The 288,358-nt window shown below is 44.8% G+C and overlaps 1 protein-coding gene across 2 annotated transcripts; it reads left to right on the top strand.

Annotated features, from left to right (window-relative positions):
• Positions 1-146,246: 146,246 nt before the first annotated feature.
• Positions 146,247-287,021, top strand: WDR44 (WD repeat domain 44). 2 transcript variants are annotated; one of them, XM_077285363.1, is made up of 21 exons: positions 146,292-146,548; positions 186,362-186,395; positions 214,132-214,206; positions 221,693-222,317; positions 230,878-231,008; positions 233,548-233,649; positions 235,329-235,465; positions 239,837-239,920; positions 243,930-244,036; positions 245,138-245,289; positions 245,373-245,511; positions 246,889-246,950; positions 247,554-247,670; positions 249,081-249,203; positions 270,367-270,558; positions 271,439-271,540; positions 271,649-271,764; positions 273,716-273,843; positions 274,499-274,633; positions 283,397-283,515; positions 285,841-287,021. In XM_077285363.1, exons 1-20 carry the CDS (start codon positions 146,475-146,477, stop codon positions 283,489-283,491), a joined length of 2,730 nt encoding a protein of 909 aa, XP_077141478.1. In that variant the 5' UTR covers positions 146,292-146,474; the 3' UTR covers positions 283,492-283,515; positions 285,841-287,021. The 2 variants fall into 2 exon arrangements, with proteins under 2 accessions (XP_077141479.1, XP_077141478.1); XM_077285364.1 differs by lacking the exon at positions 285,841-287,021 and having other exon boundaries at positions 146,247-146,548; positions 283,397-284,074.
• Positions 287,022-288,358: the final 1,337 nt, after the last annotated feature.

The following is a 288,358-nucleotide window of genomic DNA, read 5'->3' as shown; positions in this document are numbered from 1 at the left end:
GTACAGCACTCAGGCTGATGCCATATACAAAAAAATATAAATAAATATATATATCATCTGCGTTAAGCATAGTAAAGTGCAGGTATTCAGCTGGGGGGTATAAGTAACTCCATGTGGAGAAGTATCAAGAGCCCTGTACACTGGCTCATGTCACGCCGAAAAAATGATGCATAAATCCCCACCCTGTATTCTTACCCACACAAATGGCACCAGGACCGGACCGCACTGGACGCCCCAACGCGCGTTTCGCGTCGGCTTCTTCGGGGGGCGGTGACCTTCCTCAGTTACTGAAAGTGCAAATAATATACAAAATAAAAATAACAAACGAATAAACAAAGTATGTACAATGCTGGTCATCCAGTGTATAGCAAACATGGCGATATAGTTACTGCAACAGTATAAAAACAGTACAGAACCAACCAATATTGGCACAATGCTACTTTAGATGGTGAGTGGTTTATACTATTGTAAGTGAGGGGGTAATCACATACCGTTGTAAGTAGAGGATTTGAGAAGAATGTGCCCGTGTAGGCAGATGATAAATGATTTCTGTAATAGAGGGCATATAGTATAAGTGATGGACCAGGGAGAAGGTGGTTGTGGTGGTTTAAAAAGAGCAAATCATACCCATGAGGATGCAGACCTTAGGTCTGTGTAAGGTTGTGTGGGCAAAGCCCTAATTAGTAAAAAAACGTAAGGAGTAGTGTTGAGCGATACCGTCCGATGGTATCGGAAAGTATCGGCCGATACCGGCAAAGTATCGGATCCAATCCGATACCGATACCCGATACCAATACAAGTCAATGGGACTCAAGTATCGGACGGTATCCCTGATGGTTCCCAGGGTCTGAAGGAGAGGAAACTCTCCTTCAGGCCCTGGGATCCATATTAATGTGTAAAAGAAAGAATTAAAATAAAAAATATTGCTATACTCACCTCACCGAGGGAACCGGCAGCGTTGTTTGCTTAAAATTCGCGCGTTCCTTACGTGAAGTCCCGGCTTGTGATTGGTCGCGTGCCGCCCATGTGGCCGCGACGCAACCAATCACAGCAAGCCGTGACGTAATTTCAGGTCCTTCAGGATTTTAAAATTACGTTCTGGCTTGTGATTGGTCGCGTCGCGGTCACATGGGCGACGCGACCAATCACAAGCCGTGATGTCACGGGAGGCTGGACACGCGCGCATTTTAAAATGAGAGAGCCTGGCCATGTAAGCTGACACGTTGTAACCCTCCTTACGTTTTTTTTACTAATTAGGGCTTTGCCCACACAGCCTTACACAGACCTAAGGTCTGCATCCTCATGGGTATGATTTGCTCTTTTTAAACCACCACAACCACCTTCTCCCTGGTCCATCACTTATACTATATGCCCTCTATTACAGAAATCATTTATCATCTGCCTACACGGGCACATTCTTCTCAAATCCTCTACTTACAACGGTATGTGATTACCCCCTCACTTACAATAGTATAAACCACTCACCATCTAAAGTAGCATTGTGCCAATATTGGTTGGTTCTGTACTGTTTTTATACCGTTGCAGTAACTATATCGCCATGTTTGCTATACACTGGATGACCAGCATTGTACATACTTTGTTTATTTGTTTGTTCTTTTTATTTTGTATATTATTTTGCACTTTCAGTAGCTGAGGAAGGTCCGGTTTGGGACCGAAACGTTTTGTTGCTGACAATAAAATATATCTCCAGATATAAAAAGTTGAGTGCCAGGTTTTTTTACGTAAAATATCAACCAATACCTCACTATTTTTGTATATTTTTGCACTATATTTTTTGGGGTGCAGCCAAGCCCAAACACGTTCGGTCTCGCATGAGGGGTGTTCGCACTGGGATGCATTGAGAGTGTACTGGCCAGCCCGCCTAATCTAAAAGTAGGGGCGTGACTAATAGGCTGTGAACCAGAAACTATGCAGTATGTGGTGCAGTGACCCATGTTACAGCCAGGGGGCGCTGTGTGTGCGCTTCAAGATGCGCTTGGAGGCATAAATGTGATGAGACAAAGTCCGGCAGGAGTGTAAATGGCCGGTGTGTGTGATGCAGAGAGAGATACTCTGCACTGTCAGTCTGAAGTTAAGTTGGTGTGCTGGGACCTGTAGTCCCACAAGTGATTGTGTAATGCTAATGGGAGACTGGCAGGGCTAGTTATGAGAGATGGGAGGGTCAAACTATCCACACACACCCACACTCCCACCCATGGGAGTGGTTACAGGTAGATAATGTGACCAGGGTGTGGGTCTCATGTTCCTTGTATGGATCCGTTTGGTCCATGTGCAAGGTCCTGGATGGTGGGTGTTGGAGTCTCCTGGCATTGGAGAAGTCCTGGAAGCACCTGAGACCATGGACCTAGTGGACTGATGGTCAGAGTGTTGGATTGTCCTGAAGTGGGCTGGAGTCCTGGAAGCACTGCTGAGGCTATGGACTAAGTGCTCGAGGTGTTGGATTGTCCTGCTATGGACTGGAGTCCTGCAAGCACCTGGTAAGAGTGTGAGTCCTGGAATGGTCAGGGTGTTGGATTGTCCTGGGATGGACTGGAGTCCTGCAAGCACCAGGTAAGATCATGGACTGTGTGTAGGAAGTGCCTGTGATTGGACTTCCTGGAAGCGCATGGAAAGGCTGCATGTACAGAGCCTGAGACGGTTTCTATGTTGGGGAAGCTACACTTCCTACTGTGGGTCTGGACTATCCGAGGTGCTCTGGTCACAAGGACGGTGATCCCAGTGAGGCAGTTTCTCTGTGAACCAGCACTGGCAGGAGTCAGTGTGTGGAGCCGGAGCTCCTGAGAGGTAATCCCTGGTATGGGAAAAAACCCGTAATATACGGCAGAGACAAATCTGCCATTGGAACCAGACTGTCGGGGTTTAATATATTTCATTGATGCATGTAATGAACTGTAATGGAGAGAAAAGACGTGACTACCGAATGTTTTGTAAAGCCACACGTATTAAAAGTAACAGACTGTGTGTAACCTGGCTTACGGTGCGGTTTATGATGCTTTAATAAACCGGAACAGACTTAATTTGTGTGAGATATCGTGCCTCTACGCGTTATTCCCGTGCAAAGCGAGTGTCCCCCTAAGACCCGAAGTAAGGGAAACGCTACAATTGGTGCTCGAATGCGGGCAAACAGTCAGAAGTACGTGTGAAGTGCTGGCTGAGCCAGAGGAGTCGACGGTCTGACAACCGTGTGTTATACTGATCGGGATCAGTGAGAAAATGTGTTTGTGCTGTAACTCGGCGGGGTTACGAAGGTGACAAGCATCTTGCTGTAACTCGGCGGGGTTACGAAGGTGACAAGCATCTTGCTGTGGATCGGCGGGTCCACGAAGTCTGCGGTGGAGCCGCACAGAGCATTGTGAAGTGCAGCAAAGAGAAAAAAAAGAGACATTGCTGGTCCAGAGCGTGCAGACTCTTAAAGGGCCAGTGCAAGGCCAGAGTCACATTGGTGTACTGTGCGAACTGGGGCCTGAAAGTACTGTGGGGACTCCACGGGGTGTACCCCAGGGAAGGGGTGGTGTCCCAATAAAGGGGATGGTGACCCAAACAGGGATGGTTGCTAAAAAAGGGCGGAGTCCCAAAGGGGGCGGAATCCCAAAAGAGCATATTGGCCCCAAAGGGGGTGGAGTCCCAAAAGGGGGTAATGACCCTAAAGGGGGCGGATTCCCAAAAGGGGGCGGTAACCCAAATAGGGGTGGTGTCAAAAAAGCGGCGGCGAATGCACCATTGGACTGTAGTTGGGAACAACGTAGTTCATGCTATACAAATCCATGCTATACGGTGAATCGCTCAGCCAATGTTTTATCACAACAGTGCTCCTTTTCGTTGGATGGAGAATGTGTGATGGCGCTGGTAGACTCAGGGAGTGGAGTGACTTGGATGAGGACCCCTCATGAGTGCACTGTCGCCTGGGATAGGGACAAGAGTGAATGACACAGGTGGGGACATTAAAGGACGTATGACACCCTGCCTCTACATTGACTGTGACGTGTCATTGCCAGTAGGAACTGCTAGGGCTGAGTATAATGGTGTGCTGATAGAAGCACTGACACGTCACAGTCAATGTAGAGGCAGGCTGTCAAACATCCTTTAATGTCCCCACCTGTGTCATTCACTCTTGTCCCTATCCCAGGCGACAGTGCACTCATGAGAAGTCCTCATCCAAGAATGATAGTGCCCCACAAGGTGACGTCAGGATGACGGTGGTAGCCATGCCAGACTATATGACCAGACAGAAGTGTGGATCTGACCAACTCTGGGACATGGCAGAGATGCGCAAAAGTGACCATTGAAGATGGGTCAGACTTGGACCAGACAGTCGGCTCGACTGTAAGTAGGACTTATGACTGTACCAACCGGGGAAGCTGGCCATGGAGAGGAAGGTCGGGTAAAGCGACAGACTGGAAAAATATGTTGACCAAAAAGGGTCTGGTGACACAGACGGATGGTGACTCAAAGGTTGAAGCCCAAGGCTGACAAACTGACCGCTGGGGCCGGGGGAGACCTGTCAAAGATGACGTAGGTATCCGGTATCGGGACCCCGGGTTTGTCATGTGTCCACCCCAATAGGGTTGAACAAAGGGGGGAGGTATGTGGTGCAGTGACCCATGTTACAGCCAGGGGGCGCTGTGTGTGTGCTTCAAGATGCACTTGGAGGCATAAATGTGATGAGACAAAGTCCTTCAGGAGTGTAAATGGCCGGTGTGTGTTACAGAGGGAGACACTCTGCACTGTCAGTCAGTCTGAAGTTAAGTTGGTGTGCTGGGACCTGTAGTCCCACAAGTGATTGTGTAATGCTAATTGGAGACTCCTCCTTCCATCAGCAAGGGCATTGAAGATGAAACGTGGATGGGTCTTTCAGCATGATAATGATCCCAAGCACACGACCAGGGCAACGAAGGAGTGGCTTTGTAAGAAGCATATGAAGGTCCTGGAGTGTCCTAGCCAGTCTCCAGATCTCAACCCCATAGAAAACCTTTGGAGGGAGTTGAAAGTCCATGTTGCCCAGCGACAGGCACAAAACATCACTGCTCAAGAGGAGATCTGCATGGAGGAACGGGCCAACATACCACCAACTGTGTGTGTCAACCTTATGAAGACTTACAGAAAACGTTTGACCACTGTCATTGCCAAAAAAGGATATATAACAAAATATTGAGATGAACTTTTGTTAATGACCAAATACTAATTTTCCACCATAATTTGAAAAATAAATCTTGCTAAATCACACAAGGTGATTTTCTGGATTTGTTTTCTCATTTTTTTCTCATAGTTGTGGTCTACCTATGATGTCAATTACAGGCCTCTCTCATCTTTTTAAGTGGTAGAACTTGCACAATTGGTGGCTGACTAAATACTTTTTTCCCACTGTACTTCAAACAAAATTGATTGTGTACTTCTGGAACACGGATATCAGTATTGCATTCTGTATATTTTACTACATATTTGGACTATTATTGTTAATCGTTCTTTATTTTGTGATTATTTTATGATGACCTCTAAACTTATATGTAATTCTGGTTTGGGCTGCTTGGCGACATTAGCTTCACGCTTGATTTGTAAGTAATGTTGTGTATTTAAAAGGGCAAATATAGGGTGGGAGACTGTTGTGAATTCTGTCTGGGCTCCCTCTGGTGGCCTTTAGCGATACTGCGGGTCTGTAGCAGGGCTCAGTTGCCTCATTTCCTGCTATGACTGGTCCCTATTTAATTCCACCTGGACCTTCACTTGTCGCCTGCTGTCGGTGTATTCAGTCCTGATTTTGTGCTCTCCTGGATATTCCTTGTGACCTGTCTCCTGCCGGAGAAGCTAAGTTTGTTTGTTACTCTTGCTCATTATTTCCTTGAAAACGTTTCTCAGTATATAATGAGTTCAGTCCAACTTGCTATTATGTGATTTTTCGCTTGCTGGTTAATTCTTGGACGCAGAATGCGCCCCTCACATCGTGAGTCGGTGTGAGGGTTCTTGTATTCTCTGCGTGGTTTATTTTTGATAGTTTTTGTACTGACCGCACAGACTCCTATCTATTTTCTGTCTATCTAGTGTTAGCGGGCCTCATTTGCTAAACCTGTTTCATTTCTACGTTTGTATTTTCCCCTTAACTCACCGTTATTATTTGTGGGGGGCTGTCTAAATACTTTGGGGTTATTTCTCTGAGGCAAGTGAGGTCTTTGCTTTCTCTCTAGGGGTAGTCAGTTTCTCAGGCTGTGAAAGAGGCGTCTAGGTTTTTAGGAACGCTCCACGGCTACCTTTAGTGTGTGTGGATAGGATCAGGATTGCGGTCAGTATAGTTTCCACATCCCCAGAACTTGTCCTATATTCTGGTCATATGTGTCAGGTCAGTTTTGAGATCCTACCACCGGATCATAACAGTACAGCAGGCCACAAAGTGTTAATGCAGCAGAAGAGGGAGAAGAGAAATCTTGAGGTCATTTTTTTTTTTTCCTCTGCACTGTGTTTAGCTTCTCTCCTCCCCTTAATCTTTGGGTGGTTCTGAACTCAGCTGCAGATATGGACATTCAGAGTCTGTCTTCTAGTGTGGATCATCTCACTGCAAGGGTACAGGGCATTCAGGATTATGTAGTCCGCAGTCCTATGTCAGAGCCTAAAATACCAATTCCTGAGCTGTTCTCCGGAGATAGATCTAGGTTTTTGAACTTTAAGAATAATTGTAAGTTATTCCTTTCTCTAAGACCTCGCTCCTCTGGTGACTCTGTTCAGCAAGTTAAAATTGTTATTTCTTTGTTGCGTGGTGACCCCCAAGATTGGGCATTCTCTCTGGCGCCAGGAGATCCTTCATTACTAAATGTGGATGCATTTTTTCTGGCGCTTGGAGTGCTTTATGAGGAACCAAATTTGGTAGACCAAGCTGAGAAGGTTTTGCTGGCTCTCTCTCAGGGTCAGGATGAAGCAGAGATTTACTGTCAGAAGTTTAGGAAGTGGTCTGTGCTCACTCAAAGGAATGAGTGCGCCCTGGCGGGGATTTTCAGAAAGGGTCTTTCTGAAGCCCTTAAAGATGTTATGGTGGGGTTCCCCACGCCTGCGGGTCTGAATGAGTCAATGTCTTTGGCCATTCAGATTGATCGGCGTTTGCGGGAGCGCAAACCTGTGCACCAACTGGCGGTATTTTCTGAGCAAAAGCCTGAGCCTATGCAATGCGACAGGATTCTGACCAGAGTTGAACAGCAAAACCACAGACGTCAGAATGGGTTGTGCTTTTACTGTGGTGATTCTGCTCATGTTATCTCAGAGTGTTCTAAGCGCACAAAAAGATTCGCCAAGTCTGTCACCATTGGTACTGTACAACCTAAATTCATTTTGTCTGTTACTCTGATTTGCTCTCTGTCATCCTACTCAGTTATGGCTTTTGTGGATTCAGGTGCTGCCCTGAATTTGATGGATTTGTCATTTGCCAGGCGCTGTGGTTTTATCTTGGAGCCTTTACAATTCCCTATTCCACTAAAGGGAATTGATGCTACACAATTGGCCAAGAATAAACCTCAGTACTGGACTCAAGTGACCATGTGCATGGCTCCTGCACATCAGGAGGAGATTCGCTTTCTTGTGCTACATAATTTGCATGATGTTGTCGTGTTGGGCTGCCATGGTTGCAGGCTCATAATCCAGTCCTGGATTGGAAAGCAATGTCTGTGTCAAGTTGGGGTTGCCAGGGAATTCATGGCGATGCTCCTTTGGTGTCAATTGCTTCTTCTACTCCTTCTGAAGTCCCTGAATTTTTGTCGGACTACCAGGATGTATTTGATGAGCCCAGATCCAATGCCCTACCTCCTCATAGGGATTGTGATTGTGCTATAAATCTGATTCCTGGTAGTAAGTTCCCTAAGGGACGACTTTTTAATTTATCTGTACCAGAACATACCGCTATGCGGAGTTATATAAAGGAGTCCTTGGAGAAGGGGCATATTCGCCCGTCCTCGTCCCCTTTGGGTGCGGGGTTCTTTTTTGTGGCCAAGAAGGATGGTTCTCTGAGACCCTGTATTGATTATCGCCTTCTAAATAACATCACGGTCAAATTTCAGTACCCCTTGCCACTGTTGTCTGATCTGTTTGCCCGGATTAGGGGGGCCAGTTGGTTCACCAAGATAAATCTTCGAGGAGCGTATAATCTTGTGCGCATAAAGCAGGGCGATGAATGGAAAACAGCATTTAATACGCCCGAAGGCCATTTTCAGTACTTGGTGATGCCTTTTGGGCTCTCTAATGCCCCTTCTGTGTTTCAGTCCTTCATGCACGACATTTTCCGAGAGTATCTGGATAGATTTATGATTGTGTACCTGGATGATATTTTGGTCTTTTCTGATGATTGGGAATCTCATGTGAAGCAGGTCAGGATGGTATTTCAGGTCCTGCGTGCCAATGCCTTGTTTGTGAAGGGCTCTAAATGTCTCTTCGGAGTCCAGAAGGTTTCCTTTTTGGGCTTTATTTTTTCTCCTTCTACTATTGAGATGGATCCAGTCAAGGTCCAGGCTATTCATGACTGGACTCAACCTACATCTGTGAAGAGTCTTCAGAAGTTCTTGGGTTTTGCTAATTTTTACCGTCGCTTCATCACTAATTTTTCTAGTGTGGTTAAACCTTTGACGGATTTGACCAAGAAGGGTTCTGATGTGACTAATTGGTCTCCTGCGGCCGTGGAGGCCTTTCAGGAGCTGAAACGTCGCTTTTCTTCGGCTCCTGTCTTGCGCCAGCCCGATGTCTCTCTTCCTTTCCAGGTCGAGGTTGATGCTTCTGAGATTGGAGCAGGGGCTGTCTTGTCGCAGAAAAGCTCTGATGGCTCTCTGATGAGACCATGTGCTTTCTTTTCAAGAAAGTTTTCGCCTGCCGAGCGGAATTATGATGTTGGTAATCGAGAGTTGTTGGCAATGAAGTGGGCATTTGAGGAGTGGCGACATTGGCTTGAGGAAGCCAAGCATCGTGTGGTGGTCTTGACGGATCACAAGAATTTGACTTATCTCGAGTCTGCCAAACGGTTGAATCCGAGACAGGCTCGATGGTCGCTATTTTTCTCTCGTTTCAATTTCGTGGTTTCATATCTTCCGGGTTCGAAAAACGTGAAGGCTGATGCCCTTTCTAGGAGTTTTGTACCTGACTCCCCGGAAGTTTCTGAACCGACTGGTGTCCTCAAAGAGGGGGTGATTTTGTCTGCCATCTCTCCTGATCTGCGACGAGTGTTGCAGGAGTTTCAGGCCAATAGACCTGACCGTTGTCCACCGGAGAGACTGTTTGTCCCGGACAGATGGACCAGTAGAGTTATTTCCGAGGTTCATTCTTCGGTGTTGGCGGGTCATCCTGGGATTTTTGGTACCAGGGATTTGGTGGCGAGATCCTTTTGGTGGCCTTCCTTGTCGCGGGATGTGCGTTCCTTTGTGCAGTCCTGTGGGATTTGTGCTCGGGCCAAGCCTTGCTGTTCTCGTGCCAGTGGATTGCTTTTGCCTTTGCCTGTCCCGAAGAGGCCTTGGACGCATATTTCCATGGATGTTATTTCAGATCTTCCTGTCTCTCAGAGAATGTCTGTCATCTGGGTGGTTTGTGATCGTTTTTCTAAAATGGTCCATTTGGTACCCTTGCCTAAGCTGCCTTCCTCCTCCGATTTGGTACCACTGTTTTTTCAGAATGTGGTTCGTTTACATGGTATTCCGGAGAACATTGTGTCTGACAGAGGATCCCAGTTTGTGTCCAGATTTTGGCGGTCCTTTTGTGCCAAGATGGGCATTGAATTGTCTTTTTCGTCGGCCTTCCATCCTCAGACGAATGGCCAAACCGAACAAACTAATCAGACCTTGGAAACTTATTTGAGATGTTTTGTTTCGGCTGATCAGGATGATTGGGTGACTTTTTTGCCATTGGCTGAGTTCGCCCTCAATAATCGGGCTAGTTCTGCTACTTTGGTTTCACCTTTCTTTTGCAATTCTGGTTTTCATCCTCGTTTCTCCTCGGGTCAGGTTAAGCCCTCTGACTGTCCTGGGGTGGATTCTGTGGTGGATAGGTTGCAGCAGATTTGGAACCATGTGGTGGACAATTTGACGGTGTCACAAGAGAAGGCTCAGCGCTTTACTAACCGCCGTCGCTGTGTGGGTCCCCGACTTCGTGTGGGGGATTTGGTATGGTTGTCTTCTCGTTATGTTCCGATGAAGGTTTCCTCTCCTAAGTTCAAGCCTCGTTTCATCGGTCCTTATAAGATTTTGGAAATTCTCAACCCTGTGTCATTTCGTTTGGACCTCCCAGCTTCGTTTGCCATTCACAATGTGTTCCATAGGTCATTGTTGCAGAGATATGTGGTGCCTGTGGTTCCTTCTGTTGATCCTCCTGCTCCTGTCTTGGTCGAGGGAGAATTGGAGTATGTGGTGGAGAAGATCTTGGATTCTCGTGTTTCGAGACGGAAGCTTCAGTACTTGGTTAAGTGGAAGGGCTATGGTCAGGAGGATAATTCCTGGGTTGTCGCCTCTGATGTCCATGCGGCCGATTTGGTTCGTGCCTTTCATTCAGCTCGTCCTGATCGGCCGGGGGGGCTCTGGTGAGGGTTCGGTGACCCCCTCCTCAAGGGGGGGGTATTGTTTTGAATTCCGTCTGGGCTCCCTCTGGTGGCCTTTAGCGATACTGCGGGTCTGTAGCAGGGCTCAGTTGCCTCATTGTCATGATCTCCATGGCCAGAGAACTAGCATAAGCCTCAATAGGAACAAGCTCTTGGAAGATGTAACTGTACTGACCATGAACTAAACCTACCGCATCATCTAGAAGTAGCCAGGTAGCATGTCCTACTTTTTATCCCTATATGCCCAGCGCCGGCCGGAGAACTAAATAATGCTAGCAGAGGGAAATATAAGACCTGACTCACCTCTAGAGAAATGCCCAAAAAGTAGACAGAAGCCCCCCACATATATTGGCGGTGATATGAGATGAAACAACAAACGCAGCAGGAAAATAGTTTTAGCAAATTTGAGGTCCGCTTTCTAGATAGCAGAAGACAGAAAGCATACTTTCATGGTCAGTAGAAAACCCTAACAAAACACATCCAGAAATTACTTTAGGACTCTGGCATTAACTCATAATACCAGAGTGGCAATTCCTGATCAACAAGAGCTTTCCAGACACAGTAACGAAACTGCAGCTGTGAACTGGAACCAAAATACAAAAACAAAACATGGACGAATGTCCAACTTATCTAGTAGATGTCTGGGAGCAGGAACAAGCACAGAGAGGCTTCTGATAACATTGTTGACCGGCAAGCATCTAACAGAGAAGCCAGGTTATATAGCGACACCCAGATCTAATCAGAACAGGTGAACAGGGAAGATGATGTCACAAGTTCAATTCCACCAGTAGCCACCGGGGGAGCCCAGAATCCAAATTCACAACAGTACCCCCCCCTCAAGGAGGGGGCACCGAACCCTCACCAGAACCACCAGGGCGATCAGGATGGGCCCTATGAAAGGCACGAACCAGATCAGAGGCATGAACATCAGATGCAGTGACCCAAGAATTATCCTCCTGGCCGTATCCCTTCCACTTGACCAGATACTGGAGTCTCCGTCTGGAAACACGGGAGTCTAGGATTTTTTCCACAACGTACTCCAACTCACCCTCAACCAACACCGGAGCAGGAGGCTCAACGGAAGGTACAACCGGTGCCTCATACCTGCGCAATAACGACCGATGAAAAACGTTATGAATAGAAAAGGATGCAGGGAGGTCCAAACGGAAGGAAACAGGGTTAAGAATCTCCAATATTTTATACGGACCGATGAACCGAGGCTTAAACTTAGGAGATGAGACCCTCATAGGGACAAAACGAGAAGACAACCACACCAAATCTCCAACACAAAGCCGAGGACCAACACGACGGTGACGGTTGGCAAAAAGCTGAGTCTTCTCCTGGGACAACTTTAAATTGTCCATCACCTGCCCCCAGATATGATGCAATCTCTCCACCACCGCATCCACTCCAGGACAATCCGAGGATTCCATCTGACCGGAGGAAAATCGAGGGTGGAACCCCGAATTACAGAAAAACGGGGACACCAAAGTGGCAGAGCTGGCCCGATTATTGAGGGCGAACTCCGCCAATGGCAAAAAAGCAACCCAATCATCCTGGTCAGCAGACACAAAACACCTCAGATATGTCTCCAGGGTCTGATTAGTCCGCTCGGTCTGGCCATTAGTCTGAGGGTGAAAAGCAGACGAAAAAGACAAATCTATGCCCATCCTAGCACAGAATGCCCGCCAAAATCTAGACACAAATTGGGTTCCTCTGTCAGAAACGATATTCTCAGGAATACCATGCAAACGAACAACATTTTGAAAAAACAGGGGCACCAAAGGTACGTCCCCATGAGTCCCCTTACATCCCCAGCTCAACACAGACATAGCTCTCCAGTCAAGGACTGGGTTGTGAGACTGCAGCCATGGCAATCCTAGCACCAAATCATCATGTAGATTATACAGCACCAGAAAACGAATAGTCTCCTGGTGATCCGGATTAATACACATAGTCACTTGTGTCCAGTATTGTGGTTTATTATTAGCCAATGGGGTGGAGTCAATCCCCTTCAGAGGAATAAGAGTCTCCAAAGGCTCTAAATCATACCCACAACGATTGGCAAAGGACCAATCCATAAGACTCAAAGCGGCGCCAGAGTCGATATAGGCGTCCGTAGTAATAGATGACAAAGAGCAAATCAGGGTCACAGACAAAATAAATTTAGACTGTAAAGTGCCAATGGGAACGGATTTATCAAGCTTTTTAGTACGCTTAGAGCATGCTGATATAACATGAGTAGAATCCCCACAATAGAAACACAACCCATTTTTCCGTCTAAAATTCTGCCGCTCGCTTCTGGACAGAATTCTATCACACTGCATGTTTTCTGGCGTCTTCTCAGTGGACACCGCCAGATGGTGCACTGGTTTGCGCTCCCGCAGACGCCTATCGATCTGAATGGCCATTGTCATGGACTCATTCAGACTTGCAGGCACAGGGAACCCCACCATAACATCCTTAATGGCATCAGAAAGACCCTCTCTGAAAGTAGCCGCCAAGGCACACTCATTCCACTGAGTAAGCACAGACCATTTACGGAATCTTTGGCAGTAAATTTCAGCTTCATCTTGCCCCTGCGATAGGGACATCAAAGTTTTTTCTGCCTGAAGTTCCAAATGAGGTTCCTCATAAAGCAAGCCCAAGGCCAGAAAAAACGCATCCACATTGCGCAACGCAGGATCCCCTGGTGCCAATGCAAAAGCCCAATCTTGAGGGTCGCCGCGGAGCAAGGAAATCACAATCCCAACCTGCTGTGCAGGGTCTCCAGCAGAACGAGATTTCAGGGACAAAAATAACTTACAATTATTTCTAAAATTCTGAAAGCTAGATCTATTCCCTGAGAAGAATTCCGGCAAAGGAATTCTCGGCTCTGATACCGGAGCATGAACAACAAAATCTTGCAAACTTTGTACTTTCGTGGCGAGATTATTCAAACCTGCAGTTACACTCTGTAGATCCATTATAGACAGGTGAACATAGAGCCATTCAAAGATTAGAAGGAGAGAGAAAAAAAAGAAAGACTGCAGCATAGACAGACTGGCAAGTGATCCAATTAAGAGCACAGAGAAAAAAAAAAAAAAAAAAAAAAAAAAACTCTCAGCAGACTTCTTATTTCTCTCCTTTCTCAGCCAAGGATTTTAACCCTTTAGCGGGCCGGTCAAACTGTCATGATCTCCATGGCCAGAGAACTAGCATAAGCCTCAATAGGAACAAGCTCTTGGAAGATGTAACTGTACTGACCATGAACTAAACCTACCGCATCATCTAGAAGTAGCCAGGTAGCATGTCCTACTTTTTATCCCTATATGCCCAGCGCCGGCCGGAGAACTAAATAATGCTAGCAGAGGGAAATATAAGACCTGACTCACCTCTAGAGAAATGCCCAAAAAGTAGACAGAAGCCCCCCACATATATTGGCGGTGATATGAGATGAAACAACAAACGCAGCAGGAAAATAGTTTTAGCAAATTTGAGGTCCGCTTTCTAGATAGCAGAAGACAGAAAGCATACTTTCATGGTCAGTAGAAAACCCTAACAAAACACATCCAGAAATTACTTTAGGACTCTGGCATTAACTCATAATACCAGAGTGGCAATTCCTGATCAACAAGAGCTTTCCAGACACAGTAACGAAACTGCAGCTGTGAACTGGAACCAAAATACAAAAACAAAACATGGACGAATGTCCAACTTATCTAGTAGATGTCTGGGAGCAGGAACAAGCACAGAGAGGCTTCTGATAACATTGTTGACCGGCAAGCATCTAACAGAGAAGCCAGGTTATATAGCGACACCCAGATCTAATCAGAACAGGTGAACAGGGAAGATGATGTCACAAGTTCAATTCCACCAGTAGCCACCGGGGGAGCCCAGAATCCAAATTCACAACACCTCATTTCCTGCTATGACTGGTCCCTGTTTAATTCCACCTGGACCTTCACTTGTTGCCTGCTGTCGGTGTATTCAGTCCTGATTTTGTGCTCTCCTGGATATTCCTTGTGACCTGTCTCCTGCCGGAGAAGCTAAGTTTGTTTGTTACTCTTGCTCATTATTTCCTTGAAAACGTTTCTCAGTATATAATGAGTTCAGTCCAACTTGCTATTATGTAATTTTTCGCTTGCTGGTTATTTCTGGGACGCAGAGTGCGCCCCTCACATCGTGAGTCGGTGTGAGGGTTCTTGTATTCTCTGCGTGGTTTATTTTTGATAGTTTTTGTACTGACCGCACAGACTCCTATCTATTTTCTGTCTATCTAGTGTTAGCGGGCCTCATTTGCTAAACCTGTTTCATTTCTACGTTTGTATTTTCCCCTTAACTCACCGTTATTATTTGTGGGGGGCTGTCTAAATACTTTGGGGTTATTTCTCTGAGGCAAGTGAGGTCTTTGCTTTCTCTCTAGGGGTAGTCAGTTTCTCAGGCTGTGAAAGAGGCGTCTAGGTTTTTAGGAACGCTCCACGGCTACCTTTAGTGTGTGTGGATAGGATCAGGATTGCGGTCAGTATAGTTTCCACATCCCCAGAACTTGTCCTATATTCTGGTCATATGTGTCAGGTCAGTTTTGAGATCCTACCACCGGATCATAACAGGAGACACTGGATCTCCCGTTAATGAAGCATTACATTTGAAAGATTGCAAAATGCGCCTTGGGGACTTCTGAGATATGGGTCTAACCATTGGCACATTAAACTACCAACAGCATGGGTATAAACTTATGACATACGTGGTTTCATTTCTTTAATAGCTGATACACTACTAGCACTTTAAATCGGATACTGTTGATCTACTGTGTCAGGAATCTGAACATTTTTTACTTTTGTGCATTACTGCCCTTTTCCAAAATGGCGTCTTTGGTCTCATGTGCACTGTGTCTTCCTGCTATAAAACTCCACCCCAGCCTTCAGTCTGTGCTAGAGTTTTCTGCCTTGCATCCAGCTCCTGACCTCTGATTACTCCCTGGCTATATACCTGCTCCTGTGAACCTGTATGATGATCCTGCTACTCTGCTCTGAGTTACTGCTGCATACGCCAGTTTCCAGTAATCCTCCTTCATCTGATGCTTGTATTTACTTCCATCTGCATTTGCTGGACATGTAAGTGTTTGCTGCTCTGCAAAAACCTGAGACTATTAACCAGGCCTCCCTGGTTGAGCTAAGACATTATATGAACTGCCTTATAAGCTTATCTATCTGTGTTTGGACGAAGACAAGGATTTATTCGTGTCAAGTATCCTCAAGAATAACTGTGCTTCATAGACTTTCTGCTTGATTGCATTTTCCTCTGAAGTTTCCTATAGACTGCTAAGCTGCGTTTAATATTTACACCAGGTGTTGTGGACTTGAGTTTCTCTCTGCACCTGTTTGAATCACTGTGTGATAATATAGACTTTACCACTTATAAAACTGTGTCCTGTAGTTGTCTTGTTCCACGCAAAGAGTCTCCTGAGTTATCCCCTATAATTATTACAGGATACTCTAGCCATAAAAAAAGGAGACTGCTGGAACAATGACTGCAGAAAGCAGACTAGAGCAGGTGTTTTCCATAATTAGATCACTGCAGAAAGATGTGGAAGGTCTGCAAAAGAAGTTTGGAAGCTTTGAACACAATCAACAATTGTTTGGACAAACTTTGCAGGACTTAAGCAACCGCATGGCAGCCCAGGAAAACAAACTTGCTGGCATAGAGTCCCAGTATGGATGGGCTTTTCAGGACATAAGCACGCAAATAGCTGCACAAGTGACTTTACCCTCTGGGCAACCGCCACCAGCTAGCCCACCTAAGTTGCCCCCATTCAGATTTAATGGTGATCGCGACAAATTTCGTTGCTTTGTGAATCAATGTATGCTATATTTTGATGAGCATGCTGACCGTTTTCCTACTGATAGATCCAAAGTATTGTGTGTAATAATGCTACTGACCTCACGAGCGCTCGCCTGGGCGAATCCGATGATTGAGTCTCGTGACCCACGGTTAAATAACTTGGATGATTTCTTGGCTGCTATGGCATTAATGTTTGATGACCCTAATCGCCGTGCAACTGCTGAATCTGCTTTGTTGTCTTTACACCAGGCTAAATGTTCTGTTATTGAGTATGCCACTGAATTCAGGAGATTAGCGGTAGATACCAATTGGGACAGTTATGCACAATTGCCTATTTTTAAAAGGGGTCTGTCTAGTATTATAAAAGATGAACGAACTAGCTCGCTCTGAGTCACCACAAGAGCTAGAGAAATTTATACAGCATTGTGTGCGCATAGACATTCGCCTTACTGAGCGTAGGCAGGAGAAATTTGCTGTTGATTCCATTCAGAAGCGCGAGATCAATGAGCGCCGGGAGCATCGCCTTCATGAAAGTCTATGTTTCTACTGCGGCCAGTCTGACCACTTCTTGATCAATTGTCCTAAGTGTCCTAGACGACCTAACAAGGTGCTAGCAGCAGTAGGGGAGTATGACAACTGTGATGATGAATCTGACATCTCTGAATGTAGCCTGCCTTTAAACGCTGTATTCCATTCACTTTCTATGACTTCACCCCCCAAGGAGCTGAAGGAAAAGAACTCTCACTATTCTCTCCCTATTAAGATCCTGTGTTCAGGACAGTGGATTTCCAGTGCAGCTATGATTGACTCTGGTGCAGGTGGCAATTTCATGGATATCGCATTTGCCAAGGAACATAGTATTGAAATTCAGCAAAGAGCCTCTCCAATTACCATGGAAACAGTGGATGGGTCACCTTTAATCTCTGGGCCTGTGGATCAGGAGACCATACCCCTTGAAATTGTGTTGGAGCCTAATCATCAGGAGCAACTTTCTTTCTTGCTAATTTCTTCTCCTCATTTTCTTGTGATTTTAGGCATTCCTTGGTTGCGTTCTCAGAACCCAATTATCAACTGGGAGACCAAGGAGATTACCTTTCCAACAAGGAGCAACTCAGCGTTAACAGAAGCTGTGTAATAATTATAGGGAATAATACAGGAGACTCTTTGCGTGGAACAAGACAACAGGACACAGTTTTATAAGTGGTAAAGTTTATATTATCACACGGTGATTCAAGCAGGTGCAGAGAGAAACTCAAGTCCACAACACTTGGTGCAAATAATAAACGCAGCTTAGCAGTCAATAGGAAACTTCAGAGGTAGATGCAAACAAACAGAAAGTCTATGAAGCACGGTTATTCTTGAGGAAACTTGACACGAATAGATGCTTGACTTAGTCCAGACACAGATAGATATGCTATTAGGCAGTTCAAATCATATCTTAGCTCAACCAGGGAGGCCTGGTTAATAGTCTCAGGTTTTGCAGAGCAGAAACAGCTTACATGTCCAGCAAATGCAGATGGAAGTAACACGAGCAGCAGATGAAGGAGGATTACTGAACACTGGTGTATGCAGCAGGAACCCAGAGCAGAGTGGCAGGATCTCCAACACAGGTTCACAGGAGCAGGTGCAGGTGCAGGTGCAAGGCCAGGGAGTAATCAGGAGCTGGATGCAAAGCAGAATAATCTAGCACAGACTGAAGGCTGGGGTGGAGTTTTATAGCAGGAAGACAAGTGCACATGAGACCAAAGACACCATGTTGGAAAAGGGCAGTAATGCACAAAGGGTAAAAAATGTTCAGAGTCCTGACATTACTCCCTCCTTAGAAGCGGCCTCAGGACGATCCTGGACCTGGTTTCTCAGGGAATCTCTGATGAAAACGAGAAATCTTCTGTTGGGCATTGATGTTTTCCACAGGTTCCCAAGAGTCTTCCTCAGGGGGATATCCCTGCCATCTTATCAGATATTGGAGCCGATTCCTGCGAATCCTGGAATCAATAATTTCCTCCACCATGAATTGTTCTTGCCCATCAATCACCACAGGCTGCGGAGGTGGCACAACACGTCCCTGGAAGCTATTAGGAGATGCAGGCTTTAGTAAAGATACATGAAAAACTGGGTGTACCTTCATTGCCCTAGGTAGCTTCAGCCGGCAGGCCACAGAGCTCACAATGCCGTTGATTTTGAAAGGGCCAATGAATTTCTGTCCAAGTTTTTGTGAAGGAACATTCAACTTCAGATTCTTAGTTGATAACCACACAGAATCTCCTACCTTGAACATGGGTGCAGGTTTACGGAATCTATCAGCCGATCTCTTATAACGTTCTTGAGCCGTGGTCAGGGATTCCTTCAGAACCTCCAGATTTTGTCTCATCGCAGTCAGCCTTTCCTCCACTGCTGGAACCGGAGAATTAATTGGAGACCTAGGTAAAATACACGGATGATAACCCAGATTGGCAAAGAAAGGTGTAAATTTAGTGGAGGCGCTCTGAGAATTATTATATGAAAATTCGGCTAACGGCAACAACTCCAACCAATCATCCTGGAGATGGCTGACATAGCATCTTAGATATTGTTCCAGCGTCTGGTTGGTACGCTCAGTCTGACCATTTGTCTGGGGATGGTAAGCAGAAGAGAGACAGACATTAATATTGAGTGCAGAGCAAAACCCCTTCCAGAATCTTAAAGTGAACTGTACTCCACGGTCAGAGATGATCTCATCCGGCACCCCATGTAACCGAAAGACATTCTGTATAACCAAGTTCACTGTATCTTTAGCAGAGGGGAAGCCGGTGCACGGAACAAAATGAGCAGCTTTAGTCAGGCGATCAACTACCACCATGATTGTGTTCATGCCCCCCGATGTAGGCAGCTCAACAATAAAGTCCATTGATATAGACCCCCAAGGGCGGGATGGAACAGGTAATGGTTGTAGAAGACCCGTAGGTGCCACATGAGGAGTCTTGTAATGGGCACATACCTCGCAAGAGAGAACATAGTCCTTGGTATCCTTCAGGCAAGTTGGCCACCAGAAGAATCGGCTCAGGAACTCTTGTGTCTTCTGTAGCCCCCTGTGACCAGCCAACTTGGAGTCATATACCAACTTGAGGATCTGCAGACGGAAGACTTCGGGGACGTAGATACGTCGATCTCTGAACCACATGCCACCCTTAAAGACAAGATTAATATCCACAGGTGGGTTGGCCAGAAATACATCACCTTCATAGGCCTCCCTGCACTCCTTCCACAAGTCCTGATCATGGATAACTCCGATGAAATTGGCATCAGATAGAATGGTCTTGGACGGGGCTCCAGGTATGGAATCCGCAGCATGGATTCGGGATAAAGCATCAGCCTTCCCATTACGAGAACCTGGACGGTACGAGATAACAAAGTTAAATTGATTTAAGAATAAGTTCCAACGAGCCTGACGAGGAGAAAGACATCTAGCGGATCTAAGGAACTCTAGATTGCGATGGTCAGTTAGCACTATGATCTGTTGTGCAGCTCCTTGCAGATGATGCCTCCATTCTTTGAAAGCCGCAATAATAGCCAGCAATTCCTTGTCTCCCACGTCGTAATTCTTCTCTGCTGAGGTTAGTCTACGGGAAAAGAAAGCACAAGAATGGGGCAGACCCTTCTCTCCAGTTCTTTGGGAGAGAATAGCCCCCAAAGCATTATCAGAAGCGTCCACCTCCACAATGAAAGGATGTGTTGGATCTGGGTGTATCAACAGTGGTGCTGATGTGAAACAGATCTTCAGCCGATCAAAAGCTTCTTGAGCCTGTGATGACCATTTAAAGGGCTTTTCCTTCTTTGTCAAGGAAGTAATGGGACGGACAATATCAGAAAAATTTTGAACGAAGCGTCTGTAGAAATTTGCAAAACCAATAAAACGTTAGACCTCCTTAACGTTCTTGGGTACCGGCCAGTCAAGGATAGCCTGAATCTTACCAGATTCCATGTTCAGCCCCTGGAGAGAGATGATATAACCCAAGAACTGTATCTCGGAACGATGGAACTCGCATTTCTCCGGCTTGATATACAGTTGGTTCTCTTTCAGACGTCTTAAAACAGTTTTGACATGTTCTTCATGTTCCTGTAGAGAGTCAGAAAAGATTAGTATATCGTCCAAATAGATCACCACAAACTGGTCCAACAAATCTCTGAAGATGTCATTAACAAGGTATTGAAATGCTGCAGGGGCGTTACAAAGCCCGAAGGGCATCACAAGATATTCAAAGTGTCCATACCGGCATCTGAATGCTGTCTTCCACTCATCCCGTGGACGAATACGCACCAAATTATAAGCCCCACGAAGATCCAGCTTAGAGAACACCTTAGCATAGCGGACTCTTTCCAGTAATTCGGGAATCAGAGGCAAAGGGTAAAGGTTTCGTACGGTTAACTTATTGAGTTCCTGATAGTCAACACAGGGACTCAGGGTCCCATCCTTCTTCTTTACAAAAAAAATGGGTGCCCCTGCTGGTGAGGAAGAAGGACGTATGAAGCCTTTGGCCAGACTTTCATCAATATACTCCTTTAAGGCTTGAAGCACAGATGCCGCCAAAGGGTATACGTGACCAAAAGGAATATCTGCCCCAGGAAGCAACTCAATGGAACAGTCATAATGCCTGTGTGGAGGAAGTTGATCAGCATTCTTCTTGTCACAGAGGTCAGAGAACTCTTTATATGCTGAAGGTAAAGAAGATAAATGTACATGTGGTTCTGTAGCCGTGGACTCAGGGACAGCTTCTGTTAACGCTAAATGCCTAAAATGCACAGTGACACCATCTGCAGCAAGTTGATGCTGCAGATCTCTGGAGGTGGTCTGAGGATTGTCCTTGACTGATCTCACCATTCTTCTTCTCTGCCTTTCTGATGTTTTTCTTGGCCTGCCACTTCTGACCTTAACAAGAACTGTACCTGTGTTCTTCCATTTCCTTACTATGTTCCTCACAGTGGAAATTGACAGGTTAAACCTCTGAGACAGCTTTTGTATCCTTCCCCTGAACAACTATGTTGAATAATCTTTGTTTTCAGATCATTTGACAGTTGTTTTGAGGAGCCCATGATGCCACTCTTCGGAGGAGATTCAAACAGGAGAACAACTTGCAAGTGGCCACTTTAAGTAGCTTTTCTCATGATTGCATACACCTAGCTATGAAGTTCAAAGCTCAATAAGGTTACAAAACCAAAAAAAGTGCTTTAGTAAGTCAGTAAAAAGTAGGTAGGAGTATTTAAAACAAGAAAATGATAAGGGTGCCCATACTTATGCACCTGTCAAATTTTGTTTGAATGCAGATTGCACATTTTCTGTTAGTACAATAAACCTCATTTCAAGGCAGAAACATTACTGTGTCCAACAGTTATTAGATATATGAAACTGAAATAGCTGTTGCAAAAAAAAAAATTTTTTATAAAACATTAAGCTTAAGATTAATAGGGGTGCCCAAACTTTTTCATATGACTGTATGCTATTAGGCAGTTCAAATCATATCTTAGCTCAACCAGGGAGGCCTGGTTAATAGTCTCAGGTTTTGCAGAGCAGAAACAGCTTACATGTCCAGCAAATGCAGATGGAAGTAACACGAGCAGCAGATGAAGGAGGATTACTGAACACTGGTGTATGCAGCAGGAACCCAGAGCAGAGTTGCAGGATCTCCAACACAGGTTCACAGGATATACAAAAAGGAGAACCAAGAGTATACTAAATTTACCATTTATTACATCAGAGAAATTCAGGTTCACAGGAGCAGGTGCAAGGCCAGGGAGTAATCAGGAGCTGGATGCAAAGCAGAATAATCTAGCACAGACTGAAGGCTGGGGTGGAGTTTTATAGCAGGAAGACAAGTGCACATGAGACCAAAGATGCCATGTTGGAAAAGGGCAGTAATGCACAAAAGGTAAAAAATGTTCAGAGTCCTGACAAGCTGTCCCGGAGTCCATGGCTACGGAACCACATGTACAGGTATTTTCTTTACCTCCAGCATATAAAGAGTTCTCTGACATCTGTGACAAGAAGAATGCAGATCAGCTTCCTCTACACAGGCATTATGACTGTCCCATTGAGCTGCTTCCTGGGGCAGCTATTCCTTTTGGTAACTTATACTCTTTGGCGGCACCTGAGCTTCAAGCCTTAAAGGAGTATATTGATGAAAATCTGGCCAAAGGCTTCATACGTCCTTCTTCCTCACCAGCAGGGGCACCTATATTTTTTGTAAAAAAGAAGGATGGGACCCTGAGACCCTGTGTTGACTATCGGGAACTCAATAAGGTAACCGTATGAAACCGTTACCCTTTGCCTCTGATTCCCGAATTACTGGAAAGAGTCCGCCATGCTAAGGTGTTCTCTAAACTGGATCTTTGTGGGGCTTATAATTTGGTGCGTATTCATCCAGGGGATGAGTGGAAGACAGCATTCAGATGCCAGTATGGACACTTTGAATCTCTTGTGATGCCCTTCGGGCTTTGTAACGCCCCTGCAATGTTTCAACTCCTTGCTAATGACATTTTCAGAGATTTGTTGGACCAGTTTGTGGTGATCTATTTGGACGATATACTAATCTTTTCTGACTCTTTACAGGAACATGAAGAACATGTCAAAACTGTTTTAAGACGTCTGAAAGAGAACCATCTGTATATTAAGCCGGAGAAATGCGAGTTCCATCATTCTGAGATACAGTTCTTAGGTTATATCGTCTCTCCCCAGGGGCTGAACATGGAATCTGGTAAGATTCAGGCTATCCTTGACTGGCCGGTACCCAAGAACGTTAAGGAGGTCTAACGTTTTATTGGTTTTGCAAATTTCTACAGACGCTTCATTCGAAATTTTTCTGATATTGTCCGTCCCATTACTTCCTTGACAAAGAAGGAAAAGCCCTTTAAGTGGTCATCACAGGCTCAAGAAGCTTTTGATCGGCTTAAGATCTGTTTCACATCAGCACCGCTGTTGATACACCCAGATCCAACACTTTCATTCATTGTGGAGGTGGACGCTTCTGATAATGCTTTGGGGGCTATTCTCTCCCAAAGAACTGGAGAGAAGGGTCTGCTACATCCTTGTGCTTTCTTTTCCCACAGACTAACCTCAGCAGAAAAGAATTATGACGTGGGAGACAAGGAATTGCTGGCTATTATTGCGGCTTTCAAAGAATGGAGGCATCATCTGCAAGGAGCTGCACAACAGATCATAGTGCTAACTGACCATCGCAATTTAGAGTTCCTTAGATCCGCTATATGTCTTTCTCCTCGTCAGGCTCATTGGAACTTATTTTTAAATCAATTTAACTTTGTTATCTCGTACCGTCCAGGTTCTCGTAATGGGAAGGCTGATGCTTTATCCCGAATCCATGCTGCGGATTCCGTACCTGGAGCCCCGTCCAAGACCATTCTATCTGATGCCAATTTCATCGGAGTTATCCACGATCAGGACTTGTGGAAGGAGTGCAGGGAGGCCTATGACGGTGATGTATTTCTGGCCAACCCACCTGTGGATATTAATCTTGTCTTTAAGGGTGGCGTGTGGTTCAGAGATCGACGTATCTACGTCCCTGAGGTCGTCCGTCTGCAGATACTCAAGTTGGCACATGACTCCAAGTTAGCTGGTCACAGGGGGCATGCGCATGCGCCGTATAGACACAGCATAGCGGTAAGCGGTACCATGTGACGATCACATGGTGTGTTGTCATGGATATTTAAAGGTCCTGTAAGCCACTCAGCCTAACACTTCCCCCTTGAGAAAGCGAGGCTCACAGCGGCGAAACGGGCATCGGGGTGCGTGCTGAGACCCACCCTGCACTAGGTGAGACATGTTCACTTTATGTGTCTATCACAGGGCTCCTATATTTACTATCATTATGGCCTAAACTATACAGGGCTTCTATATTTACTATTATTATGGCCTAAACTATACTATTACCTACTGTGATACTGATTAATGCCATAGAGCAGGTGATTTCCATATATGGACATTTCCCCTCCTGATGGGCGAGTAGGTGAGCAATATGTCTGCACCATATGTACAATTGTATTATGCTTATATGGGATATGAATAGTCCATGCAGGGTGCCTCATTAGTCTTCTGGTGTCTTTATTGCACTCTTGTGTTTTGTGCACTTTCATTACTGTGTCATGTGCTGGTATTTTTAAGTATTTTTAAATTGTCAGTATTGCTATAAATAAAGGTTTATTAATTTTATAAGAAAAAAGCTTCCTTTGGTTCTCTTCAATATGATATGGCAGATTTAAGGAGGTAGATAAGATTGTCTTGTGACGAATGGCAGTCACAAATATGAATCTGGAAATTGTGTTATTTATACTGTTTTCTGTGTCCTTCACAGTTAGTTCCAGTAGTACAATTATGGACTATAGAGCCCGCGACGGGGCATGGCTCTCACAATTGAACGATGTATTTAAAGACACCAGTGCTACAGGTGGAGAAGGGAAGGATAAGGGGTTAAATGAGATGACATATAAATTTAAAGACCTCACAAGGAAAAGAACCAAAATATGGTGGAACCACGAGTTCTTAGATAAATATCTGAAAAAGGGATTGATCCCAAGGGGATTGAGAGTCCAAGTGTTCCCCTCATTCCCAGTTGAGAACCCAGAGGTACGGGAGAAATGGGAAGATTATGCTAATAAATGCTCAGCCGGCTTTATGTCAATATTGAAGGAGATGAATGCGGAGTCCTTGCAAATCATAGAAAAAGAAATGGATGAACTACAAAATAACATTAAAAAAGAAATGCCGGCTGAGGCTCTAAAAAAGTTCAATGCTGAAATACAGGAGGAGACACAAACATGGGCGGAGGATATCCAGCAGACTAAATCAAAAAAATTCCAACGTGATGTTAATGATAAGCAGCAAAATAAGATGTATAAATGGAGGAATCCCAATGAAAGATCCCGACCCTATTATAGGAACGAGTCACAATCACGGTCAAGATCAGCATCAGTTAGATCACTAAGAGGTGATACACAACAAATCAAGAAAATGAACCGACCAGAGGTGGAAAATGAGGGAGCCACTACAAGTGAAGGTTATAGGAAAATTAATACCAGGCAAAACACTAAAAAGAGAACTGAGGGAAAGCAGTCGGAGTATGGGTCTCAGGGAGGACTACAGGTAATTAACCTGTCTGATCATGTGTTGACACCCACTCAGTTACAAATATTAAGTAGGGGCCTTTCTTTTTCCCCAACTAACAACTATAATTATTTCACAGCACTAAAAGACCTCCACTTGTCCTCACGCAAGTTAATTTTAAAAAAACTGCACAGTAAAGGAGGTAATGATTTGGAGGGATGGAGTGCTGCAGAGAGAGACACCATACGGATATTGGAAGAACTTCTTGAGGAACAGACCCAGGATGTTGAAGGTTCCCTAAAAACATTTTCCCCAGATCAGCGAGCTTTCCCCCCTTGTCACTCTGTCCGGCGGTGGAAGTTTTCACCAAGTTGGTGACAAATGAATTGAAAACTTTGTCCAGCTACCGCCGGTATGACAATCTGACCCAAATACAAAGGGAGAGTATTCGCCAATTACAATCTATGGACGATGTTGTATTTAAAGCAGCTGACAAGGGGGGGAACATTGTGGTCTGGCCAACTGTCAAATATGAAAGCGAGGTGTTCCGACAGTTGCGTGATAATGAGGTGTATGTTAAAATAGGATACAATCCGGTGGTGTCCTTCTCTGCACGACTCCAAAAAATCCTGATGAAGGCTTTCGATGTGGGGATAATTAATAAGAAAATCTTAGATGGATTAACAGTGCAGTTTCCCAAAATACCCACGTTTTACCTGCTTCCCAAGATACACAAGGACGCCGTCAACCCACCGGGACGTCCGATCGTGTCAGGGATAGGTAGTCTGTGTGACCCCATATGCAAGTTCATTGATTATTATCTGAAGGCAATTGTGGAAACATTGCCCTCTTACGTTAAGGACACGACGGACGTTCTCACTAGGGTTGATGGTGTCTTTGTGGATAGGGATACCATCCTGGTAACGGCAGACGTGGAAACGTTATATACTTGCATTTAATCATGAGGATGGTGTTCGGGCGGTCCGCTTCTTCCTCGAGGCCTCCAACCTGGACGGCCCTCTTTGTGAACTCATCCTGGAACTGCTGCACTTCGTCCTCATGCATAATTTTTTTACCTTTAAAGATCAATTTTACCAACAGAGGCGTGGTGCGGCCTGTGCCCCCGCGTACGCCAACCTCTTCCTGGGTTACTGGGAGAGGTTGGTGTTTGGTGATGCGGGGGCGGGAGCCACCGACCATGTGCTATGTTGGCTACGCTATATCGATGACATTTTGATTTTTTGGCGGGGGACGGTGCGGCAGTTAGATGAGTTCATGGTTGGACTGAATGATAATAATCTTAATATTAGATTAACATATAGGCATGATATAGCTAAAATTGATTTTTTAGACATCAGTCTGGAGGTGGACTCATCCTCCACCATCCAGACTGATGTCTTTCGTAAAGAAACATCAGTAAACTCTCTTATACATGCCAGGACAGCGCATAGTCAGTCCACCGTGAGGGCCGTCCCGGATGGACAGTTCTTGAGGATGCGGCGGATCTGCTCGACTGACCAAAAATTTGAAATTCAGGCCTCTGATTTGAAAAAAAGATTTGAAGCCAGAGATAGCCAGAGATGTATTAAATATGGCTATAATAAAGCTAAGTCAGTGTCCCGCAACTCACTGTTATATCAGAAGAAAAATAAAAATAAGAAAGATGATCACATACGCTTTATTTCGGTCTTCAATCATGAGTGGGACAACATGCGGAGTGTCTTGACAAAGTATTGGCCTGTTCTGAGTGCTGAGCCCTCCCTGAGACCCTTCCTGACTGACAGACCTCTGATGACCCCTCGGCGATCTAAAAACTTGGGTGACTTGTTAGTCAAAAGTCATTATGTAGCACCCAGCAAAAACTTTTTTGGCAACACACAACCTAGAAAAGGTTTTTTTAGATGTGGTCATTGTCTGGCATGTACTAATGCCCATCAAACGTCAACATTTGACTCGGTTGATCAAAAACGTTTTCAGATAAGAGAGTATATCTCTTGCAGCACTAAAAATGTAATATACTATGCCACATGTAGTTGCCCCCTCATATATGTAGGACTAACGTCCAGGGGACTGAGGGTACGCATTAGAGAACATGTGCGGGACATTAGTGCTGCTGAATCAGTAGAGGACATCACAACCCTTAAAACAATCCCGAGACATTTTCGTACAGCACATAACTGTAACCCTAGGGATTTTAGGGTTAGGGGCATAGATGTAGTACATGTTGGCATCAGAGGTGAAAATATAAAAAAATTGTTAGCACAACGTGAACTTAAATAGATAGTGACCCTTGGAACCATAAAACCTGCGGGCTTAAATGAATCCCTGAATTTTGCCCCATATTTGTGAGTCATCTTTAAATATATATACCTACTTATACCCCCCTGTTTCCATCTTGTATTTTAACTTGTGTTTTGTGTTTGGTTTTAATACTCCCCTTTTGTCTTAAGTGATATAGGCCTCTTCTATATACCAGGAATATAGCCTGAATTTGGGATCCTCATTATCAGAAATAGACAAAATGCTGATAAAGAGTTGAATTGGACCATAGACTGGATGCCTTTGACACATATTTGGAACTCAGCAGTTTTTTGGATTCCTTTGTTGAAGAAATAACCTCTATCACATATTTATTTGTTTATTTGTGTATTTTTGGACTTTTATATTTATCTAACACAGCGTACAGATACCCCTGCTGTAGTGCGCGTGCGCGGTTCTTCTCTCTGCGGTCGCCCGTTCTCGTCCGGCGGCGTCCTGCGGTCGGTGCAATCGGGACCAGCTGGTGCCTGCTTGTGCTCAGTGCTGGATATGTCCGGGCGGGGGCGGGAGGACCTGGACAGCGGCGTGCGCATGCGCCATATAGACACAGCATAGGGGTAAGCGGTACCATGTGACGATCACATGGTGTGTTGTCATGGATACTTAAAGATCCTGTAAGCCACTCAGCCTAACACTTCCCCCTTGAGAAAGCGAGGCTCACAGCGGCGAAACGTGCGTCGGGGTGCGTGCTGAGACCCACCCTGCACTAGATGAGACATGTTCACTTTATGTGTCTATCACAGGGCTCCTATATTTACTATCATTATGGCCTAAACTATACAGGGCTTCTATATTTACTATTATTATGGCCTAAACTATACTATTACCTACTGTGATACTGATTAATGCCATAGAGCATGTGATTTCCATATAGGGACATTTCCCCTCCTGATGGGCGTGTAGGTGAGCAATATGTCTGCACCATATGTACAATTGTATTATGCTTATATGGGATATGAATAGTCCATGCAGGGTGCCTCATTAGTCTTCTGGTGTCTTTATTTCACTTTTGTGTTTTGTGCACTTTCATTACTGTGTCATGTGCTGGTATTTTTAAATTGTCAGTATTGTTATAAATAAAGGTTTATTAATTTTATAAGAAAAAATCTTCCTTTGGTTCTCTTCAATATGATATGGCAGATTTAAGGAGGTAGATAAGATTGTCTTGTGACGAATGGCAGTCACAAATATGAATCTGGAAATTGTGTTATTTATACTTGTGGAAGGAGTGCAGGGAGGCCTATGACGGTGATGTATTTCTGGCCAACCCACCTGTGGATATTAATCTTGTCTTTAAGGGTGGCATGTGGTTCAGAGATCGACGTATCTACATCCCTGAGGTCGTCCGTCTGCAGATCCTCAAGTTGGTACATGACTCCAAGTTGGCTGGTCACAGGGGGTACAGAAGACACAAGAGTTCCTGAGCCGATTCTTCTGGTGGCCAACTTGCCTGAAGGATACCAAGGACTATGTTCTCTCATGCGAGGTATGTGCCCGTTACAAGACTCCTCATGTGGCACCTACGGGTCTTCTACAACCATTACCTGTTCCGTCCCGCCCTTGGGGGTCTATATCAATGGACTTTATTGTGGAGCTGCCTACATCGGGGGGCATGAATACAATCATGGTGGTAGTTGATCGCCTGACTAAATCTGCTCATTTTGTTCCATGCACCGGCCTCCCCTCAGCTAAAGATACAGTGAACTTGGTTATACAGAATGTCTTTCGGTTGCATGGGCTTCCGGATGAGATCATCTCTGACCGTGGAGTACAGTTCACTTTAAGATTCTGGAAGGGGTTTTGCTCTGCACTCAATATTAATGTCTGTCTCTCTTCCACTTACCATCCCCAGACAAATGGTCAGACTGAGTGCACCAACCAGACGCTGGAACAATATCTAAGATGCTATGTCAGCCATCTCCAGGATGATTGGTTGGAGTTGCTGCCGTTAGCCGAATTTTCATATAATAATTCTCAGAGTGCCTCCACTAAATTTACACCTTTCTTTGCCAATCTGGGTTATCATCCGTGTATTTTACCTAAGTCTCCAATTAATTCTCCGGTTCCGGCAGTGGAGGAAAGGCTGACTGTGATGAGACAAAATCTGGAGGTTCTGAAGGAATCCCTGACCACAGCTCAAGAACGTTATAAGAGATCGGCTGATAGATTCCGTAAACCTGCACCCATGTTCAAGGTAGGAGATTCCGTGTGGTTAGCAACTAAGAATCTGAAGTTAAACGTTCCTTCACAAAAACTTGGATAGAAATTCATTGGCCCTTTCAAGATCAACGGTATTGTGAGCTCTGTGGCCTGCCGGCTGAAGCTGCCTAGGACTATGAAGGTACAGCCAGTTTTTCATGTATCTTTACTAAAGCCTGTATCTCCTAATACCTTCCAGGGACATGTTGTGCCACCTCCGCAGCCTGTGGTGATTGATGGGCAAGAACAATTTGTGGTGGAGGAAATTATTGATTCCAGGATTCGCAGGAATCGGCTCCAATATCTGATAAGATGGCAGGGATATCCCCCTGAGGAAGACTCTTGGGAACCTGTGGAAAACATCAATGCCCAACAGAAGATTTCTCGTTTTCATCAGAGATTCCCTGAGAAACCAGGTCCAGGATCATCCTGAGGCCGCTTCTGAGGAGGGAGTAATGTCAGGACTCTGAACATTTTTTACCTTTTGTGCATTACTGCCCTTTTCCAAGATGGCATCTTTGGTCTCATGTGCACTGTGTCTTCCTGCTATAAAACTCCACCCCAGCCTTCAGTCTGTGCTAGAGTATTCTGCCTTGCATCCAGCTCCTGATTACTCCCTGGCCTTGCACCTGCACCTGCACCTGCACCTGACCTCTGATTACTCCCTGGCTATATACCTGGTCCTGTAAACCTGTGTGGTGATCCTGCTACTCTGCTCTGAGTTCCTGCTGCATACACCAGTTTCCAGTAATCCTCCTTCATCTGCTGCTCGTATTTACTTTCATCTGCATTTGCTGGACATGTAAGCGTTTGCTGCTCTGCAAAAACCTGAGACTATTAACCAGGCCTCCCTGGTTGAGCTAAGATATTATTTGAACTGCCTTATAAGCTTATCTATCTGTGTTTGGACTAAGACAAGGATTTTTTCGTGTCAAGTATCCTCAAGAATAACTGTGCTTCATAGACTTTCTGCGTGATTGCATTTTCCTCTGAAGTTTCCTATAGACTGCTAAGCTGCGTTTAATATTTACACCAAGTGTTATGGACTTGAGTTTCTCTCTGCACCTGTTTGAATCACCGTGTGATAATATAGACTTTACCACTTATAAAACTGTGTCCTGTAGTTGTCTTGTTCCACGCAAAGAGTCTCCTGAGTTATCCCCTATAATTATTACATACTGTTGAGAAACCGGTACATAATTGTCTAAGCATAAGAATGTTATATATAACTTTTGCAATTGCATGTATAAATAGGATTGTTCAGTGCCATAGGATATGATCCATGTTTTGCACACTATCCCTCCTCTGTTTTAATTAGTTCCTACAATTTTCACCTGGATATTTTGTAGCACTTAGTAAATACATTTTCCTAGTAAGCATTTAACTCCCTGTGTCCTCCCTCTTTGCTCATATGTTGAGGTTAATATAGATCTTTTAATCAAATAAATAAATAGAAAAAAATGACATGGGTCACCCCTCCCCACCTCATTTTTTTTAAAACCAGCAAAGGTAAAGCAGACAGCTGTGGGCTTATATTATCAGGCTGGGAAGGTTTATGTTTATAGGACCTTTCCAGCCTAAAAACAGCAGCCCGTGGCCGCCCCAGAAATGGAGGATCACATGAGATGCTCCAATTTTGGCACTTTGTCTTCGCTTTTCCCAATGCCCTGGTGTGTTGGCAATCCGGATAATGGTAGTCGTGTAAGGCATCGGAAATGAAACGCATACTATACAGTGCGTGAGGAAGGAAGTCGGGTGTGCACCTTTACTGGACAACCGAGAACACTGGGACTTGAAGTTACAGTGACTCTTTGGCACCTGCACAGAACAAAACTGAAGTCAGTGACGGGTGGAACTGTGGAGAGAAGCAATGACAGTTAGAATGTGCAGGTGCGGGATTTCCAGTTGCGCGCCTGATACTGATATAACATAGACCAAACAAGGCAAGTCTTTGTTGTCAAACCACCACAACCCCTTTGTATACCAGACCAATGCCCTTACCCCATAACTTCCCTCTCCAAAATCACTGAAGGGGAGCTTGCTCATCTCTCCAAATCACACCTCACCACTTGTGCGCTTGACCCCATCCCACCTCCTCCCCAACCTCACCACCACACTAATCCCATCCCTAACCCATCTCTTCAACCTATCGCTAACTTCTGGTACCTTCCCTCTGCTTTCAAACATGCCACAATCACACCTATCCTCAAAAAGCCATCCCTTAACCCAAGCGCTATGTCCAGCTATCGCCCCATATCTTTGCTCCCATTTGTTTCCAAACTCCTTGAGCAGCACATCCATGCTGAACTTTCTTTTCATTTTGCATCGAACTCTCTCTTCGACAACCTACAATCTGGCTTCCGTCCCCAACATTCCACTGAGATGCCCTGACCAAAATTACTAACGACTTACTTACAGCCAAAGCTAACAGACAATTCTCTACTTGATCTATGTATCACAATAAATGAAATCACACTTCTCCTGTCCCCTAAATCCTCTGCCTCGGAGTTTCCCTTGACTCTACCCTGTCCTTCAAACCGCACATCCAAGCTCTCGCCACCTCCTGTCGCCTCCAGCTCAAAACTATTTCCAGAATCCATCCTTTCCTCATCCCTCACTCTACCAAAATGCTTGTGCATGCCCTAATCATCTCCCGCCTCGACTACTGCAACATCCTCCTCTGTGGCCTACCTTCTAACACTCTCGCACCACTCCAGTCTGTCCTTAACTCTGTTGCCCAACTAATCTATATCCTCACTACAATCCTGTTTCCACTCTTTGCAAATCCCTTCACTGGCTCCCAATTTCCCAGCGTATTCAGTCTAAACTACTAACACTGACCTACAAAGCCATCCATAACCTTTCTCCTCCATATATTTCCAAACTAATCTCTCAATATCTTCCCTCACATAATCTCTGGTCCTCCCAAGACATCCTTCTCTCCTCCATGCTTATTTGCTCCTCACCCAATCGCCTCCAAGGCTTCACCCGAATATCTCCCATTATCTGGAATTCTGTACCCCAACATGTCCAGTTATCCACCACATTTGGATCCTTCAAAAGAAATCTGAAAACCCACCTCTTTAAGGGTATGTGTCCATGTGCCGTTTTACATCCGGAAAAGCAGTGGATTGAACGCTGCGTGGAGCCGCAGCGTTCAATCCGCAGCGTCCAGATGTTACAGCATAGTGGAGGGGATTTAATGAAATCCCGTCTCCACTATGCGTGGTAACATGCACCCAGCGGCCCTGCGATTACGGACATGTGGCGCGTCTTTTTAGATTGCAGCATGTCCGTGTACCTTGCGGCGACGCTGCGCCGCCGCAAGGTAAATCACAGGGCCCTATGTGTGGGGTGCAATTTTGCCGGATGTGTGCAATGAACACATCCGGCATCATCGCATCTCCAGAAGGGGGCGGAGCTTTGGGCAGAGCAAGTTTGCCGCTCCGTCCAAACCGCCGGTCATCCTGAAAGTGGACACATACCCTAAGAAAGCTTACAACCTGTAATGACCACACAGCCACCTCAACACCATTGGAGCTACTGCAACCCCCGACCTACTGTCTCCTTCCCCATAATCCTGTAGAATGTAGCCCGCAAGGGCAGGGTTCTCTTCCCTCTGTACCAGTCTGTCTTTGTTAGTTTGTTTGCTGTAAGTGATATTTGTATTTTGATGTTACTCTTCCTCATGTACAGCACCATGGAATTAATGGTGCTATATAAATAAATAATAATAATACTGTATAACAGACACACAGTGAAGAGAGGGGAGGAGAAATGTAGTAAAAAAAAGAGAGGAAAAATCCTGGAAAAAATAATCAACAACATGATAAATGATGATTTTTACAGAACAAGACATCGTCAGTGAGTCATACAGGTATGACTAGTGTCAGCTGACTGTAACCTGTATGCCCATATTAGTAGCTCAAACCTGTCAAATGTGGTGACAGATTCCGATTAATAGCAGCAACAATAAATAAAAACCATATGAGTTATGATTGCAGAACAAATATTTTTTAGTTTATTTGTGAAATATGACCATGTGAGAAAGTAAACAGTTGTAGCCTTAAAGCGGACCTGTCATTATAAATCAGCAGTAAATTCATCAAATTTTGTAATATAACTTTTGTGGTGAAAATGTTAGCTTCTTCCCATGGAGCAGTTCCTCTTTCTCTGTAAATAGATTCTCTCTAAAGGTTGAGAAACGTTTATAGTTGATTTAAAGAAATCTAAACTCAGAAAGCTGAGATATTAGACATATACTTTTTATCCATGTTCACCAATGAACTGCCTGTGCCAGGTATGGTTTATCAAGGCAGAAATCAAAGTTCACTGCCCAATATAATTGAATTAATATAAGGAGAATTACGGTTGCATCTGAGCAAATTAAATATTGACAAGGCACCAAAGTCAGATGGCATTCATCCACGGATATTGAGGGAGTTGAGCTCAGTAATTGACAGATCGCTGTATCTAATCTTCTAAGACTCTCTTGTAACAGGGATTGGAGGATGGCTGAAGTGATACCGAAATTTAAAGAGAACCTGTCAGCAGGATTTAGCCCTATAAACTAAAAGCGTGGCCATAATGGCACTATGATACTGATTAATCTGATACCTGATGTAAAGGGATCAGCTCAGTGGCTGATGAATACTCACCTTGCGAAGTTTTCATAGAATAACGTCTTGTGTGCTTCGGGGCGGGACGTGGGGGCATGGTCTTTTTTTGGTTCTCTGCTTCCGGCCCCACCATCCTCCTCTGCTTCTAGTACAGGTCACTGATTATTCGTTAACCTGCCTCTTTTTTTTAATTTTTCGCCACCAATATTGTGTGGGCAGCGCATGTGTAGTGTGATTCTGCATCCTCTGTGCAGGCCTTCAATAAAATGCATGCGCTGATCGAAATTTCAGCTCGGTGAAAAATGTACTGAGCCGAAATCTCGATCTGCTCATACACTGCCTCCAGTGCTATTTTGTTGAAGTCCTGCACACAGGACGTCGACTCACACTGCACGCGCGCCTCCCATATAGTGATGGTGAAGCAGGATTTTAAAAAGGAGGCAGGTCACTGAATAATCAGCAACCTATACAAGAAGCAGAGTAGGATTGTGGGGGAGAGGCAGAGAATCAGAAGATAACTCTGCCTCCACGTTCCGCACAGAAGCACAGAAGACATTATTTTATGAAAACTTCATAAAGTAAGTATTCAACAGCCACTGAGTGGATCACTTCACATTGGGTAACAGATTAATCAGCATCACAGCGCCATTACGGCCATGCCTTTAGTTTAATAGGGCTAAATCCTGCTGACAGTTTCTCTTTAAGAAAGGTAAGAAAGTGGATGCAGATAACTATCATCTGATAAGTGTGACATCAGTAGTGTGAAAAGTTTTTGAGGACATCGTATAGGAGACGACCTGCAGAGATATACTGTATTGCAGAGAATAATATAATAACTGAAACCAGGATTCATGAAAGATAGGTCATGTCTAACCATCATGCTGGGATTTTATGAGGAGATAAGTGCAAATCTGGATGCTGGTCATATGATTGATGTGATTTATCTGGACTTTGCAAAGGTATTTGATACTGTACCACACAACAGCCTTATGATGAAGCTCCAGAAGCAAATACTGGGGGAAACTATATGCAGATGGGTAAGGAACTGGTTAATAGACCATAAATAAATAGTCGTTATAAATGGTTCATCCTCTAAATGGGCTAAAGTCAGCAGTGGGGACCGCAGGGATCTTTCACAGGGCTAATTGCTTTTATTAATGGCTATGTGGCGAAGATTACAAGTAAAGTGTCAGTCTTTGCTGACAACACAAAACTATGTAGGATAATAAAATCTGAGTAACACTGTATAATATTATAAAACAATCTGGATTAGATGTCTACATGGACAGTCACTTGGCAGATGAGGTTTAATGTTGATAAATGTAAAGTAAAAAACAGAAAAGGGTGCACCGTCAATCTACAGGTGCTTCTCACAAATTTAGAATATCATCAAAAAGATAATTTATTTCAGTTCTTCAATACAAAAAGTGAAACTCATATATTATATAGATTCATTACAAACTGATCTATTTCAAGTATTTATTTCTGCTAATGTTGCTGATTATGGCTTACAGTCAATGAAAACCCAAAAATCATTACCTCAGTAAATTAGAATAATTAACAAAAAACACCAGCAAAGGCTTCATAAGTGTTTAAAAATGTCCCTTAGTCTGTTTCAGTAGCTCCACAATCAAGGGGAAGACTGCTGACTAGACAGATGTCCAGAAGGCAGTCATTGACACACTCCACAAGGAGAGTAAGCCACAAAAGGTCACTGCTAAAGAAGCTGGCTGTTCACAGAGTGCTGTATCCAAGCATATTAATGGTAAGTTGAGTGGAAGGAAAAAGTGTGGTAGAAAAAGGTGCACAAGCAACCGGGATAACCGTAGCCTTGAATGGATTGTTAAGAAAAGGCCATTCAAAAATTTGGGGGAGATTCACAAGGAGTGTACTGCTGCTGGGGTCATTGCTTCAAGGGCCACCACACACAGACGTATCCAGGACATGGGCTACAAGTGTCGCATTCCTTGTGTCAAGCCACTAATGACCAATAGACAATGCCAGAAGCGTCTTACCTGGGCCAAGGGGGAAAAGAACTGGACTGTTGCTCAGTGGTCCAAGGAGTTGCTTTCAGATGAAAGTAAATTTTGCTTTTCATTTGGAAATCAAGGTCCTAGAGTCTGGAGGAAGAGTGGAGAGGCCACAATCCAAGCTGCTTGAGGTCTGATGTGAAGTTTCCACAATCAGTGATGGTTTGGGGAGCCATGTCATCTGCTGGTGTAGGTCCACTGTGTTTTATCAAGACCAAAGTCAGCGCAACCTTCTACCAGGAAATTTTAGAGCACTTCATGGTTCCTTCTGTCGACAAGCTTTTTAGAGATGGAAATTTCATTCTAAAGCAGGACTTGACACCTGTCCACACCTTAAAAAAAGTACCAATATCTGGTTTTAAAACAACAATATCACTGTGATTCATTGGACAGCAAACTCGCCTGACCTTAACCCTATAGAGAATCTATGGGATATTGTCAAGAGGAAGATGAGACACCAGACCCGACAATGCAGATGAGCTGAAGGCTGCTATCAAAGCAACTTGGGCTTCCAAAACACCTCAGCAGTGCCACAGGCTGATCGCCTCCATGCCACGCCGCATTCATGTAGTAATTTATGCAAAAGAAGCCCCGACCAAGTATTCAGAACATTTACTGAACATACATTTCATTAGGCCAACATTTCATTTTTTTAAATCATTTTTCAAGCTGGTGTTATAAAGTATTCTAATTTACTGAGATAATGACTTTTAGGTTTTCATTGACTGCTAGCCATAATCATCAACATAAACAGAAATAAACATTTGAAATAGATCACTCTGTTTGTAGTGACTCTATATAATATACGAGTTTCACTTTTTATATTGAAGAACTGAAATAAATTAACTTTATGATGATATTTACATTTTATGAGAAGCACCTGTATATGACAGGGTGCTACATCATCTATGAAGCAAAACCATGACAATGCACAATGCAATACAAGAGTGATGAGTACATTCGTATGACCACGTTCAGTATTTGGTCAGTAATTGATATCAGTATCTATAAGCAAAAAACAGGAGTAGAACATTCAGAGTAAAAGTATAATAGACACACATGCACCAAGTCTGCATTTTTTACCCACTCTTGGTTTCGGCTTACAAATACTGATATAAAATACTAACTAAATACTGAATATGTGAACGTGGTCTAAAAGTAAAAAATGAATTAGGCCTCTTTCACACGTCACTGTGTCTCCACATGTACCAGAGATACTTACACATGTAGACCCATTTAAGTGAATGGCTGTGAGCACATGTCATTGTATTCCATGGACCGTGTGCCTTTGGGCAAAACACGCTGACATGTCCATTTAACCCCTTCATGACCTAGCCTATTTTGACCTTAATGACCTGGCCGTTTTTTGCAATTCTGACCAGTGTCCCTTTATGAGGTAATAACTCAGGAATGCTTCAATGGATCCTAGCGATTCTGAGATTGTTTTTTCGTGACATAATGGGCTTCATGGTAGGGGTAAATATAGGTCGATAATTTTTGTGTTTATTTGTGAAAAAAATGGAAATTTAGCAAAAATTTTGCAATTTTCAAATTTTGAATTTTTATTCTGTTAAACCAGAGAGTTATGTGACACAAAATAGTTAATAAAAAACATTTCCTACATGTCTACTTTACATCAACACAATTTTGGAAGCAAAATTTTTTTTTGCTAGGAAGTTATAAGGGTTAAAATTTGACCAGCGATTTCTCATTTTTACAACAAAATTTAAAAAACCATTTTTTTTAGGGACCACCTCACATTTGAAGTCAGTTTCAGGGGTCTATACGGCTGAAAATTCCCAAAAGTGACACCATTCTAAAAACTGCACCCCTCAAGGTGCTCAAAACCACATTCAAGAAGTTTATTAACCCTTCAGGTGTTTCACAGCAGCAGAAGCAACATGGAAGGAAAAAATGAACATTTAACTTTATAGTCACAAAAATGATCTTTTAGTAACAATTTTTTTTATTTTCCCAAGGGTAAAAGGAGAAACTGGACCCCAAAAGTTGTTGTACAATTTGTCCTGAGTATGCCGATGCCCCATATGTGGGGGGGGAACCACTGTTTGGGCGCACGACAGGGCTCGGAAGGGAAGGAGCGCCGTTTGACTTTTTGAATGAAAAATTAGCTCCAATCGTTAGTGGACTGTTATGGTTTCCAATGGCAAGGAAACATCAGAAGCATAGAATAAACGGACAAGCTCTCGGGTGATGGAAACTAGAGCTGACCGCGATGCTAAACCTACACACCACACTAGAAGTAGCCAGGGGGCATTCCTGCGTTGACTCTAGATGCCGCGCGCCAGCCGGAGAACTAACTACCCCTGGTAGAAGAAAACACAGTCCTGGCTTGCCTCCAGAGAATGTCCCCACAGGAGATAGCAGCCCCCCACATATAATAACGGTGAGAGCAGATGAAAAGACACACGTAGTATGAAAGCAGATTTAGCACAGAGAGGCCCGCTAACTAAATAGCAGAAAGATACAACAGAGGACTTCGCGGTCAGCTGCAAAACCCTTCAAAACACCATCCTGAAATTACCTTAACTCATGTGACAACTCATGCCACTGGAGTGGTAATTTCAGCCCAACAAGAGCTTCCAGCTGCAGAGATTCACATAAGTGCAAACTGGACAAAACATACAAAAATAGACTTAAGGACTAAAGTGTCCAACTTAGCTGAGCAGAAAACTGGGAGCAGGAACATGCAACAGAATCACTCTGGATACATTGATGGCCAGCATTACAATGACTGAGGAGCAAGGTTAAATAGGATACTCCCACATCCTGATAGGAACAGGTGAACTGAGAAGACAAAGCTTGCAGGACACCAGTACCACAAGAGACCACCGGGGGAGCCCACGAACCGAATCACAACAGTGGACACCATGTCGGGTTTGGAGAGCCCCTGTGTGCCTAAACATTGGAGCTCCCCCACAAGTAACCCCATTTTGGAAACTAGACCTCCCAAGAAACTAATCTAGATGTGCGGTGAGCACTTTGAACCCCAAGTGCTTCACAGAAGTTTATAACGCAGAGCCGTGAAAATGAAAAATCATTTTTCTTTCCTCAAAAATTATTTTTTAGACCGCAACTTTTTATTTTCACAAGGGTAACAGGAGAAATTGGTCTCCAAAAGTTGTTGTCCAGTTTGTCCTGAATATGCTGATACTCCATATGTGGGGGGGAACCACTGTTTGGGCACACGTCAGGTCTCGGAAGGGAAGTAGTGACGTTTTGGAATGCAGACTTTGATGGAATGGTCTGCGGGCGTCACGTTGCATTTGCAGAGCCCCTGATGTGCCTAAACAGTAGTTAAACCCCCACAAGTGACCCCATTTTGGAAACTAGACCCCCAAGGAACTTATCTAGATGTGTGGTAAGCACTTTGAACCCCCAAGCGCTTCACAGAATTTTATAACGCTGAGCCGTGAAGATAAAAAATCATTTTTTTCCCACAAAAATAATTTTTTAGCCCCCATTTTTTTATTTTCTCAAGGGTAACAGGAGAAATTAGACCCCCAAAGTTGTTGCACAATTTATCCTGAGTACGCTTATGCCCCATATGTTTGGGTAAACCACTGTTTGGGTGCACATCGGAGCTCGGAAGGGAGGGAGCACCATTTGACTTTTTGAACTCAAGATTGGCTGGAATCAATGGTGGCGCCATGTCGCGTTTGCAGACCCCCTGATGTGCCTAAACAGTGGAAACCCCTCAATTCTAACTCCAACTCTAACCCCAACACACCCCTAACCCTAATCCCAACTCTAACCATAACCCTAATCGCAACCCTAACCCCAACACACCCCTAACCACAACCCTAACGCCAACAAACCCTTAACCCTAATCCCAATCGTAACCCTAACGACAACCCTAACCCCAACACACCTCTAACCCTAATCTTAACCCTAATTCCAACTCTAACCCTAATACCCACCCTAACTCTAATTCCAACCCTAACTCTAAGGCTATGTGCCCATGTTGCGGATTTGTGTGCGGATTTTTCCGCACCATTTTTGAAAAATCCACAGGTAAAACGCAGTTCATTTTACCTGCAGATTTAGCACGGATTTACAGTGTTTTTTGAGCGGATTCACCTGCGTATTCGTATTGAGGTATAAAACGCTGCGGAATCCACACAAAGAATTGACATGCTGCAGAAAATACAACACCGCGTTCCCGCGTGGTATTTTCCGCACCATGAGCACAGCGGATTTGGTTTTCCACAGATTTACATGGTACTGTAAACATGATGGAAAACTGCTACGAATCCGCAGCGGCCAATCCACTGTGGATCCAGGGCCAAATCTGCACCATGTGCACATAGCCTTATTCTAACCCTAACCCTAATTCTAAACCTAATTTTAACCCTAACCCTAATTGCAACCCTAATTTTAACCCGAACCCTAATTGCAACCCTAATGCTAACCCTATTTCTAACCCTAACCCTAGTGGAAAAATAAAAATAAATATATTTTATTTATTTCATTATTTTCCCTACCTAGGATGATAAAGGAGGGGTTATTTACTATTTTTTTATTTTGATCAATGTGATAGGTTCTATCACAGTGATCAAAATGTACCTGGAATGAATTTGCTGGCCGGCAGATTCGGTGGGTGCACTGCGCATGCGCCTGCCATTTTGGAAGATGGCTGCGCCCATGGAGAAAACGTACGGACACCGGGAGGGACACTGGGACTTGGTAGGTACGGGGGGTGAGATCAGACCACGGGGGAGCGGAGGGGAGGATGGAGGGGAGAGAAGAGCAGCGGAGGACAGGACGGAGGAGAGGAAAGACTGACGGCGGTGGCAGATCGCCATCGTCAGTCTGTGGAGGGGCCAGATTGGGGTCTCCAGTCATGGCTGATGATATTCCAGCATCGGCCATCGCTGGATTGTAATATTTCACCTATTTTCATTGGTGAAATATTACGATTGCTCTGATTGACTGCATCACTTTAATTAGCCAATCAGAGCGATCGTAGCCACAGGGGGGAGCAAAGCCACCCCCCCTTGGGCTCAAGTATAACTCCTCCTGTACCTGCAGTGCGGGTGAAATTTCAATTAACCCTTTCACCCGACCTGCAGGAGCGCGATCTGACCATGATGACGCATATGATGCATCACAGGTCAGATTGGCACAGGTTTTCATGACCCATACTCTGCATCACAGGTCAGGAAGGGGTTAACAGCAGCACAGGCCACAAAATGTCCCACACACGTGCACACTGATGACACACGGATGACATTTGTGTGTCATTAGTGTGACACGTACCGGTGCCTAAGAAGCAGCGGTACAGTCAACGCTGTTCCCTGGCACCCGGTGCTGAAGATGGCTCACATCATTCTCCCCTGCTCTGCCATCGACCAGCGCTAGTAGGGGATCTATATTCAACAGAGAGAGCAGGTGGCGGCTGATGGGACTATTACTCCCATCAGCCTACAACTGCTGCCGCTAATAGCAGTGAGAACAGGCAGCAAATGATGGGAGTATTCATTAGCCACCTGCACTATAAATAAATAAATTAAAAAACCAACGTGGGTTCCCCTGTATTTTTGATAACCAGCCAGGCAAAACTCACAGGTTGGAGCTGCATACCTCAGATGTTGGCTTCAGCAAGGCTGTTTTTTAATTATTTAAATAAATAATTTAAAATAAAATGGCATGGGCTCCCCCCCATTTTTCCAACCAGCCTTGCTAAAGCAGCTGGCTGGGGGCTGGTATTCTCAGGCTGGTAAATGGCCATGGATATTGGCCCCACCCAGCCTAAAACTAGCAGCCCACAGACGCCCAAAAAGGCACATCTATTAGATGCACCAATTTTGGTGGTTTGCCCACCTCTTCCCACTTGCCATGTTGCAGACGCAAATGGGGTAAAATTTGTGGGGTTGATGTCACCTTTGTATTGTCTGGGGACATCAAGTCCACAGATTAGTAATGGAGAGGCGTCTATAAGACACCTCTCCATTAGTTATCCTATACTTGTATTATGAATAAAGACACAGCAAGTATAAAGTCTTTTATTTTAAATCAAAACAAAACACACATTTACATTTTTATTTAAAAAAAACAGTTATACTCACCTAATGCCCATTACATTGAAGCCAACATCTCCTGTAATGAAACAAAAATTAAGAACAAAAATATCCCTCACCCGTTCGACATTTTGTTACACACCGTAATCCATGTCTGGGGATAAACAGACTAAGAATCACAAATGAATGAGCGCAGCATCAGTGAGCAGCAGTGACCTCATCAGGGTTACCGACAGTTACTGAGGCTGCATTCCCAGGTGGACTGAACTGCGGTGACCTCAGCACCGTGAGGAAAAGTCACTGAGTTCAGCTCAGTGAGTTCATCGCAAAGATCTGCAGTGAACTCACTGAGCTGAACTTTCATGGTTCAACATTATAAACTTCTGTGAAGTACCTGAGGGTTCAAGTTGCTCACCACACATCTATATACATTCCTTGAGGGGTTTAGTTTCCAAAAATGGCATCAATTGTGGGGGAAAATGCAAAATTTGGGGCTAAAAATCATTCTTATGGGGAAAATGGGATTTTTTTTATTTTCACGAATCAACTGTCACTCTGTACTACTGAGGGTTAATGCAGAGTAATGCAAGCGCCACTATATAGCAACAGAGTGGAGAGTGGGCTGAACATCCTGCTGAGAAGTAAACCCACAGCAGTACAGCAAAGCCATCACTAGGTGGCAGCAGAATAGTCAGAGAGCCGAGTCAGTACCAGAGGAAAACGCAGTACAAAAGGGAAAAAAATGAGGCGCAGAGTCAGGGGAGAGCAAGGGTCAGTTCCAGTCAGAAGCAGGAATGCCAGAGGAGAGAGACAAAATTAGGTCAGAGTCAAGCCAAATTCAGGTACCAGAACAAACATAGGAGCTGAGACAGGTAGATGGGAGATAAAAAACACAAGTCGGGTTAACTAAATGCAGCAGTACAGATCAGGAACTCACCAAAGCCAGCTAGCACACCAAAAGCAAGCAATATAAATGGCACTGAACACAGGTAAGAGCACAGATATATAGCAGACCGGACACAGGAACAAGGCTGTGAAAGTTAACCCCTGACATGATCAGACCGGGAAAGACAAAATAAAACCCGGCCTGGATCATGACATCAACGCTATAAACTTCTGTAAAGCATCTTGGGTTGCTCACCATATATCTAGATAAGTTCCCTAAAAGGTCTAGTTTCCAAAATGATGTCACTTGTGAGGGATTTTCACTGTTTAGGCACATCAGGGGCTCTCCAAACGTGGCATGGTGTCAGCTAATTGTTCCAGCATATTTTGCATTCAAAAAGTCAAATGGCACTCATTCCCTTCCGAGCTTTGCCGTGCGCCCAAACAGTAGTTTTCCCCCACATATGGGGTATCAGCATGCTCAGGAAAAATTGCACAACACATTTTGGTGTCCATTTTCACCTGTTACCCTTGTGAAAATAAAAAATTGGAGTCTAAATTAAATATTTTTGTGAAAAAAGTTAAATGTTCATTTGTTTCCATATTCCAAAATTCCTGTGAAGCATCTGAAGAGTTAATAAACTTCTTGAATGTGGTTTTGAGGACCTTGAAGGGTGCAGTGATTAGAATGGGGTCATTTTTGGGCATTTTCTGTTACATAGACCCCTCAAGTTACTTCAAATGAAATATGGTCCCTAAAAAGAATAGTTTTGTAAATTTTCTTGGAAAAATGAGAAATCCCCGGTCAACTTTTAACTCTTATAACTTTCTTAATAAAAAAAAATTGTTTAAAAAATTGTGCTAATGTAAAGTTGACATTTGGGAAATGTTATGTATTAACCCCTTCCCGACCCATGACACCACGTAGGCGTCATGAAAACCGGTGCCAATCCGACCCATGACGCCTATGTGGCGTCATGGAATGATCGCGTCCCTGCAGATCGGGTGAAGGGGTTAACTCCGACTTCACCCGATCTGCAGAGACAGGGGGAGTGGTGCGCCCGCCGAATCTGCCGGTCGGCAGATTCGTTAAAAGTACATTTTGATCGCTGTGATAGGTTCTATCACAGCGATCAAAATAAAAAAATAATAAATTAACCCCCCCCTTTATCACCCCCATAGGTAGGGACAATAATAAAATAAAGAAAATATTTTTTTTTTTCTTTTTCCACTAGGGTTAGGGTTAGAACTAGGGTTAGGGTTAGAACTAGGGTTAGGGGTAGGGTTAGGGTTACGGGTAGGGTTAGGGTTAGGGGTAGGGTTAGGGTTATGGCATGTGCACACAGTGCAGATTTGGCTGCGGATCCGCAGCGGATCCGCAGCGGATTGGCCGCGGATCTGCAGCGGATTGGCCGCGGATCCGCAGCGGATAGGCCGCGGATCTGCAGCGGATTGGCCGCTGCGAATTCGTAGCAGTTTTCCATCAGGTTTACAGTACCATGTACACCTATGGAAAACCAAATCCGCTGTGCCCATGGTGCGGAAAATTCCGTGCAGAAACGCTGCGTTGTATTTTCCGCAGCATGTCAATTCTTTGTGCGGATTCCGCAGCGTTTTACACCTGTTCCTCAATAGGAATCCGCAGGTGAAAGCCGCACAAAAAAACACTGGAAATCCGCTGTAAATCCGCAGGTAAAACGCAGTGCCTTTTACCTGCAGATTTTTCAAAAATCGTGTGGAAAAATCTCACACGAATCCGCAACGTGGGCACATAGCCTTAGGGTTAGGGTTGGAATAAGAGTTAGGGTTGGAATTAGGGCTAGGGTTGGAAATAGGGTTAAGATTAGGCTTGTGGTTAGGGTTACGGATAGGGTTAGGGGTGTGTTGGCATTACAGTTGTGGTTAGGGTTGGGATTAGGGTTAGGGTTGGGATTAGGGTTAGGATTAGGGTTAGGGTTGGAATTAGGGTTACGGGTGTGTTGGGGTTAGGGTTGTGGTTAGGGGTGTGTTGGGGTTAGGGTTGTGATTAGGGTTATGGCTACAGTTGGGATTAGGATTAGGGGTGTGTTGGGGTTAGTGTTGAAGTTAGAATTGAGGGGTTTCCACTGTTTAGGCACATCAGGGGTCTCCAAACGCAACATGGCGCCACCATTGATTCCAGCCAATCTTGCGTTCAAAAAGTCAAATGGTGCTCCCTTCCAAGCCCCGACGTGCGCCCAAACAGTGGTTTACCCCCACATATGGGGTACCAGCGTACTCAGGACAAACTAGGTAACAACTGTTGGGGTCCAATTTCTCCTGTTACCCTTGCAAAAATAAAAAATTACTTGCTAAAACATAACACAGGTCAACAAAAAAAAATTTTTTTTCTGGTGTCCAAAATATTTTAATGAATTTGGGGTATTTTTGGGGTGCTGATTCTGAATATGTCATCAGTTTTGCCAGATTGGCTCAAGTTTTTGAGATTTTTGGTATCTTATTTATAGCACTTGTTGGTAAATGCGACGCATCATCTCATTAATTTCTTTGGATTAGTACTTGAACTGAGCAGTTCTCAATATAGTTTTGTGTTAATTAGTGTTCTAAAAGTTTGTTCATAGCTTGATTTTTGCACTAACTTTATGTTGTTGTCTGTTTTCCAGTGAAAAGCATGAACTCATCAAGAAGAAGTTGTCTTAACGATCCAGACTCATTCTGTTACATTTGTGGTGAATACACACTGCCAAAACATAGAAGAAACATAACAGACTTCATAAAAAAAGTGTATTTTGCCTATTTTGGGGTTATGCTTGGGGACCAAGACAAGTTTTGGGCACCACACATAGTGTGCAAAGCATGTATCGAATTATTACGAAAATGGAGCAAAGGACAAAGAAAAAGCTTCAAATTTGGTGTTCCAATGGTGTGGAGAGAGCCAAAAAATCATCATGATGACTGTTATTTCTGTGCAGTGCAAGTGCAAGGATTCAATAAGCATAAGAAACGAAAATGGGAGTAACATGGAATCTGCAAGAAGGCCTGTCCCTCATTGTGAAGATGTGCCTGTACCTGTGTTTACCATAAATAACAGTCATCATGATGATTTTTTGGCTCTCTCCACACCATTGGAACACCAAATTTGAAGCTTTTTCTTTGTCCTTTGCTCCATTTTCGTAATAATTCGATACATGCTTTGCACACTATGTGTGGTGCCCAAAACTTGTCTTGGTCCCCAAGCATAACCCCAAAATAGGCAAAATACACTTTTTTTACGAAGTCTGTTATGTTTCTTCTATGTTTTGGCAGTGTGTATTCACCACAAATGTAACAGAATGAGTCTGGATCGTTAAGACAACTTCTTCTTGATGAGTTCATGCTTTTCACTGGAAAACAGACAACATAAAGTTAGTGCAAAAATCAAGCTATGAACAAACTTTTAGAACACTAATTAACACAAAACTATATTGAGAACTGCTCAGTTCAAGTACTAATCCAAAGAAATTAATGAGATGATGCGTCGCATTTACCAACAAGTGCTATAAATAAGATACCAAAAATCTCAAAAACTTGAGCCAATCTGGCAAAACTGATGACATATTCAGAATCAGCACCCCAAAAATACCCTAAATTCGATGAAATATCTTTGGCACCAAAAATGCTGTTGACCAGTGTAATTTTTGAGGAAAGAACAATTATTTTTTATTTTCACGGCTCTGCGTTATAAACTTCTGTGAAGCACTTGGGGGTTGAAAGTGCTCACCACACATCTAGATAAGTTCCTTGGGGGGTCTAGTTTCCAAAATGGAGTCACTTGTGGGGAGTTCCTACTGTTTAGGCACACACACATCTAGATAAGTTCCTTGGGGGGTCTAGTTTCCAAAATGGGGTCACTTGTGGGGTGTTTCTACTGTTTAGGACCATCAGGGGCTCTGCAAATGCAATGTGACGCCCGCAGACCATTCCATCAAAGTCTGCATTTCAAATGTCACTACTTCCCTTCCGAGCCCTGACGTGTGCCCAAACAGTGGTTTACCCCCACATATGGGGTATCAGCGTACTCACAACAAACTGGGCAACAAATATTGGGGTCCAATTTCTCCTGTTACCCTTGTGAAAATAAAAAATTGCTTGCTAAAACATCTTTTTTGAGGAAAGAAAAATTATTTTTTATTTTCACGGCTCTGCGTTGTAAACTTCTGTGAAGCACTTGGGGGTTGAACGTGCTCACCACACATCTAGATAAGTTCCTTGGGGGGTCTAGTTTCCAAAATGGGGTCACTTATGGGGGGTTTCTACTGTTTAGGCATATCAGGGGCTCTGCAAACGTAACATGATGCCCGCAGACCATTCCATCAAAGTCTGCATTCCAAAACGTCACTACTTCCCTTCCGAGCCCCGGCATGTGCCCAAACAGTGGTTTACCCCCACATATGGGGTATCAGCGTACTCAGGAGAAACTGGACAACAACTTTTGGGGTCAAATTTCTCCTGTTACCCTTGCAAAAATAAAAAATTCTGGGCTAAAAAAATATTTTTGAGGAAAGGAAACACATTTATTATTTTCACGGCTCTGCGTTATAAACTTCTGTGAAGCACTTGGGGATTCAAAGTGCTCACCACACATCTAGATAAGTTCCCTTGGGGGTCTAGTTTCCAAAATGGAGTCACTTGTGGGGAGTTCCTACTGTTTAGGCACATCAGGGGCTCTGCAAACGCAACCTGACACCCGCAGAGCATTCCATCAAAGTCTGCATTTCAAAACATCACTACTTCCCTTCCTAACCCCGACGTGTGCCAAAACAGTGGTTTACCCCCACATATGGGGTATCAGCGTACTCAGGAGAAACTGGACAACAACTTTTGGGGTCCAATTTCTCCTGTTACCCTTGGGAAAATAGAAAATTGTGGGCTAAAAAATCATTTTTGAGAAAAGAAAAATTATTTTTTATTTTCATGGCTCTGCGTTATAAACTTCTGTGAAGCACTTGGGGGTTCAAAGTGCTCACCACACATCTAGATAAGTTCCTTGGGAGGTCTAGTTTCCAAAATGGGGTCACTTGTGCGGGAGCTCCAATGTTTAGGCACACAGGGGCTCTCCAAACGCGACATGGTGTCCGCTAATGATTGGAGCTAATTTTCCATTCAAAAAGCCAAATGGCGTGCCTTCCCTTCCGAGCCCTGCCGTGCGCCCAAACAGTGGTTTACCCCCACATATGGGGTATCATCGTACTCAGGACAAACTGGACAACAACATTTGGGGGCCAATTTCTCCCATTACCCTTGGGAAAATAAAAAATTCTGGGCTAAAAATCATTTTTGAGGAAAAAAAAATTATTTTTTATTTTCACGGCTCTGCGTTATAAACTTCTGTGAAGCATCTGGGGGTTATAAGTGCTCACTATGCTTCTAGATAAGTTCCTTGGAGGGTCTAGTTTCCAAAATGGGCTCACTTGTAGGGGAGCTCCAATGTTTAGGCACACAGGGGCTCTCCAAACGCGACATGGTGTCCGCTAACGATTGGAGATAACTTTCCATTCAAAAAGTCAAATGGCACGCCTCCCATTCTGAGCCTTGCCGTGCACCCAAACAGTGGTTTACCCCCACATATGAGGTATCGGCGTACTCAGGAGAAATTGCCCAACAAATTTTAGGATCCATTTTATCCTGTTGCCCATGTGAAAATGAAAAAATTGAGGCTAAAAGAAATTTTGTGTGAAAAAAAAGTACTTTTTCATTTTTACGGATCAATTTGTGAAGCACCTGATAGTTTAAAGTGCTCACTATGCTTCTAGATAAGTTCCTTGGGGGGTCTAGTTTCCAAAATGGGGTCACTTGTGGGGGAGCTCCAATGTTTAGGCACACAGGGGCTCTCCAAACGTGACATGGTGTCCGCTAGCGATGGAGATAATTTTTCATTCAAAAAGTCAAATGGCGCTCTGTCCCTTCCGAGCCTTACCATGTGCCCAAACAGTGGTTTACCCCCACATGTAAGGTATCGGTGTACTCAGGAGAAATTGTGCAACAAATTTTAGGATCCATTTTATCCTGTTGCCCTTGTGAAAATGAAAAAATTGAGGCTAAAAGAAATTTTGTGTGAAAAAAAGTACTTTTTCATTTTTACGGATCAATTTGTGAAGCACCTGAGGGTTTAAAGTGCTCACTATGCTTCTAGATAAGTTCCTTGGGGGGTCTAGTTTCCAAAATGGGGTCACTTGTGGGGGAGCTCCAATGTTTAGGCACACGGGGGCTCTCCAAACGCGACATGGTGTCCGCTAAAGATTGGAGCCAATTTTTCATTGAAAAAGTCAAATGGCGCTCCTTCCCTTCCGAGCCCTGCCGTGCGCCCAAACAGTGGTTTACCCCCACATATGAGGTATCAGCGTACTCAGGACAAATTGGACAACAAAGTTCATTGTCCAGTTTCTCCTTTTACCCTTGGGAAAATAAAAAAAAATTCACTAAAAGATCATTTTTGTGACTAAAAAGTTAAATGTTCATTTTTTCCTTCCATGTTGCTTCTGCTGCTGTGAAACACCTGAAGGGTTAATAAACTTCTTGAATGTGGTTTTGAGCACCTTGAGGGGTGCAGTTTTTAGAATGGTGTCACTTTTGGGTATTTTCAGCCATATAGAACCCTCAAACTGACTTCAAATGTGAGGTGGTCCCTAAAAAAAATGGTTTTGGAAATTTTGTTGTAAAAATGAGAAATCACTGGTCAAATTTTAACCCTTATAACTTCCTAGCAAAAAAAAAATTTGTTTCCAAAATTGTGCTGATGTAAAGTAGACATGTGGGAAATGTTATTTATTAACTATTTTGTGTCACATAACTCTCTGGTTTAACAGAATAAAAATTCAAAATGTGAAAATTGCGAAATTTTCAAAATTTTCGTCAAATTTCCGTTTTTTTCACAAATAAACTAAAAAATTATCGACCTAAATTTACCACTAACATGAAGCCCAATATGTCACGAAAAAACAATCTCAGAATCGCTAGGATCCGTTGAAGCGTTCCTGAGTTATTACCTCATAAAGGGACACTGGTCAGAATTGCAAAAAACGGCAAGGTCATTAAGGCCAAAATAGGCTGGGTCATGAAGGGGTTAATTATTTATGTGATATATCTCTCTGATTTAAGGGCATAAGAATTAAAAGTTTGAAAATTGCCAACTTTTCGCCAAATTTCAGTTTTTTTCTCAAGTAAACGCAAGTCAAATCAAATTTTTTTAACACTATAATGAAGAACAATATGTAACGAAAACACATTGTCAGAATCAGTGGGATCCATTGAAGTGTTCCAGAGCACAAAGTGACACTGGTCAGAATTGTAAAAATTGGCCTGATCATTAGCGTACAAACCATCTTGGGGGGTAAATGGGTTAAAGGAGCATTTCCATCTCCAGCATCCTATCCCAATATGTAGTAGAGGTAAAAATAATAATGATGTTAGCAAATACCTCCACTTAGAATTGTCGTATTATTCTTCACTATGTAGCTTATCCCACATGCAGGACATTGCAGTGTTCTATATACTATCCTACATTTATAATTGGAGATATTTGCTATTATTATTACACTTACTACATATTGGGATCGGATATTGGGGATGATAATTCCCCTTTAATTTACAATGACAGCGCTGCAGACAGTGGCTATACGGCTATCGACATGACGTCAGCGCAGCAGAAAATAACAGACAGCAGCAGCGGAGACTCAGCGCTGGACCGGAGTCTAGGTCCGGGTCAGGTACAATGACATATTGCCCTCAGGTTTGACTGCATTTTCAATGTGACGAGTTTCCTTTAACTTCTTCTTTCTAAACTGCTTTATAGCTAGACATCACCAGAATTGCTAAAATACTGTTTGTTCCATATCAGCTTTTCAAGGACAGTCAGTGCATTTCCCAGGAAGTCCCCAAGTCAAGATCAATTTATCAGATCACATCTAGCTCAGCAAATTGCTGTATTTCCTTTTGCTGCCAAAAATGCATATGTGTCAGCGCTGTACAGTTCACTGTGAAAGTTAACTGTTTGAGCTGGAGAATGTTATGCTGGAATTATTCCCAAGGCTCGCTTCCATAAATGTCTGCACTACAGTTTATTACAATGCCTTCTGTAGAAAGCTCATCAAAAACACAATTTGTTTCCAGATGGATAAATAATGTGCAGAAGACATTAACATTATAATGGTTGCCACTACTTTAAATCAAAGTCTAAATGGGCCCTGGGTGGAGGCAAAAAATGAGGCACCTACTGGACTGTAGTTGACGGAACTGTGCTGCGCAGCTTCGCAACTAAACACATCCGGCTGCTGCCAATTCCATGAACATCTGATCGGTGGGGGTGCCTGGTGCTGCACACCAACTAATCTGGTATTGATTACCTGTCCTAAGGGCATTTGCAGATGAGCCCACTTGGACCAATGTTAGTTTATGGGTTTGTGCACGTCAGAGTTTTTCCTCCAAGTAAAAAAATTGATGCATGCCCGAGTATGAAATTTGGAATGCACTCAGCCATGCAATTCAATGAGTCTGTTGAAAACAGCAGACTACACTCTGATGACATCTAAGTGCAGTCCAATTTCCGCGGACTGACAGAATGGAGAAAATGGAGACATTTTTTTCTCCATGTTTTCCTCATCCGAGAGAATCATACCAAACTATGATCACACTAATAAAACTCTGATCAGAGTTTGAGCAGAGTGTGATTTTCATCGTTAGGGTTCATACTCATCTGCGCTAAAAAATCATATTGCACTTTGATCAATGTTAATCTATGAGTGCCTGCTCATCTGCAATTTTTTTTACCTGAAATCGGACTGAGAAAAAAATTGCAGCATGTTGCGATTGTCCGCGTATCTCGGACGAGACTCGCCAATGCAAGGCAATGGGTGTGATTAAAAAAATCGCACAGCCTCGGACCATGCAAGTGCCATTCGATTTTTACACACCAATGTCTTTTGAAAAGCAACTCATCTGCCACATACAGTAAAATCACAGAGTGACCCGACAGAATAGAATAGATAAAATAGATCTATACACATAGAATAGATAGATACAGGTGTTTCTCACAAAATTAGATAATCCTGAAAAAGTTAATTTATTTCAGTTCTTCAATACACAAACTGAAACTCATATGTTGTATAGAGTGATTACAAACAGAGTGATCTATTTCAATTGTTTATTTCTGTTAATGTTGATGATTATGGCTTACACCCAATGAAAACCCAAAAGCCATTATCTCAATAAATTAGAATAATTAACAAAAACACCTGAAAAGGCTTTCTAAGTGTTTAAAAAGGTCCCTTGGTCTGTTTCAGTAGGCTCCACAATCATGGGGAAGACTGCTGAGTTGACAGATGTCCAAAAGGCAGTCATTGACACACTCCACAAGGAGGGTAAGCCACAAAAGGTTATTGCTAAAAAAGCTGGCTGTTCACAGAGTGCTGTATCCAAGCATATTAATGGAAAGTTGAGTGGAAGGAAAAAGTGTGGTAGAAAAAGGCACAAGCAACCGGGATAACCGCAGCCTTGAAAGGATTGTTAAGAAAAGGCCATTCAAAAATTTAGGGGAGATTCACAGGGAGTGGACTGCTGCTGGAGTCATTGCTTCAAGAGCCACCACACACAGACATATCCAGGACATGGGCTACAAGTGTTGCATGCATTCCTTGTGTCACTCATGACCAATAGACAATGCCAGAAGCCTCTTACCTGGGCCAAGGAGAAAAAGAACTAGACTGTTCCTCAGTGGTCCAAGGTGTTGTTTTCAGATGAAAGTAAATTTTGCATTTTATTTGGAAATCAAGGTCCCAGAGTCTGGAGGAATAGTGGAGAGGCCACAATCCAAGCTGCTGGAGGTCTAGTGTGAAGTTCCCACAATCAGTGATGGTTTGGGGAACCATGTCATCTGCTGGTGTAGGACCACTGTGTTTTATCAACGCCAAAGTCAGCGCAACCGTCTACCAGGAAATTTTAGAGCTCTTTATGGAATTTTGGAATGTGGAAAAAAAATAAACTTTTTTTCACAAAAATTTTAATTTATACCCCATTTTATTATTTTCACAAGGGTAACAGGTAAAAATGGACTCCAAAATTTGTTGTGCAATTTCACTGTGTTTTATCAAAGTCAGCGCAGCCGTCTACCAGGAAATTTTAGAGCACTTCATGCTTCCCTCTGCCGACAAGCATTGGCACGTGTCCACACCGCCAAAAGTACAAATAGCTAGTTTAAAAACAGAAATCTCACTGTGCTTGATTGGCCAGCAAACTCACCTGATCTTAACCCCATAGAGAATCTATAACCTCATAGTGATATTGTGAAAAAAATACACACTCAGAATATAGTCCTTTAGCTGAAAAAATGACACAGACTCCTTTAATGAATCTAAATTAAACCATACTTACAGCATCGGCCAGTCCACTGAAGTCAATGTCCCCTGTAACAGAATAAAAATAATAAACAACAAGATTTGTCACCTGTCCACCAAGAAGATAACAATCTAATTGTCCCTTGATGTGTCTGGCTCATCTACATCTAGATGATAGGTTACAAATTGCATGATGCAACTATACAGCCTGTCATCCAGCAGAAACTCTGAGTTGTGCATGATTGCTCAGCTCAGTGTCTCTCGGTGAACTCCTTTCACCTCACTGATGTCACTGCAAGCATGAGAAAGTTCACACGCTCGCGGTGCCGTCAGAAAGGTCCTGCGACCAGCCAATGAACTCAGTTCAACTCATTGACATGAGCACAAGTGCCGTGAGAAAAGTTGTAACTGACATCTTTATGTCTATTTATTGCATATGTATATATCTATTCTATTTCATTCTAACTTGTCACGCTGTAATTTTACTGTACACGGCAGATGAATTGCCAGTTTTTCATCGATCTAACTAATCGATATACATGTATATATATTGTGACAGGGTCACTAGCATGGTATATGAGGGGAGATATGTGTCACTGCGCATAATGGTGACAGTGATGTGAAACAAGAGTATTTTCCTCCAGCAAACTACGTGTTGTGAGGGTTTAATTAAAGTTGCATACATGGGCTCCTTTTAGGTGGACATCTATAGAGCGAGTGGGAAGATGTCCACCATATCTCCACCTGCAGAGTCGGCACAGCAGTGTGCTAATAGATCCTGTGTGATGTCACGGTCATGTGATCAGTCACATAGTCTGGGTTTAAATGGCTGGCCTTGAGAGGCAGTCTGTGTGTTGTTTTGGAGAGGAAAGACTCCAAACGGTGGCTCCAGGTGGAGCTGAAGACACATGGTGGTCTGAGAGGGCGAATCCCTCAGACAGTTGGACTTTGTTGTACGTTATCTTTTTGCTTTGCTGTTATGCCAGAAAAGCTCTGTTTACATTGTTAAATCCTGCTATGGTTTATGCTGTTCCACAGTAAACCAGCAGGTGTTTTATCACAAGAAGCGTTCCTGTGTCTACCTTGAGAAACAGCTGAGTGAGTCAACACCTCACAATATATATATTTATATATTGCTCTATGTAAAAGCTCATGTTAAAATCGCATGGCATTCAGATGTTAGGTGTAAAGCATTGTGATTGTACTCGTATGAAAATCGCATGGCACTTGTGAGTCACTAGTCCTACTTTTCCGGACTTTTTTCACGGTGATGAATATGAGCCCTTAAACTGATTCTCTCGGATGATCCTCTGCACCTAGTCTAAATGTTAAAATACCAAACAACCCTTTAAAAGTCACATATTTATAAGGGACTAACTAACCATGTTTTGTTTATCTGCTCCACAAGTCCCTCTCAGATAATGTCCTACAGAGCGAAGGAATGGGCAATGTGAAATTAACCGCCCAATCCCTTTGTTCTCCCTGAGATAAGCTGTCATGAGAGTTATATGGCAACCACTTTCTCCACTTTTTCCCAATGAAAACCCATGAATACGGCCTTGAACTGAACATTCAGCATATGCGGGAGTCAGGAGACATAGCTATAAGCATGTGACTATCTTTAGGTTACTCTTAGGTTTCATCATTGGGTCTATAGCCAAATTTGCAACCCCAAAATACCAGTTCTGGATCACCCAAAAACTGACCTATAGAAAATTATGGGGAAAAAATGGGACTTTACATCTACCCATGGGGGAAAAAAACAAGGAAACACATGTACTAATTTTTAGGGAACAAGGGTACTAACTTTTATGAAAAATTGGCAATTTTGGACATGTTTGGGGCGAAATCAGAGCAGGAATTTGCAAGATTTGATACTTACTAGAATTCTCTGACTATGACTAATTCCCATCTAGCTGGCTCCATATTTCTACTGTATAGGTATTGTATCCTTGCTGCTAAAGGGCAGCACATTAAGCAATCCTTTATGATTTTTCAATGATGCTGGCCTGTTATAAATGATATTCAAAAATCTCGTTCATTTCCATCAATAAGCAGCAAAGGCGACAAAAAACAAGGCAGCTCCGGAGGTTTATTGGTAATAAGCCTTCAATGTCCAATTCTATTTAGCTTTCTGCACACCCTCGTACCTGTCAGAAATCCATCCCATCATTTATTTATCCTGATCGCCCAGAGAAAATATGCATTGATGACAGAAGAAACTATGTATCATTCATGTCCCATAGAAATACCGTCGTGAAAAAAGAGAAATGGCCTTGAAATATGTATCATTCATGTCCCCTAGAAATACCGTCATGAAAAAAGAGAAATGGCCTTGAAATATTTCTATTAATTGAATGGCTTTATGGAAGTCAAAGGACTATGAATCCTCAGCCAAATATATTAACTCTTCCTACGATTAGTAAAAAAAGCACAAAAATAAAGTGTCTAGTATCTGATATAGTAATTAATACCAAGTAATCTAGACATAGATGTGATTAGCGATTAATATAGGGCCGATTACTGTGTACTATAGACCTTCAGAGCTCAACATTGTATATGATATAGTAGGTTATTAACAGTGTTCATATGGTTAACCATTGCTACTTGGGAGAAAATCCATTTAGTAATTCACTTGATAACTTCTTAGAAACTTGAGCAGATCTTAAGTTACTATCTTCTTCTAACCTTACAATGAATAGAAGCTGTCACAAAGTATTCCCAATATTCCTGGTAAGAATAATACCCGGCAGTAAAAATGCATTATGGCCATTTTCTTGAAAAAAAAAAGAGCCATAAAGACGTAGACAAACAATGGGGGTATTGTATTAAAGAATGCCAATTGGAAAGGAGGAGGCAACGCAGAATAGAAAGGAGAAGACTTCTGTATTCTTATGCAAGGAATATTTTCAAATGACTGTGCATGATGAAATTGTCAGACAATGTTGATGGATGCCCTTAAAGAGTTATCTTCCCATTCTTTACAAGGAAACTGACAGCGGATACCTGACGCCCGGTCCACGGCATCATGTATCAGGCACTGGCTGCATGATTTCACTAATATGTCTGACTCTAAGATAGTGTTGCATTTCTGAGAAAAACACACTTTAAGACCTGGCTGGCACAGGAGACCAGTTGGATAGTTGTTCCCCGGTGGCTTCTCCCCACCTGCTGCCAATGACTGATAGGTCACTCCCTATACACGCACAGGGCAGCCGCTAGGCCTGCCTGTCCCCAACTAGTCTCCCAAGCGGCTTGGTCCCTGCGGCTTTTACACTTTGTTTTCCTCTGAAATGTCGCAACATTTCAGACTGAATGGCCTGGCTGAGTTCATACAGCCAAAGTCTGATACATGCTGTATGTGAATCAGGCAGTATGTATCAGCTGTCACGTTCCATTTAAAGGTTAATATTGGAAAGTGCTGGTAAAATCAAACAACTTTGCAATTCACCTATTATTAAAGATCTCTTTCATTCTGAAGATTGCAAATTGTCTCTTCAGAGAGGAAGAGAACTAGAACTCTAGTGCCACCTATTGGAAGTAGCGATCCTAACAGTCAATGTTGACCCTTTAACGAGCCTTGTCACATGACTTAGGATAATAGCCAAGCCAGATCTCAATTTGCAGACACTGCTGCCCCTCGTCAGTGCAAAGTGGAGATCTGGTTTGGCTGAGTGAGAGGCGTCAGACCGTTATCCAAGAAGGATCGTTTCTCCTTGCCAAAGTTCTGATAAAATCACTGTTTTATTTGCTGCAGATCTAGCAGTTCTCTGAATGCTAAACCCTGTATAATCCCACCCACACCACTGACTGGTACACTGTGCGTAGGCAGAAAGCTGATAATCAGTAGCAGAGTGGGGTTATACAGAAATCATGAATATGGAGGACTACATGGTAGCAGGTTTACTAGTTCTCTAGGGATAATCTCCTGCTGTTAATACTATGATTTTATCAAAACTAAGCATCACAGGAATCAGGGTTTCTGTCTCTACATTATGCTGCTCTTAGATTAGGTAGCAAAAGCCTGATGATAGTGTTCCTTCATGGCTTTTTTTTACTGTTATTTAAAAGGGAATAATTCAGTATAAAACGTCTTAATATATAATTTGTGATATTTCATATGAGAAGGATCCATGTTTACATAGATCGTATAGCTTTTACCTTGTATATTTGTGTTTTTCATTACTATGTAATTAATTTGAAGTGATAAAAAAGGTTTTTCAATCCAAAAAAGTAAATTAAAAGAAAAAAAAAAGTATGGGTATAAAAAATACTGACGCATTTCGAGGCTGGCTGACTGTCAGCCAAACTCGAACCGGGTCAGATATTTTCTATGCCGATCATACTATTTGAATGACCAGTTTGGATGATAACACGATATCAGGCAGCGCTGCTGTAATAAAGAATCCTTGGGACCAAGAGGAGATAAATAGTTTTTATTTTTATTTCCACAACGCGTTTCCACGCTGGACTAGCGTCTTTTTCAAGTGAAAAAAAACTATTGGTTGTGTGGAGAGGATTGCCCAGGAACCAGATTGAACAACATACATATATTTGATGGGTGAGCTCTATCCACAAACTTTCTCCCATTCTGCAATGTTATTAATTCTCAATTCTTACATTCCTTTCAGAGTTTTATTATCTGGCCCATTTGTGTATAATTTTTTTTTTCAATTGTAATTTTTATTGAAATATATTTTTCAATTTTTACAGGAAAAGAAAAAAAACAGCCATTTTAAATTTTTCACTATCTATCACGACTCGGGTGTCAGGTGACCCGGGACCCAGGGCTCCTCCCTTGTCCCTACCACTAGGGGGTTCCCTAGCTTGCCCTATTCCCTGGGATACTTCTGAAGGTGAAGATGCCAGGGCCACCACAATTGCCTTATCTCCTGAATCAGCTCTCTGTCTGCTCGTTTTCCCCACTGTTGTGAAATTGGATTTTGGGCTCCCCCGGTGGCCACTGGTGGAATTGAACTGGTGTGCATCATCCTCTCTGTTCACCTGTTTCCATCAGGATGTGGGAGTCGCTATTTAGCCTTGCTCCTCTGTCACTTCCATGCCGGTCAACATTGTAATCAGAAGCCTTTCTGTGCATGTTCCTGCTGCTAGACAACTCCCAGCTAAGTTGGACTTAGTCCTTGTTTGTTTTTGCATTTTGTTCCAGTTCACAGCTGTAGTTTCGTTTCTGTGTCTGGAAAGCTCTTGTGATCTGAAATTGCCACTCTGATGTTATGAGTTGATACTAGAGTCTTAAAGTAATTTCAGGATGGTATTTTGATAGGGTTTTCAGCTGACCATGAAAGTGCCCTTTCTGTCTTCCTGCTATCTAGTAAGCGGACCTCAATTTTGCTAAACCTATTTTCATACTACGTTTGTCATTTCATCTAAAATCACCGCCAATATTTGTGGGGGCCTCTGTCTGCCTTTCGGGGAAATTTCTCTAGAGGTGAGCCAGGACTATATTTTCCTCTGCCAGGATTAGTTAGTCCTCCGGCCGGCGCTGGGCGTCTAGGGATAAAACGCAGGCTACGCTACCCGGCTACTGTTAGTTGTGCGGCAGGTTTAGTTCATGGTCAGTTTAGTTTCCATCCTTCCAAGAGCTAGTTCGTATGTTTGCTGGGCTATGTTCTCTTGCCATTGAGAACCATAAAAGTTTGACCGGCCGAGAAGGGTTAAATTAATTGACAGAGAAAGGAGAGAAAAGAGAAGTCTGCTGAAGATTTTTTTTTTTTTTTTTTCTCAGTTCTGAGTGTGCTTGTAATTGAATCTCTTGCAAGTCTGCCTATATTGCAGCCTTTCTCTCTCTCTCTCCTTCTAATCCTGGAATGGCTCTGTGTTCACCTGTTTAAAATGGATATTCAGAGTTTAGCTGCAGGTTTGAATAATCTCACCACGAAAGTTCAAAACTTACAAGATTTTGTTGTTCATGTTCCTATATCTGAACCTAAAATTCCTTTGCCTGAATTTTTCTCGGGGAATAGATCTTGCTTTCAAAATTTCAAAAATAATTGCAAGTTGTTTTTGTCCCTGAAATCTCGCTCTGCTGGAGATCCTGCTCAGCAGGTCAGGATTGTGATTTCTTTGCTCCGGGGCGACCCTCAGGATTGGGCTTTTGCATTGGCTCCAGGGGATCCTGCGTTGCTCAATGTGGATGCGTTTTTTCTGGCCTTGGGGTTGCTTTATGAGGAACCTCAGTTAGAACTTCAGGCGGAAAAGGCCTTGATGTCCCTATCTCAGGGGCAAGACGAAGCTGAAATATACTGCCAGAAATTCCGTAAATGGGCTGTGCTTACTCAGTGGAATGAGTGCGCCCTGGCGGCGAATTTCAGAGAGGGTCTCTCTGATGCCATTAAGGATGTTATGGTGGGGTTCCCTGTGCCTGCGGGTCTGAATGAGTCCATGACAATGGCTATCCAGATCGATAGGCGTCTGCGGGAGCGCAAACCTGTGCACCATTTGGCGGTGTCTACTGAGAAGACGCCAGAGAATATGCAATGTGATAGAATTCTGTCCAGAAGTGAACGGCAGAATTTTAGACGAAAAAATGGGTTGTGCTTCTATTGCGGTGATTCAACTCATGTTATATCAGCATGCTCTAAGCGTACTAAGAAGCTTGATAAGTCTGTTTCAATTGGCACTTTACAGTCTAAGTTTATTCTATCTGTGACCCTGATTTGTTCTTTATCATCTATTACCGCGGATGCCTATGTCGACTCTGGCGCCGCTTTGAGTCTTATGGATTGGTCCTTTGCCAAATGCTGTGGGTATGATTTGGAGCCTCTTGAAACTCCTATACCCCTGAAGGGGATTGACTCCACCCCATTGGCTAGCAATAAACCACAATACTGGACACAAGTAACTATGCGGATTAATCCGGATCACCAGGAGATTATTCGCTTTCTTGTGCTGTATAACCTACATGATGTGTTGGTGCTTGGATTGCCATGGCTGCAATCTCATAACCCAGTCCTTGACTGGAAAGCTATGTCTGTGTTAAGCTGGGGATGTAAGGGGACGCATGGGGACGTACCTGTGGTTTCCATTTTATCATCTATTCCCTCTGAGATTCCTGAATTCTTGACTGAATATCGTGACGTTTTTGAAGAACCTAAGCTTGGTTCATTACCTCCGCACCGGGAGTGCGATTGTGCCATAGATTTGATTCCGGGTAGTAAATACCCTAAGGGTCGTTTATTTAATCTGTCTGTGCCTGAACATGCTGCTATGCGAGAATATATAAAGGAGTCCTTGGAAAAGGGACATATTCGTCCTTCGTCATCTCCCTTAGGAGCCGGTTTTTTCTTTGTGGCTAAGAAAGATGGCTCTTTGAGGCCGTGCATTGATTATCGGCTTTTGAATAAAATCACGGTTAAATATCAATATCCGTTGCCACTGCTGACTGATTTGTTTGCTCGCATAAAGGGGGCCAAGTGGTTCTCTAAGATAGATCTTCGTGGGGCGTATAATTTGGTGCGAATTAAGCAGGGGGATGAGTGGAAAACCGCATTTAATACGCCCGAGGGCCACTTTGAGTATTTGGTGATGCCTTTTGGTCTTTCAAATGCCCCTTCAGTCTTTCAGTCCTTTATGCATGACATTTTCCGTGATTATTTGGATAAATTTATGATTGTGTATCTGGATGATATTTTGATTTTTTCGGATGACTGGGACTCTCATGTCCAGCAGGTCAGGAGGGTTTTTCAGGTTTTGCGGTCTAATTCCTTGTGTGTGAAGGGTTCTAAGTGCGTTTTTGGGGTTCAAAAGATTTCCTTTTTGGGATATATTTTTTCCCCCTCTTCCATCGAGATGGATCCTGTCAAGGTTCAGGCTATTTGTGATTGGACGCAACCCTCTTCTCTTAAGAGTCTTCAGAAATTTTTGGGCTTTGCTAACTTTTATCGTCGATTTATTGCTGGTTTTTCTGATGTTGTTAAACCATTGACTGATTTGACTAAGAAGGGTGCTGATGTTGCTGATTGGTCCCCTGCTGCTGTGGAGGCCTTTCGGGAGCTTAAGCGCCGCTTTTCTTCCGCCCCTGTGTTGCGTCAGCCTGATGTTGCTCTTCCTTTTCAGGTTGAGGTCGACGCTTCTGAAATCGGAGCTGGGGCGGTTTTGTCGCAGAGAAGTTCCGATTGCTCCGTGATGAGACCTTGTGCTTTTTTCTCGCGTAAATTTTCGCCCGCCGAGCGGAATTATGATGTTGGGAATCGGGAGCTTTTGGCCATGAAGTGGGCTTTTGAGGAGTGGCGTCATTGGCTTGAGGGGGCTAGACATCAGGTGGTGGTATTGACTGACCACAAAAATCTAATTTATCTTGAGTCCGCCAGACGCCTGAATCCTAGACAGGCGCGCTGGTCGTTGTTTTTCTCTCGGTTTAATTTTGTGGTGTCCTACCTGCCGGGTTCTAAGAATGTTAAGGCGGATGCCCTTTCTAGGAGTTTTGAGCCTGACTCCCCTGGTAATTCTGAACCTACAGGTATCCTTAAGGATGGAGTGATATTGTCTGCCGTTTCTCCAGACCTGCGGCGGGCCTTGCAGGAGTTTCAGGCGGATAGACCTGATCGTTGCCCACCTGGTAGACTGTTTGTTCCTGATGATTGGACCAGTAAAGTCATTTCTGAGGTTCATTCTTCTGCGTTGGCAGGTCATCCTGGAATCTTTGGTACCAGGGATTTGGTGGCAAGGTCCTTCTGGTGGCCTTCCCTGTCTCGAGATGTGCGAGGCTTCGTGCAGTCTTGTGACGTTTGTGCTCGGGCCAAGACTTGTTGTTCTCGGGCTAGTGGATTGTTGTTGCCCTTGCCTATCCCGAAGAGGCCCTGGACGCACATCTCGATGGATTTTATTTCGGATCTTCCTGTTTCTCAGAAGATGTCTGTCATCTGGGTGGTGTGTGATCGTTTCTCTAAGATGGTCCATTTGGTTCCCCTGCCTAAGTTGCCTTCTTCTTCCGAGTTGGTTCCTCTGTTTTTTCAAAATGTGGTCCGTTTGCATGGTATTCCGGAGAATATCGTTTCTGACAGAGGTACCCAGTTCGTGTCTAGATTTTGGCGAGCATTCTGTGCTAGGATGGGCATAGATTTGTCTTTCTCGTCTGCTTTCCATCCTCAGACTAATGGCCAGACCGAGCGGACGAATCAGACCTTGGAGACATATTTGAGGTGTTTTGTGTCTGCAGATCAGGATGATTGGGTTGCTTTTTTGCCTTTAGCGGAGTTTGCCCTCAATAATCGGGCCAGTTCTGCCACCTTGGTGTCTCCCTTTTTCTGTAATTCGGGGTTTCATCCTCGATTTTCTTCTGGTCAGGTGGAATCTTCGGATTGTCCTGGAGTGGATGCTGTGGTGGAGAGGTTGCATCAGATTTGGGGGCAGGTAGTGGACAATTTGAAGTTGTCCCAGGAGAAGACTCAGCTTTTTGCCAACCGCCGGCGTCGGGTTGGTCCTCGGCTTTGTGTTGGGGACTTGGTGTGGTTGTCTTCTCGTTTTGTCCCTATGAGGGTTTCTTCTCCCAAGTTTAAGCCTCGGTTCATCGGCCCGTACAAGATATTGGAGATTCTTAACCCTGTGTCCTTCCGTTTGGACCTCCCTGCATCTTTTTCTATTCATAATGTTTTTCATCGGTCATTATTGCGCAGGTATGAGGTACCGGTTGTGCCTTCCGTTGAGCCTCCTGCTCCGGTGTTGGTTGAGGGCGAGTTGGAGTACGTTGTGGAAAAAATCTTGGACTCCCGTGTTTCCAGACGGAAACTCCAGTATCTGGTCAAATGGAAGGGATACGGTCAGGAGGATAATTCTTGGGTGACTGCCTCTGATGTTCATGCCTCCGATTTGGTCCGTGCCTTTCATAGGGCTCATCCTGATCGCCCTGGTGGTTCTGGTGAGGGTTCGGTGCCCCCTCCTTGAGGGGGGGGTACTGTTGTGAAATTGGATTTTGGGCTCCCCCGGTGGCCACTGGTGGAATTGAACTGGTGTGCATCATCCTCTCTGTTCACCTGTTTCCATCAGGATGTGGGAGTCGCTATTTAGCCTTGCTCCTCTGTCACTTCCATGCCGGTCAACATTGTAATCAGAAGCCTTTCTGTGCATGTTCCTGCTGCTAGACAACTCCCAGCTAAGTTGGACTTAGTCCTTGTTTGTTTTTGCATTTTGTTCCAGTTCACAGCTGTAGTTTCGTTTCTGTGTCTGGAAAGCTCTTGTGATCTGAAATTGCCACTCTGATGTTATGAGTTGATACTAGAGTCTTAAAGTAATTTCAGGATGGTATTTTGATAGGGTTTTCAGCTGACCATGAAAGTGCCCTTTCTGTCTTCCTGCTATCTAGTAAGCGGACCTCAATTTTGCTAAACCTATTTTCATACTACGTTTGTCATTTCATCTAAAATCACCGCCAATATTTGTGGGGGCCTCTGTCTGCCTTTCGGGGAAATTTCTCTAGAGGTGAGCCAGGACTATATTTTCCTCTGCCAGGATTAGTTAGTCCTCCGGCCGGCGCTGGGCGTCTAGGGATAAAACGCAGGCTACGCTACCCGGCTACTGTTAGTTGTGCGGCAGGTTTAGTTCATGGTCAGTTTAGTTTCCATCCTTCCAAGAGCTAGTTCGTATGTTTGCTGGGCTATGTTCTCTTGCCATTGAGAACCATAACACCCCACCCAGGGAAGAGGGGCGCTACTGTGCACCACAGTACACCAACCCAACAAACAAGTCAACACAAACAAGGGTAAACTAAAAATAACATGCATACAAATATTCACTCACATATATCAGAGGAATGCACTGGGGAGTAGAGGATGGGGGAATAACCAAAGTAAGAGGAGGAAAGGGAATTATCCCTCTTACAAACCATGCAACAGTCACAGATAGCTCCTCCAAAACTCTTCCTCATATAAACACTTCTCCTCCCAGCCATGCAACAAAAGCTAACTCTGACACTGCGGTCGTCTGGCTCTTCTCTGTTGTGGTGACCCCGTTACACTGTTGTTTATAGGTTGTCAACCAATATTGTTCTATAATAATACTTTGACTTTCAGTTAAACATCTTCAAGTACATAAAGGGTAAATGCTCAGGAACAAAGAAATACATACATACTCAGACAAAAGGAAAAGGGGAGATATGATATAGAATGTTGTGACCTATTAATATCCATCTCACAGAGGGCATATATTACAATCACTAAATATGCAGTTTCTAGTCTTTCTGTGGTTAATAGTGGCTTTAGTATACATCTATAGTCGATAAATCAGAGAAATATCACCTTTAAAATCTAAATTTGCAGAAAGGACTCTGCATACAAAGTGCATAGCGTATGTTAATTACAACGGTTGATCGCCTGCAATGAGTTTTGGGGGAGGCGCTAGGGTTTAGTAGTAAAGCTTGTGCATAGCACCACCTAATGGACAATTCTAAACATAACAATTTTATAAAACAAAATGTATTATTTACCACTTTCCTATATATATATATATATATATATATATATATATATATATATATATATATATACACTCACCGGCCACTTTATTAGGTACACCATGCTAGTAACGGGTTGGACCCCCTTTTGCCTTCAGAACTGCCTCAATTCTTCGTGGCATAGATTCAACAAGGTGCTGGAAGCATTCCTCAGAGATTTTGGTCCATATTGACATGATGGCATCACACAGTTGCCGCAGATTTGTCGGCTGCACATCCCAAAGATGCTCCATACAAGGCAGGATGGATCCATGCTTTCATGTTGTTTACGCCAAATTCTGACCCTACCATCCGAATGTCGCAGCAGAAATCGAGACTCATCAGACCAAGCAACGTTTTTCCAATCTTCTACTGTCCAATTTCGATGAGCTTGTACAAATTGTAGCCTCAGTTTCCTGTTCTTAGCTGAAAGGAGTGGTACCCGGTGTGGTCTTCTGCTGCTGTAGCCCATCTGCCTCAAAGTTCGACGCACTGTGCGTTCAGAGATGCTCTTAGGCCTACCTTGGTTGTAACGGGTGGCGATTTGAGTCACTGTTGCCTTTCTATCAGCTCGAACCAGTCTGCCCATTCTCCTCTGACCTCTGGCATCAACAAGGCATTTCCGCCCACAGAACTGCCGCTCACTGGATTTTTTTTCTTTTTCGGACCATTCTCTGTAAACCCTAGAGATGGTTGTGCGTGAAAATCCCAGTAGATCAGCAGTTTCTGAAATACTCAGACCAGCCCTTCTGGCACCAACAACCATGCCACGTTCAAAGGCACTCAAATCACCTTTCTTCCCCATACTGATGCTCGGTTTGAACTGCAGGAGATTGTCTTGACCATGTCTACATGCCTAAATGCACTGAGTTGCCGCCATGTGATTGGCTGATTAGAAATTAAGTGTTAACAAGAAGTTGGACAGGTGTACCTAATAAAGTGGCCAGTGAGTGTATATATATATATATATATATATATATACTGTGCCTTTGGCTGTGGACGTGCTGCACAACTGTGGGAAATTCTATTTCCCTGCAAATAGCAACCAAATAATCAATAAAATGATCCCTCTCTTTCTCTGGGAGACAATTTTCAATGACAGCAAGCAGAGGGGTCAATTGTGAAAAACTGAATAAAGCATATTAGAAAAAAAATGTTTGTCATAAATATTCTTTATATCAGTATTTTAGATACAAGGCCTATTATGTTTTGTGAAGAATAGCCTTTACTACATCTTTCAGCGAGTTCATAAAATAGATTTTCTGCCTCGAACCGTAGTAATAATTTTCAGGGAACGTGGTAATATTTTTATGTTCAGGCACCAATTTAAAAATGAAAAGGTTTTATAGCTCACAGACATTGATGGTTTCTATCTTTTTTTTTCATGTTGGAATAGAATAAGTTTTGTATTCCTCCAATGTAATAATAATCCAAAATGTTCATTGTAATTACGAATCATGATAAAAAAAATATTAAGAGTAAATACACTTTGTCAATTAAATGGGATGTCCTGTCTCTTTAAAATCTTCACTGGAAATCGGCCTATTATTGTGTATCCTATGCAGGAAAAATGAATGTTTGGCCACGTTCACACGTTCAGTATTTGGTCAGTATTTTACATCAGTATTTATAAGCTAAAATGGGAGTTTCCTTCCCAGCAATATAGGCTGGATATGAAATCTGTCAAAAAGTTACTGAAGCTAGCATCAAAAAGGTCAAAAGTAGCAAAACAAATTGGGGACTAAAAGTGAGAAGGAAAATAGATGAAAATTATGACAAAAAAAAACAAATATTTATGGTAGGAAGGAAAGAACACTTGTCTATGAGTCATGTGAGGCGTGAAATTGTTGAGCAGTTTCTTCTGTCCAGTGCTTTATTATGAATATCAGGTTTCAATAATTTAAGAAGTGACTTTCTTCCTCACTAAGTGGATGTTAGAATTTTTTTATTTTTATAGAGCCATTATATTTTGCAATGTTTTAGAATTCAAGGTATAGCACAAAATGAGGAAACAAAAAAATGAAAGGAAACAGATCCCTAGTCAAAAAAGATTACATCTACATTCATATCTGCTGCAAAAATCTGCAGCGGAATCTCATATGTCTGCCTCTGGTTGGTCAGTGTATCTGCTCACAGATTTAATCAGCTATAATTTAATTGAGCACAAACATGTAAATCGACAGCAGATTTATTATTCTGCGCTTGTTTTGTATGAAATATACTCTTTATTTTCAATTTTTGTGGAATTTCTATAGAATTAGGTGCAAAATCTGAACCTAAATCTTAACAGAATCTTGGGAGTGTGAACATGACCTAAATAAGCAATAACTTATTATTTTAAACAATTTTTTTTTTTTTTTTCGATGACCAGTGGGGTTTTTGTAGCCAGAATTTAAAAGAATAAAAAAATCAACTCTCGCCTTAATGAAGAAAGGGCAACCACTTGTTACAGAAAAATCTTTTTTCCATAATCTGACCAATGAAGGTATTCAGACGTTCTGCTTGCTTCTGCGCTCTTGCACCATCTAGTGTTCATTCCTGTCTGAGCATACAGAATGGGAATATTCTTGATTTATGATTTTGTCAATCATTTTGTTAGAAAGCAGAATTAACTAATGCAAAATAAAATATCCCTGAGTGTATGTGTAGCCGGCGCCTTTAAGGCTACTTTCACACTAGCGTCGTGCACTGCACGTCACAATGCGACGTTGCGGCGCACCGACGCATACTGTGGAAGCGCCGCACAACGGGGGCAGCGGATGCTGTTTTCAACGCATCCGCTGCCCCATTGTGAGGTGTGGGGAGGAGGGGGCGGAGGAGAAATGCTGGACACGACGCACCAAAAAACGTTACATGCAACGTTTTTTGGTGGCGACGGTCCGACGCAACACGACTCAACCGTCGCACGACGGTTGCGACGTGTGGCAATGCGTCGCACTGCATCGCTAATGCAAGTCGATGGAGAAAAAACGCATCCTGCAAGCACTTTTGCAGGATGCGTTTTTTCTACAAAACGACGCATAGCGACGTGCACAACGCTAGTGTGAAAGTAGCCTAAGAAACTGGTGAAACTGCCAAAGTTTTCCTAAGGCCTCTTTAACACTTCCGTCTTGCAGCTCCCGTCGAGATACGTCATTTTTTTGTAAATGCAGGATCCTGCAAATTTTTTTGCAGGATCTTGTTTTTTCCCATAGACTTCTATTAGGCTACTTTCACATTAGCATCGTGCACTGCACGTCGCTATGCATCGTTTTGTAGAAAAAACGCATCCTGCAAAAGTGCTTGCAGGATGCGTTTTTTTCTCCATAGACTTGCATTAGCGACGCAGTGCGACGCATTGCCACACGTCGCAACCGTCGTTCGACGGTTGCGTCGTGTTGCGTCGGTCCGTCGCCACCAAAAAACATTGCATGTAACTGCAGCACCCCAGAGTCCTGGTTGTTGCAGTACTGTGGCTCCGCCACTATGGGGAGCTGTGGTACGTCTGATTGCACTAAAGGAGTTTCTCTGACCAGGTACACTCACACCACACTTCACACTCCGGCCACCAGGGGGGGTGGTCCTATCTAGTAGGCCACCCCTCACAACTCTGGTAAAACTGGGGGTTGGACAGGAAGACAGGGAGAAGTAGCTGGGAAGAGCTAGTGAGAGGACCTGTCAGGGATGGGATCCTGGCAGACTCCTCAGAGCAGAACTAACTAGTAAACAACGGGAATACAGAAAAGGAGAAATACCAGAAGGGGTCCTGCTGCTAGACCGAGGCAACATCCTTCTGAGGCGCAAATAGTCGGTGGCCGGAACGCCGAGCAAGTAAGAGACTTTAAGTACATTGCAAACCACGGCAGGACAGCTAATTACAGGTTGGCTGTCTCACTTAACACCTAAGCAGACAACGGAGGCAGCTGTGGGAGAGGGGCGACTCTAGGGTCCCGGAAGAACTCCAGGCCTACCCCGTCATACGGGTGCGTCCTACCATATCATCTGGAGGACGGAGAAAGAACAGTAGAGACAGAAAGAAACAGTTGTGAGGACTATCCCGGGAGCTCAGCAGGGAAGAACTACAACACACAGCGCTAGAAGGTAGATACTGATTCCCACCTGTGAGGAGGAACTCCTGATGTGTCGTTGGACCGGCCGGTCTCTGAAAACCCAGTTAACAGCGCTCTGGACTGAGGTCTCCAACATCTTCAGTAAAGAGGTAAAGAGACTGCAACCTGGTGTCCTCATTATTTACCGCGACCTGCACCGTTACAACACCACTTATTGCACCGGACGTCCCCCACTGACAGACAGGGCCACGGACCGGGTCTAGCCACCGTGACAACCCCGAGACTGAGAACCAGAGGCCCGGCTCCGGGTACCCCTCGGCCCTGCGGCGGTGTGGGGGCGCTCCAAACTTGGCGTCACGAACAGGATCTACTTAAGCCTGAAGAATCAGGTCATGTGTGCCTTGGAACTGTGATTTATCGTGCTTGGACTGTACTTTATTGAGAGAACTGTGTGCTACTGCTTGCCGCGGAGAGTTACCGCCAAAATTCGCCATTGCCGCGCGCGGAGGGAGGCGCCTTAGCTACGTGGGCGGGATCAGCCAAAAGAAGCGCGGAACGGAAAGCGCGGTAAGGCGCCAATCCCGGAAGAGGAACTCCGACCTCCAGCAGGTTAGTGGGAGGAAGGGACGGCCATGTCCGAGTCGGGAGGAGAGGAGGTGGCGGTCGCAGCCGCGGACGCAGGGGCAGCTCCGGTCCCCGCAGCGGGCGAAGCCGCGGCCCTAATGCCACCACTGGCTGCCGCAGAACCCGCTGCCCCCATCAGCCAGCCGGACACTGCCGCTAATGCAAAAGCCATAATGCCCTTCTCCATGCCCTACCTGCCCGGAGCGGCCTGGCTCCCACGATACTCTGGAGAGGCGCATACGTTCACTGACTTTAAAGAAGGGCTCTGCAGCCTGCTCGAGTTCTATCCCTTAACCGAGCCCCAGAAGGTCCATATGATAACCGGCCAACTCTTTGGGGCGGCTCTTAGAGAATTGAAATCCTGGCCCGCTGAGGATAAAGGAACTGCAAAACAGATTTTTGCCAAGCTTAAAGCCACCTTTGATACTCGCACTGCTACAGAAATTAAACTGACTTTTTATGGATGCAAACAAAGGTCACAGGATAGCTTGCGGGACTATGCCCTTAATCTCCAGGAAGCGATGCGGGCCATTAAGCAGAGTGACCCCGGCAGCATACAGGATGAGGATAAAATTCTGAAGGAGCGGTTCATTGAGGGGCTCCTGTGCAGTCACCAGCGGGGCCAATTGCACTTCCTGGCCATGCAAAATCCAGACTTGACTTTTGCGCAGTTTAAAGATAAAGCTATCCAGGCATTGCAAGAGCGACAGCCCAGCCGCGCAGTACCACCCAGGCGCCCCGCTCTTACATACCACCAGGAGGTGGCATCGGATACCCCAGTTGCCGCGGAGGCCGACGCCCAGAGCTTCGAGGACGACTCCCCTGCAGGACTTCGGCTCCAGATGCAAGAGCTAACCAAGAGCGTTGCTGCCCTGGCCCGGACGGTGCAGTCCCTACAGGAGGCCCCCAAAGAGAAGATCCAGTTGGCTTCCAGCCCGGAGGATGTCCCTTGGATGCGACAGAGGAGGACTCCGCCGACCAGGAGCCGGCCCGACGACCGCTTCCACCAGGATGGACGACCCATCTGCCGCCGCTGTCACCAGGTGGGCCATCTTGCAAGGTACTGTCCTTTAAACGAGCAACCCCTGGGGCAAAGGGCCAACCCCCAGGAGTAGGACGGTCAGGCCCGCAGCATTGGAGAACCAAGTATATTGGAGGACGACCAGTTCTCCCTGTAGTGATTGATGGAATCCCCTTGAATGCTTTGCTGGACACCGGTTCTCAGGTGACGACTATACCTTACGTGCTCTACAAACGGTATTGGGAGGACGCTGATATTACTCGTGGCCCTGACGATGATTTCACCATAATCGCCAGTAATGGTCAGCCGTTGCCACAAGTGGGGTATAAGGAGGTCACCATCAAAGTGGGGCGGGTGGAATTGAAAGCCCAAGGGATTGTGATTGTAGATATTGATCGTCGAGAATGTAATCCCATGATGACTCTTGGTACTAATGTTATAGAAAATTGTCTTGCAGAAGTGATTGTTTTGTTGCAACAGGTGGCAGAAAACGCTGGCCACAGTGAGCAACGTGCCCTGCAGAAGGAAATCAGAGCTCTGATGCAGAGACAGCAGGTAGAGCTGACTGGTGGTGAGATTGGTCGTGTCACTGTAAGTGATTCAAACCCCATCGCGATACCTCCCAAGAGTGAAATGTTAATATGGTGTCGAGCAGCCATAGGCCTCAGGGGTAGGGACTACCAGGCCTTGGTAGAACCTGTATATTCAGACAATAGGCCTACTGTTCTGACAGCCCGGGGGGTGGTCGACGTCCGACAGGGGAGAGTGCCCGTACGTGTCCTCAATTGTGGGGAGGAAGAGGTCCACCTAACCAAGTATACCACGCTCGCCAAACTGTTCACTGTCAATAATAGTGTAATACAGACACCTGGACCCTTGGTCCCGTCAAACGTGGCGGAGAACAAAGGTTCTGCAGAGCACTCGAAAGACTGGTGTCGGGAATTGCATGTGGGCACTGACTCTACCCCATCTCATCAAATACAGGGGGCTTACAGGGTAGTACACGAGTACGAGCAGGTATTCAGCAAACACCCCTCAGATTTTGGGCAGGTGAAAGGGATCCAACATCACATCCCCACGGGAGATCACCGACCCATAAAAGAGAGATATCGCCCTGTACCCCCAGCTCATTACCAGTGTGCCAAGGACATGTTGCGGGAAATGAAGGAGGCTGGGGTGGTGAGAGACAGCTGTAGCCCCTGGGCAGCTCCGTTAGTCCTCGTTAAAAAGAAAGATGGTACAATGAGGATGTGTGTTGATTACAGGCAGTTGAATCGCATTACACATAAGGACGCATACCCACTGCCCAGGATAGAGGAATCTCTGGCTGCTTTAAAATCTGCTAACTACTTCTCTACCTTAGATCTCACCAGTGGGTACTGGCAGGTTCCTGTGGCGGAGGCGGACAAAGAGAAGACGGCCTTCACGACGCCAATGGGCCTCTGTGAGTTCAACTACATGCCCTTCGGATTGTGCAATGCTCCCGGAACGTTCCAGAGGATGATGGAGAGCTGCCTGGGACACCTGAACTTTGAAACCGTGCTGCTATATCTGGATGACGTCATAGTCTTCTCTAAAACCTACGAAGACCATCTGAAGCACCTGGCCGAGGTGTTCGAAGCCTTGTCCAACTTCGGCCTAAAAGTGAAACCGTCCAAGTGTCATCTGCTGAAACCTAAAGTGCAGTACCTGGGCCATGTGGTGAGCGCTGAAGGAGTGGCCCCAGACTCCGACAAGGTCACAGTGATCAAGGACTGGCCAAAGCCCAGTGACCTCCACGAAGTCCGGCAGTTCCTCGGGTTGGTAGGTTACTATCGGAGATTCATTAAGGATTTCACCAAGAAGGCCGCACCCTTGCAAAATCTGCTGGTGGGCCAACCAAAGAAGACCAAGGGGAGGAAAACCCCCTTTGATTGGAACGAAGAGCTGGAGGAATCCTTCACCTGTTTGAAGTCGGCACTGACGGGAGAAGAGATACTGGCTTACCCCGAATACGATCAACCGTTTGTGCTGTACACAGATGCCAGTAATGTGGGATTAGGAGCCGTGCTGTCCCAGGTTCAGAATGGCAAAGAAAGGGTGATCGCTTACGCCAGCAGGAAACTCCGTCCCACGGAAATGAACCCTGACAACTACAGTTCCTTCAAACTGGAATTCCTTGCCCTTGTCTGGGCAGTGACAGAGAGGTTTAAGCACTACCTGGCCTCTGCGAAATTCACCGTCTTCACGGACAACAATCCGCTAACGCATCTGGATACTGCCAAACTCGGGGCTTTGGAACAGCGGTGGATGGCCCGGCTGTCCAACTATGATTTCACCATCAAATATCGGGCAGGACACCAGAATGCCAATGCCGATGCTCTGTCCCGAATGCCCAATCTACCAGAAGTGGGAGAAGACCCGGAGGCACTTGAAGAGGTGGAGCTGCCTGCCTTCCATCGCCCCAAAGCCACTCAGAACTCTCACCATGTGAAGAACAGGCACAAGAACCAACCGGATGCCACGCTGAATCCCCTGCCCCACCACGGATGGGCAGAAACCCAGGATAGTGACCCCGCGGTCCGTCAGGTGAAGGAACTCTTGACGCAGGCTGGGTTGCACCCTGGCCCAGATGATCCACAAGAAACTCAACAGCTGTGGAAGGGGAGAAGCAAACTGTTTATCCATGATGGCAAGTTGTGCAGGAGGAGCATCGACCCACGTACTCATGAATTGGTGTGGCAGATAGTGGTGCCAAGGCGAGATGCGCCCATGGTTCTGGGAGCCTACCATGATGGAGCCGGACACTTCGGATGGAGGAAGCTGGAGAAGCTGCTCCGAGGGAGGTTCTATTGGATTGGCATGAAGAGAACCATTGAGAAGTGGTGTCGAGAGTGTGGTCCGTGTAGTCTGCGAAGGAAGGACCGTGACAGTCAACGGGCTCCCCTGCGGCCTATCATCACCAAACGGCCGCTCGAACTGGTCGCGCTGGATCATGTGAAGCTGACGCCTAGCCGGTCGGGCTATATCTACGCCCTTACCATCGTGGACCACTACTCCAGGTTTTTGGTGGTTGTGCCTGTCAAGGATCTAACAGCTAGGACTGCCGCCAGGGCCTTCCAGCAGCACTTTTGTAGACCCCATGGCTACCCAGAGAGAGTACTGACCGATCAGGGGCCTGCATTCGAAGCGGAAGTGTTCCAAGAATTCTGCCAGTTGTACGGGTGTAAGAAGATCAGAACTACACCGTACCACCCCCAAACCAACGGGATGTGCGAGAAGATGAACCAGGTAGTAATCGATTTATTGAAGACCTTGCCTGTGGAGGAACGGAACCTGTGGCCGACAAAGTTGCCTGACTTGGTGGATATGTACAACCACATCCCAGTAAGTTCCACCAACTGTACTCCAGCGTACCTGATGCGAGGAAGGTCTAGTCGGTTACCCGTTGATCTGGACATGGGGGTCCTAGTACCCGAAGATACCTCGCCGGAGGCAGATTGGGATACAGAAAGGCAGCGAAGATACCGCGAAGTACAGGAGTGTGTGGAGAGAAGTCTCGCCCAGGCTAGGCAGAAACAAGAAAGGGACTACAATCAACACGCTCCTGCGATTCCCCTGTCACCTGGTGAGCAAGTGCTTAAACGAAAGAGGAGGTTACACAAGCTTGATGACCAATGGGAAGCGGAACCGTATACCATCTTGCCATCCGACTTCGACAACACTAAGGTCTGTCTCATCAGCAAGGACAGAGGGGAGACCTCGACAGCGGTATCCAGGGATCACCTTAAGGTCTGCCCCGATAAGTTGAAAGAGAGGGGCACGGCCCCAGAAATCTCCCCGCCGGTAGAAAAGGAGAAGATGTTCCATACTGTCCTTGGTGACTTTCCCCAGTCCTGGACTCAGATAAATCAGGCCATCGCGGTACCTGTTCTAACGTTTCCACAGCCGGACCCACCAGAAACAACGGTGGTACCAGATCATCCGGCCCCGCAACCTCAACAAGCCTTGCCTGAAGAAGCCATGCCAACCGTTGAACCGGCAAATCCTCCCTCTGCTATCAGTGAGCCTGCCGTACCCACTGTTGATAGCAGCAGCTCTGAGAGCCCCAACCTGCCAGTGCTACCCAGACTCACTAGAAGTGTAGTTAGAAGACAGCGCACTACACCAGCGGTAGCAAGCATAGCGGGCCCTGTTAGGCCAATAGCAACCCCTGCGCTGCGAAGGTCCACACGCAGCACTCAAAATCAAACTCCCCTCCGCTACAAACTTTGGAGGTGTTAATAAGGGCTGCTATTTAATTGAAAATGTTGTATATATATCTTTTTGTTACAGGTTTTTAAATGGACAATAGAGTAATGGACGGTGAATTGCTCAAAAACTTTCAAAAAGGGGGGCCCCTTTGTTTACCCGGGGTCCCCGCTGTTTCAATCACTGAACTGAGAGTCATAAACTGTGCATGACCTAACTTTTGCAACGTTCAAGAATCCTCACCTCCCGTAAAGGGAAGCCTTGTTATGTTCAATTGTTATGCTATTTCAAAAGTTTGTGTGTTTCCTGTTAACATGTATTATTGTTCTTGTTTTCCCAGTCCCGGAGTACTGGATTTAACCGGGGGGGAGTGCAGCACCCCAGAGTCCTGGTTGTTGCAGTACTGTGGCTCCGCCACTATGGGGAGCTGTGGTACGTCTGATTGCACTAAAGGAGTTTCTCTGACCAGGTACACTCACACCACACTTCACACTCCGGCCACCAGGGGGGGTGGTCCTATCTAGTAGGCCACCCCTCACAACTCTGGTAAAACTGGGGGTTGGACAGGAAGACAGGGAGAAGTAGCTGGGAAGAGCTAGTGAGAGGACCTGTCAGGGATGGGATCCTGGCAGACTCCTCAGAGCAGAACTAACTAGTAAACAACGGGAATACAGAAAAGGAGAAATACCAGAAGGGGTCCTGCTGCTAGACCGAGGCAACATCCTTCTGAGGCGCAAATAGTCGGTGGCCGGAACGCCGAGCAAGTAAGAGACTTTAAGTACATTGCAAACCACGGCAGGACAGCTAATTACAGGTTGGCTGTCTCACTTAACACCTAAGCAGACAACGGAGGCAGCTGTGGGAGAGGGGCGACTCTAGGGTCCCGGAAGAACTCCAGGCCTACCCCGTCATACGGGTGCGTCCTACCATATCATCTGGAGGACGGAGAAAGAACAGTAGAGACAGAAAGAAACAGTTGTGAGGACTATCCCGGGAGCTCAGCAGGGAAGAACTACAACACACAGCGCTAGAAGGTAGATACTGATTCCCACCTGTGAGGAGGAACTCCTGATGTGTCGTTGGACCGGCCGGTCTCTGAAAACCCAGTTAACAGCGCTCTGGACTGAGGTCTCCAACATCTTCAGTAAAGAGGTAAAGAGACTGCAACCTGGTGTCCTCATTATTTACCGCGACCTGCACCGTTACAACACCACTTATTGCACCGGACGTCCCCCACTGACAGACAGGGCCACGGACCGGGTCTAGCCACCGTGACAACCCCGAGACTGAGAACCAGAGGCCCGGCTCCGGGTACCCCTCGGCCCTGCGGCGGTGTGGGGGCGCTCCATAACGTTTTTTGGTGCGTCGAGACTGTCTTTTCCGACCTCGCATGCGCGGCCGGAACTCCACCCCCGCCTCCACGCACCTCACAATGGGGCAGTGGATGCGTTGAAAAACAGCATCTGCTGCCCTCGTTGTGTGGCGCTTTCACTGCTTGCGTCGGTACGTCACAACGACGCAATTCGTCGTGCGTCGTACGACGCTAGTGTGAAAGTAGCCTTAGCGATGTATTGTGACGGATGGCCACACATTTTGTCCGTCGTGCACTGGATCCAGTGGAATTTTGCTGTACGTCATCTGGAAAAAACGTTCAATGAAACGTGAAACGTTTTTTGTCTGCAGTGGAAAAACATGCCACGGCGCCTCCTGCGTCATACATCATGTCATAGAATGGGAGCCTATGGACGCAGGATCCTGCTCTCACTGTGAAACGCAGGAATCCAGTAACGGATCCTGTTTTTCCATCTGAGCATGCCTGGAAGTATTTTCCAACCCGGAAAAAAAAAATCTCTCTCTCTTTCTCTCTCTCTCTCTCTTTTCCCCGGAAATTTTGCCATTGAAATTCAGCCAACAACACGTTTAACGCATCCGTCAAAACACTGGATGCGTTATACACGTTTTTCATTATTTTCACGACGTCTGGCGATACGTCACAACGCGTCGCAATGCATTACGACGCCCACCAACAGACGGAAGTGTGAAAGAGGCCTAAGAAAGAGCTTGTGGTCTTTTTCCTGAAGCGTTTGGCTGTCGTTTTTGCAACAGCTCCTCTGACAGCATCTTACTGTGAGGTAGTGACAGGTATTATATGTGAGGATCGCTATGTGTCCCCCAGGATGCGCATGGAAGCGTATTAAGGCACCTGAAGTGCATTGCAGTCACAGATACAGTATAGCTGTGATTGCAGTGCAAAATAAAAGTAAGTTTGGTCTTGGGCAAGCTATTTGCCCAAGGTAGATTTAAGAAAACCCGACATGGGCTTTTATTTTTCATGCGAACTACAGGATGGTAGTGGGGCAGTTTGCTCCCTCCGGGTCTTACAAGTGGCCCATGGCCACAGATTCCATTTAAAAACCCTGCAGCAAAGGGTTGGTTGTGTCAGTCTTGGTTTGCAAACTGAAGAGCAGGTGGCTCTGCAATTCTCAGCCTGTGTGAAGTAACATGGAGACAAGCTAAGCCAAAAGGCCTGGCACCCCTCATCATGACACAGTGGTGCAGTAGTCCACGGCAACAAATCTTGTATACTGTCTTGGTTACGGGCTGTGATCTGGAGGATACCTTTTGTTTTCCGTTTGTGAGTACGTTGGACAGTAAAGACTCTTTGTTATGAACTTTCCTGAGGTCACTGCCTGTCTGTCACACTGCACCAACCTCGCTGCACTACAATACTGACAAGCCTATAGAGCAGGTGACTGCCAAACAAAGCGGCCTGAAGAATGAACATGTTACATCTTTTAACCACTTCAAGGTTTCCAAACTCTGAAGTTAAAAATAAGTAACAAAGAACTGGACATGAGCACAGCAATGTCATTTTAACATTGCAGAGCACGATTTTCATTATCTGCAGCACAAGGTGGAATCTGACTGAAATATATGTTGTGTGCACATCCTCTAAGGGCTCATTTAGACATCAGTTTTTATCTTAGAAGTGTTTCCATGTTTTTACGGATATCACTCTCTGATAGTCTACGCGGTATGTCACATGTCTGAAAAAGCACGCAGACTTATCTGATATTGATCCAACAGTTGGATCAAACTCCCTAATGCAAGTCTATGGATCTTTAAAAAATTGGACAGCAATTGGATGCCATCTGTGTGCTGTCCGTTTTTCATGAACTGTTTGATATGAGAAGCTTGAGAAACCTCCATGAGTTTTTTTTCATCCGAGAAAAACTGATCAAACTCTGATGAAACTCTGATCAAAAACAGTGATGAAACTCAAACCAATTTTCCCATACGAGACATCTGAATGAGGCTTAATATAGATTTTATTGCTGTTATTCTAGGTGCAATGTTATTCTATGGGGTAGCTCAGATCTGCGATTTTTTTTCCCATGCCATTCGGCATGAGAGAACAATCGAGTGCATCTGATGATCGGATCGCACTTGACTGTAATAATTATAGGGGATAACTCAAGAGACTCTTTGCGTGGAACAAGACAACTACAGGACACAGTTTTATAAGTGGTAAAGTCTATATTATCATACGGTGATTCCAACAGGTGCAGAGAGAAACTCAAGTCCACAACACTTGGTGTAAATATTAAACGTAGCTTAGCAGTCTATAGGGAACTTCAGAGGAAAATGCAAACACGCAGAAAGTCTATGAAGCACAGTTATTCTTGAGGATACTTGACACAAATAAGTTCTTGTCTTAGTCCAAACACAGATAGATATGCTTATAAGGCAGTTCAAATAATATCTTAGCACAACCAGGAAGGCCTGGGTAATAGTCTCAGGTTTTTGCAGAGCAGCAACAGCTTACATGTCCAGCAAATGCAGATGGAAGTAAACACGAGCTGCAGATGAAGGAGGATTACTGGAAACTGGTGTATGCAGCAGGAACTCAGAGCAGAGTAGCAGGATCACCACACAGGTTCACAGGAGCAGGTATATAGCCAGGGAGTCACCAGAGGTCAGGAGCTGGATGCAAGGCAGAATACTCTAGCACAGACTGAAGGCTGGGGTGGAGTTTTATAGCAGGAAGACAAATGAGACCAAAGACGCCATCTTGGAAAAGGGCAGTAATGCACAAAAAGTAATAAAAATGTTCAGAGTCCTGACATTACTCCCTCCTTAGAAGCGGCCTCAGGACGATCCTGGACCTGGTTTCTCAGGGAATCTCTAATGAAAACGAGAAATCTTCTGTTGGGCATTGATGTTTTCCACAGGTTCCCAGGAGTTTTCCTCAGGGGGATATCCCTGCCATCTTATCAGATATTGGAGCCGATTCCTGCGAATCCTGGAATCAACAATTTCCTCCACCACAAATTGTTCTTGCCCATCAATCACCACAGGCTGCGGTGGTGGCACAACACTTCCCTGGAAGGTATTAGGAGATACAGGCTTTAGTAAAGATACATGAAAAACTAGATGTACCTTCATAGTCCTAGGCAGCTTCAGCCGGCAGGCCACAGAGCTCACAATACCGTTGATCTTGAAAGGGCCAATGAATTTCTGTCCAAGTTTTTGTGAAGGAACGTTTAACTTCAGATTCTTAGTTGCTAACCACACGGAATCTCCTACCTTGAACATGGGTGCAGGTTTACAGAATCTATCAGCCGATCTCTTATAACGTTCTTGAGCTGTGGTCAGGGATTCCATCAGAACCTCCAGATTTTGCCTCATCGCAGTCAGCCTTTCCTCCACTGCCGGAACTGGAGAATTAATTGGAGACCTAGGTAAGATACACGGATGATAACCCAGATTGGCAAAGAAAGGTGTAAATTTAGTGGAGGCACTCTGAGAATTGTTATATGAAAATTCGGCTAACGGCAGCAACTCCAACCAATCATCCTGGAGATGGATGACATAGCATCTTAGATATTGTTCCAGCGTCTGGTTGGTACGCTCAGTCTGACCATTTGTCTGGGGATGGTAAGCGGAAGAGAGACAGACATTAATATTGAGTGCAGAGCAAAACCCCTTCCAGAATCTTGAAGTGAACTGTACTCCACGGTCAGAGATGATCTCATCCGGGACCCCATGCAACCGAAAGACATTCTGTATAACAAAGTTCACTGTATCTTTAGCTGAAGGGAGGCCGGTGCACGGAACAAAATGAGCAGCTTTAGTCAGGCGATCAACTACCACCATGATTGCATTCATGCCCCCCGATGTAGGCAGCTCCACAATAAAGTCCATTGATATAGACCCCCAAGGGCGGGACGGAACAGGTAATGGTTGTAGAAGACCCGTAGGTGCTACATGAGGAGTCTTGTAACAAGCACATACCTCGCAAGAGAGAACATAGTCCTTTGTATCCTTCAGGTAAGTTGGCCACCAGAAGAATCGGCTCAGGAACTCTTGTGTCTTCTGTACCCCCCTGTGACCAGCCAACTTGGAGTCATGTACCAACTTGAGGATCTGCAGACGGATGACCTCAGGGACGTAGATACGTCGATCTCTGAACCACATGCCACCCTTAAAGACAAGATTAATATCCACAGGTGGGTTGGCCAGAAATACATCACCATCATAGGCCTCCCTGCACTCCTTCCACAAGTCCTGATCATGGATAACTCCGATGAAATTGGCATCAGATAGAATGGTCTTGGATGGGGCTCCAGGTACGGAATCCGCAGCATGGATTCGGGATAAAGCATCAGCCTTCCCATTACGAGAACCTGGACGGTACGAGATAACAAAGTTAAATTGATTTAAAAAATAGTTCCAACGAGCCTAACGAGGAGAAAGACATCTAGCGGATCTAAGGAACTCTAAATTGCGATGGTCAGTTAGCACTATGATCTGTTGTGCAGCTCCTTGCAGATGATGCCTCCATTCTTTGAAAGCCGCAATAATAGCCAGCAATTCCTTGTCTCCCACATCGTAATTCTTCTCTGCTGAGGTTAGTCTATGGGAAAAGAAAGCACAAGGATGTAGCAGACCCTTCTCTCCAGTTCTTTGGGAGAGAATAGCCCCCAAAACATTATCAGAAGCGTCCACCTCCACAATGAAAGAAAGTGTTGGATCTGGGGTATCAACAGTGGTGCTGATGTGAAACAGATCTTAAGCCGATCAAAAGCTTATTGAGCCTGTGATGACCACTTAAAGGGATTTTCCTTCTTTGTCAAGGAAGTAATGGGACGGACAATATCAGAAAAATTTCGAATGAAGCGTCTGTAGAAATCTGCAAAACCAATAAAACGTTGGACCTCCTTAACGTTCTTGGGTACCGGCCAGTCAAGGATAGCCTGAATCTTACCAGATTCCATGTTCAGCCCCTGGGGAGAGATGATATAACCTAAGAACTGTATCTCAGAACGATGGAACTCGCATTTCTCTGGCTTATTATACAGATGGTTCTCTTTCAGACGTCTTAAAACAGTTTTGACATGTTCTTCATGTTCCTGTAAAGAGTCAGAAAAGATTAGTATATCGTCCAAATAGATCACCACAAACTGGTCCAACAAATCTCTGAAAATGTCATTAGCAAGGTGTTGAAACGTTGCAGGGGCATTACAAAGCCCGAAGGGCATCACAAAATATTCAAAGTGTCCATACCGGCATCTGAATGCTGTCTTCCACTCATCCCCTGGATGAATACGCACCAAATTATAAGCCCCCGAAGATCCAGTTTAGAGAACATCTTAGTATGGAGGACTCTTTCCAGTAATTCAGGAATCAGAGGCAAAGGGTAACGGTTTCGTACAGTTACCTTATTGAGTTCCCGATAGTCAACACAGGGTCTCAGGGTCCCATCCTTCTTTTTTACAAAACATATAGGTGCCCCTGCTGGTGAGGAAGAAGGACGTATGAAGCCTTTGGCCAGATTTTCATCAATATACTACTTTAAGGCTTGAAGCTCAGGTGCCGCCAAAGGGTATACGTTACCAAAAGGTATAGCTGCCCCAGGAAGCAACTCAATGGGACAATCATAATGCCTGTGTGGAGGAAGCTGATCTGCATTCTTCTTGTCACAGATGTCAGAGAACTCTTTATATGCTGGAGGTAAAGAAAATACCTGTACATGTGGTTCCGTAGCCGTGGACTCAGGGACAGCTTCTGTTAACGCTGAGTTGCTCCTTGTTGGAAAGATAATCTCCTTGGTCTCCCAGTTGATAATTGGGTTCTGAGAACGCAACCAAGGAATGCCTAAAATCACAGGAAAATGAGATGAAATTAGCAAGAAAGAAAGTTGCTCCTGATGATTGGGTTCCAACAAAATTTCAAGGGGTACAGTCTCCTGATCCACAGGCCCAGAGATTAAAGGTGACCCATCCACTGTTTCCATGGTAATTGGAGAGGCTCTTTGCTGAATTTCAATACCATGTTCCTTGGCAAATGCGATATCCATGAAATTGCCACCTGCACCAGAGTCAATCATAGCTGCACTGGAAATCCACTGTCCTGAACACAGGAACTTAATAGGGAGAGAACAGTGAGAGTTCTTTTCCTTAAGCTCCTTGGGGGGTGAAGTCATAGAAAGTGAATGGAATACAGCGTTTAAAGGCAGGCTACATTCAGAGATGACAGATTCATCATCACAGTTGTCATACTCCCCTACTGCTGCTAGCACCTTGTTAGGCCGTCTAGGACACTTAGGACAATTGATCAAGAAGTGGTCAGACTGGCCGCAGTAGAAACATAGACTTTCACGAAGGCGATGCTCCCGGCGCCCATTGATCTCGCGCCTCTGAACGGAATCAATTTGCATCGGCACCGCCTCCTCCTCCCGAGATGTTTTACCTGCAGGCTTTTTGGAAGGAAGGGAAAAGTTAGAAATACGGTTATATGCAGCAAACTTCTCCTGCCTACGCTCAGTAAGTGTCATGTCGGACGCTGTTCAGACCAGGTCGTTCGACAGACAGCGGTAATTCCGCTTTTGACCACTATGTGCTCATTAGCGTCGGCTAGATTTTATCTAGCTGTTCCAGGGTTAATTTACCTGATCCTCGGATTGGAAGCTGGGCCATGCCCATTGCCTTTAAATAGTTCTCCTGATCATTGGGCGTCGCCGATTATAGCTTCTGTCTTGTGCGTTGTTATCTCGGTCTGGAGTGGAGAGCTGGTTGTTGGAGATTCGTTGCTGGTGGTGTATTTTCCTTTGTCTTATTTACTCCTTCCTATATTTGTATTTATTTTGCCCTGCACATTTATAGTGTATTCCTGAGTGACTGCAGCGTGGTGTATATTTTCCTTTATCCTTGTCTGTGCTAACTGTGGGTATTGGTGTATTACCTCTTCACTGGGTGGTGGGCAGAGGTTTCAGCCTAAGGTTGAAACAGGAGACAGGGTGAGGTTCGAGGCCTGGACATGCACACCATCAGTGTAAACTCCAGGTAGAGGGTCAGTCAGGATTTCCCTAGTCTGAGGGAAATTGCAGGGGCCCGGGTTATTAGCTCTCGCCCACCTAGTCTCCCCGTGACATTATAATCGGCCCAACAACAACAACAACAAAAAAAAGGGGTTTCTTTTTTTGTGTGTTTTGTCATGGATCCTATGACTTCCATAACCCGCCAGTTGGAGGCGCTGTCCCTACAGGTCACTGAGTTGAGGGGGGCAGTACAGCAACAGGGACTAGCAGTATCTGATGTGCAAGCTGGAGCGACAGGAAGAGTTGCTGAGCCTAAATTTCCTTTGCCTGAAAAATTTGCTGGGGAACGCAGTAAATTTGTTTCTTTTCGTGAAGCTTGCAAACTATATTTCCATATGCGCCCGATCTCCTCGGGTAATGAGGCTCAGCGTGTGGGCCTGGTGTTGTCATTGTTAAGCGGGGATCCCCAAGCATGGGCGTTTTCTTTGCCATCTGTTTCTGCTGTGGAAACTCTCTGTGGAGAGTTTTTTTTCCTCTCTTGGAAAAATCTACGATGAACCTGACAGGATGGCTCTAGCAGAATCTAAGATACGCGTTATTCGCCAGGGGGAGCGAGTTGCAGAGGATTACTGTTCTGAATTTCATCGCTGGGCGATTGATACACAATGGAATGATCCAGCATTGCGGAGTCAGTTTATATATGGGATATCTGGAAGGGTTAAAAAAGCCCTTCTGATGTACGAGACTCCTGCTTCTCTAGATTGCGCTATGAGTCTGGTTGTCCGCATTAATCGCCGTTTGCGTCAGGGGGAGCATGAGACACCGCCTATGGGAGAGGGTTTAGGTTCACGTGAGGTTGCTGCAGGTGAGCCCATGGAGCATATGCAAATCGCAGGCGTGTCACATGTGAAGTGTCGAGCCTCTGAGCTCAGGAAGCAGGGAGCCTGTTTTTACTGTGGTAAAACTGGTCATTTTATCAACATCTGTCCTCTGCTGTCTAAGAAAAATGCAACGGCGGAAAACTTCTAAGCTCAGAGGGTGTGGAGGAGACCAATCTGAGCTTATGTATATCCTCCATGGTGGTTTCTCAATGCATGCTCCCTGCTAAGGTTTTTATCGCTGGCAGTGAGCTGCCAATTACTGTTTTTGTGGATAGTGGTTCAGCCACAAATCTCATTGATGAGGAGTTTGCGCGCACAGCAGGTTTTAGGATTGAAAAACTGTCTCATCCTATCCGCGTGGTCACCATCAATGCTGCTCCTCTCTCTCAGGGGGAGATTACTGAATTTGTGGCTGAGGTAAAACTCCACATTGGGGTTCTACAGTCCGATCGGGTTACATGTAAGGTGCTCAGGAATCTTCCTGCTCAGGTGGTTTTGGGATTTCCTTGGTTCTCTATGCACAAACCGGTAATTGACTGGAAAACTCAGGACATAATTCAGTGGAGCGAGTTCTGCCAGGAGAATTGCCTGGCCACATGTGTGGCTGCGGTGACTTCAAGCGTTCCGGAGTCACTTCTGGATTTTGTGGATGTGTTCTCTGAGAAGGGTTGTTCAGAGTTGCCGCCACATCGTCCCTTTGACTGTTCTATCAGGTTTAAACCAGGGGCCAAATGTTGTGAATTCTGTTCTTGGGCTCCCTCCGGTGGTTGTTTGTGATAGTGCAGTTGTCTCTGGGTTGTAATCCGGGCAGGTGTTTCTGCAGATTGCAGCTCTATTCGGTATTTAGGTGTGCTGGATTCATTAGTCAGTGCCAGTTGTCCATTGTTCTTGGAGGGTTTACTTCCCTGTCTGGTTCCTTCTGCTTTTCTGCCAATTCAGCCAAGATAAGTGTCTTGTTTATTTTCCTGCAGCACACATGTAGTGTGCTTTTCAGTTCAGAACAATTTATTGTTTTGTCTTGTCCAGCTTAGACTTGTTTGGATTTTTTCAGTCATGCTGGATTCTCTGGAGATGCAGATATACATTCTATGTCTTTAGTTAGATGTGGAATTTTTGTATTTTCTGCTGTGGATATTTTCAGAGTTTTAATACTGACCGCTTAGTACTCTGTCCTATCCTTTACTATTTAGCTAGAAGTGCCTCTTTTGCTAAATCCTGTTTTCAGCCTGTGTGTGTCTTTACTCTTATATTCACCATCAATATTTGTGGGGGGCTGCCTATCCTTTGGGGTTTCTGCTCTGAGGCAAGATAGAATTCCCATTTCCATCTATAGGGTTATTTAGTCCTCCGGCTGTGTCGAGGTGTCTAGGATGTGTTAGGTACACCCCACGGCTACTTCTAGTTGCGGTGTCAGTTTAGGGTTGCGGTCTGTACAGGTACCACCTTCTCCAGAGAAGGTCTCATGCGGCTCCAAGGCCACCGGATCATAACAGTACAACTGGCCAACAATGAGTTAAATGCATCTCAGAAGAAGGGAAGAAGGGTGTTGAGCCATTTTTTTTTCTGTAGTCTGCTTTGTCTCTCCTTCCCTCTTTTCCTCTGGGTGGCTGTGGAGTCTTGTGCTAGTATGGATGTTCAGGGATTAGCTTCTCGTGTAGACCAGCTTGCTGCTAGAATACAGGGTATTGCAGATTATATTAATCAGACTCCGGTTTTAGAGCCTAGGATTCCTACTCCTGATTTGTTTTTTGGGGACAGGTCCACATTTTTGAGTTTTAAAAACAACTGCAAACTGTTTTTTGCTCTGAAACCTCATTCCTCTGGTGATCCCATTCAGCAGGTTAAAATTGTCATCTCCCTGCTGCGTGGCGATCCTCAGGATTGGGCATTTTCCCTGGAATCCGGGGATCCGGCCTTGCTTAATGTAGACGCCTTTTTTCAGGCTCTAGGTTTATTATATGATGAACCAAATTCTGTGGATCAAGCGGAGAAGACCTTGTTGGCCCTGTCTCAGGGTCAAAAGGTGGCAGAATTGTATTGTCAGAAATTTAGAAAATGGTCTGTGCTGACTAAATGGAATGATGATGCTTTGGCGGCAATTTTCAGAAAGGGTCTTTCTGAATCCTTTAAAGATGTTATGGTGGGGTTTCCCACGCCTGTTGGTCTGAGTGATTCTATGTCTCTGGCCATTGAGATTGATCGGCGCTTGCGTGAGCGCAGAGCTGTGCGCACTGTGGCGTTGTCCTCAGAGCAGATGCTTGAGCCTATGCAGTGTGATAGGATTCTGTCTAGAACAGAAAAACAAGGATTCAGACGTCAGAATAGGTTGTGTTTTTATTGTGGCGATGCTCTGTTTTTGTTTGCTCTGAAACCTCATTCCTCTGGTGATCCCATTCAGCAGGTTAAAATTGTCATCTCCCTGCTGCGTGGCGATCCTCAGGATTGGGCATTTTCCCTGGAATCTGGGGATCCGGCCTTGCTTAATGTAGACGCCTTTTTTCAGGCTCTAGGTTTATTATATGATGAACCAAATTCTGTGGATCAAGCGGAGAAGACCTTGTTGGCCCTGTCTCAGGGTCAAAAGGTGGCAGAATTGTATTGTCAGAAATGTAGAAAATGGTCTGTGCTGACTAAATGGAATGATGATGCTTTGGCGGCAATTTTCAGAAAGGGTCTTTCTGAATCCTTTAAAGATGTTATGGTGGGGTTTCCCACGCCTGTTGGTCTGAGTGATTCTATGTCTCTGGCCATTCAGATTGATCGGCGCTTGCGTGAGCGCAGAGCTGAGCGCGCTGTGGCGTTGTCCTCAGAGCAGATGCTTGAGCCTATGCAGTGTGATAGGATTCTGTCTAGAACAGAAAAACAAGGATTCAGACGTCAGAATAGGTTGTGTTTTTATTGTGGCGATGCTTCTCATGTTATTTCAGTCTGTCCTAAGCGTACAAAGAGAATCGCCAATTCAGTTACCATCAGTACTGTACAACCTAAATTTCTGTTATCTGTGTCCCTGATCTGCTCATTGTCATCATTTTCTGTCATGGCGTTTGTGGATTCAGGCGCCGCTTTGAACTTAATGGACTTTGAATTTGCCAGGCGTTGTGGTTTCCCCTTGCAGTCTTTGCAGAATCCTATTCCTTTAAGGGGCATTGATGCTACACCTTTGGCAAAAAATAAACCCCAGTTTTGGACACAGGTGACCATGCACATGGCGCCAGCCCATCAGGAAGATTGTCGTTTTCTGGTGTTGCATAATTTGCATGATGTTATTGTGCTGGGTTTTCCATGGTTGCAGGTACATAATCCTGTGTTGGATTGGAAGTCTATGTCTGTGACTAGTTGGGGTTGTCAGGGGGTTCATAATGACGTTCCTGTGATGTCAATCTCCTCTCCCTCCTCTTCTTAAATTCCTGAGTTTTTGTCTGATTTTCTTAAGACCCTGTATTGATTATCGCCTCTTGAATAAGATCACGGTCAAGTTTCAATACCCTTTACCTTTGCTTTCTGATTTGTTTGCTAGGATTAAGGGGGCTAGTTGGTTTACTAAGATTGACCTTCGGGGGGCATATAATCTTGTTCGTATTAAGCAGGGGGATGAATGGAAAACTGCGTTTAATACGCCCGAAGGCCATTTTGAATACCTTGTGATGCCATTCGGGCTCTCTAATGCTCCATCTGTTTTTCAGTCCTTCATGCACGACATCTTCTGGACTTATCTTGATAAATTCATGATTGTATATTTGGATGACATTTAGATTTTTTCCGATGATTGGGAGTCTCATGTGGAGCAGGTCAGGATGGTATTTCAGATCCTTCGTGATAATGCTTTGTTTGTGAAGGGGTCTAAGTGTCTCTTTGGAGTGCAGAAGGTTTCTTTTTTGGGCTTCATTTTTTCTCCCTCATCTATTGAGATGGATCCGGTTAAGGTTCAGGCCATTCATGATTGGATTCAGCCCACATCCGTGAAGAGCCTTCAGAAATTTTTGGGCTTTGCTAATTTTTATTGCCGTTTCATTGCTAACTTCTCCAGTGTGGTTAAACCTTTGACCAATTTGACGAAGAAGGGCGCTGATGTGATGAATTGGTCTTCTGCGGCTGTCTCTGCCTTTCAGGAGCTTAAACGCCGATTTACTTCGGCCCCGGTGTTGCGTCAACCGGACATTTCTCTTCTGTTTCAGGTTGAGGTTGACGCTTCTGAGATTGGGGCAGGGGCCGTATTGTCTCAGAGGAATTCTGATGGTTCCTTGATGAAACCGTGTGCCTTCTTTTCCCGTAAGTTTTATCTGCTGAACGCAATTATGATGTCGGCAATCGGGAGTTGTTGGCTATGAAGTGGGCGTTTGAGGAGTGGCGACATTGGCTTGAGGGAGCTAAGCACCGTATTGTGGTCTTGACCGATCATAAAAATCTGATTTACCTCGAGTCTGCCAAACGGCTGAATCCTAGACAGGCTCGATGGTCCCTTTTCTTTTCCCGTTTTGATTTCGTGGTCTCGTATCTTCCGGGTTCTAAGAATATTAAGGCTGATGCCCTCTCTAGGAGTTTTTTGCCTGATTCTCCTGAGGTCCTTGAACCGGTCAGCATTCTTAAAGAAGGGGTGGTCCTTTCTGCCATTTCCCCTGATTTACGACGGGTTCTTCAGGAATTCCAGGCTGACAAACCTGACCGCTGTCCAGTGGGGAAACTGTTTGTTCCTGATAGATGGACTAGTAGAGTGATTTCTGAGGTTCATTGTTCTGTGTTGGCTGGCCATCCTGGTATTTTTGGTACCAGAGATTTGGTTGGTAGGTCCTTTTGGTGGCCTTCTTTGTCGCGGGATGTGCGTTCTTTTATGCAGTCCTGTGGGACTTGTGTGCGGGCTAAGCCTTGGTGTTCCCGTGCTAGTGGGTTGCTTTTGCCTTTGCCGGTCCCTGAGAGGCTCTGGACGCATATTTATATGGATTTTATTTCAGATCTTCCGGTTTCCCAGAGGATGTCTGTTATCTGGGTGGTTTGTGACCGGTTCTCTAAGATGGTCCATTTGGTGCCTTTGCCTAAATTGCCTTCCTCTTCTGATTTGGTTCCGTTGTTTTTTCAGCATGTGGTTCGTTTGCATGGTATTCAGGAGAATATTGTGTCTGACAGAGGCTCACAGTTTGTTTCTAGATTTTGGCGAGCCTTTTGTGCTAGGTTGGGCATTGATTTGTCTTTTTCCTCCGCAATTCATCCTCAGACAAATGGCCAGACCGAGCGAACTAATCAGACTTTGGAAACTTATTTGAGATGCTTTGTGTCTGCTGATCAGGATGATTGGGTGGCTTTCTTGCCATTGGCCGAGTTTGCCCTTAATAATCGGGCTAGTTCGGCTACCTTGGTTTCGCCCTTCTTTTGTAATTTTGGTTTTCATCCTCGTTTTTCTTCAGGGCAGGTTGAGCCTTCTGACTGTCCTGGTGTGGATTCTGTGGTTGACAGGTTGCAGCAGATTTGGGCTCATGTGGTGGACAATTTGGTGTTGTCTCAGGAGGAGGCTCAGCGTTTTGCTAACCGTCGTCGGCGTGTTGGTTCCCGGCTTCGGGTTGGGGATTTGGTCTGGTTGTCTTTCTGTCATGTTCCTATGAAGGTTTCTTCCCCTAAGTTTAAGCCTCGGTTTATTGGTCCTTATAGGATTTCTGAGATTATCAATCCTGTCTCTTTTCGTTTGGCCCTTCCGGCCTCTTTTGCCATCCATAATGTTTTCCATAGATCTTTATTGCGGAAATATGTGGTGCCCGTTGTTCCCTCTGTTGATCCTCCTGCCCCTGTGTTGGTTGATGGGGAGTTGGAGTATGTGGTTGAGAAGATTTTGGATTCTCGTTTTTCGAGGCGGAAGCTTCAGTATCTTGTCAAATGGAAGGGTTATGGCCAGGAGGATAATTCTTGGGTTTTTGCCTCTGATGTCCATGCTGCTGATTTGGTCCGTGCCTTTCATCTGGCTCATCCTGATCGCCCTGGGGGCTCTGGTGAGGGTTCGGTGACCCCTCTTCAAGGGGTGGGTACTGTTGTGAATTCTGTTCTTGGGCTCCCTCCGGTGGTTGTTTGTGATAGTGCAGTTGTCTCTGGGTTGTAATCCGGGCAGGTGTTTCTGCTGATTGCAGCTCTATTCGGTATTTAGGTGTGCTGGATTCATTAGTCAGTGCCAGTTGTCCATTGTTCTTGGAGGGTTTACTTCCCTGTCTGGTTCCTTCTGATTTTCTGCCAATTCAGCCAAGATAAGTGTCTTGTTTATTTTCCTGCAGCACACATGTAGTGTGCTTTTCAGTTCAGAACAATTTATTGTTTTGTCCTGTCCAGCTTAGACTTGTTTGGATTTTTTCAGTCATGCTGGATTCTCTGGAGATGCAGATATACATTCTATGTCTTTAGTTAGATGTGGAATTTTTGTATTTTCTGCTGTGGATATTTTCAGAGTTTTAATACTGACCGCTTAGTACTCTGTCCTATCCTTTACTATTTAGCTAGAAGTGCCTCTTTTGCTAAATCCTGTTTTCAGCCTGTGTGTGTCTTTACTCTTATATTCACCGTCAATATTTGTGGGGGGCTGCCTATCCTTTGGGGTTTCTGCTCTGAGGCAAGATAGAATTCCCATTTCCATCTATAGGGTTATTTATCCTCCGGCTGTGTCGAGGTGTCTAGGATGTGTTAGGTACACCCCACGGCTACTTCTAGTTGCGGTGTTAGTTTAGGGTTGCGGTCTGTACAGGTACCACCTTCTCCAGAGAAGGTCTCATGCGGCTCCAAGGCCACCGGATCATAACACCAAATTGCCTAAAGCAAGGATGTTTAACATCTCCGGTCCGGAGAGACAAGCGTTAAAAGATTACATTGCTGAAAGCTTGAGCAAAGGGCACATCAGGCCGTCATCCTCGCCGGTGGCAGCAGGGTTCTTCTTCGTGAAGAAGAAAGATGGCGGATTACGTCCGTGTTTGGATTTCAGGGAGTTGAACCAAATTACGGTTCGTGATCCATACCCTATGCCACTGATACCAGATTTGTTCAACCAGGTGGCAGGTGCTAAGTGGTTTACCAAGCTTGACCTCAGGGGGGCGTACAACCTCATAAGAGTCCGTCAAGGTGATGAGTGGAAGACGGATTTTAATACCCCTGAGGGTCATTTTGAAAATTTGCTGATGCCATTTGGGTTGCCTAACGCACCTGCAGTGTTCGAACATTTCATCAATGATGTGTTCTCGCATGTTTTGGGGAAGTTTGTTATCGTGTACCTAGATGACATTCTCATATATTCTTGCGACCGTGATGCTCATTTAGATCATGTCAGGCAGGTGTTACAGCTTCTCAGAGAGAATAAGCTGTATGCTAAACTTGAGAAATGTGTATTTTCTGTTCAAGAGTTGCCTTTCTTGGGTTATATTGTGTCTGCTTCTGGTTTTAACCCCTTTACCCCCAAGGGTGGATTGCACGTTATGGACCGGGCCAATTTTTACAATTCTGACCACTGTCCCTTTATGAGGCTATAACTCTGGAACGCTTCAACGGATCCCAGTGATTCTGACAATGTTTTCTCATGACATGTTGTACTTCATGGTAGTGGTAAAATTTCTTTGATATTTCCTGTGTTTATTTGTGAAAAAAACTGAAATTTGGCGAAAATTTTGACAATTTCGCAATTTTCCAACTTTGAATTTTTATGCAATTAAATCACAGAGATATGTCACACAAAATACTTAATAAGTAACATTTCCCACATGTCTACTTTACATCAGCACAATTTTGGAACCAACATTTTTTTTTGTTAGGGAGTTATAAGGGTTAAAAGTTGACCAGCAATTTCTCATTTTTACAACACCATTTTTTTTTAGGGACCACATCTCATTTGAAGTCATTTTGAGGGGTCTATATGATAGAAAATACCCAAGTATGACACCATTCTAAAAACTGCACCCCTCAAGGTGCTCAAAACCACATTCAAGAAGCTTATTAACCCTTCACGTGTTTCACAGGAATTTTTGGAATGTTTAAATAAAAATGAACATTTAACTTTTTTTTGCAAAAAATTTACTTCAGCTCCAATTTGTTTTATTTTACCAAGGGAAACAGGAGAAAATGGACCCCAAACGTTGTTGTACAATTTGTCCTGAGTACGCCGATACCCCATATGTGGGGGTAAACCACTGTTTGGGCGCATGGCAGAGCTCGGAAGGGAAGGAGCGCCGTTTGACTTTTCAATGCAAAATTGACAGGAATTGAGATGGGACGCCATGTTGCGTTTGGAGAGCCACTGATGTGCCTAAACAATGAAACCCCCCACAGGTGACACCATTTTGGAAAGTATACCCCCTAAGGAACTTATCTAGATGTGTGGTGAGCACTTTGACCCACCAAGGGCTTCACAGAAGTTTATAATGCAGAGCCGTAAAAATAAAACAAAAATTTTTTCCCACAAAAATTATTTTTTAGCCCCTAGTTTTGTATTTTCCCAAGGGTAACAGGAGAACTTGGACCCCAAACGTTGTTGTCCAGTTTGCCCTGAGTATGCTGATACCCCATATGTTGGGGTAAACCCCTGTGTGGGCACACGGGAGAGCTCGGAAGGGAAGGAGCACTGTTTTACTTTTTCAACGCAGAATTGGCTGGAATTGAGATCGGACGCCATGTGGCGTTTGGAGAGCCCCTGATGTGCCTAAACAGTGGAAACCCCCCAATTATAACTGAAACGCTAATGCAAACACACTCCTAACCCTAATCCCAACAGTAACCCTAACCACACCTCTAACCCAGACACGCCTAACCCTAATCCCAACCCTATTCCCAACCGTAAATGTAATCCAAACCCTAACCCTAACTTTATCCCCAACCCTAACCCTAACTTTAGCCCCAACCCTAACTTTAGCCCCAACCCTAACTGTAGCCTTAACCCTAGACCCAACCCTAACCCTAGCAATAACCCTAGCCCTAACCCTAGCCCTAACCCTAGCCCTAACCCTAACCCTAGCCCTAACCCTAGCCCTAATCCTAACCCTAACCCTAGCCCTAACCCTAACCCTAGCCCTAACCCTAACCCTAGCCCTAACCCTAGCCCTAACCCTAACCCTAGCCCTAACCCTAATCCTAACCCTAACCCTAATGGGAAAATGGAAATAAATACATTTTTTTAATTTTTCCCTAACTAAGGCGGTGATGAAGGGGGTTTGATTTACTTTTATAGCGGGTTTTTTAGCGGATTTTTATGATTGGCAGCCGTCACACACTGAAAGACGCTTTTTATTGCAAAAAATATTTTTTGCGTTACCACATTTTTAGAGCTATAATTTTTCCATATTTGAGACCACAGAGTCATGTGAGGTCTTGTTTTTTGCGGGACGAGTTGATGTTTTTATTGGTAACATTTTCGGGCTCATGACATTTTTTGATCGCTTTTTATTCCGATTTTTGTGAGGCAGAATGACCAAAAACCAGCTATTCATGAATTTCTTTTGTGGGAGGCGTTTATACCGTTCCGCCTTTGGTAAAATTGATAAAGCAGTTTTATTCTTCGGGTCAGTACGATTACAGCGATACCTCATTTATATAATTTTTTTATGTTTTGGCGCTTTTATACAATAAAAACTATTTTATAGAAAAAATAATTATTTTGGCATCGCTTTATTCCGAGGACTATAACTTTTTTATTTTTTTGCTGATGATGCTGTATGGCAGCTCTTTTTTTGCGGGACAAAATGTCGCTTTCAGCGGTACCATGGTTATTTATATCTGTCTTTTTGATCGCGTTTTATTCCACTTTTTATTCGGTGGTATGATAATAAAGCGTTGTTTTTTGCCTCGTTTTTTTTTTTTTCTTACAGTGTTTACTGAAGGGGTTAACTAGTGGGACAGTTTTATAGGTTGGGTCGTTACGGATGCGGCGATACTAAATATGTGTACTTTTATTGTTTGTTTTTTTATTTAGATAAAGGAAATTTTTTTTAATTTTTTTTTTTACACATGTGGAAATTTTTTTTAAAACTTTTTTACTTTGTCCCAGGGGGGACATCACAGATCGGTGATCTGACAGTTTGCACAGCACTCTGTCAGATCACCGATCTGACTTAGAGCACTGCAGGTTTACCAAGCGCCTGCTCTGAGCAGGCACTCGGTAAGCCACCTCCCTCCCTGCAAAACCCGGATGCCGCAGCCATCTTGGATCCGGGACCTGCAGCGAGGAAGGAGGTAGGAGACCCTCGGAGCAAAGCGATCACATCGCGTTGCTGCGGGGGTCTCAGGGAAGCCCACAGGGAGCCCCCTCCCTGCGCGATGCTTCCCTATACCGCCGGCACACTGCGATCATGTTTGATCGCGGTGTGCCGGGGGTTAATGTGCCGGGGGCGGTCCGTGACCGCTCCTGGCACATAGTGCCGGATGTCAGCTGCGATCACGCTGGACGTACTATTCCGTCCTTGGGAAGTAGGGCCCACCCCACATGGACGGAATAGTACGTCCAATGACAGAAAGGGGTTAAAATGGACGCCGCTAAGGTTCAAGCGGTGCTGCATTGGGAACGTCCTGATAACCTGAAAGCACTTCAGCGGTTTCTTGGGTTTTCTAACTACTGTAGGAAATTTATCAAGGATTTTTCCATCATTGCTAAACCGCTGACATGACTAAAAAGGGTACCAATTTCTCCGTTTGGCCTGAGGCTGCTGTGCGCGCATTTGAATTTCTTAAGAACAGTTTTGTTTCAGCCCCCATTCTTGTGCAGCCAGACGTATCAAAACCCTTTGTTGTGGAAGTCGATGCGTCTGAGGTTGGTATGGGGGCGGTACTATCTCAAGGCTCATCTTTGAGTGGTTTGCGTCCGTGTGCCTATTTCTCAAGAAACTGTCGTCCGCCGAACGTAACTACGATATCGGCAATAGGGAGTTGTTGGCAATCAAGTTGGCCTTTGAGGAATGGCGACACTTCTTGGAGGGGTCGGTTACTGTTATTACCGATCATAAGAATCTGCTGTATTTGGAGTCAGCCAAGCGTCTGTCCCCCAGGCAGGCTCGCTGGGCATTGTTTTTCACGCGGTTCAATTTTGTTGTCACTTACAGACCGGGGTCTAAAAACACTAAGGCGGATGCTCTGTCCAAGTGTTTTCCGGGGGGAGAACCACGGGAGGATCCAGTACCCATCCTCCAAAAGGGTGTTGTGGTTTCGGCTCTCACTACCGAGGTTGAGGCTGAGATTGCCGAGGCTCAGGAGGAGGTACCATCTGAGCTTCCCATCAACAAATCTTTTGTACCGCTTCATCTCCGCTTAAAGGTTTTGGCGGAGCATCATGATGCTGTCCTGGCTGGCCACCCAGGGGTTAGAGGTACCTTGGAGTTGGTGTCACATCGGTTTTGGTGGCCCAAGATCCGACAGGACGTGGTCTCATACGTGTCAGCTTGTACCACGTGCGCTAGGGCTAAGACGCCCCGCTCCCGTCCTGTTGGCACACTACTTCCTCTTGAGGTACCTAGTAAGCCATGGACGGAAATCTCCATGGATTTCATCACTGATTTGCCCTCATCAGCTGGGAACACGGTCATCTTGGTGATTGTTGATCGGTTTTCAAAAATGTCGCACTTTGTGTCTTTGCCTTCGTTGCCTAATGCTAAGACTCTGGCTCAGGTATTTGTGCAGGAGGTGGTCAGACTTCATGGGGTTCCATCTAACATCGTGTCTGATAGGGGGTCTCAGTTTGTGGCAAAATTTTGGAAAGCATTTTGCTCACGGTTGGGGATCAAGTTGTCTCATTCTTCGGCGTTTCATCCTCAGTCAAATGGTCAGACTGAGCGTATGAACCAAAATTTGGAACAGTACCTACGCTGCTTTGTCTCTGATAACCAGGAGGAGTGGTCTACCTTTCTTCCTTTGGCTGAGTTTGCCATCAATAATCACCGCCAGGAGTCGTCTGGGGAGTCTCCGTTTTTTGTGTTTACGGGCTAAATCCTCAATTTTGTACCTTGAGTCAGAGGGGCTCTTCCGGCGTTCCGGAGGAGGACAAGTTAGGAGCACAATTGTCCTCAGTCTGGAGGAGAGTTAAACAGCGCCTGTTGAGTGTGGGTGCTAGGTACAAACATGTGGCTGACAGTAGGCGTGTGCCAGGTCCGGACCTGAGTGTGGATGACTGGGTGTGGTTATCCACAAAAAACATTAGACTCAAAATACCGTCCCTTAAATTGGGTCCACGGTTTATTGGTCCATTTAGGGTCACCACCGTCATTAACCCAGTAGCGTACCAATTGGAGCTCCCTGCGGTGTATAAGATACACAACGTGTTCCACAGGTCTCTTTTAAAGAAGGTGGTGGGTTCTGTGGACGCGGCGCCTATGCCACCTCCAGTCTTGGTGGATGGTAATTTGGAATTTGAAGTCTCCAAGGTGGTTGACTTCCGTGTAGTGCGCCGCACTTTACAGTACTTGGTACACTGGCGTGGTTATGGGCCTGAGGAGAGGTCCTGGGTACCAGCCTCGGACATTCATGCGGATCGGCTGGTCAGGATTTTTCATCGTTGCCATCCAGACAAGCCGGGTTCTATAAGCCGTGAGGGCCCTGGGGTCCCTCGTAGAAGGCTGGGTACTGTCATGTTGGACGCTGTTCAGACCAGGTCGTTCGACAGACAGCGGTAATTCCGCTTTTGACCACTATGTGCTCATTGGCGTCGGCTAGATTTTATCTAGCTGTTCCGGGGTTAATTTACCTGATCCTCGGATTGGAAGCTGGGCCATGCCCATTGCCTTTAAATAGTTCTCCTGATCATTGGGCGTCGCCGATTATAGCTTCTGTCTTGTGCGTTGTTATCTCGGTCTGGAGTGGAGAGCTGGTTGTTGGAGATTCGTTGCTGGTGGTGTATTTTCCTTTGTCTTATTTACTCCTTCCTATATTTGTATTTATTTTGCCCTGCACATTTATAGTGTATTCCTGAGTGACTGCGGTGTGGTGTATATTTTCCTTTATCCTTGTCTGTGCTAACTGTGGGTATTGGTGTATTACCTCTTCACTGGGTGGTGTGCGGAGGTTTCAGCCTAGGGTTGAAACAGGAGACAGGGTGAGGTTCGAGGCCTGGACATGCACACAATCAGTGTAAACTCCAGGTAGAGGGTCAGTCAGGATTTCCCTAGTCTGAGGGAAATTGCAGGGGCCCGGGTTATTAGCTCTCGCCCACCTAGTCTCCCCGTGACAGTAAGGCGAATGTCTATGCGCACACAATGCTGTAGAAATGTCTCTAGCTCTTGTGGTGACTCAGAGCGAGCTAGTTCATCTTTTACAATACTAGACAGACCCCTTTTAAAAATAGGCAATTGTGCATAACTGTCCCAATTGGTATCTACCGCTAATCTCCTGAATTCAGTAGCATACTCAATAACAGAACGTTTAGCCTGGCGTAAAGACAATAAAGCAGATTCAGCGGTTGCACGACGATTAGGGTAATCAAACATTAATGCCATAGTGGCCAAGAAATCATCCAATCAAGTTATTTAACTGTGGGTCACGAGACTCAATCATCGGATTTGCCCAAGCGAGCGCTCGTGCAGTCAGCAGCATTATTACACACAATACTTTGGATCTATCATTAGGAAAACGGTCAGCATGCACATCAAAATATACCATACATTGATTCACAAAGCCACAAAATTTGTCGCGATCACCATTAAATCTGAATGGGGGCAACTTAGGTGGGCTAGCTGATGGCGGTTGCCCAGAGGGTAAAGTCGCTTGTGCAGCTATTTGCGTGCTTATGTCCTGAAAAGCCCGTCCATACTGGGACTCTATGCCAGCAAGTTTGTTTTCCTGGGCTGCCATGCCGGTGCTTAAGTCCTGCAGAGTCTGTCCAAACATTTGTTGATTGTGTTGAAAGCTTCCAAACTTCCTTTGCAGACCTTCCACATCTTTCTGCAGTGATCTAATTATGGAAAACACCTGCTCTAATCTGCTCTCTGCACTCATTGTTCCAGCAGTCTCCTATTTTGTTGGCTAGAGTATCCTGTAATAATTATAGGGGATAACTCAGGAGACTCTTTGCGTGGAACAAGACAACTACAAGACACAGTTTTATAAGTGGTAAAGTCTATATTATCACACGGTGATTCAAACAGGTGCAGAGAGAAACTCAAGTCCACAACACTTGGTGTAAATATTAAATGTAGCTTAGCAGTCTATAGGGAACTTCAGAGGAAAATGCAAACACGCAGAAAGTCTATGAAGCACAGTTATTCTTGAGAATACTTGACATGAATAAGTCCTTGTCTTAGTCCAAACACAGATAGATATGCTTATAAGGCAGTTCAAATAATATCTTAGCACAACCAGGGAGGCCTGGGTAATAGTCTCAGGTTTTTGCAGAGCAGCAACAGCTTACATGTCCAGCAAATGCAGATGGAAGTAAACACAAGCAGCAGATGAAGGAGGATTACTGGAAACTGGTGTATGCAGCAGGAACTCAGAGCAGAGTAGCAGGATCACCACACAGGTTCACAGGAGCCAGGGAGTCACCAGAGGTTAGGAGCTGGATGCAAGGCAGAATACTCTAGCACAGACTGAAGGCTGGGGTGGAGTTTTATAGCAGGAAGACACAGTGCACATGAGACCAAAGACGCCATCTTGGAAAAGGGCAGTAATGCACATAAGGTAATAAAAAATGTTCAGAGTCCTGACATTGACCTTTCAAAACTACAAGTGTGAGTGAAACATCTGATTGCACTCGAATGTCATCCGATTACCATACAATTACTGCCAGCAATGGAGGAGAGGGAGAAATTACTTTCTCCCTCTCCTCCACACTTGTGAGGCAGAATCGTAGGAGATTCTCATGCAAGAGAATTGGAGCACAGTGCACTGACACTCGGCCCAGTGTCATTTCCATAATGGGCCTGATTCTCTCGCACGAGAGAACATACGCTCGTGTGACTCCAACCTAAGATGGCTATTTTGCTCAGAGCCACAGACCATATTATCCCAAAAGTGATACTTCCTAGTGAAGTCAAGAGAAGCCAATGGATTATAGTTTACAACCATTCAGAATTTCCTGGACTGTCCATAAAAACAAGGCACTTTTTCCACTGTCCATAAAAAAAAAACCCTGATTCAACCACGATTTTTTTGAAGCTCGTCAAGTTTATTCAGATTATTGTGATGGTAATTATCACAATTTTACAGTTCACGGTAAATTATGCTAATGTTGTTATAATTTTCAACACTGTCTATAAAAGTATTGTCTATCTATGATTTCCTGATTAGGTTGTCCTGAAAAAAGAAATAAATGAAGTTGGTAACTCTGTGTTCAAAGCTTCAGAGGACAGTGGCTAATAAATTCTTCTGACCTGTCCCAGTGGAACGCCCGCCAGGGCCGAGGGTTACTCAGTACCGAGTCCGGTACTTATAGGGATGTGTCACAGCGGCGGTGAACTGGTCCATGGCCCTGGGCACCCAAGTAAAAGGGACAGTCTTTAACCTCTTCAAGACCCAGCCTGTTTTCACCTTTCTGACCCTACCAATTTGTACACTTCTGACCACAGTCACTTTATGAGGTAATAACTCAGGAGCGCTTCAATGGATCCCACTGATTCTGAGACTGTTTTCTCGTGACACATTGTACTTTATGATAGCAGTAAAATTTACTCGATATGACTTGTGTTTTTTTGTGTGGTTTTTTACAAAACCATTTTGTTAAGAGACCACATCACATTTGAAGTGAGTTTCAGGGGTCTATATGATAGAAAATACCCAAAAAAGACACCATTCTAAAAACTGCACCCCTCAATGTACTCAATGCCACATTCAAGAAGTTAATAACCCCATCAGGTGCTTCACAGGAATTTTTGGAATATTTTTTTAAAAAATGAGCATTTAACTTTTTTTCACAAAAAATTTACTTGAGGTCCAATTTGTTTTATTTTACCAAGGGTAACCCTGAGTACCCTGATATCCCATATGTGGGAGAAACCCACTGTTTGGGCGCATGGCAGAGCTCGGAAGGGAAGGAGCGCCGTTTGACATTTTCAATGCAAAATTGGCTGGAATTGAGATCGGATGCCATTTTGCGTTTGGAGAGCCCTTGATGTGCCTAAACGGTGGAAACCCCCCACAAATGACACCATTTTGGAAAGTAGACCCCCAAAGGAACTTATCCAGATGTGTGGTGAGCACTTTGAACCCCCAAGTGCTTCACAGAAGTTTATAATGTAGAGCCGTTAAAAATAAAAAATCATATTTTTTCACAAAAATGATCTTTTCGCCCCCAATTTTTTATTTTCCCAAGGGTAGCAGGAGAAATTGGACCACAAAAGTTGTTGTGCAATTTGTACTGAGTACACCGATACCCCATATGTGGGGGTAAACCACTGTTTGGGTGCATGGCAGAGCTTGGAAGGGAAGGAGCACGTTTGACTTTTTCAACAGAAAATTTATGGAATTGAGATCAGACGCCATGTCGCGTTTGGAGAGCCCCTGATGTGCCTAAACAGTGGAAACCCCACACAAGTGACACCATTTTGGAAACTAGACCCCCTAAGGACCTGACCTAGATGTGTGGTGAGCACTTTGAACCCCTAAGTGCTTCACAGAAGTTTATAATGTAGAGCCGTAAAAATAAAAAATCATATTTTTTTCACAAAAATGATATTTTTGCCCCCAATTTTTTATTTCACCAAGGATATAAAGAGAAATTCAACCACAAACGTTGTTGTGCAATTTGTTGTGAGTACGCCGATACCCCATATGTGGGGGTAAACTACTGCTTGGGCGCATGGCAAAGCTTGGAAGGGAAGGAGCACTGTTTGACTTTTTCAAAGCAGAATTGGCTGGAATTGTGATCGGACGCCATGTCGTGTTTGGAGAGCCTCTGATGTGCCTACACAGTGGAAATCCCCCACAAGTGACACCATTTTGGAAAGTACACCCCCTAAGGAACTTACAGTTAGGTCCATATATATTTGGACAGAGACAACATTTTTCTAATTTTGGTTATAGACATTACCACAATGAATTTTAAACAAAACAATTCAGATGCAGTTGAAGTTCAGACTTTCATCTTTCATTTGAGGATATCCACATTAAAATTGGATGAAGGGTTTAGGAGTTTCAGCTCCTTAACATGTGCCACCCTGTTTTTAAAGGAACCAAAAGTAATTGGACAGATTCAATAACTTTAAATAAAATGTTCATTTTTAGTACTTGGTTGAAAACCCTTTGTTGGCAATGACTGCCTGAAGTCTTGAACTCATGGACATCACCAGACGCTGTGTTTCCTCCTTTTAGATCCTGTGCCAGTCCTTCACTGCGGTGGTTTTCAGTTGCTGGTTGTTTGTGGGCCTTTCTGTCTGAAGTTTAGTCTTTAACAAGTGAAATGCATGCTCAATTGGGTTGAGATCAGGTGACTGACTTGGCCATTCAAGAATACTCCACTTCTTTGCTTTAATAAACTCCTGGGTTGCTTTGACTTTATGTTCTGGGTCATTGGTCGTTGTTTCATACAACGATGGACAATCAGTTTGGCTGCATTTGGCTGGATCTGAGCACACAGTATGTCTCTGAATACCTCAGAATTCATTTGGCTGCTTCTGTCCTGTGTCACATCATCAATAAACACTAGTGACCCAGTGCCACTGGCAGCCATGCATGCCCAATCCATTACACTGCCTCCGCCGTGTCTTACAGATGATGTGGTATGCTTTGGATCATGAGCTGAACCACGCCTTCGCCATACTTTTCTCTTTCCATCATTCTGGTAGAGGTTGATCTTGGTTTCATCTGTCCAAGGAATGTTCTTCCAGAACTGTGCTGGCTTTTTTAGATGTTTTTAGCAAAGTCCAGTCTAGCCTTTTTATTCTTGATGCTTATGAGTGGCTTGCACCGTGCAGTGAACCCTCTGTATTTACTTTCATGCAGTCTTCTCTTTATGGTAGATTTGGATATTGATACTCCTACCTCCTGGAGAGCGCTGGTCACTTGGTTGGCTGTTGTGAACGGATTTCTCTTCACCATGGAGATTATTCTGCGATCATCCACCACTGTTGTCTTCCGTGGGCGCCCAGGTCTTTTTGCATTGATGAGTTCACCAGTGTTTTCTTTCTTTCTCAGGATGTACCAAACTGTAGATTTTGCCACTCCTAATATTGTAGCAATTTCTCGGATGTTTTTTTTCTGTTTTCGCAGCTTAAGGATGACTTGTTTCACCTGCATGGAGAGCTCCTTTGACCGCATGTTTACTTCAGAGCAATACCTTCCAAATGCAAGCACCACACCTCAAATCAACTCCAGGTCTTTTATCTGCTTAATTGAGAATGACATAATGAAGGGATTGCCCACACCTGTCCATGAAATAGCCTTGGAGTCAATTGTCCAATTACTTTTGGTCCCTTTAAAAACAGGGTGGCACATGTTAAGGAGCTGAAACTCCTAAAGCCTTCATCCAATTTTAATGTGGATACCCTCAAATGAAAGCTGAAAGGCTGAACTTCAACTGCATCTGAATTGTTTTGTTTAAAATTCATTGTGGTAATGTCTATAACCAAAATTAGAAAAATGTTGTCTCTGTCCAAATATATATGGACCTAACTGTATCTAGATGTGTGGTGAGCACTTTAAAGCCCCAAGTGCTTCACAGAAGTTTATAATGTAGAGCCATAAAAATAACAAATCATATTCTTTTCACAAAAATAATCTTTTCGCCCCCAATTTTTCATTTTTCCAAGGGTAATAGGAGAATTTGGACCACTAAAGTTGCTGTGCAATTTATCCTGAGTACGTTGATACCCCATATGTGTGGGGAAACCACAGTTTGGGCACACGGCAGAGCACAGAAGGGAAGGAGCGCCGTTTTGGAATGCAGACTTTGATGGAATGGTCTGCGGGCGTCACGTTGCGTTTGCAGAGCCCCTGATGTACCTAAACAGTAGAAACCCCCTACAAGTGACCCCATATTGGAAACTAGACCCCCCAAGGAACTTATCTAGATGTGTTGTGAGAATTTTGAACCCCCAAGTGTTTCACTAAAGTTTATAACGCTGAGTCGTGAAAATAAAAAATCATTTTTTTCCCACAAAAATGATTTTTTTAGCCCCCAAATTTTTATTTTTACAAGAGTAACAGGATAAATTGGACTACAAAAGTTGTTGTGCAATTTATCCTGAGTATGCTGAAACCCCATATGTGGGGGGAATCACAGTTTGGGTGCACGGCAGAGCACGGAAGGGACGGAGCACCGTTTTACTTTTTCAACGCAGAATTGGCTGGAATTGAGATCGGACGTTATGTCGCGTTTGGAGACACCGTGATGTGCCTAAACAGTGGAAACCTCGCAATTTTAACTCCAACTCTAACCCCAACACACCCCTAACCCTAATCCCAACCATAACCTTAACCACACCACTAACCCGAACACACCCCTGACCCTAATCCCAACCCTAACTACAACCCCAACACACCCCCAACCCTAATACCGACCCTAACCACAAGACCAACCCACCCCTAACCACAACACACCCCTAACCCTAATCCCAACCCTAACCATAACCCTAACACCCCTAACCATTGACACACCCCTATGTTATGATCCCAATGGCAGAGGATCTCAGAGATTTCAGCGAAGTCTGCAAACACAAAAAACCAGCTCATAGGGAAGTGGTAACTAGGCTGACCGTATACCTGATCCTAGCACAAACAACTAGCAGTAGCCGGGGAACGTACCTACGTTGATTCTAGACGTCTCGCACCAGCCGGAGAACTAACTAACCCTATAAGGGAAAATAAGACCTTTCTTGCCTCCAGAGAAAAGACCCCAAAGATAAATACAAGCCCCCAACAAATAATAACGGTGAGGTAAGAAGAAAAGACAAACGTAAGAATGAACTAGATTTTAGCAAAGAGAGGCCCACTGACTAATAGCAGAAAATAGGAAGATGACTTATACGGTCAGCAAAAAACCCTATCAAAATATCCACGCTGAATATTCAAGAACCCCCAAACCGACTAACGGTGTGGGGGGAGAATCTCAGCCCCCTAGAGCTTCCAGCAATATCAGGAATCACATTTTGCACAAGCTGGACAAAAATTAGAACAAAGCAAATAAACAAAAAATAAGAAAGCAGGACTTAGCTTATCTTGCAAAGAACCAGGACCAGCAGACAGGAGCAAACAGAAATGAACTGATTACAACGATGCCAGGCACCAGACTAAGAATCCAGGAAGTTTAAATAGAAACACCCCTGGCCTAACGAACCAGGTGAGTACCAACCTGGGGAAAGAATATCCAAGTGCCATACCACTAGTGACCACAAGAGGGAGCCAAGAAGTATAGTTCACAACAGTACCCCCCTTTAAGGAGGGGTCACCGAACCCTCACCAAGACCACCAGGGCGATCAGGACGAGCAGCGTGAAAGGCACGAACCAAATCGGCCGCATGAACATCAGAGGCGACCACCCAGGAATTATCCTCCTGACCATAGCCCTTCCATTTGACCAGATACTGAAGCCTCCGTCTAGAGAGACGAGAATCCAAGATCTTCTCCACCACGTAGTCCAACTCACCCTCAACCAACACCGGAGCAGGAGGCTCAACAGAAGGAACCACAGGCACAACGTACCGCCGCAACAAAGACCTATGGAACACGTTGTGAATGGCAAACGACACCGGAAGATCCAAACGAAAGGACACTGGATTAAGGATTTCCAAAATCTAATAAGGACCGATGAAACGAGGCTTGAATTTAGGAGAGGAGACCTTCATAGGAACAAACCGAGAAGACAGCCATACCAAATCCCCAACACGAAGTCGGGGACCCACACCGCGGCGGCGGTTGGCAAAACGCTGAGCCCTCTCCTGTGACAACTTTAAGTTGTCCACCACATGATTCCAAATCCGCTGCAACCTATCCACCACAGAATCCACCCCAGGACAGTCAGAAGGCTCAACATGCCCCGAGGAAAAACGAGGATGAAAACCAGAGTTGCAGAAAAATGGCGAAACCAAAGTAGCGGAACTAGCCCGATTATTAAGGGCAAACTCAGCCAATGGCAAGAAGGTCACCTGTCATGATTCTCAATGGCGAGAGAACATAGCCCAGCATATATGAGAACTAGCTCTTGGAAGATGGAAACTATACTGACCATGAACTAAACCTGCCGCACAACTAGAAGTGGCCGGGTAGCATGCCTACGTTTTTTTATCCCTAGATGCCCAGCGCCAGCCGGAGAACTACCTAATCCTAGCAGAGGAAAAGACAGTCCTGGCTCACCTCTAGAGAAATTTTCCCAAAAGGCAGACAGAGGCCCCCACATATATTGGCGGTGATTTAAGATGAAATGACAAACGTAGTATGAAAATAGGTTTAGCAAAATCGAGGTCCGCTTACTAGATAGCATGAAGACAGAAAGGGCACTTTCATGGTCAGCAGAAAACCCTATCAAAACACCATCCAGAAATTACTTTAAGACTCTAGCATTAACTCATAACACCAGAGTGGCAATTTCCGCTCACAAGAGCTTTCCAGACACAGTAACGAAACAGCAGCTGTGAACAGGAACAAAATGCAAAAACACACAAGGACAAAAGTCCAACTTAGCTGGGAGTTGTCTAGTAGCAGGAACAAGCACAGAAAGGCTACTGATTACATTGTTGACCGGCATGAAACTGACAGAGGAGCAAGGTTATATAGCGACTCCCACATCCTGATAGGAGCAGGTGAACAGAGGGGATGATGCACACAAGTTAAATTCCACAAGTGGCCACCGGGGGAGCCCAGAATCCAATTTCACAACAGTACCCCCCCCTCAAGGAGGGGGCACCGAACCCTCACCAGAACCACCAGGGCGATCAGGATGAGCCCTATGAAAGGCACGGACAAGATCGGAGGCATGAACATCAGAGGCAGTGACCCAAGAATTATCCTCCTGACCGTATCCCTTCCATTTGACCAGATACTGGAGTTTCCGTCTGGAAACACGAGAGTCCAAGATCTTTTCCACAACGTACTCCAACTCACCCTCAACCAACACCGGAGCAGGAGGCTCAACGGAAGGCACAGCTGGTACCTCATACCTGCGCAACAATGACCGATGAAAAACATTATGAATCGAAAAGGATGCAGGGAGGTCCAAACGGAAGGACACAAGAATCTCCAATATCTTGTACGGGCCGATGAACCGAGGCTTAAACTTAGGAGAAGAAACCCTCATAGGGACAAAACGAGAAGACAACCACACCAAGTCCCCAACACAAAGCCGAGGACCAACACGACGACGGCGGTTGGCAAAAAGCTGAGTCTTCTCCTGGGACAACTTCAAATTGTCCACCACCTGCCCCCAAATCTGATGCAACCTCTCCACCACAGCATCCACTCCAGGACAATCCGAAGATTCCACTTGACCGGAGGAAAATCGAGGATGAAACCCCGAATTACAGAAAAACGGGGACACCAAGGTGGCAGAGCTGGCCCGATTATTGAGGGCGAACTCCGCCAAAGGCAAAAAAGCAACCCAATCATCCTGATCCGCAGACACAAAACACCTCAAATATGTCTCCAAGGTCTGATTAGTCCGCTCGGTCTGGCCATTAGTCTGAGGATGGAAAGCAGACGAAAAAGACAAATCTATGCCCATCCTAGCACAGAATGCCCGCCAAAATCTAGACACGAATTGGGTCCCTCTGTCAGAAACGATATTCTCCGGAATACCATGCAAACGAACAACATTTTGAAAAAACAGAGGAACCAACTCGGAAGAAGAAGGCAACTTAGGCAAGGGAACCAGATGGACCATCTTAGAGAAACGGTCACACACCACCCAGATGACAGACATCTTCTGAGAAACAGGCAGATCCGAAATAAAATCCATCGAAATGTGCGTCCAAGGCCTCTTCGGGATAGGCAAGGGTAACAACAATCCACTAGCCCGAGAACAACAAGGCTTGGCCCGAGCACAAACGTCACAAGACTGCACAAAGCCTCGCACATCTCGTGACAGGGAAGGCCACCAGAAGGACCTTGCCACCAAATCCCTGGTACCAAAGATTCCAGGATGACCTGCCAACGCAGAAGAATGAACCTCAGAGATGACTCTACTGGTCCAATCATCAGGAACAAACAGTCTACCAGGTGGGCAACGATCAGGTCTATCCGCCTGAAACTCCTGCAAGGCCCGCCGCAGGTCTGGAGAAACGGCAGACAATATCACTCCATCTTTAAGGATACCTGTGGGCTCAGAATTACCAGGGGAGTCAGGCTCAAAACTCCTAGAAAGGGCATCCGCCTTAACATTCTTAGAACCCGGTAGGTAAGACACCACAAAATTAAACCGAGAGAAAAACAACGACCAGCGCGCTTGTCTAGGATTCAGGCGCCTGGCAGACTCAAGGTAAATTAAATTTTTGTGGTCAGTCAATACCACCACCTGATGTCTGGCCCCCTCAAGCCAGTGACGCCACTCCTCAAAAGCCCACTTCATGGCCAAAAGCTCCCGATTCCCAATATCATAATTCCGCTCGGCGGGCGAAAATTTACGGGAAAAAAAAGCACAAGGTCTCATCACGGAGCAGTCGGAACTTCTCTGCGACAACACCGCCCCAGCTCCGATTTCAGAAGCGTCGACCTCAACCTGAAAAGGAAGAGCAACATCAGGCTGACGCAACACTGGGGCGGAAGAAAAGCGGCGCTTGAGCTCCCGAAAGGCCTCCACAGCATCAGGGGACCAATCAGCAACATCAGCACCCTTCTTAGTCAAATCAGTCAATGGTTTTACAACATCAGAAAAACCAGCAATAAATCGACGATAAAAGTTAGCAAAGCCCAAAAATTTCTGAAGACTCTTAAGAGAAGAGGGTTGCGTCCAATCACCAATAGCCTGAACCTTGACAGGATCCATCTCGATGGAAGAGGGGGAAAAAATGTATCCCTTCTTGGAAATCTTCTGAACCCCAAAAACACACTTAGAACCCTCCACACACAAGGAATTAGACCGCAAAACCTGAAAAACCCTCCTGACCTGCTGGACATGAGAGTCCCAGTCATCCGAAAAAATCAGAATATCATCCAGATACACAATCATAAATTTATCCAAATAATCGCGGAAAATGTCATGCATAAAGGACTGGAAGACTGAAGGGGCATTTGAAAGACCAAAAGGCATCACCAAATACTCAAAATGGCCCTCGGGCGTATTAAATGCGGTTTTCCACTCATCCCCCTGCTTGATTCGCACCAAATTATACGCCCCACGGAGATCAATCTTAGAGAACCACTTGGCCCCCTTTATACGAGCAAACAAATCAGTAAGCAGTGGTAACGGATATTGATATTTAACCGTGATTTTATTCAAAAGTCGATAATCAATACACGGCCTCAAAGAGCCGTCTTTCTTAGACACAAAGAAAAAACCGGCTCCTAAGGGAGATGACGAAGGACGAATATGTCCCTTTTCCAAGGACTCCTTTATATATTCTCGCATAGCAGCGTGTTCAGGCACAGACAGATTAAATAAACGACCCTTAGGGTATTTACTACCCGGGATCAAGTCTATGGCACAATCGCACTCCCGGTGCGGAGGTAGTGAACCAACCTTGGGTTCTTCAAAAACGTCACGAAAGTCAGACAAGAATTCAGGAATCTCAGAGGGAATAGATGATGAAATGGAAACCAAAGGTACGTCCCCATGAGTTCCTTTACATCCCCAGCTTAACACAGACATAGCTCTCCAGTCGAGGACTGGGTTATGAGATTGCAGCCATGGCAATCCCAGCACCAAAACATCATGTAGATTATACAGCACCAGAAAGCGAATAACCTCCTGGTGATCCGGATTAACACGCATAGTCACTTGTGTCCAGTATTGTGGTTTATTACTAGCCAATGGGGTGGAGTCAATCCCTTTCAGAGGTATCGGAGCCTCCAATGGCTCCAAATCATACCCACAGCGTTTGGCAAAGGACCAATCCATAAGACTCAAAGCAGCGCCAGAGTCGACATAGGCGTCCGCGGTAATAGATGACAAAGAACAAATCAGGGTCACAGATAGAATAAACTTAGACTGTAAAGTGCTAATTGAAACAGACTTGTCAGGCTTCTTAGTACGCTTAAAGCATGCTGATATAACATGAGTTGAATCACCACAATAGAAGCACAACCCATTTTTTCGTCTAAAATTCTGCCGCTCGCTTCTGGACAGAATTCTATCACATTGCATATTTTCTGGCGTTTTCTCAGTAGACACCGCCAAATGGTGCACAGGGTTGCGCTCCCGCAGACGCCTATCGATCTGAATAGCCATCGTCATGGACTCATTCAGACTCGCAGGCACAGGGAACCCCACCATAACATCCTTAATGGCATCAGAGAGACCTTCTCTGAAAATCGCCGCCAGGGCGCACTCATTCCACTGAGTAAGCACAGACCATTTGCGGAATTTTTGGCAGTATATTTCAGCTTCATCTTGCCCCTGAGACAAGGACATCAAGGCCTTTTCCGCCTGAAGCTCTAAATGAGGTTCCTCATAAAGCAACCCCAAGGCCAGAAAAAACGCATCCACATTGAGCAACGCAGGATCCCCTGGTGCCAATGCAAAAGCCCAGTCTTGAGGGTCGCCCCGGAGCAAGGAAATTACAATCCTGACCTGCTGTGCAGGGTCTCCGGCAGAGCGAGACTTCAGGGACAAAAACAATTTGCAATTATTTTTAAAATTTTGAAAGTGAGATCTATTCCCCGAGAAGAACTCAGGCAAAGGAATTCTAGGCTCAGACATAGGTGCATGAACAACAAAATCTTGCAAATTTTGTACCTTTGTGGCGAGATTATTCAAACCTGTAGCTACACTCTGAAGATCCATTTGAAACAGGTGAACACAGAGCCATTCAAGGATTAGAAGGAGAGGAAGAGAGGAAGGCTGCAGTATAGGCAGACTAGCAAGTGATTCAATTAAGAGCACACTCAGAACTAGAGGGAAAAAAAAAAAAAAAAAAAAATTGTAGCAGACTTCTTTTTTCTCTCCTTTCTCAGCCAGTAATTTAACCCTTTTTTGGGCCGGTCAAACTGTCATGATTCTCAATGGCGAGAGAACATAGCCCAGCATATATGAGAACTAGCTCTTGGAAGATGGAAACTATACTGACCATGAACTAAACCTGCCGCACAACTAGAAGTGGCCGGGTAGCATGCCTACGTTTTTTTATCCCTAGTTGCCCAGCGCCAGCCGGAGAACTACCTAATCCTAGCAGAGGAAAAGACAGTCCTGGCTCACCTCTAGAGAAATTTTCCCAAAAGGCAGACAGAGGCCCCCACATATATTGGCGGTGATTTAAGATGAAATGACAAACGTAGTATGAAAATAGGTTTAGCAAAATCGAGGTCCGCTTACTAGATAGCATGAAGACAGAAAGGGCACTTTCATGGTCAGCAGAAAACCCTATCAAAACACCATCCAGAAATTACTTTAAGACTCTAGCATTAACTCATAACACCAGAGTGGCAATTTCCGCTCACAAGAGCTTTCCAGACACAGTAACGAAACAGCAGCTGTGAACAGGAACAAAATGCAAAAACACACAAGGACAAAAGTCCAACTTAGCTGGGAGTTGTCTAGTAGCAGGAACAAGCACAGAAAGGCTACTGATTACATTGTTGACCGGCATGAAACTGACAGAGGAGCAAGGTTATATAGCGACTCCCACATCCTGATAGGAGCAGGTGAACAGAGGGGATGATGCACACAAGTTAAATTCCACAAGTGGCCACCGGGGGAGCCCAGAATCCAATTTCACAACAGTCACCCAATCATCCTGATCTGCAGAAACAAAACATCTCAAATAAGCCTCCAGTGTCTGATTAGTTCGCTCCGTTTGGTCATTAGTCTGAGGATGAAAGGCAGACGAAAACGACAAATCAATGCCCATCTTAGCACAAAAGGATCGCCAGAACCTGGACACAAACTGGGATCCTCTGTCAGACACGATATTCTCAGGAATGCCGTGCAAACGAACCACATTCTGAAAGAACAAAGGAACCAGATCGGAAGAGGAAGGCAACTTAGGCAAGGGCACCAAATGGACCATCTTGGAAAAACGATCACACACCACCCAGATGACAGACATTCCTTGAGACACCGGAAGATCTGAAATGAAATCCATGGAAATGTGCGTCCAAGGCCTCTTCGGGACGGGCAAGGGCAAAAGCAACCCGCTGGCACGAGAACAGCAAGGCTTAGCCCGAGCACAAGTCCCACAGGACTGCACAAATGACCGCACATCCCGTGACAAGGAAGGCCACCAAAAGGACCTAGCCACCAAATCTCTGGTGCCAAAAATCCCCGGATGCCCTGCCAACACCGAGGAATGAACCTCGGAAATAACCCTGCTGGTCCATTTATCAGGAACAAACAGTCTGTCAGGTGGACAAGAGTCAGGTCTACCAGCCTGAAATCTCTGCAACACACGTCGCAAATCAGGAGAAATGGCCGACAAGATTACTCCCTCTTTAAGAATGCCAGCTGGCTCTGAGACTCCAGGAGAGTCAGGCACAAAGCTCCTAGAAAGAGCATCAGCCTTCACATTCTTCGAACCAGGCAGGTACGAGACCACAAAGTCAAAACGGGAGAAAAACAATGACCAACGAGCCTGTCTAGGATTCAGGCGCTTAGCAGACTCGAGGTACATCAGATTTTTATGATCAGTCAAGACCACCACACGATGCTTAGCACCCTCGAGCCAATGACGCCACTCCTCAAATGCCCACTTCATGGCCAACAACTCCCGATTACCAACATCATAGTTCCGCTCAGCAGGCGAAAACTTCCTAGAAAAAAAAGCACATGGTCTCATTACAGAGCAACCAGAGCCTCTCTGTGACAAAACAGCCCCTGCACCGATCTCAGAAGCATCCACTTCAACCTGAAAGGGAAGTGAGACATCAGGCTGACACAAAACAGGCGCCGAAGTAAACCGGCGCTTCAGCTCCTGGAAGGCCTCCACGGCTGCAGGAGCCCAATTAGCAACATCAGAATCTTTCTTGGTCATATCCGTCAAAGGTTTAACAACGCTAGAAAAGTTAGCGATAAAACGACGGTAGAAATTAGCAAAACCCAAGAACTTCTGAAGACTCTTAACAGACGTGGGTTGAGTCCAATCATGAATAGCTCGGACCTTGACTGGGTCCATCTCCACAGCAGAAGGGGAGAAAATAAAACCCAAAAAGGACACCTTCTGCACTCCAAAGAGACACTTTGAGCCCTTCACAAACAAAGCATTATCACGCAAAACCTGAAACACCATCCTGACCTGCTTTACATGAGAGTCCCAATCATCTGAAAAAACCAGAATATCATCCAGATAAACAATCATAAATTTATCCAGATACTTCCGGAAGATGTCATGCATAAAGGACTGAAACACTGAAGGAGCATTAGAGAGCCCAAAAGGCATCACCAAGTACTCAAAATGACCTTCGGGCGTATTAAATGCAGTTTTCCATTCATCTCCCTGCTTAATGCGCACAAGGTTGTACGCACCACGAAGATCTATCTTGGTGAACCACCTGGCACCCTTAATCCGGGCAAACAAGTCCGACAATAGAGGCAAAGGATACTGAAATTTAACAGTGATTTTATTCAGAAGCCGATAGTCTATACAAGGTCTCAAAGATCCGTCTTTCTTGGCCACAAAAAAGAATCCCGCACCAAGAGGGGAAGAGGATGGACGAATATGCCCCTTCTCCAAAGACTCCTTGATATAAGAACGCATTGCGGCATGCTCAGGTACAGACAGATTAAATAATCGTCCCTTAGGAAATTTACTACCCGGAATCAAATCTATAGCGCAGTCACAGTCCCTATGAGGAGGAAGAGCATTGGACCTGGACTCACTGAATACATCCTGATAGTCAAACAAATACTCAGGAACTTCTGAAGGAGTAGAGGAAGCAATAGACACCGGCGGGGAATCGCAATGAATTCCCTGACAGCCCCAACTTGACACAGACATAGCCCTCCAATCCAAAACTGGATTATGGGTCTGTAACCATGGCAGACCTAAAACGACCAAATCATGCATTTTATGCAGAACAAGAAAACGAATCTCCTCCCGATGTTCAGGAGTCGTGCACATGGTCACTTGTGTCCAAAACTGCGGTTTATTTTCCGCCAATGGCGTAGCATCAATTCCTCTAAGAGGGATAGGATTTTCCAAAGGCTCCAGAACAAAACCACAGCGCTTGGCAAACGACAAGTCCATAAGACTCAGGGCAGCACCTGAATCCACAAACGCCATAACAGGGTAGGAGGACAATGAGCAAATTAAAGTCACAGACAAAATAAATTTAGGTTGCAAATTACCAATGGCGACAGGACTAACAACCTTTGTTAGGTGTTTAGAGCATGCTGATATAACATGTGTAGAATCACCACAGTAAAAACACAACCCATTCAGACGTCTATGATTTTGCCGTTCGGTTCTAGTCAGGATTCTATCACATTGCATTGAGACAGGTGTCCGTTCAGACAACACCGCCAGAGGATTAGCGGATTTGCGCTCCCGCAAACGCCAGTCAATCTGAATGGCCAGCGCCATAGAATCATTCAGACTTGTAGGAATGGAGAAACCCACCATCACATTCTTAATGGCTTCAGAAAGGCCATTTCTGAAATTTGCGGCCAGAGCACACTCATTCCATTGAGTAAGCACGGACCATTTCCGAAATTTTTGGCAATACACTTCAGCTTCATCCTGGCCCTGAGAGATAGCCAGCAAAGCTTTTTCTGCCTGAATTTCAAGGTTGGGCTCCTCATAAAGCAATCCGAGCGCCAGAAAAAACGCATCAACATTTGCCAATGCCGGATCTCCTGGCGCCAACGAGAAAGCCCAATCCTGAGGGTCGCCACGCAAGAAGGAGATAACAATTTTAACTTGCTGAGCTGAGTCTCCAGACGAACGAGGTCTCAAGGATAGAAACAATTTACAATTATTCCTAAAATTCCTAAATTTAAATCGATCTCCAGAGAACAGCTCAGGAATAGGTATCTTAGGTTCAGACATAGGACTACTGGTAACAAAATCCTGAATGCCCTGCACCCGTGCAGCAAGCTGATCCACAATAGTAATCAAAGTCTGGACATTCATGTCTGCAGCAGAGCCTGGAGCCACTCAGAGAAAAAAGGGGAAGGAAGAAAAAAAACAAACCTCAGAACTTCTTTTCTTTTAATCCCGCTTCTGCAATGCATTAACTATTCACTTGGCCTGGCATACTGTTATGATCCCAATGGCAGAGGATCTCAGAGATTTCAGCAAAGTCTGCAAACACAAAAAACCAGCTCATAGGGAAGTGGTAACTAGGCTGACCGTATACCTGATCCTAGCACAAACAACTAGCAGTAGCCGGGGAACGTACCTATGTTGATTCTAGACGTCTCGCGCCAGCCGGAGAACTAACTAACCCTATAAGGGAAAATAAGACCTTTCTTGCCTCCAGAGAAAAGACCCCAAAGATAAATACAAGCCCCAACAAATAATAACGGTGAGGTAAGAAGAAAAGACAAACGTAAGAATGAACTAGATTTTAGCAAAGAGAGGCCCACTGACTAATAGCAGAAAATAGGAAGATGACTTATACGGTCAGCAAAAAACCCTATCAAAATATCCACGCTGAATATTCAAGAACCCCCAAACCGACTAACGGTGTTGGGGTAGAATCTCAGCCCCCTAGAGCTTCCAGCAATATCAGGAATCACATTTTGCACAAGCTGGACAAAAATTAGAACAAAGCAAATAAACAAAAAATAAGAAAGCAGGACTTAGCTTATCTTGCAAAGAACCAGGACCAGCAGACAGGAGCAAACAGAAATGAACTGATTACAACGATGCCAGGCACCAGACTAAGAATCCAGGAAGTTTAAATAGAAACACCCCTGGCCTAACGAACCAGGTGAGTACCAACCTGGGGAAAGAATATCCAAGTGCCATACCACTAGTGACCACAAGAGGGAGCCAAGAAGTATAGTTCACAACACCCCTAACCCTAATCCCAACCCTAACCCTGACCCTAATCCCAACCATAAATGTAATCCAAACCCTAACCCCAACTCTAGCCCCAACCCTAACCCTAACTTTAGCTCCAACCCTAACCCTAATTTTAGCCACAACCCTAACCCTAACTTTAGCCCCAACCCTAACTTTAGCCCTAACCCTAACGGGAAAATTGAAATAAATACAGTTTTTTTCTTTTATTATTTTTCCCTAACTAAGGGGGTGATAAAAGGGGGGTTGATTTACTATTTATAGCAGGGTTTTATATTTGGCAGCTGTCACACACTAAAAGACACTTTTTATTGCAAAAAAATAGTTTTTGCATCACCACATTTTGAGAGCTATAATTTTTCCATATTTTGTCCAACAGAGTCATGTGAGGTCTTGTTTTTTGCAGGATGAGTTGATGTTTATATTGGTACAATTTTCAGGCACATGACATTTTTTATTCTGATTTTTGTGAGGCAGAATGAACAAAAACAAGCAATTCATGAATTATTATTATTTTTTTTTGGGGGGGGGCGTTTATACCGTTCCACATTTGGTAAAATTGATAAAGCAGTTTTATTCTCTGGGTTAGTACGATGACAGTGATACCTCATTAATAGAATTTTTTTATGTTTTGGCGCTTTTATACAATAAAAATTAGTTTATAGAAAAAATATTTATTTTTGCATCGCTTTATTCTGAGGGCTATAACTTTTCTTTTTTTTTGCTGATGATGCTGTACCATGGATCGTTTTTTGCAGGACAAGATTACATTTTCAGTGGTACCATGGTTATTTATGTCCGTCTTTCTGATCGCGTGTTATTCCACTTTTTGTTCGGCGTTATGATAATAAAGCATTGTTTTTTTGCCTCGTTTTTTATTTATTTTTTTGGTGTTCACTCAAGGGGTTATAACACTAGTGGGACAGTTTTATAGATCGGGTTGTTACGGACACAGCGATACCAAATATGTGTACATTTATTGTTTGTTTTTTATTTACATAAATAAATGGATTTATTGGAAAAATATATATATTTTTTTCTTTATTTGGGGATTTAAAAAAATATATATTTTTACACATTCTATTTTTTTTAACTTTATAACATTGTTGGGACATCACTTTATTACATCAGATCGCTGATCTGACACTTTGCATAGCACTGTGTCAGGTCATCGATCTGACAGGCAGTGCAGGAGGCTTGCCGGCGCCTGTTCTCAGCAGGCGCCGGCAAGCCACCTCACTTCAGGACCCTAAAGGAGCCCCGTGGCCATTTTGGATCCGGGGGTCTCCATGAAGACCATGAGAATAATGCGATCACATCGCGTTATTCTCATGGAAGGACGCAGGGAGCCCCTGTCCCTGCACGATGCCCCTCTATGTCACTGTCACTACTGACAGCGGCATCAGAGGGGTTAAATGCCCGCGATCGGTGCTAGCACCAATCGTGGGCATTGCAGCAGGGTGTCAGCTGTCACATACAGCTGACACCCACACCTGATCATCGCGGCGCTCTGCGTGAGACCGCGGTGATCGTGCAGCTCTACTAGTACAGCACCGGGCAGAAATGCAGTGCCCGCAGCACAGTACTAGTACGGCAAAGGTCGGGAAGGGGTTAAAGGGACTTGTAAAGTAATAAAAGTTCCTGACGCCACCTGTGGTACTTGGTCAGGGGTGACTGACGCTGCTAAAAGGGGTCCTCTGGGGGTGATGGTACTGCAGCAAAGATGGTATCGCTTCCCACAGGTGAAGCTGGGTCCCCAGGGCTCCCGTTATGTTTGGCAAGGATGGTGTGATGCCAGAAATTAAACGGAGGACACAGGGTTGCAGTCTCTTTACCTGGTTTACTGACGGTAGACAGCCTCTGTCCAGGGTACTGTCATGATTCCCAATGGCAGGGACTTAGGCAAAAAACGGACAAGCTCTAGGAAGGATGGTATCTTAGGTAACCGCGATACTGAACCTAACACGCAACTAAAAATAGCCAGGGGGTGTGCCTACGTTGTCTCTAGACACCTCGCGCCAGCCGGAGAACTAACTACCCCTAATAGAGGAATACACAGACCTGACTTGCCTCCAGGGAAACCCCAAAGGTTATAGGAGCCCCCCACATATAATAACGGTTAGGTAAGAGGAAAACACAAACGCAGTATGAATATAGATTCAGCAAAGAGAGGCCCTCTGACTAGATAGCAGAAAATACAAAAGAGGACTTCGCGGTCACCTCAAAACCCTGAACAGCCATCCTGGAATTACCTTAACTCCGTTGTCAACTCATGACACCGGAGTAACAATTCCAGATCACTAGAGCTTCCAGCCGCACAAGATATGTAAATGCATGCTGGACAAAACAAACACGAAAAGCAAAAGGTTCAACTTAGCTGACTTGCAGACTTGGAGCAGGAAGCAAGCAACAAGGTGCTCTGATAACATTGATTGCCGGCACTACAATGACTGGGAAGCCAGACTAAATAGGAGACTCCCAATTTCCTAATGGAAACAGGTGCACTGGAAAAAACAAGACACCAGTCAACCAGTACCACCAGTAACCACCAGAGGGAGCCCAAAAACAGAATTCACAACAGGGTACTAGCAACAGGCGTTGGTGTGGTCCGGTCGGCTTGGAGGCAATGATGGATCCCTTTCCCAGGTGAGGTTCGTAAGCCTTCCTTCTCACACCTTTATGTGAGGTCCTTGCTGCCTGTGGCTCCCTTACAAGGTCCTCACTCTCCTGTCCTGGGACAGTACCCGTATGGTGGGCAATGTGAGCCTTTTACAGGGTCTCTATCATGACCCGGGCTGTATATTGCTGCACCTTTGGGTGTGGGTGCGGACAGACAACTTGGAGTCTTCTGCCCTCCGGTTCTGCTGTGGGACATGAAGTACTACACAGCCACGGGCTCCCGCTGCCTGTTTCTGCACTTCAGCTTAGAGGGTGCCCAATCACAGTTCCCCTCCAGCTCCTTTGTTCTCCTTTGCCTCTCCCCTCTGACATTTGCTATCAATGCAACCCATCTGGTTCTCTTCTGTCCTGGAGCTGCAGCATCACACATGGCTGCACGGCCCCACTCTGCTCTCTCTCCTCTTTCTTCCACTGTCTGCTACCAACTGCCTAACTCCTCCTCCAGACCAGAATATATTTATATATATATATATATATATATATATATATATATATATATATACATATATCTGGGGAAACTCCCCTGAATCCGGGTCCAGAGCTTCTGGCCTGGAATCACAATGTGTTGCATATAGATGTTATTCCTGTTAAAGGGAATCCTCCTTGCCTCCAGGCATGACATCACCCTCCCCGAAAGGAAGGCAACATCACTGTAACAACGGGATTCCTGGGGTGTTACACCAGCACTTGTCAACATGTACTGGAAATTGAAGATAGATAAAGTTCCCACTCAGGCCTCACAATTGCTATAAAGTACCTGGCACATAAAGCATGTTGGTTCTCAGCAGGAGACATATAACCTAAATAATCTATTTGCTATTCAATGGCTTTTAATTTTTGATTATCTGGAAATATCTATCTGGTTTGTGGGGATACTCGTGAACTCGCTAGGCCTCACTCATTGCAACCCAACAAGGCTTCTCTCTCCAACCCAACTTGCCGGTGGACTCCTCACCACCTGCCTCGGACTCTTATAGTAACCACTTAGGGTATCTTTATACTGAGTTGTTAACTAGTGGATTCCACCCAGAATCTGCCTGGAAAAGTATCATTAAAAAATGGACACAATGCACAGCAGTCCATTATTCGTTCAGCTTCGTTTGGAAGATGTCCGCTCTTTATAATAGAGGAGAGTATCGAAAGACAGACCAAAAACGACATCAGAACTGGTTCAGAAAATAAAGCTTGATTTTGTGAACTAAAATAATAATAATCTTTATTTTTATATAGTGCCAACATATTCTGCAGCGCTTTACAGTTTTGCACACACTGTCCCCAATGGGGCTCTAAATTCCCTATCAGTATGTCTTTGGAATGTGAGAGGAAACCGGAGAACCTGGAGGAAACCCACACAAACACGGGGAGAACATACAAACTCCTTGCAGATGTTGTCCTTGGTGGGATTAGAACCCAGGACTCCAGCACTGCAAGGCTGCAGTGCTATCCACTGAGCCACCGTGCTGCCCCTAAAACTCCCAAGGATTAAAGATCTTGTGTGCACATTGCTACTGAGTGGAAATGTAAGGGTGTGACAGGAATTGTCGTATACCTTCCACTAAAGACAGCAATTGTAGTGTGAATATTAACATGTATGTATTGTGTTTTGATGGTATAATGTAAAATGCAAAGAGTGTTACAAATATTGATGCTGCTGTGTGAGTACTGCATGCCTAAGGTAAACTGGTACACTCAGCTCAGGGGTAGAGATAGTACAGAACATAATTTAGTGTTCTAGTTAGTGATAGGAACATTAGGGCAGATAGGCAGTGGTGAGACCTATTGGTGTACAGTATAGTAACAGAGTAAAATACAGTTAAAAGTTTGAGACCAGTCCAACATGGGAGGGGAGGTCAAGCAAAAAAGGGGAATCACTTCCTGGTTTAGTCAGTCTGGGTTAGTGTGTACGGTTCGTGTCAAGTTTGAGTTCAAGTGGAAATGGGCTGGAGGCACATGGAGCACAGAGCATTCAGGAAGCATGAGGTCGTACCAAACGTTTTGCAGGCATTCCTGTAACATCCGGGGCCGATGGCCCGAACTAGGCACTGGGAAGTGTGCCTTATCCCCTCCCATAGAGAGGAAGATGGATGGGGTAACACGTGTGGTGCCAGATGGGAAATCCCTGGGGCTGACAGGAGAATCTAGTGTAGTGATAGTCCGAGCTGAAGAAGAGCAGGAGCTTGAAAGCAGCCAGCTTCTTTAGTAAATGACCTTTTGTGGCTTACCCTCCTTGTGGAGTGTGTCAATGACTGCTTCTGGACATCTGTCAAGTCAGCAGTCTTCCCCATGATTGTGCAGCCTACTGAAGCAGGCTAAGGGACATTTTTTAAGGCTTAGGAGGCCTTTGCAGGTGTTTTTTGTTAATTATTCTAATTTACTGAGATAATGACTTTTGAGTTTTCATTGACTGTAAGCCATAATCATCAACATTAACAGAAATAAACTCTTGAAATAGATCACTCTGTTTGTAATGAGTATATATAATATATGAGATTCACTTTTTGTATTGAAGAACTGAAATAAATTAACTTTTTGATGATATTCTAATTTTATGAGAAACACCTGTAGATGACTTGGGAAGTTTAATTCTACTGACAGATTCCATTTAATATTCAAAAAGAGGTTCTGCAGAAGCTGAGATGCATACAACTGAGTCATTTACTCTTTCTAAGGCTAAGATCACAATAACTTTAATGTATTCAATTAACCGAATGGATTGTGTTTTCTGTAAATGTCAGTGCTATTTAGTATGGGCAAGTGTATTTCATGTCCTGCCCTCAGTTAACCTTCAGGAGATTGTTCAGTCTTCTGAAATACATTTCCTACAGCAAATTTCAGTTTTCTACCACTAATAAGGTTTGCTGTGTTCGGTAAACTGTGGGTGGGTAATAATTGATGGACACAGCTTTTTCTTTCTCAATGGTTGATGTAAATGTCATATGAAGTCTAAATTCAAGCTTTTAACATTTCATTAAAAGGTTATGTCCAAAATAGGCCTGCTCTTTGGCTTGTTATACTAATCATGGGAACAATCTATTACGAGAGTCGGCAGAAAACTGAAACAGTCCATGTAAATGACATGGACTGGGATAAGGACAGAGGGAAAAAAATACAATTTTATTACTTATTTCATAATTATATTCATAAATGTATTTGTAGGACATGATTATGCTTTAGTACGTAAAGGCAGCAAGTTAGGGGGACGGCTAAGTTCTCCTTAGTCCAAACGGCACAAAAATATTTCTCCTCTTGGATTCCGTCACGAGTCCTTTGTATTCATGAGGACGGCGTCTCACCTCTCTCATCCTACTCCTGATTTAAGGCTGCTGTATCGAACTATACACTACATCTACTTGCAAACTTTAAAAAAAATTAGCTATGGGAGAATTGGGAGTGCAGTCTACAATATTCTCCAGATAAACCATATGCGAGTCTCCTTCTTCTCATAACTCATTTCCACTTGCTGATTGCGTCTTTGTATATAAAAGATGATTCTGATGATGTGGCATTAGTGATGAGTGAATGTACTCGTTGCTTGGGTTTTCCAGAGCATGCTCGGGTGACCTCCGAGTTTTTATGACTGCTCGGAGATTTAGTTTTCATCTCGGCAGCTGAATGATTTACAGCTACTAGCCAACCTGAGTACATGTGGGGGTTGCCTGGTTGCTAGGGAATCCCCACATGTACTCAGCCTGGCTAGTAGCTGTAAATCATTCAGCTGCCACCATAAAAACTAAATCTCCGAGTAGTCATAAATACTCCGAGGTCACCCGAGCATGCTCGGGAAAACCCGAGCAACAAGTACACTCGCTCATCACTACATCGCATCCCACAGCACATACAGAAGACATTCAGGGAGCGCCGCTTTCCAGAAAGCTTTTGCCAACTCTTCCCGGAGTCTAAAAGGTCACCCTTCCTTTCTATAAGCCTCCTAGAAGTTGCAGAAAATCTGACACGGTTGAACTTCTTATGACTTGCTTGTCGCAGTAGCCTAAAACTATATTCACCTCTATTATGCGGCGATGTAGCAGTGGCACATAGCAAAACTTGGGGGCTTGACAGATGTTGTGGCCAAAGTTGCCATGTAACCCTCGCTTTAAGGTTTTTTATGGGTAAAAGTGCTTGTGTTTTTCATTTTAATGTTTATGACTCACTACCTGTGTTTCTGGCCTCCCCTGTGGTCTTGCATTCGTGGCTAAACATGCACAATACTTACAAGCTCTTTGTGATAGGGCTTGTAAGCACTGTATTGATACTGGCAATGATTGCTGGAGTTCCTCATACTGCAGAGACAAAGCTGCCCCATATCAGAGAGCACACAGTTCGGGCCTGTGGCACAACCTTGCAGCTGGCCCAAACTGACAATTAAGCAGGAGCACACCGCTGTCCAGCAAGTAGGAAGCTGAGAGGTTGGAGAGCTGTGCGCTCCTCCTAAAGATTACACACTTTAACTAAGCTGGACTGAAAATCTCCAATACCAGTGTCACCCACAGGACTGTCACACTCTCCATCAAAGAAGTAGACGTCATAGAGGCAGACTATAAAGCTGCTATTGGGCTCTTGTACAATGGGGGCCAAGCCATAGTTGGTCCCTTCACCTGCCATGGGGCTGTGATCATTTTTAGCAGACAATGGTTGAAAAAGTGAACAAAAAGTAATAAAAAGGGTAGGTGCACACGACCGATTTCTCTACATCTGAGAAAAGACGTCCAATCTTTCTGATCAGACTCTGATCAGAGTTTGATCAGAGTGGGATCAGTTTTTCTCAGAGGTGGCAAGAAAAAAAAATTCTCCATCTTCCCTATTATGTTATTCCGTAAAAATCAGACTGTACTTGGATGTCATCCAAGCGCAGTCCGATGTTTTCTATGGCCCCACAGACTTGCATTGCCGGTTTTGATCGAACACGTAAATCAAAATCTGACGTGTCACCAATATTTCCTCGGACCACTTCGTCATATTTCCTCGGACCACTTCGTCTATGGAAAAAAATCAGACATATGCACAGCCCATAGAATAACATGGGAACGAGTGTTCTCCTTGAAAACCAAAACTGGAGACAAACATCAGAAACCTCTGTACAGGAAAGAACACTTCGACCTTTTCTATGAAGCTCCTCTCTTTATGTATGATGCTGCTTTTCATGCCACAACAACCTTCCTAGACACACTTTGTAACAGCTGGGTTAATGCCTATGCACTTAGGTGCCTATTGGAGAAAAGATCAACATTAGCGCTCATTCAGGCATCTATGATTTTTCTCATATGCAAAAATCAGTCTGAGTTTCATCAGTGCTTTTGATCAGAGTGTCATTAGCATTTGCTCAGTGTGTCAATCTTTACCATCAGAGTTTGGTCAGAGATTCAAAACTTTTTCTGGGATGAAAAAAAAATTGATAAAAGTTTCTAAACATTCTCGGATCAAACAGTTCATGAAAAACAGACATGCACATGGATGGCACTCGAAATGTGTCCAATTTTTTTCATGGACCCATAGACTTGCTTTGGCCAGATTGTTCAATAGACTTACATTGGTGAGATTGATCCTACATTCGGATCACTATCGGGGACAAGTCATGATCTTGTGGGAGCAACTCAAACTGCAAAAATTCACGGACATTTGAACAGCCCCATAGACTATAGTAGGTACGAGTTCTGTCTGTAAAAAAAATACAGATATAACTCATGTGAATAACTGATATCTAAATGACCCTAAGAGTTTTGTTCTACATTGGAGTACTGGTCTGCTGCATGAAATGTAAAGAAAGAGTAAGTCCCAAAAAACTCAATGTCTGTTTGCGTTGTGGTGTACTTTGTTTTTTCTTATATGTCCCTTCATTGCATACTGCCATGCCTCCTATATGCATCTGTTATGTAGTATTTATTCAAGGACAAGAGGAAATGAGCGGCACATCCGTCCCACAATACATCAGACGTGGCGTGGTAAGTTCACAATCCCCCCTCTATCAAGCTATGTAGAATTTAGCAGGGAGAAATGCAAGATTCTACAGCTGGACAAGAAAAACTAAAATGGCATGTACAGAATGGGAGGAATTGCACTAAGCAACAGCAAGTGTGAAATAGACTTGAGTATATTAATAGATCACAGACTACACGAGTCAATAGTATGATGCAGCAGCAAAAAAAGGCAAACACAGTTCTGGGATGTATTAAGAGAAGCATAGAATATACACTGTGTGCAGAATTATTAGGCAAGTTGTATTTTAGAGGATTATTTTTATTATTGATCAACAACTATATTCTCAATCAATCCAAAAGACTCAGAAATATCAAAGTTTAATATTTTTGGAAGTTGGAGTGGTTTTTTTTTTAGATTTGGCTATCTTAGGAGGATATCTGTTTGTGCAGGTAACTATTACTGTGCAGAATTATTAGGCAACTTAATAAAAACAAAATATAATCTCATCTCACTTGTTTATTTTCACCAGGTAAACTAATATAACTGCACAAAATTTAGAAATAAAGATTTCTGACATGCAAAAACAAAACCCCAAAAATTAGTGACCGATATAGCCACCTTTCTTTATGATGACACTCACCAGCCTTCCATCCATAGATTCTGTCAGTTGCTTGATCTGTTTATGATCAACATTGTGTGCAGCAGCCACCACAGCCTCCCAGACACTGTTCTGAGAGGTGTACTGTTTTCCCTCCCTGTAGATCTCACATTTTATGAGGGCCCACAGGTTCTCTATGGGGTTCAGATCAGGTGAACAAGGGGGCCATGTCATTATTTTTTCTTCTTTGAGACCTTTACTGGCCAGCCACGCTGTGGAGTAGTTGGAGGCATGTGGTGGAGCATTGTCCTGCATGAAAATCATGTTTTTCTTGAACGATACGACTTCTTCCTGTACCACTGCTTGAAGAAGTTGTCTTCCAGAAACTGGCAGTAGGTCTGGGAGTTGAGCTTCACTCCATCCTCAACCCGAAAAGGTCCCACAAGTTAATATTTGATACCAGCCCATACCAGTACCCCACCTCCACCTTGCTGGCTTTTGAGTCGGAGTGGAGCTCTCTACTCTTTACTGATCCAGCCTCTGGCCCATCCATCTGGCCCATGAAGAGTCACTCTCATTTCATCAGTCCATAAAACCTTTGAAAAGTCAATCTTAAGATATTTCTTGGCTCAGTCTTGACGTTTTATCTTATGTTTCTTGTTCAAAGGTGATCATTTTTCAGCCTTCCTTACCTTGGCCATGTCCCTGAGATTCGCACACCTTGTGCTTTTTGATATTCCAGTAACGTTGCAGCTCTGAAATATGGCAAAACTGGTGGCAAATGGCATCTTGGCAGCTTCACGCTTAATTTTCCTCAATTCATGGTCAGTTATTTTGCGCCTTTTTTGCCCAACACGCTTCTTGCGACCCTGTTGGCTATTGGCCATGAAACGCTTGATTGTTCGGTGATCACGCTTCAAATGTTTGGCAATTTCAACACTGCTGCATCCCTCTGCAAGACATCTCACAATTTTGGACTTTTCAAAGCCCGTCAAATCTCTCTTCTGACCCATTTTGCCAAAGGGAAGGAAGTTGCCTAATAATTACGCACACCTTATATAGGGTGTTGATGTCATTAGACAACACCCCTCCTCATTACAGAGATGCACATCACATGATTTACTTAATTGGTAGTTGGCTCTCAAGCCTGAACAGCTTGGAGTAGGACAACATGTATAAAAACCTATCGTGTGATCCAAAAAACAACTTGCCTAATAATTCTGCATGCAGTGTAGATCACGTGAAGTAATTCTCCCCCTCTACTCCACCTTGGTCAGGCTTCATCTGGAATACTCTGTTCAATTCTGGGCACCACATTTAAAAGAAAAAGGTATAGAAAAACTGGAGCAAGTTCTGAGAAGAGCTAACAGGATGGTGAGTGGACTGCAAAGTATGTCCTAAGAGGAATGGTTAAAAGATCTGGCAATGTTTAGTTTCCAAAAAAAGAAGGCTAAGAGGAGACTTATTGGCTGTCTACAAATATCTGAAGGGATGTCACAGTGTACAGGAATCATCCTTATTCCCATTTGCACATAGAAACATGAGAAGCAATGGAATGAAACTGAAAGGGAGAAGATACAGATTACAGATTAGAAAATACTTTTTGACAATGAGTGTAACAGGCTGCCATAAGAGGTGGTGAGTTCTCCTTCAATGGAAGTCTTCAAACAGAGGTTGGAGAGACATCTCTCTGAGAATGTATAGTGAATCCTGCATGGAACATGGGGTTGGACTCGATGACCCTGGAGGTCCCTTCCAACTCTAATATTCTATGATTCTATGATCTAGTGATAAAGTGGCTTTCTCCCAACAGTCACAGTCTGGCAGATCCCACTATGTGGTTAATAAATCAGTGAACTCTCGTGTAGAATCAACGTGATCATGCCAAGTCAATTATCTGATCCTATCTTGTCTATCATGTTATCACATCAATGTACCCTGTGATGCCGTACTCTGCAGACCTATAAGGTAAGAAGACTCCGCATGCACCGCTTTGCACAAATGCCCTTCACATTTAGCCACATATGGTACCTTTATTACTTTCCTAGTAACAGATGGCCTTTTCTTCTTTAGATAGCATGCTGGCATTTGTTGTCTTAATATGTTGTGTTCTTTTAAATTGAAATTAGATGATATACTTAATTTTATAGAATCATTGGTTTACATCTAAACAGGTCAAAATAACAGCCCTCTATATGAAATAGATGGAAAAACAGACTGAAAACCCTACCGAGACTCTTCTGGCAGTGCCTGAACCTTCAGACAAATGAGAACAGCGCTCTGGGGAACAGTAAGTATATATGTGACACTGCGCATAAAGCCGACTGCTGATATGCGGACTTTCAAGTTTCCCATGTGCCAGCATGGATCATCAGATGATTCAAAGGGGCCAGATTTTATCACCCTAGTGAAGTACAAAAGTAATTGAATAAAACAAAGTAAAGTTTCCTACAGAAGGCACAGATAATACAAAAAATGAACTGAGCGCAAAGACTGCAGACATGAATTATGAGATAACCGTCACCTACAGCACAGCAGGCAATATATTGACCTTTTTTTCTGCACAGCTTATCAAAAAACCACAGACAGAGAATATTGTTAATGGACCCATTGAAAAACCATAATAAATCATTATAATTGTAAGTGATACATGTCTACAGCCCATAATTCTGATATGAACACATTAGTTATATTCACTGTAAACTGTAATATTACGGTAATTACAGTTAAATGTATCGGTATAACTTTCTTCAGCCTCAAAAATAATCACGGATGCCTTAGTTTTTTACCGACAGGGCAATAAAAGTGCCAATCAATACGGACTGTGCCAGAATTTCCGGACGGTATGCAAGCCTGCACAGCCTCCACACCATCAACCAAGGTCTCCATTTCCATTGCACTCAGGCTATCACCAATGCATATCTGTAAACACCACAATCCGCATATAGGAGGAAGATATGAAATTTGGATCAAAACATCATATAAATATCAGATAGTATTGCAAAGCTTGAAAATAAAACCTGCATATTTGCATCAGAATCTAAATTCCCACTTTCGCAGTGTGGTCCACAATGATCTCTGGGTGACTGTGTAACAGGTGTGTCAGGTGTGACAGACAGTCATCATGGATCCGGCTGTAGAAGGTCTTTGTGTTTAGCACAAGCACCTTCTTGATTTTTGAATCTCTGTTATGGAGTGATATCCTTCTCCATCTAGGACCCAATAGTTACCTCCACCTTCTGCTGCTAATTTCACACCTGTGCTGATGGTTTAAATACATTCAATTGCTGCAGCATGGTGCGGGTGTTAGCTGATACTTGCCTCAATCTTGTTGGAAGTGTTTTCCACCCATCCATCTTCCCTCTCTGTCTTTAGTTTTAGTGGGGACTGACTAGCGCTACCCTGTGCCTTGCTTTTCCAGGGCCTATCGCTAGGGTCAGGCAGGGATTAGGTTCCTGCTTGGCAATAGGTGCAGAATCTATATAGTGATGTTTAGGACAGATAGTGATTTTAGATCTGGCTAGGGATTTCCACTCCCCTTTTCCCTAGTGTTTGGGCTCCCTCATCCCTCTTCCCATTGTTGTGCACTTACTTATGCTTCACCCAGCATGACATTAACACCCATTGTCATTGGCTATATGGATGAATAGACGCCTGCGGGATAGATGGATAAGACCACCTTCTCCCTCTTTCCGGGACAATACCCCTGTGTTGGGGGAAAGTCCGGGAGTGAACCTATTACTGTTATCACGGACCACAAGAACTTGTCATATCTTCAATCGGCTAAACGTCTTAATCCTAGACAAACTAGGTGGTCCTTGTTCTCCTTCTTCCAGGAGTTAAAAACACCAAGGCGAATGCTTTGCCCCAGAGCTTCCTTGGTGGTGGTGACCATGAGGACCCTGCTCCAATTTTGCAGACGGGGTAGTCATCTTGGCCTTGTACCCTGACCTGGAGGGTGGGGTGTTGGAGGCTCAGGGGGACACCCTCGCTCCTGCCCTTTGGGGACGTTATTTGTACCGTTTGATTTGCGCCATAAAGTAATTAGGAAACATCATAGCTCTGTACTTGCAGGTCATCCAGGGGTAAGGAAACCATGGACCTCCTTTTTCATTTTAGGTGGCCAGGGTTTCATCGGGATGTGGTTGAACAGTTGTCTGCTTGCAGTGTTTGCACGTGTGCTAAAGTATCGAATATCCATCTGTCTGGTCCTCCCCTTCCTCTACCTATTCCTAGCAGACCATGGACATACTTGTCCATGGATTTTATTACTGACCTACCGGTATTGGCAGGCAAGACTGTGGTTCTGGTGGTTGTGGATAGGTTCAGTAAAATGGTGCATTTCATTGATTCACTGGCACTTCTGAATGCAAGGACTCTTGCTCATGTTTTTGTTAATGAGATTGTGAAGCTTCACAGGGTTCCTTCTGATATGGTGTTAGATCGGGGGACCGAATTTGCTTCTACATTCTGGAAGGCGTTCTGTACTCGACTGGGGGTGCATCTGTCCTTTTCCTCTGCTTCCATCATCAGTCGAATGGACAGGCCAAGCGCCCTAATCAGAATTTGGAGACGTACCTCAGAGGTTTTGTTTCCAAAAACCAGGAGGATTGGGCATCTTACTTACCGTTGGCCGAGTTAGCTATTAATAAATCACCAAGAACCTACCAGCAGGTCATCAATCTTTGGTGCATACAGTTTCCATCCAGTTTGGTACTTTTAATGGAGGAGGTGCTTCAGGAGGCGGGGGGACCCGGGGTGGGGGCCCCATTTGGAAGTTCGCACCGGGGCCCGTAACTTTGTAGTTACGCCACTGGCCCCTAATGTACCTAAACAGTAGAACCCCCCACAAGTGACCCCATATTGGAAACTAGACCCCCCAAAGAACTTATCTAGATGTGTTGGGAGAACTTTGAACCCCCAAGTGTTTCTCTACAGTTTATAACGCAGAGCCGGGAAAATAAAAAATCTTTTTTTTTTCCACAAAAATTATTTTTTAGCCCCTAGTTTTGTATTTTTCCAAGGGTAACAGTTGAAATTGGACCCCAAAAGTTGTTGTCCAATTTGTCCTAAGTACGCTGATACCCCATATGTGGGGGCAACCACCGTTTGAGCGCATGGCAGAGCTCGGAAGGGAAGGAGTGTCATTTGGAATGCAGACTTAGATGGATTGGTCGGCAGGTGTCACATTGCGTTTGCAGAGCCTCTAATGTACCTAAACAGTAGAACCCCCCCACAAGTGACCCCATATTGGAAACTAGACCCCCCAAGGAACTTATCTAGATGTGTTGTGAGAACTTTGAACCCCCAATTGTTTCACTACAGTTTATAACGCAGAGCCGTGAAAATAAAAAATCCTTTTTTTTTCCACAAAAATTATTTTTTAGCCCCCAGTTTTGTATTTTTTCAAGGGAAACAGGAGAAATTCGACCCCAAAAGTTGTTGTCTAATGTGTCCTGAGTATGCTGATACCCCATATGTTGGGGTAAACCCCTGTTTGGGTGCACGGGAGAGCTCGGAAGGGAAGGAGCACTGTTTTACTTTTTCAACGCAGAATTGGCTGGAATTGAGATCGGACGCCATGTCACGTTTGGAGAGCCCCTGATGTGCCTAAACAGTGTAAACCCCCCAATTATAACTGAAACCCTAATACAAACACATCCCTAACCCTTATCCCAACGGGAACCCTAACCACACCCCTAACCCTGACACACCCCTAACCCCAACCCTATTCCCAACCGTAAATGTAATCCAAACCCTAACCCTAACTTTAGCCCCATCCCTAACCCTAACTTTAGCCCCAACCCTTACTGTAGCCTTAACCCTAGCCCCAACCCTAGCCCTAACCCTAATGGGAAAATGGAAATAAATACTTTTTTAATTTTTACCTAACTAAGGGGGTGATGAGGGGGGGTTTGATTTACTTTTATAGCGGGTTTTTTAGCGGATTTTTATGATTGGCAGCTGTCACACACTGAAAGACGCTTTTTATTGCAAAAAATATTTTTTGCGTTATGACATTTTGAGAGCTATAATTTTTCCATATTTTGGTCCATAGAGTCATGTGAGGTCTTGTTTTTTTGCGGGACGATTTGACGTTTTTATTGGTAACATTTTCGGGCACGTGACATTTTTTGATCGCTTTTTATTCTGATTTTTGTGAGGCAGAATGACCAAAAACCAGTTATTCATGAATTTCTTTTGGGGGAGGAGTTTATACCATTCCGCGTTTGGTAAAATGGATAAAGCAGTTTTATTCTTTGGGTCAGTACGATTACAGCGATACCTCGTTTATATCTTTTTTTATGTTTTGGCTCTTTTATACGATAAAAACTATTTTATAGAAAAAATAATTATTTTTGCATCGCTTTATTCTGAGGACTATAACTTTTTTATTTTTTCTTTTTTGCGGGACAAGATGACGTTTTCAGCGGTACCATGGTTATTTATATCCGTCTTTTTGATCCCGTGTTATTCCACTTTTTGTTCGGCGGTATAATAATAAAGCGTTTTTTTGCCTGGTTGTTTTTTTTTTTATGGTGTTCACTGAAGGGGTTAACTAGTGGGACAGTTTTATAGGTAGGGTCGTTACGGACGCGGCGATACTAAATATGTACTTTTATTGTTTTTTTTTTATTTAGATAAAGAAATGTATTTATAGGAACAATATATATATATTTTTTTTTTTTTTGGAATTTTTTTTACACATGTGAATTTTTTTTTTTTTACACTTTAACATTGCCCCAGGGGGAAGGCATCATGTTATAGTGTAAGATCGCTGATCTGACACTTTGCTGTGCACTGTCAGATCAGCGATCTGACGTGCACAGCTCCAGGCTTCCCAGCGCCTGCTCTGAGCAGGCGCTGTGAAGCCACCTCCCTTCAGGATCCGGATGCAGCGGCCATTTTGGATCTGGGCCTGCTGCAGCGAGGAGGTAAGAGACTCTCGGAGCAATGCGATCACATCGCGTTGCTCCGGGGGTCTCAGGGAAGCACGCAGGGAGCCCCCTCCCTGCGCGATGCTTCCCTATACCGCCGGAACGCTGCGATCATGTTTGATCGCAGCGTGCTGGGGGTTAATGTGCCGGGGGCGGTCTGTGACCGCTCCTGGCACATAGTGCCGGATATCAGCTGCGATAGTTAGCTGACACCCGGCCGCGCTCCCCCCATGAGCGTGGCCGATCGCATATGACGTACTATCCCATCGGTGGTCATACGGGCCCACCCCACCTTGACGGGATAGTACATCTAATGTCAGAAAGGGGTTAATATACAAACAAATTCTCAGAGACTATGCTCCAATATACAAGTCTAGGGCCACTTTGATACTATAATGCTGTATGTTGAAAACACTCAGGAGGTACAGATCCTTCTAGTATAGTTTTCTCCCTAAACAAATGTTGAAATTCCAACAGCAAGAGACCCACTTTTCCTCATCCTCTGCTCTAGTCTTTTGGTAAAAATCTACCCCCGAGATGAGAGTAGTAGTTAGTGAATTTATCATGTGGCACTATTTTCTTTGCTTTTCTAACACTTAATCTGCTCTTGTTCTTCCAGCATCTGCTATATTTTCCACTGAGGCATTTTTTTCTCCCACGTAATGCTCAAGCTGTTCAGAAGCTGCATTTTAGCCTGGAATTGTGCCTTGATTTTATCTGGCATTTAAAAAATTCAAGAGCTTTATACACTCATCCTATTTTTATATCTCATTATATGACATATGACCAAAGAGTATTATATGTGTAAACGTCATTGCAATATGTTGTACAAATTCTGGCAGTTCCGCAGGGAACTGTGCAAAAAAGTTGCCTCCCTCCATTTGCCTTTTTTATTTCAGCATATACAGCGGGTTCAGAAAATATTCAGACCCCTTTAAATTTTTCACTCTTTATTTCATTGCAGCCAACTGGTAAATTCAAAAAAGTTCATTTTTTTATTAATGTATACTCTGCACCCCATCTTGTCTGAAAAAAACCCAGAAATGTAGTAATTTTTTAAAATTTATTAAAAAAGAAAAACTGAAATATCACATCGTCATAAGTATTCAGACTCTTAGCTCAGTATTGAGTAGAAGAACCTTTTTGAGCTAGTACAGCCATGAGTCTTCTTGGGAATGATGCAGTTTTTCACACCTGGATTTGGGAATCCTCTGCCAATCTTCCTTGCAGATCCTCTCCAGTTCCGTCAGGTTGGATGGTGAACGTTGGTGGGCAGCCATTTTCAGGTATCTGCAGAGATGCTTAATTGAGTTTAGGTCAGGGCTCTGGCTGGGCCACTCAAGAATGGTCACAGAGTTGTTCTGAAGCCTCTCCTTTGTTATTTTAGCTGTGTGCTTAGGGTCATTGTCCTGTTGGAAGGTGAACCTTTGGCCAAGTCTGAGGTCCAGAGCACTCTGGAAGAGGTTTTTTTAATCCAGGATATCTCTGTACTTGGCCACATTCATGTTTCCTTAAATGACAACTAGTCGTCCTGTCCATGCAGCTGAAAAACACCCCATAGTATGATCCTGCCACCACGTTTCACTGTTGGAATTGTATTGGGCAGGTGATGAGCAGTGCCAGGTTTTCTCCACACTTAGCACTTAGAATTATCATCAAGACGGTCTATCTTCGTCTCATCAGACCAGAGAATTTTATTTCTCATAGTCTTTGAGTCTTTCATGTGTTTTTTAGCAAACTATGTGGGCTTTTATATGTCTTGCACTGAGAAGCTTCCGTCAGGTCACTTTGCCATAAAGGCCCGACTGGTGGAGGGCTGCAGTGATAGTTGACTTTGTGGAAACTTCTCCCATCTCCCTACTGCATCTCTGGAGCTCAGGCACAGTGATCTTGGGCTTCTTCTTTACCTCTCTCACCAATGCTCTTCCCCCACAATTGCTCAGTTTGGCTGGATGGCCAGGTCTAGGAAGACTTCTGGTGGTCCGAAACTTCTTCCTTTTAAGGATTATGGAGGCCATTGTGCTCTTAGGAATCTGGAGTACTGCAGAAATTCTGTTGTAACCTTGGCCAGATCTGCTCCTTGTCACAATTCTGTCTCTGAGCTCCTTGGCCAGTTCCTTTGACCTCATTTTGATTCTCATTTGGTCTGACATGCACTGTGAGCTGTGAGGTCTTATATAGACAGGTGTGTGCCTTTCCAAATGAAGTCTTATCAGTTTAATTAAACACAGCTGGCCTCCAATGAAGGAGTAGAACCGTCTCAAAGAGGATCACAAGGAAATGGACAGCATGTGACTTAAATATGAGTGTCTGAGCAAAGGGTCTGAATACTTATGACCATGTGATATTTCAGTTTTTCTTTTTTAGTAAATTTGCAAACATTTGTACATTTGTTTTTTTCAGTCAAAATGGGGTGCAGAGTGTACATTAATGAGAAAAAAATGAACTTTTTTTTAATTTGCCAAATGGCTGCAATGAAACAAAGAGTGAAAAATTTAAAGGGGTCAGAATACTTTCCGTATCCACTGTATATTATTATTCTAACATACTGTGCCATCTGATGCTGAAATATACAGCGGCAAGTTTATTTACTTTGGATTTTAGGCAAAAATAAATTTTATATATATATATATATATATATATACATATATATATATATATATATATATATATATAGTGGGGAAAACAAATCTAACCACATGACCTTCTCCCATACCTTCTCTGGATCGTCCAGATGGTCATTGGCGAGCTTCAAATGGGCCTGGGATATGTGCTAGCGTGAGCAGGAGGACCTTGCGTGCCCTGCAGGATTTTAGTTCATGATGGCGTAGTGTTTTACTAACTGTAATGTTTGAGACTGTGGTCCCGGCTCTCTTCAGGTCATTGACCAGGTCATCCGTTGTAGTTCTGGTCTGATTCCTGACCTTTCTCAGAATCATCCTTAACCCACAAGGCAATATCTTGAATGGAGCCCCAGACTGAGGAAGATTGACAGTCATCTTATGTTTCTTCCATTTTCTAATAATTGTGCCAACAGTTGTTGCCTTCTCACCAAGCTGCTTGCCCAATGTCCTGTAGCCCATTCCAGCCTTGTGCAGGTATACAATTTCGTCCCTGGTCCCTTTGGTCGTGGCCATGGTGGAGAGGTTAGAGTGTGATTGAGTGTGAGGACAGGTGTCTTTTATACAGGTAACGGGTCAAACAGGTGCAAACTTGCAAAATCGTCAGTGTATCAAATACTTATTTTCCTCACTGTATACATTTTGTAATTTTTAAAATGTAAAAAAATGACAAAGGAAAATGGACCAATACAAAGGTTTGGCACCCTGCATGGTTAGTACCTAGTAACACTCCCTTTTGCAAGTATCACAGCTTGTAAATGATTTCTGTAGCCAGACAAGAGTCTTCCAATTCTTGTTTGAGGGATTTTAATCCATTCTTCTTCGCAAAATTCTTCCAGTTCGGGGAGATTCCTGGTTTGTCTTGCATACACTGCTATTTTGAGGTCTAGCCACAGATTTTCAATGATATTAATATCAGGGGACTGTGAAGGCCATTGTAAAACCTTCAGCTTGCACCTTTTGAGGTCGTCTATTGTGGATTTTGACGTGTTTAGGATCATTATCCATTTGTAGAAGCCATGCTCTTTTCAACTTCAGGTTTTTTTTTTCATTCTTCCTTCTAACTGTGAAATGTTCACCGTGCCATTGACTGAAACACAACCACAAAGCACGAGTGATTCACCCTCATGCTTAATGGTGGGCAAGATGTCCTTTTTCCTGAAATTCTGTCCCTTTTTTTCTCCACACATACCTTTGATCATTGTGGCCAAAAAGTTATATTTTAACCTGATCGGTCCACAGGACTTGTTTCCAAAATGCATCAGGCTTGTTTAGATGTTCTTTTGCATACTTCTGACACTTTTCCAAAAACCTAGGTATGAATTAAACCAAAGGATGAGGGAATATCTAAAAAATAACAAATATAAACATAAAAAATGCATTTATTTTATTGATTACATGGTAAAAGGCATGATTAAAATAATAAGAAAGGTGCAGGAAATGAAAGGAGGGACACAGGACTAAAATAAAAAAAAAATAGATTGCTATATAGTAAAAATTTGTGTCCAAAAAATGCAAAAAAAAAGCCCAATATGGAGAGGCTCCAAGATTATAAGACAAAAAGTTAAATAAATAATTGAAACACTTTTTAGATTAAATCGACTGAATCCATGCTGAGGAAAAGTGCAACATCATGTATTTTCTGAGAAAATAAACTTAGCAGATTCAAACAAATCAAAAGTAAGAGTGTAACCAATGCCTTAAAATGCTAGCGTAATCTATTGCAAAGGCTGTGATTCCATTCATATCATACACCATTTACCATAGTGGCGTAACCAGGCAATCCAATAAACATCCCATCCTTTGCAAAACAGTGCAGAACCTAAATATGTTGTCTCATTTAAGTTATTGAGCATGGAAATTTGAGCAAGGCTAAATGCCAGACAAAAGACTCCTAGTAGTGCATGTAAAATAAATGGGGTCCGGCCCTGTGAAAATGGCACAAAGTTTTTACCTGGATCTGAATAGCATACAGAGTTGAGTGAGTCCTGTCCCTCTGCCCCAACACACACGTTTCGCCCAGCTTACCGTGTACACATTAGTCATCAAGATTGGCCAAAAATCGGAAGTATATGACGGGTATACGAAGACTAGTCGGACATGTTGAATTGCAACCCATGTGCCTCCACCAAATAGGTCTAGTATGGAATTTGCTATGGGCTCACCTGGTGAGGTGGATTCTCTAAGTCAGGTGTGGGGAATATTTTTTCTGCCAAGGACCATTTGGATGTTTATACCAACCTTCGGGGGCTGTACAAACTCTGCCCACAAAGTGCATCCTGACTCTGGCACTGGTTTCAGGACGTAATCTTTCATTGCATGCCCTTCAGTGTTCAGTAGTGAACACTGCATGTGTGTGCTAACACAGCAAGAAGAAATTAATGAGCTGGTTGTAATCAAAATACAGCACCCTGCCCAAGAATACGGTCCCTGAGAATCTGCTCAGGGGCCTGACTAAAGGTCATCGATGGCTGTAAATAGCCCTAGGTTCCCCACCCTTGCTCTAAATAAAATGTCTGCATGGACTGGAGGCGACAGTGAAGTGGAGGGACAGTTGTATCACCAAGGACCACGACAATAGGGTGTGTAGGACAGCAAACAAGTAGAGCCAGGTGTGCAGTTACACAGGGGAACAATAAATCTATTGAAAACTAGTATCTTCCAGCAGGGAAACAGTTAACCACAGGAATACAGGTTTAGTATCTTCTGGTAGGGTAATGGTTAAACAAAACAAGTAACAGAAGTAAAGAGAGCCTGGAATCTTCCAGCAGGACTATGGTTTTTTCCCACTATTCAGTGCACCCCATGATAAAATGAATGTCATTCAAAATTACTTGTCCAGCAAAAAGCAAGCCCTCATACGTCTATGTGGATCAAAAAATAAAAGTTATAGCTCTTGGAAGAAAAGAAGGACAAGCCAAAAACGAAAAAAAAAAAAACAGAAAAACGCCTGGCCATGAACAGGGTTAACAGATCTTGGATATTAAACAAATAAGTATGGGGGTGCCTTTGGATACAGTAAGGCAACATTTCATGGAGTTCATGTGAATAAGGTTATTTAAAGGGAACTTGTTACCTTGGAAAATGCCATTAAAATGCAGGCAAAGAGTTCATCTTCAAGTAAATAGCATCATAATACTGCCTTTATGCGTTACTGAAAGCTGGTCTCTTGGAAAAAAGATGAAGTAATTTCCTTAACTTTGCAGTGCATCTGTGCAAAGCCAGCTGTCAATCAGAGTGCCAGAACATGCTTACAGATGACATTCACAGTATAGTGAGTGGCGACTGCCTCTACTTTGTGACCGCCCTACAACTGAAAGCCAGTGGCTTGAAGGAGAAAATGAGTTAATTTTCTCTGGAAAGCCGCACATTCCCCTTTCCTATACCAATGGTAAAGACACATCACTCCTCTTTCCTACACCAATGGTAGAGACACAACACTCCCCTTTTCTATACCAATGGTAGACACAACACTCCCATTTCCTATACCAATGGTGGCGACACAACACTCCCCTTTCCTATACCAACGGTAGAGACACAACACTCCCCTTTCCTATACCAACGGTAGACACAACACTCCCCTTTCCTATACCAACGGTAGAGACACATCACTCCTCTTTCCTATACCAACGGTAGAGACACATCACTCCTCTTTCCTATACCAACGGTAGAGACATATCACTCCTCTTTCCTACACCAACACTAGTGACACAACACTCCCCTTTCCTATACCAACGGTAGACACAACACTCCCCATTCCTATACCAACGGTAGAGACCCAACACTCCCCTTTCCTACACCAAAAATAGAAACACAACACTCCCCTTTCCTATACCAACGGTAGAGACACAACACTCCCCTTTCCTATACCGAAAATAGAAACACAACACTCCCCTTTCCTATACCAAAAATAGAAACACAACACTCCCCTTTCCTATACCAACGGTAGAGACACAACACTCCCCTTTCCTATACCAACAGTAGAGACACAACACTCCCCTTTCCTATACCGAAAATAGAAACACAACACTCCCGTTTCCTATACCAATGGTAGAGACACAACACTCCCCTCTCCTACACCAACGGTAGAGACACAACACTCCCCTTTCCTACACCAACGGTAGAGACACAACACTCCCCTTTCCTATACCAACAATAGAGACACAACACTCCCCTCTCCTATACCAACGGTAGAGACACAACACTCCCCTTTCCTATTCCAACGGTAGAGACACAACACTCCCCTTTCCTATTCCAATGGTAGAGACAAAACACTCCCCTTTCCTATTCCAACGGTAGAGACACAACACTCCCCTTTCCTATACCAACATTAGAGACACAACACACCCCTTTCCTTTACCAACAATAGAGACACAACACTCCCCTTTCCTATACCAACAATAGAGACACAACACTCCCCTTTCCTATACCAACGGTAGAGACACAACACTCCCCTTTCCTATACCAACGGTAGAGACACAACATTCCCCTTTCCTATACCAACGGTAGACAACACTACCCTTTCCTTATCAACGGTAGACAACATTTCCCTTTCCTATACCAACGGTTGACAACATTCCCTTTTCTTATACCAATGGTAGACACAACACTCCCCTTTCCTATACCATCAGTAGACACAACACTCCCCTTACATACAACAATCACCTTTTATTACAACAATTATCATTGCTACACTGCAATCATCCTTAGGGGAGTATTAAGGTCTAAACTAACCAAAGAACCGCGAACACATTAGTCATCAAGACTAGCCAAAAATTTGAAGTGTATGACGGTTATACGAAGACTAGTCGGACATGCTGAATTGCAACCCATGTGCCGCCGCCAAACAGGTCTAGTATGGGATTTGCTATGGGCTCATCTGGTGAGGTGGATTCTCTAAGTAATATGTCTGCATGGACTGGAAGTGACAGTGAAGTGGAGTGACAATTGTATCAGCAAGGACCACAACAGGGTATGTAGGATGGCAGACAAACAAGCAGAGTCAGGTGTGCAGTTACACAGGGGAACAATAAATGTATTGCAAACTGGTATCTTCCAGCAGGGAAACGGTTAACCACAGGAATACAGTCTAGTATCTTCTGGCAGCAATGGTTAAACAAAAAAGTAACAGAAGTAAAGAGAGCCTGGTACCTTCCAGCAGGGCTATGGTTAATAGAAGCAATGTAACAGAGAAGTGAATGCAAACTGAAGACACACATGAAGATAAGTACGTTCAGCCACTGCAGCTAGACTGCAGTGCTGACCAGTAACCAGGGCAGCTAGCAATAAATAAAAGTAATTTGCTAAGATGTTTGTTTTTATATGTTACTTGTTTTTATTTCTTCTTTGTGTAGTGGTATTACTGTATATTTTAACTATAGGACTGTCATTTAGAGGCAAATTATCCAGCCTTTACCATAAGATGTTTTGTATCTGTAAGTATATCAACTAAAAGGGATCCGTCAAATCTGACCAGTTTGTGGATGTATTTTATTCCTGCTGCTCCCCTGTTGTTTTTTATTAGTCCCTTAGTGGCCAAGCTGATTTTTCTCAGATCTCACAAGTGTCACTTTATGTGCCAATAACTCTGGAATGTTTCAACGTATTCCAGTAATTTTTTATAACGTTTTTTCAAGACACATTAAACTTTATGATCATGTTCATTTAGTCCGATATGTTTTGCATTTATTTATGAAAGTAGCAGAAATAAAAAAGCAATTTTCAAATGTTTATATCCATAATCCAGAAAGTCATACCACAGAAAATTGTTGCTAAATAACATTTACATTATGCCTGTCTACCTTACATCAACAGCATTTGTCAAATGTCCTTGTATTTTGATAGGTTTAACAAATTAGCAGCAATTCTTATTTTTTTTCAACGAAGAAAACATTTTTATAAACATCATGTCACGACCGACACGGTTAAGTTCAGTGGACGACACAACATACAGCAACAACGGGATGGAATGGGGCGAGGAAGGACCTAACTGTAGGGAACGAGGGATTGGGCACCTCCTGAACTCCAGCCTCAGCCTGTACCTAAACTCCCCTAACGCCCTAAGCACTTCCTTCCCCCCGCTGCCGTCACATTTATAGTCCCCGATTGTCACCTCACTATTCCCTGGCTAGAGCACTGGTCGGCAAGGACGCTAGCCTCACCAATCGAGATGTTGTACAACACAGGGAGAGTGACAAGACAGACAGAAAGAGGGGAAATTATACTTAACGACTTGCTCTGCTGTAAAGCACCACACAGCAGGGGATAAGGCTCCAGAAATCCAACCCCCCTCCAGCAGCAGCTAAGCCACTGACACCAGATAGCTCCCAAACTCCTAGAGCCTAGACTGGTCTGCAGAGAAAACACAACGATCAGTATTCGCTGCGGATTGGACTCTTTGTACAGCCGCAGCGTCCAAATGCACCAGAGTATCCTGAAGCCTAGCTGACAGATATAGCCCCTAAAAGCAGTATCATTCCACTGTGTGTCAGTGGCCCCTCTCCAAAACTCTGAGCAGTACTCCTCAGCCGGCCCCCCTGCATGATTTTACGGAGTCGATACTCAGCCAGGAAGATGCCATCAGGATCCCCATACACCAGCGCCAATGCGGCAAAAAACTCGTCCACCGACAGCAAAGATGGTGGATCTGTTGGCAGGGAGAAGGCCCAGGAACCATAGCTGCCAAGAATGCAAAAATGAATCGTGACATCACCCTTCAACATATTCAAAACTGCTACCAGGTAGTTTATTAACCCTTCAAGTGTTTTTCAGGCATTATTGCAAAATGGAATGACAGGAATGAAAACATTTATTTTTACCATTGCTAACACACAAACAGGCCACTACAGCCTGCAGACCCTAGAAAGCTTGACCATGTATTTCGGGGTGTAAATGGCCATGGTCGGTGCTAACACAAATCGTGGCTGATGCAGCAGGGTGCCATCTATAGAATACACCTGATTGTCAGTTTCACCTGTCAGGGAATGCTAATCATATCTTAGGTCAGTAAAAAGGCATATTGGTGGTCAATAAGAGGTTAGATCCCCCACCTGGTTCCATTTATTTGGGCTTTTTTACTTAGAGCCAATTTTATTGTGTTTCCAAAGAACACAAAGCTACCGACAGTAACATACATAGTAACATAGTTAGCAAGGCCGAAAAAAGACATTTGTCTATCCATTTCAGTCTATATTCCGTTAGAATAAATCCCCAGATCTACGCCTTCCTAAAGAACCTGATAACTGTAAGATACAAAATTATTACGCTCCAGGAAGACATCCAGGCCTCTCTTGAACCCCTTGACTGAGTTCACCATCACCAGGCAAGGAATTCCAGATTCTCACTGCCCCAACAGTAAAGAATCCTCTTCTATGTTGGTGGAAAATCCTTCTCTCCTCCAGATGCAGAGAATGCCTCATTGTGACCGTCACGTTCCTTGCTATAAACAGCTCCTCAGAGAGATATTTGTATTGTCCCCTTATATACTTATACATGGTTATTAGATCACCCCTCAGTCTTTTTTCTAGACTAAATAATCCTAATTTTGCTAATCTCTCTAAGTATTGTAGTTCCCCATCCCCTTTATTAATTTTGTTGCCCTCCTTTGTACTCGCTCTAGTTCTATTATATCCCTCCTGAGCACCGGACATCATACAGTAGACATGAGACTCGGTCGCGGACATCACATAAGATACATAGACTGCTGTATACATCATGGAGGTTGAAGTATCAGCTCTCTCTCACTTCCCCAGTTATAATTAATCACATATGTTCAATGTTAGGGTGGTATGTCCCCTCTCTGGACATGTTTTTATGGATTTTAATTTTTCTCTAAGACAGGTTCCAGTCTCAAGTACTACACTATTGTGCAAAAGTTTTAGGCAGATGTGGAAAGAAATGCTGCAAAGAAAGCTTTAAAAAATAGTGTTAATAGTTTATTTTCACCACTTAACAAAATGTAAAGTGAATGAACAAAAGATAAATCCAATCAATATTTCGTGTGATCGATCCTTTGCCTTCACAACAGCATCAATTCTGCGAGGTACTCTTGTACAGTTGTACAGTTCTTGAAGGAACAAATAACCACCGATCTTCTGTGGATGTAGGATTCCGCAAATCCTTCTGTCCGCTACACACAGGGGAGGGAGAGAAGGCTGTGTGCACAACATGACATTATGGTAGTTTTCTTTAACACTTAAAAACAATTATTTTTTCTTTTTCCATTGTTCACTGGTCCCACAAGGGACAAGAACATGCAATCGTTTCATCCCATCGAGAATATACTGTGCAACCAATGTTGCACAATGTATTATCTATCTTCTCAGTGCTTTGCTGACAGTTAGCCTATCAGGCCCAACACAGGTGTCATCTAATTGACTAAGGGATATGACACATTATGATAACGCATCTGTACCCCGTGAACGCGCTGCAGGGGTGCCAGTGGGTTGTCAAATTCCTCACATACTGCTGTTGCTATTGACAAAAGCATCTGAAGGGTTAAAGTGCTTGGATTGGCGCATATTTGACTACAGGGCCTCCATCACACGTCGCTCGTCACTGAAGCTGCTGTCGCATCATGCCACAATTCAGGTTGTAAACCAGATATTGCAGAGATAGATTACGCCTTGGGACAGTGCTGCTAATATTCACTTTGGACAGATGAGGGATGTTTTTTTTTCAGGGGACAAGGGCTTCAATGGAAAAGGTGTAAGGGGAATATAACTTTTTTTTTTTTATTATTAAATGTGTAAGACAGGGTGTTGCATTTTATCTCCCAATAAAGAATTTCATTCTTGCAGTGTGTTTATTTCCAAACTTACTATGGGGTAAGTAATGGGGCGTCTTATAGACGCCTCTGCAGTACTAACCCTTGGGCTGGATGTCAGCTGACAATACAAGGCTAGTAAAGTAAACTTTTGCACACACCAAATGCTGGAGTGAAAATTTAATGTAATCCACGTATTGGTAGCCTGGAGGGTGGTGCAATATCTCTGGCCCCTTCCCAGGCTATTAATATCAACCGTCAGCTCACCGGGTTGAGAAATTCCCAGAATAAGGGTGCGGTGCATGGAGATGATTAAGAACTAGTGTAGCTCCAAACGCGTCGACCGTTACCATGTTTTTAAAATTTTTCCGTTTCATGTTTTAAATCTACTAATAAATGTGACGTTTTATGACTTTTGCGGTTGCTGGATTTTCCCATTTTTTCACTATTAATATCAACCCACAGCTGTCTGTTTAGCCTTTGCTGGTTTGAATTTATAGGTGAACCCTACATCATTTCTATTCTGGGGTCCCCCTGTAAATTCACCAGGAAAGGCTAAACAAACAGCTGTTAACTGTTATTGATAGCCTGGGAACCTTTTGGGCTATTGCCCCTTTTCTCAGATTATTAACATCAGCCCCTAGCTGTGGGCTTTCCCTCTGATGGTTATGAAATTTTTTTTATGTCATTCATTTTGCACAGGAGTTACGCAGCTGCTGCTTAATACAACTTCCATTATTGTCACCTGGTCGCTCTGATCTCAGTGCCACCAGGAGACAATCATGACAGCTGCCATCAGCAACCGGCACCTGGGATCAGCGCAAACTGTACTGCTTGTTCCCAGGTGCCAGTACAGGTCACGCTGAAGACACACGGATGTCATCAGTGTGCACGTGTGGTGCACATTTTGTCCGTGCTGTGAAAAAAAACTGACATATCTGCGGGTGTTTCAAACGGACAAATGATCTCTACCACCATTGAATACGATGGGTGTGCATATTTGCGGCCCTTAAAAAAAAAAAAAAAAAAAGAGACCACATACAAACACAAAAAACGGACTTGTGAAGGAAGCGTAAACTGTCACTTCTATCTCCACCATTCTACAAACAAGAAATGTTAAAACTTTGGAATTTTTTATGATTGAAAAAAAATCCATGGGGCACGTATGTATACAGAAGAGTACCACCCAATGCAAGATGGGAGACTACTGTCTCCATCTTCTTCAATATCTCACTACAGGACCTTCACAAAAAACCCTTCAGATGGCTTTACGTGGTCCCTGCTTGTTCACACAGACTGCATCCTATGTCCCACCCACTCACCTCACGTGTCCCCCTCACCTCAAACACCGCTCACCACGTGTCCCCCTCAACTTACACACCTCTCCCCACCTCACCTACCACTCCCCATGCCTCCCTCACCTCACACACCGCTCATGTGTCCCCCTCGACTTACACACCGCTCTCCACTTCACCCCCACCTCACCTACCACTCCCCCCTCACCTCACACCGCTCCCCATGTGTCCCCCTAACCTCACACATCGCTCCCCATGTCCCCCTCTCCTCCTCAAACACCGCCCCCCATGTCCCCCCCTCTCCTCCTCAAACACTGCTCCCCATGTCCCCCCTCTCCCACACCACTCCCCCCCTCTCCCACACCCTTCCCCATGTCCCGCTCACCATGTCCCCCCTCTCCTCACACACTGCTCCCCATGTCCCCCCTCTCCCACACCACTCCCCATGTCCCGCTCACCATGTCCCCCCTCTCCTCCTCACACACTGCTCCCCATGTCCCCCCTCTCCCACACCACTCCCCTCTCCCACACACCGCTCCCCATGTCCCCCTCTCCTCACACACTACTCTCCATGTCCCCCTCTCACACTGCTCCCCACGCCTACCTCACATCCTCCCTCACACACCGCTCCCCATGTCCCCCCTCTCCTCCTCAAACACCGCTCCCCATGTCCCCCTCTCCTCCACACACCGCTCCCCATGTCCCGCTCTCCTCCTCACACACCGCTCCCCATGTCCCCTATCCTCTTCACACACCGCTCCCCATGTCCCCTATCCTCTTCACACACCGCTCCCCATGTCCTCTTCTCACACTGCTCCCCACGCCTACCTCACGTCCCCCCTCACACACTGCTCCCCATGTCCCCCCTCTCCTCAAACACTGCCCCCATGTCCCCCTCACACACTGCTCCCCATGTCCCCCCTCTCCTCCTCAAACACTGCCCCCATGTCCCCCTCACACACTGCTCCCCATGTCCCCCCTCTCCTCCTCAAACACCGCTCCCCATGTCCCCCTCTCCTCCACACACCGCTCCCCATGTCCCCCTCCGCCACACACACCGCTCCCCATGTCCCCCTCTCCTCCTCACTCTCTCTCCTCCACACACACCGCTCCCCATGTCCCCCCTCTCCTCCTCAAACACTGCTCCCCATGTCCCCCTCTCCTCCACACACCGCTCCCCATGTCCCCCTCTCCTCCACACACCGCTCCCCATGTCCCCCTCTCCTCCACACACCGCTCCCCATGTCCCCCTCTCCTCCACACACACCGCTCCCCATGTCCCCTTCTCACACTGCTCCCCACGCCTACCTCACGTCCCCCTTCACACACCGCTCCCCATGTCCCCCTCTCCGCCACACACACCGCTCCCCATGTCCCCCTCTCCGCCACACACACCGCTCCCCATGTCCCCCTCTCCTCCTCACTCTCTCTCCTCCACACACACCGCTCCCCATGTCCCCCCTCTCCTCCTCAAACACTGCTCCCCATGTCCCCCTCTCCTCCACACACCGCTCCCCATGTCCCCCTCTCCTCCACACACCGCTCCCCATGTCCCCCTCTCCTCCACACACACCGCTCCCCATGTCCCCTTCTCACACTGTTCCCCACGCCTACCTCACGTCCCCCTTCACACACTGCTCCCCATGTCCCCCCTCTCCTCAAACACTGCCCCCCTCACACACTGCTCCCCATGTCCCCCTCACACTGCTCCCCACGCCCCCTACCTCACGTCCCCCCCCCCAGCTCCCCATGCCCCTCCTCTCCCACACCCTTCCCCATGTCCCCCTCTCCTCACACACCGCTCCCCATGTCCCACTCTCCTCCTCACACACCGCCCCCCATGTCCCCTCTCTCTCGCTGACGGCAGCTCTGTATCTCTCTCCTCCTGGTCACACACCTCTCCATTGCCTTACACCAGCGTCTTCCTCCATTCATTTCCCTCCGTAGATTAGTAGTAGCTGTAGTCCGGTCATGTGATCTGCAGAGCACGTGACCTAGCAGCGCCGTTTCATTGTAGACACTACCCTGCTGCGCTCTCGCGATATCTGGCCGTGTTTGTGTGTGGCTGTGCCGGGCCCTTCGCTCCGGGGTGGCTCGGCCTGTCAGTGGCAGCCGGCAGCCTGTATGTTGTGCGGGTCCCTCCCCCCGGGGAGCAGCGCCCACTGAGGCCTCTCTGCCCCGCGCACACCGGAGCCCGAACCGGGGCTGTCTCCACCATGGCGTCCGATAGTGACACAGAGGAGTTCTTCGATGCTCCCGAGGATGTGAACCTGACCTGCTCCCCGACTGTGTGAGTGACACGTCTGCTATCTACTGTGCTGTGTACTGTGCTGTGTACTGTGTACATGTACCGTAAAGGGCTGTATATACTGTGCTGTGTGGACATGACCTGTACTGTGCTGTATATACTGTGCTGTATACTGTGTACATGACCCGTACTGGCTTTATATACTGGGCTGTATATACTGTGCTGTGTACATGACCTGTACTGGCTGTATACACTGGGCTGTATATGCTGGGCTGTGTACATGACCCGTACAGTATATACTGTGCTGTGTACATGACCCATACTGGGCTGTATATACTGTGCATATGACCTGTACTGGGCTGTATATAATTTTCTGTGTACATGACCCATACAGGACTGTATGTAATGTGCTGTATACTGTATGTACTGTGCTGTGTGCATGACCCATGCTGGGCTGTATATACTGTGCACATGACATATACTGGGCTGTATATACCGTATACATGTCCTGTGTATACCGTATACATGTCCTGTGTATACTGTGCTGTGTACATGACCCGTACTTGGCTGTATATACTGTGCACATGACCTGTACTGGGCTGTATATACTGTGCTGTGAACATGACCCGTACTGGGCTGTGTATATGGCCTGTATATACTGTGTGGTGTACATGACCCGTACTGTATTATACGGTGCTGTGTATATGACCTGTACTGGGCTGTATATACTGTGCTGTGTACATGACCCGTCCTTTGCTATGTACTGCGCTGTGTCCATGACACTTACTGAGCTGTATATACTATGCAGTATATACTGTACTGTGTACATGTCACGTACCGGGCTGTATATACATTGCTGTATACTGTATGTACTGTGCTGTGTACATGACCCATACTGTACTGTATAGTTGTCCTGTGTATACTGTGCTGTATAGATGTGCTGTGTACATGACCCATACAATGCTATATGTACTATATACATATCCTGCATCTACTGTGCTGTGTACATGACCCATACTATGCTGTATATCTACTATATAATTGTCTAAGGGGTACTTCCGTCTGTCTGTCCCAGAAATCCTGCGTTGCTGATTGGTGGCGGCCGCGACCAATCAGCGACGGGCACAGTCCGGCTGAGAATAGTCTCTCCATACTTCCGTCCCCTCAGTGTCCGGCGCCCGCTCCATACTCCCCTCCAGTCAGCGCTCACACAGGGTTAATGGCAGCGTTAACGGACTGCGTTATGCCGCGGGTAACGCACTTCGTTAACGCAGCTATTAACCCTGTGTGACCAACTTTTTACTATTGATGCTGCCTATGCAGCATCAATAGTAAAAAGATCTAATGTTAAAAATAATAAAAAAACAAAAAAACCTGCTATTCTCACCTTCCGTCGTCAGCCGATGCGCGCTCGACTGCCGCCAGCTTCCGTTCCCAGAGATGCATTGCGAAATTACCCAAAAGACTTAGCTGTCTCGCGAGACCGCTAAGTCATCTGGGTAATTTCGCAATGCATCTCTGGGAACGGAAGCTGATGGCAGCAGCGCGCGCATAGGGACAGCTTCGCTGGACAACGGCGGGTGAGTATATAACTGTTTTTTATTTTAATTATTTTTTTTAACAGGGATATGGTGCCCACACTGCTATATACTATGTGGGCTGTGTTATATACTGCGTGGCTGCTATATACTACGTGGCCAGTGTTATATACTGCACGGGCTGTGTTATATACTATGTGGCCTGTGTTATATACTGCACGGGCTGTGCTATATATCACGTGAGCTATGTTATATACTGCGTGGGCTGTGTTATGGACTGCGTGGGCTGTGTTATGGACTGCGTGGGCTGTGTTATGGACTGCGTGGGCTGTGTTATGGACTGCGTGGGCTGTGTTATGGACTGCGTGGGCTGTGTTATGGACTGCGTGGGCTGTGTTATGGACTGCGTGGGCTGTGTTATGGACTGCGTGTCTGCTATATACTACATGGTTCCTATATACTACGTGGCCTGTGCTACATACACACACACACACACACACACACACACACACACACACACACACACACACACACACACACACACACACACACACACACACACACACACACACACACACGAATACCCGATGCGTTAGAATCGGGCCACCATCTAGTCATGTATAGGGTGTGTATACTGCACCCCAGACACATCTCCTGTATATATCATGTGTGGGGTGTGTACACTGTACCCCTGACTCCTTTCCTGTATACATCATGTATAGGGTGTGTATACTGTACCCCTGACACGTCTCCTGTATACATCATGTATAGTGTGTGTATACTGTACCCCTGACTCCTCTCCTGTATACATCATGTATAGGGTGTGTATACTGTACGCCTGACTCCTCTCCTGTATACATCATGTATAGGGTGTGTATACTGTACCCCTGACTCCTCTCCTGTATACATCATGTATAGGGTGTGTATACTGTACCCCTGACACGTCTCCTGTATACATCATGTATAGGGTTTGTATACTGTACCCCTGACTCCTCTCCTGTATACATCATGTATAGGGTGTGTATACTGTACGCCTGACTCCTCTCCTGTATACATCATGTATAGGGTGTGTATACTGTACGCCTGACTCCTCTCCTGTATACATCATGTATAGGGTGTGTATACTGCACGCCTGACACGTCTCCTGTATACATCATGTATAGGGTGTGTATACTGTACCCCTGACTCCTCTCCTGTATACATCATGTATAGGGTGTGTATACTGTACCCCTGACACGTCTCATGTATAGGGTGTGTATACTGTACTCCTGCTAAGTCTGTAGACATCACACTGCAGATCCCCTTTCATGTTGTCTTCTCAGAAACTACCACATGTTGACTGTGTATATTCTGTACCCCATGTCTATATGTTTACTCTATGCCAGGCGTCAGCCAGTCGTGGCAGTCCAGCTTTTGTGACAATATAACTTTGAGCATGCCCGGACATCTGCATGCTGGGAGTTGTAGTTCTACATCATTTGACCTGCCACAGGTTGCTGACCCCCTTGTATTACCCTGGCCTGTGTACGCTGTGGCACCAGGCACACACTACGTCTGTAATCACGCCGCAGTCATGATTTCCATTCTCACAGGAGCCATGATGGGTGAGCTGTGTTCAGTTATGGTGGATTCTGTAGCCTACGGCTCAGTTCCTTCTTTCGGCGGGTCTGTCATTAGCACAGTAGATGTCTGGGGCTGAGCCAGCACCACTGACCCCAGCAGATCCATTGCCGTATGATGTGTCAGTGACGTACACAGGAATAGTAGCATTGTGTGCTGAGTATATATTCTCATATTATTCTGGCTCTTTTGACTGAATCTGTGATGGAGCCTCCGGTACAGATGTGAACACGGCCTTGGGTGGGAAATGTCATGAGCGGCCTGTGGTTATGCTGAATTTTGTCCTTCTCTGGTGTCGTTGCACTGCCGGCTATTAGCTGACTAATGTCTGATGGTGAAGTGTACACTCCCTGACAACATCGTCCTCCTCTTATAGCAATGAGGAGTCACTAAGATGCTTTCACTTTCTTGTTTTTTTTAATTTATCTCCTTACAGCACCGTCTGTGTGGGGGGCTGCAGAACTTCACATAGGGTGGCCCATAACTGGATTGTATATAATGATGTATTACTTTTTAAATGGGTTTCATCTGATAGCATATTGCTAAGATGTGGCATCTATATATGATTGTTCGGGGTCCAACTTTAAGATGACCGTCCTTTCTTTGAGTTTTCCACATTCCTCCGTTGTGCAGCCGCCTCAGTCCACTATCCCTCTGTCTATCCTTTATTTTCACACCTTTTATCGCTGACATCTCTGAATGTGAATGTTGCAGATCTCCCATCACTAATCTGTAAGATGTGATGTCTCTCCAGGAGCGCCGTCTCCCACTCGCGTACCCTCGCTTCCTCTTCATGCTACACATTCTTGCCTGTCACTGTGAACCCTCTCCCTTTAATTAGGCGCTGTCCTAAAGCACCTGTGGCTCTCCGTACCCTTGTGGATGTTATTAGCAGCACTAGTGTATCTGATCGGGGCCCCTCTCTCTGCCTCCCAGGTCCATGTCTTTTTTTTTATTTATGTTTTCCTACTAATGGAATCTGTGCTGTGCATGACAGGTACGCCCTGCTATTGTACCGCAGACGAAAAATCAATACCTCCTAATGTGCCGTGGCATTTGTGCTTGGCTCCAGTTAACATTGCGTTGTGGGTTAGCAGGTTCCTCCTCTCAGGCTCTAGCCATAGTGCCCTGCCTGCCTCTAAACTGGAAATGTGCTGTAAGCATTTGTTCACATCAAACCGAAATAAAACCTCCAGGTACAGGACTTGGGGACTGTTAGATTAATTTTTACTATAGGCCTAAAGACAACAGGCAGGTAGTTGCTAACAGAAGCAGCGCCAGCTTTCAGCGGTCAAGGGGCGCTCCTGCCAGCCATAAAGTTGCTCCACGTCAGCAGAGCAGCTTTTCCTCTTTCGGACTGCTCTTTTGACGGGTAGTGACATCATTCTGATTGACAGCTGGCTCCCCGCAGTTAAGCAGCAGGGAGCCGATTTCCAATTGGCATGTCCTCGGCAGTCACTACCTGTCAACAGAGCAGAGCGGAAGAGAAGCCGCTGCTCTGTCGACGTGATGCCAGTAGAATCTACTACCTGCCTCTTGGCTCTTAAGCTTGTAGGGAAAATAATTATATAGTCCTGGATAACCCCTTTAAGAAGCACATGCCTCTTAATAGATCAGGCTCTTCTGATGATCAGTGTGCACCTCTGTCTGCCATGCCAGAGATCTTACTCCAACTCTGTCGCACGCGTGTCCTGCCCCAGCTCAGCCTATTCTGTCAGAAATAGGAAAAACTGCCACGAAAACTCAAACAAAAGCTGCAACATTTTTTGGATCCGTCTTTTTTTTTTTTTTAATTGTTTTGTATCACATTCTATAGGAAAAGTATCATACGGGATGGTCATCCGATTAACAGATCAGTTTTTTTCTCTGCATATACCTGAATACTACTGGTGTTGCGACACCGCTAGTGAAAACGTTGTGTTTTTTTATTTGTTTGGTTTTTTTTTGCTTTGTTTTCACACGTCCATTTTTTTCTACTGGCTTTAGGCTATGTTCACATGTTGTCTTTTTGCTGCCTTCTTTTTCTGCAATCAAAACCTGCTCTCTTTGCAGGAAAGAAGTTGCTTACAGAAAAACCTGCTTTTTTGTGTTTTGTTTTGTTTTTGTTGCATTATTGTTTATTTTTTTGCTGCGTTTTTGTTCTTGTGCATGCTGACAGTTTAGTGCCTCCCCCCAAAACATTGTGCATCTTTACTTAGGTTTTTGCACCAAAAACACAGCAAAAACTGATACCTGTTATTTTTTTTTTGCTGTTTTTTTTTTACACTTTTCTTTTTACGTGTGAAAAAACTCTGCAAAAATGATGAAAGAAGTGACATGTTGCAGTTTTGCCACATACAACAGTGTATATGCATGAGATTTCTGAAATCTCACAGCTTTTGCTGGTACTGTAAAACGCAGCTTAAAATTTGCATTAAAAAAAAAAAAAAAAAAAAGAGCAACGTGTGAACAAAGCCTTGAAGGGGTTTTCCAGGCTGGAAGGAAAAGTCTAAAGGCCTAGGAATCATGACAAAAGGTGCACAACCACAAGTTTGCAAACAGTATGCATGCTGTCACAGACCTTTCTCACTCAGTTTGTGAAAAAAAACCAGACATGAATTGCACCATAGACCTGTTAGGAGTTATGTACCGTAGGTTTTTTTTTTGTGTGTCCTTTAGGGTATGTGCACACGTTGCGGATTTACCCGCGGTTTTGCAGCGGATTGGCCTGACACAATTGAAGTCTATGGGTGCAGAAACTCTGCAGATCCGCACAAAAGAAGTGACATGCTGCGGAAAATAAAACGCTGCGTTTGTGTGTGGATTTTTTTGCAGCATGTTGTGCACATCAAGTGTGCGCTTCCCATAGACTTACATTGGTTGTGCACTACATTGCAGATTTGATGCAATTCCGCTCGGAAAAAAACGCTGCGGATCCGCAATAAAATCCGCAACGTGTGCGCACAGCCTTAAAGGTAATCTGTCAGTAGGATTTCACCCCCCAAAGTGCACGTTTTTTTCCCCCTGCTGCGCTGTCTGGCCGTTCCCTTATTCAGCAGTATGGCAGTCAGGGGGCTATCATCACATAAGGCAGAGTTGCTGTTTGGAAGCCGGGCGGCTTAGGGCGTCTGTCACTAGCTTTGTGGCCAGCATGGGGCTGAGCTTTGCAGACATGTCCATGCCAAAACTGTAAAGTTCAGTATTGAGTAGTAAAGCTCTTATCAACAATCCTCAGATGCTGATTCTTTGAATGCATTTGTTCTACTTTTTTATGCATTTTGGTGCAGGTTTTAAGCAGTATTTCTTGGAAAAGCTGGCATTCTGCATGTAAAAGTATAAATGTATTATTTTTATAGCCTTTCTTCAGGAACCTCATTGAAGCCTACAGGAAAAAAAACACCCAGAGTCCTTAACGCACAGTGATCATGAGTTTTCATTAAATTACATCCACTGTGAAAGGGAACCTTTCATGTCCCACGTTAATCTGCAGGTTAATAGCGATCTAAAGCCGGGCGGACGCCGCACTAACAGCCCGGCTCTGGGAAGGAAATGGACTTTATTCCTACTAGTATTTGGTCTTGAAATTTGCGCATCTCTTGGCAGGAAAAAAGCAGGAATTGGTGCGTTTTTTTATTCATGTGTTTTGATCCGGTTTTTCCCCCACTCAGTAGTATGGGTGAAATCTGCAACAAAAACGCTGAAAGAATTGTCATGATGCAGATCTACAAGTGAATAATAAGCCTCGGGTGCATGAGACTTCAGGATTCCCATTCACTTTGCTGGCATCAGGAAACCCTTCAGATTGTGGGACAAATCTGTACAGGAAAAAATGCAATAAATCTGCAACATGTGCAAAGGCCCTAAGTGCGGATGAGAGGCTGTGATTCAGAGTGTGAGAATTTATTGTTATTTTGCATCATTTCCTTCTACTGAGAAATATTAAAATGTCCATAAACCCCCTTCAGGAGACATAAGCAGCTATTTTTAATTGTGCTAATATTTGACATGAAACACTGTGTCCTCCAGCATTTTCACAGATTGTTCTTCTCCCCATATGTTGTTTGTTTTTTATCCGTTCTGTCTGATCTGCCAGCTAATATCTATACATCGTTTGTCTGATTTCTGTGTGCAGGCCGCAGTGATGAAGGTACAGTAAAATAATCCTGCACCCTAGCAGATTTAGCCATTTCCTCATAAACTGCCATTGGACTCACAACAGTTAAACTGCTGTTTAGTGGAGAGATTAGTCTTGCATCCTGCTTGTGTAGGTGTAGTTCTGGTCCCAGTCCCTGCCGGCGTGTAGTGCACATATACATATAGCGTCAGCACTGCCAAAAGCAGCACATTACAGCGTGTCCTTGGCTCATTAATAGGTACTTGCTGTATCCGCTCTTGTCTATCATCTTGTCACACAGATTTTCCAAGTTTAAAGGGTAGCAATCGTCAAAAAATAACCTATTGTTTAGATCAAATTTTTAGGTTGACTGTATTTTTTTTTTTTTCAAATTTTGCCATTTTTCCATATCATAAAAAAAAAAAATGAAATCTTGCAATTTTCACACTGTCCACTAGAGCAATTCAGGCTCTAACTTCCTGTAGTTTCAGGAAACAACACATGTACATGAACCCACCCTCTAACTTTTGTGTTGAAGCGGGGGGCAGGGGAGCTGTGACATCACCAGTTGTGATTGGTGGATCCTGTGTTATCCACTGTGTATAGCTGTCAGTGTAATCCTTCCTCTATGGATAAGGAAACTCTTGTAATCCATTCCTGAAAGCACAGGAAGTAGGAGTCTCAAAAAGTCTGTGGCCTGTGTGGAAAGTACAAGATTACTAATTTTTTAAAATAAAGGTTGTAATATTTTTTTTTAAAAAAAAGTACATGTAACACACAAACCTGATTTAATCGAGGTCGTTTTATTATGATGATGATGATTTCTCTTCACAACTGTTCAGCTTAGAAAATTGTCATTAAAGTGAGAAATCTGCTGCCTCTGCAGACCCATGCGGCATGGTTAAGACTACCTTTTAGTCAATAATTTTTGCCCCAAACTTATCGTAGTGCTTCATGCTGTCCTTTAAATTTTGATGTTTTGAGACACTGTAGTCTTAGTGTGCATCAATACTGATGATGAACGAACGTGCTGGGATAAGGTGTTATGTGAGCATGCTCGAGGTCTAATCGAGTGACTTCAGCGTGCTCGAAAAATATGTTCCAAGTCCCCACGGCTGCATGTCTCAAATCTGTTCAGCAGCTGCCACACATGCAGGGATATCCTAACAAACCGGCAATCCGTGCATTTGTTGCTGCTGTCAAACATATTTTTCGAGCACGCCGAAGACAATCGGTTAGCGCATGAGCATGCTCAGATAACACCTTATCCCACGTTCTTTCATCACTATACAGAATCTTTATTAAGTTACTTTGTGTCAGGAATTTGTGGAATTTAGGCCAAATTCACCTTTCCGGTTTTCGCTTATGAGTGCTATCCATGATTTTAACAGATAGCGCTCGTGTCAGGGCCATTCACATGTCCATGATTTTTCGTGGTCCGGGGAAAATTGCGGAGACGTGTCCCAGACTTTGATCCAAGGATCACAGCAAAATCGGCACTGCAAATCGATGGGATTGGTGGTAGTGTGCATTGCACACACAGTCACAATTCCCCTGTATTCTCCATGCAGGTGGGCCGTGATATGCCAGCACATATGCAATTTTTGTTTTTTTTCGGCCACGTGTCGGCTAGACTCAACTGGCAATGGAAGAAAATTGAGAGTAGCGGAGGAGTCTGGTCGGCACGTGAGCCCACTATGCACATTGCAGTCATCCGGTCACATTACCCCCTACATAGGAAACACAGGGGAATCGTGACTGTGGGCTCATGTGATTGTAATGATGTATATTCATTAGATTTTGGTTTTGTCCATCACTTTAATACAGTAGGAAGTGTCCTGTAATTCTGGATAGCAGTGGTTTTTCCTTCCTTTCTTGGCGACCCTTTACACTGTATGACAGCACTTGGCCTCCTGTTATCGCAGAGGATTTCACCCACGTAGATTATTTTTCAGCTCATCAGGTTTCCTGTTTAATTATCTTGTACCTGAGCAGAAGGTGAAGTAAGGACAGGTCTGTCAGCGAGGCTGTGTACATGATGGGTGTCAGCAGATTTATTTTTTTTTTTTAAACCTAATAAAGGCATCTTAATACTACTTTAGGCCTTGTTCCGATATCTTGTTTTATTCCCTTGCACTTGGAAAAGACAAAACTAGATCGATTTATATTAGTGTGATTGGATCAGGTTGTCATTGGTCTTTGGTCAATGTGTCCGTTTTTGTCATCAGTGATTTTCCTGCAGGCAAAAAATTAAAATATATATTGCAAAGTTTCCCTTACATATTTGCAAGGGTAAAAATGCACAGCATGCGGCATGCATAAATGTTCTTTTCACAGGCCCATAGACATCTATGGGTTATTCTGATCTGTGGCTTGGATCAAAAATGGACGCGTCCGAATTTTTATTTTTTGCAGACCCTCGGTTCACAAAGGAACATTGACATGTTACCCGCTCCATAGATTACAATGGATGCATGTTCTATCTGTGAAAAAAAATGAATAGAACACATCTACGTGAATGAGTTTGAGTAAGCGCACTGCCACTCTATTTTGCAGTCCCAGCAGCCGGACCCCCACTGATCAATACGTGTTAATATTGACTATAGTTGGGTAAATCTGAAGCGAAAACTGATCAGGGGCACAACCTCAGTGTCGGCTCTGAACCATGCAGAATTGTGAAGTCAGCTGTGGGCTAATAATGTGAGCGATAGGGACAATACAAAAAAAACATAACTGAAGTTCATAGGATAATAAAACTGATTACGTAATCTAGGCCTCAGTCCACACAACTGCTGCCCTCTAGATCTGGGCCCGGATCCAGGTCTTTTAGGTTAGTCCTAACAGTAAAAGGCGTCCGACCTTCGGAATGGAGCCATTCCGGGGAGTTTATTGCCAGAGGGCGGCATCTTTTTCTACAGGTTTAACCTGTCTTCCCGGTGCAACTATGGTAAATGGTAAAATCACAGCAAAAACAGACAGTTAATACATGTGGGCTTACCTGCCAAAGTGATCAGCAGCGATCCTAGATCTGCTTCTCAGGCTATGAATGGGCGTAATGTGGGCAAACCAAGTACAATACTGAAGCCTAGGAAAAAAAACTTTGACTTTGTGCCACATAGTGCTGGAGTTTGTTTTTTTTTGTCTATTGCTCGCTTTTTCTTTAATGGGTGTCCAATCTTTGAGGCCCTCCTAAATTATTAAAACTGTGCTAGCTCTGTGTCCATTTCTCTATTTTTTTTTTTAATTGCACATTCCATTGTAAGATGGGAACATATTGTTGTATATTTTTTGTTTGTTTTACCTGCAAATCAAATGGGACAGAGAGAATAGCCGGTCAGGGTACAGCCTTGGACTAGTCATCTGAGACACGAAGAGGCCGGTTTATTAAGACTAGCTTTGTACACACCAGTCTTAATGTAGGGGCGTAATGGGGTATTCATTGAGACTTGCCACCCCTTGTAAAAAGGCCAAAAGTTGATAAATGTTTGCTATTTATAAAGATGTTTTATGGCAGAAAACTGGTGCAAATACTCTGAATCGGTCGTAGTCCCCGGGGTCAGCGGAATCGGTCGTAGTCCCCAGGGTCAGCGGAATTGGTCTAGGTCCCCGGCATCAGCAGAATCGTTCATAGTCCCCCAGCGTCAGCGGAATCGGTCATAGTCCTCCCAGCGTCAGAGGAATCGGTCATAGTCCTCCCAGCGTCAGCGGAATCAGTCATAGTACCTGGCGTCAGCAGAATCGGCCATAGTCCCCCCGGCGTCAGCGGGAATCGGTCATAGTCCCCAGGCGTCAGCGGAATCGGTCATAGTCCTCCTGGCGTCAGCGGAATCGGTCATAGTCCCCCCGGCGTCAGCGGAATCGGTCATAGTACCTGGCTTTAGCAGAATCGGTCATAGTACCCAGCTTTCGCATTTCAGAGTAAAACCTACCCACCCGCAGTTGCTCAGCCAGAGTCTGATTCATGATACCCTTGGCTCTGGCAGCATGAATCTGGTTTCCTTTAAAAGTCTATATTTCTTTAGGGTAAACATGGTGGCACCTGGTAAAAGAATCAGCATGTGCCAGCGTTTCCTGCAAGATCTGGGCATAACAGATGCTCCTATTTGTTTCTGGGAAACTATCAGATCACAGTTTATCAGCATCTACTCTTCTAAATGATATCCGAGGGAAGAACACGATAAAACTCACATGCCGATACAGTGGTGAAAGACTATCTGCATATTATCGCTAAACGTGCTGTGTAATTGATGTCACCTTGAGAAATTACATCCCGCAGACCCCGGTGTATGGAGGCAGACTGCGCTGTTCATTAGACAGAACAGAAAGCTGCAGATTGTCACCATGTCTTCCAACCCTCTTCCTGGCATTGTCATTTTCCTTATACCTATTTTTGCAGCAGAGTGGTTGACGTCCTATGATGTGTTTGCCTTAACACTCTGCTAACAGGAGGCTTGTCTGTAGTCTATTTTTACAAAACGTTCCTATTTAAAGTAAGTAAAATAAAAACACAAACACAAATTATCACCTATTCCCCATACTGTGGAGACACGGGGGAGGTCAGTGGGTGCTCTAGTCCACTAGCCGAGATCAGGGCTCAACCCACTGATCACCCGCTCTCCTTTTACCGTTGGCATAATACTACTGAGACAACACAGGGTGAGGGTAAAACAGTGTGGCAATACTTTTTTATTGAACTGCAAAACAAACAACATATAGAACAGTCCCAGCAAATACCCAAGATGGTGAAAATTACAGTGTCTCGCCCTTCTACTGACTCGTCGGCATAAGAGCAGCTGTGACTTCAGAGCTTCCAGGGCCGACTACCCTCAACTGTGGCATGCACAGAGAGGAGGTACAAGGCTAGGTGACCGGATGGTCACAAACTGGATTCTCAGAACATCTCTGGAACTAGGTGACCGGTGGGTCCCATTCCTGGCTTTCCCAAACTTATCCATGGGGCTCAGGTAACTGGTGGGTCCAAATCCTGACTACCCAAAACATATCCATGGGTTCAAGTGATGGTCAATGGAACAGATCTTTAGTCTTTCAGTCGGGGCCATGGTCCCCTAAGCTGGCATCCTGTAGAATGTTAAATCTGTGTCACTCGTGATGGAGCCATGATCTGGCAGCTATCCTGTAGTGTGTTCCTGGCTGTGGTTTTGTGCAGAATCTCTGGATCTTTGGATGTCTTTGATACTGTATATATCTTGTTACAGAGGCATATCCCCTTTTTATAGTTCACAACTGTTCTTCAAGCCATTATTCACAGGTCAAGGGTAAGGGGTGATGAGATTAACTTGCATTGTTTGATTATTTAGTTTATCCTTCAATGTTTGCAAGTCAACAAACTGCATGTCCTGGTATAATGTGTAATCAACATATCAACAAACCTCATTGTTCAGTGACCCTGCATCCCTGTTTTGCAAAGATAACAGTACAATAAATAATAGGAGCTGATATGAGGTAAATAACCATTCATCAATTTAACCTACAGGAAGAGTCAACATTTCAGACTCTTGACCAACCGAATAAAGAAAAACATAAATTCAAAAGTCAACATATTGATAATTCTATTCCTGCTGGTTTGCTGAAAATAGACATCTGGATAATTAAGATTAAATGCTGTTGTTGTACCCCTCAAATAGGTGATACATTGAGGGTCTCGCTGCTAGTGCTTTATAAATGCAAAAAGATATAATGGTATAGTGGTTTAACAAGCTAACATATTGACTAATACCTAAAATCAATTTTTTATTATTACCAATTAAAATTTCATAGTCAAAAAAAGAAACCTACAAAACCTGCAAGCTACAAAAATACAAAAAATAGGCAAACGCACATGCCCCTAGTAGACCCTTCCAAATTCCTAGTATACCCTTCCTACCAGCAGAGGTTGGCACCCTATCTTGTACGCAAAACGGCTTTCCCTGGATCCACGCTAATAAACCCTAATTAAAGATAAATCCAACCAGTAAACAACGCAACAATCTGCCAAGGAAGGTGCCGTGTGCAGGAATAGAAAGGAAGGGAGGTAGGGAAAAATACAGACGGTGAAGACTTATCAATGCCAAGCACTGTTCATCCCTCTGAAATCAGGAGCCAAATACGAATGACATAAACGAAAAATTACTGACTAACAACAAATTTGAAAAACCCAGATATAGATGTTTACAAGGGCAAGGGTAAAAAATGGAAAGGCCTAAACTGCTGACCCTCCACTTACCCTAAATAGTTTGTCCCTGCCTGACTGCGGAGGTTGGCACCCTAGAACCAAAACGCAAATGGCGCCCACGCTCTCGTCGGCTCACCCTCGGTGGCCCTTCACACTTACCCTCTCAACTCTCACCAACTAGATAGAAGTCAATAACCCAAGAGAGAGTGAGGGAACCACGTGTGAGGGAATCACTGAGCCAAGGGTGCAAAGGACAAACAAATCAGCCCAAGTATTAAGACACTGAAAAGTGTGCTTAGGGGTAATGGCATGGAGTCAACCGAGTGCCAGGACACAAGAATGAACAGCAAACAATAATCACTTATAACAAATATATATTCCAGTACTGGGCTGTTTGCTTTCAAACAAATAAATACAAAACCAAATAATGGCACTATTGCAACTTCCCTTATTGCACACTCCCATAGGTAACAAAGCAACACTTGAAGCAAAAACAATCTTATCTGGGGTCCAGATGATATGCCTCTGCCTCAACACGTTTCCCTGCCATGATGCCAGTTCATCAGGAGGCCAATGGATCAACCGATGCCAGTCGATACGAAGCACACGGCAGTCAGGACATGCTAGTTGCCCAGAATGATCCAAGAACAGGTTTTAGTTGAATGAAATGGTACCAAACTAAAAACATTGGACCCGATTCATTAAGATTGGATTTAGATGCACAACATTTATTGAGACATGAGCTCCCTGAATGAACTTGTTGCATCTTTCAACTACCATGCACCACCGCCAGCCAGGGATTGGGAAATATTTCATCCATGGCATAAATTATGAATATGTCGAGCTTGTGTTTACACACCCTGTTTTGTTTGAGCTTCACCCGCTTTTCTAAAAGGCAGATTTTTTTTTTTTAAATGTTATATTTTTTGGGTTCAACTTTTGAGTTGCACATAAATTTTGCAAGTTTTATCTTGTTCATTCTGTCATCAGAGGCTCCGTTTAGAAAAGTAAAAGCTGATTCTATGGGAAGAATAGTGCTGCTGGCATTGAGTTAAGAATCAGGCAATCCGACAGAAAACCGTAAGATGAGTGTAAGCAGAATATAATAGAGCATATATAATGGTAAAGCTGGAAAATAGTTTTTTTTTCTTTTTTTTTTTTAATCTAAGTATCAAATCCATCTTGCTTTTTCTATATTTTTGCAAAAATAAAAATCAGGCAGTATAATATCAATGGGATTGCCAATGGATGCACCTGAATTCCGTTTTTCAGTGCTTCTTACCTAACATCAGCAGAGCCTCTGATGTTATGTGCTCCATGCCAAATGGGTAGAAGCTTGGAATTTTTGTATTTGTTTATTTATTTTTTTTTTTACATGAAAAACAGTAAAAATGTATAAAAAATGGGTGAAAATTGAGTCTAGCACACTGGTGACAAAAACGAACCTGAATGCATCTTAAGGCTTTATTCAAATGTTGCAGGTTTTTTTTCTGGGGGCAAAACCTGCTCACTTGGCAGTAAAGAAACTGCTTACAAAAAACATTTTTGCCATGTTATTTTGCTGTGTTTTTCATTATCCCAAAAATTCAGCTTTGCTTCCACCATAGAAGCATGAACAATGCAAGGTGTTAGGCCACCAACGCAATGTGACATCTTCAAACTTTTTTTAAAAAAAGAAGCAAATCGATCAAATTATTTAGTGGACAAAGATTTTTTTACTTCTGAAAAAATAGTGACTATTCTGAACAAAAACGTTAATCAAAACTATACAATTACAAGTTTCTTATCAGCGGGGGGAGGTGAATTGACCTGGAATAGTTTACCAAAGACATTGGCAGTGCATTTTGTAGGATGGACATTGTTTACTTTTACACATTCATCAGGGCCATTGAGTTCCCCTCTATTGTTCAATTTCACACATTGGTCAGGCACTGTTTACTTTAACACACAACACTAATTTAATTACCCCAAACTATAGTAATCCCACTGCCATTCTCAGGTGAGGAGACCAGGACAGAGAAAATCACAAAAATATATTGGTTTTCACTTATTGCTGTATCAGCTTTTTTCACTAATAAACTTATAGCTTCTTCCGATACTGTAAAATGCATCTTTTAATTTTCATAAAAAAATGCAGCAAAAGCGCAACATGTGACCATTGCCTAACACAGAATGTTTGAGGATCCATTTAAAACTGCTGGCTTTAGTTTTTCATTCATGTTTTAGACCTGATTGACCGATTCAATTCACCAAAATTATATATATATATATATATATATATATATATATATATATATATATATATATATATATATATATATATATATATATATATATATATATATATGTGTTCAAAAGTCCTGCATAGGCGTGAAGAAAACCATATGTTTCATACGTCTGCATCTCTACAGTGAAACTGGTGGAACATATGTTTTTGTAATCCCTCATTGTATGCCATACTCATTTTTGAATGTCCCAAGTGTATAAATTGTTATGGTATGCGCATTTTTGATAATTTTTTTTACAGCATAACCATACCTACACCAGTACAGTGTGTAGAATGGTGAACAGGTTTCTAAGTTCATTAACTTCCAATGCACATTCACACAGACTTAAATTTTACTTTTTAAGATTTATTATTTTTTATTTAATTCAGAGTCCTGAAAAGGGCTTTTTTAGTGCATCTTTAGCTTCTAATACTTTATTGGCCAGCTTCTGCTCTTGAGCACCAGCTTGCATCTCTGTGGCATTGAGTGAACAAGCTTCTGCAGATGTTCACGAGTGATGATGTGGTTCCAGGCCTGTATCAGAGCCTCAATCAACTCACTCTTGGTCCTTGGCTGTTTTCTAGATATCTCTAATGATACCTTGTGCCACAAATTTTTTATTGGATTGAGGTCCGGGGACTGAGCTGGCCAGTCAATAGTAGCCACCTTGTTCTTTTTTTTCCATTCCGTTACTGTCTTAGCTCTGTGACAAGGAGCATTATTATCCTAGAAGATATAATCCCCTGAAAACAGGTGTTGAGCAGAAGGCAGCATTTTTTTTTATTAAGGATGTCTATGCATTTTTTTGCATTAACCCCTTCCCGACATTTGACGTACTATCCCGTCGAGGTGGGGTGGGCCCGTATGACCGCCGACGGGATAGTACGTCATCATCGATCAGCGGCGCTCACGGGGGGAGCGCGGCCGATCGCGGCCGGGTGTCAGCTGCATATTGCAGCTGACATCCGGCACTATGTGCCAGGAGCGGTCACGGACCGCCCCCGGCACATTAACCCCCGGCACACCGCGATCAAACATGATCGCAGTGTATCGGCGGTATAGGGAAGCATCGCGCAGGGAGGGGGCTCCCTGCGGGCTTCCCTGAGACCCCCGGAGCAACGCGATGTGATCGCGTTGCTCTGAGGGTCTCCTACCTCCCTCCTCGCCGCAGGTCCCGGATCCAATATGGCCGCGGCATCCGGGTCCTGCAGGGAGGGAGGTGGCTTACCGAGTGTCTGCTCAGAGCAGACACTTCGTAAGCCTGCAGCCCTGCACAGCAGATCGTCGATCTGGCAGAGTGCTGTGCACACTGCCAGATCAATGATCTGTGATGTCCCCCCCTGGGACAAAGTAAAAAAGTAAAAAAAAAAATTTTCCACATGTGTAAAAAAAAAAAAAAAAATTCCTAAATAAATAATGATAAAAAAAAATATATTATTCCCATAAATACATTTCTTTATCTAAATAAAAAAAACAAAACAATAAAAGTACACATATTTAGTATCGCCGCGTCCGTAACGACCCAACCTATAAAACTGCCCCACTAGTTAACCCCTTCAGTAAACACCGTAAGAAAAAAAAAAAAAAAACGAGGCAAAAAACAACGCTTTATTACCATACCGCCGAACAAAAAGTGGAATAACACGCGATCAAAAAGACTGATATAAATAACCATGGCACCGCTGAAAACGTCATCTTGTCCCGCAAAAAACAAGCCGCCATACAGCATCATCAGCAAAAAAATAAAAAAGTTATAGTCCTGAGAATAAAGCGATACCAAAATAATTATTTTTTCTATATTTTAGTTTTTATCGTATAAAAGCGCCAAAACATAAAAAAATGATATAAATGAGATATCGCTGTAATCGTACTGACCCGACGAATAAAACTGCTTTATCAATTTTACCAAACGCGGAACGGTATAAACGCCTCTCCCAAAAGAAATTCATGAATAGCAGGTTTTTGGTCATTCTGCCTCACAAAAATCGGAATAAAAAGCGATCAAAAATGGTCACGTGTCCGAAAATGTTACCAATAAAAACGTCAACTCGTCCCGCAAAAAACAAGACCTCACATGACTCTGTGGAGCAAAATGTGGAAAAATTATAGGTCTCAAAATGTGGAGACGCAAAAACTTTTTTGCTATAAAAAGCGTCGCTGGTTTCACACTTGCGTTTTTGTCTGCAGCGTTTTTTGCACAAAAAAACGCATGCGTTTTTTCCCTATATTTAACATTGAAAACGCATGCGGTTTTTTTGTACGCGTTTGGTCGCGTTTTCAAACGCATGCGGTTTTTTTCTGCATGCGTTCATTTTCAGAAATACAACCTGCAGTATTTTCTTGCGTTTTTAAGCACATGCGTTTGTTTGCGTTAAAAACGCATGCATTTTTATCGAAAAAAAAACAGAAAACACACTGAAAAGCCACCCACCACCATCAAGGTGATAAAGGGATCCAAACCCTAACCCTAACTCTACCCCTAACCTCACCCCTAACCGTTTAATGAACATTTTCTGACAGTCATAGTGCCACGTATTTCAGTGCCACGTATTTCAGTGCCACGTATTTCAGTGCCACGTATTTCAGTGCCACGTATTTCAGTGCCACGTATTTCAGTGCCACGTATCACGTATTTCAGTGCCACGTGTTTCAGTGCCACGTATTTCAGTGCCACGTATCACGTATTTCAGTGCCACGTATTTCAGTGCCACGTATTTCAGTGCCACGTGTTTCAGTGCCACGTATTTAAGTGCCACGTATCACATATTTCAGTGCCACGTATTTAAGTGCCACGTATTTCAGTGCCACGTATTTCAGTGCCACGTATTTCAGTGCCACGTATTTCAGTGCCACGTATTTCAGTGCCACGTATCACATATTTCAGTGCCACGTATTTCAGTGCCACGTATCACGTATTTCAGTGCCACGTGTTTCAGTGCCACGTATTTAAGTGCCACGTATCACGTATTTCAGTGCCACGTATTTCAGTGCCACTTATTTCAGTGCCACGTATTTCAGTGCCACGTATTTCAGTCACGTTTAGGGTTAGGGGTAGGGTTAGGGTTAGGGTTAGGGTTGGAGGTAAAGTTAGGGTTAGGGTTTGGATTACATTTACGTTTGGATTAGGGTTGGGATTAGAATTATGGGTGTGTCAGGGCTAGGGGTGTGGTTAGGGTTACCGTTGGGATTAGGGTTAGGGGTGTGTTTGGGTTAGGGTTTCAGGTAGAATTGGGAAGTTTCCACTGTCCAGGCACATCAGGGGCTCTCCAAGCGCGACATGGCGTCCAATCTCAATTCCAGCCAATTCTGCGTTGAAAAAGTAAAACAGTGCTCCTTCCCTTCCGAGCTCTCCCGTGCGCCCAAAAAGGGGTTTACCCCAACATATGTGTTATCAGCGTACTCGGGACAAATTGAACAACAACTTCTGGGGTCCAAGTTCTCTTGTTATCCTTAGGAAAATAAAAATTTGGGGGGCTAAAAATCATTTTTGTGGGAAAAAAAAGATGTTTTATTTTCACGGCTCTGCGTTATAAACTGTAGTGAAACACTTGGGGGTTCAAAGTTCTCACAACACATCTAGATAAGTTCCTTGGGAGGTCTAGTTTCCAATATGGGGTCACTTGTGGGGGGTTTGTACTGTTTGGGTACATCAGGGGCTCTGCAAATGCAACGTGACGCCTGCAGACCAATCCATTTAAGGCTGCATTCCAAATGGCGCTCCTTCCCTTCCGAGCTCTGTCATGCACCCAAACAGTGGTTCCCCCCCACATATGGGGTATCAGCGTACTCAGGACAAATTGGACAACAACTTTTGGGGTCTAATTTATCCTGTTACCCTTGTGAAAATACAAAACTGGGGGCTAAAAAATCATTTTTGTGAAAAAAAAAAGAATTTTTATTTTCACGGCTTTGCGCTATAAACTTTAGTGAAACACTTGGGGGTTCAAAGTTCTCAAAACACATCTAGATAAGTTCCTTTGGAGGTCTAGTTTCCAATATGGGGTCACTTGTGGGGGGTTTGTACTGTTTGGGTACATCAGGGGCTCTGCAAATGCAACGTGACGGCTGCTGACCAATCCATTTAAGTCTGCATTCCAAATGGCGCTCCTTCCCTTCCGAGCTCTGTCATGCGCCCAAACAGTGGTTCCCCCCCACATATGGGGTATCAGCGTACTCAGGACAAATTGGAAAACAAATTTTGGGGTCCAATTTATTCTGTTACCCTTGTAAAAATACAAAGCTGGGTGCTAAAAAATCATTTTTGAGAAAAAAAATAAAAATTATTTTCACGGCTCTGCGTTATAATCTGTAGTGAAACACTTGGGGGTTCAAAGCTCTCAAAACACATCTAGATAAGTTCCTTAGGGGGTCTACTTTCCAAAATGGTGTCACTTTTAGGGAGTTTCAATGTTTAGGCACATCAGGGGCTCTCCAAACGCAACATGGCGTCCCATCTCAATTCCAGTCAATTTTGCATTGAAAAGTCAAATGGCGCTCCTTCCCTTCCAAGCTCTGCCATGCGCCCAAACAATGGTTTACACCCACATATGGGGTATCAGCGTACTCAGGACAAATTGGCCAACATTTTTTGGGGTCTAATTTCTTCTCTTACCCTTGGGAAAATAAAAAATTGGGGGCGAAAAGATCATTTTTGTGAAAAAATATGATTTTTTATTTTTACGGCTCTGCATTATAAACTTCTGTGAAGCACTTGGTGGGTCAAAGTGCTCACCACACATCTAGATAAGTTCCTTTGGGGGTCTACTTTCCAAAATGGTGTCACTTGTAGGGAGTTTCAATGTTTAGGCACATCAGGGGCTCTCCAAACGCAACATGGCGTCCCATCTCAATTCCAGTCAATTTTGCATTGAAAAGTCAAATGGCGCTCCTTCCCTTCCAAGCTCTGCCATGCGCCCAAACAATGGTTTACACCCACATATGGGGTATCAGCGTACTCAGGACAAATTGGCCAACATTTTTTGGGGTCCAATTTCTTCTCTTACCCTTGGGAAAATAAAAAATTGGGGGCGAAAAGATCATTTTTGTGAAAAAATATGATTTTTTATTTTTACGGCTCTGCATTATAAACTTCTGTGAAGCACTTGGTGGGTCAAAGTGCTCACCACACATCTAGATAAGTTCCTTAGGGGGTCTACTTTCCAAAATGGTGTCACTTGTAGGGAGTTTCAATGTTTAGGCACATCAGGGGCTCTCCAAACGCAACATGGCGTCCCATCTCAATTCCAGTCAATTTTGCATTGAAAAGTCAAATGGCGCTCCTTCCCTTCCAAGCTCTGCCATGCGCCCAAACAATGGTTTACACCCACATATGGGGTATCAGCGTACTCAGGACAAATTGGCCAACATTTTTTGGGGTCCAATTTCTTCTCTTACCCTTGGGAAAATAAAAAATTGGGGGCGAAAAGATCATTTTTGTGAAAAAATATGATTTTTTATTTTTACGGCTCTGCATTATAAACTTCTGTGAAGCACTTGGTGGGTCAAAGTGCTCACCACACATCTAGATAAGTTCCTTAGGGGGTCTACTTTCCAAAATGGTGTCACTTGTAGGGAGTTTCAATGTTTAGGCACATCAGGGGCTCTCCAAACGCAACATGGCGTCCCATCTCAATTCCAGTCAATTTTGCATTGAAAAGTCAAATGGCGCTCCTTCCCTTCCAAGCTCTGCCATGCGCCCAAACAATGGTTTACACCCACATATGGGGTATCAGCGTACTCAGGACAAATTGGCCAACATTTTTTGGGGTCCAATTTCTTCTCTTACCCTTGGGAAAATAAAAAATTGGGGGCGAAAAGATCATTTTTGTGAAAAAATATGATTTTTTATTTTTACGGCTCTGCATTATAAACTTCTGTGAAGCACTTGGTGGGTCAAAGTGCTCACCACACATCAAGATAAGTTCCTTAGGGGGTCTACTTTCCAAAATGGTGTCACTTGTAGGGGGTTTCAGTGTTTAGGCACATCAGGGGCTCTCCAAACGCAACATGGCGTCCCATCTCAATTCCAGTCAATTTTGCATTGAAAAGTCAAATGGCGCTCCTTCCCTTCCAAGCTCTGCCATGCGCCCAAACAATGGTTTACACCCACATATGGGGTATCATCGTACTCAGGACAAATTGCACAACATTTTTTGGGGTCCAATTTCTTCTCTTACCCTTGGGAAAATAAAAAATTGGGGGCGAAAAGATCATTTTTGTGAAAAAATATGATTTTTTATTTTTACGGCTCTGCATTATAAACTTCTGTGAAGCACTTGGTGGGTCAAAGTGCTCACCACACATCAAGATAAGTTCCTTAGGGGGTCTACTTTCCAAAATGGTGTCACTTGTAGGGGGTTTCAGTGTTTAGGCACATCAGGGGCTCTCCAAACGCAACATGGCGTCCCATCTCAATTCCAGTCAATTTTGCATTGAAAAGTCAAATGGCGCTCCTTTCCTTCCGAGCTCTGCCATACGCCCAAACAGTGGTTTACCCCCACATATGGGGTATCAGCGTACTCAGGACAAATTGTACAACAACTTTGGGGGTCCATTTTCTCTTGTTACCCTTGGTAAAATAAAACAAATTGGAGCTGAAATAAATTTTGTGTGAAAAAAAGTTAAATGTTCATTTTTATTTAAACATTCCAAAAATTCCTGTGAAACACCTGAAGGGTTAATAAACTTCTTGAATGTGGTTTTGAGCACCTTGAGGGGTGCAGTTTTTAGAATGGTGTCACACTTGGGTATTTTCTATCATATAGACCCCTCAAAATGACTTCAAATGAGATGTGGTCCCTAAAAAAAAATGGTGTTGTAAAAATGAGAAATTGCTGGTCAACTTTTAACCCTTATAACTCCGTCACAAAAAAAAATTTTGGTTCCAAAATTGTACTGATGTAAAGTAGACATGTGGGAAATGTTACTTATTAAGTATTTTGCGTGACATATGTCTGTGATTTAAGGGCATAAAAATTCAAAGTTGGAAAATTGCAAAATTTTCAAAATTTTCGCCAAATTTCCATTTTTTTCACAAATAAACGCAAGTTATATCGAATAAATTTTACCACTAACATGAAGTACAATATGTCACGAGAAAACAATGTCAGAATCGCCAAGATCCGTCAAAGCGTTCCAGAGTTATAGCCTCATAAAGGGACAGTGGTCAGAATTGTAAAAATTGGCCCGGTCATTAACGTGCAAACCACCCTTGGGGGTGAAGGGGTTAACCATACCCTCCACAATATGAAGCCTTCCAACACCATTGGCTGCCATACAGCCCCAGACCATTGATTTCATCGGATGTTTCACAGAGAAGCTCAAACACTCTGGCTTGTACTCTTCATGTGGGAACCTTCTCACATAAGACTTGCCATCATTTCCTAAAATGCAAAAAGTGCTTTCATCACTAAATAGCACTTTTTCCCACTCCTCCCTCCATTTTAAATATTTCAATGCCCACGATCCTCCACTGACAAAAATCTGAAGGCTCCCATCATAAAACTCTACAGTATGATTCACTAGATAGACCAACAGATAAAACAAACAAACAAAGCAGCAGATATGATGCAATGTAATGCAATGTGATTGGCTGCCATATCCAGGTTATGATTGGTCACAAGAACCTCATCTGTGATTGGCTAATTTTGGATCTGAAGCTGTACAATATTTAGTTGTGCTTTCAATTCCCATATTTTTGCAATAATTTCAGGCAAAACTGCTTCAAAAGCTAAAAATATTACAGGGAGAGAATGCAAAATTGTATTCTGAACAAAACCATATATAATATGTCATATTAGCATCGAAGATATTCGACAGAAAACATTTAAAACTTGAAAATTCAATTTATCCTATGCCTATTCAGGACTTTTGAACACCACTGTATGTGTATGTGTATATATATATATATTTATTATATATTTTTATTATTTTTTTAAATAAAAAATTTATCGTCTAAGGCCGGTTTCACACGTCAGTGGCTCCGGTACGTGAGGTGACAGTTTCCTCACGTACCGGAGACACTGACACACGTAGACCCATAAAAATCAATGCATCTGTTCAGATGTCATTGATTTTTTGCGGACCGTGTCTCCGTGTGCCAAACACGGAGACATGTCAGTGTTCGTGGGAGCACACGTATTACACGGACCCAATAGAGTCAATGGGTCCGTGTAAAACACGGACCTCACACGGACATTCTCTGTCTGGGGTCCGTGTGCGTGCAGGAGACAGCGCTACAGTAAGCGCTGTCCCCCCCACATGGTGCTGAAGCCGCGATTCATATGTTCCCTGCAGCAGCGTTTGCTGCAGAGAAAATATGAATAATAGTGTTGAAAATAAAGATCTATGTGTCCGCCCCCCCCGCTGGTCAGAAAATACTTACCCGGGTCCCCCGTCGGCTGTCGCTCCTTCCTGGTCTGGCCGCGGCTTACTGTATGCGGTCACGTGGGGCCGATCATTTACAATCATGAATAGTCGGCTCCGCCCCTATGGGAGGTGGAGCCACATATTCATGACTGTAAATGATCGGGCCCACGTGACCGCATACACTAGAAGCCGCGGCCAGACCAGGAAGGAGCGACAGCCGACGGGGGACCCGGGTAAGTATTTTCTGACCAGCGGGGGGCGCACAGGGGGTGGGAGGGCGGTGGACACATAGATCTTTATTTTAAACACTATTATTCATATTTTCTCTGCAGCAAACGCTGCTGCAGGGAACATATGAATCGCGGCTTCAGCATGATGCAGAGTGGGTACCACACGCTCCGTGTGGTACCCACTCGCCATACGGGCGGCACACGTGTGCCGCACGTATGGCCTCCGTGAGTTCCCAGGCACACGGACACGGATAACTCCGGTACCGATTTATTCCGGTACCGGAATTATCTGGACGTGTGGGACAGCCCTAAAGCAATTTCCTTCCTTGTGATGGATCCAACTTTTATCTGTTTTGACCATCAGTGTGGCATCACTTTTTCATATACCACAAAAAATAAAATTTGCTTGTTTCCTAAGCTTCTCTTGGCAAATAATCACTATAAATAATGGACAGTACAGGGGTGCAATCTACATGCTGTTCATTTTTTTTTTTTTTTTTCTACTGACCCATTCACTTGATTGGGCAAGTTCTGTCTGCAAAACGAGTCCAAGTAAGAAATTTCTCACTTTTTTTTTTATTTTTTTTATTTTATTTTTTAATGTGGAGCAAGAGTCGGCGAAAGCAGCCCCCAAACACTTGAATAACCCCATAGAATCTAATGTACAGAATGCTGTTGGTGAAGGCCGCTGTCAGCATCCCCTGACACAAAAGTGTGAATAAAGCCTAATGTGCTCCTAATTTTACATCTCTCCCAGTTTTTGTTCTTGTTTTCTCCAGACCTGGAGATGTCTAGTGTAGTGACTAATTTTCTCTACTCAGATGTCACTTCTGTCACAGGCAGTTGACTGCCTTTAATAGGAAAAATGTAGGAGTCATTGAATCATAAACCCTAGACATAAAAAATGATAGGTTTTTCCTTGCAACTTTTTTTTATGCCCAATCATCATTGGTATCTTATTAGTATCCGATAGGAGTGGAAAATATGGTGACCCTAATTTTTCTTTAGCGTAAGCCACGTATATTGAATGTTATCGATGCATTTTCAATTTCCGTCATTTGAGCTTTTAACCTTTGGCGGAAGTTTTCCCAACCCGCGGAGCTGCCGTACAGGTGCTTCCTTCTACTCTAGTAAACATGTCGGAAAATGCCATTTATTTTAAGGGAGTTTCATTATTAAAATCTAAACTGAAAATGGACAGTGAAGTGTGAACACAGCCACGTAGGAATTTATCAGGATATTGCCAGTGACTGCAAGAAAAATGGTGGCAAGGCATTGGTTGTGAGTTTGCTACCAAGCTGGCACATTTGGCGCGAATCATTATTGCATTTGCAACTCTTTTTGTCTAATTTTTGTCTTTTCTGCCTGGTTATAATTTGGGCCTTTTTTCTTTTCTTTTATATGTGATTTATATACTTGCAGTTCATTGAGAGATGTAGGAAAAGTAGCTATTCGACACGTGATCGGAAGTATACAAGCGATCTCGACCTAGCTGAATGTAATCCAAGCAGTGTGTACGTTACTCACAGTTGGGATTCAACATGCTACAACATAATAAAGAAAACCCCTTCAGTGTGGATTTTCTCACTTTATGGACATGTCTGTTTTTGTAAATCCTTATATTCCACGTAATGGAAATCCGGTGGATTTTTTTTAATGAATTTCTTTTACGCAGTTGTTCCTCCTGGAACTGAGCGAGTACATTAATAACGAGGCATCGCCATTCTGCTGGTCAGTGCGGTTTGTCCCTATTAAGGCTGAGCTTGCCATCAGCGAGTGTATGTAGCCGCACGGTGTGGCAACATGCTTTGTCGAAAAGGGGCATCGGTAACCCCTAGTTGCTGTGTTCCTCATGTAATTCCAGGAATGGCACAATGCTGAGTTTTTCCAAAGAGCTGATGCTTAATCGTTATTTCATGGGGAATGCAGGTATTTACAGCTGGTGATAAAAGTAGAAGTGTATTTTTTTCCTTCTATCCTCTGTAGGATCTGGTGCAGGAATTATGCCCGTACAGCCGGTGTCGCCCGTCTGACATTCACAGGCCTCGTGACCCGAACTCAACAGTCTCCTATACGACTATGAGGCCATTGAGTTCGGGTCAGGAAACCTCCGGCCGATCCAGACACCAAGACCCAAGTCTGACCGTGAATGTCGGACATGTGAACCCGTGAGTAAGAACATTCAGATGAAGCTTCGTTTTCTGCTTCTTCTCAGTGTTAAGACATTCTTCAGATTTTCCTGCATGTTCCATCAGGCCCTGCCACGATGCTCAGAGCGGAAAGCGTTAATGCAGCCTGTGTACTGGATAAAGGAGGGCGGCATTTATGAATAATTTACCCGATGTGCGCTCATAACTAATGAGCACTTTTATTTTCATTGCAGAATGAATCTGAAGTAACATAATAGGATAATAGATTCACTTCTTATTTTTAGCCATGATTGCCTCTGGTGAAAGACTGAATGAAATGCAACATGGTTTACTCTTCACTTTGTTTTCATGTTTTCTCTTTTTTTTTTTTTTTAGTTAAGTAAATTAAATTGTTGAAAAAGGAAAATATATTGAACAAATGTCTTGCAGCAAAAAGTATGTACAACAGTTGAGTCCTGAATGCCCACCTATAATAGAGTCCCCGAGGGAGGAAACGTCATACAGTGCCGTTGCTCTGTGGTATCTTTCCTATATACAGTAATGGGGTTGTGTATACGTCAATCAGCCATGGTATTAAATTCTTCATGACCGGGTTACTTTTTTTTTTTTTTTTTAATTTTATTATTCCTCCCACTTTTTCAATTTTCTGCCGTTATAGCCAATTCTGACTGTTCAATTTTTTTTTCTTTTTATGGCGTTTACCATATGGCTAAATTAAATGTTGATGTTTTGATGGATCAGACTTCTACAGACACGGCAATACTTGTATGCTCCGTTTTAATTTCTTTATTCCTCAAGGGGTTGTTTAAATTAATGTTTACTCTTTTTTTTAAGTTTTTACAAAGTATTCTTTTTTTTTTTTTTTTAAGTTTTGAAGTCCACTTGGATTGAACCCGTGATGGTTTGGTTGATTCTTCGGCATAATACAATATTACCTTATTGCAGTACATAGTTAAAATAACATTTTCCTATGAAGCCTAGCCACAGGGGTGGCTTCACAGGAGGATGAAGATGCAGTCATCGGAGCCTTCAGCAGACCCCCGGCTGCGAGCCCCCAGCAGGCAATGGAAGCCTACACACTGCTTTAATGCCGCTGTTGATGATGGCTATTTAACCATGTAAATGTCACTGTCTTTGAGCTGAGCTCAATCTAGTTGCTGCAGTTGCAGGAAGATGCCAGCTATAAATCGCAGCCGACATCTCACATGTATGTTGCGGACTCAACTCCTGAGCCTGTTTCTTACCTCATCACACATTGGAAGGGGTATAACCACTGACAAGTGAGGTGAATGGCTTATATTATTTCGTTACATCCCAGTATGTGACAGGCTGCCAATGTATCAGGCAGTGAATGAGTGGTCTGTTCTTGGAGGTTGTGTATGGAAGACGGGAAAAATGGGTAAAACAGTGTAAGGATCTAAGTGACTTTGACAAGGGACAAACTGTGAAGGTAAAATAACTGGGTCAGAGCATTTACAAAGCGGCTGTTTCCATGGAGTGTTCAGGAAAGGTTTGAGGAAAGGACTCTGTGATGGCGTGTGTGGCCTCTAAAGTCCCCCGGTCTCAATCCAATAGATCATCTGTGAGATGTGCTTGGAAAACAAGTCTGATCCACAGAGGCCGCACCAAGCAGCTTACTAGACTTATCCTATCTGCTAGTGATCCCAGATCCCATAGGACAACGTCAGACGTCTTGTGGGGTCCATGCCCTGATGTAAAGGGTCAGAGCCATTTTAGTGTATTTTAGCCTATTAGGGGGCCAGCACTCTATAAGAGAGGTGGTTTTAAGGTTATGACTGATTGGTCTATGTATCTGGTGTTTTACGATTACTTTATATGCTTCCATAATTACTTTTCCAAAAAAATTGAGGCAGCACACCAAATCCAAAGTTATAAAGTGCTACTTAATAGCACACGTGGCGACATTTCGGTCCTGGGTACAGACCTTTCTCGTGTCTGTACCCAGGACCGAAAGGTCGCCACATGGGCTATTAAATAGCACTTTATAACTTTGGATTTTGTGTGCTGCCTCAACTTTTTTTGGAAAAGTATTTACTAGGACTGGTATGTACCTGTGAGGCGTCTGCACCCTACCTCTTAACTGTGCTGTTTTTTTTTTTTTATTATTATTGCCTCCATATTTAGTTAGCCAAAAAAATCAGAAATTGATAAAATTTAGGGAACCTGGGTGTTGGCCCCCCTATAAATTGAACCATCACATTTGATGTATTTTAATATTAATTGACACTTATTCAGTTTCTTCTAGTAAATTGTCTTCAGTGACTTTATATTAGAAAAGTTTTTTTCATTCTGTATAAAGAATGCAAATAACGTAACAGTCCGGTGGACATGAGAGTTGCCGCAGAGCAAACCCCTACCTGCCAATTACCGAAACAGACGGCTCTTCTCCTCCCCAAGGTCGTGCAGGAAAAGCCGTGTAGGTTGGGACTGTTGACTCAGCAAGATTTTCTGCTGTTCTCTAGGATGGGGTCGGTGTGTAATCGTGAAGTAAAATATATAATTTTACAAAAGCTTTATTTCTGTATCACAGCGGGGGGAGGGTCGATCATGACTGCAGCATTTTCCGTGAAGGACACAGGTTTTTCCATTTTGATTGTCAGGTTCTTGCTGCATTTTGCTTTAAAATTACCTTCCTTTTTCCAGTTACCCTTGTTTTACAGATACGGTTGAATCCAGAAGTTTATATAAAGACACATCTGCATGTTTTTTCTCAATATCTGACATGAAATAAGAATAAACCTTTCCCGTTTTAGTCCAATTAGGATTACCTTAATTATTAATATTTGCCAAATGCTAGAATGATGAGAGAGAGAATGTTTTCAGGCGTTTTTATTACTTACCGCAAAGTCAAAAGTTTACATACACGAAGATTACTCTGCCTTTACAAAATTCTGGACTGCCCATATGATGATGTCAGGTGTTTGGAACCTTTTTTTTTTGCAACATCTGAGTTAATTAGAGACACACCTGTGGATTTGTTTTAATGCACACCTGACACACACTGCTTTTTGTGCAGCATCATGGGAAAGTCTAAAGAAATCAGCCAAGATATCAGGAAGAGAATTGTGGACTTGCACAAGTCTGGCTCATCCTTGGGTACAATTGCACAAGTCTGGCTCATCCTTGGGTACAATTTCAAGATACCTGTCATGGTGATAATGATCGATCCTCCATTACCTCCAGATGATGCTGTTATTGTTAGTCATTGAACAGTCTTTTTTTTTTTTTGTGGTGTCTCCATTATGTGTTATGCATAATTGTTTGTTGTTTTATGCACCATATGTTGCTTTCTATAGTTCTTTATGGATTTCTGATGTGTAGACTACGTATGCTGCATATTTTGCTGACACAGAATAATATAAGAACAAGATACTTTACTATTGGGATGTGATAGAAAAGAATGTTGTTGGGGTTTTTTTGTCTTCCAAATTGGTGAGACACCGAAAATTCGTAGCAATTAAAGGGTTTTCTCAAGGTATATTATAAGGAGAGGGGGCTGTGCAGTCCTGAAGATGGACAGTTTGCTCCAGCGGCCCTGCAAGTAGAGGAAGCGTTGTCTCTACAGCATAGCAAAATACACCAAGTTACTGGGGTTGGCCAAAATCCAGAGATCGGGCCAACTCCAGAGCAGCACAAGAGGCCTACAGGTCCTTCTCAAAAAATTAGCATATAGTGTAAAATTTCATTATTTACCATAATGTAATGATTACAATTAAACTTTCATATATTATAGATTCATTATCCACCAACTGAAATTTGTCAGGTCTTTTATTGTTTTAATACTGATGATTTTGGCATACAACTCCTGATAACCCAAAAAACCTGTCTCAATAAATTAGCATATTTCACCCGTCCAATCAAATAAAAGTGTTTTTTAATAACAAACAAAAAAACCATCAAATAATAATGTTCAGTTATGCACTCAATACTTGGTCGGGAATCCTTTGGCAGAAATGACTGCTTCAATGCGGCGTGGCATGGAGGCAATCAGCCTGTGACACTGCTGAGATGTTATGGAGGCCCAGGATGCTTCAATAGCGGCCTTAGGCTACTTTCAGACATAGCACATTTTTGAGCGCTATTTTGCGGGCGCTTTTCAAAAATGCGCAATGTCATTTTCGTCTGCCGGCAAAGTGAATGAGAAATTCACTTTGCCGTTCAGACACACCGCAAAAAAACGCGGCGCTTTTGTCTGCAAACACGCCGGCGTAAAAAGAATTGACATGTCAATTCTTTACGCAGCGGCGTGTCTGCGTATCCCCATAGGGCCCCATATTACCGTCCACACACAGCGCCTTTGTCCTGGGTGTCGGCGTCTTTGTACGGAGGGGTTGACACCCAGGACCGGACGTCGGACAGGAAGAGGGAAGCCCCCGCCCCCCAGTGAAGCAGCATGGAGTCCGTGTGCGCGTGTGTGTGTGTGTGCGTGTGTGTGTGTGCGCATGTGTGTGCGCGTGTGTGTGCGCGTGTGTGTGCGCGTGTGTGTGCGCGTGTGTGTGCGCGTGTGTCCCCATGCGACGCTAGTGCCACCATTGTGCTAAGTCGCCGTATGGGACTACTACTCCCATCCGGTATTAGGATGGGAGAGTTGTCCCTGTGTCCGGCGACTTAGCACAATTGTAAAGTTACACAAAACACCTACACACAATACACATACATGACACACAGTACAGTACATACAACATATAACACAGAGTATATACTCACCAACAGCACACTTGTAGGCGAAGCCCTCGATCCTCCAGGAAAAAATCCAAAAATAATAAACCAAATTCATACTCCCTGTCCGCAGAATCCATAAACCGAGTGTCCCACGCCGATCCCCTGCTCTCCGGCGATACACTGCCAGGAGCGAAGCTCCTAGCAGTGTATCGCGTACTGTTCCGGAGTTCAATGACTCCGGCGTCTCGGTTAACAGCAGTACAGCTGCGTTGAACTTTCCCACGCAGCACTGCCGTTAAGCGAGAGTGCCGGGGTCAATGACCGCCGGTAAACTCGCTCGCGCATGCGCAGTGACACACCGACAGGAACTATGGCTCCTGTCAGTGTGTTGCTGCAGCCGTGGAGAGCAGACATATCTCTGGATGTGTCTGTTCTCCATGGAAAATCTTGATACGTGGCACTTAAATATGTGGCAGTTAAATACGTGACACGTGGCACTTATACGTGATACGTGTCACTTAAATACGTGGCACTGAAATACGTGATACGTGGCACTTTGATACGTGGCACGTGTCACTTAAATACTGAAACACTGAAATATGTGGCACGTGGCACTTTGATGCGTGGCACTTTGATACGTGGCACGTGGCACTGAAATATGTGGCACTTTGATACGTGGCACGTGTCACTTAAATACGTGGCACTGAAATATGTGGCACTTTGATACGTGGCACGTGGCACTTTGATACGTGGCACATGGCACTGAAATACGTGGCACTGAAATACGTGATACGTGGCACTTTGATTCGTGGCACGTGTCTCTTAAATACGTGGCACTGAAATATGTGGCACGTGGCACTTTGATGCGTGGCACTTTGATACGTGGCACGTGGCACTGAAATGTGTGGCACGTGGCACTTTGATACGTGGCACTTTGATACGTGGCACGTGGCACTTTGATACGTGGCACTGAAATACGTGATACGTGGCACTGAAATACGTGGCACTGAAATACGTGGCACTGAAATACGTGATACGTGGCACTTAAATACGTGGCACGTGGCACTGAAATACGTGGCACTGAAATACGTGGCACGTGGCACTGAAATACGTGGCACGTGGCACTGAAATACGTGGCACTGAAATACGTGGCACTGAAATATGTGGCACTGAAATACGTGATACGTGGCAAAGAAATACGTGGCACTTAAATACGTGGCACTTAAATACGTGGCACTTAAATACGTGGCACTTAAATACGTGGCACTTAAATACGTGGCACTTAAATACGTGGCACTTAGGCTATGTTCACATTTGCGTTGTGCGCCGCATGCGTCCTTTGATTTTGGACTCAGCAAAAATGCAACTTGCTGCGTCCTCTGCGGCCGGATGCGTGCGCTGCAGTGACGCATGCGGCGCAAAACGCAAGTGCGACGCATGTCCATGCGCCCCCATGTTAAATATAGGGGCGCATGACGCATGCGGCGCCCGACGCTGCGGCGCAGACCGCAAATGTGAACGTAGACTTAAATAGCTGGATAGAGCTGGATCCGCGGGCTGTGATCTGGCCTACGCTCAGCACTCTGCGGAGCGCTGTCATTCAAAACACGTCCACTCATTTTGGTGTTTAGTCCCAAAATGGAGGATGGAAGAAGTTAAAGCTTTATTTGTGTCAAACACAGACAATCTGCAGAGAAAACTGCATAAAAAACCGCACTAAAAACCGCATCAAAAACCGCATCAAAAACGCACCAAAAACGCACCTGCGTTTTCTGCCAAGAGCTGCGGTTTTTGTCCTGAAAAAAAAGGATTGAAATCAGGATCGTGTGAACATACCCTTACCGTACAGGGTTACGAGGGGGGGCGTCTGACTGACGCCTGCCCTAATAACCTGGGGTTAGTGACAGTGGGGTTAGTAAACCCCAGCTGATGTCTGTTCCGCTTGCTGAGGCGTCTTTGGCTCAAGGCCATTGCAGCTGGCAGAATCGACATGATGTTAACTCCAGTGTGTATTGTATTCTGAGTCATAAAGACAGGAAATGACCTCAATGACTCTTTTTTTTTTTTTTTCCCCTTTTTTTTTTCAAACAAACTTTATTTTCAGTACACAATGCTGAAAAAAACGCAGCTGCAAAAAACGCAGCAAAAAACGCTGTGTGTGAAAGCAGCTGCGTTTTTTGCCTGCGTAAAAAAACGCAGGTAAAGCAGCAGCAAAATACGCGCGCGTAAAAATACGCAGCAAATATGCTGTGTGTGAAAGTAGCCTTAAGCTCATCCAGAGTGTTGGGTCTTGCGTCTCTCAACTTTCTCTTCACAATATCCCACAGATTCTCTATGGGGTTCAGGTCAGGAGAGTTGGCAGGCCAATTGAGCACAGTAAGGCTATGTGCACACGATGCAGATTTGGTGCAGAATTTTCTGCACAAAATCTGCACATAATCTGCATCTTCTGGCAGAAAACGCACCTGCGTTTTTTATGCGTTTTTTGTGCGTTTTTTGTGCGTTTTTGCAGTGCAGTTTTGGTGCAGTTTTTTAGTGCGTTTTTGTGCGTTTTTAGTGCGTTTTTTGTGCGTTTTTTATGCTGATTTGTCAGCTTAATAAAGCTAAATAAAGAGATTAAAAAAAAATAAAAAATTACGTGATGTCATTTCCTAGTCCAACCTCTTCTCAATCTCCATTTTGGAAAGCCATAACCACTTTCTGACAGGCCTTACCATGAGTGCTGGTAATGAAGAACACAGGGAAGAAAGTAGCCCACCGCATACTGAACAGCATGTTACTTCTGTGCGGATACGCAGGCCACAACGCCTCCAGATGATTGGGGTTTTACTGGAGTATCTGAACCAGCAAAGATTGCAGGTAAGGCTAGGTTCACATTAGCGTTGTGCGGCGCAGCGTCGGGCGCTGCAGTGGTGACGCATGCGTCATGCGCCCCTATATTTAACATGGGGGCGCATGGACATGTGTTGCGTTGCGTTTTGTGACGCTTGCGTCTTTTTTGGCGTTTTTTCGCATGCGTTTTGATGCGTTTTCGGCAACGCATGCGTTTTAGGACGCGTGCGTTCATTTGCAGAAATGCAACCTGTAGTAATTTCTAGCGGCGTTTTTTTGCCGCAAAAAAACGCATGTGTTTATTTGCGGCAAAAAAATGCATTGCTGTCTATGTAAACGCATGCGTTTTTAAGCACATGCGTTTGCGTTAAAAACGCATGCGTTTTTATAGAAAAAAAAAACAGAAAACAAACTGAAAAGCCACCCACCACCATCAAGGTGATAAAGGGATCCAAACCCTAACCCTGCCCCTAACCTCACCCCTAACCGTTTAATGAACATTTTCTGACATAGTGCCACGTATTTCAGTCACGTTTAATGAATATTTTCTGAGTCATAGTGCCACGATATTTAAGTGCCACGATATTTCGGTGCCACGATATTTCGGTGCCACGTATTTAAGTGCCACGTATTTAAGTGCCACGTATTTAAGTGCCACGTATTTAAGTGCCACGTATTTAAGTGCCACGTATTTAAGTGCCACGTATTTAAGTGCCACGTATTTAAGTGCCACGTATTTAAGTGCCACGTATTTAAGTGCCACGTATTTAAGTGCCACGTATTTAAGTGCCACGATATTTCGGTGCCACGTATTTAAGTGCCACGTATTTAAGTGCCACGTATTTAAGTGCCACGTATTTAAGTGCCACGTATTTAAGTGCCACGTATTTAAGTGCCACGTATTTAAGTGCCACGTATTTAAGTGCCACGTATTTAAGTGCCACGTATTTAAGTGCCACGTATTTAAGTGCCACGTATTTAAGTGCCACGTATTTAAGTGCCACGATATTTCGGTGCCACGTATTTCAGTGCCACGTATTTCAGTCACGTTTAGGATTAGGGTTGATATTCATAGCCTAGAGAGGGGCCATGGATATTGCCCCCCCCAGCTACAACTACCAGTTCGCAGCCGCCCCAGAAATGGCGCATCTCTAAGATGCGCCAAATCTGGCGCTTAGCCTCTCTCTTCCCACTCCCGTGTAGCGGTGGGATATGGGGTAATAAGGGGTTAATGTCACCGTGACATTGTAAGGTGACGTTAACCCCAGTTAATAATGGAGAGGCGTCTATAAGACGCCTATCCATTATTAACCCCTAAAAAAAATTGGCGTAGGCTCCCGCCCAATTTTCATGTCCAGAAAGGGAAAGCCAGCGACTGCAGGCTGCTAATTTGTAGCCAGGGAAGGGGTTAATCTTCCCAGGCTATGAATATCATCCCACAGCTGTCTGCGTGGCCTTACTGGCTATTAAAATAGGAGGACCCCAGAAAAAAAATGACATAGGGTCCCCCTATATTTTATAGCCAGAAAGGCTACGCAGACAGCTGCGGGATGATATTCATAGCCTAGAGAGGGGCCATGGATATTGGCCCCCCCCCCCGGCTACAACTACCAGCCCGCAGCCGCCCCAGAAATGGCGCATCTCTAAGATGCGCCAAATCTGGCGCTTAGCCTCTCTCTTCCCACTCCCGTGTAGCGGTGGGATATGGGGTAATGAAGGGGTTAACGTCACCTTGACATTGTAAGGTGACGTTAACCCCAGTTAATAATGGAGAGGCGTCTGTAAGACGCCTATCCATTATTAACCCCAAATTACTGAACACAAAAAAAAAAGAGACAGGAAAAAGTATTTTAATATTCTAAATTTTACCATACTTACAAATCCCTTGATGATCTGTAGTCTTTTCCGACGTAGTCCATTAATATCGAGTGTCCCACGACGATCTGCCATGGAAAACAGCCACACCAGGAGATGTGACTGCTCTCCATGGCTGCCAAAACACACTGACAGGAGCAAAAGCTCCTGCAGTGTGCCTGCGCATGCGCGCGAGTTTACCGGCGTTCAATGAACTCCGGGACTCTCGCTTTACGACACTGCTGAAAAATTTTACAGCAGTTCAATTGCCGTAAAGTGAGCTCCCGGAGTTCATTTAGCTCCAGGAAAAGAACGGGCAGCTCCGATACACTGCAGGAGTGATTAACTCCTGCAGTGTATCACCGGAGGACGTCGTGGGACAACCTATTAATGGATTACGACGGAAAAGTTTTTTTTTGGGGGGGAGAAGAATGATCGAGGAAGGTGGCCTTCGGGGACGTATGTGGTGAGTATGTACTACATGTTATATGTGTGTTTGTGTTTTTAACCCATTGTAGTCAGTCGCCTGACGATGGGACAACTCTCCCATCATCACATTTCGATGGGAGCAGTAGTCCCACCCGACGAATGACTACAATGAGTCACTACTGACAGACTGACTGACAGACAGACACACAGACACACACACAGAGACACTATACATACCATTTCTACCATACGCCTCACATCGATCCCCATCCGACTGTACGACTCCATTTTCGCTACACTCCGCCCACTCACTTCCTCCTCTGACGTCACTTCCGTCTGCTGCGGTTTTGACACCCAAATCCGCATAAAATCTGCAGATGGTATATACATCTGCAGTTTTTATGCGGATTTGACCCACAGAATGGGAGTCAATGGGTGCAGAAACGCTGCAGTTCTGCACAAAAGAAGTGACATGCACTTCTTTGAAATCTGCAGCGTTTCTGCACGGATTTTTCTGCACCATGTGCACAGCTTTTTTTTTTTCACATTGATTTACATTGTTCTGTAAATCACAGTGCAGTTCTGCAGCGTTTCTGCTGCAGAAAAAAACGCTGCAGAACTGCACTAAATCTGCATGGTGTGCACATACCCTAATACCATGGTCAGTAAACCATTTACCAGTGGTTTTGGCACTGTGAGCAGGTGCCAGGTCGTGCTGAAAAATGAAATCTTCATCTCCATAAAGCATTTCAGCCGATGGAAGCATGAAGTGCTCCAAAATCTCCTGATAGCTAGCTGCATTGACCCTGCCCTTGATGAAACACAGTGGACCAACACCAGCAGCTGACATGGCACCCCACACCATCACTGACTGTGGGTACTTGACACTGGACTTCAGGCATTTTGGCATTTCCTTCTCCCCAGTCTTCCTCCAGACTCTGGCACCTTGATTTCCGAATGACATGCAAAATTTGCTTTCATCAGAAAAAAGTACTTGGGACCACTTAGCAACAGTCCAGTGCTGCTTCTCTGTAGCCCAGGTCAGGCGCTTCTGCCGCTGTTTATGGTTCAAAAGTGGCTTTACCTGGGGAATGCGGCACCTGTAGCCCATTTCCTGCACACGCCTGTGCACGGTGGCTCTGGATGTTTCCACACCAGACTCAGTCCACTGCTTCCTCAGGTTCCCCAAGGTCTGGAATCGGTCCTTCTCCACAATCTTCCTCAGGGTCCGGTCACCTCTTCTCGTTGTACAGCGTTTTCTGCCACATTGTTTCCTTCCAACAGACTTACCATTGAGGTGCCTTGATACAGCACTCTGGGAACAGCCTATTTGTTGACAAATTTCTTTCTGGGTCTTACCCTCTTGCTTGAGGGTGTCAATGATGGCCGCCTTGACATCTGTCAGGTCGCTAGTCTTACCCATGATGGGGGTTTTGAGTAATGAACCAGGCAGGGAGTTTTTAAAAGCCTCAGGTATCTTTAGCATGTGTTTAGAGTTAATTAGTTGATTCAGAAGATTAGGGTAATAGGTCGTTTAGAGAACCTTTTCTTGATATGCTAATTTATTGAGACAGGTTTTTTGGGTTATCAGGAGTTGTAGGCCAAAATCATCAGTATTAAAACAATAAAAGACCTGACAAATTTCAGTTGGTGGATAATGAATCTATAATATATGAAAGTTTAATTGTAATCATTACATTATGGTAAATAATGAAATTTTACACTATATGCTAATTTTTTGAGAAGGACCTGTATATAGCATAGAGCCATGTGCTCCTGGCCTAGGTATCCGGCCCCTCTGAGACTTCAGCAAACTGCACTATAAGACTCATAATCCTTCTGTTCTTGAGAATATGGGATACATTGCAAAAGTCCTTGTTTTTATAAGCATTTTGCAATTTTTTTTCCATTTATGACCTTGAGACAAACCCCTTTAAGAAGTGAAATGATTAAGGGTCTGTATGTCCTCATTAGTATGGCAGCTGTATGTCAGTGCTGCTTTTTCTCAGGCGGCCCAGGCACTGCTCCAGCAGACTGTCTTCCAAATTTGGCTGTGAATTCCGCACTAATGGCCGGAAATCAGAAGAACGGCGCTTCACGTCCTAACAGTAAAATATAAGGTCGTGTCGCTTGCTGTAATGCTTCCAGAAAAATCGCCTCCAGCAGACAGAAGCTATAGGGAGCAATGAGGCGTTCTTTATCCTACCGTCCTTTAAGAGCCAATATAATGATTGGGTTTGGCTATTTTTCATGTTATTGGTGACTCTCACTTATAGCGTCAGTTACAAGGCCTATAAGGGATGGTGCCCGTGATTGTTCCATTTGTGTAATCTTAGATGCTTTCCTACATGGATGAGACAAGGCTCAGTCTGACCTTCATGGGCCCCCGGTGTGAGCCAGTAACCGCACCGTTTGAGCAGCCATTGGCCCCCAGCGATTTGGTGGAGTTTTATTCATGCATCATGTTGGCACACGTCTATTGGCATGGCTCTTTAAATGGTTGATATTGACTTTCAACATTGCAGCTTCCAATAAGTAGCTCTATACAATCTGTTCTTCCACTGTGAAAAACCTGTTTGCATCTTTTCTTTGTCTACCCAGGGATCATTGTATGACCTATAGATCTCTCCATGCCAAATTTTCACTCTCATTAATTAAACTGTTTTCAGAAAAATGTATTTATAGTTTAAATGTCTTGTTATATGTATGTGTATATGTAATAAATATATTTTTTTTTGTGTAACACAATCTGTATTTAAAAAAATAAAAAAATAAAAATCTTGCAATTTTCACATTGACCACCAGAGGTTTTTTAGACTCTAATTTCCGGTTTAAGGAAATAACACGTGTACATAGCCACAAAAGGACAAACCCTGACCTTTTCTTTTGTATTGAAGCATCTGAGTGCGAGCAAATGTCATTGTGAGGGGAGCAGGGACAGCTGTGACATTGCCTATTGTAAATGCTGGATCCTGTGTTATCAGCCATGTGTAGAGGTGTTACCTGTCATAGCAATCCTGCCTCTGATGATAAAAGCCTGCTGAAAACTTATCCTGAAAGGGTAGAAAAAAGTCTAAAATAAGCTCCAGTGTGAAAACTGCAGGATTTGGAAATGTAGGGGTTTTTTTTTCTAATACGATTGTGATGTAAATAAAAAAAAAATTACATGTATCACAAAGGCCCAATTTAAACAATAGGTCTGATGACAAATTCCCTATAAGAAACATTACCGCTTACATCCTTTATTGCAAGCAAGCAGAACAGGGACATGGGAGTAAGCTGCTGCCAGACACCTCCATAATGATTAGATTTCCATACAAATGGCAGGTTCGATGGACCATTCATCTAATGCTTGCGGCCATCAGTGGAGAGCCCACCCACGTATTATATAGAATGACATTTATTTATAAGTAATGCTGCGTCTCCTGGAAAGTAAAACTACCTCCCTGACACTAAACCAGTAGGGATTGCTAAATGATGGGAGCTCAGAGCCCAATGAACTGTATCTCTGGGTACAAATGGATTGTAATGTGAATGGTCTATCCTGTGCTATTTTAGGAGGTTATTTAGACTTATCTATTATTATCTATTATTGATTCTCTATTTTTGTTTTTCTGCAGATCCCCAACAAAGCCGGGAACATTCAATCTGCAGGTACGTTGCGCTACTAAATATATACTAAATATAATATGAAAATTAGTCATTGCCAGAATGCTATCTGTTATGTATTTGGATGACCTAATTGTCTCCATAGCTTTGTGTAAAGTGACTTTCCCCCCAGCCGCACAATGTGACTACATATTACTAATGCATAGACAACCATCTCTGGTGCCCTTTGGATCGCCACCACTCGTAGAATCCAAGATTGCTTTCTTCTCTGTGTCCAAAATAGCCGCTGCAGTTTCAGTGTGTGGAAACTCCAACACCACCTCAAAAATCATCAAAAACGTGGAGATTTTGCTCAGTTTCTGTAAAGAAAATTTTGCAAAAAGACTCTGTGTGTACATAGCTACAGAAATAGGAACCGTTGTGTTAAGTCTGATGCACACCTCCGCCACCCCACCAAATGCTGTGAGATGGACTTGTGCTGACGATGTCAACTTTTAAAGGAACAGTGAAGGAGTGGTTCAGACTTTCCATAGCGCTTCCCCTTTTTAAGTACCATTTTTGGACACAAAAGTCAGTCCCAGAACATGGGAATGGTATCAGGTGGGGATCAAAAGAAGCGAGCGATGTACACAATGTCACGATTGCCCTGGATTCCCCGTGCAAGTGGGCAGTCAGGTGACAGCATATAAATCTGGTGAAATAAGTATTGAACTTATCAATAGAAGAGAAGTGAGAGAAGCCGGCTGGCTGAGTCTTGTAGTATTTGTAAAGGTTCTCTTGACATGAAATTCTCACCACATGTCAGTAACAACCCATCCAATCCACACAGGCAAAGAAATTAAACCTTAGATGTCCATAAATTAAGTTACCGTATATACTCGAGTATAAGCCGACCCGAGTATAAGCCGAACCCCCTAATTTTGCCACAAAAAACTGGGAAAACTTAATGACTCGAGTATAAGCCTAGGGTGGAAAATGCAGCAGCTACCGATGAATTTCAAAAATAAAAATAGATGCTCCATACCGTTCATTATGGCCTCATAGATGCTCCATATAAAGCTGTGCCACATATAATGCTCTGCACCGTTCATTATGGCCCCATAGATGCTCCACATAAAGCTGTGCCACATATAATGCTCTGTACCGTTCATTATGGCCCCATAGATGCTCCATAGAAAGCTGTGCCATATACAATGCTCTGCACCGTTCATTATGGCCCCATAGATGTGCCATAGAAAGCTGTGCCCCATATACAATGCTCTGCACTGTTCATTGTTGCCCCATAGATGTGCCATAGAAAGCTGTGCCCCATATACAATGCTCTGCACCGTTCATTGTTGCCCCATAGATGTGCCATAGAAAGCTGTGCCCCATATACAATGCTTTGCACCGTTCATTGTTGCCCCATAGATGTGCCATAGAAAGCTCTGCCCCATAAACAATGCTCTGCACCGTTCATTGTTGCCCCATAGATGTGCCATAGAAAGCTATGCCCCATATACAATGCTCTGCACCGTTCATTGTTGCCCCATAGATGTGCCATAGAAAGCTGTGCCCCATATACAATGCTCTGCACCGTTCATTGTTGCCCCATAGATGTGCCATAGAAAGCTGTGCCCCATCTATAATGCTGCTGCTGCTGCTGCTGCAATAAAAAAAAAAAATGACATACTCACCTCTCTTGCTTGCAGCTCCTTAGCGTCCCGTCTCGGCGTCTCTCCGCACTGACTGTTCAGGCAGAGGGCAACGCGCACACTAGTACGTCATCGCGCCCTCTAACCTGAACAGTCAGAGCAAGAGGACGGGAAGACGGAACCGCGCCTGGCGTGTGGAACGGGGACAGGTAACTATGTAATATTCACCTGCTCCAGGCGTCCCTGGCTCCTTATCCCGGACAGATGGTCTCCGGGTGCCGCAGCCTCTTCCTCTGTCAGCAGTCACCGTTACCGCTGATTAGAGGAATGAATATGCGGCTCCACCCCTATGGGGGTGGAGTCCATATTCATAACTTTAATGAGCGGTCCCACGTGACCGCTGAACAGGGGATGAGCTGCGGCACCGAAGACCGTGGGACGGGCAGGGGGAGCGCCGGGACTAGGTGAGTATGCGACAGTCCTCTCTCCCCCTCACCCGCCGACCCCACCGCCGATCATGACTCGAGTATAAGCCGAGAGGGGCACTTTCAGCCCAAAAATTTGGGCTGAAAATCTCGGCTTATACTCGAGTATATACGGTATGTGTAATAATGAAAAATGACACCGGAAAAAAAATATTCAACACATGAAAAAAGAGAGGTGCAAATAGCCATGGAAAGTCATGACACTAGCTGAAATCTATTTCAGCTGGTTCAACTGATGTCTATAAAAAGGTGTCTCATTATTAAGGTGTCAAACAAAAAAAAAAAATCTCATAATGGAAAAAAGCAGTAAGCTGTCTCAAGACCATCGCAACCTTATTGTTGCAAAACATATTGATGGCATTGGTTACAGAAGAAATTCTAAACTGCTGAAGGTTCCAGTGAGCACTGTTGGGGCCATAATCCGGAAGTGGAAAGGACATAATTTTACCATAATCCGGCCACGACCAGGTGCTCCCTGCAAAATTTCAGAAGGGAGGAGTGAAAAGAATTATCTAAAGAGTTGTCCAAGGCCAATGACCACCTGTGGAGAGCTACAGAAAGTCCTGGAATCGGCAAGTACAATTGTTTCAAAGAAAACAATGTGATTCACTCAACTTTCATACTGGGAGAATATAGTCTGGTCAGATGAGAACAAAATGTAACTTTTTGGATGCCATAATATACATCATGTTTGGAGGCCAAAAGGCACTGCATATCACCCTGTAACACCATACCAACAGTGAAGGTTCAGGTGGGAACATCATGGAGTGGGGCTGTTTTTCAGCATACCGTATAGGCAAACTTCATATAATTGAAGGAAGGATGAATGAACGAATGTACCAATGTACCAAGAGATTCTTGATAAAAATCTGCTGCTATCTACCAGGATGATGAAGATGAAACGAGGGGGACATTTCAGCGAGACAGTGATCCCAAACACACAGCCAAGGAAGCTCTCAATCGGTTTCATGGAAAATAAAGCTGCAACAATGGCCCAGCTAATCACTGTAACTGAATCCAATAGAAAATGTATGGAAGGAACCAAAGCTGAGTTCATAGGCGCTCACGGGACCTTCAGGATGTGAAGAGTGTTTGTGTGGAAGAATGGGCCAAAATCACACCTGAGCAATGCCTGTGACTAGTTTCACCATACGGGAGACATCTTGAAGATGGCATCAAAAGCAAAGGCTTTTGTACAAAGTATTAATTAAATTTCAGTAAGCGTGTTCAGTACTTTTTCACTTTCGTTTTTCATTATTACACATATGTTAATTTATGGACATCCAAGGCTTGATTTCTCTGCCTGTGTGGATTGGATGTGTTGTACTAGACATCTGGTGAGAATTTCATATCAAGAACACCTTTACAAATACTACAAGACTCAGCCAGCTTATCTCACTTCTCTTCTATTGATTGAGGCACAGAAGTCTAGTCTGCACATGGTCATATGCAAATCACATACATGTGGTCACGTGACCGCCACTTCCTATGGGGCATACAGGGGAATCGTGACAGTCTTGCATGCCACACACCTTTCGGCAGTCTGCAGTCACTGAGAATCATTACAGATTTTTCTTATGAGACCGGACAGCCCATCTGAGATGGCCTGAAAAGTGTAATGTTGGTCCCATTTTGTCCCATGATGGCAGACGACATGGCAAAGAAGGATCTGTCGAGATGGATCTTATCATAAACGATTCTTTGTTCTGCTGGGAAACGAAGTGAAAAAATGCCTGAAATTATCCAAGGGTTTGTTTAGTACAAGTAAATACAAAAGAACCAAAAGAGAGAGACATAGTCCTAGATAAAAACCAAATAATTTATTTAATACATGCAATTTTACTTGTGACATATATAAATATACAATTTCACATAAAGACAAAAGTGGATAGATATAACTTCACGGGTGTAACACCCAGGGCCAGCAAATGTGTGTGGATGGGAGGGCCAGGCAAAAAATCACCTTCCTATAACCCCAGACTGTTACTCACATAGGTGGTAGCATAAACCGCTAAATGGAATGATAACAAATATCAACCTTTTAAAGTGCTGCGTACACAGAAATAAATCCATATAACTCAAGTGCCTATTGTATCAGAAGCGGCTACGCTGTACCATGTAACCTATAGCAAGTCATTAATTTAAAGGGGACCAAAGACCACTCGGGGGATAGTGCCAGGCAAACTCACCCATAATTCTCCACGCTGGACCCTGAATGATATAGCCCCAAAGACCACTCGGGGGATAGTGCCAGGCAAACTCACCCATAATTCTCCACGCTGGACCCTGAATGATATAGCCCCAGGGGGCTATATCATTCAGGGTCCAGCGTGGAGAATTATGGGTGAGTTTGCCTGGCACTATCCCCCGAGTGGTCTTTGGTCCCCTTTAAATTAATGACTTGCTATAGGTTACATGGTACAGCGTAGCCGCTTCTGATACAATAGGCACTTGAGTTATATGGATTTATTTCTGTGTACGCAGCACTTTAAAAGGTTGATATTTGTTATCATTCCATTTAGCGGTTTATGCTACCACCTATGTGAGTAACAGTCTGGGGTTATAGGAAGGTGATTTTTTGCCTGGCCCTCCCATCCACACACATTTGCTGGCCCTGGGTGTTACACCCGTGAAGTTATATCTATCCACTTTTGTCTTTATGTGAAATTGTATATTTATATATGTCACAAGTAAAATTGCATGTATTAAATAAATTATTTGGTTTTTATCTAGGACTATGTCTCTCTCTTTTGGTTCTTTTGTATTTATAAGTATCTTGAGAGTGTTCTGAGCCAAATTTGGCACCCCTATGATGACTGTGGTGGGGGATTGATAATAATAGTAATGTTGACTGTTCTGAAGCTAGTGTGGCTTATGTTGTTTAGTACAAGTGTCTGACAATGCCTATTAACAGATTCAGCCGTAGGGATGGCACCAAGTAACATTAGACATCTACGCCGACGGCTATGTAACTGTGTAACAGCTCATTCATATAAATGCTTTATTGCATCTGAAGTGAAGCCACTTTGCAATGGAAATCCATCACTGGTTTGTGTGTTCAGCTCCAATGCAGATCTGTTTGTCTCCATGATTACTAATTACATACAAGCCCCTGCAGTCTGATCCTGCAGTCATACTCGTGTCTATCAGTCTTCTACTTCTTACTTCTGTAGATTTTCTAGGATGAAAAGTTGGAGTAGACTTGATCAGCAAGTGTTTACTCCTGGGTTGGAAAAATAAACTGTAGCATTAAAATGCTGATCTTGGTTTGGACTTCTCGCCAAGGCTGCTGTTCTATTACTGTAGACGCCTATATGGTTATGTAGCCGAGCGTGTTACCACTTCCTTCTGTGATATATGCTAGATTCGGTTGCACATCCACTGCACTGCCTCTTACAAAGGGAGAGACTTTACCTAAAAGTGATACATTGCTGTATTTTTTATATTTAGTGTTGGCTTCATTCCTTAGGTGGGTATTAACTGTACTGAAGCACAGCCAGCAATTACATAGTTACATAGTTATTAAGGTTGAAGGAAGACTTTAAAGGGAAGGCGCCATCAAAAAAATTTTTTTTACAGCAATTGTAAAAATGTAAAGAATTAATGTTTAAATTTTCTTAAAAAATATTTTCATTTGTTTATAATGTAGTAAAATATGAAAAATAATTTGAAAAGTTTTGGAATTTCCACTTTTAAACACTAGGGGGAGCAGCTGCTGAAATTTCAGAAAAACCTAGTGTACAACTAGCTCACATTACTGCACTGCAGTAATTATGGGCGGAGTCTGCTGACGTGTGTGATGTCTCCTCTCCTTCCCTTCTATGTGTTTGCTAAGGGATAAGAGAGGATGATATTCAGGAACCCAGTGAGCAGCCATTTTGTTGGTGACTGCAGAGTAAGGCTGCCGTCACGCTAGCAGTATTTCACATCAGTATTTGTAAGCCAAAACCAGGACTGGAACAAATAGAGGAAAAGTATAATAGAAACATATGCACCACTTCTGCATTTATCACCCACTCCTGGTTTTTGCTTACAAATACTGAGGTAAAATACTGACCAAATACTGAATGTGTGACCGCAGCCTTATACTGACAAGTAGACAGTCACCGAGGATGGCCGGCAGCAAGGATTCTGGGAGATATATGGTGGAGGGAGCAGGGTGACAGCAGCACAGAGTATTTCAGGAGAGCAGTGTGCTGGTCTATGGGGGGCACCCTGTTTGGTGCGCGGAGCAGCCAGGGATTGTACATAGAGCGCTGTCTTTTATACACATGGATGGGCCGTCTGCTTGTCTGCTCCACAGAAATCCAGGAAACATTTCTGCGGATTGATGGCCTGTTCTGATCCAGACTCTGCATGCAGACCCCAATCCCCTCCTCACATCCTGTCTTCATCCTGTCCTGGTGATGTGTGAAAGTGAGACGACAGGCGCAGTCCGGGGTGACGCTGGGGGAAATGTAGCCATAGAGTAATGATAAAAATGAGACCCCTCTCTTCAGCTGCCTCACCAGCCCTGACTGCACCTAACTGGAGGTCATGCTGCCCCCTCTATTACCCCAGACCCGCGTGCAGGTGCTCAGCCAGAACCACCGTAGAATGGGTCCACTTTCTGAAGATAATACTGCCATAGTGTTCTCACATAATACCGCTATATAGATCACACATAATACCGCCATATACATCACACACAATACTATCAAATAGATCACACAATACTGTCATACAGTTCTCACATACCACCATATAGATCACACATAATACCGCCATATAATTCTCACCTAGTACTTCCACATAGATCACACATAATCCCACAATATAGTTCTCATATACCACCGTCATATAGTTTTTACATCATTCCACAACACTGATCAAACATAATATTGCCATATAGATCACATATAATACCGTCACATAGATCACACAATACTTGGTGGCATAATGTGTGATATTATATATATTATAATATCCCAGCATAATGTGTGTTCTTTATGGGAGTATTATGTGATTATATATATATATATATATATATATATATATATATATATATATATATATATATATATATGCATTATACGTGATCCATATGGTATTGTGCTGCTCTAGGGAGGTGAGAGACGTATGGTGGAAGGAGCAGGGTGACAGGAGCACAGTATTTCAGAAGAGCAGTGTACTGGTCTGTGGGTGGGAGGGTGTGCTCACTCACAAGCTCGCAACTGTATACTTATAGCCTTTACTGGCTATTAAAATGGGGGACACCCCCCAAAAAAGGACGTGGGGCCCCCTATAATTAATAACCATGAAATATTATGCAGACAGCTGCGGGCTTACATTAATAGCCTAGGAAGGGGCCATGGATACTGTCCCCCCCCCCCCCAGGCTAAAAACATCAGCTCTCAGCTGCCTTTTACATGCGCCTTTTCTGTCGCTTTGCCTGGCAATTTCCACTTGCCCTGTAGCGGTAGCAAGTGGGGTTCATATTTGTGGGGTTAATGTCACCTTCATATTGTCCGGTGACATCAAGCCCACGGCTTAGTAATGGAGAGGCGTCTATAAGGCACCCATCCATTACTAATCCTATAGTTGTATTGTAAATAAAGACTCGGCCAGAATAAAGTCCTTTATTAATCTTTTTTAAACCATACCGAATGCATAATCCTCGACTCCTCATCTCCCACAACAAAAATAATAAACCACAATAGGGAAAGACACGCAGGGGGGAGAGGAGTGCATAGGAGAGGATTAGATACTGACTGCTGAGCTGTGTATCTAATCCTGGCCTGTGTGATACCGACAGCTGAGCCATGTATCTAATCCTGTCCTGTGTGATACCAACTGCTGAGCCGTGTATCTAATCCTGTCCTGTGTGATACCGACTGCTGAGCCGTGTATCTAATCCTGTCCTGTGTGATACTGACTGCCGAGGACACAGTACACGGGACAGGATTAGCTACCCAGGACTAGATTAGCTACACAGGACAGAGGTAGCAGTGGTATACAGAGGCAGGCAGGCAGTGGTATACAGAGGCAGGCAGGCAGTGGTATACAGAGGCAGGCAGGCAGGCAGTGGTATACAGAGGCAGGCAGGCAGTGGTATACAGAGGCAGGCAGGCAGTGGTATACAGAGGCAGGCAGGCAGTGGTATACAGAGGCAGGCAGGCAGTGGTATACAGAGGCAGGCAGGCAGTGGTATACAGAGGCAGGCAGGCAGTGGTATATAGGGGCAGGCAGTGCTAGGTGGTATACAGAGGCAGGCAGGCAGTGGTATACAGAGGCAGGCAGGCAGTGGTATACAGAGGCAGGCAGGCAGGGGTATACAGAGGCAGGCAGTGGTATACAGAGGCAGGCAGGCAGTGGTATACAGAGGCAGGCAGTGGTATTCAGAGGCAGGCAGGCAGTGGTATATAGGGGCAGGCAGTGCTAGGTGGTATATAGGGGCTGGTAGCAGTGGTAGATGCATAAGAAAATAAAAACCCTGTACTTACCTTCCATCCTCTCTCAGGAAATGCTGAGTCATGTTCAGGGCAGAGCAGTGCGACGATCTCCCTGCTCTGCTCTGAACAGGTCGGTAGTGAGCAGTGATTGCAGCCTGTACTGTAATACTAAGTACAGGCTGCAATCACAGCTCCTCGCTGCAGATACTCACCTCGGACCCTCGCTTCCCAGCAGCAGCTTCTGCCATCGCACGCACTGAGCTGTGTGTGCGATGGCAGAGGGAAATAAACAAAATGGCCGCGATCTCCTCTCACAGCTGTGACGCGGCAGCTCAGTGGGCGTGCCCAAGTCACAGCTGAGAGGCAGGAGGAGCGGCCTCAATGAAAGAGATGCGGTCGGAGCCCGACCGTTGGCTCCTATGTCCATGGCTGCCGTAAGTGAGGAGTGCAAGTGTCGTGCCCAGACACTTACACCCACACTAATGAAAATGGCGGCCTCCAGTGGTGAAAGTAAAAGTGAATAAATAAAAAAGTATGAAAGAGGTACATTTACTTTTGTATTGAAAATAATTGATTATATAATCAATAATTATTAATACAAAAACTAAAATCACGGCACCCTCCCTTTAAGTCCATCTAGTTCAACCCATAGCCTAACCTAACATGCCCTAACATGTTGATCCAGGGGAAGGCAAAAAAACCCATGTGGTAAGAGTAAGCTCCACCATGGGGAAAAAAATTCCTTCCCGACCCCACATACGGCAATCAGACTAGTTCCCTGGATCAACGCCTTATCAAGGAATCTAGTGAATATACCCTGTAACATTATACTTTTCCAGAAACGTATCCAGTCCCCTCTTAAATTTAAGTAATGAATCACTCATTACAACATCATACGGCAGAGAGTTCCATAGTGTCACTGCTCTTACAGTAAAGAACCCGCGTCTGTTATTATGCTTAAACCTTTTTTCCTCCAGACGTAGAGGATGCCCCCTTGTCCCTGTCTCAGGTCTATGATTAAAAAGATCATCAGAAAGGTCTTTGTACTGTCCCCTCATATATTTATACATTAACATAAGATCACCCCTTAGCCTTCGTTTTTCCAAACTAAATAGCCCCAAGTGTAATAACCTATCTTGGTATTGCAGACCCCCCAGTCCTCTAATAACCTTGGTCGCTCTTCTCTGCACCCGCTCTAGTTCAGCTTTGTCTTTCTTATACACCGGAGACCAGAACTGTGCACAGTATTCTAAGTGTGGTCGCACTAGTGACTTGTATAGAGGTAAAATTATGTTCTCCTCATGAGCATCTATGCCTCTTTTAATACATCCCATTATTTTATTTGCCTTTGTAGCAGCTGCCTGACACTGGCCACTGAATATGAGTTTGTCATCCACCCATACACCCAGGTCTTTTTCATTGACGGTTTTGCCCAGAGTTTTAGAATTAAGCACATAGTTATACATCTTATTACTTCTACCCAAGTGCATGACCTTACATTTATCCCCATTAAAGCTCATTTGCCATTTATCAGCCCAAGCTTCTAGTTTACATAAATCATCCTGTAATATAAAATTGTCCTCCTCTGCATTGATTACCCTGCAGAGTTTAGTGTCATCTGCAAATATTGAAATTCTACTCTGAATGCCCCCTACAAGGTCATTAATAAACATGTTAAAAAGAAGAGGGCCCAATACTGACCCCTGTGGTACCCCACTACTAACCGCGACCCAGTCCGAGTGTGCTCCATTAATAACCACCCTTTGTTTCCTATCCCTGAGCCAGCTCTCAACCCACTTGCACATATTTTCCCCTATCCCCATTATTCTCATTTTATGTAACAACCTTTTGTGTGGCACCGTATCAAAAGCTTTTGAAAAGTCCATATACACTACATCCACTGGGCTCCCTTGGTCCAGTCCGGAACTTACCTCTTCATAGAAGCTGATCAAATTAGTCTGACATGAACGGTCCCTAGTAAACCCGTGCTGATACTGGGTCATGAGGTTATTCCTCTTCAGATACTCCAGTATAGCATCCCTTAGAATGCCCTCCAGGATTTTACCCACAGTAGAGGTTAAGCTTACTGGCCTATAATTTCCGAGTTCAGTTTTTGTCCCCTTTTTAAATATTGGCACCACATTTGCTATACGCCAGTCCTGTGGTACAGACCCTGTTATTATGGACTCTTTAAAGATTAAAAATAACGGTCTATCAATGACTGTACTTAGTTCCTGCAGTACTCGGGGGTGTATCCCATCCGGGCCCGGAGATTTGTCAATTTTTGTGATTTTTAGACGCCGCCGTACTTCCTGCTGGGTTAAGCAGGTAACATTTAATTGGGAATTTTTATCACTAGTCATATTGGCTGCCATGGGATTTTCTTTTGTAAATACTGATGAAAAAAAGTCATTTAGCATATTGGCTTTTTCCCCATCCTCATCCACCATTTCACCCAGACTATTTTTAAGGGGGCCAACACTATCATTTTTTAGTTTCTTACTATTTATGTAGTTAAAGAATATTTTGGGATTATTTTTGCTCTCTGGCAATGAGTCTCTCTGTCTCAATCTTTGCTACCTTGATTTGCTTTTTACAGAATTTATTTAATTTTTTGTATTTATTTAATGCCTCCTCACTACCTACTTCCTTTAATTCTCTAAATGCTTTCTTTTTGTCACTTATTGCGCCCCTTACAGCTCTATTTAGCCATATTGGTTTCCTCCTATTTCTAGTATGTTTATTCCCATACGGTATATACTGTGCACAGGTCCTATCCAGGATGCTAATAAATGTCTCCCATTTTCTATGTGTATTTTTATGCCTCAGGATATCGTCCCAGTTAATTGCACCAAGATCCTCTCTCATCCGTTGGAAATTTGCCCTCCTGAAGTTTAGTGTCCTTGTCACCCCTCTACTACACATCTTATTAAAGGAGACCTGAAAACTTATTATTTTGTGATCACTATTCCCCAAGTGACCCCCAACCCTTATATTTGATATGCGGTCTGGCCTGTTGGTTAATATTAGGTCTAGCAGTGCCCCCCTCCTTGTTGGGTCCTGAACCAGTTGTGAAAGGTAATTGTCTCTCATAGTTGTCAAAAACCGATTACCTTTACTGGAATTGCAGGTTTCTGTTCCCCAATCTATTTCAGGGTAGTTGAAGTCCCCCATAATAATGACTTCTCCTTCAGTCGCAGCTTCATCTATTTGCTTTACAAGGATATTCTCCATTGCTTCCATTATTTTTGGAGATTTATAACAAACCCCTATCAGTAATTTATTATATTTTCCCCCTCCCCTTATCTCCACCCACAGGGACTCTACATTTTCATTAGATTCACCTATATTATCACGCAGGATGGGTTTTAAGGTGGATTTTACATACAGACACACCCCTCCCCCTCGCTTATCTGTACGGTCATTTCTGAACAGACTATAGCCCTGCAAGTTAACAGCCCAGTCATGGCTCTCATCCAGCCATGTTTCAGATATCCCCACCATGTCATAATTATGTTCCAACAACATTAATTCTAATTCGTCCATTTTGTTGGCGAGGCTTCTGGCATTAGTATACATGCACTTGATGTTCCTCTCTGTACCTCTATTCTTTCTTAAATTACTAACTGTTCTAACCCCACCCCCATGCCACCGCCACCCCCAACTTCCTTATTTGTGCCCAGGTCTCTATCTGTACCCCTGTTCTGGCACCCCCCTCATCTGCCAACTTAGCGAACTTATTGGGGTGTGCCAGATCAGGACTAGCCTCCCTTGCACTCTTCCCTCTACCCCGCCTTCTGTCACCCAGCTAACTGCCTTACTGTCCTGCAGCTCCATCCTACCATCCCCCTCCTCATCTATCCCATTGATCGTCTGCTCTGTGAGCAGAAGACTCCTCTCCATATTGTCTATGGATCTGTGTTGCCAGCTGCACATTTAGATCCAGAATCTGGGATTCCAAATGCACAACGTGCTCACATCTCGCACAGCAGTATGCACCCTCGACCGGCTGATCAAGGACTGCATACATGAGGCAAGATGTGCACTGGATGGCATTAACAATAGTGGAGCACATTTCCTAATGGGGATTGCACCACAGAAACGTTATATAAAAAATAAATACAAAGTATTAATTAAAAACAGACAGCAATTCCTCCCTTGGAAACTCCCTGATTCCAAAGTCACTGAATCACAAGTCACACTTACCGCCGTCCACACTTACACTCAGGTCACACTCAGCTCGCTCACACTCGCTATGCTGAAGATTTAAAGATTTTTTTTTTCTTTATTTCCCTTCAACAACAAGCCACCTTGCTGTTCAAATGTACTTCCCAAAAGGACTTGAGCCCCAAACAGCTGCCTCTTATAAACCCTTGATTATTACCGCCCGCCCTAAGTTAACCCCTTGTGAATATAGCTACTCCCAATTCAGCAACTCACACAAATTCACACAGGTATTTGTTAAAGGCCTTCCAAATACCTCCTCACTGAATCACAAGTCACACTTACCGCCGTCCACACTTACGCTCAGGTCACACTCAGCTCGCCGTTACTTGCCTGTTCGGGTTTTTTCTTTGGTCGCCTCCGCCTGTCCGCCTTTTTTTGGGTCGCCTCCGCCTGTCCGCCTTTTTCTGGGGCCGCCTCCGCCTATCCACCTTTTTCTGGCGTCGCCTCCGCCTGTCCGCCTTTTTCTGGGGCCGCCTCCGCCTGTCCACCTTTTTCTGGCAGTTCCTGTCCGCCTTTTTCTGGCGCTGCCTCTTGCCTTTTTCTGGCGCCGCCTCTTGCCTTTTTCTGGCGCCGCCTCTTGCCTTTTTCTGGCGCCGCCTCTTGCCTTTTTCTGGGGCCGCCTGTCTGCCTTTTTCTGGGGCCGCCTCCGCCTGTCTGCCTTTTTCTGGGGCCGCCTCTGCCTGTCCGCCTTTTTCTGGGGCCGCTTCCGCCTGTCTGCCTTTTTCTGGGGCCGCCTCCACCTGTCCACCTTTTTTTGGCGCCGCCTCCGCCTGTCCACCTTTTTTTGGCGCCGCCTGTCCGCCTTTTTCTGGCGCCGCCTCTTGCCTTTTTCTGGGGCCGCCTCCGCCTGTCTGCCTTTTTCTGGCGCCGCCTGTCCGCCTTTTTCTGGCGCCGCCTCTTGCCTTTTTCTGGCGCTGCCTCTTGCCTTTTTGTGGGGCCGCCTCTGCCTGTCCGCCTTTTTGTGGGGCCGCTTCCGCCTGTCTGCCTTTTTCTAGGGCCGCCTTCGCCTGTCCACCTATTTCTGGCACTGCCTGTCCGCCTTTTTCTGGCGCCGCCTCTTGCCTTTTTCTGGGGCTACCTCCGCCTGTCCGCCTTTTTCTGGGGCCGCCTCCACCTCTCCGCCTTTTTCTGGGGCCGCCTCCGCCTGTCCGCCTTTTTCTGGGGCTGCCTCCACCTCTCCGCCTTTTTCTGGGGCCGCCTCCGCCTGTCCGCCTTTTTCTGGGGCCGCCTCCGCCTGTCCACCTTTTTCTGGGGCCACCTCCGCCTGTCCGCCTTTTTCTGGGGCCACCTCCGCCGGTTGTCTATTCTGGAGCCTCCAGGCTCCTGAATGATGATTAACCCCTTCCCGACCTTTGACGCCACGTAGGCGTCATGAAAACCGGTGCCAATCCGACCCATGACGCCTATGTGGCGTCATGGAATGATCGCGTCCCTGCAGATCGGGTGAAGGGGTTAACTCCGATTTCACCCGATCTGCAGAGACAGGGGGAGTGGTGATTCAGCCCAGGGGGGGTGGCTTCACCCCCCCGTGGCTACGATCGCTCTGATTGGCTGTTGAAAGTGAAACTGCCAATCAGAGCGATTTGTAATATTTCACCTGAAAAACTGGTGAAATATTACAATCCAGCCATGGCCGATGCTGCAATATCATCGGCCATGGCTGGAAACACTAATGTGACCCCCCACACCCCACCGATCGCCCCCCCAGTGCTCCGTTATGGGGTCCGGTCCCCTCGGTCCTGTGCTCCGCTGCCCCGTGCTCCTGCCCGCTCCCCCCGTGCTGCTATGCCACCCCCCTGTGCTCCGACGCCCCCCCGTGCCCCGATCTCCCCCCCCCTTATACTCACCGAGGCTCCCGGTGTCCGTCCGCCTCCTCGCTGGGCGCCGCCATCTTCCAAAATGGCGGGCGCATGCTCAGTGCGCCCGCCGAATCTGCCAGTCGGCAGATTCGTTAAAAGTACATTTTGAGCGCTGTGATAGGTTCTATCACAGCGATCAAAATAAAAAAAATAATAAATAAACCCCCCCCTTTATCACCCCCATAGGTAGGGACAATAATAAAATAAAGAAAATATATATTTTTTTTTTCTTTTTCCACTAGGGTTAGGGTTAGAACTAGGGTTAGGGTTACGGTTAGGGGTAGGGGTAGGGTTAGGGTTATGGCATGTGCGGATTTGGCCGCGGATCCGCAGCGGATTGGCCGCGGATCCGCAGCGGATTGGCCGCGGATCCGCAGCGGATTGGCCGCTGTGAATTCGTAGCAGTTTTCCATCAGGTTTACAGTACCATGTACACCTATGGAAAACCAAATCCGCTGTGCCCATGGTGCGGAAAATTCCGTGCAGAAACGCTGCGTTGTATTTTCCGCAGCATGTCAATTCTTTGTGCGGATTCCGCAGCGTTTTACACCTGTTCCTCAATAGGAATCCGCAGGTGAAATCCGCACAAAAAAACACTGGAAATCTGCTGTAAATCCGCAGGTAAAACGCAGTGCCTTTTACCTGCAGATTTTTCAAAAATCGTGCGGAAAAATCTTACACGAATCCGCAACGTGGGCACATACCCTTAGGGTTAGGGTTGGAATTAGGGCTAGGGTTGGAAATAGGGTTAAGAATAGGCTTGTGGTTAGGGTTACGGATAGGGTTAGGGGTGTGTTGGGGTTACAGTTGTGGTTAGGGTTGGGATTAGGGTTAGGGTTGGGATTAGGGTTAGGATTAGGGTTGGAATTAGGGTTACAGGTGTGTTGGGGTTAGGGTTGTGGTTAGGGGTGTGTTGGGGTTAGGGTTGGGATTAGGGTTATGGCTACAGTTGGGATTAGGATTAGGGGTGTGTTGGGGTTAGTGTTGAAGTTAGAATTGAGGGGTGTCCACTGTTTAGGCACATCAGGGGCTCTGCAAACGCAACATGGCGCCACCATTGATTCCAGCCAATCTTGCATTCAAAAAGTCAAATGGTGCTCCCTCCATTCCAAGCCCCGACATGCGCCCAAACAGTGGTTTACCCCCACATTTGGGGTACCAGCGTACTCAGGACAAACTGGGCAACAACTGTTGGGGTCCAATTTCTCCTGTTACCCTTGCAAAAATAAAAAATTACTTGCTAAGACATAATTTTTGAGGAAAGAACAATTATTTTTTATTTTCATGGCTCTGCGTTATAAACTTCTGTGAAGCACTTGGGGGTTGAAAGTGCTCACCACACATCTAGATAAGTTCCTTCGGGGGTCTAGTTTCCAAAATGGGGTCACTTGTGGGGTGTTTCTACTGTTTAGGCACATCAGGGGCTCTGCAAATGCAACGTGACGCCCGCAGACCATTCCATCAAAGTCTGCATTTCAAATGTCACTACTTCCCTTCCGAGCCCCGGCATGTGCCCAAACAGTGGTTTACCCCCACATATGGGGTATCAGCGTACTCAGGAGAAACTGGACAACAACTTTTGGGGTCCAATTTCTCCTGTTACCTTTGGGAAAATAAAAAATTGTGGGCTAAAAAATCATTTTTGAGAAAAGAAAAATTATTTTTTATTTTCACGGCTCTGCGTTATAAACTTCTGCGAAGCACTTGGGGGTTCAAAGTGCTCACCACACATCTAGATTAGTTCCTTGGGAGGTCTAGTTTCCAAAATGGGGTCACTTGTGCGGGAGCTCCAATGTTTAGGCACACAGGGGCTCTCCAAACGCGACATGGTGTCCGCTAATGATTGGAGCTAATTTTCCATTCAAAAAGCCAAATGGCGTGCCTTCCCTTCCGAGCCCTGCCGTGCGCCCAAACAGTGGTTTACCCCCACATATGGGGTATCATCGTACTCAGGACAAACTGGACAACAACATTTGGGGTCCAATTTCTCCTATTACCCTTGGGAAAATAAAAAATTCTGGGGTAAAATTCATTTTTGAGGAACGAAAACTTATTTTTTATTTTCACGGCTCTGCGTTATAAACTTCTGTGAAGCACCTGGGGGTTATAAGTGCTCACTATGCATCTAGATAAGTTCCTTTGGGGGTCTAGTTTCCAAAATGGGGTAACTTGTAGGGGAGCTCCAATGTTTAGGCACACAGGGGCTCTCCAAACACGACATGGTGTCCGCTAACGATTGGAGCTAATTTTCCATTCAAAAAGTCAAATGGCACGCCTCCCCTTCCGAGCCTTGCCGTGCACCCAAACAGTGGTTTACCCCCACATATGAGGTATCAACATACTCAGGAGAAATTGCCCAACAAATTTTAGGATCCATTTTATCCTGTTGCCCATGTGAAAATGAAAAAATTAAGGCTAAAAGAAATTTTGTGTGAAAAAAAAGTACTTTTTCATTTTTACGGATCAATTTGTGAAGCACCTGAGAGTTTAAAGTGCTCACTATGCTTCTAGATAAGTTCCTTGGGGGGTCTAGTTTCCAAAATGGGGTCACTTGTGGGAGCGCTCCAATGTTTAGGCACACAGGGGCTCTCCAAACGTGACATGGTGTCTGCTAGCGATGGAGATAATTTTTCATTCAAAAAGTCAAATGGCGCTCCTTCCCTTCCGAGCCTTACCATGTGCCCAAACAGTGGTTTACCCCCACATGTGAGGTATCGGTGTACTCAGGAGAAATTGTCCAACAAATTTTAGGATCCATTTTATCCTGTTGCCCATGTGAAAATGAAAAAATTGAGGCTAAAATAATTTTTTTGTGAAAAAAAAGTACTGTTTCATTTTTACGGATCAATTTGTGAAGCACCTGGGGGTTTAAAGTGCTCACTATGCTTCTAGATAAGTTCCTTGGGGGGTCTAGTTTCCAAAATGGGGTCACTTGTGGGGGAGCTCCAATGTTAAGGCACACGGGGGCTCTCCAAACGCGACATGATGTCCGGTAAAGATTGGAGCCAATTTTTCATTGAAAAAGTCAAATGGCGCTCCTTCCCTTCCGAGCCCTGCCGTGCGCCCAAACAGTGGTTTACCCCCACATATGAGGTATCAGCGTACTCAGGACAAATTGGACAACAACGTTCGTGGTCCAGTTTCTCCTTTTACCCTTGGGAAAATAAAAATTTCGCTAAAAGCATTTTTGTGACTAAAAAGTTAAATGTTCATTTTTTCCTTCCATGTTGCTTCTGCTGCTGTGAAACACCCGAAGGGTTAATAAACTTCTTGAATGTGGTTTTGAGCACCTTGAGGGGTGCAGTTTTTAGAATGGTGTCACTTTTGGGTATTTTCAGCCATATAGAACCCTCAAACTGACTTCAAATGTGAGGTGGTCCCTAAAAAAAATGGTTTTGTAAATTTTGTTGTAAAAATGAGAAATCACTGGTCAAATTTTAACCCTTATAACTTCCTAGCAAAAAAAATAATTGTTTCCAAAATTGAGCTGATGTAAAGTAGACATGTGGGAAATGTTATTTATTAACTATTTTGTGTCACATAACTCTCTGGTTTAACAGAATAAAAATTCAAAATGTGAAAATTGCAAAATTTTCAAAATTTTCGCCAAATTTCCGTTTTTTTCACAAATAAACTCAGAAATTATCGACCTAAATTTACCACTAACATGAAGCCCAATATGTCACGAAAAAACAATCTCAGAATCGCTAGGATCCGTTGAAGCGTTCCTGAGTTATTGCCTCATAAAGGGACACTGGTCAGAATTGCAAAAAACGGCAAGGTCATTAAGGCCAAAATAGGCTGGGTCATGAAGGGGTTAACACCATGGTTGAGATCTGGTATGTTGCCACTGGTGTTCAGTTTGAGGTGATGTCCATAACATATTCTTGGTGCTATGGAGGTAAAATACAAGTTTTTGTTCTATAAATACCATCCTACATGTAACTAGCACACACCATCGGCAGAGAACATGCTGTAATGTGCCCTGAAAGATGCCAGCTACGTATGATGCAAGCTCCAGAATCAGCCAAGCTTTTGACTGATGATTTAGGATTGCAGTGGGGTAACCGATAATTGCAGATCCTTCATTTATGCCTACAGAAAATCTATAATTTACTGTGGATGATTGTCATTATAGAACTGAAGCTCATATATCAGGGTATTGCCTAAACGGCAGCTTCCAGTGATAAACATATGATCATGAATTTACAAGATAAATTTACCAGTCTAATTTAGGCTGCCACCTGTGGATCAGGAGTTGTGGGCTTTAGAAAACACGTAATCCTCATTACAGGGTTATATTACTGAATTTAAAGGGCAGCATAATGTAGGGACAGAGACCCTGATTCCAGCAATGTATCACTTACTAGACTGTATTTTCGCTGTTTCAATAAAATTAATGTTTTGTCAGCCGGAGATTATCACTTGAGGATTAGTTTGTTTTGTGACTCTAGTCTAGTCCCGTCTCCACAACTGATTAGCAGCAGCATTCTGTCAATATATAGTATGCAAAAAAGCTTCCGGTATAAAAATGGCCAAAGCTTCCCCGCAGCAATAGCACCGATACTGTGTGCCCCCCTCTCTTATAGTCAATATACTTGCATCTAGTGGTTACCTCCCTGCCCCATTACCTATACTTGCGTCGAGTTTCAAGCCGCCCTCTAACTGGCAGTATCATACTCTGTCCAGCTTAAAGGGGTTGTCTAGGCTTGCGGCTCAAGTCTGCAGTCATTCTATGTGACTGCTTACTTGTGAATCCTCATCACATCGTGTGCACAGTCAGTATTCTGCAGGCGGTTATGTAACTGCAAGGATGTGATTTGCTAGACTCCTGGCTACATTCCGACTAGACGTGTCCAGCCTCTCTCAATACACATTTATTGAGCGAGGTCACTCACGTCTAGTCGGCATGTGACCGCATGTATGCAAATTGCATACTTGTCACCCACCCTCCTAGTGGTGACACCAGAGGATCCTGACAAGTCTGCAGTCACATAGAGTAATCTGCAGAATTCAGCCCAAAGCCTGGACAACCTCTTTATTACCCTGTAACCCCTATGGCCAGTATATGGGCATCCAGATCTCCTCTTCTGTGTTGGGTTACTCACACAAGTCACCATCTGGAGACCTGTTCCATGGCTGTTTGTTGGACCTGACCCTAATGCATCAAGCTGGCAGACAGCCACGAGGCACATGTCATAGACCTGCAGCCAAAGGTTGGGGACTCCTGACTTAAGGTACCTTCACACTAATGCCGACAACGATGCCGATCGCTGCAGCGTCGCTGTGTGGTCGCTGGAGAGCTGTCATACAGACAGCTCTCCAGCGACCAACTATGCCGAAGTCCCCTGGTAACCAGGGTAAACATCGGGTTACTAAGCGCAGGGCCGCGCTTAGTAACCTGATGTTTACCCTGGTTACCAGTGTACATGTAAAAAAAAAACAAACACTACATACTTACATTCCGGTGTCCGTAACGTCCCCTGGCGTCCGCTTCCTGCACTGCCTGTGATTGCCGGCCGTAAGGCACAGCACAGCGGTGACGTCACCGCTGTGCTCTGCTTTTACTTTACGGCCGGCAATCACAGGCAGTGCAGGAAGTGGACGCCGGGGGACGTGTGACAGAAGGTGAGTATGTAATGTTTTTTTTTTTTTTTACATTTACGCTGGTAACCAGGGTAAACATCGGGTTACTAAGCGCGGCCCTGCGCTTAGTAACCCGATATTTACCCTGGTTACCATTGTAAAACATTGCTTGAATCGTTGCTTTTGCTGTCAAACACAACGATACATGCCGATCTGACGACCAAATAAAGTTCTGGACTTTCAGCAACGACCAGCGATATCACAGCAGGATCCTTATCGCTGCTGCGTGTCAAACACAACGATATCGCTATCCAGGACGCTGCAACGTCACGGATCGCTATCGTTATCGTTGCAAAGTCGTGTAGTGTGAAGGTACCTTTATGGCATTATAACTAATACTATATCTTAATATTTATATGTTATGTCTTAAAAAGTCCAAAGTTATTAAAGTTTGTATTTCCTTAAGAGATTTTGGAGGTCATTCTGATTCCGCACCTGCTTCTCAATGTCCGTTCCCCTTTGTAACCCCACACGTCCCTGTAATCTGTGTAGCAGGCAGTGCTTAGTCAGGACGGTTACCGTGCCAGGAGGACAATGGCTCCCAGGTTTGTCCCTGAAGGAGTGTTAGTGACCCAGATCAATTTGATGGCAAATCACAGGAGGTAAATCAAATTCCAGCCTGCGGGAGAGCGTCGGCTCATCTAAAGGAGGAATATATTCCGTACAGGCATTCGTCTTCAATGGCTTACTGCGGCTTCCCCTATACGTGGGAAAATGTCTGTTAAAGGAATATATTCAGGAAAAAAGTAACAATTACTGATGTGGCAGTGTTTATTTCATGTCCTGTTTATGGTTTCATAATTTGTGAAATATTGGCATTTCTTGTTGGCCACTAGATATCCACACTAAAGACTACACACAAGAACCCTCGCCTCTCTATTTCTTATGGGGAGAGAGTTAGACACCCCCACCTGTACATATTAGATGGTGGAGAGCCAAACAATGCTTCAGATGATCACTCACCCGAAGACCATCTGAGCCGACCCTCCCAAACACAGGAACGCTCACTTAGCCAAGCGCTTGTATTCTCTATGCATTGTTCTCCTGATTAGCCGCCGGCCACCATGTCAGTCGTCCGCTAATCTGGAGGACAATGCGATCAACAGTCCAAAATCGGACATGTCCAGTCACATCTCTCCCAACCATCCGATGATCCGTGCCCCCATACACATTAGATATTAGCAGCTTTATCCGTTGTGTTTGGAGGCCTTTAAATGGTACAGACCCATATGGAAGGACTTTTCCCCTTTTCTTTGTGTTTTTTTTTATGTACAGTATATATGTTGGGCTCAAAACATTCAATTTGAGTTTCATTAGAAAATATCTTCTTTTGTTTCCATGCTCATTGCTAGCTAAAGAATAAGTAAGCTGGCAACCTGTCAGTGAGCTCCTTCTGGCAGAATTTATATATATATATATATATATATATATATATATATATATATATATATATATATATATATATATATATATATATATATATATATACATACATATACATATATATACACACTCACCGGCCACTTTATTAGGTACACCATGCTAGTAACGGGTTGGACCCCTTTTGCCTTCAGAACTGCCTCAATTCTTCGTGGCATAGATTCAACAAGGTGCTGGAAGCATTCCTCAGAGATTTTGGTCCATATTGACATGATGGCATCACACAGTTGCCGCAGATTTGTCGGCTGCACATCCCAAAGATGCTCCATACAAGGCAGGATGGATCCATGCTTTCATGTTGTTTACGCCAAGTTCTGACCCTACCATCCGAATGTCGCAGCAGAAATCGAGACTCATCAGACCAAGCAACGTTTTTCCAATCTTCTACTGTCCAATTTCGATGAGCTTGTACAAATTGTAGCCTCAGTTTCCTGTTCTTAGCTGAAAGGAGTGGTACCCGGTGTGGTCTTCTGCTGCTGTAGCCCATCTGCCTCAAAGTTCGACGCACTGTGCGTTCAGAGATGCTCTTAGGCCTACCTTGGTTGTAACGGGTGGCGATTTGAGTCACTGTTGCCTTTCTATCAGCTCGAACCAGTCTGCCCATTCTCCTCTGACCTCTGGCATCAACAAGGCATTTCCGCCCACAGAACTGCCGCTCACTGGATTTTTTTTCTTTTTCGGACCATTTTCTGTAAACCCTAGAGATGGTTGTGCGTGAAAATCCCAGTAGATCAGCAGTTTCTGAAATACTCAGACCAGCCCTTCTGGCACCAACAACCATGCCACGTTCAAAGGCACTCAAATCACCTTTCTTCCCCATACTGATGCTCGGTTTGAACTGCAGGAGATTGTCTTGACCATGTCTACATGCCTAAATGCACTGAGTTGCCTCCATGTGATTGGCTGATTAGAAATTAAGTGTTAACAAGAAGTTGGACAGGTGTACCTAATAAAGTGGCCAGTGAGTGTATATGTATATATATATATATATATATATATATATATATATATATATATATATATATATATATATATATATATATATATATATATATATATATATATATATATATATATATATATATATATATATATATATTCTGCCACTTACTGAGCTCATCCTTGCTGATTTTAGGTTCAGCTCAGCTTTGATCTGGTCTATAGTTATAAATTAGCTGAGAGGAGCTTAGAAAAAGACAGAACGAGCTCACTGACAGATTCTCAGATAACTCATTCTGTCTTCAGCAATACGGTGCAACACAGCAGCTGCACAAGGCAAACGATGCAAACATTTTTATGAAAGCGTATTGCAAAAACGATTTTTTCGCCCAAAATACATGCATTAATAAAGGAGAAAAAAATTGCCCCTCCAAAGTTGTCCATAATCTTTTAAAAGAATATTTCTAATGTTAGTGGAGGAACACTGGGAGTCTAAATCGGAGCACACTTTCCCTAAGTGGCATTAAAGTTACAGGGAACACCGAATATTACATGTACAGAAACCCCTGTGCTAACCAGGCTCCTCCCCAGGCTGGTGTCTGGCTGCAAGGCAACTGGCTGCAGCACGAGCCTCCCCTACCCTGCAGTGAGACCACCAGCCATGTAATGCCCGTCAAATGCAGGCTATATGGAGAAGGCTGGTGATGCCATTGTTGGCTTGTGTTACTGATGACTTTGACTCTGGTGCAGTGAGGGGTGGTGAACAATTTTTAAGGTCTGACCTCAGAAAGCAAATACCGAGCGATACAAAAGGATCTAATCACGTGTGCGCTGTAATGTGCGTTGTGCTGGATAACGGCGAGTAAATATTCCTACAGACAACCTTGGTGCAAATGTTGTATCAGCAAACGGTACAGTCACTTCACCTTCCTGCCGTAGATCCCAGAAGAAATGTGCTGCCATGTGTACAGCCGCTGATCTACCGAATACACCGTGTCATTTTCCTATGTTAATTCACATTGATACCAGTCCCCCGAATCAGCAGAATAGAGAGAGCGCCAGCCTCAGGAGTGTCACCGATCCAGAAAAACTCCAGTACCTGGATTAGCAAAGACCGAAAATGCTCACTGGAGATCTGCACCCCTTCATGTGGCTCATTAGTGGGGTGCCAGGATCAGATCCTCATGCATCGATGGACCAACACAATAGCCGAGTTCAGACGGCGTAGTTCACAGTCTATATACCAACCATAATGCCCGCACTGAACTCAGGTCTCTCGACCCAAACGTACATCCATATGTGTAGGAGGCTAGAAGTTCAGGCCTTAGGATTCATTTCCAATAGGTTGGCACTTCCTTATTAAAGGGAACCTGTCACCATGTTTGGCCCCTATAAGATGCGGCCACTGCCTTCCAGGGCTGATATACAGCATTCTATAATGCTGTAGATAAGCCACCAATCCGACCTGCAAGATAAGAAAATAAGTTTTATTATGCTCGCATGCAGGGTGGTCCGGTCCGATGGGTGTCACAGATCCAGGTCCGGCGCCTCCCATCTTCTTATGATCATCGCCCTCCTGCCTGCTTCACGGCTCCGGCGCAGGCGTACTTATCTGCCAGGTTGAGGGCAGAGCAAAGTCCTGCAGTGGGCACGTGCTGGGCCTCTCTGACCTTTCCCGGCGTCTGCGCACTGCAGTACTTTGCAGATCCGACATTTGGTTGCTGTACACAACCACCTGGTCTAGATATATTTTGGTCAGTAGACCAGTTCTTGAGGGATCTAATTAGTGCAGTTGATTAATAACTGGGCTCGCAAGCAGTTTGCACTCATTAACTTGCCGGTATTTTCTGGCAGTCATAAAACACCACATGGCAGATACACCAAGTCTATATACGCATCTGTCTATAGCCAGGATGGCCTGTAGTTGACCAATTAACCGTCCAAATAATTTTGTGTTTGGCAGCCTTAGACACTTGCAGATCAGCGCAGCATTGTAAAAAGTTTGAGACTTTACAGTGTATTTAAACTATATGGTATAGTAGCTGTTTCCAGCCAGCTAACGCTCGGCATTCTCATTGCTATCTAACGCTGCTAGTGATTAAAGTAAATAATGACAACATTCAATAGCGCTTACGCAGGTGGTAAATTAACTTAAAATGAAGTTAATAACAATAATAATAATTAAAAATCAGAATAATACTTATACATTTTGTTCACAGTGTAAAATCAAAAGCAAACTGGATTCGTGTGGTAATGTGTGGGCACGCAGCCTCATGTGGCAATGTGTGAGGACGGAGCCTCGTGTGGTAATGTGTGAGGACGGAGCCTCGTGTGGTAATGTGTGGGGATGGAGCCTCATGTGGTAATGTGTGAGGACGGAGCCTCGTGTGGTTATGTGGAGGGACGGAGCCTCTTGTGGTAATGTGTGAGGACGGAGCCTCGTGTGCTAATGTGTGGGGACCGAGCCTCGTGTGGTAATGTGTGGGAACGGAGCCTCGTGTGGTAATGTGTGGGGATGGAGCCTCATGTGGTAATGTGTGAGGACGGAGCCTCGTGTGGTTATGTGGAGGGACGGAGCCTCTTGTGGTAATGTGGAGGGACGGAGCCTCGTATGGTAATGTGTGAGGACAGAGCCTCGTGTGCTAATGTGTGGGGACCGAGCCTCGTGTGGTAATGTGTGGGAACGGAGCCTCTTGTGGTAATATGGTGGGGGGCGGGATTATGTGTGGTAATGTGGTGGGGGCGGGATTATATGTGGTAATGTGGTGGGGGGGCGGGATTGTGTGTGGTAATGTGGTGGGGGGGCGGGATTGTGTGAGGTAATGTGGTGGGGGGCGGGATTATGTGTGGTAATGTGGTGGGGGGCGGGATTATTTGTGGTAATGTGGTGGGGGGCGGGATTATGTGTGGTAATGTGGTGGGGGCAGGATTATGTGTGGTAATGTGGGGGGCGGGATTGTGTGTGGTAATGTGGCGGGGGGGCGGGATTGTGTGTGGTAATGTGGGGGCGGGATTGTGTGTGGTAATGTGGTGGGGGGGCGGGATTGTGTGTGGTGATGTGTGGGGGCGGAGCTACTGTGCAGGGGGCGGGATTAGCGAGTAATCACAATGCCTCTTAAATATATAGATTTTAATAAAAAGAAATTGCCAGGACTAAAGCAAATGCAAAGAGTAAAAGTAGTTTTTATTGATTATGTAGTAAACCGACATATGTATCCAACAATACAGAAACACAACAATGAGTAGACGGGCACCAATAACTATTCATTCACTTATGCCAAGCAGTATATGCAGAAGATAATATACACACATATTACAGATGAATAATAACAGACGATAACAGCAAGCATATATAGTGACAATATAGCTCAGACTGGAGTGCTCCCTGTAGATGAAATCACACAAGAGGCAAATAGTGCATAGAATAGTACAAATATACATGAATTCCACTATTGCTATATGCAGGAAACTTTGAGGTACCCCTTACGGTTTTTGATTAGTTTGTGAGCCCATTTGCAGTCTAGGTGCAGAGGGAGGTGAGCCTTTAGTACAAAGTCCTCCAATTTAAAGCTGTGTTCAAATGTCCGGTTATAATATGTTAGAACAGATCCAGCAGAAATCGGTTAGGAAAAACATTTTGCTGACACAGCTGATCTCGGCTGAATCCGTTAATGCGGTATCTGTTGTCGTCTGTTTCTAATTGATCCGGGCAAGAAAATCCTTCTTGTTGCCGAATATGTTAGAAATAGATGTCAACGGGATCGGGGAAATAACGATTGGCCTTGTTGGATTTCAAGAAGCCGGTTACCAATTACCCCAATTGGTGAGTAGGTGCCAGATACCCCGGCACTGCTTACTCCCACCCTGGATTGAAATAAAGGTGTATGCTCTGAAGTTTGGGAAATGCCTACTTACTGCAGAGTGTGGAAAGACGACGGCTAAAACCTGTATGGTCGGCAATGACCCCTAGGACCCCCATATATTCTGACAGAAAGGGAGAGTGTAGCTGGTGTAGGATTATGTTATGGTCTAGGCTTCCCATGCTGCTGTGCAAGCAACTGCAGTATGGACCTAAAGAAATCCTATGAATTGCTATATAAGCTCTGGTCCCCTTCAATCCCAGTACTGATTATCCCCAATACTAATTACAAAGTAGAATTAACACAAGTCATATGCTCTCTGGTCAGCGCTGCGGCTAATGATTGGCTGCTGCGGTCACATACCTGTCTGGCCAGAACAGAAGTGTGGAGACCTGCGGAGAACGCAGGCGTTAGGATGCATGGCAAATATAAATACAATGGGCGCACAATCGGCAGCTTTTCCTCCAGCAATTCTTTCTTGACCCTGCTTCCACAGTCCTGGTCTTCATCAACTTTTGAGCCGAACTGAGTTCTTCTGTAATAACACAGACCAGGGTTTGCTGCTTAGGAAACACAAAGGATCATCTCCGGGCTTTACAGCCGTCTCGTAAATCACAGTAACAGGACTTTGTATACTTTGATTGTAGCCTCCTGTCTGTTTTGTGTCCTGTCACCTCTCGGTCTTTACTGTGATCATCAGCAAAGTTGGATGTCTTGTATCCTTATACAAATCGTAGTAGTGAGAAGCAAACATCACTCTGCATAATTACCCCGTGAGCAGTTAAATACCCCCTGAACAGTCATTTTGTGCTGACTGACTCCCTTTAGGGGGCTATTACTGTCTGATAATTTTGGCACAGCCACTCCAACAGGAGTCATTCTGATCACACAATTACTATAGAAAAGAATCCAAAATGCAAATCTTTCAAAAATGTCTTATTTTAAGGTTTTAGGTGTTTTTAGAGCCTTCACTAGCGTTGTTTGTGTAAGGTGTAACTCTTGCCGTGTATCCGGAATGTCTCCAGAAGGCAGTCTTGGCGTTCCTCACCACATCTGATTGTTGGCCTTCAGCAGGAATGGCTTAACCTGTCCTGGCCCTGTTATCCGCGTAGCAGAGACATGACTGTACTGCTGATCTACTCAGATTATTTCTTTTTTCTTTTTTCCAAAATTGTGAACTTGCCATAGAATTAACTATTTGCTGTACATTGTTAGTCATCTGTGTATTGTTTTATGATTATCTAATTTTATATTTCACAGGAAGAAGGCTCACATTCCGAAAATAATGGCCCAGAAACTGGAGCCGCAGAACCAAAGCAAGATGACTCTAAAGAGGTACGGTGCTCCTACAGCCGCTCGCCTAAAGACGGACTCAAAGTTTTTTGTTTTTTTTAAATCTCTTACAGAATTAAAGTTAATCATATAAAAATGTGTGTGTGGCTTACAACAGTCCATCAAGTGGGACCAGTGCCACCAGTTTTGGACCTTTAGTGGTTTTAGGCTATTCATACAACCTCATTCCCATAGAATGTAAGTCCGCAAGGACAGGGTCCTCTCCCCTCTGTACCAGTCTGTCACTGTAAACGTGTTTACTGTAAACTATATCTGTAACTCTGTATGTAACCCCTTTCTCATGTACAGCACCATGGAACTATTGATGCTATATAAATAAATAATAATAATTTCTGAATCCAGTAATTGGCTGTATCAGACATGGCGTACAAGTCCATTGGGGACCCCCAGTGTGTTGGCGCAGGAGCTGCAGATTATTTAACTTTTCACTTATTGACAAATATTTTAAAACCTTAACGACCCCTTTAAATGTCTCCATACTTCCCTGTTGTCTGAATAATTAATTAAAGAGGGTACTCTTAAGTTTATAAGTTATCCCCTATTCATAGGCTGGAGGTAGGGGACAATTTCACAATTGCTGGGACTTGGAAATAACTTCTAAACTTGAGAATAGTTTAATTATTTAGTTAAAGAGCTATCAGTTCTGCTGATCATCTAATGTATATTGGAGCCTCCGAACTTCCTTGATGGAGTATTTTATGAAAGAAGGATCGGGCTTCTGGATTTTCAATGGCTGAGCTTTTGTTCAGAAGGTGGCTGCTGTCCCAACATTCAGTTGGCAGACGGCTATCTCATATGTTTGGCCAGCTTAAAGGGGGTTTTCCTCTACTTTTATATTGATGACTTATCCTGTGGATAGGTCATTAATATCGGATCGGTGGGGATGTGACACCCGGCAGCCCCACCAACCAGCCGTTCCCAGTGCCTGAAGCGTCCAGATGTGATCAGTTGCGAACAACAGCTCTGTCAACTTTTAGTAGCCGCAGTGGATTATTTTTTTCGAAAGACGCAATTATGCAGTATCTGGCCGTGGACACTGCAGGCATCGGGAACAGCTGATCAGGGAGGGTACCGGATGATACATCCTCAAAGACCTGATATTGATGACCTATCCAAAGGATATAAAAGTAGTCGACATCCTCTTTAACGCTAGCCAAAGTCTGATTAATTGTTCATTAGGGTTAGCCAAAATTGTAGAATTAGTTTTCATGGAACGGATAAAGAGAAGTGTTGGAGAAGGCAATGTGCAGTGTGGCCGTAATTACCGCATACAATATTGATGTGTTAAGCTGTCACTTCACCCCTGCTGCCTTTTATCACCGTAGTGGTTTCTTATGTCCTTCACATTGCCAGCTGCTACTCCTATTTCAAGGCTCACGGACACACGTGAAGTGCTACAGGCCAAAATGTGGTAACCGGGCCTCGTCTTAACACCATCGCATTTAAAGTTTATTTTATCTTCTCCAACATAATCTAATTTCTCCTACGCCTCATTGGGGGACACAGGACCATGGGGTGTATGCTTGCTGCCACTAGGAGGACACTAAGTAGACAGAAAGATTAACTCCTCCTCTGCAGTATACACCCCTTCACTGGATACAATTTCAACCAGTTCTTGCTTAGTGTCTTAGGAGGCACTTGGGTCTTTTTCCCAGACCCCAATTTTATTTAAATTTTTGATTTTAATTTTATGTAAATTTTTAATTTTTTATTTAACGGAGTGAAGGGGGCGACGGGTCCTTTTTTTCATAAGGTCCGCTCTCCCCCGAATCAACAACAGGCGAGCACGGCGAGTATACCTCCCCGTTCCTCTCCTGCGACGTATGGCGCACGAAAGGGTTGCGCCAGGGCAAAGGTTCCTCTCGGTTCCGATTTCCCCCAACCCCCTCCAGGACCCTGCATTACAGCAATGTAATTCTGGAGAAGAATGCAGTCCGGAGGGGATGTTGTGCCGCAGCCCCCATCTACTGCAGCAGCGTGATACATTCAGGGGCCTCTCCATCCCCATCCAGGGTGCATGGATCGAGTTCACTTCCTCACAGAAGCAACAGACCTGTGAGAACCGGGACATGGCGGCTGTAAGTACTTTCAGGGGACTCCCCCCTGCTCCCCCTTAGCGGCAGCGATGCGGTCTGGGTCCCCAGGGAGAGGCACCGCCGACCGGGGGTCGGTGGTGCTCGGCGGCGCTCCGTCGCGGCCGCCGCCGCTCATCGTCAGCAGGGCCCAGAAATTTAGTCCCCGGCTTCTTCAGCCGGAGTAGGCCGCGGTGGAAGAATCTCCTCCCCTGGCCGTAGCTCCGCCCCCCTACATCAGCGCTTCTCGTCTGGGACGAGAGGCGCCCTCCAAATCTCGGGGGCCATATTTCCTCTCTCCCTGCACGGAGCCCATGCTATCTAGAGGAGAAGAGAACGCCTTATCTCTCTGGGGACACAGATAGGACCGTGGGTAAGCTGCTTCAAAATAGCTTAACCCTTTCTCTGCATAACTGCCCGCTCTGTCCCTAAGGCACTATGTCTCAATCCAAGGAGACAAAAAAGGGTATCAAGAAGCACACAGTATTTTTTACTGTATGTGCCACTTGCAATGCGGCCCTGCCCCGAGCCCACACTAGCCCTTTGTGTGCAGATTGCGTTTCGCCCTCTGTGCAGCCGCCCCCTGCCGACGCCGGTACCGTCGCCGATGCCGCAGCCGTCGACCCGGTAGAGCCTAGTCCCCCTGAGTGGGCAACCTCTCTGTCACGATCTGTGGCTTCCCTAGCCAGGGCAATTGACTCCCTCCGGGGCCCCCCTCCAGGTCGGACCACGGAGGATTCAGACGACGATATGAATTCGTCTACCAGCAGGGGGCGTACCCGGTCACTTTCCACCCGGGGCTCTAGAAAACGTGTTCACGTTTCATCCCCTGACCATCAGCTAGCGGGCCCTTCAGTACCCGCAAGCTCTGCTTCCCGGTCCCCTTCTCCTAAATCGGATGGCTCTGAATATGAGTCCGACATTTCCTACGTTCAGGACCCCCCCTCCTCCCAGGAGTCTCTCGACTCTCTCATTGAGGCGGTAAACCAGACCCTGAAGGTGACCGAGGACTCCGCATCGGAACCCGAACACGCGGTGTCTTTCAAAAAAACTAAACGGGTTAAAAATGTTTTTGTCACTCACCCCCACTTCAAGGAGGTTGTACAAAAACATAGGGATCGCCCAGATAAACGCTTCATAGGACAAAAATTCATAGAGGCCAAATACCCTTTTTCTCGGGAATTAGTCAAAGACTGGCTACAGTCTCCCTCGGTGGACCCGGCTGTGTCACACCTCGCGTCCAAGACCATCCTGTCTCTTTCGGACGGTTCCTCCGTTAAGAATCCCTCCGATCGTCAGATTGATTATCTGGCTCGTTCCGCCTTCGAGGCCACAGGAGCGTCTCTCTTCCCATCCTTCGCCGCCTCCTGGGTGGCTAAGGCTATGGTCTCTTGGACTGAGACTCTTTCCTCTAATATCCAAGCCAGTGATTTACCTCCAGAAGCCAGCATTCTGGTTAACCAGATAGTGCAGGCTGGAGACTTCATAGTCAACGCCTCTATGGACGCAGCTAATTGCGCTGCACAGGCAGCCGCCAATGCAATCTCCATCAGGAGAGCCCTGTGGCTCAGGGATTGGCGTGCAGATTCGGCTTCTAAACGTTCTCTAACTGCCCTGCCTTACCAGGCTGGTCGGTTATTTGGAGAAAAATTGGACCAAATGATCTCGGATGCTACCGGAGGGAAAAGTAAATTTCTCCCCCAGCAAAAGCCTACCCGGCCCTTTCGATACCAGCAGCAACCTCCATTTCGGCCTTTTCGGCCCAATACCAACTGGTCTTCCTCATCTTCTACCCCCGCATCAGGACGAGGTTCACGCGGTGGCCGAGGCACCCAGGTCTCTTACAGACCTAATCGTAACTGGAGACCCAGGCCTAAACCTCCCGGATCTAAGGGATCCGCATCCCAGGGATCCTCCGCCCAATGACTCCTTGCATCATCCGGTGGACTCCGACAAAGTAGGCGGACGTCTACTCTTGTTCCATCAAACCTGGCTTTCAGTCGTTTCCGACGAGTGGGTCAGAGAACTGGTGTCCACCGGATACAAAATAGAATTTTCCTCTCCCCCCCCCCCCCCTACACGCTTCTTCCAATCTTGCCCTCAAAGGTCAAAAGCCACAGCGTTTCTCCAGGCAATCCGGGCACTACAAAGGGACGGAGTCATCATTCCGGTCCCCCTAGAACAAAGATTCAAGGGTTTCTATTCGAATCTGTTCGTGGTCCCAAAGAAGGACGGATCTCTTCGTCCGATCCTAGACCTGAAGCTACTAAACAGATTCATAAAAATCAGACACTTCAGGATGGAATCCCTCCGTTCTGTGGTCGCGTCTATGGAAAAGGGAGAATTCCTGGCATCCATAGACATCAAGGATGCCTACCTGCACATACCGATTTTCCCTCCGCATCAGCAGTTCCTTCGCTTCGCCTTTTGCGGGGAACACTTCCAATTTGTGGCCTTGCCCTTCGGTCTCGCCACCGCTCCCAGAGTTTTCACGAAGGTCATGGCGGCTGCCATGGCCATTCTTCATTCCAGGGGAGTGGTGGTAATTCCGTACTTGGACGACCTACTGATAAAGGGTCCTTCCTACCCAGCGTGCGAAGAGTCCGTCGTTCTCACGGTGGATACTCTTTCTCGTCTGGGATGGAAGATAAACTTCGAAAAATCTTCTCCAATTCCGGCTCAACAGATTTCCTTCCTGGGGATGATACTGGACACTTCCCGCGGTCTGGTCATACTCCCTCAAGACAAGGTTTTGGCCTTGCAGCAGGGAGCCCAGCGTCTTTCTCGTCCAGTATCCCACTCCATTCGCGCCAGCATGCGAGTTCTCGGGCAGATGGTAGCGGCCATGGAAGCGGTCCCTTCTGCGCAGTTTCACCTCCGTCCCCTGCAGCATGCACTATTGTCGGCTTGGGACGGCAATCCGTCCTCCCTCGACCGCCGATTCATCCTGTCCCCTCGGGTCAGGAAGACCCTCAAATGGTGGACGCTGAAGTCCTCCCTAACTCAGGGAAGGTCCTTTCTCCCAGTACGGTGGCTGGTGGTGACCACCGATGCCAGTCTCATGGGCTGGGGAGCGGTCTTCAACCATCACACAGCCCAGGGGCGGTGGTCCGCTCAAGAGTCTCGCCTTGCCATCAATATCCTCGAGATTCGAGCTATCAGGCTAGCATTGTACCAGTTTCACCGACTTCTGGCAGGTCATCCAGTCAGAATCCAGTCCGACAACGCCACGGCCGTGGCATATATCAACCGTCAGGGCGGAACCCGCAGCAGAACGGCCTTGCTCGAGGTGTCTCACATCCTCCATTGGGCGGAGTCGAACCATTCGCCCATTTCAGCGATCCACATTCCAGGTGTGGAAAATTGGGCGGCGGACTTCCTCAGCCGCCAGGGCATCGCCTCCGGAGAGTGGTCCCTCCACCCGGAGGTCTTCCAGCAGATTTGCCATCGCTGGGGGACCCCGGATGTGGATCTCATGGCGTCCAGGATGAACAACAAGGTTCCTCAGTTCCTTGCTCGGTCCCTCGACCCACGGGCCCTCGGAGTAGACGCTCTGGTCCTGCCTTGGCGCCAATTCCGCCTCCCGTACATTTTTCCTCCTCTTCCCCTACTACCGAGGGTCATCAAAAAGATCAGGGCAGAGGGGGTACCAGTGATTCTCGTCGCGCCAGACTGGCCGCGTCGGGCATGGTACGCCGAAATGGTTCAGCTGGTAACCGACGTCCCCTGGCGTCTCCCGGATCGCGCGGATCTTCTTTCACAGGGCCCAATTTACCACCAGAACTCAAGGGCCCTGTCTTTGACGGCTTGGCTGTTGAGTCCTGGATTCTAGGCCAAGCGGGTTTCTCTCCCAGGGTGTCCTCCACCATGATCAGAGCTAGGAAACCTGTTTCCATGCGTAGTTACCACCGTACCTGGCGAATTTTTTTCTCATGGTGCGAGGCACAGGGACGGTCTCCTCTAGTATTTTCTATTCCTTCCATACTGGAGTTTCTTCAGTCCGGACTAGAGTCGGGACTTGCCCTTAGCTCCCTAAAGGGTCAGGTTTCGGCATTGTCAGTTCTTTTCCAGCGGAAGATTGCCAATAGGTTGCCGGTGAAAACTTTTTTCCAGGGAGTCTCCCGTGTGGCCCCTCCCTACAAGTCACCCTTGGATCCGTGGGATCTCAACTTAGTTCTCGGAGCTCTTCAGGAGGCTCCCTTCGAACCGCTGCAGGCCGTTTCCTTAACCTTCCTTTCTTGGAAGGTAGTCTTCCTGGTAGCCGTCACGTCCATCAGACGGGTCTCGGAGTTGGCTGCGCTCTCCTGCTGCCCTCCCTTTCTAATTTTTCATCCGGACAAGGCGGTATTGAGGACCTCTCCCACCTTTTTGCCCAAGGTCGTCTCCTCTTTCCACCTCAATGAGGAGATTGTCCTACCTTCGTTCTGCCCGACACCTGTCCATCGCATCGAAAAGGCTCTACACACTCTTGATGTGGTGAGGGCTCTTCGTCGGTACGTCTCGAGGACGGCTTCTTTTCGCACGTCAGACGTCCTGTTCGTACTTCCAGAGGGGCCCAGGAGGGGTTCTCCTGCTTCAAAAGCCACTCTGGCAAAATGGATTCGGTCAGCCATTCAAGAATCCTATCGTGTCAAAGGTGTGCCTATCCCGGCTGGGATCAAGGCTCATTCCACTCGGTCGGTGGGCGCCTCGTGGGCCATTCGGCATCAGGCGTCGGCACAGCAGGTCTGCAAGGCTGCGACGTGGTCCAGTTTGCACACTTTTACCAAGCATTACCACATTCATTCTATCTCTTCTGCAGACGCCGCCCTTGGCAGGCGCATTCTGCGAGCGGCAGTTCCTTAAGCCATAAGCCAGTGGTACATGGGGTATTAGCATATTGCTCCCCACCCAGGGACTGCTTTTGTACGTCCCATGGTCCTGTGTCCCCCAATGAGGCGTAGGAGAAAATGAGATTTTTGTTTACTTACCGTAAAATCTTTTTCTCCGAGCCACTCATTGGGGGACACAGCACCCACCCTGTTAGCCTGTTTTGGCTTGTTGTTACTTCTTTGGTTTTGACATAGTTGTCTTTGTTCATGCTCCTACTGCTTTACTACCGAACTGGTTGAAATTGTATCCAGTGAAGGGGTGTATACTGCAGAGGAGGAGTTAATCTTTCTGTCTACTTAGTGTCCTCCTAGTGGCAGCAAGCATACACCCCATGGTCCTGTGTCCCCCAATGAGTGGCTCGGAGAAAAAGATTTTACGGTAAGTAAACAAAAATCTCATTTTCTGTTTCTGAGGCATCTTACATGATGTCCATGTGAGTAGTTCACGTGGGCATGAGCCCCAAGTGTGATGAAGGTTCATTTACATCGCAGTATTGATGTATCTGTGTATATTTAATATTTCAGATTATTGATAGCATTATTGAAGAAAGCCAGAAATCCTGTGCCATAGAGGAGAGCCCCAGTCCTGGAAATGTGGAAACAATAATTCTTGAGAGCACTTCTGGAAAAACAAATCCGGCGCCGCTGGGTAACATCCCTGAGCTGGTGATCACAGAGACCACCTTACCTAATGATGGGGGGGACCTTCGTCATGAGGAAGTTGAGGACTTCACAGGGATGAAACCCAGTCAATTGCCTGATGTCTCCATCCCTATCATTGAACAGTTGGTGGAAACCTCTAAAATTGCCGATATTATAGAATTGGCCGATGGTCTTAAAATTACAGAAGAGCAGGACAGACTTCAGGACCAGCCTAATGAGCTTGAGGAGGATTCAGAAAATAAGCCTAAAGACCCTTTATCCTATGAAACTTCTGAAAATATAGATCAGTTAGCACCCGCTAAACCTCCCCGACAGATTAATGTGGAGCCCGATATTGTAGCAAGTACTAAGAAGTCTGGTCCTACACGTCCCCCACCTCCTGTAACAGCCCCACCTCCTAGACCGCCGCCACCTGCACGGCCGGCACCACCGCCTCGTAAGAAGAAAGGGGATGAGAACGAAAGCCCAAGATCTTCAGGACTGGAATGTGAGTGTTTGTCTTAATCATTACTGTAAATAATTATCTGATTTACTATTTTCTTAGTGTTTGTTCCTGGTAAAGGTTTGTAGTCAATACAGCCACCATTGCGCCTCATTCAAGGTTTTTGCCTTTCTTTCCCAGAAACTAAGATGGCAACTGATTTTTATAAAACTCTTAATCTGTCATAGTGATAAGTTAAGTCATACTGTAGGTTGTGGTCAGTGGGGGGACTGGCTGCTGAGACCAACCCCACCAATCATACAGAGGTAGAGGCCCTCAGCCGATCGCGGAATTCCCTTGCGGCTCTGCTCGGCTTTGCTCTGTAAGAATTGTTAGTGATGTATGTACTCGTACGAGTCTGCGAGTCCATAAACAACTGACCCCACTTTTTGGGAGACAGCTTAAGCCACCATTATCAAGTTGAATGTTACCAGTCTTACTCGTTGAGGGGTCTTTTCACTCCAGTGAGCACCCTGTCCTCTCCATTGTTTACTAGACACGACTATATATTTTGTAGCCACTGTGCCTGGTAATGTGCCGCGGCTCTTTCAGTCATCTGATCGCTGTGGGTGATGAGAGCCGGACCCCACAAGTCTAATGATAATTGCCTATCCTGAAGGTAATCCATCAATAATCAAAATTCACTAAACTCCTTCAACCCCTTAATGGCAGACATTTTTCCTTTTGTGCACTTTTGTTTTTTTTTCATCTACTTCTTCCATGAGCCATAACTTTTTAATGTTTCTGTCTTGTAGCCGTATGAGGGGCTTATATTTTACAGGACAAATTGTATTTTTGAATGATAGCGTTCACTTTACCATAGAATGTACTGAAAAGTGAGAAACAAATTCCAAGTGAGGTGAAATTATTAAAAGAAAAAAAAGCAACAAAGTTTTGACATTATTTCTTGGTTTTCGTTTTTACTTTCACCGTACAGTAAAAAATAATTTGGAAATGTGATTCTACAGGTCTGTATGAGTACAGCGATGCCAAACTTGTATGATGTTTTATTATTTTACTGACTCTAAAAGTTCTGAACTTTATTTGGTTTGTGTCCTTGTAACTTTTTTTTTTTTCGTTTCTGTTGATAGAGCTGTGTGAGATCTTTCTTCTTTTGCATGCTGAGCTGTAGCTTGTATCGGTACCATACTGTTTGATCGCTTTTTATTGAATTTTTTTGTTGGTTTTGGGGGAGTACAGGGGCTTAAAAATTGTGAATATTAGCATTATTTATTTGATTTTGTTTACAGTTTTCACATAATGGATTAAATTTACACATTCATAGATCAGACTTTTACAGACTGAGATACCAATATTACTTTTTTCTCCTTCGCCTCATTTGGGGACACAGACCGTGGGTGTATGCTGCTGCCACTAGGAGGCTGACACTAAGTGATACAAAGACAGTTCTCTCCTCCCCTGCAGTATACACCCTCCTGCTGGCTCTCAGCTAACCAGTTCTTGCTTAGTGTCCGTAGGAGGCACACGGACGGGTCTGCTATTCACACCCAAAAACTCTTTTTACCTTTACAACGGACGAATGGGTCGACGGATTCTTTCATGTTCCGATCTGCCCGAACCAACAACAGGCGAGCACGGGAGTTTTACCTCTCCGTATCCTCTCCTGCGACGTGGGAAGCCACTGTCTGAGCTGACCTTTTTGGGCGACGGGACCCTTCAAGGGCACCGATCTCCCCCCTCCCTTATGAGACGAGCACTGGAGTGTCACCTCCAGTATCCTCTTCTGCAGCCAGGCCTATTGCCGGACATTCAGCCCTGCCCACCAGGTTTTACCCTTGGCTGTTCAGAGGCACTTTCCAGCGTGGCGTCCGAGCAGCCCCCACTGCACCATCACTATTTAAAGCGGATGGTACAAGGAGGCGGACGGTTCCTCTCCACCTCCCTGCTAAAGGGACGATGGATTGAGGGTTTTTTCTTTGTCCCTGCACCGTCCAAACAGCAGCAACAGCACAGGATCTTTTTCTACCTTCTGACCTGCTGAACAAAGCTGCATACTGGGGTAAGTGCCGGGACTCGAGCGGTTGGAGGGCTCTGCGCAACCGGCGGTTTTTTTTCCTTCGTTTGGCGTCGGCTGGCTAAAAGCGGATGATGCAAGAAAGCGGACGATTCCTGTCCACTTCCCTGTTAAGAGGATGGTGGATCGAGGGTTCCTAATTTTCTACTCTGCACGACGATGGCAAGAGACGGATTTTTTCCTGACCTGCTGGATGCAGCCCCGCATTCTGCCACTTGGCAGACTAACCGGGTAGAAATTCTTGTGGTATACCTACCAGTATCCCTGCCCGATGTATCATCAATTAAAATACCACAGACGGTTGGATAGCAAATCTGGTTCATTCCGTCTTGTGGCTTCGGGTTCAGCGCTCTACCCTTCCTTAGCCGCCACATGGGTTGCTTGACCAATAGTCTCTTGGTCGGAGACCTTAACTACTTTGATTCACACAAGTAACCTTTCCGCGAAGACAGTACAGCTGGCCAATCAAATCTTCTGAGCGGGAGACTAACAAGGGATCGTGTCTTTTCTACAGACCCAACCAGCAGTGGAAGCGTTGTCCAGGACATTCTAGATCTTGGGGATCTTGGTTCCAAAAAGGGGGAATGAAAAGTAAGACCATTCCTAGACCTCAAACTTCTAACAACGTTTGACAAGGTCCTCCTTTTTCGGATGGAGTTCCTCCGCTCAGCCATTACTTCAACAGAAAAAGGTGGAGTTTCTGGCATCCATCGACATTCGGGATTCTTACCCTCACATTCCTATTTTTCCCCTCTACAATAATCCCTTCGCCTTTCCATTCGTGAACAGCATTTTCAAGTCACGACCTTGCCCTTCGGCCTGGCTACCGCACCAGAGTGGTCGCAAGGGTCATGGTGGTTGTCATGTGCCTCTTGCACCCTAGAAGCATGGTCGTCCTACCCTATTTGGTCGACTTTCTAGCCGCTCTTCCAGGACTACACTGAGTCGTCTATATCACTTGCGATACCCTCTCACTTGGGCTAGCAGCTAAACTTAGACAAGTTTTCCACATTCCCAGCCCAGCAGATCCTTTTTGAGGATGATCCTGCACAAGAAGGATGGTAATTCTCGAGTCAAGGTAGTGGCCCTTCAACAGGGAGCTCGTACACTTGATCACTCATTCCCTCTGTTCATTCAATTCGCTAGTAGGGTTCTGAGGAAAAAGACGACAATGGAATCAGTTTCTTTCGCTCCGCTCGTTTTCAGCAAGTCAATCAGGCTTTCAAAGGGTAGTCTTTGAGCTCCTTCCTCATCCAGAGCCTTCTCCTGGTCCAATTGTTATTAGGGAATACCAATGCCAGTCTTCTTCTCCCGATCATTGCTCTGGGGACCCGAACGGTACGGCTAATCCTACAGCAGGTCCACTGCCTTCAGGCGGGTCAACCATCCGTCTTCAATTGGATAATGCCACGGCTGTGCCATACGTCAATCATCTAGCAGGTACCCACAGTCAAGCGCCATGGCCAAGGTACCTCGCACTCTCTGATGGGCCGAGATCTATCATTCGGTGATCTCAGCAGTACATATCCCTGGAGTAGAACACTGGGCGGCAGACATATTCAGCCTTCAGGGTTTCTCCTCAAGTGAGTGGGAACTTCACTCGGAAGTCTTCCATCAGATCTGCCTTCATTGAAGTACTCCAGATGTAGGTCGGATGGCGTCCAAACTGAACGCCAATGTACTCCAGTTCATGGTTCGCCTCGAGATCCAAGACCATCGCAGTGCATGCTCTGTTCTTCCATGGTACCAATTTCCATAACCCCTCTTCCACTACCTCCGAGATCTTTTTGGAAGCGGGAAGGGCCACAGTGATCCTGGGAGACCCGCACTGACCATGTCAGGTTTTCTCGCTTGCGGTACTAGTTTTTTTCCGTCTTATTGCGACAAAACTACAAATATGGACTTTCTGGCAGGAAGTCTTCACCTGTAGTTCTTCCCTTCCGCGTACCGTTAGATCTGGGGAACCTTAATGGACCTGGGGATCTTACAGTAGACTCCTTTTTTGATCCGGACAGACTTTACTATCAGGGAAGGTCGCTCCCCTTTTTTCTCTGCGTTCTTGTCATCCTGATAAGTCTTCAGAGCTCGCCGCTCTGTTCTTTCAGACTTTTTTCCTTATTACCATCAAGGCAAGGTTGCCCTCAGGCCATCCCCTTCCCTCGTTACCAAGGTGGTATTGTATTCCCTCTGTTGCAGGGGCATCGTCCTTCTCTCATCTCCTTCAGCTCCAGTCCACAAAACGGTATGAGTTCTCCATAATCTGGAAGAAGCGAGTGCTCCGAGTGGATACGTATCGAGGACGGCGTCCTTCCGAAGGTTGGACACTTTATTTGGGCTTCCCGATGGTAAGAAGTAGGCTTCCTGACGGTCACAAGAAGGGTTTAGCCATTTCATCAGCCATGTTAGGCTGATGGATTCTTTTCACCATCCAGGAGTCCTTCCGTGCTAGATGTCAGCCTATCTCCCTGTCTGAGGGCTCTAGGCACCAGACGTCTGCAAGCACGGCCGCAAGCTTACGAATTCCTCCAGTCCGCATACATTATTGAAGCACTATAATTCCCACACTTCCACAGATGTGAGTCTGGGCAGGCGGACTGTGCAGGCCGCGGTGGCTCACTTGTAAGTAGGGGTTACACGGCCCGATCTGATGTTGTCCCCACCCAGGGACTGCTTTGGGACGTCCCACGGTCTGTGTCCCCCAATGAGGCGAAGGAGAAATAGAGATTTTTGTGTACTCACCGTAAAATCCTTTTCTCCGAGCCATTCAGTGGGGGACACAGCTCCCTCCCTGTTATTAGCTTGTGCTTGTTTTTATAATGTGACATGCTATACTCTCATATATAATGTGACATGCTATACGCTCATATGTTGTTATTGATCTCCTACTGCTTTTGCACCGAACTGGTTAGCTGAGAGCCAGCAGGAGAGTGTATACTGCAGGGGAGGAGCTAACTTTCTTTGTATCACTTAGTGTTAGCCTCCTGGTGGCAGCAGCATACACCCACGGTCACGGTCTGTGTCCCCCAATGAATGGCTCGGAGAAAAGGATTTTACGGTGAGTACACAAAAATCCCTATTTTAGTTTCATAGTTTTAATTTCCTTTCTTTCCTTTCTGAAATGAGAAAAGGGGGATAATTCAGACTTAATACATACATATGTTTTGGGGGGTTTTCTTACAGACCCATAGACTTGCATTAGCGAGTTTAATCCTTACAATGTCTCCGTTATTATTTTTTTTTAAAAAACAGTCACGTGAGCAGCTACCTAGATTATATTGGGGATCTGAAAACCGCAGCACACGTGGATGAGGAGCGAGGGTCGGATATCACGTCGTGAAGGCGTGAAATAAGCATATAATGGTTGGCTTCGTAGATTATATTGTGAGAGGAGTCTGAAAAGCCTGAGAACGTTCGTTATTCTTTACTTTCAGCAATTATGATTTTTACCAGCGTGTTATATGTTTAATGACCCTTTAAAACATTTTATGTCTTGCTGCTGTAGAAGTTTATCAGCAACTTTATTTTGCTCTGTTAACTTTCACCGAACTCTACAAAATGTTTAATAGAATTGTTCACTTCAACCATGTGGAGAAGCGGACTACCGTGCACTGTGGAGCTGGCATAGAGAGCGCTCCGAAGCTGCAGAATTATGAATGCAGCACGTTCACAATATTTCTATATATCTCAGAGAACTTTCTACTCCAAAAAAACGTACAATGTGTGATTATTTCAAGATTTATTGCACAGTTTATATATGTAGCATGAATGAGTTTCTTACTATATATATTTTAATACATACAGTGCCTTGCGAAAGTATTCGGCCCACTGGAACTTTTCGACCTTTTCCCACATATCATGCTTCAAACATAAAGATACCAAATGTTAATTTTTGGTGAAGAATCAACAACAAGTGGAACACAATTGTGAAGTTGAACGAAATTTGTTGGTTATTTAAAATTTTTGTGGAAATTCAAAAACTGAAAAGTGGGGCGTGCAATATTATTCAGCCCCTTTACTTTTAGTGCAGCAAACTCACTCCAGAAGTTCATTGTGGATCTCTGAATGATCCAGTGTTGTCCTAAATGCCTAATGATGATGAATATAATCCACCTGTGTGTAATCAAGTCTCCGTATAAATGCACCTGCTCTGCGATAGTCTCAGGGTTCTGTTTGAAGCACAGAGAGCATCATGAAGACCAAGGAACACAACAGGCAGGTCCGTGTTACTGTTGTGGAGAAGTTTGTAGCCGGATTTGGATACAAAATGATTTCCAAAACTTTAAACATCCCAAGGAGCACTGTGCAAGCGATCATATTGAAATGGAAGGAGTATCATACCACTGCAAATCTACCAAGTCCCTGCCGTCCCTCTAAACTTTCATCTCAAACAAGGAGAAGACTGATCAGAGATGCAGCCAAGAGGCCCATGATCACTCTGGATGAACTGCAGAGATCTACAGCTGAGGTGAGACAGTCTGTCCATAGGACATCAATCAGTCGTACACTGCACAAATCTGGCCTTTATGGAAGAGTGGCAAGAAGAAAGCCATTTCTCAAAGATATCCATAAAAGTGTTGTTTAAAGTTTGCAACAAGCCACCTGGGAGATACACCAAACATGTGGAAGAAGGTGCTCTGGTCAGATGAAACCAAAATCAAACTTTTTGGCAACAATGCCAAACGATATGTTTGGCGTAAAGGCAACACAGCTCATCACCCTGAACACACCATCCCCACTGTCAAACATGGTGGTGGCAGCATCATGGTTTGGGCCTGCTTTTCTTCAGCAGGGACAGGGAAGATGCTTAAAATTGATGGGAAGATGGATGGAGCCAAATACAGGACCATTCTTGAAGAAAACCTGTTGGAGTCTGCAAAAGACCTGAGACTGGAACGGAGATTTGTCTTCCAACAAGACAATGATCCCAAACATAAAGCAAAATCTACAATGGAATGGTTCACAAATAAACGTATCCAGGTGTTAGAATGGCCAAGTCAAAGTCCAGACGTCAATCCAATCGAGAATCTGTGGAAAGAGCTGAAAACTGCTGTTCACAAACGATCTCCATCAAACCTCACTGAGCTCGAGCTGTTTAGCAATGAAGAATGGGCAAGAATTTCAGTCTCTCGATGTACATAACTGTTAGACACATACCCCAAGTGACTTGCAGCTGTAATCTCAGCAAAAGGTGGCGCAACAAAGTATTAAGTTAAAGGGGCCGAATAATATTGCACGCCCCACTTTTCAGTTTTTGAATTTCCACAAAAATGTAAAATAACATATAAATTTCGTTCAACTTCACAATTGTGTTCCACTTGTTGTTGATTCTTCACCAAAAATTTACATTTGGTATCTTTGTTTTGAAGCATGATATATGGGAAAAGGTTGAAAAGTTCCAGGGAGCCGAATACTTTCGCAAGGCACTGTACATATTAACAGGACTTTGTCTCAAGGTTATTGATACCCATCTGACCGTAGCATGATGTAGGGGCAGAGACCCTGATTCCAGTGAAGCGTCGCTTGCTGGACTGCTCGCTGTCATTTTGATAAAATCCCTGTTGTCTTTGCTGCAGATCTTCCAGTTCTCTGAATACTGAGCTCTGTATAACCACTCTCACGCCACTGATTTGCTTCTTTCTGCCTCTGCATAGTGTACACAGAAAGCAGCCAATCTGTGGTGAGGGCGGGGTTGACTAGGAGGCACAAGAGATGTAGTCCGGTAGTGATAATACTCTCTTGATAGAACATTGAGTTTTTTGAATTAGCAAAACACAACCCAGTAAGTGACATGGTAGTGCCATCAGGCTCTCAGCTCCTACATCGTGGTGGCCTCAGATTACATGGCAAAAAAACCCCCTGCTGATAGAATCCCCTTAAAGGGAGCCTATTGCCTTTTCTGACACATTGTTTTGACAAAACACTTGTTTCTTCTTAGGCTGTGTTCACACTTGCGTTTGGCTGGTCTGCGTATGGCTGTATACTTCCTCCCTTAAGCTCCGCCTACTTCCGCATGTGTCCTGCGTACCGATCTTTAACATTGCATACGCAGGGACATGCGTTGTATGTGGCGGAGCTTAAGGGAGGAAGTACATAGACATACGCAGACCAGCCAAACGCAAGTGTGAAACCGGCCTTAAAATGACAATTCTGGAGCATCTTTTCCTACCGTAGAACTGTGAACCTTACCTATCCTGTTAGTCAAAATTTGAGTAAATTGACAATTGGGCGGCACCAGTTCCCTTGTAAATTGAGTCCAATCTTCTCTGACAGTGTCAGAGTGTAGGGATAAGCAGTAATAACAGGGATGGCTACTCCCATTTGCCAATGTATTCATACGTTCCCAGGAGGAATAACCGAAGAAAGGCACGAGACAGACGTCTAAGAAAACGCGTGCGGTTTCGTATTCATTGGGGAATAAAGCATTTATTAAGTAACTGCAATGTCGGGAAGAAGGACGGGTCCTCGTCATACTGTACAGGCGATAATATGGTTTTCCACTTCTGATTTCCTAACATTGATGTTTATTTCCAGTTACAAAAGACGTCTTTCTTGCTGGAGGACTACTGTCTCCAAACGCCATTGCAGAGGGTTTGAGCCGAGACTCTCAGCCGTCCTTGGATCTAGCTAGTGCAACCAGCGGAGACAAAGTGGTGACCGCTCAGGTGAGTAGGCAATGTGCTGGTCCTCACATTGATACCTGTACATTACACATAGTAGATTCGGGTCCCATCCAATCCCTGCATCTAGCCACCGCTATCAGTGCAGAGGTGGTGGCATTGCCGGACATTTGCACTACAAGTTCGACCACCCCTCCATTGACCGTAGAGAACAATAGGGCCCTGTTCTTGAGATCAGTGCGGGCTTGCATCTGCCCTACTTTTGTGGCGTAACCACTGGATAGCGATTGGGATTATTATTAAACTACCTCTAGGCTATTATAGAGTTAATAAATATCTATTGTAGACGTGCCCTGGTCAAATCCCCGCTTTTACTAAAAAGGAGAAACCGCTACATACTCCTCTGAATAGGTTTCTGGGCAGTGCCTCAGCGGGGATTGCTCCTCATCTTTAGGTGGCGGCACCCCCACTCTGCGTCAAATGATGTCCTTCCTGGCATGTGAGGATCAAAGCCAAGAGGACATGTGTCCAGCGAGGAGGCCAGAGCTAGTGACCATTCCTGTACCGCCTAGAGGACTATTGGAGGCTTTATTTTGCAGCACTGCACAAACATAATTACGAGCCTTGTAATATCCTGGCTGCAATTTAATAAAAGCAGCTAGTACATTGATCTAATAGTTGTTTAGTCTTTCAAGTCTTAACAGTTTTGCCTTGTGTAACTTATATTTCGTATGAGTCACAAATAGAGGTGGACTGATAGAGGGTAAGGTACAGCCATGTGCCAGGCCGACCGCTTCTGGCAGGACAGTCAGTATGGTGCCACCTCCCACCTCAGATTACGCAATTTGCACTTATCACCTCAAGTAACACTATATACCTGCAGTCATAGCAGTAATCTGTAGGTAAATGGCATTTAAACCTTGTTTAGCAGCTTACTAGACCGGTTGCTCCAGGGAGAAAATGAAGTTCTATTCTCACTGCAGCCGCTCGCTTCCAGTCATTGAGGGAATGCAGGAAGCGGTTACGGCAGCAGTGCAGGGAGCGGTTATGGCAGCAGTGCAGGAAGCGGTTACGGCAGCAGTGCAGGGAGCGGTTACGCAGTCTGTGCAGGGAGCGGTTATGGCAGCAGTGCAGGGAGTGGTTACGCAGTCTGTGCAGGGAGCGGTTACGGCAGTGGTGCAGGGAGCGGTTACGCAGTCTGCAGGGAGCGGTTATGGCAGCAGTGCAGGGAGCGGTTACGCAGTCTGTGCAGGGAGCGGTTACGGCAGCAGTGCAGGGAGCGGTTACGGCAGCAGTGCAGGGAGCGGTTACGCAGTCTGTGCAGGGAGCGGTTACGGCAGCAGTGCAGGGAGCCGTTACGCAGTCTGTGCAGGGAGCGGTTATGGCAGCAGTGCAGGGAGCGGTTACGCAGTCTGTGCAGGGAGCGGTTACGGCAGCAGTGCAGGGAGCGGTTACGCAGTCTGCAGGGAGCGGTTACGGCAGCAGTGCAGGGAGCGGTTACGCAGTCTGTGCAGGGAGCGGTTACGGCAGCAGTGCAGGGAGCGGTTACGCAGTCTGTGCAGGGAGCGGTTACGGCAGCAGTGCAGGGCGCGGTTACACAGTCTGTGCAGGGAGCGGTTACGGCAGCAGTGCAGGGAGCGGTTACGCAGTCTGTGCAGGGAGCGGTTACGGCAGCAGTGCAGGGAGCGGTTACGCAGTCTGTGCAGGGAGCGGTTATGGCAGCAGTGCAGGGAGCGGATATGCAGTCTGTGCAGGGAGCGGTTATGGCAGCAGTGCAGGGAGTGGTTACGCAGTCTGTGCAGGGAGCGGTTATGGCAGCAGTGCAGGGAGTGGTTACGCCGTCTGATCAGGGAGCGGAGAAGGGAGCGATTACGGTAGCGGAGAAGGGAGCGATTACGGGAGCGGTTATAGTAGCGGAGAAGGGATTGGTTACGGCATCTGTGCAGGGAGCGGTTACAATAGCGGAGAAGGGAGCGGTTACGGCAGTGGTGCAGGGAGCGGTTACGGCGTCAGTACAAGGGAGTGGTTATTGTATCGGAGAAGGGAGCAGTTACGGTAGCGGAGAAGGGCGCGGTTACGGCGTTGGTGCAGGTAGCGGAGAAGGGAGTGGTTACGGCGTTGGTGCAGGGAGTGGTTACAGCAGCAGTGCAAGGAGCGGTTACGGTAGCGGAGAAGGGAGCGGTTACAGCGTCGGTGCAGGGATTGGTTATGACGTTGGTGCAGGGAATGGTTACAGCCACCGCTCAATACACAGTGAGCACGGCTGTAATCAATCTCCAGAACATTGACTGACCGCTAGATCTACAGCATATATGTGTGTGCAGGGCAGGCTGTCAGTCAAAGTGCATGATCCGCTCTTGGATAATTTGATTTACAAACTGATTGTACTGCGGAGTGGAGAAGATCAGCATTTGGATATGTTGGATGTATTTTGCCCATTATTTGCAGATTACGATAATTTTCCTGAAGAATAACAGAACAAGCTCCTCTAAGGAACCAAATCAGAAATGGAAATATCTCTCCTACACTCAGAAATTACATTTTCCAGTCTTGCATCTTTCTTATTAATTTTTTTTTTTTGTAGGAAAATGGAAAGGCAGCAGATGGCCAGCTGTCCAGCACCCCAGCCGAGAGCTCTGGTCCCCAGAGACCCCGGTCGAACTCAGGAAGAGAGCTTACCGATGAAGTAATGTGTATCCTCCTTCCATTTCATTTCTCTTTTTTTGATGCTTCCGTATTTTACTGTCCTTGTCAGATGTTCTGTACGTGTGAATGGCGGCGTACTTCACCGCTTGAGGTCCACAGATCCAGATCACTACTACATAATATAGTAAAGAGACAATGGCTGTCGCCTTTACAATGCTTAATGGCACTTGTTATGGGGTTCGGCAAATGAGTCCACAAATCTAAGCCAGAGCAGAGCCGGAGCGCAGCATGATTTAATACTTTGCTGGCCTTCGCATTCTGTTGGAGTCCCTTGGCTTAAAAATAAAAATTGTTTCCTGATTAGAAAGGACTTTTCCCACCAGATAAAGTTCTCAAAATACGTAATGCCTTGCGGATCAGTGGAGGTCCAACCACAGGTCAAAGCTCCGCTGTCACCGGCAGGCCCATAGAAAAATATTGGCGCGGCACGTGTGGCCACTTCTGCTTTCTATCAGCAAAGCCCCATTCTTGGACTTAGGGGGGTCTAAGCGGTATTCCCACTCCAATTTACAAGTTATCACTGATCCTTTGAGCTTTTAATGTTGGTAAAGATTAAAATCAGCACTCTCTTAAGGCCCCGTCTCACATAGCGAGATCGCTAGCGAGATCGCTGCTGAGTCACTAGTTTTGTGACGCAACAGCGACCTCAGTAGCGATCTCGCTATGTGTGACACGTACCAGCGACCAGGCCCCTGCTGTGAGATCGCTGGTCGTGTCGGAATGGCCTGGACCGTTTTTTGGTCGTTGAGGACCCGCTGACATCGCTGAATCGGTGTGTGTGACACCGATCCAGCGATGTCTTCACTGGTAACCAGGGTAAACATCGGGTTACTAAGCGCAGGGCCGCGCTTAGTAACCCGATGTTTACCCTGGTTACCAAAAAAAACAAACAGTACATACTCACCATCTGATGTCCGTCAGGTCCCTTGCCGTCCGCTTCCTGCTCTGAGTGCCGCCGTACAGTGAGAGCGCAGCACAGCAGTGACGTCACCGCTGCGCTCTGCTCTCACTGTACGGCGGCACTCAGTCAGAGCAGGAAGCGGACGGCAAGGGACCTGACGGACACCGAAAGGCGAGTATGTACTGTTTGTTTTTTTTGGTAACCAGGGTAAACATCGGGTTACTAAGTGCGGCCCTGCGCTTAGTAACCCGATGTTTACCCTGGTTACCCGGGTGCTGCAGGGGGACTTCGGCATCGTTGAAGACAGTTTGAACGATGCCGAAGTCGTTCCCCTGATCGTTGGTCGCTGGAGAGAGCTGTCTGTGTGACAGCTCCCCAGCGACCACACAACGACTTACCAACGATCACGGCCAGGTCGTATCGCTGGTCGTGATCGTTGGTAAATCGCTATGTGAGACGGGGCCTTTAGCCCAAGTTGAGAGCGTTCTAAAATATTGGGTCTAGAGGCTGCAAAGGGTTTAATGGAAGCTTATTTTATTAACCATTTGATTCACATTCAGGGACTTTTGTAGGTGATCAAGTGGCTTCATTTGATCCAGGGGTGCCCATAGTCAGGGATCTGCTTGTGTCTATAAGCCCACAGAGCTGGACTAAGATTTGTAGTACTATGTGAGAGGAGAGTGTAGTTCTGACATAACGTATTTATCCTTTGGAGAAGCCTAATATTGGTTATTTATGGGGGTTTTTTGCCATTGCAGGAGATCTTAGCAAGCGTAATGATAAAAAACCTCGACACTGGAGAGGAAATCCCTCTGAGTTTGGCAGAGGAGAAACTTCCAACTGGTATTAATCCACTGACGCTGCATATCATGAGAAGGACAAAGGAGTATGTCAGGTAAGGGTCTTGTGAGGGTCCTAAAGATTCAATGCTGGCTACTGATGCAGCGGTATCTCATCATTTATCTGTACAATAATGAGATTATCGTCGCACTCTGCAGACCTGGCCAGTGGAATAAATAACACAATTTTAGCTACCTGCATTAAAGGGCAGTTTGCCACAGATAAATAATGTTTGTCCCTTTAAACCTGAATGTCACCTGTCAGCCAATTTATTAAACCCAAACCACTGAGTATTTCAGAAAAGAATGAGGGTAATAAAAAAAAAAAAAAAAAACACATACGGTATTTGATGTCGCCACGTCCGTAAAAGTCCGTTCTATCAAAATATAAAGCTATTTACACTATACGGTAAATGTTGTGAAGAGGAAAAAAATTGCAGTACCAGAACAATAAGTATCAATAAAACCATCAGCTCAGAAGACAAAATCAAGTGAAAAATAATAATGTTACGGGTTTCAGGACATGGTGACACAAACAAAATTATTTTTTTTTGCCTTTAAGTTTGGGAAATTTTTTCACCACTTTAAAAATAAAAAAAAAGCTTTTTGTACTGTCCTGAAGAAGTTTTCCAGGTCAGTTTTTCCATACGTTAAATAACATGAAATAAAAAAATGGTGTTATTGTGGGTGGGTGGGTTCCACCACTTCACTGAACTTAGAATATTCATCAGATTTATTTGGTAAATTGAATGGTGTCAGTCAAAACTAGTCGTCTGAAGATGATGGGCCGAGACGGGCCGCTGTGCTGGCACAAGTCCTGGAAGGTCTGCTCTGTAGGAGCACATCCCCTCGTCACGATGAGCTTGCCTTCCATTTCTGAGACCTCTCGTCTGATTACGAGCACAGTACAATTATACTGAATATAGGTATTGAACAAAACCACAAGCTGCCGTAATGCTGCTCTGTAGAATACTGTCCTTTCAGTGCAGAAAACTTGCGGTTCCTGATTTCACTTTAATAGATACTTTTGTTAAAATCACCGGTCATTTCAGCAAGGAATATCCATAGCACTTAGTGTAAAGCCAGACTAGCAATTGAAGAGAGGCTCTAGAAGAATTCATTAACCTTTTGGTGGACAAGTATAGTACCCAATATTTGTAGCCCAAAGGGGTTGTTGCATCTTCTATTTTCAGGGTCACACTGCTCCCCTCCTGCCCTCCTGGCTTTCACCTTGTCAGAGGGCATGGTGAGCTCTTGAATGATTGACGGTTCGGACCAGCGGTATGGTTGATCCGCTGGTTCTAGCGGTGCATTCACCAATGCCGTGAGCAGAGGCAGTTTTCTGTCCAGTGTAGGAAGGAGCGCTGAGGCACTGGTGCTGGCCAGCTTTAGTGCAGTGCTGCCAAGCTCTATAGCAAAGAGCTTGGCAGCACTGCACTCCTTAGGAAAATTGCCATTGCAGCTAAAATGTGGAAGTGGTGTAAAACCTAGGCGACGAGCAACACAAAACTGGATTAAAAATCACTTTGTTTTTTGGAACGGTGAGGATCTTTAAGGAGAGGAGAGGTACATTTCAAAGTGTTTACAAACTGCAGTGTTACCCATTTAAGAAGATGAGACAACACCTTTTTAAAGGAATTGTCCATTAAAAAAAATAATAATAATTTCTTCTTTTAGGAATCCAGAGTTTTCAATGTTTTCATCAGATTTTCCATGTAACTGGGCTTGGAATATTAGGTTCTGCACTGCAGAGCTGATCTCGGCCTGTTAGGACCCCGCAGCTCCTGCTCTCTTCCTACATCCAGCAATCACGTGACCTCTGGGTCTGGCAGAGGAATCACCCTGTGTATACAGTGACCAGGAAGGCTGAGCTGGTAATAAACCATCTCTGCCTTCTCTAAGGGGGGTTCAGCTACAGCAAGTAGTTAACATGGTCCATTTCAGCACTCAAACTCGGCAAACAAGGAGTATAAGGATGAACAAAAGCTACATAGATTTCCTAGAATTATAGACTTATTTTTGCAGATCCTATTCTCAAATTTCTATTATCTCAGTACTGTGTGTGTGTGTGTATATATATATATATATATATATATATATATATATATATATATATATATATATATATATATATATATATATATATATATATAATTTTATTTGCTGTATTTCTTGTGTCCCTTTTGAGCTGCTATCACTGTATTTGTAAATTCTGTTTTTTCCACTTTTGCTATGTTTGCGGATATGCTCAATCGAGAAAAAGCCATCTTTTGAATGAATAAATAATTACGTAGTAAATATAAAATTTCCCTATAACCCTTAGTAGATAGAAGTTCTTTACCCCTGTAAGTTGATCCAATCTTTGCTCAGCAAGGTCTGGCCTATAAATATATATATATTGATTACCAAACAAGCTATATTTCAGTGTAATGTTTACGTGTAACCTGAGAGTAACCTCTAATGTCATTATGAATTTCCACTATTCGGGTTTGGAATAGAATTGCCCGATCATTCGTAGTGTCACAGAAATAAATGTAAGGACACAATGCAATGAGCGCAGCTCTAACCAATTTATTTAGAAGAAGTTGTCGTTACTCATTTAATAATAATAATAATAATAATAATAATGATCTTTATTTTTTATATAGCGCTAACATATTCCGCAACACTTTACAGTTTGCACACATTATTTCTTAGTCTTAAATTGGAAATTCACCATTGGTAAATCTCCGGTGAATTGCAGATTGGCTACTACAGAAATGCAGAAAATGTAGTTCTGCTATCAGAATCGCTTCTTTGATGTGCAGGTGCAAAACTGGACCAAAGTGGGTGTGTAGACGGCCCCACACAAAATATAAGGGGAGTGTATTTTGTTTTTTCTGCCCCTACATCATTCTGCACTTAGATCACATAGCAAAAACCTGCTGACGGAGACTTTGATCCCAGTAATGTGTCCCTTATTGGGCTGCTTGCTGCAGTTTTGATTAAATCACTATTCTCTCTGCTGCAGATCTAGCAGTTCTCTGAATGCTGAGCTCTGTATAACCTCACCTACACCACTCACTGACAACTTTCTGCCTATGCATGGTGTACTCAGAAAGCTGTAAATCAGTGGTGGGGCACTGTTCTACAGAGCAGTGGGACTACATGGCACAAGACAACTAGTCATCTTGTGATAATCTCCTGCTGGTAAAATACTGGTTTTATTAAAACTACAGCAAACAGCCCAGTAAGTGACACATCAATGGAATTAGGCTTTCAGCCCCTACATCATGCCGCTGTCAGATTAAATTGCTAAAACCTGCTGGAGGATTCCCTTTAATCACTTATTTGGTCATAAATGATATAATACTACCATACAGTAAGCATAAAACACCATCCTGATAAAGAAGCCCTCCACTTTATCTTCTAGCCCCTTTGCAGTGTTAAATGTGCAGTGCATGTATGATTTGTACCCATCGTCTTCTCGCCAGCGCCGTTCTGTCCTCTTCTGCTCAACGTGACGTCAGTCCTCACCAGCCGGCTCTTGCAGCGTATTCTGGGTGGACCTGAAGACACTTTTTTAATGTAAGTCTATAGGATTCATCTTGAAGATTACGTTAAGAAAGCGATTTCCGGTCCACACGAGACGCGGCGTGATTTGGTTACATTACCGATCACGTGGCGCAGGATCGGACTGAAACGGGCAGGAGACTGAGACCGTTGGGTTTCTCGGTGCGTGCACTGTGAACACAGCAATGATTGCACAGGGGCTGGAAGTTGAACATTTCATTGGATGTCATTCTAGCTCTTGCTGCAATTGTAGTTTCAAAATAATTTATTTATTTTGAATGGCTCCCTTAAATCCGGATGATCAGTGTCCTCCTGTTGGGACCGCCAGCAATCTGCAAGTAATGCTGGCAGCAGGTGTTGGCTTTCCCACCATAGGGTTATTATAGCGGTAGATGGTTCCTGTTGGAAGCCATGTGATGTTTCCCTTCTAGAAAAAGATTTTCGGGGCAAGACTCATCATTTGCGTGTTTTTTTTTTTTAAGTGACTTTTCTATTTTTTGTCTTGCGATGTTCTGTGCTCTTTTGGCACGATAACCTCTTCAAAGTCTCATATCTTTCTTGAATCAAAAATCATCTTTATTTTTGTCTAAATGTACAGTATTTTTGTGACTTTTTAGCACAAGATGACGTATGTTTCCCAAAATGTTGCAACAATTGCGCAAACCATTTCTGATTATAAAATGGCATATAAAAAATAACTGACAAATACATCTAAAATACATTTTAGAAAAGTTGTAAATCATCAGAAGAATAAGGTGTACATGTAACACAGGTGAAATATACCAAAGCCAGCACACAAAAACAAATAGGTGCAAACGCAATAATGAGTCTCATATGTTCGGTCAGGAATTTACAATGGTTCTTTTCTCTTTTAGTAATGATGCTGCACAGTCTGATGATGAAGAAAAGCTTCAGGCTCATCAGACAGACACCGATGGAGGGAAACTAAAGCAGAAAACGTAATTATATATATATATATTTTTTTTCTTGTCTGGTTTACGCTGCGTATTCTCATTGTATTTTACGGCTACCATTGTACTTGTAGAATCAGCACAAAGTATATTTAATGTCTACTGGTGATACAAGGGGATAAAACCGCACTAAGTTCCTCTACAGGTAGGTGCAAACTCCATGAGCGCCGAGTCTGTCCCCAATGTAACCACAAAAGATGGGATGGAAGCAGCAGTCCAGAAGGTCAATGTGAACAGTGGTTTATTCACCCAAATCCCTTACAGAGACCTGTCATTATGACAGCAATGGCCGTCTCTAATACTGTATATCACAAAAGTGAGTACACCCCTCACAGTTTTGTAAATATTTTATTATATATTTTCATGGAACGACACCGAAGATCCGACACTTTGATACAATGTTAAGTAGTTGGTGTGCAGCTTGTATAACCCTGTACATTTGGTGTGCCCGCTAAATAGCTCAACACCCAGCCATTAATGTCTATACCGCTGGCAATAAAAGTGAAAATGGCCAAATTTTGCCCAAAGTGTGAATAAATCACGGATCTGGATGGTTGCTAGAGACCTTGCTCTCCCCCACTTTCTCTTTGAGGATATCTCACAGATTCTCAGTAGGGTTTATGTTTGGAGACTTGCTTGGCCAGTCCAGCACTTTTACATCCAATTTCTGTAGCAAGGCAGTGGGGGTCTTGGAGGTGTGTTTGGGGTTGTTATCATGTTGGAATACTTCACTGCAGGCTGGTTTTCAAAGGGAGGAACTCGTGCTCTGCTTCAGTATGTCACAGTACATGTTGGTATTCATGATTCACTCAATGAACTGTAGCTTCCCACAGCCGGCAGCATGCATGCAGCCCCAAAACATGACACTCCCACCACCATGCTTCACTGTAGGCAGGACACTTTTCTCCTTGTACTCCTCAACTGGTTGCAACCACACGTGCTTGACACCATCTGGATCAAATAAGTTTATCTTGGCCTCATCACACCACAGGCCAGGGTTCTAGCACTCCATGTCCTTATTTTGCTTGTCTTCAGCAAACTGTTTGCGGGCTTTCTTGTGCATCATCTTTAGAAGAAGCTTCCTTCTGGGATGAAAGCCATTCAGACCAATTTGATGCAGTGTGTGGCATATGGTCTGAGCACTCACAGACTGACCCCCCGCCCCTGTGACGTCTGTAATACTGGCAGCACTCGGTACGTCTATTTTGAAAAGAAATATAACGCTGAGCACGTGCACTCGGCTTCTTAAGTCAACCATGTTGAGGTCAGATCTGAGTGGAACCGGTCTTTTCAACCGCTGTATGGTCTTGGCCACCGTGCTGCAGCTCAGGTTTACACATTAATTGCTGCGTGAGGAGTTAATTAACACAGCAATTACACAAGCTGTATACTGACTACTCTACATTGTCACCTCTTCAGTGTTATCCCATGAAAAGATATAAAACCGTTACAAAAAATGGGAGGAGGGTTCTCATTTTTGTGATTATATTGTATGTACTGCATTGTACACCGTTCTGTTCACTTCTGCCGTACGATGGACCATGCAAGAAGCTCCTGCATTCAGTGACCGTGAAGGACAATTCAAGAAAAGCTACAATTAGTCACGACTTTGAAAATGTCTTGGATGATGTCCTCTTAGGCTTCTTTCACACTTCAGTCGTTTGGCGTCAGTCACTTCCGACAAAGTGACGGATCGACGGATCCGTCACAATTGTTGAAAAAACGGATGTAACGGATCCGTTTTTTTGACGGATCCGTTACTCGGGGGTTGTATATACTTTTTGGAGCATGCGCAATTGAAAAAAATTGAAAAAACGGATTGGGGCGACGGATCCGCCGAAATAACGGTCGCGACGGATCCGTCGCCAATAGGTGGCCATTCTATTGAATGACGGAGGCGACGGATCCGTCGCAATCCGTCATTTCAACGGAGACAAAAAACGTTGCAATGACCGTCAATGTCTAGATGACGTCCGCTAAATTTTGACGGATCCGTCGCATGACGGATGGAACGGACGACCATCCGTCACAATCCGTCGCTAATGCAAGTCTATGGGGAAAAAAACGGATCCGTCGAAAAAAAAAACGGATCCGTTTTTTGAGGAAAATGACGGTTTTAGACTGACGCCAAACAACTGAAGTGTGAAAGAGGCCTTACTCTGCGCTGTGCCGCTTCTGTCAGGAACTGAGCCCTAGATTACTCTAAAAAGTCTCGGGCATTATGGAGTGGCCACTATTTATGGCTTCTCAGAACATGGAGCCTGTACTGTTACCAAACACTTAACCTGCACATACAGGGTTAATCTGCAGGTGAATAGTGTTATAATGCTGTCCGGCCTCTGTACTGAGAGTGCGACTACCAGGAGAAAACTAGCTTTTGTTCCTCCTGGGAGCTGCTGCTTTCAGTCAGAGGTGTGCCTGGAGCTGCTGCTGTCACCTCTCACAGCTCCTATAAGTGAGTGCTTAGCGATGATTGTACCCTCTCCGGACATGCCTGTATAACCGACAGCAGGCGCTCCCTGAAGAAATAATGTTCATTTTCTCCTGGTAGCTGACAGTTTCAGCATGCTATTTACCTACAGATTAACCCAGTATGTTCAGGTTAATAGCATTTGGGGACATGACCGTTTCTCCTTCACCAACTAACTTGGTGAAACTAGCAAACTCCTTTTTCCCTATACCATCACGTTTTATAAAGCATATTCTAAAATAAATAGTTGCATCAAACCTCAACATAAAAGAATGCATTCATTTAGTGTATCACCACACCAGTAACATCTTCAGGGGGTATTTCTTCTTCCGCTGTACTCTCAGATCAAAACAAAGAGCTTGGAAAAGTCAAAAGGTGCAAAGTCTTTAATGCAACCCAATTGCCAAAATAATGTTTAGCCACATATACGTGCATTTAAGTAAAAATAAATAAATGATCAGTCCCTTTATCTTTTGGAGATGGCATAGAGGTGCATACTTATGAGCTCATTCATGGTGTGCTCAGCCATTGTGCCTCTCTTTATATAACTTACCAGTTATCCATTACTTTGGTGACTCGGGATCCCGACTGCTGAGTGCTGAGTGCTGAGTTTAGACATCATGTAGATGGGTTTTCGAAAACATCCACATCTAGCTGAAAAATCATCATGGTTCGGATCTTCACATAATGTAGCAGAAATGCTGCAGAATTTCACAATGGATTTTGCACATTTTATATATAGGGGTGCAATGTGCGTTGAGAATCTGCTGCAAAATCAGCATGCAAATTTTCTAACAGAATCGCCTTCCTCTAACAAAGCAAACCTGCAGTAGTGCTGTAAACCAAAGGCAATCTTCAGGAATACATATAATGATTTGCACCCTTTCCATATGTGTTCTTTTCCTTGTAAGAAATGTGACACATTATGAAGTGCAGAAGTCAATCATTAGTAAGTTTCTGGGCAAAACTTTCCATGTTGCAAAACGTTCCTTATTTCTGATTTATTTTTTCCAGCCAGCTAATCCTATTTAACATGTTGTATGACTAAGATCAGTTATGCCAGAAATGTGTAAGAATCACTCTGTATTCTTTTTTTAATCCCGGATGTCTCTGTTTTTAAAGGTTGAAATAAACAGAAGTTTTAATCAAGTCCTGATCCTTTTTTCCTATTTTTTGCTCAATCCTATTTTATCTTTTTCCTTTACTTCAAGGAAACCTAAATGTGACAAAGTCAGTCTGGACTTAATAGAACTCTGCTTTACCAATCCGTCCTCTGCTACTACTTTAATCAGAGGTGGCAAATAATAGTAACTTGCACAGAACACACCCCAGACGAAGACTTACATTAAACATTCAGGCTGGGTTCTCTTTCATTTTGTTTCCTTCTCGTACAGTTTTGGGCTATAATTTGGGGTTTGCGTGTTAACAATTGTACATCTGTATGAGTTGCTCAGGATTTTTTTTTATTATTATTATCATAGCAGAAATTAGAACATTGTTAACTTTTGCAATATTTTATTTTTATAGTACACAGCTGAAAAAGTTCTTAGGGAAAAAAGTCAAAAGAGCAAAACATCTGGCAGAAGAATATGGTGAGCGAGCCGTGAATAAAGTGAAAAGTGTCAGAGATGAAGGTGAGCGCAGTGTCCTATGTCCTCTGTGTTCTGCTGTTTAGGGCTTACGCACATATCTTTTAGAAGTAGGAATTGCTTCCTACTGAATGCTAAGCTCTGTATAACCCCACCCGCGCCACATCAGTTGACTAGGAGGCATGTGGCATCTAGTCCTGCAGTGATAATGTCCTGGTTATAAAACATTGATTGTATTGAAACAACAACAACACAGTCCAGTAAGTGGCACATTGTTGGAATCGGGGTCTCAGCCCCTTCATCATGGTGCTGTCAGATTGTATAGCAAAAGCCTTGTGACAGATTCTAATTAAATAAAAAAGATCTGTTTTTATAACTGATCTGGGATTTAAGTAGGATCATTTGTGTCCCTTTTTACTGAAAAGCCTCTGAAATTTCTAAGCTATTCCATTCCTATTGGGCATTTCAATGCTTTAGGATAAGTGGGGGTCTCAGTTGTTGGACCATCACTGATGCCCAAATTCTTACCTGTCCTGTTCATAGGTGATGACTTTAATGTTCACCTTTCAGGGGAACCAGTCACCGATTTCTTGCTACTTGAATCACGGGCAGAATGAAATCCTGAAGCGCTCCTTCATGATAGAGAGCTAAGGTTTGTTCTACAATATTGTGACTTTTCAGAAAAACAAGCTGAGCGTTGGGTGAAGAGTCCTCCTTCTTAAGACTGCCCATCTTGGCTTGATTGACAAATCTCTCCCTATTTGTGTTTACGGAGATACCAGTCACTAAAGGTGGTCCTGGCGAGGAGAAGCCACTCAGTGAGCACTTCTCCCCATGGCCGTGTTTTTTCTAATATGCTGCTCTGTTTCAAAACAGAATAATGGAGCCCATCTGGATTTCATGCTGCCCGTCGTTTGTAAAGCGCAAAATTGCTGACCGGTTGCTTTTACCTGTTCAGGATTTGCCTATAGCACAGGGGACCCCAATCTTTCTTACCTTGAGTCACATTCAGCATGATAGTACTGCAAGTGCCACGAGTACTTATGCCGAGTGCCCCTTTATTAAGTAATAATGCCCTCACCGTCCCTGTTGTGAGTGATACATGTTGGCTTGTAGTCTTAAATATTACCATTTTTCTTTGCTTAGTTTTTCACACCGATCCAGATGACCCGTCGTCCAGTGATGATGAGGGGATGCCGTACACCAGGCCTGTGAAGTTTAAAGCTGCTCATGGCTTCAAGGGTCCTTATGACTTTGAGCAAATCAAAGTTGTGCAAGATTTGAGCGGAGAACATATGGTAATCCTGACTGAAGACCATTTAATCTGTCTTTCTGGTTAAATCTATTTCTCCAGATATTTCAGTCTGTATTTGTTTTGCAGGGCGCTGTCTGGACAATGAAGTTTTCACACTGTGGAAGGCTACTTGCCTCTGCCGGACAAGATAATGTTGTGCGGATATGGGTTCTCAAAAATGCTTTTGATTATTTCAATAACATGAGGATCAAGTACAACACAGAAGGTATGTATGGCTCAGCAGGAGGACTGAGGATTAGAGTTGTTGGGAAACGATTCACAGGACCTGGTCCATCGGCATTATCGGTGATGTGTGGCCACTGGATGGGAGCCCCGAGAACTGCCTCCTTTCTCCTGGCATCTACAGCACTTATCCATTTAGTTTACTGATCGGGCACGATTCCACAACTATGGCGCTGGCACGGATGTGGTCAGGTAGGAGGTTGTTCTCGGTCACCCAATGTGGCCAGTGGATTGGATGCTGCAAATCGATTTTAACCAACTCTACTGAGAGCACAGCTTTCTCTTTCTCTCTCCCCCCCCCCCCCCTTTTAGACTCCATTCATAAAATTTGCTCAAGAAAACACATGAGGACTATAAATCAGAAGTGCAATTCAAACCCATTAGACAGATGATCGTCGGGGACCATATGAATAGTGATTAGCGAGTATACTCATTACTCGGGTTCTCCGAGCATGCTCGGGTGTTCTTCGAGTATCTTGGGCGTACTCGTAGATTATGTTTAAGTCCCCGCAGCTGCATGATTTGCGGCTGCTAGACAGCCTGAATACATGTAGGGATTCCCTAACAAACAGGCAATCCCTGCATGTATTAAGGCTGTCTAAAAGCCACAAATCATGCAGCTGTGGGGACACAAACATAATCTATGAGCACGCCCAAGATACTCGGAGAACACCTGACCATACTCAAAAACTCAAGTAACGAGCACACTCGCTCATCACTACATATGAGCATTCATAGGAACGCTCTTTCCCTTTGTGAACATGCTCCACGATCATCTGATGATAAATTGTCAGCTGGTCGCAGTTTTTTACGCCGGCATAAAATTCACTGATCACCTCAGACGGAGACATGCTGTCCGGGGTAATGTAGACTCTGGAAACGGACGCTCACAGGAGTGGTGGTTCGCCCTTATGCAGGTTGCAGAGGGACGATAATTGCTCCATGTAAATGGAGCTAATTGAGCGAAGATGGACTTGATATATCACCAATCAATGCCCGTTTCATGTGCGTGTAAGAGGATCTTTACTCACCATATAGCATAGAAATAATTTAGAGTAAAATGCCCTGTAACTTACAAGTATCCTCATGGGAGGATCGCAGGAAGATTTGTGAACTCCAGGTAAGGTCAGTATTTATGGAGCCATAGCTTACAATACTGTTCACCATGGATGGAACAAGTTTCCATTACTGTAACAGACATGTATTGAACCACCCGAGTATCTGCAGAACACAGCTTTCCAATCTGTGCATAGGCTTTCAATATATTGCATCTGTCCTCCACGCGGACACGTTGCAGTCATTAGATCTTTCCTTGTGAAGTGCTGTGCATTAATTCCATTTTTTTTTTTTTTTTTGCAAGGGCGCGTTTCTCCATCGCCATCTCAGGAAAGTCTTAATTCTTCCAAATCTGACACGGATGCGGTACGTATACTATCTGCAGATCTGGAATTCACATGATTACTGCCCATCATCCTGCTAGGTAATGGTGCATGTTCACGGTTTAGACGTTTTAGTCTTATTTGTGTATCTGTTCCTTACTAGTGATGGTTTATTTAAAGGGGTTAACCACTACTTCTATATTGATGGCCTCAATATCAGATCAGTGGCGGCACCATCGCTGATCAATCTTTCCCAATGTCAGTAGTGAAAGGTTGTGGAGCGGAAGGGCACAGCTCAGTCAGCCCTATAATGGCTGCATCAGGGTACTGCACATCCACTGCTATTCTACTGAAAGGGAGTGGATCTCCAAGCCCCCCGCTACATCCGCTATATAGTTGACAGCTGTGTTGCGTAGCTCCACAACTGATCACATCTGGTTGCCGCTGGCACCATGAACAGTTGATTGAGGGGTTCCGGGTGTTGCACCCCCACTGATCTATTATTGATGACCTATGCTAAAGACATAAAAGTAGTGAACAACCCCTTTAAGTGTGAGGTTGCTTCTGGATTACTATATACGGTACATGTTACTGCTTTTTTTTTTTACACTGTTGTATACTATCATTGTGTACATTTATTTTATAGGCATACAGCGGAGCAGATGACATGGATGCAGATGATAAAAATGCGCCTTTCCGCCAGGTGCCATTTTGTAAATATAAAGGACACACAGCGGATCTTCTTGATTTGTCCTGGTCTAAAGTAAGTTTATGAAGACTAGAAGCATAAAATCATGGGTTATTGCTAAGTTTTTTAGCTCATCAAAGATCACTCTGCTACATTGCCTATTGTAAAGTACCTTTTTTAATGAAGATAGCTCAGCGTTCATCCTGCTATAACTTTAAGGGATTTGTTTCATGGTAGTTTTTTAGGAGTGCACCGTTCCTCTGCCTTACAGGTTGGCAGGGGGCGGTCACTACTCATGAGTGACATTTCAGACCCTAAAGCATGGCTGGTCAGATCTAGTGATCTGGCCAACCTCAGAGCAGAGCTTTGGGGACCAAGCTTCTTTCCTAAGAAACCAGCCACTGTAGAGGCAACAAGCTGTGAACTATAAAAATAAAATGCCCCCTTTATTTAGAACGGAAAGGATTTTTGTTTTTATAAGCACTGTACAATTTTAACCATTTACGAATATGAGACACAACTCATATTCTTCCCATAGTTAATCACTCAGCAGAGTATTAGTTTCCCTATGTATAGCATTTTTCTTGCTGTGCCTCTGGAAACCATGCACCAAAAAATCCATGAGTTTTTTCTGCAAATTGCTGCTCTTTTTTGTTGAATTTTTTTTGACAAATCTTAAAGGCAAGGTCAGACGACCAGTTTCTCTCCATCCAAGAAAATTGGTCTGATTTATTCTAATCACATTCTGATCAGGGTATGATACGATTTTCTTGGACATGAAGAGAGGAAAAAAAAGTGTCTCCATCTTCCTTATTATGTCAGTTCGTGATTGTTATCAGGATTCAGTCCGATTTTCTCTTCTTTTTTTTTTCACGGCCCATAGATGTGAATGGGCTATGCAGTGTCTGGATGCTTTACTGCAAACCTGCCCTTTATAAATATGACCGCATAGTGTGCCAGGGTGATCTCGTATATGCTGGACCTGCTATGTGAACAGTGTTATAGCTGAGAGTCAACTTAAATAAGAGTCAGTAAAAAATTTGCCGTGTGAATACAAACCTAAGAAGTCAATGATTACTCCACCGACGTGCGTCTCATTATATGCCCACAGCAGCCTCTACCTCACTTACCCTCATTTCCTGATGTAACCTTGTCCAGACGCGGACCGCACTTCATAATAGGGAAGGATATTTTATCTTAAGAGCTCCTCTCCCCACTGAACATAAAGTCCATTGAACAGGACACGATCTAATCAATATGCCATAAGCACTTTTTTTTTCTGTATTTAATGGCCATTCATTGTCCATAACAGTAGTTCTGCTACGTAATTATAGGAAAAAGCACAAATCACATGGCTGCAATTACAGCCGTGGCCTGGCCGAGCCTCCGCTGGTAATGATCCCCTATAAGTGATCAGAAGCTCGACTAGACACAGTCTCATATTGTGTTCACTCCTGACAATAATTGATCTTATTCTATTCCCAGAATTACTTTTTACTGTCATCGTCGATGGATAAGACTGTCCGTCTATGGCACATATCCAGGAGGGAGTGTTTGTGTTGTTTCCAGCATATAGATTTTGTCACAGCAATAGCTTTCCATCCGAGGGTAAGTGGTATTTATTCTCTGCAAAGAATATATATATATATATATATATATATATATATATATATATATATATATCTCCTCCTCTGGTCATGTGACGGGTGCCGGGGTGGTAGGTAGTCTCTCACTTGTGAAATCGAGTTTTCCTCAGGTTGCTGCATTCCAGAGTTCTTCAGCACCACACAATGAAGGTCCGAGTCCAAGGTCATTTTTAATAAAACAACTTTACTGAGCTCGTCCAGTTTTATCTCAGACATGGCAATGTAATCTTCATACTACAAGGACATTCCTTTCCCTGAACTGTCCCTGGTCCTTCCTGTCATTTCTTGTTCCTGTACCGTATCCTCCGGTACCGCAGCTCCCTGAGTAGCCATGCTAGCTTCTTCCTGATGCTCCCCGTCCACTTTCCCCATCCTGGGCGAAACTAAAGGATGCCACTGCCAATCCTTTTCAGACCGTAGGGCTTTGGACGTTCTGGGATTTATCATTAAGCCTAGCCGCTGTCTCTCTCATGCTGCTCTGATCCTCTCCACCTCATGCCTCATACTGCCCGTAGGGCCTGGACTTCTTGAGCTTCTCCTCAGAGACTCATTCCTCTCACAACCTGACAGCTCTGCTCAACTCTTCTGACTGATTACCTCAGGAAGACACTCTTCCAGCCACAGCCTGGCCCCATCCCAGTTCTCAACGGTCACTACTCTGACTGAAACCAGTTCTTATCCAACTGAATCTAATCTCGTACTGTACAGTGCCTGCCAGTGTTCTAACTCCTAAATGACCCCTTATTAATACTAAACCTAAAGGCCCCGTCTCACATAGCGAGATCGCTAGCGAGATCGCTGCTGAGTCACAAGTTTTGTGACGCAACAGCGACCTCCATAGCGATCTCGCTATGTGTGACACGTACCAGCGATCAGGCCCCTGCTGCGAGATCGCTGGTCGTGTCGGAATGGCCTGGACCTTTTTTTGGTCGTTGAGGCCCCGCTGACATCGCTGAATCGGTGTGTGTGACACCGATCCAGCGATGTCTTCACTGGTAACCAGGGTAAACATCGGGTTACTAAGCGCAGGGCCGCGCTTAGTAACCCGATGTTTACCCTGGTTACCAGCGTAAATGTAAAAAAAAAAAAACAGTACATACTCGCCTTCTGATGTCCGTCAGGTCCCTTGCCGTCCGCTTCCTGCTCTCACTGACTCCCGGCCGTACAGTGAGAAGTGAGAGCACAGCAGTGACGTCACCGCTGCGCTCTGCTCTCAGTGTACGGCGGCTCAGTCAGAGCAGGAAGCAGACGGCAAGGGACCTGGACACCGAAAGGCGAGTATGTAGTGTTTGTTTTTTTTGGTAACCAGGGTAAACATCGGGTTACTAAGCGCGGCCCTGCGCTTAGTAACCCGATGTTTACCCTGGTTACCCGGGTGCTGCAGGGGGACTTCGGCATCGTTGAAGACAGTTTCAACGATGCCGAAGTCCTTCCCCTGATCGTTGGTCGCTGGAGAGAGCTGTCTGTGTGACAGCTCCCCAGCGACCACACAGCGACTTACCAACGATCACGGCCAGGTCATATCGCTGGTCGTGATCGTTGGTAAATCGCTATGTGAGACGGGGCCTTTACTCTATCACTATATCTCCCTATCTGTCCCTAACCCATAAAGATATATATAACTTACTAAGTACATATACATAATAACGCTGTTTGACATGTTAATACACAATAAAACAGTATCACATAGCACATCACTTTACATGTGAAACGTACCCACTTTATTAGGAAAGTCTGCAAAGGCTTGCAGGGCATAAGCTAGCCCCCAGTACACCCCTTACATAAGCACACATATACAGTAGTGTTCAAAATAATAGCAGTCCAATATGACTAACTAGATTAATCACGGTTTTTGGTATAAACTACATTACCACATGTCAAACAACTTACCAGTTGGTGCTGTAGATTCTAAGAAAACCAATAGACTCCGCATTCATGATCTGCAGGTTTCTGAGTCTGTGTATGATCTCCAATGCTTTAAAATGGAAAGCCAAACTAGAGAGATATGGAAGAAAGCGGAAGACTACCATTGGAATGGATGGGAAAATAGCCAGAATGGCAAAGGCTCAGCCGATGATCAGCTCCAGGATGATCAGACAGTCTCAAGTTAGGCTAGTTTCACACTAGCGTTTTGCTGAGCTGCGGAGGGCTGCGGACTTTCTCTGTGAAGCCACGGCCGCTCAGCTCCGCCCACTTCCGCGTGCAACCTGGCACCTATCTTTAACATTAGGTACCTAGGTCGTGCGGATGTATGCGGATGCTTCTTCATGCGTCGTTTTGACGACGCAGCGACCCGCGTAAAACGCAGCTGGTTGGAATTTATTTTTTTCACTGCAGCGTGAAAACGACACATGCGGAGGCATCCGCATACATCAGCACGATTTGCGTACCTAATGTTAAAGATAGGTACTCAGGCTGCATGCAGAAGTGGGTGGAGCTGAGCAGCGGAGGTGCGTCCGTGGGCGGGGCTTCACAGAGGAAGTCCGCAGCTCACCAAAACGCTAGTGTGAAACTAGCCCTACGTCTGAGGACTGTAACAGTTAGAAGACGCCTGTGTGAAGCTAATTTCTTAGGCTACTTTCACACTTGCGTCGGTACGGGTCCGTCGCTATGCGTCGGGCCGACGTACCGACGCACGTTGTGAAATTTGTGCTAGACGTGGGCAGCGTATGCAGTTTTTCAACGCATCCGCTGCCCATTCTGAAGTTCGGGGAGGAGGGGGCGGAGTTTTGGCATGCGCGGTAGAAAATGGCTGACGCGACGGACGAAAAAAAACGTTCACTTGAACGTTTTTTTGTGCCGACGGTCCGCCAAAACACAACGGATCCATTGCACGATGGACGCGACGTGTGGCCATCCGTCGTGATCCATCGCTAATACAAGTCTATGGGGAAAAAACCGCATCCTGCGGGCACATTTGCAGGATCCGTTTTTTTCCCATTGCGACGGATGCCAAACGACGCAAGTGTGAAAGAGGCCTTAGCAAGAAGTCCCCGCAAAGACACGTACTGAAGCGGTTACAATATGCCAAAGAACACATAGACTGACCTAAAGAGAAATGGAGAAACATTTTGTGGACTGATGAAAGTAAAATTCTTCTTTTTGGATCCATGGGCCGCAGACAGTTCATCAGACAACTCCCGAACTCTGCATTCAGGCCACAGTACACTCTGAAGACAGTGAAGCATGGTGGTGCCAGCATCATGATATGGGCATGTTTCTCTTACTATGGTGCCGGACCTACTTACCACATACCAGGGATTATCTTACACTGAAGAGGAGATGCTCTTCAAATGGGTGTTTCAACAACATAATGACCCTAAATACACCAGTAAAAGAACAAAATCTTGGTTCCAGCTTACTATCACAGGCTCATCCTATAGATCAGGGGTGGGGAACCTCAGGCCCCAGGGCCATTTACGGCCCTTGATGACCTTTTATCAGGCCCCCGGGCAGATTCTCAGCTACTGCATTCTGGGGCAGGGAGGTGTATTTTGATTGCCACCAGCTCATTAATTTCTTTTTGCTCTGTTAGCACACACACACAATGTTCACTACTGAACACTGAAGGGCATGCAATGAAAGATTACGTCCTGACACCAGTGCCAGAGTCAGGAATATACTTTGTACTTTGTTGGTGGAGTTTGTATGGCCCCCGAAGGATGGTATAAATATCCAAATGGCCCTTCGCAGAAAGATTCCCCATCCCTGCTCTAGATGTAAACAGTCAGGTTTTTTGCAATCTGAAATCTTGTATAATTTCTTTAACAGTAAGTCCTATGTCTGGTCAGCACCATACCTGGCAAAAATACACCTCTGGCATCTGCCTGTAACAGCAGCCACCGATATCGCTGCTGTTCAGCCATTTTAGTGCCACTGTCAATTTCTCACCATGACATTAATATGGCCCATGTGCTGGTGCACTGGCTGCCACAGACCCCAGTTCCCGAAACGCAAATGAGGGGTGCCGATGAGCTGTCATGTCATGGCTGTCGTCTTAATCCTCCTACAGGAGAATGGCATTTTGACTATATACTGCAATACTGTAGAATTGCAGTATATAGAAGAAGCACATCCCTTAAAAAGACTAAAAATTAAAAAAATATAAAAATAGTTTTAACCCCTTCGTGCCATGCGCCGTACTAGTACGGCGCTGCCGGCACTGCATTAGTGCCAGCCGCAGTACTAGTACGGCGCCCCGATCACCGCGGTCTCACGCTGAGCGCCGCGGTGATCGGGTGCGGGTGTCAGCTGTATATGACAGCTGACACCCCGCAGCAATGCCCACGATCGGCGCTGTCGCCGATCGCGGGCATTTAACCCCTCTGATGCCGCTGTCAATAGTGACAGCGGCATAGAGGGGGATCGCGCAGGGACGGGGGCTCCCTGCGCTCTCCCACCGGAGCAGCGCGATGAGATCGCGCTGCTCCGGTGACCTGGAAGGAGTCCCCGGATCCAAGATGGCCGCGGGACTCCTTCCGGGTCATAAGATGACCCTGCTTGCCGGCGTCTGCTGAGAATCCTCATAGCAGGCGCCGGCAAGCCTGTGGAACGTGCCTGTCACATCGGTGATCAGACCGAGTGCTATGCACACGGTCTGATCACCGATCTGTGATGTCCCCTCCTGGGACAAAGTAAAAAAGTAAAAAAAAATTTTTTCCAAATGTGTAAAAAAAAAAAAAAAAATTCCTAAATAAAGAAAAAAAAATATATATATTCCCATAAATACATTTCTTTATCTAAATAAAAAAAACACCACACAATAAAAGTACACATATTTAGTATCGCCGCGTCCGTAACAACCCCACCTATAAAACTATATCACTAGTTAACCCCTTCAGTGAACACCGTAAAAAAAAAAAAAAGAGGCAAAAAACAACGCTTTATTCTCATACCGCCAAACAAAAAGTGGAATAACACGCGATCAAAAAGACGGATATAAATAACCATGGTACCGCTGAAAACGTCATCTTGTCCCGCAAAAAAAAAGCCGCCATACAGCATCATCAGCAGAAAAATAAAAAAGTTATAGCTCTCAGAATAAAGCGATGCAAAAACAATTATTTTTTATATAAAATAGTTTTTATTGTGTAAAAGCGCCAAAACATAAAAAAATTATATAAATGAGATATCGCTGTAATCGTACTGACCCGAAGAATAAAACTGCTTTATCCTTTTTACCAAACGCGGAACGGTATAAACGCACCCCCTAAAAGAATTTCAGGAATTGCTGGTTTTTGTTCATTCCGCCTCCCAAAAATCGGAATAAAAAGCGATCAAAAAATGTCATGTACCCGAAAATGGTACCAGCAAAAACGTCAACTCGTCCCGCAAAAAACAAGATCTCACATGACTCTGTGGACCAAAATATGGAAAAATTATAGCTCTCAAAATGTGGTGATGCAAAAACTATTGTTTGCAATAAAAAGCGTCTTTTAGTGTGTGACGGCTGCCAACCATAAAAATCCGCCCAAAAAACGCTATATAAGTAAATCAAATCCCCCTTCATCACCCCCTTAGTTAGGAAAAATAATAAAATTTTAAAAAATATATTTATTTCCATTTTCCCGTTAGGCTACTTTCACACTAGCGTCGGTACGGGGCCGTCGCGCTGCGTCGGCCCGACATACCGACGCATACTGTGCAAGCGCCGCACAACGGGGGCAGCGGATGCTGTTTTTCCACGCATCCGCTGCCCCATTGTGAGGTGCGGGGAGGTGGGGGCGGAGTTCCAGCCGCGCATGCGCGGTCGGAAATGGTGGACCGTCGGCACAAAAAAAGTTACATGTAACGTTTGTTGCTGCCAGCGGTCCGCCACAACACGACACAACCGTCGCACGACGCTTGCGACGTGTGTCAATACGTCGCTAATGTTAGTCTATGGGGAAAAAACGCATCCTGCAGATGACTTTGCAGGATGCGTTTTTCGCCAAAACGACGCATTGCGACGTATGCAAAAAAACGCTAGTGTGAAAGTAGCGCTAGGGTTAGGACTAGGGTTAGGGTTGGGGTTAGGGTTTCAGTTAGAATTGGGGAGTTTTCACTGTTTAGGCACATCAGGGGCTCTCCAAACGCGACATGGCGTCCGATCTCAACGCGTTTGTTTGCGTTAAAAACGCATGCGTTTCTATAGAAAAAAAACAGAACACACTGAAAAGTCACCCACCACCATCAAGGTGATAAAGGGATCCAAACCCTAACCCTACCCCTAAACTCATCCCTAACCGTTTAATGAACATTTTCTGACAGTCATAGTGCCACGTATTTCAGTGCCACGTATTTCAGTGCCACGTATTTCAGTGCCACGTATTTCAGTGCCACGTATTTCAGTGCCACGGTATTTCAGTGAAATACGTGGCACTGAAATATCGTGGCATTTACGTGAAATACGTGGCACTTAAATACGTGGCACTTAAATACGTGGCACTTAAATACGTGGCACTTAAATACGTGGCACTTAAATACGTGGCACTTAAATACGTGGCACTTAAATACGTGGCACTTATATACGTGGCACTTATATACGTGGCACTTATATACGTGGCCACTGAAATATCGTGGCACTTATATACGTATATACGTATATACGTATATAAACGTATTTCAGTGCCACGTATTTCAGGTTAGGGGTAGGGGTAGGGTTAGGGTTTTTTGGTTTTTTTCTTGTTTTCTTGTGTTTTTCTATAAAAACGCATGCGTCTAAAAAAACGCATGCGTTTTACCGCGATTACATGCGTTTTTTCACACATGCGTTTTAAAAAAAAACGCAAGTGTGAAACCAGCCTTACCCTTGGGAAAATAAAAACATGGGGGCTAAAATATAATTTTCGTGGAAAAAAATATATTTTTTATTTTCGCGGCTCTGCGTTATAAACTGTAGTGAAGCACTTGGGGGTTCAAAGTTCTCACAACACATCTAGATAAGTTCCGTGGGGGGTCTAGTTTCCAATATGGGGTCACTTGTGGGGGGTTTCTACTGTTTAGGTACATCAGGGGCTCTGCAAATGCAACATGACACCTCCAGACCAATCCATCTAAGTCTGCATTTCAAACGGCGCTCCTTCCCTTCCGAGCTCTGCCGTGCGCCCAAACAGTGGTTTATCCCCATATATGAAGTATCAGCGTACTCAGGACAAATTGGACAACAACTTTTGTTGTCCAATTTCTCCTGTTACCCTTGGGAAAATAAAAATGTGGGGGCTAAAATATAATTTTCGTGGAAAAAAAAATATTTTTTATTTTCATGGCTCTGCGTGATAAACTGTAGTGAAACACTTGTTGGTTCAAAGTTCTCACAACACATCTAGATAAGTTCCGTGGGGGGTCTAGTTTCCAATATGGGGTCACTTGTGGGGGGTTTCTACTGTTTAGGTACATCAGGGGCTCTGCAAATGCAACGTGACACCTGCAGACCAATCCATCTAAGTCTGCATTTCAAACGGCGCTCCTTCCCTTCCGAGCTCTGCCGTGCGCCCAAACAGTGGTTCCCCCCAATGTATGGGGTATCAGCGTACTCAGGACAAATTGGACAATAACTTTTGTGGCCCAATTTCTCCTGTTACCCTTGGGGGAAAAAAAATTGCGGGCTAAAACATCATTTTGTGGAAAGAAAAAATTATTTTTTGATTTTCACAGCGCTACATTCTAAACTTTAGTGAAACAACTGGGGGTTAAAAGTGCTCACCACACATCTAAATAAGTTCCTTAGGGGGTCTTCTTTCCAAAATGGTGTCACTTGTGGGGGTTTCCACTGTTTAGGCACGTCAGGGGCTCTCCAAACACGACATGGGTTCCGATCTCAATTCCAGCCAATTTTGCATTGAAAAGTCAAATGGCGCTCCTTCCCTTCCGAGCTCTGCCATGCGCCCAAACAGTGGTTTATCCCCATATATGAAGTATCAGCGTACTCAGGACAAATTGCACAACAACTTTTGGGGTCCAATTTATCCTGCTACCCTTGGGAAAATAAAAAACTTGGGGCAAAAATATCATTTTTTGTGAAAATTAATATTAATTTTTTTTTACGGCTCTACATTATAAACTTCTGTGAAGCACTTGGAGGTTCAAAGTGCTCACCACACATCTAGATTAGTTCCTTAGAGGGTCTACTTTCCAAAATGGTGTCACTTGTGGGGGTTTCCACTGTTTAGGCACGTCAGGGGCTCTCCAAACACGACATGGGTTCCGATCTCAATTCCAGCCAATTTTGCATTGAAAAGTCAAATGGCGCTCCTTCCCTTCCGAGCTCTGCCATGCGCCCAAACAGTGGTTTATCCCCATATATGAAGTATCAGCGTACTCAGGACAAATTGCACAACAACTTTTGGGGTCCAATTTATCCTGCTACCCTTGGGAAAATAAAAAATTTGGGGCAAAAAGATCATTTTTTGTGAAAATTAATATTAATTTTTTTTACGGCTCCACATTATAAACTTCTGTGAAGCACTTGGAGGTTCAAAGTGCTCACCACACATCTAGATTAGTTCCTTAGAGGGTCTACTTTCCAAAATGGTGTCACTTGTGGGGGTTTCCACTGTTTAGGCACGTCAGGGGCTCTCCAAACACGACATGGGTTCCGATCTCAATTCCAGCCAATTTTGCATTGAAAAGTCAAATGGCGCTCCTTCCCTTCCGAGCTCTGCCATGTGCCCAATCAGTGGTTTACCCCAACATGTGGGGTATCGGCGTACTCAGGACAAATTGTACAACAACTTTTTTGGTCCAATTTCTCCTGTTACCCTTGGTAAAATAAAACAAATTGGATCTGAAGTAAAAATTTTGTGAAAAAAAAGTTAAATGTTCAATTTTTTTTAAACATTCCAAAAATTCCTGTGAAGCACCTGAAGGGTTAATAAACTTTTTGAATGTGGTTTAGAGTACCTTGAGGGGTGCAGTTTTTAGAATGGTGTCACTTTTGGACATTTTCTGTCATATAGACCCCTCAAAGTCACTTCAAGTGTGAGGTGGTCCGTAAAAAAAATGGTTTTGCAAATTTTGTTGCAAAAATGAGAAATCGCTGGTCAACTTTTAACCCTTATAACTCCCTAACAAAAAAAAATTATGTTTCCAAAATTGTGCTGATGTAAAGCAGACATGTGGGAAATGTTGTTTATTAACTATATTATGTGATATAACTCTCTAATTTAAGGGCATAAAAACGAAAAATTTGAAAATTGCTAAATTTTCATAATTTTCGACAAATTTCTGTTTTTTTCACAAATAAATGCAAGTCATATCGAAGAAGTTTTACCACTATCATAAAGTACAATATGTCATGAGAAAACAATCTCAGAATCACCAGGATCCGTTGAAGCGTTTCAGAGTTATGACCTCATAAAGTGACAGTGGTCAGAATTGTAAAAATTGGCCGTGTCACTTAGGTGAAAACAGGCTTTGGGGTGAAGGGGTTAAATATTTAAAATAAAAAATATCTAAAAAAAATTTAATCACTCCCTTTTTTCTACTTTAAGTGTAAAAAAAAATTGCTATTGCCTCTTCCGTAAAAAAGTCTTAACAATGCTTATAGTAATTTAAAACGGGGAATTAAAAAGTTGACTTTTGGGAGAAAGGAAGGCAAAAAGGAAGCAAAAAAAAAAAAAAGCAACAGAAATGGATTAAACCACTAAAACCCTCTATCTGTATGCTTTATTACAATACATAACTGTCGGAGTGTTGGCCATTACTCAAGACCACCCACCACAGGCCACAACCTACAGCCCCTGCATGAGTCGCCCTATATATATATATATTAGAAAGTATGGACTGCTTTTAATTTAGTTATTATTAAGAAATGCTGGGCTGCCCCTGTATACAGACTCCTCCTTACCACATTCATTGTGACTGGAATGCCTCTTTTAATACCTCATTGTGCCCAGGTTAGTAGAGATGTAATATTGTAACATGATGATTTTTCGGCGCTCACCAATACCTTCCTGTTCAGTGGTTACTGTGGTCCTAGTCATAATCGGTGATATCTGTAGATTTAGTGCCTGACATATTAAACCTTCCCTAAGATCTGCTTTGTTTCCGTTTGTTTTCGTTCTTGACACTTTTACCCTCACTTTGCTATTACGCTGAGGTCTTTTTTTATAGCAAACATCCCTTTCATGGCTGTAAAATACAGCTTTATTATTGTTCTTCTGTGCATAACGTAAGTCACACGCTCCAGGCGCTCAGCTGGGGTTTGTTCATTTTATTAGCGACTATAAAAGGTTGGCTAATTGTTCTGAGATATGATTGTTTTATGGTTAGCAGCATCGGGGGGGAAGAATGGGTATATATCCGGAACATGAAAGGAAATTTGCAATTTATAGAATTTCTAAAGAGGAATTCCCCTACTGTAAAGAACTGGGCACTAGTGATGAGCGAGCGTTCTCGGATAAGGTGTTATCTAAGCATGCTTTGTTCCTTAGAAGCCCCTGAGTGTCACCCAATGACCCTTGACACTTAATTATGGATCCTCCCAGCACAACGCAAACAAGTTATGGATCCAATTCTGTCACATTCACTCAAAATATGTGATTCCTTAATTAATTAAATTAAAATATTCCTTGAACTTAATTCCCCCTTCATGCCTCTCTCCCCACTATGGAGCATTTCGCACTCCCTACCCCTCCCCCTTCCCCGGGTAATTGAGCTTTCTTCTTTGGGTCTCTGCAGGGATTACGAGAGTCCACCATCTTTTTAACATTGATGGTATTATTACTTTCCCAGCCCTTAAAGAAAAGTTCAAACTCCCTCCTAGAGAAATATTCCGCTATTTACAACTCAAGAACTTTATTACCACACTTCTGAGAAACTCCACCCCGCCTTACATGTTCACTCCTTCCAATCAAAGGTGTCGCCAGAATCCACAGACTCCAGGTACCATCTCACTCCTCTACTCACAGGTGTCATTTACCTTATACCTCTCGCTGGGGGTCTGATATCGGCTCTGCCCTTACGGACTGGTCTCAGATACGGTCCTGTTCAACCGGTGGAATCTCAAATACCTTAATGCAGGGGTGAGGAATCTTTTTTTCTTCTAAGGGCCATTTGGATATTTATACCATTCCTCGGGGGTCGTACAAACTCCGACAACAAAGTACATCCTGACTCTGGCACTGGTGTCAGGACGTAATCTTTCATTGCATGCCCTTCAGTGTTCAGTAGTGAACACTGCGTGTGTGCTAACAAAGAATCTGCACGGGGGGCCTGATGAAAGGTCCTCGAGGTATGGCCCTGGGGCCTGAGGTTCCCCACCCCTGCCTTAATGCTAGAGACAAACTATATAAGGTGATAACTAGGCTTGAGCGACTTTCATTTTTTTAAGATCGAGTCGGTTTTGCGAAACCCGACTTTGTCCAAAGTCGAGTCGAGTGCAGTCGGCCGATTATCGCTAAAAGTCGGGGATCGACCGAAACACGAAACCCAATGCAAGTCAATGGGGAAGCATAGTCGGCAGTGAGTGGAGGCCAGGAAAACACCTACAGTGCCCATTTTAATGCCAAAAACATCCATTCTTGTTTCTGAAGCTTGTCAATCTTAATTAACTTTATAATAATAGTTGGGCATTGGAAATTGGGGGTCATTTGGCAAAAGTTGTGGGGGGTAGGGCTGGTTCAAGGTTTTAGTGGGCCCAGGAAACTTGGACTACGTCACGGCGGTGGAGCAGTGAGAGGTAAGTATGTCAAGTTTGCAAGTGCTGTGATCCTAAGCAAGCAGGGGGGGCCCACTCGTTCGCATTGGCACTGGCACAGGGCCCCTCAAAGTACAGCGGTGTGTTTGCACGGCGGGGGCGCCTCCCACCGGCAGCGACACTTTTGCGTACTCTGAGGGGCCCTGTGCCAGTGACGTCACCAACGAGTATGCCCCCCCACCTGATGAAGGAACCTGCACTTTCATCTGCACCTTCCTCTTTGTCCCTGTGTAAGGTGGTATAACATGCGGGAAGGGGAACCTTACTTTCAGCAGGGTCAGATTCTGGCTGTGTAGAGTGCAAGGGGAATGTAGTGGTCTAGGTCAATGTACCAGCAGACTCATCTAGCAGTGGCTGGGCAATGGGCAGGATGAGGAGTACTAAACACAGATATAGGGCCAAAGAATAAAGTAGGCTAAATGCAGTTCAAAATTGGTAACAGGACTAAACAGGCGGTATTGCTTTGTTCAGTGGAGTAGCAAACCCAGGAGCAGCAGACACTGTTTTAAGGGCCCAACCACACTAGTAGGCCAAATGCAGTTTAATATCTGCTACTATAGGCCAAAAGCCTAAAGACTGAAGCTCAGCTTTATACAGTGGAGGACAACACCATGGAGCGGCAGACACCGTTAGTAGGCCGTAACCACCAATTTTTTGTTAAAAAAACACTTAATGAGAGCCAGAAGGTTGAAGCTCAGATTTATTCAGTTGATGACAACACCAGGGAGCGGCAAACAGAGGTATTAGGCCCCAACCACCAATTTTTTAAAAAAAAAGCACTTAAGGAGAGCCAGAAGGTTGAAGCTCAGCTTTATACAGTTGAGGACAACACCAGGGAGCGGCAAACAGAGGTATTAGGCCCTAACCACCAATTTTTTAAAAAAAAGCACTTAAGGAGAGCCAGAAGGTTGAAGCTCAGACAAGGAAACCTGGAGGAGAACACCAAGGAGGAGGAGAACACCCAGGAGCAGCAGACATCACTAGTAGGCCCCAACCAAACTAGTAGCCCAAATGCAGTTTCCTATTTTTTTAAAAAGCCCGAAAACCTGAATTGAGGACAATTTTAATTAGGGACTGCAGACAGACTTAGTAGGCTGTCCCCTGTGGACCATGCATCCACCACATTAACCCATTGCGCCGTAATGGACACGTAAACTTCCGTGGCCATGCCTACAGGTCCATGCGTCTGTTGTCAGGTGCACCTTTGTACTCAGATTGCCAGAGTGCATGGACAATGCGGTGTTTTACATGCTGGTGGAGGGTTGGGATGGCTTTTCTCGCAAAAGAAGTGTCGACTGGTTAGCTTGTAGCGTGGTACAGCGTAGTCCATCATGGCTTTATTAATATTAAATAAAATATATAAATAGGCTCTATGAACTTTTAAATAGGTTCCAGGGGTACACGGGCAGCATTGGTGTGGTCAGCGGAGGACGATTGCAAGGAGGGACCGCAGACAGGCTTACTAGGCCTAAAATAAATAAAAATAGGCTCAAGGCAGTTTTAAATCGGTTACCTGGATACACAGGCAGCATTGTGGTCAGCGGAGGAGGAGGATTGCAAGGAGGGACCGCAGACAGGCGTACTAGGCCTAAAATAACTAAAAATAGGCTCAAGGCAGTTTTAAATCGGTTACCTGGATACACAGGCAGCATTGTGGTCAGCGGAGGAGGAGGATTGCAAGGAGGGACCGCAGACAGGCGTACTAGGCCTAAAATAACTAAAAATAGGCTCAAGGCAGTTTTAAATCGGTTACCTGGATACACAGGCAGCATTGTGGTCAGCGGAGGAGGAGGATTGCAAGGAGGGACCGCAGACAGGCGTACTAGGCCTAAAATAACTAAAAATAGGCTCAAGGCAGTTTTAAATCGGTTACATGGATACACAGGCAGCATTGTGGTCAGCGGAGGAGGAGGATTGCAAGGAGGGACCGCAGACAGGCGTACTAGGCCTAAAATAACTAAAAATAGGCTCAAGGCAGTTTTAAATTGGTTACATGGATACACAGGCAGCATTGTGGTCAGCGGAGGAGGATTGCAAGGAGGGACCGCAGACAGGCTTACTAGGTCTAAAATAAATAAAAATAAGCTCAAGGCACTTAGAGTTATCTCGCAGGGGTACACAGGCAGCATTGGTGTGGTCAGCGGAGGACGATTGCAAGGAGTGTCTGACACAGTTAGTACTCACAAAAAATAAATAGATGTTAATGTCTCGCCAAAAAACAAAAACAAAAAAGTGTGGCATACTTAGGTACAGGGGTGGGCTCATCTGCTGAGTTTCTGACATAGTAATTTGGCAGTAAGTATTTACTGGTGTCAATATAGGACACTGACCCAGACTACTTTAACTAGCATCATAGATGTCAACAAATTGGTATTGTCAGTGCCAGGCATTGAATGATGTCAGCGCATAGACTAAACATTGGTGGAGCTGTGAGAGATAATTTTGCACGTGGTAGAGCACAGTTTGAGCTGGGGGGGGTGAACTCTCTTGTGGCCGGCGGGACCGTCCCAGGGCCCCTCATGTTACAACGGTGTGTCTGACGTTGGGTGCGTGCCACCACCGCCAGAGACACTTTATTGTACTATGAGGGACCCAGTGGCAGTGCCGTCGACCAAAAGCGGGCACACCCACCTCTTCAGACAAACGGCACTCTAACGGGTGCTTGCGCCAAGTGGCGAGACCACGGCCCCGTGGGGGGAGTTTTCCCATTGAGGGAGGTGTAAACATGTCGTATGCTGGACAAACAGCTGCTGCAAATTAAGAGATTGGAACACTCAGTAAGACCAGTCCACAAGCAAGACCTTTTTATAGGAAAGCTAGGTGTCTGCCGGGAAAGGTGGGGCAAAATAATTTGAAATCCAGGAGTGGTTCATTTTAATGAAGGTTAGATCATCCACATTTTGGGTAGCCAGACGAGTCCTTTTTTCGGTTAATATTGAACCAGCAGCACTGAATACTCTTTCTGATAGCACACTAGCTGCTGGGCAAGCAAGCTCCTGCAATGCATATTCTGCCAATTCAGGCCAGGTGTCTAATTTGGATGCCCAGTAATCAAATGGGAATGACGGTTGAGGGAGAACATCGATAAGGGATGAAAAATAGTTAGTAACCATACTGGACAAATGTTGTCTCCTGTCACTTTGAATAGATGCTGCAGTACCTGTCCTGTCTGCGGTCATTGCGAAATCGCTCCACAACCTGGTCAGAAAACCCCTCTGTCCAACGCCACTTCTGATTTGTGCACCTCTAACACCTCTGCCCTGTAGCCCCCTGCAGCTCGTGTGAGAACCATCACCGGCGCTGTGTGCTGGGAATGCCTGAATCAAACGGTCTACAAGAGTAGCTTGTTTGGTTGCTAATATTTGTTCGAGGTTCTCATGTGGCATAATATTTTGCAATTTGCCTTTATAGCGAGGGTCAAGGATGCAGGCCAACCAGTAATCGTCATCGCTCATCATTTTAATAATGCGTGGGTCCCTTTTGAGGATACGTAAGGCATAATCCGCCATGTGGGCCAAAGTTCCAGTTGTCAAATCGGCGGTTGTGCTGGTTTGAGGGGCAGTTACAGGCAAATCTACGTCACTTGTCTCCCTTAAAAAAACAGAACCCGGCCTTGCAACGCCACTAATTTCGGTTGGCCCAGGAGAAGCTTCCTCATTAAAAAAGTACTCATCCCCATCATCCTCCTCGTCCTCCTCCTCCTCCTCTTTGCCCGCTACCGCGTCCTCTACACGGCCCTGACCAGACAATGGCTGACTGTCATCAAGGCTTTCCTCTTCCTCGGCTGCAGACGCCTGCTCCTTTATGTGCGTCAAACTTTGCATCAGCAGACGCATTAGGGGGATGCTCATGCTTATTATGGCGTTGTCTGCACTAACCAGCCGTGTGCATTCCTCAAAACACTGAAGGACTTGACACAGGTCTTGTAGCTTCGACCACTGCACACCTGACAACTCCATGTCTGCCATCCAACTGCCTACCCGTGTATGTGTATCCTCCCACAAAAACATAACAGCACGCCTCTGTTCGCACAGTCTCTGAAGCATGTGCAGTGTGGAGTTCCACCTTGTGGCAACGTCAATGATTAGGCGATGCTGGGGAAGGTTCAAAGACCGCTGATAGTTCTGCATACGGCTGGAGTGTACGGGCGAACGGCGGATATGCGAGCAAAGTCTGCGCACTTTGAGGAGCAGGTCGGGTAACCCCGGATAACTTTTCAGGAAGCACTGCACCACCAGGTTTAAGGTGTGAGCCAGGCAAGGAATGTGTTTCAGTTGGGAAAGGGCTATGGCAGCCATGAAATTCCTTCCGTTATCACTCACTACCTTGCCTGCCTCAAGATGTACAGTGCCCAGCCATGACTGAGTTTCTTTCTGCAAGAACTCGGACAGAACTTCCGCGGTGTGTCTGTTGTCGCCCAAACACTTCATTGCCAATACAGCCTGCTGACGCTTGCCACTAGCTGTCCCATAATGGCACACCTGGTGTGCAACAGTGGCAGCTGCGGATGGAGTGGATGTGCGACTGCGGTCTGTGGACGAGCGCTCACTTCTGCAGGACGAGGAAGAGGAGGAGGGGGGGGCGAACGCCTACAGCCAACTCTTTCCTTGACCGTGGGCTAGGCAGAACTGTCCCAATATTGCTGTCCCCTGTGGACCCTGCATCCACCACATTCACCCAGTGTGCCGTGATGGACACGTAACGTCCCTGGCCATGCCTACTGGTCCATGCATCTGTTGTCAGGTGCACCTTTGTAGTCACAGACTGCCTGAGTGCATGGACGATGCGGTCTTTAACATGCTGTTGGAGGGCTGGGATGGCTTTTCTAGAAAAGAAGTGCCGACTGGGTAGCTCGTAGCGTGGTACAGCGTAGTCCATCAGCGCTTTGAAAGCTTCGCTTTCAACTAACCGGTAGGGCATCATCTCTAATGAGAGTAGTCTAGCAATGTGGGCGTTCAAACCCTGTGTACGCGGATGCGAGGATGAGTACTTCCTTTTCCTAACGAGAGTCTCATGAAGGGTGAGCTGGACTGGAGAGCTGCATACGGTGGAACTAGCGGGGGTGCCGGTGGACATGGGTGACTGAGAGAGGGTTGGAGATGGTATTCTTGCCGGTGCCCTACATGCAGTGTTTCCTACTACTAACCTGGTGATTCCCCTGACTGCTTTGGCCTGGCGACGAAAGCTGCACAGATACTGCAGGTGGTGCGGGAAATGGTGGGTTTACAGTGAGGGAAGGGATGTAGCGTTGCTGACTAGCTTCATTGGCCGAGGGTGCTGCAACCTTTAGGGACATTTGGTAGTTAGTCCAGGCTTGCAAATGCATGGTGGATAAATGTCTATGCATGCAACTTGTATTTAGACTTTTAAGATTCTGACCTCTGCTTAAGGTAGTTGAACATTTTTGACAGATGACTTTGCACTGATTATTTGGATGTTGTTTAAAAAAATGCCAGACTGCACTCTTTCTACTATCGGATACTTTTTCAGGCATTGCAGACTGAGCTTCTTTAACCGGATGGCCACGCTGTCCTCCAACTGGTTTTGTTTTTGCCACGCGTTTTTGGCCAGATACGGGCCCGGCAGATGGAACCTGTTGTGATGTTGATGCCTGCCGTGGCTCCTCCTCCTCCGCTTCAGAACTACTGCCGCCTGCACCCTGTTCCCCCAATGGCTGCCAATCGGGGTCAACAACTGGGTCATCTATGACCTCCTCTTCTATGTCGTGTGCAACTTCATCTGTGTCACCGTGTAAGCCGGTGGTATAGCGTTCGTGACGGGGCACCATAGTCTCCGCTGGTTTTGATTCTGCCTCAGTACACTGCGAGGGCAATGTTCTGGTCTGAGTCAAAGGAACAGCATAGTAATCTGGCTGTGGCTGTGCATCTGTGCACTCCATGTCCGATTCAACTTCTAATGGGCATGGCCTGTTAACTGTTTCACTGTCTAACCCAGGAACGGTATGTGTAAAGAGCTCCATGGAGTAACCTGTTGTGTCGACTGACGCATCCTTCACTGTTGTTCTGGGTGAAGGACACAAGGAAGCGACTTGTTCCTGACCGGGAGCATCCACTGACGATGCACTGCTCTGACATTTGGCACTTTCCGAGGAGGAGGCGAAAGAGCTAGAGGCAGAGTCAGCAGTGAAAGCCAATACTTGTTCCTCCTGCTCCGGCTTCAAAAGTGGTTTTCCTACTCCCAGAAAAGAGAGCGTTCGAGTCCTTGTTAGCCAGACGACGAACCTGGCTCAACAACTCGAGACTTAGGTGCTGTACTGCTTTTACCACGACCACCTGATGCTCCACCACCACTACCATCATTACCAGCTGACAATGACCGCCCACGGCCACGACCTCTTCCACTAGACTTCCTCATTGTTTGCAAAACGTAACCAAAGTAACGGTATTTGTTACTGTAAAACAACTTATAAGGTGAACTCAAACTTCTGTAGGATTTATATATACCTTTATAGGTGCCTGACACTGAAAGGAAAATCAGGCCCAATGTTACACACTAGATTTTCTGTGCCCCAATAATTTGAGACAGATGGCACACACAGGACCGGCACTCAAGCAGAAATGCCAATCTTAATCTCCCACTATTTTTTTTTTTTTACAGGGAGAATTTATCAAAAAAGAAAAAAAATGGCCCAATATTACACACTGGTTTTCGGTGGCACACAAGGAGAGACAGATGCCACACACAGGACTGGCACAGAGGCAGACTTGCCAATCTTTATCTCCCACTATTTTTTTTTTTACAGGGAGAATTTACCCCCCCAAAAAATGGCCCAATATTACACACTGGTTTTCGGTGGCACACAAGGAGAGACAGATGCCACACACAGGACTGGCACAGAGGCAGACTTGCCAATCTTTATCTCCCACTATTAATTATTTTTTTTACAGGGAGAATTTACCAAAAAAAAAAAAAAGGCCCAATATTACACACTGGTTTTCGGTGGCACACAAGGAGAGACAGATGCCACACACAGGACTGGCACAGAGGCAGACTTGCCAATCTTTATCTCCCACTATTTTTTTTTTTACAGGGAGAATTTACCCCCCCAAAAAATGGCCCAATATTACACACTGGTTTTCGGTGGCACACAAGGAGAGACAGATGCCACACACAGGACTGGCACAGAGGCAGACTTGCCAATCTTTATCTCCCACTATTAATTTTTTTTTTACAGGGAGAATTTACCCCCCCCCAAAAAAATGGCCCAGTATTACACACTGGTTTTCGGTGGCACACAAGGAGAGACAGATGCCACACACAGCACTGGCACAGAGGCAGACTTGCCAATCTTTATCTCCCTGCAGTAATCTCAGAAAAGTATGGCAGGCAGCTATAAAAAGGACTGCTGCACACAAAAGTGTGGACAAACAAACAAGATAGCTGTGCAGAAAGGAACAACAGGATTTGTTCTTTGAAAAAAGCAGTTGGTTTGCACAGCGGCGTACACACACAGCAACGCAGCTATCAGGGAGCCTTCTAGGGCAGCCCAATGAGCTACAGCGCTGAGGAAAAAAAAATGTAGCTTCCACTGTCCCTGCAAACAAAAGGTGGTGTTGGACAGTGGAAATCGCTACAGCACAAGCGGTTTGGGGGTGAATGTACCCTGCCTAACACTATCCCTGCTTCTGACGAAGCGGCAGCAACCTCTCTCTACGCTCAGATCAGCAGCAGTAAGATGGCGGTCGGCGGGAACGCCCCTTTATAGCCCCTGTGACGCCGCAGAAAGCAAGCCAATCACTGCAATGCCCTTCTCTAAGATGGTGGGGACTGAGATCTATGTCATCACACTGCCCACACTCTGCGTCCACCTTCATTGGCTGAGAAATGGCGCTTTTAGCGTCATTGAAACGCGACTTTGGCGCGAAAGTCGCGTACCGCATGGCCGACCCCACACAGGGATCGGGTCGGGTTTCATATGAAAATGAACGATCCGTTTCGCTCAACCCTAGTGATAACCAAGATGGTACCTAACCCCAGCTAGGGTCGCCAAAGCAGTTCCTGGCTACTCTCCCAAGTGTGTTAGACGTTGTGACTCTGACTGTGATGTGCCCCGTGGTGCACAGCTTTTAGACTAGGGTACATCACCTTAATCTCTCAGTAACAGACACCTTAAAGGGAACCTGTCACCCCTCCCCCCACCCGGCATTTGTAACTAAAAGAGCCACCTTGTGCTGCACTAATGCTGCATTCTGACAAGGTGACTCTTTTAGTTTGGGTCCCTGGCACTGCTGCAATAATCGCTTTTGAAATTTGTCCCTCATACCTGTGAAATCGCCAGGGGGGCGGGTCTTTCCCCCTTACTCCAGACGCCTCACAGCCGTCACTCATGGCCTGTGCGCGCTGGGACAAATTTCAAAAGCAATTATTTCAGCAGTGCCAGGGACCCAAACTAAAAGAGCCACCTTGTCAGAATGCAGCATTACTGCTGCACAAGGTGGCTCTTTTAGTTACAAACGCCTGGGGGGGGTGACAGGACCCCTTTAAAAAAAAAAAAAAAACTTGGGAAGCCTTAGGCCGGGATCACACACTGCGAGATACGACCGAGTCTCGCAGGTTAAAACCAAGCTCTGGCATCGGCACTCCAGAACGGAGCGTGCGGTCGCACAGCAATACATGGAGCCGCAAGCTCCGTTGTGCCGCTCTGGAGTGCCGGTGCCAGAGCTTGGTTTTAACCTGCGAGACTCGGCCGTAGCTCGCTGTGTGTGATCCCGGCCTTACTTAACAAACACATCCCTATCACATCCAAATTCTAATCTCATTTATACTCCTAGCGGCCAAGCAAACTATAGCATTGGCCTGGAAAAAGTCAGGTGTAGATTTGTCAAGAGAATCCTTTCTTGGTAGATGATCAATGAAAAATTATCTGCCATACTTTTGGAGAAAGTCGGTAAATTTGAGAGAATTTGGCTTCCCTGAGCGGAATACGCCAACCACACTCCCTTTGCCAAACCTTCACTACCGTCTACACGCTCCTGACTCCCCAGATTTGTCCTATTTCTTTATATTAAATTTAGACTCCACTACCCCGCACTCCTCGGGCTCCTTTCCCCCCTTCTTTACCCGCTACTCCTTCCCATCAGTTACTTTAGCCCGTCCCCTTGTACTCCACCCAACTAAATGTTTTTCTTTGTGATCACTGCCCTTTACCGGTTTTTTATTTTAATAATTTAATAAAAATCTATTGTTTGGGAAAAAAAAAGTTAATGTATTTTTTATGATCCAAAGATATACTGTCCTAGTACTGCTGTTTACTGGGGGTGGCAGCAGATTCAGGGGCGGCTGTCATTGTAAGGAGCGTCGTCCAGATGTGAGACCCCCTGTACTAGAACGGCCTCCTTTTTACAGCAGCATTGCTGATGCGTGACGTCGTCAGTTTTGATTGTTCGCTGCCCACATAACCAGTGATGTTCCCTTATGGTCTCTGTAGGATGACCGATACTTCTTGAGCGGATCCTTGGATGGGAAACTTCGGCTTTGGAACATTCCAGACAAAAAAGTCGCCTTGTGGAATGAAATCGATGGCCAGACGAAGCTGATCACAGCTGCCAATTTCTGTCAGAACGGCAAACACGCGGTGATCGGCACGTACGATGGAAGGTGCATATTCTACGACACCGAGGTATTTGGGCTCCGTCAGGGTTTCCTGTGTCCAAGCACATTGTGGGATTCCTCTCTGTACGCCAGCCTCCTTACAGGGGTCGTGTCGTGAAGAACAGCACTGTCCATGTGACCCTTCTAGGGCGTGTAGGCATCGTAAAGAGGGTTTCCAACTCATGACCGCCTCCATAGACCGGAATGGAAAGCTGCTGTGTGAGTGGCTGTCGTTATGACTGCCATGTCTGGCTACTTTTCCTTGGTTGGCTGAATCAGTAAAACCTATTGATAGATGTGGAGACTTCTTGAAAAACTGACCACATATATGTGATCATAAACGTACTGATGAAGCACAAATTATAAAATAGAGAACAAAGTTACCGGTCTCAGAAAATGGTGGCAAGCCATTTATTTATTTATTTATTTATTTATTTATTTATTTATCTATATTTTTTTTTTTTTTAAACTTTTGAACTTTTTTAACCACTAAAATTTGTATTAATAAAAATACAAAAGAAACCTTATATCATTGATATCGCCATAATCATACTTACTTAGAGAATGATCCTGCCAGGTCATATTAACTTCATAAAGAATACTATACATACAAAATCCAAAAAAAACTAATTGGGCATTGCAATTTATTTATTTTTTTTATCTTGTTTGTAATTTTTTTTTCCCCGTTTCCTAGTACATTGTATAGTTAAATGACTTGTATCATTCAAAAGTACAACTCTTCTAAAAATAAAAAAGCCGTCATACGGCTACTTAGACAGAAAAAAAAAAAAAAAGTTTTGACTCTGGAAAGAGGGGGGTGGGTGAAAGCACAAAAACGAAAAAAGTGTTTACATGGTCCACAGTGGATTCTGACTTGTGTTTTAATGGAATTTAAATTGTTTTTTTAGCATCTGAAATACCACACTCAAATACACGTGCGATCCACAAGGGGGCGAAATAGGGTCGGAAGAAAAATTACTGGAATAGAGCCATTGCCTGGAGAAAATAAGGTCATTAACTTAGTAGTAATTTTTTTTTTTCTTTAATGGATATTGATGTGAAACCTCATTTATAATAATTCTGAGATTTCTAACGTCTCGTTGTTTGATCTGATTCAGATCTTGGTGACCTCTAACGATTCAAGAATACGGCTGTACGACTTAAGAGACCTGTCCTTATCTATGAAGTACAAAGGCTGTGTGAACAGCAGCAGCCAAATCAAAGCCAGCTTCAGGTATGGAAAAACGCAACTCGTTTCTGATTTTTATTTTGTGATTGGACGGCTCAAAGTATGAAAATAATTTGTGACCATTGTAATAATAAATGACAAAAAGTCACCAAAAATTTCCTAAAGTCAATTAGCATAATTATTCATTCCTGGGCCATATTTCAAAGCTCAGAATTGGTTGATTTCTGAATTTTCTATTTTTGGGGGGCAGTTAAATAGTTTGACAAAAGTGGTTTTGAAGGGTTTTCTAGTGTTTTTGGAAGATTTTTTCTTCTTCTGAGGCATTGTTTTGCAGGCTTCTGATTGAACAGTGCTTAGTTTCGTGTTTTCCATTAGGGGACACTTCAAATTATAGTGACCTGCTCTTTCTCCCTCTAATTCTCTTAGAAAACCGAACATATAAAAAGCAATTCATTTTGTAGGAGAAATGAAAAGGAAGAGTCTTCTAAAGGTCTCTCGGCGCAGAAAACACAAACCTTGATCCCTCCCGTGACCTTGCAATTTTCTGTTTTTGTTTTTTACTCCCCTTCTTCCAACAGCCATCATTTTTTTGTTTATTGTTCTTCCATCAATATAGATGTATGAGGGATTTTTTTTTGCGGAACAAGTTGTACTTTTGAATGACACCATTGGTTTTACAATATAGTGTACTGGAAAACGGGAAAAAAAATTCAAAGTGCTGTGAAATTGCAAAAAAAGAAAAAAAAATGCAATTCTGCAATTGGTATTTTTTGTTTTTTTACTTACCATGTTCACTATATGGTAAAACTGACCTGGCAATATGATTCCTCAGGTCAGTATGAGTACGCATATACCAAATGTGTAATTTATTTATTTTTTTAATTTTTTAGGTGTTTTCCCATGAACAAAAGTTTATTTTAATCAATGGATCTTGAAATTATAATAATTCCACAATTGGATGTGTTGAAATAAACGCAGCACATGTCCGCTGCTTGCAAAGCACTGCCGGCTTTTGGACGCAGGTGACTCCTCTGTGTTCATTGAACCGTGAGGAATCGCCGCGTCCAGTACATTATACGAGTGATATTTATCTTAGACTCGCTTCTCCACAAGATAAATTGACATGCTGCAGTCTGGAAAGATCTGCTATATGTCCGTCTCCGCAGGTGACGCATAGTGGAGATGGGATTTCTTGAAACTCCATCCACTATGCTGTAACATCTGGACTCTGCGGGTTAGACGCTGCGCAAGTATGCAGCTTCCAACCCGCAGAGTTTACTGACCATGCGCACCTACCCTAAGCGTTTTTGTTTCAGGAGACTTTTAGGGTAGACTTCTCAAACAATTCTTTGCTCGTGCTGTTCCACTGAGTTTTGATTGGACTTGGTGTGATGATTTCCCTACACAAGGGGAACCAGTACCTTCCAAGTGATAACTCATTGCTAGGATTTGTGATTGATTCTCGATTGGTAGAGTCTAGTGATAAGCGAACATGCAAGTGTTATCTGAGGATGCTCGGGTGCTAACAGAGTGTCTTTGGCGTGCTCAAATAATATGCTCGAGTCCCCGCAGCTGCATGTCTCATGGCTGTTCAACAACCGCAACACATGCAGGGATTGTCTAACAAACAGGCAATCCCAGCATGTGTTCCAGCTAACAGCCGTGAGACAGCAGCCGCAGGGACTCGAACATATGTCTTGAGCACGCCGAAGACACTCAGTTGGCACCCGAGCATGCTCAGATAACACCTTATCTGATCATGTTCGCTCATCACTAGTCGAGTCCCAACAATTGGAAGGAGCCGGCATAATGGAGTAGCCACAGTACGGCACAGTCAGACTTTGTTGGTGCAGGTGGGCATTGCCATGTAGATAAAGTGCCCCTTCAGGGTTCGCAGTGGTCGGACACCCACCATTCAGAAGAATTTTGCATACCATAGATAAGATCAGGAGACCCCATTAATATACACTATAACAGGCCTTTCTTGTGTTTTCAGCCATGATTTCACTTACATCGTGAGCGGTTCTGAAGATAAATATGTGTATATCTGGAGCACTTACCACGACCTGAGCAAATTCACCTCTGTGAGAAGAGACCGCAATGATTTCTGGGAAGGTATTAAAGGTAAGTTATAATAATCTGACATTTGTAATAACTACTGACATCTGCTGCATGTAAATCGCAATCACAAGAAATGGGCAACAAGCGTCCACTGACCCCGGAGATTTCTCATTGACTATTGTATTACTGACGATTACAATCGCACTCTTTACACTGTAGTTTCTCGCTACACAATGTTGTGACTACACTGACAGCACGGGGTTGTTTTGAGATAATGGTCATTTATTCTAAGCTCTAATGTTCACCGTTCTCCTTGCCCCTACATTTCTTGGCGCATCATCCTTCCATGATTTACCTCCTCTCCGTGAGGGGGAGTACAGTACTCGGAAGCTGTATTCGCCCTGTTCACACCTGCTGACTTCCATAGTAGCGTTCCTTCTGTGCTGGACACTATGTTAAAGTGCCGGCAAAAAGACAACTTTACATGTAAAATCCGCGTCATGATTTCACTTCTTAAAAGTACACGCAATGGGGGAGAGGATCAAAAACTGTCTAATGGCAAAAATGACTGAGTAAAATGTAAATATCCACAATAACACACTTGAATGTTAAGATTTTATGGTTTTGTTGAACTTATAAAACATTTTTGCCGGCACTGTACTTTAAGGCAGCGTCAGGGCAAACCCTTCACTATAATATTCTGCATCTTGTATTTCAGCACATAATGCCGTAGTCACATCTGCAATCTTTGCTCCACATCCCAACCTGATGGTACCGCCGGATGCATCTACTGACAGACAGGACACTGACCAGAAGGCGGAACAGGGCGAGTCTATAGACAACATACCATCAGGTGTGACGGTTACCTTTTTTACCCCTTTAATTGTATATTTTTTTAACCCTTCCCATGTATATGTTACCTTGGGAGTGTGGGTTACTGATCATGCACCTTACACAGCGTGTGCTGGCTGTGTTTTACAGCTGTGTCCTGGCTCTAACAGCAGCAACCACAGCGAGCTCCAGTCACTGCTGCTACTCTAGAGATCAGGGCCGATCACGCACCGCTGCACGTAGAGAACCTGCCACCACCATTTCAGAATGGAAAGATGAAGCTGTAATGGCTCAGTAATACTGATTAAATTGGAACCTTTGGTGAAGAAATCCACATTATAGTTCTCTAATCACCATTTGAAGTTTTCTGCTAATTAGGGCCGGTCTGTGCATTGGGTCTTCTCCCTGCTTGCGGTTGCTCGGCCCCTTCGCCTGCCTCTGGTCTGTGACAGACACTAAATTTCCTCCACAAAAGTGGACAATTTTGGTTCTTAATTTATTCCTGCTGCTCCCATGAGTATAAAGAAAAGAGAATAAAAGATTTTAATAATTTAAAAAAAAAAAAAAATTAAAAATGTTAAAAACCATTTGGGTTTTTGCCACCTTATAAAAGTTCAGTCTATAAAAATATAAATTGAACCTGTATGATAAAATCTGTATGGGGATGAGAGGGGGGAATTAAAGCATCCAATCCGGGTTTTTTTTTATCTGTCATCCACCGATCAAAGCCACATACCCAGCACTGATAGTAATAATAACCACACCTTGCCACGCAAAAAATAAACCTCACACCGCTCCATCGATGGATGAGTTAGGGCTGTCCCACACGTCCAGATAATTCCGGTACCGGAATAAATCGGTACCGGAGTTATCCGTGTCCGTGTGCCTGGGAACTCACGGAGGCCATACGTGCGGCACACGTGTGCCGCCCGTATGGCGAGTGGGTACCACACGGAGCGTGTGGTACCCACTCTGCATCATGCAGAAGCCGCGATTCATATGTTCCCTGTAGCAGCGTTTGCTGCAGAGAAAATATGAATAATAGTGTTTAAAATAAAGATCTATGTGTCCGCCGCCCCCCCACCCCCTGTGCGCCCCCCCGCTGGTCAGAAAATACTTACCCGGGTCCCCCGTCGGCTGTCGCTCCTTCCTGGTCTGGCCGCGGCTTCTAGTGTATGCGGTCACGTGGGCCCGATCATTTACAGTCATGAATATGTGGCTCCACCTCCCATAGGGGCGGAGCCGACTATTCATGATTGTAAATGATCGGCCCCACGTGACCGCATACAATAAGCCGCGGCCAGACCAGGAAGGAGCGACAGCCGACGGGGGACCCGGGTAAGTATTTTCTGACCAGCGGGGGGGGCGCACAGGGGGTGGGAGGGCGGCGGACAGATAGATCTTTATTTTAAACACTATTATTCATATTTTCTCTGCAGCAAACGCTACTGCAGAGAGGATATGAATCGCGGCTTCAGCACCATGTGGGGGGGACAGCGCTTACTGTAGCGCTGTCTCCTGCACGCACACGGACCCCAGACGGAGAATGTCCGTGTGAGGTCCGTGTTTTACACGGACCCATTGACTCTATTGGGTCCGTGTAATACGTGCGCTCCCACGAACACTGACATGTCTCCGTGTTTGGCACACGGAGACACGGTCCGCAAAAAATCAATGACATCTGAACAGATGCATTGATTTTTATGGGTCTACGTGTGTCAGTGTCTCCGGTACGTGAGGAAACTGTCACCTCACGTACCGGAGCCACTGACGTGTGAAACCGGCCTAAGAAAGAGGACTGGTCTCGGAAGATATGGACACAAATCAATTACACAATTTATTTTCTCCTGCGCCTCATTGGGGGACACAGGACCATGGGTGTTATGCTGCTGCCACTAGGAGGACACTAAGTAAACAGAAAGATTAACTCCTCCTCTGCAGTATACACCCCTTCACTGGCTACAATTTCCCAGTTCTTGCTTAGTGTCTGTAGGAGGCACTTGGGTCTATTTCTAGACCCCAATTTTCTTATTTTAATTTTTATTTTAATTTTTAATTTTCTGTAAATTTTTATTTTTTATCTAACGGAGTGAAGGGGGCGACGGATCCCTTTTTTATAGGGCCCGCTCTCCCCCGAACCAGCAACAGGCGAGCACGGCGAGTATACCTCCCCGTCCCTCTCCTGCGACGCTGGAGCACGCCAATTTTACCGGGGCGACGGTTCCCACTTGGTCCCGATCTCCCTTCCCCCCTGCTGCGGCGAGCACACAGAGTCCGCTCTGATGTACCTCTCCGGGGGCCCCAAGACAAGGCCCACTATGGCGTTGCACAGGGTTATTCCATTGCCCTGCAACACTTCAGAAGGTGTAAGCTGAAGAGGATCTTGAAGAAGGGAGGAAGTGCAGCGCACAGCTGTCAGGGGGACCGGCTACCGGAGGGCACTGTAAGTACATCCCTCCTGCCCCCCGAAGCTCAGGGGGGCGCTGGCGTTACCTGCGGGAGTCCCTGGGGAGAGGCGGTCGGGGACCTGCGCTGTCAGCGACACCCTTTGCGGCCTCACCGCCGCACATCGCCGAGCAGGCCGGAAATTTAGTCCCCGGCTTTTCGGCCCGAGTAGGCCTCAGTGGGCAGGTACCTCCCACGGCCGCAAGAACCCTGCCCCCCTTTTCGGCGCTTCTCGTCTGGGACGAGAGGCGCCCTGCAGTTCTCGGGGGCCATATTTCTTCTTCTCTGCAAGGTGGCCCACGCATCCACCTGCAGCTCAAGAACCGCCACGGCTCATTCCTCCCCGGGGACACAGAAACAGGATCGTGGGTAAGCTGCTTCAAGAAAGCTTAACCCTTTCCCTGCATACTACCCCGCTCTGTCTCTAAAAGACACTATGTCTTAATCCAAGGAGACCAAAAAGGGTAACAAGAAGCACACAGTGTTTTTCACTGTTTGTGCCACTTGCAATACGGCGCTGCCCAGAGCTTACAGCAGCCCGCTGTGTGCGGATTGTGTCACAGCCTCTGTGCAGCCACCTCCCGCCGCCTCCGATATCGCCGCCGAGGCCGCAGCCGCCGATCCTGTAGAGCCTAGTCCCCCGGATTGGGCAGCTACTCTGTCACGGTCCGTGGCTTCCCTGGTTAGGGCAATTGACTCCCTCCGGGGCCCCCCTCGAAGTCAGACCGCGGAGGATTCAGACGATCCATCCTCCAGCAGGGGGCGTACCCTGTCACTTTCTACCCGGGGTTCTAGAAAACGGGTTCATGTTTCGTCCCCTGACCATAGGTCGGCAGGTCCTTCAGCGCCTGCAAGCTCTGCTTCCCGGTCCCCTTCCCCAAACCCAAACGACTGAATATGAGTCTGACAATTCCTACTTTCAGGAATCCTCTCCCTCCCAAGAGTCTCTCGACTCTCTCATCGAGGCAGTCAACCAGACCCTGAAGGTGACTGAGGACTCCGTATCCGCACCCGAACACGCGGTGTCTTTCAAAAAGACTAAACGTGTCCAAAAGGTTTTTGCCACTCACCCTGAGTTTAAGGAGATTGTTAGCCCAGGCTGGGGACTTCATGGTCAGCGCCTCAATAGACGCAGCTAATTGCGCCGCACAGGCAGCCGCCAATGCAATCTCCATCAGGAGAGCCCTGTGGCTCAGGGATTGGCGAGCAGATTCGGCTTCCAAGCGTTCTTTGACAGCCCTGCCTTACCAGGCTGGTCGGTTATTTGGAGAAAAATTAGACCAGATGATCTCGGATGCCACCGGGGGAAAAAGTAAATTTCTCCCCCAGCAAAAGCCTACCCGGCCTTTTCGGTACCAACAGCAACCTCCATTTCGGCCTTTTCGTCAAAATGCCAACTGGTCTTCTACATCCTCTGCCTCCGCATCAGGACGCGGTTCGCGCGGTGGCCGAGGCGCCCAGGTCTCTTACAGACCAAACCGTAACTGGAAACCCAGACCGAGACCACACGGGTCTAAGGGATCCACATCCCATAGATCCTCCCAATGACTCCTTGCATCATCCGGAGGGCACCAACAAAGTAGGCGGACGCCTGCTCTTGTTCCGTCAAGCCTGGCTCTCAGTCGTTTCCGACGGATGGGTCAGGGAACTGGTGTCCACCGGATACAAAATAGAATTTTCCTCCCCTCCACCCATGCGTTTCTTCCAGTCTTGCCCGCAAAAGTCAAAGGCCACAGCATTCCTCCAGGCAATACGGGCTCTACAAAGGGACGGAGTCATCATTCCGGTCCCCCTAGAACAAAGATTCAAGGGTTTCTATTCGAATCTATTCGTGGTCCCCAAAAAGGACGGATCGCTACGCCCGATCCTAGACCTCAAACTCCTAAACAAATTCGTCAAAATCTGACACTTCAGAATGGAATCTCTCCGTTCTGTGGTCGCGTCTATGGAAAAAGGAGAATTCCTGGCGTCCATAGACATCAAGGATGCTTACTTGCACATACCAATCTTTCCTCCGCACCAACAGTTCCTCCGCTTCGCATTTCGCGGAGAACACTTCCAATTTGTGGCCTTGCCCTTCGGTCTCGCCACCGCTCCCAGAGTCTTTACGAAGGTCATGGCGGCTGCCATGGCCATTCTTCATTCCAGGGGAGTTGTGGTACTGCCGTACCTGGACGACCTGCTGATAAAAGGTTCTTCTTACCTAGCCTGCGAGGAGTCCGTTGCTCTCACGGTGGATACTCTCTCTCGCCTGGGTTGGAAGATAAACTTCCAAAAATCCTCTCCAGTTCCGGCACAACGGATCTCTTTTCTTGGGATGACACTGGACACTTTTCGCGGTCTGGTCATCCTCCCTCTAGACAAGGCCTTGGCCTTGCAGCGGGGAGCTCAGGGCCTTTCCCGCCCAGTCTCCCACTCCATTCGATTCATCATGCGCGTTCTCGGGCAGATGGTAGCTGCCATGGAAGCGGTTCCATTCGCGCAATTTCATCTCCGTCCCCTACAACTTGCGCTGCTCTCGGCATGGGACGGCAATCCGTTCTCCCTCGACCGCCGATTCCTCCTGTCCCCACGGGTCAGGAAGACCCTCAGGTGGTGGACGCTGAAGTCCTCCCTATCCCTAGGAAGGTCTTTTCTCCCGGTGCAGTGGCTGGTGGTGACCACCGATGCCAGCCTCATAGGCTGGGGGGCGGTTTTCAACCATCACACAGCTCAAGGACGGTGGTCCACTCGAGAGTCCCGTCTTCCCATCAATCTCCTGGAAATACGAGCTATCAGGCTAGCATTGTTCCAGTTTCACCATCTTCTGGCTGGTCACCCAGTCAGAATCCAGTCCGACAACGCCACGGCCTTGGCGTACATCAACCGCCAAGGGGGAACCCGCAGCAAGACGGCTATGCTCGAGGTGTCCCACATTCTTCGTTGGGCCGAGTCCAACCATTCGCCCATCTCAGCGATCCACATTCCAGGTGTGGAGAATTGGGCGGCGGACTTCCTCAGCCGCCAGGGTCTCGCTTCCGGCGAGTGGTCCCTTCACCCGAAGGTTTTCCAGCAGATTTGTCATCGCTGGGGGACCCCGGATGTGGATCTCATGGCATCCAGAATGAACAACAAGGTTCCACAATTCTTTGCGCGGTCCCTCGACCCACGGGCCCTCGGAGTGGACGCCCTGGTCTTGCCTTGGCGCCAATTCCGCCTCCCGTACATTTTTCCCCCTCTTCCCCTGCTGCCGAGGGTTATCAAGAAGATCAGAGCAGAGGGGGTACCAGTGATCCTCGTCGCGCCGGATTGGCCGCGTCGGGCATGGTATGCGGAACTGGTTCAGCTGGTCGCCGACGCCCCCTGGCGTCTTCCAGATCTCGTGGATCTCCTTTCACAGGGCCCAATTTACCACCAGAACTCAGGGGCCCTGTCTTTAAAGGCCTGGCCATTGAATCCTGGATTCTAGGCCAAGCGGGTTTCACCCCCAAGGTGTCTTCCACCATGATCAGGGCTAGGAAACCCGTATCCATGCGCAGTTATCACCGTACCTGGCGAATTTTCTTCTCATGGTGCGACACACAGGGGCGATCTCCCCTAGTATTTTCTGTCCCTGCCATATTGGAGTTTCTCCAAACTGGCCTGGACTCGGGACTTGCTCTCAGTTCTCTATAAGGTCAGGTTTCGGCATTGTCAGTACTCTTCCAGCGAAAAATCGCCAATAGATTGCCGGTCAGGACTTTTTTCCAGGGAGTTTCCCGTGTGGCGCCTCCCTACAAAATGCCTTTGGATCCGTGGGATCTTAATTTGGTTCTCGGAGCTCTTCAAGAGACTCCCTTCGAACCGCTATCGGACGTTTCCCTGACCTTCCTTTCTTGGAAGGTAGTTTTCCTAGTGGCTATTACGTCCATCAGACGGGTCTCGGAGCTAGCGGCACTTTCCTGCCGCCCTCCGTTTCTAATTTTTCATCCGGACAAGGCAGTGTTGAGAACCTCTCCCGTTTTTCTTCCCAAGGTCGTTTCTCCTTTCCACCTCAATGAGGAGATTGTTTTGCCTTCGTTCTGTCCGGCTCCAGTCCATCGCATTGAAAAGGCTCTGCACACTCTTGATGTGGTGAGGGCTCTTCGTCGGTACGTCTCAAGGACGGCTCCCTTCCGCACGTCGGATGTCCTGTTTGTACTTCCAGAAGGGTCCAGGAAGGGTTCTCCTGCTTCCAAAGCTACTCTAGCTAAGTGGATTCGGTCAGCCATTCAAGAATCCTATCGTGTCCGGGGTGTGCCTATCCCGGCTGGGATCAAGGCCCATTCTACTCGGTCGGTGGGCGCCTCGTGGGCCATTCGGCACCAGGCGTCAGCACAGCAGGTCTGCAAGGCTGCGACATGGTCTAGTTTGCACACTTTCACCAAAAATTACCACATTCATTCTCTCTCTTCTGCAGACGCCGCCCTTGGCAGGCGCATTCTGCAAGCGGCAGTTCCTTAGCCGTAAGTCAGTGGTACATGGGGTATTAGCATATTGCTACCCACCCAGGGACTGCTTTGGTACGTCCCATAGTCCTGTGTCCCCCAATGAGGCGTAGGAGAAAAGGAGATTTTTGTGTACTCACCGTAAAATCTTTTTCTCCGAGCCACTCATTGGGGGACACAGCACCCACCCTGTTAGCCTGTTTGGCTTGTTGTTGTTACTTCTTCGTTTTTGACATAGGTTGTCATTGTTCATGCTCCTACTGCTTTACTACCGAACTGGGAAATTGTAGCCAGTGAAGGGGTGTATACTGCAGAGGAGGAGTTAATCTTTCTGTTTACTTAGTGTCCTCCTAGTGGCAGCAGCATAACACCCATGGTCCTGTGTCCCCCAATGAGTGGCTCGGAGAAAAAGATTTTACGGTGAGTACACAAAAATCTCCTTTTTTAAGGCACTAAAATAAAACTGATCAGGCAACGTCATTCTCCAGGACAGTACGATTATGGCAAGATTTATATATATTTTTTACCTCACAATGAACCTCCCTGAATGTCCAACTATGATGTGCTGATTCTTAATGACTATCCTGCACAATAGCGACAATCCCCCCTTCCGCCTGTGAAGGCAATTTGACTAATGTGTGACCACAAGCACTGGAAATATTAAAGGAGATGTGTGACATTAGGGTACAAGTCTGTAGTCACTCTATGTGAATTCTCACAGCAAGCACATCGCACACTGTCAGGATTCTCCTTGCGGTTACATGCCGACTAGACGTGTGCAGCCTCGTTCAATGCAAGTTTATGGAGCGAGGCTAGACATGTCTAGTTGGAATGTAGCCAGAAGTATACATATCACTTACTTGCTTTCACCTGACCAGACGCTAGCACTGGAGAACTTTTACAGTGCGCGCTTGCTGTGACGATTCACAAGTATACAGACACAAATTTCCAGCCGCAGAGAGTGACTGCAGACTTGAGACTTGTACCCCAAGGCCGGACAACCCCTTTGAAAGAATCAAAAGAACACTATGGGGTGCCATAATCAGAGCGTAACTGCAATATCTACACATGTTCTGTAGAGAAAAGCGGTTGTGAATCTAGTCAGTACATGGCCACCACTAAGCCGTTATAGCTTAGCGCAAAAAATTTTGTAACATTTTGAGTTCTATCTGTACTTGCACACAAATTTTGTGACTTTTGATGTTGTTACATTAGCTATGGCCATTTCGGCAAAATTTTCAATAATGCGCGACCACCAAATTAATCATAATTTATGTCACAAAAGTACATGTTGTACTCCAGTGCACAGTTCACCAAAATGGAGTACAAAACACCGGTCTTCATGGATCAGTGCCCAAACATGCTTTTTTTTTTAAAAAAAAAAAAATCTCATTAACCTGCAGATATGGGGTTAATAGCGTTCTGAAGCTACCCAGCTGCTACACTGAGAGCCCCGCTGCCAGGAGGAAATGCTGGCTGTCAGTCAGTGCTGGTGGCGCGGTTACAGCAGCCACTCACTATGCACTGAGCGGTGTCTGAAGCCATGCCGGCCAGCACTGAAAGCCTGAGGCTGCTGGGAGGAATAAAGTTAATTTGCTTCAGACAGCGGGGCTCTCGGTGCCGGCACCAGGCAGCTTCACAACCTTATTAACCTACAGATTGACCCGATATCTGAAAGTTAACAGCATTTTTTTTTTTTTTTAACATGTTCCCTTTAACAGGGAGTCCGTCAGCCCAAACTGACATATAAACTATAAAAATTGCAGGTTTGGGCCCTGATTCATTTTTTTACGTGACCTATTCCCTTGTAAATATCTGCAGTGATACTGGAAGGACTGTGTAGCACAGAACTTGTATATAATGGATTTTATTTATACTGTTTTTGTCTTTTCCAGGTGCTTTGAAGTCTGATCACACAGAAGTGCTGCTGTCTGCAGATTTTACCGGCGCGATCAAGGTGTTCATCAACAGGAAGAAAAATCTATCTTAATGTGAACTGTGACAGAATCAGCCTGTAGGTTAATGGCCTTCACTCCTAGTAAAATAAGCCACAAAACTGCCGTCAGATATTACTGCAGTAGACGCCCACACAGGAGCATACAGCTGGATTTCGCGCTCTTGGTCTCACCACTTTTTACCTCTCTTCCAGTAAAAGTTGTGCTGCTTATTCCCCCCTGACGCTCGCCCACACTGCCATTCTGCACCTTCTTTTTATATCTGTAATTTAAATAAATTCATTGAGAGCGTAATTGTTGATAGGCATATTCTACAGCGACATCTTCTTTCTGCATCCTGGGTAGAATCCTTACAGCCCCACTCCAGCGTTTTTTTTATTTAATTGCTGGAGTGGTGTATATATTTATATATTTTTGCACACGCTCATTAGACGCTTCGATACAAGATGGGGTCAGAGTCCGTTCTCATTGTTGCTAATGGACATGTGTTGTTTCTTAAAACAGGAAGTTAGTGTCTTAAAAAAGCTGCAGTGGACAGTGTGAAAGTTGCAAGATTTTCAATTTTTATTTTGTGAGACACTACCCCCCCCCCCAAAAAAAAAAAAAAAAAAAATGACACCAAAGCCTGTTTTAAATAATGGGTCATCATCTTCTGATGACATCCATAAGCACAGACCGCCCGAAGTCTGTGTTCGAGCTACAATAAAGTAAGCAGTGTCTTTTTGATGAGTTTTTGGAGCACAAAAACTATTCCAAAAACTCAGTGTGAACAGACCCTTGGTTCCATACAGCAAGGTCCTGTTGCAGCTTAGACTGCAGGCCTTAGTGATCTACACGATAAATCCTTGATTGTCTCTTATTGCAGGAAGAATCTGCCCACGTACAGCCGCCTTTATCCAAGTGAAAAGGACGATGTTCTGATGCCCCATTTAGCCCAGGGATGAGATTTGTTCAATTTTGAGACCATGTTTTCCGTCTCTCGTATAACAACTTTAAAGATCAATTAAGATTAAAATAATTTTTTATAGCTTACTCCTCCAAAGACCCCATCAGTATCGCATTCTCTAGCACAATTAGCCAACATGATACATATTAGAGAAACGCAGAAGGCCTCGTAGGAAAAAAAAAATCAGCTTTATTACATCCATATGTTTTACGTATTGATTTGATCATGAAAACCACACATCATGACAAAACAAGATGAGACACCTTCACCAGCTACAGAAGCGTGCGTGTACAGTTACCACAAGGGGGCAGAAGAGTATAAATAAAATCACTGAAAGCATAGAGCAGGAAACTGCTGGTAAAAATAAAGAACCTTCCATAAGGATATTGCCAATGTGCAGACCCGATCAAAATTAGACTGGAGATATACATTTTCTTTCTTCTTATTATTTTTTAATGCATGTAATTGAGAAAAAAAAAATCCTTTTTTTGCAGTTTGGTTTCATTAAAAATGTTGCACCGTTTGGCTTTTACAGTCTCTGTTGTTTGCTTACGCATTCAATTATGATGTGGTCTGTGGTCATATATCAGCATAAAGGAGCTAAAAAAAAGTCAGATGGAGATAAAAACGCTCCAATTGGACAGTCAGAGCAAGCTCCTTGATGGATTCTCATGTGATCCATTCTGCCTCCAGCAACAGCCAGTGTAACACAAAAGGCAAAGGGGGAATAATTCTTAATGAAACCCAATTCCAAAAATTATTTTTAGCTTAAAAAAAAAATATGTGCATTTAAGTAAGAAAAAAATAGACCCAAAAGTGGACAAACTACAAAAAGAACTCTGACTACTCAATGTGGCAAGTATAGCATTGTCTGGTCTCCACTTATTTATTTGTACACTGCTGCCCCCTTGTGGATAATTGTATGTATTCCAGGTATCTTATTCTGCTTTGTCTTCCGTCATTGTTTGCTGCAGTATGGATTTTATCATGTATATGTATGTGTGTAATATATATGTAATAGAATATATATATATATATATATATATATATATATTATGCTTAGATCTCCTATATGGCCTTGTGCTTATTATGTATAGAAATATAGCGTAACATTTATGGAATATTGGACTATTTATTCCATACTTCCATAAATTAGGTTAAATATATTCAGGTATCACAGGTCCGGTTGCTCAGAACAATAATGTATTCCCATAGTCTAGCCAATGTCCCAGAAATCTCAGATGTGAGCAGAGCCCGGCATAGATAATGGAACAAATATGTCCTGTCTGGTTATTCTGCTGCATTAATATCTTTCCAATTATATTCCGGCAGGCAAAAAAAAATCTCTCATGAATCCCTATGACCGGCCGCAAAAAAGAATGAGCTGGAGTGTTTGGTTTGGATAATTGCTGAATGTAACCTTTCCTTTATCCTTCAGGGCGCCATCATCCACGTAACGTCCGGGGTTATGGCGTAGTAACCTGTCCCTCTGTAGAAGTTGTGCGGATCTCACATGTGTATCATTGGTAGCTTCTAACGATCTACAAGTCTAGATCTCTTTGTTGTGGACACAACAGACAGCGGGCAGACAGCGCCATTGCGTCATAGACTTCATCTTCACCACCACGCCGAGCTTTCTGGTGTCCTGAGGTCAACTCCCGCATAAAATCCTGACTCTGTGGATCTCTGCTGTCAAAAAAACATTCTCTAGTTTATATCACAAAAAAAGTTGAGGACATTTTTTTCAAACTCTTTGACTTCTATATTTAGTCCAGGTTTGGTTGTACATTATCTTGCACTCCTTCCACCTCCAGAGTTGCTTTCGTAATTCTGCATATTGCCCTTATGTTCTGTGCACATGGCTGTGTTATGGCTATATGTCGGCGTTTAGGAGCCATAGTATGTCAAGCATGGGATCTGATCTCATCGGCACAAGGTCTGATCTCATTCATGGCAGTAAATAAGACGCCGGCTACACAGAGCGGTAATACAGCAATGTGCAAGGAGTGTGTGGGCATGTGCACACTTAAGTATTTGGTGCAGAAAACCATTTCTGCATTTCTTGGCAGGAAAAACACAGCCTAAATAGGCGTGTTTTAATCACTTTTTTTATGTGTTTTTGCTGCAGATTTTTCCCCACTAATTAGGGTGGGTCAAATTTGCAGCAAAAAAGCTGAAAGAATTTACTTTAAATCTGCAAATCAAAAATGAGTAACGTGTGCATGAGACTTCGGTATTCTCATTAACATTGTTCAGGTTTTGTAAGAAGAAATCTGTACAGGAAAAAAAGCGTAAACTCTGCAACGTGTGCATAGGCCCTTAGAGGGTTTGTCCAGACTTGGGACAAAAGTCTGCAGTCACTTCATAGAACTGCAAACTGATGAATTGTGACTGTGTTACATAATTTCCCAGTATTGCCGAGGTGAGTAACTGCATGTATGTGATTTGCAGTCTTACGGTCACATGCCGACTAGACTCGAAGAATTAAGACTAGTCTGTTCATGACTTCAAATTACATACTTGTGGTCACGCGACCGTCCGCTCGCAGCGGTGATACCGGGGAATCGTGACAGTGTTGTGTCACACGCTGTCATAATTCGGCAGTCTGTGGTTAAGGAACGTTGTGAGATTTTGTTTGGCTGCTGCCAGAATCTAGAAGACAATCATCCAAGAATGTATGAAATAATTTTTTTTTTTTTCTGGGGGGGGATTCCAAGCAGCTGTGCTGCTCCTGTGGTTTATGTTGGGAATTGCAGCTCCGCACCATTAGTTTGGATATGACTGAGCTGAAGAACCAGACTTGGCATATTTGTATAGATGGTGTAGATTCTAGGGTAACAAATGTAACCTTCTCATCAGCTTCGTTCCGCTGGACAGTGCTCAATAAAAGGCAGAATGTGATACCTGGCTCTGGGGGAAGAAGAAACCCTCCACCTTAATAATTTGTGTGTTGACTATGTTTAAAACAACTTCATTTTTTATGTAGATTTTGAATAATGTTCCTATAAGCAGAGTTCTCCTTTAATGTTGATTATACGGGACACCGTCTATCCTGCCGATCATCACTGCTTTTACTGTCATGAGATATCAACCCCACTTACCTAAAACTTTTTGCACCTTTTTACTTTCTTTCCTCAGATATTCTCTTGGTGGTACCTCTACTTGGAATAAAATTTAACATGTTTCTAAATGGGTCAACACATTGTACAAAAATAATTGAATCCGCAGAATTTGGTAGTCGCCACTTGCTCAGTCTCCTTTTCTGTTGTGAAAATTTTGCTTGATTTGTGACACTTGCTTTGCACACCCGGGCACAATATATCCGTGTAAAGTGTAGATGAAAAACTCATTCCTTACCTTTATGATCAAGAGAGACGAGATGATGACTTTACTTTACTTCTAGGGGATTCTTGTTTTTGAGTTTTGTCCCTTTCTGCTTTCGTGTTTGTGCCCCCCTTCAATCCCAACTGTGCTTTAAAACAAGAAAACAAATGAGAAAAACTTGTTTACATTTTTTAACTATTGTAGTAAAGTCGAATCTTTTTCTGTTTAGATATTCTGAGTAATGAAAATGTATGTAAATATAATCACTAGGTACCAATGACGTAACAGAAAATGTTATTGATGGTTAAAAGTGTAACACAAAAATGAAATAAAATAAAAAAAACTTCTCATTTAAAGTATGTCAATGGTATGAAAGGGAAACAATAGTCTGGCCTCTGGTCAAGACTTGTTCTGCCATGCAAGTTGATCTCCACTCCAGGCTTGGGCTCTGCGCCATTCCCCTAAAGCAGCAAAGGGCTGTGCTCCACAGAGGGATTCGCTACTTGCCCAGCATATCTCACTGATCTCATCTTCCAAGGCCTTGTAAGGTCAACTTAGACACCTGTGTGTCTGATTATTCAGCCAGCGTGGTGTTCAGTTGCTGTTTGTTTGGAATTTGCCAATATCCACTT

This window comes from Ranitomeya variabilis, chromosome 2, assembly GCF_051348905.1.
Source record: "Ranitomeya variabilis isolate aRanVar5 chromosome 2, aRanVar5.hap1, whole genome shotgun sequence".
Classification (NCBI taxonomy): domain Eukaryota; kingdom Metazoa; phylum Chordata; class Amphibia; order Anura; family Dendrobatidae; genus Ranitomeya; species Ranitomeya variabilis.
This window is presented reverse-complemented; position numbering and strand designations above follow the sequence as displayed.

Bases quoted from the DNA above. Each gene is read 5' to 3' on its own strand.
- WDR44 (XM_077285363.1), top strand. From the start codon at position 146,475: ATGGCGTCCGATAGTGACACAGAGGAGTTCTTCGATGCTCCCGAGGAT. The intron at 222,318-230,877 runs GTGAGTGTTTGT...GTTTATTTCCAG, and splicing joins AAGATCTTCAGGACTGGAAT to TTACAAAAGACGTCTTTCTT. The intron at 270,559-271,438 runs GTATTTGGGCTC...TTGTTTTTTTAG, and splicing joins GCATATTCTACGACACCGAG to CATCTGAAATACCACACTCA.